Source organism: Pleurodeles waltl, chromosome 5, assembly GCF_031143425.1.
Source record: "Pleurodeles waltl isolate 20211129_DDA chromosome 5, aPleWal1.hap1.20221129, whole genome shotgun sequence".
NCBI lineage: Eukaryota > Metazoa > Chordata > Amphibia > Caudata > Salamandridae > Pleurodeles > Pleurodeles waltl.
The window spans coordinates 1,274,478,697-1,274,767,054 of record NC_090444.1 but is presented as its reverse complement, the minus strand read 5'-3'; positions in this window follow the sequence as shown (position 1 = coordinate 1,274,767,054).

Sequence of the window (288,358 nt, the reverse complement as noted above, 5' to 3'; positions counted from 1 at the left end):
TGCTTTAAACCTAGCACTTTGAACCTAATGAGTTCAACTTAGCACTTTGGACATAGCTCTTTGAACTGTGTGCTTTGAACCAAGCACCTAGAACCTAGACCTTGGACCTTGGAACCTAGAACCTGCTTTGTATTTACAAACAGTCTTACCATGACATGTCCTTACCCTCTTTCCAATGTGTATTATGGCAACCTGAGTCACCTGCAGTTGTAGGATGTGGGCACAGAGTGCCAGCCTGCAGACACAGCTAAATACCCCAAGAAATGACTGACCAGGGATTTTCTAATGAGGTCCTTTTCCAGATTTGTGTGTTGTTCAGGTTGCTCAGGGAAGTATCATCTGCTGTGCAGCCCTCAACATGCCAGTGACTGCTCCTCTGATTACATAGCACCAATATCTGGTGAAGGAAAAAGCACTTTACTTAGTTGGTAATACCAGAATACCTATTTATTTAGATGTACCAAGGTAGTGTGCTGACCAATGTAGAACATCAGCCACCAGACTCCTGCCGAGACTTAAAACAGGCAGAACATAGGGCCTAATTATGGGTTTGGCAGTTTATGAATCACCAAACCTGCGATGGCAGTCGGACCACCATAATCCTGGTGGTCCGACCATCAGATTATGATCCTAGCAGTCGGACTGCTAAGAGACCTCCGCCACCCCTGGGATCAGGGATTTCAAGGAATGGTGGCAGTCAAAGTCGTGGTCAGCTACGGCAGTGCCAAGTTTGTCAATGCTGTGCTGATTACAACTTTGCCTTCCAATAGCCATAAAAGGGTGGATGAAAGGCAGTGCTGGGGGCCACAGGGGGCCCCTGCACTGCCCACAACTATGTCGTGGGCAGTGCAGGGGGACCCCCTGCCAGCACCCTCGGAATGCTATGGCAGACAGTGTGCATTCCGAGGATGCTGTGTGCTATGGCATTAGCCTTGGCTCCCTAAGGGAGTCGAGGCCAATGCCACTACACTGTTTCCACCAGGCTGACCGGTGGAAACGTCATAATACAACGGTTTCTGTTAGTCAGCCCAGTGGAAACATTGCAATATGACGGTGGTGAGGCCAAGCGTCCAACTCGTAATCAGGCCTGTAGTCAGATTACCATGGTCAGAGATCATCTGTTTGAGGATACTCAAACACAATCAAGGGAGAGTGAGAGGTAATGAGCCCTTTGAACACCCTCCCAATGCAATCCAAAATACTCAAAGAATGCAATGGCGTAAGAATTTTTATGCCTATGTTTATTTAATGCTGTATCCAATAGGAATCTAAACAAATTATGAAAAACGTCTCACCACCAAATTGTTGCATACTTCACCATTGGAGTTTTTTCACACCCTAGTAGGACAATACTGGAGGGGTGGGCTCAACTGCTTCCAGGAGCTATTATATATTCATAACTTCTGGACATCTCCCAGAGGTCCAGTTATAGATTAAAATGCACAATTGCAAAATAAGCAGGGGTGCTGAATGCCATGTTATTTATGCAGCTGGTTTTGAAGATGGTAGGGTTTGGCAAGAGATGTGGCATTTGGGATTCCTTTAAGAGATGCCTTTGTGGAGTCTGGAAGGCAATGGAGTAGCGTATTACCACCATCCAGATTCTAGAGCAGGAGTGCTTGAACAGCAGTTCTGAAGTTGCTTTCTGGGAGAAACTGTTTCACTTTTTTCAGAAAAAAGAGTTTGGTACCAACTAATGTACCTTCTCCTAGCCTCAACATGAACATAATTAACTCCCTCAACAAAGGCTCAACTATCCAGCATCAACATCAATTAAAGCAAGCCATGATACCTCTAGAGCAAAAGGCTGGAGAGGAGCCAAAGGTGCAAAATTGGTCAAATGTAAACAGCACTGATAGGTTCTTCAATAATCTTTCTAAGAGAAGATCTCTTGTCTTTCCTTGCACTTATGAGAGCGTGAAGATGGTCCCTTATGAACATAGTGACATTTAGTGAAGAATTTTCTAGAAGAGTTCTGGTTGCTCATTTCAAGACAGTACACCATTGGGTAAATTCAGAAAATGGCAGAATAGCTATTCTTACATTATGAGTCTGCTCATCTCTTTAAGTGACTGCAGTGCACCTCACTACTTCTTTTGAAAGTCCCGCTTTCAGCTCCAGGTTCAGAAGGAAAATCATGTTTAGCATCCGCACAGCGAGCGACAAACCTAAACTTCTCTTGCCCTAGTACTGCAAACTAAAAAACAATAGGAGTTGGAAATTATACAAAACAGAAGAATGGAGTAGTGTAATATCCCCTGTTGATTTGTTTATGGTATATATAAATGTTTCTGCGTAGTATGGAGTTTTCTATATCAGGATTCTCATTTCCCATGGAGAGGTAACTGCTGAGCAGCATCATTGAACACTGCAGAACTCTGACAAAAAACTCAGGACAGCAAAGAGCAAACAGGAGTCTGCCTCTACCAGAGACTGGAAAAAAAGTAAGGACAAAGGCGGTGTCTCCTTCTATTACTTCTGGGAATGAGAGAGTTAAAAGCAGGGATTGGTGGAATGTTTCATTCTGCCCATGGAATTGGCTAAATTTGGTGACTCCACATTACTCTTGTAATGCTGAGTTCTAAGCAGATGTCACCAATCACCGTGTGGTGGAATTTTTTCCCATGAGGCTCCAGAAATGTGAGCTAGCCGGTGAGGTTTTGCTTCTCCTATTGTGATTTTCTAATGGAGGCAGTCAGAGGACTGCTCCTCAACTAGATTTGCTGCAGCTCAAATACATTTTCTACTCAAGTGTCACCAAAATCAACTTGAATGGGCGTGTGCTCTGATGCACTGCATGGTGCTGTTCACATTGGTTTCTGCTAAATCGCTCTGCAAGCAGCATGAAACACATATTTTCCTCCTGTTGGTGGAACTCATTGGAATCTTGCAGAGTTTTTACACAATTCCGCAGAATTTCACAGAGTGAAATGCTGCGTGTTTTGCCCCTCCCATGTTAAAAGTTTGTTTTTAACAATGACTTCTTGGGCCTCTGTGAGGGATGAGATTCCACCACTGTTAGGGGGAGAGCAAAGAAGAAGGTGGAAGTAGTGTTTTACGATGGATATAGACCTTAATTCATCTGCCTCATAGTGTAGACCTATATTAAAGTGTATCCTGTACTTCTGGACCCTGTAAGGTGTGGAGTTTTTTAACATTGTTTGTTTCTTTACAAAAAAAGACATTTTAACCAGTGAAGAAAATATTTTCCCTGAACCCCTTAAAATATTCTTCTGTTTTTTCCCCTTTTCCACCATGAAAACACACGTACCTCTGCAAGAGTACTTCAAAAAGAGTTTCCTGGTTGGCAATTACAGTGCACACATTTGTGATTCTTTACAGTGTCTGACTTTGAGATGTTTGAATGGCTACCGCACCTAGTCCAACATTATTATTTCCCTTTATTATTATTATTATGTATTTGATATACTCTCATGCAAAAGACTACATAAAAAGGCAGACTTTACGTACATATGGATTTATGTGTGGTAAATATGATTCTGTGAATCAGGGTTTCTGCTCAAGAAGTGGAAATCTTTTACTATGTCCACACATGATATTTACAGCTGTAAATCCTTGAAGATGTTGCAATTTGTCTGTATCTTTTTCAATTCATTCTGTAGTCTTTGTGTGGTGTATTACTTACTCCAAGGCTGTCTTTAATTTGTGCACTCCCGAGTAGGTGTGCACATATATTTTTATGAATTAGCATTCTTTTTGAGTAACATCCTCACTTATGGCTGCGTCAAGTGATTTGTATTGCCCTTATTGATTTGCCCCTTTTTGCTCCCATTTTTTGAGCAGTTATCTGAAAAGTTTTTTACCTCAAAGCATTGGAAACTCACACATGTACCTTTATGTAGTAAATGTTGAGGCGTAGTTTTATGGGGCTTATTTTCAAAGTCTTTCAATGCATATCTACATCTTCCTCCTGTCTTTGAAATTACACCTGATTATGCATGATTGATTCTCAAATGTTTTTCTGTGTGTGGTTTTATGAGTAAGACAATCGAAATTTCAGAAACTATGAACTCTGGAAATTCTTGAGTAAGCCATACTCAAGTATCAGGTTAAGACACACCTACTCATAGAAAAAGCCTTGTCAGTCTGGCCCTGTGCATGCTAGGAACACAATTACATGTACAGAGGAGAGGGCACACATGTACTTGCACATTCCATTGAAAAATGATGGCTTAAGAAATATTACTACAGAGCCTAGACATTCATAGTGTAATTATTTTGAAGACAATTGGAGAGTGGCATGCACCGATCAGGACACAGGTGCCAACCCAAATTTTTAATTCTATGGTGGAATGTCCACAATAGCACCAAAATATCAAAACAACCCACAGAAGTGCACATAATGCTAGCAAGCAACATTCATTTAATAATACCCAAGAAACTACCTATTTCAAAATAGCAGCCAGAACACTACTGTAAAAAATAACTCAAACTAAAAGCTGCCTTAGAAACATAAATGAAAAACCTAATAAATTAATCCAATCCAACCAATAACAGTTTCAATTATATATAAAAGGCCTCAAAAACCAGAAAAAATTAAAATCTTTAAAACACTCAATAAAAAATGCATAAAACAAGGAAACTTAATATTAAAAGTAAAAGAAAATACAGAAATAGTTGTTAAAAAGCCCAGCTACTTTTCTTTGTAAAAAGCAAATGCATCCAGCATCAAAAAGTAAAAGTAAAAAAATACCTGAAAAAGAAACCAGACCAAACCCCATCCTATAAAACGTACCTGACATAATTAGTTGCACAAGTAAGGCGTCCTAAAAAATACAGCATTTTGTTTGCTACAAAAATGCCTAGAAAATAATACATATTTAGGCCTTCCACGTGTGCCACAAAAAACTACAGGAAAGCCCTGAAACAAACTGTAACTTAAAAACATGGTAACATATAAATAGTCATCTTATTAAAACTCTACAACCTCACCTCACACGTAATAACTTAAAAAATAAATTTACTGGAGAACAGTATTAAGGAAGCCCTAACAAGCAGAGTCACAAAAAAAGAAAACAGACTACAAAATAAAACAAAAGGTAAAAAAAGGTTGTGGAATAATTAAAACAAAAAGACAATTGGGCCAATTAATAAGTGAAAGGATTGAGTATATTTTGAAAAAAAAAAAAATACAAAATGCTTAAAGATTGCAAATAAATGTAAGTAGTATTTTAAAATATATCTAACATTGGGGTCTCAAGGTGCTGTATGCATACCGCTGAGGAACCCCTCCCAGCTTTTCGCTGTGAGGAACCACTCCTGGGAAAACCCCCAGGGTGAAGCCAAGCATCTAAGCGCTCTTAGGGATATTGTGAAGACTAAGCAAGCTATTGCCCAGAGTTACACCCATTAATTAGATGAGGCACAGAGGCGAGAATGATCAGGTCCAAGGGAATTGGACCCAAGACCTGCTGTGGTAGGAATTGAACCCTGGTCCCAGGCCAGATCTCTGCACCAGGGTCTGCCGCTCTAACCATTGTGCCACACTTCTCCACTGTGCCACATCTCTCCACTCCAGATTTAACAACAGTGGGAAACATGTCAAACGTTTGGGAGAAAGGAGGAGTGTTGGATTTACCATTCTGACTCCAAACTAACCCGATTTGCAGAAAGTGTTGAAAGATGAGAGAGATAGATTTACTATTTCCACTCTAAACAACTACATTGGGGAATGTTTTGGACTTTGAGTGTCATGTTACATTTGCTTATCTCCCTCCAAATGTTCAAACAATGGGAACATTTTGGGCTTTGGAGAGGGAGAAAGAGGTTGGATGTACTATCCCCGATACAAACTTAACCACATTGGGAAAAGTGTTGGTGTTGAAAATGGGTTCTGCCGATGTAGCCCACCAGGATTTTTTGCTTTTGATCACCCAACTTTTGGACCTTTACTTTGTGTTAGTATCACTACCTGAGTTTCACTCAGAGTAATTTCATGTTAATTGGACTGTTCTTATTTAATGCTAGTGTCTGCCTTTTAAAGCAAGGCCACTGCTGCTCAACAAGGATTAGGGTCACTGGGCTGGTTACACATGAACACAGGTGCAAACACGGGTGCATGTGTGTGGCCTACTCATGTGAGATTACCATCATGCACAGTCCGGTATTTGAAAACAGGTAGTGTGGCTCAGAAAGGACACTTCAAAGGTAGATGATGACTAAGGTAGGTCTTATAACATTAATGGGCATTCGTAGATAGGTCGGTAGGGTTTATAGGAAAATCTGTAGTGTTTTCATTCACTGTATTATACATAGAGGTGAAATCTGCCTTAGAGTGCAGTTTTGCTCCACATAGGCCTACATGGTCCTGCAAGGTGTCAAAATGGAGTAAAAAATCCACACCTCATTTGATTTTGCAGGATCCAATAAACCACATATAAATCTTATGGGACATCAATGGTTGATGTATTTCTTTGGCTCAGCTCATAATCAGACTCCACGACTTAGTCAGACTTGCTGGGCCAAGTTAACTACTCTTTTCTCCAGCAGAGGGAACAAAGGACTCCCCACACTAAGGGTGCAATTATCAGTGATTGACTGGGAAGGAAGGCATGGAGGAAATCTGCATCTCATATTTAGCTGTCACACTGCACTTGGACTGGGTCAGGCCAGGCCCACTGAATGGAGCTGAGGCAGAAGGAGACCCCCTCTGACGTTTTGGCGGGAAGAGATCTAGCAGTGTTGACAGCTAGAGTAGAGCTAAGACCCTGAGAGGAGCTCTTGACTGAGAAAACCTGATAGCACCGTATTGGATTGTCCCAGAATGCTGTGCAAGAGGGTTGGGATGGGCTAGAAGGATAAAGTGGCATTCCCGGATTGGCATATAGTACTTTCCACCCCCCACTTATAACCCGTTACACAAAGCAGAGACAGAGAAAAAAAACACTGGACATGTAAGGCGACAACAGGATAATAATGGACAGCTGGAAAGAGAAACCACCTCAGGACTTTGTCTCAATTTGACCCCAGGACTAGATTTGTCTCTCAGGGGTCAGTGGTGTTGCCCCCCTTACGCCACCTAAAGATCAGTTGAGGGAAGATCCGAACTCTACTGCCACCTTAAATGTTTTGCCAAAAAATCTGCCAGGAGGCTCTGAGGCTTCAGAGTGCAACCAGGAGGATGCTTAACTGGCTGGTTGCATGGGGGCTGCACAAAATGCCCTCACCCGTATGAGAGAAGTAGCAGAAGTCACAAGAGGAGAAGCCTAGCTCAGCTTGCTAGTAAGTCCGGCTCCATGCAAAGTGCACTGTGTTAAAGGCCAGGGGGTCTGTTGAAAATGTTCTTGGTTACAGGAGCTCACCATCAGGGGTACAAGGAGCCAAAGATCTTCAAAGTCAGCCCAAAAGAGATATGCACAGTTAAAAAGTTGACCTTTGATCCCTGAAAGGCATGAGAATCGGAGTGTGTGAGGATCAACTGCCAACTTTCTGTATTTCTCCCCTTATCGGCCATGCCCCGGGGGGTTCACAACATTATTTTGTCAACCTATTGCAATGCTTGTGGTCCCCATCCCTAAGTCACTTTTGATCACAGGGACCAAATTTCCCAGGACCTGCCAGAAATAAACACTGTTTTAGATATCTCATCCTTGGGATATTAAAGGAGAGTGAGGTGGTGCCTCTGAACCCACCCCTACCACATGCTGCAATGCCTCTTCCTCCGGTGTCTGAGAATGGATGGATCATGGGGGTGCAGCAAGACCACAACCCTCCCACAAGGACACGGGTGGGAGATTGCACACACCAAATCCTGCACTGACATTGAATCACATCAGCCTGGTGGGGCGCTGGCAGCATGGGCATGGGCTGCCTGCGCTGCTGCAACTCCTCTGGTGGGGCAACACTCTGGAGGGCAGGGGCACCTAGGATCAAAAGCCCATAAATAAAAGAAAATAAAAGCCTACCATTACTTATTCATAGCACTGGGTCCTGTGTCGCACATCATTTCCACCTAGGCTTATTTGGATGTCTTTCTTAATATTATGGTGAACCAAAATGGCCTGGAGCGCTACCACCATTGACTAAATGTGCTGTGGAGGGCTGCAGGAGGTGCACCAGCCCCTCTGGAATGTTAGTTCTAAAACTTGTCCTAAGTTTCCCAGCAAACTATAATGCTTGCCCCTAGAAAAGACTGAGTAGTGATTTAAGCACTCCTGGAGCTGGAGCTAGGTGGCAATGAGTGGCTTGGAGACCTTGAAGGAAGACTTAGGCATCCTTTCTAATTGAATTGAAAATGATTTATTGAAAATGATTTTTGAGGAACACTACAATATTTAAAATAAAAGTAAATGCATTTGAATGTGGTAATTGGATCCATTGCTTTAAATGCTGAACTATGTAATTTCATTATTGAAATAATGTAGCCCATTGACAAAGTCAATAGACCTACCTTACCTATTGATGTGATGACCTCCTGACAAAGCAGTAGGATTGTCTTTTTTTAAATGAGATTCCCTATATTATGAGGCCACATTTAATGTTCGTTCACCTGATAAATATATGTGTAATCTAATGAGTAGTTAAATTATTAGTGTGTGTAATACATGTATGTTTCACTTTTTAAAGGAAAAAGCGCTGACTGCAAAGTAATTTCTGAAGTGTTGTCTTGCATGCCAGTGAATTGGGATTACTAGTTCACACCACTGTCGCGTAGCCTCTCCTTATTCTAATGAGACTATTGGATTTGAGCTGCAGAATCGTCTTCGGTGTGGGAGACTGAGTCTTAACCAACTACAGGTCACACCTGTCACCCCAATCCGGGTTTTGCTCCAGCTAACTAGCAGTGCCTCATCTCTACCCAAGAGCAGGGATGATTGGGCAGCCCAGAGCATGACACAAATAAATACTCAAGAGAATCGTGGTGACTCAGTTCTAATCCGTTTTCTCTCAGTTACATTAGTCTCACATACACAATGACAAACATAGGCAGTATATGTTTCAATAAGGTTTTAATGAAGAGACTGCATCTTAACAAGCAAATGTTCTGCAATAACCAGGATGATACAGCATGACAGAATTAGTATTGTGACAAGGAGAGTGAAGCATAGAAATAACACTACTATGTTGTCACAAGAGTCAACAGACTAATTCCTACCTAGGCTATAATAGAGCACAGCATGTTAAGCTCTAATTCTGCCATTCAGGTTCCCCTGGGAAGACATCATCCCTCATACCTGAGCAAAGGCCTGAAGTCTGCATAAACAGCTGCAGCAAAGCATTCATCAATCAGCATACAGTTGTGGTCCTCTGGCTGGAATCTCCCTCTAACTTGTAAGGGACAGGGAAGTGTTTACATAATAAAACAGCTGATGTTCTGGGAAAATGTTCCTATGTAAGGATGTGTGTTTTTCTATGAATTTCAGAGACAAAACTTTTACCTCACTGCAGCCTTGAAAGAAGCACAGAGTGAGAGAAATAAAACAAGACCACAAAAGTGACTATTGTTAAAATAATAAACAAAGCTTAATTAAATATATCTAGGTTAAAGTGCACAACGGCAGGCCTAGTGTGCTTAAATAACGTGCATGGAGCTATAACTAAAATGACTACACAACACCCTCACCTTGTCGGTTGAAGGTGGTTCAAAGCCTCAATGTGTATAAAAGCTACTAAAACTCAACCTAAGATCTATGTGTAAAAAGTGTCAATAATGACAAGTTTAAAGGACACATGAGCATATATGAAAGGACAATTTAAAATGTTAACATGTGTTGTAAAAAGGAGCAGAATTTCAAGAGTCAGAGTCATTTTGATATTTGTCGATTGATTCCGGGACAATGGATGACAGGAAATCTTCCACTTCAGCAGGTGTTAAAGTTGGAAAAGCATCGTCGAGAAGGACCAAGGAGCAGTCGTGTTCCATAGCCTGAGCCTCAGCCAAGGCAGCAGCGTTCCGTGGTGTGCCCTGTAATGAGTTCAGAGCCAGATCCTCCAGGAAGGGCAACTCGTAAGCAGCTTCCCGTAGCAAACGACTCTCATCGTGCATGTCCGGTAATGAACCCTCAGAGAGAACATCAACAGATCAGCGTCCAATGAAAGCAATCGCTAAGTAGAAAGACAAACTTTCAGTGCATGTTCGAACGAGCACCAGAGGCACTGAAACATGTGCTGCACACAATGCAAAACCGGTCTAAATGACAGGGACCAGTCACACTCCAATTGCTCCAGGAATGTTGCTCCAAAATACTGCATCATGCGTTCACGACACAGCTGCGCTGGTGGGAGCGCTATCATTCCTCCTTGTTGCGGCGGGACAGCCATTGCGCATGAAAAGTAGCAACAGCAAGATGCCAACTATTATAGCCAAAGTTATTGGAAATCCCCCGAAAATGGGGCGTGGTCTGGCCGCGGCTCAAGATGGGCACTTGAAGCAGGAGCTCCACGCGCAGGCGGGTATAAACAGCAGGGGATGGCACCCATGAGAGAGACGGGGGCCATACAACATCATCCGGAATTGTCTGACCCTCCGGACAGCAGAATGATGCAACGGGAGGGCCCTAGGATGGCGAATTCAGCTCAACTGGGAACGAGGCCTAAGGGGAGGAGCACGGCAACATCGTTAACAGCGGACCGCACGCACAGAAGACCTGACATGCCTCAGAGAGCACACGGTCAGTAATTGGGGAGCCGGACACAGGGGAGACATCACACGGAACCAATGCCATGCTCCACCTCCTCCCCCTCCCACTCACCGTACCTGTGTGCATACCTATCCTTCAGGCCTGGAAGGACAGGGTTCGGGAGGGACCTGCCCCATTGACGCTACCCGAGTGAAGCCTGAAGGTGGTTCTTGGCCCCGTTTATCCACCCAGTGGGCCGGAATAGGCCTGGGTGACAGCACATAATTACACCTGCTATCAGGAACCACAGAAGGGGGGATCACCTGCTTGAGTCAGGCCCAGGCACTGTGGCAGAGGCCAACCCCAGCGCAAAGGAGTCCACATAACTAAGTCCCTGGTCTTGCGGTCCCTCATAGGAGCTGCAACCTACCATCAAGGCATAGCTACCGTTGGAGGGGCAGTTGGAACACTGGAGCTCTGGCAAACAGTTAAGAGATGCCCTCAGGAAAATCGCATAAACCTGCCAACAAGTCCACACGACAACTCCTATTCTCTGGAGTGATACAACAGCCCTGCACCATGGCTGAACCAGGAGGTACACCATCACCAGATCACACAACAGTCTCGTCCAACCTGATACAGGGGCCCATTATGGAACAAATCCTGCAGGAAATAATGACAGTGGGTCATAGATTAGAGGGAATGGACGCTAGCATCTCAGCCCTAGCGACTGAGACCAAGACCATATGACAGGACATTGACAAATTCCGATACAGAGTCCAGGGGCTAGAATAGAGAGATGCAACAATGGAGGACCACCTCAATGTGGTTCCAGACTGTGGCCAAGAACTTCTCCACTTACGCAGTAAAGTAATTACCTTAAAGGATCAGAGCCGAAGAAACAACATCCGTTTTTTTGACTTCCCGGAACAACAAGGGGATACAAACATTGCATGGTTCCTTTGCCAAACCCTCCCAGCGATCACAGGTCTCACGTTTGACCCTCCATTGGAGTTCCAAAGAGCACACAGAATGAGCCTAAAGGATCCGAAAGAATTGGCAAGGCCGCACCCCATCATTGCTTGCTTCCTGAGACAGGAACAGGTACACCAGCTCCTCACTGAAGCCCGCACCCATGGACCATACAGTCACGAGGGGTACGAGATATGCATGGCAGCGGACTTCTCTAAAGAAACTAACGATCAACACAAATGTTCCTCTCCTTCCTACCCCAGCTTTGTCAGTTGGACATAAAATACGGCCTCTTTGAACCAGCAAGGGTAAATCCAGAGACTTTTTTGACCCGGATAATCTGCTTCTTTTCCTGGACACGCTCGTGACACAACATATGGACACGGATGTGCCCTCCAGAACAGCATCCCCAAATCCAACCTCCACACCACCTATATCTCACTCGGTACCCCGGGAGACCCACCAACAAGACAAGCTTGCATCTCACCACAGGGGAAGAGATCACAGCAAACTCTCTCGACCTTAGGAGGACGGGGATCAGGCACTACTGACAGTGGCCAACCTCACCCAGCTCCAAGACAGGGACAAAGTCCCGCTCGCCGCTGAAACCCAATCCTCCCCTCGACTGAGGCAGCAGTACTATAAAACTGGCCTCCCAGACCTACACAGCACTCCAAGGAGATCAGGCAATATCCAGGAACAACGCTCCAGTACATGGATAAGTATCATGAAACCTACTATAAGGGCCACAGACCCACTTCCTTAATGTTTTCTATACCCCAAAACTCATGCTCATCACCTCGAACTCACCGCAAAACTTATGACAAACAATGTCCTTCTTACTGCTCGCATACTAAATACTAAAGCCTAACTATGCAGGGGTAGGTCTAAGACCAATAATAACTCCATCGAATAGTTAGACTCTACGACATGTATTCATGCACTGGCCGACATCAGAACATACGCCACTATTACTCACAAGTTATCTGGACACTGCAGGGTCAGAATGAAGGGCGGACACGTCACTCCTAAATAGAGCTACGAGACAGACCCGCCATATAGTGACCTCTATGGGTACTGCTTATGACTTAGAAAACACTTCTACCAAGTTCTATGCCACTAATCCATGTCCCAGGGGATACAATCCGCACCCTACAGAACGTTTGACATCACATACCCCATTCGAGACAATGGTCTTTTGTGAGGTTTAGCCATATCAGATTGACTTCCGGGGATAATTCAATGTGGACATTATGCATGTTAACATCTTCTGTGGCTCTGTTGACCTCTAATGTTTGCTGTTTAAGTGTTTACAGTTCTCTGTATTGTAAGGCAGCTATTATCCTGTGCCTCTTCCTCCCTACTTATTCCTTAGTCCTAACCCCCATTCTCACTCTGATCCTTGTCCTCATCGACGGGCAATACCTGCCCTCCTCCCACTCGCACCTCCTACTCCTTCTGAAACACCAAACTCAGCCAATAAACACTCTTGGGGTGCCCCCCCGCCGGGCAGGAATGGATGGCGGTGCTGATGCCCTCCAAGTTTAGACCTGTGGACTACAGAGCCGAGCCCTAGGGGCCTGACTTCGATTAGTGTCGAACTTCCCATTCCTACTTCCCTCCCGTCTGGTAGCTCCCTCAACCTCGTCCTTCTATACCACTAACTCCACCTCAGGGTGGGCACCCACCCACTTCTTCTGTGCCTCATGGGGACATTCACACCAGTATCTCTCCGACAGTATCCAGTAGGACCCCACCCTCGCACACATTCACCCCCATTGCAAATATCCTCGCTCTTGATCCTTCCCCCACATACATATTGCCTCCTTACATTTGAAAATCATAGCCCTATGCCTTCCCTTTGACTCACGGTCAAAGCCCAGACATCAATGCCCCCTCTATATCGTGCACTGCCCACCCATTCGAAGTTATGACATGGAATGTACATGGGCTCACCCCTATGTGAAGCGAAAAAAGAGTTCTATCTCCAGTTGAAACATGTTAATATGGCACTCCTTCAGGAGATGCCCTTGGATGAACTGGAATCCGAAAAGCTGCAAAATGACTGGGCTGGGAAAGTCATATACAGTAGCTACCTCAACCCCTCTCAGTGGAAGACCGGGATGATCAGAAAATGCAGAGTGGTGCTATTGCTGCAAAAAACACTGCCCATAACTGTAGTCCACGCATTGGCTGACCAGGAGGGACGATACTCCTTTGCAAAACTAAAGATAGGGGACAACTCACTATGCGTGGATACCATCTATGCCCCAACGGGTTTTAAGCATCCATTCTTACTCCACCTCAACCGGCTCCTTGTAGAGATAGGAGCCTCAAGCTATGTCATAGGTGGAGATTGGAACCTAGCTCCTGACGCCATCCTAGACAGGACAGGCCACATAGACACTTGCAACAACTCCGACAGGGCACTATTGAGGGACATCATATCGGACATCAGACTGCTTGACCATTGGAGGCTTACATATCCTACAGACAAGGAATATACTTATCTATCCCTGGTCCATGGTACCCAGTCCCGACTGGACTACTTCCTCACCTCACAATCACTGATAGCCACAGTGGTGGAATCGCGGATCCTTGAGACAGCGCTATCGGATCATGCCCCTGTCATACTGTCACTGACTCTAGGCCTCACATCTCCGGGCCGCAAACCCTGGCGACAAACTACACATCGCTACTGAACACCGCAGGGTAAGGAATAACTCGAATCCCATGTCTCCAAATATACAGTATGCAAGATAACAAAGGCTCCGTTTCCTCCCAGAGAATACTCTGGACAGCGGCGAAGGCTACCATTAGGGGATGCATGATGCAGGACTCAGCTCAGGCTAACAAACTGGCAATGAGCCGACATCGAGAACTCGAGGATAAGATCTCATCTACCACCCGTCTTTGTGCAACTAGTCCCACGACAACCACTCGCCGTAGGCGAGAACAAGCATGCGCATCTCTGAATGAGCTATATACAACAAAAGCAGAATACGCATTGCAATGGCTCAAAACTCGCCATTCTGAACAGGGCAAAAAAGCTTGGTCCCTACTGGCAGCACAGCTCCGACAGCTTGAAGAAGCACAGGCAATACCTACCATGACTTCCTCCAAAGGGGAGATTCTTACAAAACTACAGGAAATAATAAACAAATTTGCTGACTTTTACAAATTACTATACACCCCAGAATCAGTGGCTAGTACCCAACAGTCCTTCCTGGATGAAGCGCAACTACCTATATTGTCGGATGCAGGGCAAGTCCTATTGGAGGGATAGATTACCAAAGACGAGATATGAAAGGCAACGACCAATCTCCCCTACCATAAATCCCTGGGGGAGGATGGATTCCCAGTGGAATTCTACAAATGGGCGGGGGAAGAGGCAACTGATACCCTTCATGGGGGCCTCCAAGAGGCCTGTGAAGCAAGCTCACTAGGACCCCTCTCTAACAGAGCTGTGATAGCGGTAATACCAAAACCGTGGAGAGACCCTCTCCACTGCGGTAGCTATAGACCCTTATCCCTCTTGAATAGTGACGTTAAAATATTAGCCAGTATCCTAGTGACCCTCCTCCGCAAAGTCATACCCTCCCTGATCCATCATACACAAGTGGGGTTCGTCCCGGGACGAACCTCCAGGAATCACCCTAGGAATCTAACCCACGCCTTATGGGAAGCAAGAGGTAGACCAGTGGGAAGCCATAGCCTTATCATTGGATGCAGAAAAAGTGTTTGACAGAATAGAATGGAATTATTTGGTTAATGTCCTGCAGAAATTTGGGTTGGGGGACCAATTTATAGCAATGGTCCGTCTTCTATATGAAAAACCGACGGCGCAAGTAAACTGTGGTGGTTTCCTCTCTGACCCCTTCCCGATACGAAGGGGGATGAGGCAAGGTTGCCCACTCTTGCCATTCCTCTTCCTTTTTGCCTTCGAACCCCTAGCGACTACGCTCCGACAATCATCACTCCTTACGGGGATTCGAGTCCCGGGGGTAGTCAAGAATTTATCTATACGCAGATGATATACTGCTGACATTAACAGACCTGTCCCGATCCCTCCCAGCCTTACTGGAGATTATAGATGGCTTTGCACTCCTCTCTGGCTACAGGGTCAATTGGGACAAAAGTGAGGCACTGCCCCTCTCCATCTTTACTACCAAAGCGGCGGTTCATGGTTTTCCATTTCGATGGACACCTTCGCGCCTGAAATATCTGGGGGCTTTTATAAACAGAGGTCTTGATAGCATGGTAGCGGACAACCTAGACCCACTTCTCACAAGTATGGTATTAGACTTTGCCCAATGGTCACAGCTCCAGCTCACCCTTTGGGTCAGAATGCAAGCCGTGCGAATGGTGACACTCCCACGATTCAGCTATGTCCTGGGCATGCTACCAGTACGAGTGACCTTGCTGACTCTCCGACTGGTGGAAAAGAGATCTGCAGCTTTGTATGGGGTGCCTCCCATCCCCGATTGACCTCCGCTAAACTCATGGCACAACGGACCACTGGAGGCCTAGGACTCCCATCAGTGGAACATTATGCCTTATCCTTACAAATATCCCAATTGGTGTTTCTGCTTCCTGGAATACCAGACCCATCTCAGTAGGTCACGACCAAAAAGTACCTAATGCACCACTCGATAGGCAAGGGGCTCACTTTGCTGTACCAGGACCAACCAACCCAATGTCGATCTTCTAATCCCGGGATCCAGGCAGTGCAGATGGCCTGGAACAGGGTGCACAAGCTTTTGGGGGTACAACACCGCCTGCACCAACAGGCTCCTCTGTTGGGCAATGCCACTCTCCTAATCGGTGGGTTGTCCTTCAGATAGCCACAGTGGGAAGCGGCCGGTATATTAATCCTTGACCAAGTAATAACGGAGAACGGAATTGTGCACTTTGAACACCTCAGAGCGACATACAGCCTACCTCCCCAACAACAATGGCGATACCTACAGCTACAGTGCTGTCTACGCCGCAGCCTCAGAACGTCCCCGTGGCTCCTGGCACCTTGCCCAGTTGTGTTCTACTTTATGACCTAGGGACGATCTAAGGGGATGATGTTGGGTCTCTATGAAGTCCTTACCAACCATGTCTTCTCGAAACCCCTCCTAGTCAATCTACGAACCAAATGGTCCACACGACTAAAGGTAGACATAGAGGTGGAAGGTTGGCCAGACCTACTAGAGACACTAGACAAAGGGGTGCAAGAAGCAAGGCTGAAATTATGTCTATTTCAGACCTTACAAGATTGCCATTGGACACCCGTGAAGTTACACAGGGCGGGACTGCTACCTCACGCGAACTGCTGGAGATGTCCGGATCACTGATGTGACATTGTACACATATTCTGGGACTGCCCCTCTGTTCAGACCCTCTGGGAGGAAGTTGGCAACACACTGAGAAAGACGGTGCCTATCCGAACGCCACTGACACTCCCACTTGCCTTCATTCATGACACAGGAGACACGCCAGAACTGTTACGAGCTTAACGCCGACTCCTACACATGGCTAAAGGTTGTATCCTATGACATTGGAGATCCCCTCCGCCCCTGTCCCCGGAGGGATGGCTGGTAGCAATTATATGTACCGCAGCCCACAAATGAGTCCTGTATGCTCTTCAAGATCAAGTGGCCCTCTTTACCCAGATATGGTCACCTTTTGTTAGAGAGACCCTCTGAATCCAAGAAAGGCCGAATAGATTTCCCTTGCCACCGATCAGCAAGGGGAAAAAAAATACTGACTATTCATATTCAGCTTTACCCCTGACCGCTTTCAATACCCCCTCAATCTCATCATACCTCTTTTTCCATAACCTGCTTGCATGCCTGACTGCATAGAGTGAGTAGCTACTGATTAAGAATCAAAACAGCACCTACTACAAGTCTCCATGTGGAATAGAAACCTTAGTATCCACACCGTCTGCTGTAACACCCTGCTAGCCCTAAGGGGCTTCATCAAGACATACGCACCCTGCAGCTACCCGCAAACCCCAATCCCACCTGAATTGACACGCCCCTAGTAAACTAACTCATTATCCCATTAGCTACCTCCCCCACCCTGGGATCTACCCTGCGACAGAAACTCCCACCGCCCCCTCTTTTATAATCCAACCAGGAGCTGATCTCTCTATGTAAAGGGGGACCTGAGATATGAGTCTCCAGATAAGGACCTGAATAAGGACACACAGCTCCTACAGGCACGGACTCCGTAGTTTTTCCCATACCCTCCTTAGCTATTCTTAAACTTTCCTCCCTTTGACCCCACACATTTCTTCTCTCAAGAACATATGCATTGTAAAGCTGGATTGTTTGTCACTATGGTTTTTACTCCCTTCTGGGGATCATTATGTAACTGTATGGAGAAATAGTATCTCTTCAATAATAACATTTATTTAACAAAAAACAAAAAAATGAAATCCCCCGAAAATACTGGAGAATATTGAGTGGATGGTTGATGGTATTAAACCGAATATGGAGGAGAAGGTGTGAACGAAACCCGAACCAACAGCCTTAAAGAAATTTGCGATTCCAGTAGTACTGATGCATTAAATATTCGCCCCTCGAGTTCACCAAAGTGTCTCTGAAAGTTGGTACTTAAAAGGGACTAACTTGACTTTGTCGATAGATACTAAGGCCCATATTTATACTTTTTGACGCAAAACTGTGCTAACGCAGTTTTGCGTCAAAAAAATTAGCGCCGGCTAACGCCATTCTGAAGCGCCATGCGGGCGCCGTATTTATTGAATGACGTTAGCCGGCGTTAGCCGCCGGCGCCGTCTGGTGTGCGTTAAAAAAAACGTTGTACACCAGGCAGCGCCGGCGTAGGGGAAAATGGAGCTTGGGCGTCAAGAAATGGGGCAAGTCAGGTTGAGGCCATTTTTTTTCACTCCCAACCCCCATAGAAATGACTCCTGTCTTAGCAAAGACAGGAGTCATGCCCCCTTGCCCAATGGCCAAAAACACTTACCTTAACTTACCTTAATGTCCCTGGGATGGGTCCCTCCAGCCTTGGGTGTCCTCCTGGGGTGGGCAAGAGTGACAGGGGGTGTCCCTGGGGGCATGGGAGGGCACCTCTGGGCTCCTTCAGAGCCCACAGGTCCCTTAACGCCTGCCTTTTGCAGGCGCTAAAAAACGGCGCAAAAGCGGCCGTACGTCATTTTTTTTGACCCGCCCACTCCCGGGCGTGAATTTTGCCCGGGAGTATAAATCCGACGCACATGCCTCGAGTCGATTTTTTAGACTTGAACGCCTACCTTGCATCTCATTAACGCAAAGTAGGTGTCCACGCTAAAAAATGACGCAAACTCCATGGACTTTGGCGCTAGACGCGTCTAACGCCAAAGTATAAATATGGAGTTAGTTTTGTGTCGAAATTGCGTCAAAAAAAACGACGCAATTCCGGCGCAAACGGAGTATAAATATGCCCCTAAGCGTTTTTCTTTAGCACCAGCCAACGGTGGTAGAATGACAGTTCTAGTACTGTGTATTCCCAAGACTCGGACCGGTGCACAATAAGAAGGACCAAACTCCTTTTTCACAGCAACCTTTTCACGTACTAGATCCCAAACTTTAGGAATCCAGCCTGTAGGTGTTACAGGTACATCCTTAATTCCTGTGAATGCAGCACTGGCAGAAGCGTTGTCATCACAGAACTGTTGCAATTCCTGTAAGACAGTGACACGTTCATTTATGTCAAAGGATGTTTCTGCCGCCTCCACACCAGGACCATCAAGATCTGGAACATACATTTGAGTTCCGAACAGGCACTCATATGAAGTACGACCTCCCAGGGACCTTCTAGGTAGATTGTTAAGTGCCACACCCATAGAAATCTGGAGTAGGAGTCAACAGCGACTAAAATGTATTTGTATGCACTATCCGGTGTTAGAGGACCACAATGGTGCAAGTACACGCATTGTAATGGTTTGTTTGAAATTAGGAGTGGTGTCTGAGGTGGGCGTTTAGCATTGGAAACCTTAATTTGTTGGCAGATGTCACAACAAAGGACATACTGCTTGGCCTCTTTGTACAGACCTGGTCACCAATAACGTGCTTGTAACAATGATATTGTAGCCGCCACAACAGCATGGGCAGATGCTATCCCCTCATGCGCTGCTTTAATCAACTCAGATCTTAAGTCTCTGTTGGGAATTTCTCGAACCTCTACGCCTGGTATCTTAACCTCAGCATTTAGGCAGCCTCCCATTTGGTAGGAATATTTAGCAGGAAATGCTTTTGGATAGGGTGTACCTTCAGCATTAGCTTTCATGGCAGCCCATATGTCATTGTCCGGTTTCGCACCTAAACAGGTTACTGCAGCAACAGTGGCCATAGCTACTGCTGACTTTGCAGCTTCATCAGCCAGTTTATACCCAGCCACGTGTATTCCAACACGCTGATGTCCAAGTGTATGTACAACATGGACATTTGGTAGCGTTTCCTTCAGATATGCTACTTTCCTCCACAGCATTCTGTGTTTGATGGTGTTGCCTTTAGAATCTCTGAACCCATTCTGGCGCCAGTAATGCAGGTATTCATTAAAGGACTGGACACAGTAGTACGAATCACAAACAATCAGTGTTAACTGTGCAGGATCCGTATGTTCCAGTGCCATCGCCAGAGCCTTTAGCTCTGCAAGTTGTGCTGTGCAATCCCCTAGGGTTTGCGTGAATGTATGCAGGAGACAAAATGTAATATCCTCCAGGTAGCCACTTACAACTGTGCAAGCAGTGGAGTATTGATGCTTTGTGCCAATTGCAGGTTGTTCTGAGCCATCGGTGTACATGACTCTTTGATACTGATCAAAAGGCAGTGTATTTGCAGGAACTGGGTATTCTAGTTCACATTGCAAAAACTCTTGAGTTTGTAATTTTGGGTCAAAAATAAAGCCACATCAGTGGCTGTTAAAGACGTTGACGATTGTATCCAATATGGATGTAATGCTTTAGCATTTGGAATGCTGGCTTTGGTGACAGCCTCAAAGCCCGGAATGGGAGAGATGACAATAATGAGTTTGCCTTGGGCTAGAGGTCTTTCTTTAACCCCTTCTGTGCCAAGGATGTAATGGTTACGTCCTGAGGCACAGTGCTGCTGTGCCCAGGACGTAACCATTACGTCCTGTGCACAGAGCCCAGAGGGAGCGCTAGCGCTCCCTCTATGGGGTTCCCCCCACCCCCCCAAGTCAGGGATGGAAGGGGAAGCCCTTCCCCTCCCACCCCCGACCCCCCCAACCCCCCCTGTGACGTCAGCGCGTGAGCGCGCACTGATTAGTCACAGGGTCTCCCCCATCGAGCTGGAAGCAGAGCTTCCAGCGCGATTGAAAGAGAAATGCTTTTGCATTTCTCTTTCAATCCCATGGGGGAGGCCCGAGAGGCTTCAAAGGGAAGGAAATGTATTTCCTTCCCTTTGAAGTCTCTCACAGGTTTCAAAAGCCGGATTGCTTGCAATCCGGCTTTTGAAACCCCACTCGACACCAGGGATTTTTTTTTTCAATGAAATTGTCAAAAGGGAGCGACCCCTTGGGCAAGGGTCGCTCCCAGGGGGGGCATTTTTTTAGGAAGGCCTTTTCTGCCTCCCCTGGGGGCAGAAACCTCTAGGCACAAGGGACCTTTTTTTGTTTTTTTTTTGTTTTTGTGATGTTTTCTTTTTTTTTAGGTGGGGAGCGATCCCTTAGGCAAGGGTCGCTCCCCTACAGGGCAATATATATTTAGGCCATTTCTGCCCCCCTTGGGGGCAGATTGGCCTATTTTGATGAGGCCAATCTGCCCCCAAGGGGGGCAGAAACCATTAGACACCAGGGAGGTTTTTTTTTGCGCGAATTTCACACAATGGGAGCGACCCCTTGGGCAAGGGTCGCTCCCAGGGGGGGCATTTTTTTGGGAAGGCCTTTTCTGCCCCCCCGGGGGCAGAAACCTCTAGGCACCACGGATCATTTCTTTTTGTTATGTTTTCTTTTTTTTTTATGTGGGGAGCGACCCCTTAGGCAAGGGTCGCTCCCCTAGGGGGCAAATTATATTTAGGCCATTTCTGCCCCCCTTGGGAGCAGATTGGTCTATTTTGATGAGGCCAATCTGCCCACAAGGGGGGCAGAAACCATTAGACACTAGGGAGGTTTTTTTTGCGTGAATTTCACGCAAGGGGAGCGACCACTTAGGCAAGGGTCGCTCCCTCGGGGGAGGGGGGATTATTTTAGGCCATTTCTGCCCCCCTGGGGGGTAGATCAGCCTATTTTGATTCGGCTGATCTGCCCCCAAGGGGGGCAGAAACCACTAGGCACCAGGGATTTTTTTCTTGCCATCAGGCAAGGGTCGCTCCCCTGGGGGGCAAATTGTATTTAGACCATTTCTTGGGGGCAGATTGGTCGATTTTAGGTCAATCTGCCCCAAGGGGGCAGAAACCACTAGGCACCGCGGATTTGTTTTTTGTCGCCAATGTCACGCAGGGGGAGCGACCCCGTAGGCAAGGGTCGCTCCCGAGGGGGGGTGGGGGTTCGGGGGGGCAAATTTATTTTAGGCCATTTCTGCCCCCCCTTGGGGCCGGCTGAGCTAGAGGTCAAACTCCACAGGTAGGCACTTTGCAAAAAACACCTCTGTTTTCTGTGAAAAAATATGTTGTTTCCATGTTGTGTTTTGGGCCATTTCCTTTCGTGGGCGCTAGGCCTACCCACACAAGTGAGCTACCATTTTTATGGAGAGACTTAGGGGAATGCTGGGTGGAAGGAAATTTGTGGCTCCTCTCAGATTCCAGAACTTTCTGTCACCGAAATGAGAGGAAAAAGTGTTTTTTGGCCAAATTTTGATGTTTGCAAAGGATTCTGGGTAACAGAACCTGGTCAGAGCCCCGCAAATCACCCCATCTTGGATTCCCCTAGGTCTCTAGTTTTCAAAAATGTGCTGGTTTTCTAGGTTTCCCCAGGTGCCGGCTGAGCTAGAGGCCAAAATCCACAGGTAGGCACTGTTTTCTATGAAAAAATGTGTTGTGTCCACGTTGTGTTTTGGGCCGTTTCCTGTCGCGGGCGCTAGGCCTACCCACACAAGTGAGGTATCATTTTTATCGGGAGACATGGGGGAACGCTGGGTGGAAGGAAATTTGTGGCTCCTCTCAGATTCCAGAACTTTCTGCCACAGAAATGTGAGGGACATGTGTTTTTTTAGCCAAATTTTGAGGTTTGCAAAGGATTCTGGGTAACAGAACCTGGTCCGAGCCACACAAGACACCCCATCTTGGATTCCCCTAGGTCTCTAGTTTTCAGAAATGCACAGGTTTGGTAGGTTTCCCTAGGTGGAGGCTGAGCTACAGGCCAAAATCTACAGGTAGGCACTTTGCAAAAAACACCTCTGTTTTCCTTAAAAAATTTGGCTGTGTCCACGTTGCGCTTTGGGGCGTTTCCTGTCGCGGGCGCTAGGCCTACCCACACAAGTGAGGTATCATTTTTATCGGGAGACATGGGGGAACGCTGGGTGGAAGGAATTTTGTGGCTTCTCTCAGATTCCAGAACTTTCTGCCACAGAAATGTGAGGGACATGTGTTTTTTTAGCCAAATTTTTAGGTTTGCAAAGGATTCTGGGTAACAGAACCTGGTCCGAGCCACACAAGACACCCCATCTTGGATTCCCCTAGGTCTCTAGTTTTCAGAAATGCACAGGTTTGGTAGGTTTCCCTAGGTGGCGGCTGAGCTACAGGCCAAAATCTACAGGTAGGCACTTTGCAAAAAACACCTCTGTTTTCCTTAAAAAATGTGGCTGTGTCCACATTGCGCTTTGGGGCGTTTCCTGTCGCGGGCGCTAGGCCTACCCACACAAGTGAGGTATCATTTTTATCGGGAGACGTGGGGGAACGCTGGGTGGAAGGAATTTTGTGGCTCCTCTCAGATTCCAGAACTTTCTGCCACAGAAATGTGAGGAAAATGTGTTTTTTTATCCAAATTTTTAGGTTTGCAAAGGATTCTGGGTAACAGAACCTGGTCCGAGCCACACAAGTCACCCCATCTTGGATTCCCCTAGGTCTCTAGTTTTCAGAAATGCACAGGTTTGGTAGGTTTCCCTAGGTGGAGGCTGAGCTACAGGCCAAAATCTACAGGTAGGCACTTTGTAAAAAACACCTCTGTTTTCCTTCAAAAATTTGGCTGTGTCCACGTTGCGCTTTGGGGCGTTTCCTGTCGCGTGCGCTATGCCTACCCACACAAGTGAGGTATCATTTTTATCGGGAGACGTGGGGGAACGCTGGCTGGAAGGAAATTTGTGGCTCCTCTCAGATTCCAGAACTTTCTGCCACAGAAATGTGAGGAACATGTGTTTTTTTAGCCAAATTTTGAGGTTTGCAAAGGATTCTGGGTAACAGAACCTGGTCCGAGCCACACAAGTCACCCCATCTTGGATTCCCCTAGGTCTCTAGTTTTCAGAAATGCACAGGTTTGGTAGGTTTCCCTAGGTGGCGGCTGAGCTACAGGCCAAAATCTACAGGTAGGCACTTTGCAAAAAACACCTCTGTTTTCCTTAAAAAATTTGGCTGTGTCCACGTTGCGCTTTGGGGCGTTTCCTGTCGCGGGCGCTAGGCCTACCCACACAAGTGAGGTATCATTTTTATCGGGAGACGTGGGGGAATGCTGGGTGGAAGGAATTTTGTGGCTCCTCTCAGATTCCAGAACTTTCTGCCACAGAAATGTAGGAACATGTGTTTTTTTAGCCAAATTTTGAGGTTTCCAAACGATTCTGGGTAACAGAACCTGGTCCGAGCCACACAAGTCACCCCATCTTGGATTCCCCTAGGTCTCTAGTTTTCAGAAATGCACAGGTTTGGTAGGTTTCCCTAGGTGGCGGCTGAGCTACAGGCCAAAATCTACAGGTAGGCACTTTGCAAAAAACACCTCTGTTTTCCTTTAAAAATTTGGCTGTGTCCACGTTGCGCTTTGGGGCGTTTCCTGTCGCGTGCGCTAGGCCTACCCACACAAGTGAGGTATCATTTTTATCGGGAGACGTGGGGGAACGCTGGCTGGAAGGAAATTTGTGGCTCCTCTCACATTCCAGAACTTTCTGCCACAGAAATGTGAGGAACATGTGTTTTTTTAGCCAAATTTTGAGGTTTGCAAAGGATTCTGGGTAACAGAACCTGGTCCGAGCCACACAAGACACCCCATCTTGGATTCCCCTAGGTCTCTAGTTTTCAGAAATGCACAGGTTTGGTAGGTTTCCCTAGGTGGCGGCTGAGCTACAGGCCAAAATCTACAGGTAGGCACTTTGCAAAAAACTCCTCTGTTTTCCTTCAAAAATTTGGCTGTGTCCACGTTGCGCTTTGGGGCGTTTCCTGTCGCGGACGCTAGGCCTACCCACACAAGTGAGGTATCATTTTTATCGGGAGACGTGGGGGAACGCTGGCTGGAAGGAAATTTGTGGCTCCTCTCAGATTCCAGAACTTTCTTCCACAGAAATGTGAGGAACATGTGTTTTTTTAGCCAAATTTTGAGGTTTGCAAAGGATTCTGGGTAACAGAACCTGGTCCGAACCACACAAGTCACCCCATCTTGGATTCCCCTAGGTCTCTAGTTTTCAGAAATGCACAGGTTTGGTTGGTTTCCCTAGGTGGCGGCTGAGCTACAGGCCAAAATCTGCAGGTAGGCACTTTGCAAAAAACACCTCTGTTTTCCTTCAAAAATTTGGCTGTGTCCACGTTGCGCTTTGGGGCGTTTCCTGTTGCGGCGCTAGGCCTACCCACACAAGTGAGGTATCATTTTTATCAGGAGACATGGGGGAACGCTGGGTGGAAGGAAATTTGTGGCACCTCTCAGATTCCTGAACTTTCTGCCACAGAAATGTGAGGAACATGTGTTTTTTTAGCCAAATTTTGAGGTTTGCAAAGGATTCTGGGTAACAGAATCTGGTCCGAGCCACACAAGTCACCCCATCTTGGATTCCCCTAGGTCTCTAGTTTTCAGAAATGCACAGGTTTGGTAGGTTTCCCTAGGTGGCGGCTGAGCTACAGGCCAAAATCTACAGGTAGGCACTTTGCAAAAAACACCTCTGTTTTCCTTAAAAAATGTGGCTGTGTCCACGTTGCGCTTTGGGGCGTTTCCTGTAGCGGGCGCTAGGCCTACCCACACAAGTGAGGTATCATTTTTATCGGGAGACGAGGGGGAACGCTTGGTGGAAGGAAATTTGTGGCTCCTCTCAGATTCCAGAACTTTCTGCCACAGAAATGTGAGGAACATGTGTTTTTTTAGCCAAATTTTGAGGTTTGCAAAGGATTCTGGGTAACAGAACCTGGTCCGAGCCACACAAGTCACCCCATCTTGGATTCCCCTAGGTCTCTAGTTTTCAGAAATGCACAGGTTTGGTAGGTTTCCCTAGGTGGCGGCTGAGCTACAGGCCAAAATCTACAGGTAGGCACTTTGCAAAAAACACCTCTGTTTTCCTTAAAAAATTTGGCTGTGTCCACGTTGCGCTTTGGGGCGTTTCCTGTCGCGGGCGCTAGGCCTACCCACACAAGTGAGGTATCATTTTTATCGGGAGACGTGGGGGAACGCTGGCTGGAAGGAAATTTGTGGCTCCTCTCAGATTCCAGAACTTTCTGCCACAGAAATGTGAGGAACATGTGTTTTTTTAGCCAAATTTTGAGGTTTGCAAAGGATTCTGGGTAACAGAACCTGGTCCGAGCCACACAAGTCACCCCATCTTGGATTCCCCTAGGTCTCTAGTTTTCAGAAATGCACAGGTTTGGTAGGTTTCCTTAGGTGGCAGCTGAGCTACAGGCCAAAATCTACAGGTAGGCACTTTGCAAAAAACACCTCTGTTTTCCTTCAAAAATTTGGCTGTGTCCACGTTGCGCTTCGGGGCGTTTCCTGTCGCGGGCGCTGGGCCTACCCACACAAGTGAGGTATCATTTTTATCGGGAGACGTGGGGGAACGCTGGTTGGAAGGAAATTTGTGGCTCCTCTCAGATTCCAGAACTTTCTGCCACAGAAATGTGAGGAACATGTGTTTTTTTAGCCAAATTTTGAGGTTTGCAAAGGATTCTGGGTATCAGAACCTGGTCCGAGCCACACAAGTCACCCCATCTTGGATTCCCCTAGGTCTCTAGTTTTCAGAAATGCACAGGTTTGGTAGGTTTCCCTAGGTGGCGGCTGAGCTACAGGCCAAAATCTACAGGTAGGCACTTCGCAAAAAACACCTCTGTTTTCCTTAAAAAATTTGGCTGTGTCCACGTTGCGCTTTGGGACGTTTCCTTTCGCGTGCGCTAGGCCTACCCACACAAGTGAGGTATCATTTTTATCGGGAGACGTGGGGGAACGCTGGCTGGAAGGAAATTTGTGGCTCCTCTCAGATTCCAGAACTTTCTGCCACAGAAATGTGAGGAACATGTGTTTTTTTAGCCAAATTTTGAGGTTTGCAAAGGATTCTGGGTAACAGAACCTAGTCCGAGCCACACAAGTCACCCCATCTTGGATTCCCCTAGGTCTCTAGTTTTCAGAAATGCACAGGTTTGGTAGGTTTCCCTAGGTGGCGGCTGAGCTACAGGCCAAAATCTACAGGTAGGCACTTTGCAAAAAACACCTCTGTTTTCCTTAAAAAATTTGGCTGTGTCCACGTTGCGCTTTGGGGCGTTTCCTTTCGCGTGCGCTAGGCCTACCCACACAAGTGAGGTATCATTTTTATCGGGAGACGTGGGGGAACGCTGGCTAGAAGGAAATTTGTGGCTCCTCTCAGATTCCAGAACTTTCTGCCACAGAAATGTGAGGAACATGTGTTTTTTTAGCCAAATTTTGAGGTTTGCAAAGGATTCTGGGTAACAGAACCTGGTCCGAGCCACACAAGTCACCCCATCTTGGATTCCCCTAGGTCTCTAGTTTTCAGAAATGCACAGGTTTGGTAGGTTTCCCTAGGTGGCGGCTGAGCTACAGGCCAAAATCTACAGGTAGGCACTTTGCAAAAAACACCTCTGTTTTCCTTAAAAAATTTGGCTGTGTCCACGTTGCGCTTTGGGGCGTTTCCTGTCGCGAACGCTAGGCCTACCCACACAAGTGAGGTATCATTTTTATCGGGAGACGTGGGGGAACGCTGGCTGGAAGGAAATTTGTGGCTCCTCTCAGATTCCAGAACTTTCTGCCACAGAAATGTGAGGAACATGTGTTTTGTTAGCCAAATTTTGAGGTTTGCAAAGGATTCTGGGTATCAGAACCTGGTCCGAGCCACACAAGTCACCCCATCTTGGATTCCCCTAGGTCTCTAGTTTTCAGAAATGCACATGTTTGGTAGGTTTCCCTAGGTGGCGGCTGAGCTACAGGGCAAAATCTACAGGTAGGCACTTTGCAAAAAACACCTCTGTTTTCCTTCAAAAATGTGGCTGTGTCCACATTGCGCTTTGGGGCGTTTCCTGTCGCGGACGCTAGGCCTACCCACACAAGTGAGGTATCATTTTTATCGGGAGACGTGGGGGAACGCTGGCTGGAAGGAAATTTGTGGCTCCTCTCAGATTCCAGAACTTTCTTCCACAGAAATGTGAGGAACATGTGTTTTTTTAGCCAAATTTTGAGGTTTGCAAAGGATTCTGGGTAACAGAACCTGGTCCGAACCACACAAGTCACCCCATCTTGGATTCCCCTAGGTCTCTAGTTTTCAGAAATGCACAGGTTTGGTTGGTTTCCCTAGGTGGCGGCTGAGCTACAGGCCAAAATCTGCAGGTAGTCACTTTGCTAAAGACAGCTCAGTTTTCTGTGATGTGTCCACGCTGTGTTTTGGGGCATATCCTGTCGCGGGCGCTAGGCCTACCCACACAAGTGAGGTATCATTTTTATCGGGAGACTTGGGGGAACATAGAATAGCAAAACAAGTGTTATTGCCCCTTGTCTTTCTCTACATTTTTCCCTTCCAAATTTAAGACAGTGTGTAAAAAAGACGTCTATTTGAGAAATGCCCTGTAATTCACATGCTAGTATGGGCACCCCGGAATTCAGAGATGTGCAAATAACCACTGCTTCTCAACACCTTATCTTGTGCCCATTTTGGAAATACAAAGGTTTTCTTGATAGCTATTTTTTGCTCTTTATATTTCAGCAAATGAATTGCTGTATACCCGGCATAGAATGAAAACCCACTGCAGGGTGTAGGTCATTTATTGGCTCTGGGTACCTAGAGTTCTTGATGAACGAACCTACAAGCCCTATATATCCCCGCAACCAGAAGAGTCCAGCAGAGGTAACAGTATATTGCTTTCGAAAATCTGACATTGCAGGAAAAAGTTACAGAGTAAAATGTAGAGAAAAATTGATGTTTATTTCACCTCAATTTCAATATTTTTCTTTTTCAGTTGTTATTTTCTGTAGGAAACCCTTGTAGGATCTACACAAATTACCCCTTGCTGAATTCATAATTTTGTCTACTTTTCAGAAATGTTGCGGTTTCTGGGATCCAGCATTGGTTTCATGCCCATTTCTGTCACTGACTGGAAGGAGGCTGAAAGCACAAAAAATCGTAAAAATGGGTTATGTCCCAGTAAAATGTCAAAATTGTGTTGAAAAATTGGGTTTTCTGATTCAAGTCTGCCTGTTCCTGAAAGCCGGGAAGCTGGTGATTTTAGCACCGCAAACCCTTTGTTGATGCCCTTTTCAGGGGGAAAACCACAAGCCTTCTTCTGCAGCCCATTTTTCCCATTTGTTTTAAAAAAACGAAATTTTCACTGTTTTTTGGCTAATTTCTTGGCCTCCTTCTGGGGAACCCACAAAGTCTGGGTACCTCTAGAATCCCTACGATGTTGGAAAAAAAGGACGCTAATTTGGCGTGGGTAGCTTATGTGAACAAAAAGTTATGAGGGCCTAAGCGCGAACTGCTCCAAATAGCCAAAAAAAGGCTCGGCACAGGAGGGGGAAAAGGCCTGGCAGCGAATGGGTTAATGACAGCCATCTGTACAGCAGTGAGAATTTTCTCAGTGGGAGCAAAGCGTTGTTCTGCTGCTGAGTACAAATGTAATTTGCATGCTATCAGGACTGTCTCACCCTCTTTAAAGGTTACATAGGTGAAACCAATGGCACCAGCATTTACTCTGATGACTAAATGTGTTTTGTTGTCCCTTGTGTGTAAGTGTTGTGCTGCAAGCATGTCTGTTTGCAAAGCTCTGAGAATGCGTGTGTTCCACAGTCCAAAATTTACTGTCTTAAATGTTGCAGTAATTCATCATCCATGAGATAGATATCATCTACATAGGACAATGCTTCAGGGTGTGTGTCGCGCAATATTGAAGTCACATGAGCCGCGAATAGTCCTGGACTATTCTTGTACCCCTGGGGTAAATGACAGAATTGCTTTTGGGAGCCTAGTGCGCTGAAATTTGTTACGTCTCAACTCTCAGGCGCTATATATTGGCAGAAAAAAACATTGGAGATGTCCAGTGTTGTTTCATATTTTTTGTGCACTATGCTGTTCATGATTGCTGTGCTATGTGAATTTTGTATAGCATATATGCATGTATAACTGTTTAAATGTCTATAGTCTAAGACTATTCTATACGAATGGTCCAGTTTAGTTACTGGGAATAGAGGATTATTCATAGGTGAGACACAGGGTTCAATTACACCCTGGTACTTCAATGGTGTGAGGAATTCCCTCACGGGTGCTTTAGCATCATGTTTATTGGATATTGGGGTTGAGGTTGGGCTGGATTTTTAATCAGAATTACATTGTAGGGGAAATCTTTGTCCCATCCTACATGGTTGCGATATAACGCGGGTGCCTGCGGCAATGCCCAATCAACGGCATAGGATTGTGCGAGCTCTTTGGGAACAAGGGGCGAGAAAGAGGGTTTAATAACATCTTCCCAATATGGGCAGGTACAGACAAATTCAGGAGGCCAATCTTGTTCGGCCAACAAAATATCATCTATGTTTACCACGCGATCCCAAAAGATTGTGTCTATTGTGCGTTCAATGTTTCCTTCTAACTGTAACGTTACTTTGTACACCCTGTCAGGCATGGAGATACGCGTGTCCGCAGTTTCCACTAGTAGGAAGTCATCAGTTGCTTTCACCTCCAGATGCTCTAGAAGATTCTGGCTCACTATTTTGACCTCTGTCGCGCTGTCTAGAAGCGCTAGTGCCCACTCCTTGTTCTTCAAGAGAACTCTCTTCTTGAGTGGCATGTTGAATCGCAACTGCTGCCACCTTTTTCTTTACGAATTGGGGTTTTGTTGAGGAGTTTACTCTTCCTTTTTAACAGGAACCTCTGTTGAACGTTGGAATTCGTGTCTCAGTTTCACATACTCAGTTCTTCGCTCTGACCGCCTACCTCTCTCACTGTGTTTTTCCGATGAGTCCTGAAAGGAACGAGATTGGCGGGTATCAGTATATTGATATCTGTCAGGCGTTTTTATATTATCTCTATTTCTGAGATTACAACTATTCTGTTGGGTCCCCGTGTGTGGAGATTCTCCCCTTTCTTTTTTGGGAGTCTGTTGTTTTTTGTCCCAGCGTTTCTTATAACCCTCAGGAGCTTGCTTGGTAAAATCTTTATTAGATTTACCTTGGAATTGTGTTTTTGTTGGTCTGGCCCCCAGACTATCTCGACCAATGCTAGAGTAGGTCTCCGTGATAATCTTTGGCAGCTCAGGTTCTTGGTCCTGTGGAAGAACGTCCCGAAGCTGCATACGCACTGATAGTGCTGCTGCTTCCCCTTTAAGGTTACTTAACATAATTGAGGATACTGTGGCAAAGTTGCCCATTAATTGCATCCCCAAATCTAGGGCCGGTGCAGTCCTGTATTCATCATGAATTTGTTTCAACACTTTTGTTAAATTGGCAAGTGCCGGTGTCCCGTGTGCGGTAGTATAGAGCGTGGCAAATACCGTGCCACATGTATTACAGTTTTCTATTCTGGGAAACATCCCAAACGGCAAGCACATTGTTAGTATTCTGTGTTTATCCTGAGGTCCCGTATGGGGGAATACTGCTTCCAGCGCATTTATTTTTTGGGCTAACTAAAACTGAATTTCTTCTCGTTTGGCGGGTACTTTACCCATAATCGAATGTACAGTCGCAGGATTAATGCCTGGCATTACTGCATGTGGTTGTGCTGGTGTAGCACGTGCTGGGGTTGTGTTTAACTGTACTAACTGTCTGTATATTGCCGTCAGCTCAGCATAAAAGCAAGGGACTTCTGCTGCTGTTAAATTTGCTGCAGCAGGGTGGGGTGTATCAAGCCAATTATTATGTTTTCTCTCAGTTACATTAGTCTCACATACACAATGACAAGCAGAGGCAGTATATGTTTCAATAAGGTTTTAATGAAGCAACTGCATCTTAGATAACAAAGCATGTACTGCAATAACCAGGATGATACAGCATGACAGAATTAGAATTGTGACAAGGAGAGTGAAGCATGTTGTCACTGGAGTCAACAGACTAATTCCTACCTAGGCTATAATAGAGCACAGCATGTTAAGCTCTAATTCTGCCCTCTTCTGGGAAGACATCATCCTCCATACCTGAGCAAAGGCCTGAAGTCTACATAAGCAGCTGTAGCAAAGCGTTCAGCAATCAGCATGAAGTCATGGTCCTCTGGCCGGAATCTCCCTCTAACTTGTAAGGGACAAGGAAGTGTTTATATAATAAAACAGCTGATGTTGTGGGAAAATGTCCCTATGTAAGGATGTGTGTTTTTCTATGAATACCAGGGACAAAACTTTTACCACTTTCACTGGCAACCTATCCTACTGCAGCCTTGAAAGAAGCACAGATTGAATAAGAATGTCTTGTTTGAGAACGTAGTGCTGGCCTAAGCAAGAACAGCTAGATAGAGAGAACTAAAACAAGACCGCAAAAGTTGTTATTGTTAAAATAATAAACAAAGTTGAATAAAATATATTTAGGTTAAAGTGCACAGCGGCAGGCCTAGTGTGCTAAAATAACGTGCATGGAGCTATAACAAAAATTACTACACAACACCACCTCCTATGAGTAGGTTTTGGACTATTCTGCTTTGCCACCTTGAGAGAGTCAAGTACTACAATGTGGTACTTGTTCCCAGTAAGGAGACAAATAGGGACTTATTACTTGTGAAGGACCTACATCCATCACAACTAATTGCCCAATTACTTATGGTTGGATTTTTGGCAGGTTAGATGTATTATTCCCATTCCAAACTAATCACACTGGAGAATGTTTTGAACTGTGTGGGCTTTATGTATACTATTCTCACTCCAAACGTAACTACATTGTGAAAAGTGTAGGTCTTTTAGGGGCATTGCATTCACTATTCCCACTCCGAACTTAGCAATGTTGCAGAAAGTGTTGAACTTGGAGGATGTTATATTTACTATTCACATTCCTAACTTAACTACACTGGGAAAGTGTTTGAATTTGTTGAGCTTACATTTACTATTTCTACTCCAACATAGTCACATTAAGAAAAATGTTGGACTTGTAGATGAGGTTTATCTCCACTGTTTCCACTCCAAAATTGCTCACATCGAGGAAAAGTGTTGGACTTTGGGCAGGGTAGATTTATTATTACCTCACCAAAATTAGCCACTTTGGGGAAAAAGTCGGACTTTGGCAGAGGTTCAGGGAATTGGGTTTACTTTTCCCACTCCAAACTTAGGGCCTGATTAGATCTTGGCAGATAGAACACTCCTTCAGAAATGTGACAAGTAACCTATTACAAGTGCCATAGGTATATAAGGCACTGGTGATACAACAGACAGTATATCTATCCCATCTGCCAAGATGAAAATCAGACCCATAGTCATATTGAGGAAAGAGTTGGACTTGGATGGATGTATAGATTTCCAATCCCTCTTCAAACTTAGCAACATTGAGGAAAGCGTCAGATTTTGGGGGGCTTAGATTAACTATTCCAATTCCAAATTTAGCCACTCTGGGGAAAGCGCTGGATTTTTGTTAGACTTACTCTTCCTACTCCAAACTTAGACATATTAAGGAAAGCAGTGGTTTTGGGTGGGGGGGGATTTATGGTTCCCATTCCAAACATAGGTAGCCATATTCAGAAAAGCACTGGACTTTGGAGGGGTTTGATTTACTATTCCCTCCCCTAACTTACCAACATTGGGGAAAGTGATATTTTGGGTGTGGGCTAACATTTACTAAGCCCACTCAGAACTTATCCACACTGAAGAAAGTGTTGGACCTTTGGGAAGGGTAGATTTACTATTCCTACTCCAAACCTATGGATGTTGGGGAGCTCATTGGAGTTTACAAGTGTTAGATTTATGGTTACTATTGTAAATGTAACCACACGGGCAAAAGCACTGGACTTTGAGGAGGGTAGATTTAGGATTCCTACTTCAAGCTTATCTACACTAGGGAAAGGGTTTGAGATTCAAGGATGCTAAATTTACTATTCCTTCACAAAACTTTGGCATATGAAATGAAGTTAACAGTACTCATAATTCTGATGGAGTTAGTAAGTGCATTAATGCAGAATGATTGAAAGGGGCAGAGGTTAGTGGTTAGAAATTAGTGGATTTAGATTGTGAATGCGGACGCAAAACAATCACAGTTAACACCAATTTCAAACTGGTGTTAACCCATTTGCAAAGGGACCCCTTCCCCTTTGTAAATGGTAGCAAATGTATTTTTTCAGACGGTCCTAAGGACCACTGCCTGCTCTGAAAAAATAACAAAAAAACTTTGCTCTGAAAAAATAACAAAAAACCTTTTAATTTCTCTTTTTGAAATGCATCCCGTTTTCCTTTAAGATAAACAAGCTGCATTTAAAAAAAAAAAAAACTGCTTTATTTAAAAAGCAGTAATAGACATGGTGGTCTAATGCTCCAGCAACCACCATCCCTTTGAGAGCGGCCATTCCCAATGGGGTGACAAATTGTGACCAACCTCAGAACAGTCTGCTTAACACTACTGTATATTTTGTTTTGCACCTTGCAATTTGCGATTCCCAAAATGATTGCAAATTGCAAGTCGCAAAACAAAAGGTTGTACACCTGACCCTAAGTGAGCAGACTCTTTGCATTGAAACATTCAACACATAAGGGTAGAGTAGAGCAAGTGGTTACAAGGGGTTTGGCAGAGTTTGTGGAGTTTTGCCACTGCACGCCTGTTGAAGTGTGGAGAATGGCAAAAACTCTGCACAGGTGCAGACAACCACGGTTTAGGAACTTGTTGATCAAGGCAATCTTTGGAGGGGCCATTTAGTTCCAATATATGTGCTGCACACGGGTGGGGGTTGGTTTTGTCTGTATTCTTGTCAGAAAGTATCATCAGGGTGGTTGGATTTTGCTACTTCTCTGTGTGCATACACCACAGATCCCCTTGTGCTAAATGTGTTATGCATAACGTACAATGCAGCTTCTCTTCCATGTGTTTTATAGTCAAATGCAGCCACAAGGTCAGTCAGGACAGTGGTATGAAGCACTAAACGTGCACTACAGTACAATGCAATACAGTGCAAAACAATACAATGCAGGGCTCACATTTCTAAAACTAAGTTTTAAAGTAACAATTTCATACAGTGAGGTTGATCAAGCCTCTGACATTTTATGCACTCCTCCAGTGCCAGGCTTAAAGGCGTTTGTTTGAAGCCAGTGATGTGAAAATTCCTGTCCTATTTACTAGGTTGCACATAAGCACCTACTGCTTAAAACAGTTGTAGGGTTTTGCAGGAAACACCCTGCAAGATCTGAGTTTGCATTTATTAACTATTTATGTCTTCATTCATGGCTCTCTTTCTAAATGTTCTGCAGGTCATACACTCAATTTCATGCCATACACATTTGTTCTAATAGCAAGGCTGCCACCTGTTACCTAAAATAATTATCCAGTAGTTTTTGCAGACACCCATTGGCAAGATGTCCTTTAAAGGCTAGGAAAGTGGTTTGGAAGTGCCCCAGGACAGGACTAACTTTGTATTTAGAAACATTTGTAATCCTGTATATGAAGTGATATTTAATGTCTGATCCCTTTTTCCAGACTCTTTATATGGTTTGATGTACGCAGCTTTCTCTGCATATATTCATCTTTTGATTATGGCAACTGCTTCTCATGTCAGCAGGTCAAATATTGTTTTAAACTGTGGGTCTCATCTGGGGCCCAAGCTTGATACACCACTGCTCAGGAATCTGTATGAGGCAACACTCCCAGCCATAATGTATCAGAAAAGCAGTAAGCACATGAAATAAAGGTGCAGTTAATAAAACTGATAGCCCCCAGGAGTACTGCAACACACTGCTCTCTTCAGACTGATGGAGTGAGGCCGCTTGTTTGCATAGTATCCGTGCCTGGGACAATGCTTTCTCTATTAGCTTTCTAGAGCCAATTTTATGGCCTCTTGATATGCATCTGAAGGCCAGAGAGGCCACTACTGCTTAAGGAAATGCTGCTTAGTGTTGCAGACCCATAAATCTATGGGGGTGCCAGGAATGATATGGTTCAGAATGTGAAGTGAGTGCTGGTAGCCCACATTCCGTTTTCGCATGTAATCTTCATCTAATTGTGAAATTTAAGGGTGGGCAGAACTCCACTGAATTTTTTTACGTAACTGTGAAATTCTGCAAAGTAAACCTTTGCGAGTTCTGCCCACCTCTAGTGGTTATGTCTTGCACAAACTTCATGACCATCATTTTCATGGATTTCCTTCACATTTTCCTTACTTCTTTATATTTTTGCTTATGCAGTTTTGTTAATATTAGGACTCTACACATTTTATCCTGTTAACCAGTGGCAACATACTTCTGCTGTTCCTTCCAAACACGGTAAAATTGGTATACACCCAATTGGCACATTCAATTTACTAAGTCCCCATCAAATGTTACTACAAGTACCCAGGGCCTATAAATTAAATTCTACAAGTGGGCTGCAGCACTCATTATGCCACCTACTACATTAGCACTGAAAACAAGACAGACCTGCCTCTGCAGCCTGTAGTACAGATTTACAGTGCCATTTGAGCTGGTGAAATAAACCTTTTGTGAGGAATAAACATTCCTTTTTAAATCTTATTAGTCACCGCTAGGGCAGGCCCTAATGGCTCATAGGGCAGGGTGAGTGGTATTTAAAAAGTAGGACATATGTACTTAATTTGTACATGTCCTAGCAGTGAAAGACTCCCAACGTCATGCTTCACTGTTGCAAGTCTATATCTCCCGCAGCCTAACACTGGATTTTCTTATTAACCAAAAATGATAAAGTCAGTTGGGAGCAGGTAGACAAAACCTTTTTCCACTCATTTGTATTGTAATTTTAAATCCTCTTTATTAGTAAAGATGGATTTTGCATTTCTATCCTGATAATGCCACTTTTAGAATGTTGGTATTTCTGCCTAAACCAAACGTGCCTTTCTGCCAGTGTCCAGTGTCACGTGATAATAGATTTCCTGTGATATGATGTGTATTACTTCCAGGCAGGGGACCAAAGGGTTGTGGGTGTGGGGAAGGGTATTCCTTTCCTGAGCAGGACAGCCTGGGAGTTTTTATTCAGCCCTTCCTGAGCTTCACTTTAAAGGCTGCCCCTTCCCTTTCTGATGTCTGAAGATGACTCCAATGTCACCTGCAAATGCACCCCACACCTGGCTTCCCTTCAGCCTCCCCCCAGACTGCTTGTAGACAAACCCAGAGAAAGGGGAAGAACTGACTAGAACAAGTTAGGGGGAAGCAAAGGCGGTGAACCCTAAACATAGGCTGGCACATGGTATAAAAGTGGCACCCTCGAAAACTCCCATTAGGACACTCCTGGACCTGGGGAGAGTAAGGAGAAGGACTGCCCTGCTGTCAGACCTCAGGAGTGGCTCCAAGAGTCAGTTGGCTAGTTTGAGCTATAGGGAGACAACACACTTAAATTGGCCTTTCCTTCAACTGACCAGCTGCCCAGCATCAACCATACCTGCCTGAACCTTGTTGCTTGCCTCTGCTCGAGTGAGTCCTGACTGGCAAGAGGTGCCCTCCAGGTCCTAGGTCCTTGTCTGTCAGAGTGTATTGCTTCAACCTAAAACCTGAAAGAACTGGCCTCAAGAAGAAAAATCCAGAGGTTCTCGGCTCTTCGCATCATAAAAGAACCATGCCTGGTCTCCTCACAATTGCAAGTGGTCTTCACCAAGTCCAGTGATAGACCTGCATCTGACTAATGATGTGACCTTCTCGGCCTCATACTCCAAACCTCACATGCATGGTGCTCTTCACATAAGCAATGACTGCCCACATTTCCTGCTACCATAAAGTTCCATCTGGTAACCCTTCTCTCCAACAACGATGTCCTCACAGTCCCCAACCAACACAAAGCTCCTATTGAGGCTCCTTGCGTAGAACTGGACTAACCTAGGAGGTAAACTTTCACTAGGATGAGCGTGGTCTCTGCATCTGACCCCCACTCCATCACAGTGAGTCTGAACTTTTGATTTTTACCTGGTCCACCTTGACCAGTTAATTGTGATTTTGCTTGGTACTTCTATCTGCTATTTTTACCTAAAACTTTAAAAACGCATAACTCCATTCTACTTATTGTATTTTTGTTGTTTTGTTGTAGTTTTTCATTAAAATGTGCTCTATTCTTCCTGTGTTGTGTTTTCACTTTATTACTCTTACAGTGCTGCATAAATACTACGGGTGGGTGAAAAATTCCCCTCTGCCTGTGGAGTTCTCAGATTTCTGCTGACTCTGCGTTCCAGTTGGAGTGCTGAGTTCTGGCAAAACTCTGCCAACCTCTGCATGGTGCACTTTTTTCTTGTGTGCAGCGGTCCAACATTAGGTTGGTGAGACCAAACAAGAATTTGCATTCCCTAGTGTGATTTTTAAGCACTAAAAAACCTCCAGGCAAGATTTCTCAATGCAGACGGTCGCGGCAGGTCCTCACCGGTTGCGTTGAGAAAGCTGACACTTGGATAAAAAAAATTACTCAAGCAGCAGAAGGAAGCAGTACCCTCTGGCACACCACTTAGTGCCATTCATGCTGATTTTACAGTGAGGAACAAGCTCCCGGCACTAGAAATCAGTGTGAGCAGCACATTGTGTGCATATTGTGCCCGCTCATGGAACTCTATGAAATCTCACAGAGTTTTTATGTAATTTCATGGAATTCCATTGAATGAAACTGCATGAGTTCTGCCCAGGCCTAATAAATGCTTCACACATTGCCTCTAAGTTAAGTCTGACTGTTTTTTGTCTAAGCTACAAGAGCATTAAGAAAACCTTTATATAGGGACTTTCTTTGGTTCTACCTGACAAGGATTGTGCTTATCATTTGAGTGGGGAACTCACCCCTCTCAATTGATACCCAATTTCCTACATATACCATATCCAAGAGTTTCATGGGTCCAACCCTGAGCTGGGGTTGGCCATTGGGCCTGGTCTTCAGCCAGGCCCCACAACCCAGCCTCAGCAGTCAACCCATGCAGTACACAGCCTGTACCATTCACAATTGGGGTTGGCTGCAGGTTCAGGCCACCTAAACTGCATGTAGTAAACCCTGCTGAGCACTGTCTTCAGCCATGCACGCCAGAGTATCCGATTTCCATCAGTCACATTTGAATTTTCTTCAAGAATGTACTTGGCTGATGACGTTCATGAAATTGCTTTTCCTGCAATTTTGAAAACTGAGGATTTGGACAAAAAAGTGAGTTTGATGCAGCTGAAAGCAAATCTAAATCAAAGGGGCACATTGGGAGATACCTGGCTCCAGTGAAGTCCTGGAGGGCACTAAGACACATGGAAAAGAGTGGTAGATTTGAAAAAGAATAAAACTTACTGCACTTTTACTGAAAGTGGTAATTTTGCTGCTGCTATTTTGCATCAGGAAAAAGACACCACTTTCCTGAAGTTTTTCATGATCATAATTACATTTCCAAAATCACTCAGCATAACATTATCATTGTCAGGGACATTAGGATTATGTGGCAATGGAGGACCAAATTAAGTGGGGATTATTTGCAATACTGCAAGAAAAGCAAATAATGCAGCACATTCACTGACTGTATTAATTTGATAATTTTTTTTATTAATTCAGCAAATTCCGTGGAAAATGAGGTGATAAATGCAGTAAATTCATAACGATCTCTTAAATGTAGCAGCCAAATGACATAAAATACAATTTGCTTGACTATTGTTCATTGTTTTGTCAGAAAACTTTTAATGATCCTATTTTTTTCTAAATCAGTGCCAACTGTTAGGTCCACCTTGAAGAGAGCAGCATAAACACTCCCTCCCTTTCCCAGAAAGACTATGTTCATATGTTCTGTTTTTCTTCATTTTTCACTGCACCATATGTATATATATATATATATATATATATATTACCTACTGGCGGTTGCCAGTAGGCATTTACAGTTAGGACCGTGTTTCCATTATTTGACTTGCCTATAGCTTTGGCACCGTTTGACAAAAAAAGAGCGCTGGTTATTCTTTCGAGCAGGGGCCAAGAAAAAGGGGGCTCAAAAATGTGTGTTTCCCACGTTAATTCCCATAGTAGTTTTCAACATGACCACAGCCCAAACCGCTTGATGGAGTTACACTAAATTTTGCAGAAAGGTAGCTTTTGGTACACAGATTACACTTTCTGTTATTTGGTGTAAATCTGTTCAGAGGTTTAATATCAATTTAAAGAAATCCACATTTGTATATCTAGGGCCACGGATCCTGCTCAATGACTTTGTGAATAACAAGAGATTATGCAGAGATCTGCAGTCCTCTGATTGGCTGCCAACACTTCAATGACGAAGTGTTGGCAGCCATCTTGGGGCTGCAGGCAAGTCCCTAACAAAAGTGGAAAAAAAAGAAAAGGGACCAGGGTAGGAACACCCTGATCCCTTAGCGATGGTGCTAGGGTCCCAAAGGGACCCTGCCAGAGCAAAAAAGCAGTTTAAAAAAAAATTGCCGCAAATTTGCGACAACATTGTAAATTTGTGGCAATATATATATATTTTTTAAAAACAATCATGGTCTCCAGCTCTTGTTTCAATAAAGCCCGTAGGTGGGTTAGGTCCCAGGGGTACATAAAAAATAAAGGAAGGGCGCACAGGAGGGGCGAACAGGGTCTGCTTCTCAACTTTTTTATGGCCTGGGGCCCACCTCCTCCACCGGGGCTTCATTTCAATGGTATGTGGTGGGGATCATGCATTCCCCAGCACCCCAGAGAGTACCACGTCCCTGGGGTATTGTGTGTAAAATGTGCTGGGCCACAGCTCCAGGGACCACCACCTCCCCGGAGCTAATATTTCTGATATGCAGGGGGCCGCACAGCCACCCTCACAGCCCCAGGAACCACCATCTACCGGGGCAAAGTATGTAAAATAAGTAGGGGGTCCTGTGGACCACCATCTCCCTGGGGCTCAGTGGGTGCAAGTTATAGTTACCTTAGGCCATCGAGTTATAGTTCTTTGAAATAACTCTAACTATAATGTAAAAGTTTTCTGGTTTTGAGCGTGTAAACTTAAAACCTAACTATTACATCCCTGTAACAAAATATATTTATCTGTCTATCTATATACCTACCTATCTATCTCTCTCTCTACAGATTGTGCTTTTGTTTTTTTTGTGTAAATCCATTAACTCATTAATGAGAAATAAGGAAAAAACAAATTTGTATATCTCTGTCTATGAATAAGTCACAAATATTTGCAATTGCGTGTACAAATAGAAGCGATGTATCTGACTGACCACAACCTGACTTGAAAGTTGCGGACGCCATTTTATGTTATTGGGGAGGATCCCTGGGGCTGAATTTAGTAATTATAAGTGGTTTAAGGGGTCAGGGTGGAGGTACTCTGACCCTAAGGGTGTGTTATAGGGGTGTTTTAGCGGCAAATTATGGGTTCAAAATTATTTATCTTCACAGTGTGCAATATTCACAAATTCCATGAATATTCAAGGATAATCAAGGATATTCAAGAATATTCGAGGATATTTGAAAATATGCACACAAAAAAATTCACAAACTCATTCATACACTAATTCATTCACTCACACATGCACTCAGAGACTCGTGTGCCCACTCATCCACCCACTCAGACGCACTCATAGATTCACACACCCACTGCCAGACCCACTCAGACACTCACACACCTAAGCAGAGATCCACTGACATAGACAGTCACTGTGGCCAACCCACACTGTGCAAGGCCAAAGGCCATATCTGAGGTTGGGTAGTTATAAGGGTTTGGCTGAGGGGCCTGGACTGAGGCCAGGCCCTGCTGCCAACCCCCACTGCTCACGGCCTTTGACCATGCACGGCGGTGGTTGGATTAATGTATAGTAAATAAAATGACTTTACATTAATAAACCATAGAAATTTGCTGAAAAAAGCAAAGGTTACAGGGAGGTTACAGTTAGGTTCTGAATTTACTTGTACAAAACTATAGAAATTCAGCAAGTATAGTTAGTTATTTCAAGCAACTATAACTCGTGCCCTAAGGTAACTATAACTCACGCCTTAACCATGCACAGCTAATTACTCCACATATTATATCATTGATTAAACCTTCAATGGCATCTTTGATATTATCACTACAACATTTGCAATAAATTAATTGATAAGAAAACTGTGCATGGTAAGGGTGTGAGTTCTAGTTACCTTAGGGCACAAGTTATAGTTACTTGAAATAACTCTAATTATAAGTGCTGAATTTATATGGTTTTGTACCAGTAAACTCAGAACCTAAATATAACCTCCCTGTAATGTTTGTTTTCTTCAGTATAAATTTCCCATTTATATACTCATAACATTGCAATAGCTAATACCTAGAAATTGGTTGATCATATATAGAATGCAGATCATTAAATGCTGATAAATCGGGAGAAGGGCTGCTGCTGTCAGTTAAGTCTTTAAGTAAGGGGGTATATTTCATATGATTATTTGATCTTGTTCTTGTAGACAGTTGAGAATAGGTAGTGGAACAGGTTTAGGGTCCCACCTTTATTAACTTCTTTCATTTTTCCTAGTGTGTCTATCATTCCTCTGGTGTGTGACATGTATTGTATTTGTAGGGCAAACATAGAGGGAAGGAAAATGAAGTGACATGCTACAGGGATGGTTGTGGATGACGGCCATGAGCATTTAAGTCCATTGCATCAGGCAAAGCTCTAGACAGGAACCACACACAGGGTCAAATATTACTGCTGGTCCTGTAAATTATATGTTCAAGTGATGCTAATTTGAGGAGTTTTGTGAACCATTCATTAAGTGTCTGTACCTGTTTGGCAACCATTGTCTGAAGTTCGATTCTTTTTTTGCTGGGGATAGAGAAGTAGCTGTCAACTTTCGCCACAGTGAAGTTTTTTCTAAGTCTGAGGTGTCATGAAGAATACCTAATTTGGCCAATAGATTTGATATGTAGTCATTGGGTTTGGCTAGTCTCAGCCCTATTTCTTCCCAGTATTGAGGGCTGCCGTAGTGCTTGACCAAAGCAAGTGTAATAGGTCACAATTTGGGCTTCTGCATCTCCAATAATAGCTGTTTATTCTCAGTTTTGCAACATATAGTGTGAATGCCATCCTGTTCCAATTATATAGGATCTTAAAGTACGCACATTTCACCAATCTTCTTGTCGAGGGTACAGTATAGTTGCCTATTCTTCCTCTGTGTGATGGCTGTGTGACTGGCAACTGAATTTGCCAATAATGTCTTGTTTCTTCTTCCATGTGTTTAGAAAAAAGATTTGATTTCAGAATACCATAAATATCCAATATCACTCATTTATTTTTGCTCCAATTTGTAGTGTAGGTAGAGTACGGTGGTGTGAGGAACCTGAGTTTGGTCCTAGCTCTAATGGAATGTTCTAGCAGCTGATATCTGAATTAATGTTAGAGTAGCAGTTGAAATTCAGTTTCAGGGGCAGTAAAGGTCTTTAGAGATCCTTCAAAAAATATATACTCTAGAGTGGGACCCTCAAGAGTTCCCAGGCTGCCAATAAGATATCTCATTCTCATACATGAAAGCTGAATTTTTCCAAGGAAATGCCCCAGGATGGATTTATAAAAATATTTTATTTTTGTTTTCTATGGGCTGAACTATGGAAATCTATCATGACTGCTGGGTGGAGTTTCAAATCTTGCAGGAGTTGCTTGTAATAAGGAACAACAAAGCAGGAGAGGAATTTTAATGTGGGTAGAATTAATGGCAGTCCTTCTTGGGAAGGTCTCACATCCATGCATTTCAATTGGGAAAATTAATATGGGAGAAGGTAGAGACCCATGTTTGGTAGATAGAGGCCCCTTGAGTTAGTGATGACAAGAAAGACTTTGATACATTTATCAATAGTTTGTAGCATGATCTGTGGAATAGGTATGGGTACTGGTAAGAGGTCTAGTATGTAATTATATCTCAGTGCTAACATTTGAAAGATTTATATCTATCCCCACAATGATAAGTTTAAATGTGATCAGCTGCCAAAATTGTTAGATGGCTTTGTGATGTTTAGTTGTAGATTGTCAGAGACCATACTCTTTAATCCTCTATTGATGAAGATACCCAGATATTTTAGTTTTGACAACAGCTAAATAAAAACATAACCTTCTATTACTCTATTAGTATCCCTGGATAGTGGGAGTGCTTCACTCCTAACCCAGTTAATCTTATATCCTAAAATGGATGAAAAGGAGTTAAACATTGTTTTCAGATTGGAAATCTGTGGTTTGTGCTCCTGGAGGAAAAATAATATCATCTGTGTAAAAGATGATTTTTGAGGTGACACTTACCATCTCCATCCTTTGGTGGCCTCATACTGTCATCAAGTAGGAATAATAGCCCCCTGTCTTATACCTTTTAGTAGAAGGAAAATATTAGACCTTAATACCTCTGCGGTCTATTTGGGCAGTTGATCAACGTGCAGCTGCTTTATTTTGGTCATAACTTCTGCGTCAATGCCTGCCATTTCCCAGGTTCTGAAAAGGACCCCACATTCAACACAATTGAAGTCTTTCTCTGTGTCTCACAAGATTACCATTGTGACTATGAATTTTCCTTCACCTGCTAGCCAGTGTTGGCAAGTATCATAATTGGTTTCTGAATGGTTGACTTGGTACAGAGACAACTTGAGAGTTTTATGAATAAGGCTTGGGATTATTTTTCTCAAAAAGCTAATTTATTTATTTCTGCATTTATGAGAGTGATGGGCTTGTAACAAGTAAAGACTAAGAGGTTCTTTCCAGGTTTAGGGGTAGGTTTTACTGGAATCTTGATACATTCTCTATAAACCCTGCCAGTGGTTTCTGCTTTTTTAAAGGCTTATTGCATCATTGAGGTAATCCCATTTTTTGTAAATCCTGTAAAATATACCATATAAACTGTCACCTCCTGGTGCTTTCATATATATGACAGATCAGAACTAATTCCTGATAGGTTCCCCCTCTAGTGGAATTCTGCCCGCATCAGATAATGTGGGAAGAGAAATTCTTGATACAAACTCCTTTTCCAATCCATGTGTATAGATATAAATACATTCATGTACATGATGGAAAAGAGGCAGATATCTTAGTGGTTTTGACTGGATGTGAGAAGTGTTTATGGGAATTGTCTGGGATGTCAGGAATGGCAGTTTTCTTATGAATGTGTATTTCACTTTTGACATCCATAGGATATCACTAATTTCTTGTATTCTTTCATTTTCAGAAGCCCTGGTGATGGGCATTTATTACACCATTCTACTGTCTCTTTGAATCACTTTCTATGATATTCTGGATGTCCTTTCTTCTATACCTTGCTATGATTGTGTCTCCCTTTTGTTCCCCTATAGAGGAGGGGTATAAACATGGGATTTAACGTGGAATTCTGCCCGCATCAGATAATGTTGGAAGATACATTTTTGATATAAACTCCTTTTCTGATCCATGTGTATAGATATAAATATATTCATGTACATGATGGAAAAGAGGCAGATATCTTAGTGGTTTTGACTGGATGTGAGATGTGTTTATGGGAATTGTCTGGGATGGCAGAAATGGCAGTTATTTTATTAATGTATATTTCACTTTTGACATCCATAGGATATCACTAATTTCTTGTATTCTTTCATTTTCAGAAGCCCTGGTGATGGGCATTTATTACACCATTCTACTGTCTCTATGAATCAGTTTCTATGATATTCTGGATTTCCTTTCTTCTATACCTTGCTATGATTGTGTCTCCCTTTTGTTCCCCTATAGAGGAGGGGTATAAACATGGGATTTAACGTCTATTCATAGTGTTTGTATGTAGGATACAGAATCCCTTTTCCAGTCATTGTACATATAGCAGTGATTTTTAGAGTGCACTTTTCCATTGGTTGTCTTATCTAGTTATTTATAGCCTCCATTGTTTAGACTGTGGAAAAATATGACCAAATTCCACTCTTAGTCATACCAGTGCAGGATCTGAAGTCCCACCCTGACAAATTGAGCAGTGGCTTATCTTTGTCAGAGCTGCCTTTATGTAAAATAGTAGGCAGTCACAGGACAGGATTCACATGATACAGAAGTATATTATTTGGCCCTAGGATGGGATAGGTGCCATGGATAATGCATGTCATCAAGTTTTTTGTCATATCTTAATTGAACTCGGTCATTGGTATTTACCTAGTATATTTGTCCAAATCTATTGAAAAAAGTATATATTACGAGGATCTTTTCTAAAATGGTTTATTTATTTTAAGAAGGAAAACATGATCTGATCAGTTATCATTGCGATACTGGAAAATGGTAAGCAACAATAACGATAGTATTAGCATGTGATAAATGAGTTAGACAGGAGGGATTGATTGTTTATACATACTTGTTGCTACTATATTGAGTTATGATTGGTCAACAAGATAGTTAAGCTGGGTATTGCATATAATGGTCACAGGTTTGAGAAAAACATTGAGGATCTGTGAGTCCCACAAAATCAACCCTCATTATAATAATACATCAAGCAATATAGGTGGGTAGCTGTTATCTGAAATATTATCTCTGTGTGATTAGTACTGGGGAAGCATATGCTATTCCGAGGCGTATGTCATTATGGTGTATCGTCTTGGTAGGCAGTACAATTCAAAAGTGAAACCAGGAACTAGTAGGGTAGGAGAGTTGAGTTGAAGTGTAGGCTATCTGGTATGTTAGAGTGAATGAGTGTTTATATGTGTTGCGTTGCAAAGGCTTATGTGTTTAATTTCTGTATTTGTCTAAGGAATGTCATACAACACTAGAGATTGGGGTGGCATACTGATTTCGGGCAGTTGAGCAATGTGCCCCTTGGAGGCATGAGAACCATGCCCACCATGTGTGGTGTAATGGTCAGTGGAATGATTTCCATTCAGAAAAAATGACCCTAATTTCATTGGTCAGGAGGAGATCTAGTAGAGCCATATCATTAAGCCTAAGGTAAAAGGCAAACTCTGAGGCCCAGGATCCAAAGTTACAACAGGTGTTGAAATGAGCCTGAATCTTGGTTACAATCCAGCATTTATTGTCTACTCGCAGGTTTAGTTTATGTAATTTGGATGGGGCCCAGTGCAGGAGGTACATTGTAAAGAATTTGGACTGAATAAGAGAGAGAACAATCTTATTGCATAGACAAAGTTTGCCAATCTTCTGCCAGCAATCAACAGTAATGTGGTAAAAAAACCCGTACCTAAATAGTTGGTCCATTTGTAATGTAAAATTGAGTTCTGTAATGGTTGTGGTTCAGATGAGAACTTGTAGATTTTAGAGGCAATGTGTCCAGACTGTTGCCATAGAGCGAGTTCAGTCGTAAGAGTAGGGTGGTTAGAGAGGTTGAGTTTGGAGAGTTTAACTTTAATCTTTAAGAAACTGTAGAAATTTAAGTTGGGTAGGTTGTACTTTTTAGCAAGAGTTGCAAAGGGGAGCGGATCATTGTTGTTTTCGTAAATGTCCATGATTTGTCTGATTCCTTTAGAAGCCCATGAAAGTGCAATGTGTGGAGTAATTTCACCATTAGTTTTGAGGTTGAGCCACAGTGACGCCCATCTGGAGTTTCATATAGAATCCGGCAGACGTTTTTCTATCAGTTTTAGTGCATTCGCAGTATCAGTAAGTATGCAGTGGCAGTGAAGTGGCCTAAATTTCAACATTGTTATGAAGGAGATCGCGCTGAAGGGTAATATATATTAGATTCAATATGTACCCAAGGTGGGGAGTTTGGCATTTCTGGGAATAGCCAGACAGAACCCTGAGTCGCCACCATGAGATGGGCTCATTCTAAGGGACTTATATGAAATCCTCCCTCTTCTATCACTACACAGAAAAGTTGATGTAATTTTAACTATTTCCTGAAAAAGGAGGGGGGAAGTTTCAGGGGTAGCATGGATGACAGAACATTTGCTATTGGTGTGATTATAATTTTGGGGGTTTGAAGTCTACCCCACCACAAGATAGATTAAGTGACCACGCAGTAAGGAGATTTCTGACCTTGGTGATTGTCTGTGATACATTATAGAGTAGTGTATCCGTTAAATTTTTACAGAACCAAGGGCCATATGTTCTAACACTTTTTCCCATAGACACAGAATGGGTAAAAACCTTTGCTACATCTGGCCCCAAATTCCCAGAGATTTAAGTCATTTGGATTGCCACTTCAGTCCAGAGTCACCTAGCTGTGAAGGGAGGCAAAATGGGTTTCAAAGGAATACCTCAGCTTTGTCTTCATTTAAAGTATATCCGGATAGCTCTGAAAACTTTTGAATGATGTTGATAATGCATGGGATAGTGCATGTAATGTCCTCTGAGAAGATAAGAATATCATCCGCCTATGCTGCTCTGTTGTAAACAGACTAGTGCCAACTTGGAGACCTTTTATGCTAGGAGCTGTTTTAAGTAGTTTAAGTAGAGGATCAATGGTAAGTGAAAAGAACAGGGGGGAGAGAGGACCTCCTGGTCTTGTACCTTGGTGTAAATCAAAAACGTGGAGGTGGTGCTGTTAATCCAGATTTTTGCTTTGGGATTCACGTATAGAGCCAACACCATATTAATAAATCAGTCACCAAGTTTATGGGACTCAAGCACAGTGTACAAAAAGGACCAGGAGACTTTATTGAAAGCCTTTTTGGTGTTCAGTGTAATTGCAGCTGTTGGTAGTGAGGAAATGCGGACCTTCTCTACTATATGGCAGAATGTGCGAGTGTTGTCTCTGGCAAGGTGGATCATGTTTGTGAGTTGTGATTCAGATTGGGAATGTATTTTTCTAGTTTGTTGGCTAGAATTTTGGCATGCATTTTAACTTCCATATTTAGAAGAGAGGCGGGGCAAAAGTTCTTTGGTTTTAATGATCTTTACCCTCTTTGAGGATGACCCCAACAGTGGCCTCAGTGGCCGTTTCCCATACCTTACCATGTAGTACTAAATCATCGAGGATATTTTTTAAGGTGTCTGCTGAGCGATGCTGTAAAAGATTTATAAAAAACAATTTCTTCCCAGAGCAAGTAGATTTTAAAACCTTAACAATCTCCTCCATTTCTATTGGTTTGTTCAAGTAAACCCTGTCATCATCAGAAACTGAGGAGATAGGAAGGGAACTGAAGAATTATAGACATTCTTTTTATTGCCTGACTATTGCATGGTGTATAGCTTTCTATAGAATTCTTTGAATACCTCAAGAATGTCTTTGCTTTCAAATGTTTGGGAACCATATCAGTCCCCTAATGTGGGTAATTTGACTATTGAGGTTGTTACATTTAAGAGTAGAGGCAAGCATTTTGCCGGCTCTGTTGTAACGTAGGACTTGCCTGGAGTTTTGGGTATGTATGCCAATGTAGGCCCTTTTGCTAGCTATGGAGTTAAAGGTATATTTTAATTGTTTGATATCATCAAGTAGGGTCTTATCATTAGAGTGCCTAAACACTTCCTCTTTGTTCTTGATTTCAGCACCTAGCAAAAGTACACTCGATTTTGCCATTTTTTGGACATTCATTTGATGATTTGGCCTCTTATTGTGCATTTAAATTGAAACACATCCCACAGAATTACCTGGGATTTAACCGAATTTTCGTTTTCTTTTAAAAAGATTTCAATTTCGTTCTGTAAGTCTGCAATGTCTAGTGCATGTTCTAGAATTTCTGTGTTTAGGTGCCAGGTTTGATTTCCTCATTTGTTGGGAAGCTGAAGTAAGGACACTGAGATTGCAGTGTGATCAGAGGTGAGGGTTGGATAGATTTTAGCACTGAAAGTGGTCTTTAGAAGTGAAGAATATACAAGGAGATTATCAATACGGGAGAAACTAGAGTGTGCTGGAGAGAAAAAAGTAACGTTGCTGCCTTTAAGGATGTGTAATCTTCAAACATTTAGGAGGCAGTGAGATCAGTACAGATTGAGAAGCTGTTTATGGGACTTAGGGATTGTGTATTTGAATGGCAAGCATCGATCTATGATAAGGTCCATTGGGATGTGAAAATCCCCTCCTACAATTCTTTTGGAGTCTTTTGTAACGTCTGCTAATTTTTTATTATTAGTGCACCAGAAATGTGGATTGTCTCCTTTGGGGGGAATACATATTCATGACAAATAGGTCATGTTCTCCATTGTTTAGTCTTGTAAGTAGCCCTCTGCCATTAGTTTTGTGCTCAGATGCAAATACATTTAAACCAGACTTCTTGGAGAGTAGGGTAATAACTCAATTCTTTACCACATGCTTCAGAGCAGGTCACATCTGATACCCGGCCTTTCCTCAATACCAGGGCTTCTTTGAAGCCTAGCCTGGTCTCTTGGAGAAGTACTATGTCACTTACAAGTTCCTTACAATAATTTAGTATTTTGGATCTCTCAATAGGGTGGTTCAGTCCCTTGGTGTTTAAGCAGACAACATTTATGGAGGACACTGGATATTTCGTTGAGTAATAGATGGCACCTGGATGTAGGGGGGTCTGAACAGGCTCTAGGAGTATGTATGCAGCTCAACATGGGAGCAGAAAACCCACTAGGGAAGGTTATTAGGGAAGAGAGAGGATGAGATAACAAACAACTAGAGGGCCCCAATGGGCACCAGAGTAACCCAGAGGCCAGCGGGAAACATCCGGAACAACTAGGTCTAAACCACTACTTGCCTGAACCACTCCTGCTAAACAACTAAAAAGTCTCTACAACTAAGTACTGAACAACTACTGTCTAAACAACAATTGTGCCTGAATAACAATTGCCTGAACAACTAATTTTAAGGTAAGGTTTTCTTTTTGTTTTTTATGGTTTATTAGTTGTTTAGAATATATATTAAAATTTGTTGTTCCGGCAATTGTTATTCAGGCACAATTGTTGTTTAGACAGTAGTTGTTCAGTACTTAGTTGTAGAGACTTTTTAGTTGTTTAGCAGTAGTGGTTTAGGCTATAGTTGTTTAGGACCTAGTTGTTCTGTCACATATTCGTGGAGTGTGGGAGCAGCAGGTGTGTCTGGTGTGAGGAGGGGGAGGGGTCTGCCGGGCAAGGAATCCTGTGAGGAAAGGAAGATGTAAATTTGAGACCAGAGGAGGTGTCATGCTAGGTAATACATGGTATCCAAAATTTAAATATTTCCAACATACAATTGTGTAGAGAAGGAACATATAGGATAATCAATCCGGATCAAACTAAGGCAGTCTGTGTGCTGTTATTTAGACAGCTTAATCATACTATTGTGAATGGAGAGAATACCTAACGTAGACAGTCTGGAACTTAGCAATTTCGTCCGGATGAGAGTAGATTCCATGTTGGATGATGAGTATAAGATACAACATGCAATGATTCCACATGAAGAGGAATCAACAGAATATCAAACTGCATTAATAGAATAAAGCCTAGTGATAGCACCCATATGTAATCATATGGGAGAAGAGTGTAGCAGTCAATAGGAATAGCAGCTTTGTGTACAGCAGAAGACACACCTTTGCATCTGGCATTACTTACCTATGTGTCTGAATTTGGGAGATGTATTCTCTGTTTCACAATGTGAATGCAGATGTGTGCCTCTACCTGAAATATACACTTGTATGTGGGTATTATAGTTTTGCAACTTCTATCAGCAGTCAAATTATATATATATCATTGTTGCTGTGGTACTATTACCTTTTAATGATTGCAAGGAATATCTTATGATAGGGTCATCGGAGTAAGTGTGTTGTCCACCCCAGGTGACAGAGTAATAGTGTCACAACATGTAAGATTGCTGTTGATCTGGATTTTGGGCACTTAATTGGGGGATCAACACAAACCCTGCTAGTCCATGTATAATAGAGAGGGTGCTGGAAAATAGCTACGTGGACAGGGCTATCTTAGTATTGCATATATGAACTACAGAGTGTAGTTAAGTGTTGACAGTAATCATCTCTGAAAGACTAACAAAATCGTATAACAGATGAGCTACAGAAACCTAAATCATGCAAACTAATCAAGAGTATATTTGTGTAAAATAGGAGCTGGGAACTTGAAATAAAGAACAGACAGCAATAATCAGGTCAAATCAGGGCAAAAAAGGATATGTCTGTAGTGTCAGGTTCAGCAGGAGAACCTCTTAGATTAGTGCCAGGATGGGATTCCGAGTCCTTCTGTGACTTTGATATGTTGTCAAGGAAGTCTGAAAGGTCCGCCGGTTCAGTGAAGATTTTGATTTGGCCTTTGAAGGAAATATGAAATTTCGATGAGCCCAAGAAAGAAAATGGAATCTCCATGTCTATGAGTCATTTACATATGTTCAGGAAGCCCTTTCGATGAATAAGTTTCACTAGCCTGTCCCTAAGCAATGGCAATTCTGTGACCTTGCCACTGGATCATCCAGGCCTTCCTCATATGCGCTAAGATTTGCTCCATATGCTGATGGCGTAGAGGTTTGAATATCAAGGGTCTTGGGATTAACATATTTTTGGGTTTAAATGTTGGAACCCTATGGGCTCTTTCAAGCTCAAAGTCTTTCTTGAAGGTGAGCTGAAGTGTTTCAGGGATCCAGGTGGTTAGGAAATCGGTCACAGAGGGGACAAAGTTTTCAGTGCCTTCCGGTAGACCAAAGATGCGAAGGTTGCTCCTTCTGTTGCAGTCCTCCTGATCTGTGAGTTCTCTCTTCAGAGAGGTGATTGAGTGCTGAAGGTTTGTATATGTTTGTATTGGGCATTTGTATAGTCTTCCACTGTACTTATTGATAGGTTTTCAAGGTCTTTGTGGATTGCAGCCACTTCAACCTGAAGCAAGTCTGTGTTTGTTTTGGTGCTCTGGGCTATCTCATGTACAAAGTTGAGTTTAATCAGCATTGTCTTTAAGGCAGAGGAAGATTCAGAGCTGTCTTTCACGGGTGACTCCGGGTTGGGTGGTGAATACTTAGAGCATTTCAAGTTTGCTTTAGTGTCCCTTTCTTACATGTTTCCATTTCCAGTGTCTGAAATATTGTGGCAGGAAAACTCTGGATTCTAGATAGAGGTATGGGATCGCCGATGAGAAGTACCCAATTTGTACGTGAGAAATACTTAGGGGGTCATTCTGACCCTGGCGGCCGGTGACCGCCAGGGTCACCGACCACGGGAGCACCGCCAACAGGCTGGCGGTGCTCCCTCGAGCATTCTGACCGCGGCAGTTCAGCCGCGGTCAGAAACGGAAAGTCGGCGGTCTCCCGCCGACTTTCCGCTGCTCGGGAGAATCCTCCATGGCGGCGGAGCGCGCTCCGCCGCCATGGGGATTCTGACACCCCCTACCGCCATCCTGTTCCTGGCGGGTCTCCCCCCAGGAACAGGATGGCGGTAGGGGGTGCCGCGGGGCCCCTGGGGGCCCCTGCAGTGCCCATGCCAATGGCATGGGCACTGCAGGGGCCCCCGTAAGAGGGCCCCGCAAAGTATTTCAGTGTCTGCAAAGCAGACACTGAAATACGCGACGGGTGCCACTGCACCCGTCGCACCCCTGCAACTCCGCCGGCTCCATTCGGAGCCGGCATCCTCGTTGCAGGGGCATTTCCGCTGGGCCGGCGGGCGCTCTTTACTCATAAGTAATAATGCTCCCTGCAGTTGTGGGAGTCCTGAGCCCTATATATTATGCCACAGCTCATGTATGGTTGTACAGGCGTAGGTATGTAGTCCTTCTCTGGCACTCTGCTTTAATAAAGAGAACTTGTTGCGAACATAGGACCTATGATTTAGTAATCAGCTGTGATGTCTGAAGTTGAGAGCAGGTAAGGGTGGCACTTGTTGAGAAACTGGGTACAGATTATTGCATGGTGATACGGCATGGGGACGGCATCAACCCTCACAGGTTTATTTCTCTATTGAGCCTCAGTAGAGCCTATGGGTTAATGGAATTAGCTGTGCACCAGATATGGAGAACCTGCATGCAGGAAAGTAACTTCTGTGCTCTCTCGGGCAGCAGATACCTTTGGTTAGGAAGCAGTTCTGAAGCTTGGTTTCAATGGGTTCCAGCACTGTCAGACTTCACATCGGGCTAAAGTGTGAAAAGGGAGCGGTAAAGGAGTATGGTGTGAATAGATTAAGTTAGTCACCACTGTTATTACAGCCACATAGAAAGCAAAGCCCTCTTGGAAACTTTTGGGAGATCCTTACGAGTGTGTGCTAATCTCTCAGTTGGTTTTGCAACGATCTGTGGTATGCAAGGTTCTCTATGATGGGGCGATGACTCTGCACCGCCATTTTGTGTCTGTTAATCAGAAATGTCAGGCCAAGAAAACACTGCTTAATAAGGTGTTCAGATACAGTAATCACTTCCTCATGTTACCACTGTATTCTGCCACAACTGTTTGTCTTTTTTAATGTTCCAGCAGGCAGCCCGGGCCGGCAAGCACACCGGGGGTACTGTAGAGCTTAAGGCAGAGCCGTCATCTTGCCACACACCTAGCCACGTCCCCCATATATTAGAAGGTTCTAGTCTCAAATTACCCTTTGCATGTAACCATATTTAGTGAGGAGTCTAGAAACTGATAATAGGAAGTATGGCTTTGTGGTGTTGGACATGTTTATGAAACCAATAATACATTTCAACTCAAATGTATCAATTTTGCCATGGTGCATCTTCTCAGAGAGGTCTGTCCAGGTCTACAGGCTCTTATATTGCAGAGTCTTTTAAAATAAGATAGGTGCATTCCAATTCTTAGAGGAATACGAGGTCAATATGTTACATTTTTGCAAAGATTTGTAAACACAATCCAGATCATTCCTTGTAAGCCCTTAAGCAAGCACAATTATTTATCATCTTATCAGCTTGAGCTGAAGGAAGGGATAAGTAGTGATCATGCAAATCTCACAAACAAAATGTATTGGCCATGTAGCAAATTGTCAGAGACTGCCAGATGTTTTCATTTATTGTTGGGAGTTAGTGTGCCTTTTTACTACAAGTGCACACTCTCACAATAAAACCATACTGTTATTTTTTAGGATTTAAGTCAATTAGTGGGGAATTAATGCAAGATTATAAAGGCATACAACTGCAGCGAATGCAAAACCACAAAACCCCTGCTGTACATAGCAGAGGTCAGTGTGCAGCAGGGTTTGGGAGCCTGCAGAGCTTTGATCCCAGCCCATGGTTGAGAGTCAAGCCCCATTGCCATTCCCAATGTTCATGTCCAAAGGTTGTGTGCAGCTGGGCATTACAGCCAGTGGAGGGTTGGGAGCAGGACATAGTTAAAGGCCAAGACCTGCAGCCAATCGCTATTGTGTGATGGCTATTTGCATTGGGAGGTTGGTCTCCTGCATACAGTAGAGAGGCTGTGTGTAGCCAAAAGCCACGTACAACAGGGGTACCTTAACATGGAAAGTTAGGCTTAGTGAGGGTACCTTTCACAGCAGACAGATTTAGCACAATAACAAAAATTCCAGAATTTCACCGAAAAACCTAGTTAAAGGGAGGTTATGGTTGATCTGTTCATTATTTGTTCAGTTACGCAAAATCCCCTTCAGTGTTTACTCTCATTTTCATCCAGCAACCTTTAAAGGTCTCTGAGTGTCTGCTCAGTGATTGCAAGTTTACGGGTATTTGTTGACAGTTTGCACAAATGACTTTACCAGAACCTAGGGCTGATTAAATTATGACAACAGAACCAATAATATGTTTCTTATTTTGCATCATACCTGGATGAAACAGGATTTGACAAACATTGCCCCAAATCTCTACAGACAGCAGATTTGCTCAGAAAGAAGAGCCTAGTATGATGTTGTGTAGGTTAGGACCTCTATTCCTGGCACGATTAATTCATCTTCCCATCACTCTGATCGATATATTAAGTACCCTTACAGTAGTTGTTAGAAATGGGGTCTTTGGTTGGCAGTCAGGTTACCCACTGTCCAAGCAAGGACCCTCTCTCTAGTCAGGGTAAGTCACACACAGTCCAAATTATCCTGTGCCCATCCTCTGGTAGCTTGGTACTGAGCAGTCAGGCGTAACATAGAGGGCAATGTGTAAAGTATTTGTGCAATAAATCATGCAAGAACACAGTGGAAATGCCAAAAAAAGCCACCACAGAGATTTAGAAAAATATAATATATTTATCTGATTAATTCAAGGTAAAAACAAGCAAGATTGGATAATCCCAAGTTCAAAATATCACTTTTGTTATCAATGAGAATAGTCTTCAGTTCTTAAAAGCAACAATTGTCTCTTGCAAGCACAAAGTACCTGGTTTGTGTCAAAATTACACACTCGGAGACCGCAGAGGAGGAGATGCGTGGAAAATGAAGGGTGTGTGTCAAATTTCTGGGTGCACAAAGACAATGCGTTGATTCATATCCACGTGGCAAGGGCTTTGCGTCGAATTCCGGCATGCAGGCTTGAATACTCTTTGCGATGTGGGTCTTTTGATGCCCAGGGACGATGCAGAGAAATCCTAGGCACGCAGGACGAAATCACAGGGGCTGATGTGTCTAAATTGGTAGGGTCAGAGACCCAGCTTATATACCCAGAAGTGCCTTTGAAGTGGGGAAGACTTTAAAGAGTGGTTTTGAAGTGTGCAAGCTCTCCTTTCAGTACAACCCTGTCTGCCAGGGTCCCAGTAGGGGTTTGGCAGTCCATTGTGTGAGGGCAGGCCACTGTCCTTTGAAATGTAGGTGTCAGGCCCTGGGCTGTCAGGGTGGACCCTGACAGCCCAGCAAGACCCATTCAGTATGCAGATGTGTGCAGGTGTGACTGAGCATTCTGTTTTTGTGGTTGTCTTGATGAAATGCACAAGAGAGCTGTCAACCAGCCCAGCCCAGATGTGGATTGTAAGACAGAGAAATGCTCACTTTCTAAAAGTGGCATTTCTAAAATAGTAATATACAATCCAACCTCACCAGTAAGCAGGATTTTGTATTACCATTCTGGCCATACTATATATGACCTGTCTACCCCTTTCTGATCAGAATCTACCACTCAAACAGTATATGAGGGTAGCCCTAATGTTAGTCTAGGAAAGGAGCAGGCCTCACAGCAGTGGAAAATGAATATAGGAGTTTTCCACTACCATTACATATAAAAACACCCAGGTATAGGTCCTGTCTTTTACCTACACAGCACCCTGCCCTATGGGTTACCTAGGGCCTACCTTAGGGGTGACATATGTAGAAAAAGGGGAGTTTAAGGCTTGGCAAGTCCTTTTAAATGCCAAGTCGAAGTGGCAGTGAAACTGCACGCCCAGGCCTTGCAATGGCAGGCCTGAGACATGGTTAAGGGGCTACATATGTGGGTGGTACAATCAATGCTACAGGCCCGCTAGTAGCATTTAATTTACAGGCCCTGGGCACATGCAGTGCACTTTACTAGGGACTTACAAGTAAATTAAATATGCCAATTGGGGATGAGCCAATGTTACCATGATTTAAGGGGGAGAGCAAATGCACTTTAGCACATGTTAGCAGTGGTAAAGTGTGCACAGTCCTAAAACCAGCAAAAAGAGTGTCAAAAAGTGGAGGGAGACAGGCAAAAAGTTGGGGGTGACCAACCTAAGGCTGTCAGGTCTAACAGTGGTTTATAAATCTACTTGATTTTTTAAGAAATAATGCTATATAAACAGAGAATGTAATGTGAGCATGTTTTTGCTACTATTATGGTTCGGCAGAAATGTAAGAAAGTAAGAGAGAGTACAAAATGAGATAGGTGAGAGATGTTATGCTTTAAATCACTCCAAAACAGTGTATGAAATTTTAATTGCAATGTAATATTATGTAGAAAATTGTAATATAACCTAGACTACAAAGACTATGGCATGCAACACAAGTAGTTCTTTAAAAAAGTAAGTGACTTTGGCCAGGAAATATCAGTAAAAAAAAAATACAATAAAATTGCAGGTGGCTGGATGGTATTGTCATTTATCTTTAAGTGCATTAGGAAATTAATATGCAATGAATTCACGGAGTGAAAATGCAAATAACATGCGCTTGTAAAAGCTTAGAAATGTGAATAGTGATTCCTTATTTTATGTTTTTCTGTTCTTGGTATTCAAGAACACAATAGCATGATCGAATAAAAAGATTCTGAACAGAAATATATTTCCCAGGGGTGAGTTTGCTTAAATTACAGAATGGCCCCACTTTTAATACTTCAAGAACATTACTCCAGTAGGAAATGGTAGTAAATTGATATATTTTATTTATTGTAGAACATTGAATAAGGCTCACCTTTAAGTATGGGCACGTGAGATTTTTAGAAGGATTGAAAATGTTATTTGCAAGAACTTGCTGATTGTTTTGAGTCATTTACCAGATTCGAATTCCGTAGAAAGCGCTGGTGCCACTAGTACTTGATATTGCGAAATTACATGGATCTCAGTGATGCTGATGGTATTTTGCACCAACATTGCATTTGACCTGTGGGCTGACTGGATGTAGCACTATGGGCCTGATTACAACTTTGGAGGAGGTGTTAATCCGTCCCAAATGTGACGGATATACCACCAGCCGTATTACGAGTTCCATAGGATATAATGGACTCGTAATACGGCTGGTGGTATATCCGTCACTTTACCGTCACTTTTGGGATGGATTAACACCTCCTCCAAAGTTGTAATCAGGCCCTATGTTTCTAAAATTATGTGCAGGTGCAAAAATTACTGCAAACGTTCTCCCACACTACATCAATCCTTGTAATCTGGAAATGTTGGCTTTTGCATGGGCGATTATGCGACACAATGTGATGCTAAGCAATGCAAAGCGTTTTAAACAACAGTCGCAATTAACGTAGATTTACTTATATTACTTACATTTCACACAATGCATCAGGGAGAGAGCAAAATAGGCACAAAATATGCTGAGAAATTGTGCTTTTTTCTCTCTCCTTGCACCAAAGCACTTTAAGCAGCTTGAACCAACCTCACATCCTTGCAGGTTTGTGTGTGTGATCTCTAGAATAGGTTTGCACTGGCAGGTTACCGTTTCAGTACAAAATACTTTTCATGGACATACTTTAAAACTTTTCCAAGTTTGTAATTCTGCTCCAAGGTACAGCACACATGTGAAGATTGCAAAGTTTGGAGAAAAGCAAAATGATGTTTCCTCAAGGCCTTGATATAGGGTTTTGCCCCCCCCCCCTCCAAAAATAGTGGTTTGCCTCAAAATTAGTGGTTAGTTGCATGGGAACATACATGTCCTACCTATGGGACCCCATTCACAAAGGTAAATGTACACTTTTGAGTACGTTTCTGATTGTTTCCCATTCACAAAGGTATTTTACAACAGTGGGGTTTTTGCACTCATGGCAGAGACTCTGCAAATAAAAAAATAGGACTTTCCTATCTTTTTATGTGTTGAGTCTCAGCCACGATACTACTCGTAAAATGCCTTTGTGAATAGGGAAAAATCAATAACTTTTCTGAATCGGGCACAAGGGGTGCCTTTGAAAAAAGATTTGTACTGGAAAGCAAACCACTTGCTCAGTTTCCACTGGTTTGTGTCACTTTGGTAACTCAACTCAACACAAAGTGTTAGTCAAAGAATTCTTTCACTGAAAGTTGACACAAACACATCGTTAAATGTAACTGCAACACATAGGGGGTGATTCTAAAGTTCCGCCGGCAGAATACCGCTACGCGGTCAGAATACCGCTACGCGGTCAGAAGACCGCCGCAGTAATTCTGAGTTTCCCGCTGGGCTGGCGGGCGACCGCCAGAAGGCCGCCCGCCAGCCCAGCGGGAAACCCCTTCCCACGAGGATGCCGGCTCCGAACGGAGTGGGAAGGGTGCGACGGGTGCAGTTGCACCCGTCGCGATTTTCAGTGTCTGCTATGCAGACACTGAAAATCTTAGTGGGGCCCTGTTAGGGGGCCCCTGCAGTGCCCATGCCATTCGCATGGGCACTGCAGGGGCCCCACGACACCCGTTACCGCCAGCCAGGATCTGGCGGTCAAAACCGCCAGAACCAGGCTGGCGGTAAGGGGGTCGGAATCCCCATGGCGGCGCTGCCTGCAGCGCCGCCATGGAGGATTCCTCAGGGCAGCGGGAAACCGGCGGGACACCGCCGGTTTTCCGTTTCTGACCGCGGCTGTACCGCCGCGGTCAGAATGCCCTGGGATGCACCGCCAGCCTGTTGGCGGTGCATCCGCGGTCGTTGGCCCTGGCGGTAGTCTACCGCCAGGGTCAGAATGACCCCCATAGTGTGGAATCCTTGATAATCCATGTGTAGTGGGTCTACTTGGAGGTGGAACAGTGCAAACATATTATAAATTGTACCACTGAGACGCCACCTGACTGGAGAGATTTGTACTGGAGGGTGGCGCCTCAAGTACAAAACTCAGACCTGATGCCTCTGTCTCTCCATCGCGCTATGTTGAAATCGTTTTCAGAGTCACCACAATATGGTATTTTTGAGTATGCTTATTTACCGACATCACTGATGCACAACAATTTGTAACAGAGCTACAGCACGTCTTTTTGCTGATTGTTCAGTGTAATGCTGCAGATTGTGCAATTTTTGGTAAACCAAGACCGTAATTTGCGCTAGTTGGAAATTTGCATTGCTATGGATGTTACGTCTTCTGATATCTTTAATAACTTTGTACCAACATATATAATTTATACTACTGATAAAAACTCTTTTAGATTTAAAATTATTGTTTGGCGAACGTTTGTCTACTTTAGACTTTTTATTGTGCTTTTAAATGGGGAAATCTGCCATTAAATGTATCCCTTCCCAGAGAGAACAAGTTAATTGCGTTTTCACTCAGATAGTTTGATAACACCGGTCCCTTGGCTATTTTTTTGATCAAAGAAAGGCATTTGTCTTCATCAGGGGACAAATGGATAAATCACAAAAGACATTAGGCAGTCATCAGGCAAGTCCTCGTGTTCATGACTATTTTTGGGCAAATTCGAATGGTGGTTCTCTTTTATCTCATGCACTATTTCTCTACTTACTTGAAACAATGGTGCATAAAAGCATTCAGTAAATAAAAGTTTATTTTCAGCAAATAAATTGAGTTTAGAACTTTGTATTTTGATTTGAAATGCGGAAAGAATTTTCAAATGTAATTATGTTCTTAGTGAATAAGTTGTATTCACGTCTGCAATGGTAAATACAAAGTTTACAGGGCGACGCGACCATATAAATGGATGTATGTGTGAAACAGTATACAGAGACACGCATCCTCTATCAGTAACGAGAGTGACATGATGCAGAAGGAGACAATTTTCAAAGTGTATCATAATAAATAAAAATAAGGAGTCAAAAAACAATAAGCATTGGCATTGCAAATAGGTCTCGACTTTTGATCCTTGTGCGGAAGATTTATCGAGAGTGGCGCTGCACTGAGTGCAGCGCCACTTTCCCTGCACCCCTTAGCGCCACGCTACCGCCATCATGTGTACACTGTTTTTAAAATATGGCGCACCATGGAGGAGGGTAGGGGGCAACAGCATCATTTTTCATGACGCTATTGATGTACCCAGCAGGTGTAGTAGCACCAAAATATTGGTGCTACTCCTGCAGAGTACATAGGGGCCCATTATAAATAATGGAAGCCCCCTTTTACGCCTGCTCTGAGCAGGTGTTAAAGGTGCCGTACAAAATGAAGCAAGGAAATCTGTTAGATTTCCTTGTGCCATTTTTTTTCCACCCCACTCCCAACGAGGGAACACCCCCTTTGCATACATTATGCCTGGCATAGGCATAATGTAGCTCAAAGGGATACAAAGTGGCGCAATGCATGCTTTGCGCCACTTTGTAAGTATGGCACTAGCATTTTGGCCTCGTTGGGCCACATTAGTGTAAAAAATTGACGCTAATGTGGTTCAAGGTGGTGCTAGGGGCTTATAAATATGCCCCTCTAAGTATTAAGCGATGCAGCACATTATCCTGGCACTGAATCAATCACAACTGTAATGTCTGAGTGCTCGTAGCATCAACTTCCAGGTCACAGAGGAGGTTTTGTAGCCATTCCGATGGCTGAATAGACGCTAGTAGTTAAGGAAGAGCGTGATGGACTCGTAATGTGTTTAATTGTTCAGGATTGGGGGATTGGGGTCGCCACAGCGAACCCATGTGCGCTGCCCATAATTAGGATGAATCAGACCCTTTGCAAACGCTAAAAGCCTTTGGACATTTGGCCCTATATTCCTTGGAGACAGCCCATAGCTAAAAGTTACTAGGAGAAGTGCCAGGAAACACACAGATATTGAGTCTAACAACAATTGACCATGTACAAGATCTCAACAACACGAACAGACCAATATCACATTGCTCTAAGGATAGAGATTAAACTAGTGAGAGAGCACTCTGGCAAGGGTTAAGATTAGGTTACAAACCTTCAGTCCCAAAGAAGCACACTCCACTTCCAGTCAACTCATCACAAGACACGCAAACGCCGAACAGGGACAAGGGAAAGATATACAAGCATTTACAATGCAATGGGTCTCGTGTTTGCTCAAGTTAGAGCTATTAGAGTTGGAAATTCCTAAATGGACTTTTCTTGCCACAGAAACTGAAAATAAAAAGTAATACAGTTGACATATGCAAGCTGATTCAAAGCGCCGTCGTGAGTGCAAAGGAGAGAGACAAAAGGAAAAGGAAGTTTGCTGGCAGTCAAAGTATCTGCAAAATCGCAATTATCCATGTAACAGGGTTGATGGTCAAGGCAGTAACAAAACCGACCTGAGGAGGGACAAACGTTAAGCAGTTACCAACGAAAACAAATGATTTTTTGAAAGGCAAGCCAATGAACGACTGATAGTGATGGGCGGACAGTGGGCGTGGTTAAAAGCCCAGATACATACCAACACGTCGGAAATGCAACACTTGCAGGCTGCTATGCTCAACCTAAAAATGTGGAGGTTGTCATATTTTTTAAAAAAATTACAGGCACATCATGACAAATACCAGAAGACAAAAAGCAAAACAAGCAATGAGAGGCTTGTGACACCTGGCATGGGACTACTTGAGGGGTCTGCAGATGCATGTAGTCTACTGATGCACCCAGAAAATGCATTCTTAATAGACACAAATGTGTACACTGTTGGTTCTCTCGCTCTCAGAGACACATGCGCAAATACACACGTACACACACTTCAAATACACACTCACACTTTACACGTGCACACTTTTTTCCAGAAACCTGCACTTGCTAGCTTCACATCTGGGAATCCACTTTACCTCCAAATATTCATTACCACAAAAGGACGTTGAATACAGTTTTGAAGAACACCGACGGATTGCATTTTGGAATGTGCCTTTGAAGCCGGGGGTGCCTAGTGGAGATCCTGAAGTGAGCCCTGCGTTCAGTGCCAGTCCCTGGAAATGCTATCTCTGCCTATCTGAGGAGCACATTTCCATTATTGACTTTGTAAAGAAACTGAACGCATTGTCAAGACCTATAAAATGTGGATTTGTATTTGTTTTATCGATATTATTCGTACAACGTACAGTATATAACTGAGTTGCTTCTAGGTGCTTTCCAGAATCTCTTTCGTACAACAAAAGGGATAAATCGCTGCGCCTACTGCAAGTTATCTGAAATCCAACGTGCTATAGGAACTTTCAAACAAACACGTTTCCTGTGTGTTTGCTTCAATCATGAACAGCATTCTGCCATACTCGAAACGTGTTCGCTTCATGATACACGTGTACGTGCGTGCAAGCTTTATTTATTCTGTTGTGTGGGGTCGCCACTAACTAGCATTGCTCCAGCAGGTGGAATTGCAGTGGGGCCCACGCATTTCCAGACTCACCTGCACACAAATTACGAAAACGTTTAACTCAGTACCCGGTGGTCAAGGGGATCCATTTCCCCTGCTTGCACTCAGGCCCATGACAATTTTGCTGGGACTTTAGACTTTTTCAGTAAGACCGTCAGAGAACAGAAAGCCCAGCAGCCAATGCACCAGTTCCAACGTTCCGTGTGTGTCCTGCACTTTCAAACCGAGACAAAGCTGTATAACTCCGAGTTCGGTAAACTGAGTACTGTGCATCCAGTTAATAGAAGGACCTAATGATATATTTAGAGAGCACCAAAACAGCGATGAGGCGACACACAGAAACGCCTGAACACACTAATAATGTATATGTTGTCCTTGAAGAGTGCACCAGGTTTTTATAACTGTGAGGCCGTGAGCACCCCTAAATATATGTGCAGTGAAATGTGTGTCCCTGAATGTACGGGTTAGGGGCGCACTGTCTTACTGCACACAGTGCTAAATTTGTGCTTGTTGTTCCGGTACTGAGCTTATTTTTGCGGGCCGGGGCTTATTCTTCTGCCTCACGCATTCGCTGCGAGCTTTTGTAGCAAAAGACACATGAGAAAGACGGAGGAAGAGAAAAGCGAAAAAACGTCACAAAGTTAGAAAGCAGAAAGCTGCGAGAGTGAGCCGGAGTGTCTTTAACTAGATGAAAGAGGCCCGTGATGTCTTCAGGGTTACTCTGTCTCGGTATTCCGTGTTCGCACATTTAATTGCAGCAACCGCGTTTTTCAGAGGAGAGCTTTGAGCACCTGCACCTTTTTGTTTACAAGTTAAGCACTGACTGCACAGTGTGTAAACTAATTATTTCCCTGCAATTATTGCATTTAAGAGCCCAGGCCCAGGGAGATCACAAGTTGCCCTGAATCACATGAGTCCGGTCACTAGGAGAAGCAGGAAATAAAGTTCCCGCCTGCGGAGTAACGGAGCAAAGAAAGAAACACCAAGGCCCTTATTTATACTTTTTTAGCGCAGCGTTTGTGCCATTTTTTTACGCAAAATCGTCGCAAACTAACAATTGTATTTTGTAAGTTTGCGGCGTTTTTGCATCATACAACGATGCAAATGCAGCGCTAAAAAAGTATAAATATGGGCCCAAGTTGCTTGTGCCACCTGGATATAGCTCGCCAGTCCTGATTTTTTGCAACAGTTTGTAACATTCCTCTTAATATCCACCAGCCGTGAGGAGAAAATCGAAACAGCAAGAGCCAGAATGTACCGGAAACCACAGAAAAAACATCAATGTATGCAATAATCTGACGCATTTACGAAGCAAACAACTGATATATATATATTTTTTTGCTGGGGGGGCAGGGGTGCAGTTTGTAGACCCTCCTCAAGTTGTTTCATAGGTTGAGTCCGAGGCATTGGAGGGCGTGATAGGAGACTGTGATAACAACAGCATTATTTTGAGGCAAGCTGTTTGTCTTAGCGCTGGGGGTTAGAGGCTGGGACACCAGGCGCAGGGGGCTTGATATGTCGCAGTCAGGTAAACAAAGGGGGATGCCTGGCACCATTCTCTCTGCTGTGTGCTGCTGAGCAAGACTCCTTGGCGTGGCTTACAAAGACTCCAGCCCTGGAAATAGTGCTTAATTTGCAAATAAAAACGTGCCAGTGCCCAAAGCCCTCCTTTTAAACATGCGGCTGCTGCAATTAAATGTGCGAACACGGAATACTAAGGCAGCGTAATCCTGAAGCCATCTCGGGCCTCTTCAATCCATTTAAAGTCACTCCCTGCCCCTTCAACTCACTCTTGCAGTTTTTACCTTCTTCCATTGTGACGCTTTTTCGTTTGTCTCTTTCTCTGCCTTTTATATATGTCTTTTGCTCGTAGTAAATGCTTGAGGCAGAAAACTAGGTGTCGGACCTCAAAAATAAGTGCCGGTGCTCTGCACCGGTAACAAGAAACACAAATTAAGCACTGCTTGGAAAGCACCACGGATGCAGAGAGGCTGATAATAGTCTTGTGCGAGCTGAGCACACGCTGGGGGGCGAACGGGGAGAGGGCTAGCTCCCTGCTGCCTACAAGAGGAAGGAGTCAAAAAGAAACCAAGGCACTTTCCACACAAGACCTACAAACTGAAGCAATGAAGAAGGCAACCAAAGGATAAGGATGGAGGTGGGGTGGTGCTGGGAGTGAGTTGATCACAAATGAAACAATTTTGCTTTTCAAGTTAGTGGTGTGAGAGGATGTGACGTAATGGCTTGAGCTGCTGTGTTTGGGACTGAGGAACCAGGTTTGCTTCTTTGTGTCGGTTTTCCCGTGCCAACAAAAAAAATGCTGATTGGAATAAATTAAATTAAACTCAGTGAATCAAAACAAAATACCTTACAAATGCGGATTGTACTACATCAATGGTTGAACTTCCTTCAAGTGAACGCCTAGAGGATAAGGTGAAAGTGTGCAATAAACTGCCTGGGACCAAATAAAAGACATAAAGAATGCACTGAACAAACCATAAGTGAACAAAGGAGTAGGGGGACATGTAACAGGGGTGGTAGCAATGAAAGTGAATAGCACACCCAAAGGTGGGACAAATAGCAATTTTTACCAATGAAAAGAAAGGAATTTAGAAAGGCAGACAAAGGAACCAGTGAAAATTGATGGGTGTGATGAAAGCCCTTAGACTCAGCATGTCCCAAAAGAGACAACACATGTGCTGGTTAGTCGAGACCTAAAAACAAATGGCTCACATTCGTCCAGGCACCTGTAATGCTTTTTATAAAGCATAAACAAATCATTACAAGGCTACTGCTGTGCCAGCGTGCACTCCTTTTTATGACATTAGAAAATGGCCACCATGGCCATGAATGTGTGCACATGGTCGGCGAACATTTTGTAATGGTTGTGCATAAAACATGAGAAAATCATTACATGATGGCTGTAGTCTACACACATTCATGCACAGCTTGCCATCTTGAAATGGTTTTAAAGATGACCATGCACTGCTATATTAGTAGCAGACGGCAGACAGATGCTGGAGGTAGCCAGGGTTTAAGAGGTCACAAGGGAATACTAAATAAAGAGAGAAAGTTTGGAAAAGAGGAGCTAGGCAGAGAAAGGAGAGAAAATAGATGATAGCAAATAGTCCTTCATGCACTGCAATGTAAGACACTGGCATTAGTAGTGAACAAAAACAATCCATCCAATCAAACATCAGTGCATCCAAAATTCCAAAGGTTGCAATGACAAATACCGGCCCTATTGATTAAGAGATTACACCAAATGGCCAAGGGTGCAGGTTAAAATGGAGTAAGGTCCCACATGACACCTTCCTTAATTCTCTCTAAGATGTGAGTCACTGATTTTCAACTGTGTTTGAAAGACTCTGGGAACAATGAGATACTTATGGATGCATTTGGAAGAATTTATAAACAAAATAATAACAATATTAGGGCCACCAGCAGTCGTGGCCAATGCAAAGGTGAGAGATGGTTTAATTCTAACTGCTCTAAGGCTCACCATGCTCTGAAAATGGCTTTAAATAAATCCTCCAGAGACAGGACAGAGATAGCAAGTAGACGGAAGGATTATAAGCTTGCTATATTAGCCAGCAAGCGAGAGATCAGGGAGAAAGTTTGGGGGGACCTTGTGAACCCTTTCACCTTAAGTAACAGTGCCATATTTTGAGAAATTATTAATCGCCCCTTTTTCTCTGGTGAAGCAAACAGAGTGGTAGACTGCAAGATCCCTTCAGATGCATGAGTAAATCAGTTTTCAGGGATTTATAGTAAACTAGAGGTGGCTCTGTATACCTAATCTGGGGTTCACCCAGGGAGGATGCTGTTTCTTGTTTTACAGAGGTGAAGGTTGGCACTGCCATTGCAACTATGTTCAAGAACAAGGACCCTTGTCCTGATGGGGTCACTGCTGATTTATTTAACCATGACACCCCGGTTTTGGTAACATTTTTAACACATGCATGTAACACAGGTTGGAGCACACGTCCCCTCACTTCATGGTGATGTTCGGTTATTGTCCCTGTGTTTAAGAAGGGAGACAGGTCGAACCCCAGGTGTTATAGTCCAATTTTTCTAATTGACTTCTCTGTTAAGATCTTGGGCAGGGTGATTTTGGCCAGGCTAGCTAATTGGTTGGAACAAAGAAATGCGATCTCTTGCCTCTAGTCCGGGTTTAGGCAGGGAAAAGGAACACTTGACCAGTGCCTTATCCTGCACTTGATAATTTGAAAATATACAGTGGCTAAAACAGGGCAGATGCACCTAGCCTTTATGGATCTGTCATCGGCCCTTGACCGAGTAAATAGAACCAAATTATGGTTGATGTTAATTGACATAGACTTTGACCGTAGCATTATAGTTTCCTACACAACCTTCATCAGGATTTAGCAGCTGCTGTTAGATTTAATCATGAAGGGTCCCTGACGGTGGCAATAAAAATACAGAAAGGGGTGAGGCAAGGTTGTATTTTGGCCATGCTATTGTTTACTCTGTATATTTACAATCTGAGCCCTTTCTTCTGTATTGCTACTAAAGATCTTCCCCAAGTTGGATTGCTGCTAATTCCACCACTCCTATATGCAGGTGACTTGGTTCTGTTAGCCATAACTGCGGTGGGCCTTCAAAGACTTCTCACTATTTTACGAGTTTATGGCCTCTCTTGATATGGATATAAACTATTCCAAATCGCATACCATGGTTATTGGTCAATCAAATAACCTCAAAAGAGAATTTTCACAGGTAATCAGGCAATGACAAGAGTTACTCCCTTCCCAAACATATGAGTTATTTTTCTTGAGAGAGGATCTTGGACCCCACAAAGAAGGGTTAAGAGAAATTTGTTAGCCAGGTCAGTAGCCTCAGTATTCAACCTTGGGAGTAGATTTGGAACCACACAGACATGGGCGCTGGTAAAAGCTTAACTAGCCAAATGCCTGTCAATTGACAGTGATGAAAGCGATATATGGGGCTATAATAACTGTGGTGAGATACAGAGTGTTGAGAATGACTTTATAAGAAGATTGCTGTCCCTCCCACAGTCAGTTGCTACGTTTTTAGTACATGAAGAATTAGTTCTTGAGTATACTTTAGACAAGTTGGACTTTTCCCGTATAGTTAGAGTACTGAAGTGGAGTTGAACCAGGCCATTTTAAGAGATGGTCTTGCTTTGGATAAAGACCTTACTAATATGTGGTTGCACTATAATAAAGCCTCTGTAACAATTGGGCTGTGCAGCCCTTTCTAGGGCACCTGATCAAGTTAAGAAAAAAAGATGTGCTCTGGATCAAAAAGCAATTTATGACAAGAGCCAAATTGACAGAGAAAAAAGGGAACTTAAGCAATCTACAGTTAGGGCATCCATGCCTTTGAAAACAGATTTAAGTGTGGAGCCCTACCTGTGCATACTGACTTCACCCCATAACTATCTCAATTAATGCATTTTAGATTAAACCTTTCACACTGGCTTTTAGAAGAACCTCAGGGTCATTATAAAGTGGAAAATCAGGGGCCATGTTCCTGTGACAATTTTTTAATCCAAGAAACTACACATTTTATATTTTTCTGTGATTCTTATAGTATTTTGAGACAGCATTACCTTTTACCATTAATCAGTGGCAAAGGATTTTGTCAGGAATAACTTGCCTTGATTTACCCGAAAATATTGCAGCCCCTGTAGCCTGTTTTAATGTGGCCAGCTTTTTGTCGGAAATGCTTAGAATGATGAAAAAATGGCTGTGATGTTGAAGAAGTGGGACAACCCTCTCTTTCAGCCCTTTATAATATTTCAATTCATAATGAGATGTATTTACAGTTAATATCAGTTTTATTTTGAGTACCCTATGCATGTGATGTGCTTTACGGTTTTACTGATTGATAAGAGCAATATTGATGATGATGGCAATGTTGATGCATTAGGGAGTACTTGAGACAGAAATAGAACCTTGTTGCAGTTGTTTTCCAGATGGATTTTGTGACTGATTTTTACTTGTGTCTGATTACCTATATTTGAGTTATCTAATGGTATCCGAACTTATATTAAATTTTAGAATTTGAGCATTTTTGCATATTTGTCTTAAATAAGGTGCTTTAATATCATTGTACATTGGTAAATTGCACTTTCTTTTCCACCTTACGGAAACCAACGCCATTTTTTACAACTTGATGAACATTATTCCTTGTATGCATTTATGGATTTATGATCAAACCAAATAAAGATTATTGACTGAGTGACAGAAGATGGCCACCATCACCCCATCACCACATGCTGGCACATGGCATATGGTCAGCAACCATTTTGTAATGGTTGTTCATAAAACAGGAGAAAATCCTTATATGATGGCTTCAGTCTACACATGTGCGTGCACAGCTTGCCAACTTGAGATGGTTTTTAAAACAATCACATACCGCCATATTAGCAACAGGTGGCAGACAGATGCTGGCGGTAGCCAGGGTTTAAGAGATCACAAGGGAATATTAAATAAAGAGGGATAGTTTAGGAAAGAGGAGGCAGGCAGAGAAAGGAGAGAGAAGAGTGAAGGAGAGAAATAGTCCTTCATGCACTGCAATGTAAGATCCTGGCATTAGTAGTGAAAGGAAACAATCCATCCAATCAAACAACGGGCATCCAAAATGCTCCTTGGGTGGGACATACACTAGAATATAGAGAAAAGATGTATAGTCAGGAGAAGGAAACTCAGAGAAGAAATCCTCCTAGTAACGAGTAAAGGGTAGACAAAAGCACAATTCAATTCTATACTGGACACAATTAGGGCCACATGTAGCAACCAGTTCGCGACTCGCAAACGGCAAAAATCGCCGGAGTTTGCTATGCAGAAATGCATTTTGCGAGTTGGGACGACTCGCAAAATGCATTTCAGAGTCGCAAATAGGAAGGGGTGTTCCCTTCCTATTTGCGACTCGCAGTGGCATGCAATTCCATTTGCGACAGCGTACGCGGTCGCAAATGGAGTCGCAGTTACCATCCACTTGAAGTGGATGGTAACCCACTCGCAAATTGGAAGGGGTCCCCATGGGACCCCTTCCCCTTTGTGAGTGGACCCACCAATATTTTTTCAGATTAGACAGGCTGGCAGCACTAGGGGCCAGATGTAGCAAACAGTTTGCGAGTCGCAAACGGCGAAAATCGCCGTTTGCGAGTCGCAAACGTGTGTTTGCTATGCAGAAATGCATTTTGCGAGTCGGAACCGACTCGCAAAATGCATTTCCGACTCGCAAATAGGAAGGGGTGTTCCCTTCCTATTTGCGAGTCGCAGTGGTATGCAATTCCATTTGCGACCGCGTACGTGGTCGCAAATGGAGTCGCAGTTACCATCCACTTGAATTGGATGGTAACCCACTCGCAAACTGGAAGGGGCCCCCATGGGACCCCTTCCCCTTTGTGAGTGGACCCACCAATATTTTTTCAGATTAGGCAGTGGTCCAAGGGACCACTACCTGCCCTGAAAAAATCCCAAACTAAAGGTTTCGTTTTTTTTTTTTAAGTGCAGCTCATTTTCCTTTAAGGAAAACGGGCTACACTTGAAAAAAAAAACTGCTTTATTTCAAAGCAGTCACGGACATGGAGGTCTGCTGGTCCCAGCAGGCCTCCATACCCGTGAGTGCCCATAGTCGGTATGGGTCCGCAATTTGCGACCCACCTCATTAATATTAATGAGGTGGGTCTTTGCGACCCCATAGCGACTCGCAGACGGTGTCTGAGACAGCGTTCTGCATTGCAAATTGCGAGTTGCAATTTGCGAGTCGCTCGGACTCGCAAATTGCAACTCGCAATTTGCAAAGTTGCTACATCTGGCCCTTAGTCCCTTATCAAACTGTAAGCTGTCTGTAGGAACAATCGAAAAGGGGGAAATTCTGAATGTCATTTTGCATTGAACTTTACATCATTAACCTTGGTTATTTGGTTGAGTTACTACAACCAAAGTTGATAGGGCATAAGAACACGAGCAGGATAAACTAAGACTTGGTGCTTGTTAGACCTGTCAGCTCTTGGCGTGGTTTCTCCTGTCTTTTTTCTTAGTGCTTAAGACCTCCTGTTTCTGCTCCTGTGCTGAATTTTTTTTTGCTGTGTGAGAAAACAGGGCTGATTGCAGAGGCCCCCTAACTTTTTACCCCTATTTTCCACTTTTTGCTGGTGTTTTCCTGACTCTGATGGTGCCCTGGGTACTGCTAACCAGTCCCAGGGCATGTGTTCTGTTTAAAATCAGTATGCAAATTAGGCTAATTGTAATTGGCTAAGTCAACCTACCTATAAGTCCCTAGTATATGGTAGGGCATGTAGGTTTAGGGACCACAGCATAGGTAGTGCACCTATAGGTGCACTGCTGAGGTGCCCAGTGTCATTTGCCTTGCTGGCTGCTTTTAAATTAAAGTTATATGCAAATTCAACTTTGGAATTAAAAGTAGTTTCAAAGTCTTAAACTACCTTATTTTTACATATAAGTTACCCCTAAGGTGTGCCCTATGTGCCCCTAGGGCTGGGTGCCATGTAAATATAGGAAGGGACCGTATAAAAAAAGTTTTATAAGCCCTGGTGAGGTAAAAACAGCCAAATTTGTTTTCCCCTCATTGTAGTGAATGGCCTTCATAGGCCAGAATGGGGAGACTTTTTTAACTTTAAAAGTCCCCTTAAGTGACAGATAAAAAGAGTTTAGCATCAAATTAATTGCTATAGTAAATCCCACAACTTCCAGTTGTGGGATTTAATATAACTTGTGCAGGTAAAGAGTTCTAAACTTTACATGAAAAGTTGCCAATTTCAGCCCTGCATTGTTTTTGCTGCTGTGCTCTGATTGGCCAGCCTCTGGCAGCCTCTGGTGGCCAGGCTGGCTTGATGAGGTGTGAAGTGGCCTGACTTCACACAAAGAGATGTGCCTGTGGGAGGGGATCTCCCCTCAGCAGATGGTGAGGCAGGAAGGGCTGCCAGACTGGTCTTCAAAGGCAGAGAAGGACATTTGGAGCAACCCTGCAACACCCCCACATCCTGCAACCCCAGACAACTAGGTGCCCCCTTGATTAGATTAGGAGAGGGCAGGAGAGGGGTGTGTTTATGATTTTTAGCCACACCAGTGGGTGGGCTGAGCCAGATGTAACCTCCAAACGTCACTTTCAGCCATGATGGATTTTTGAGGAATGTTGCCTCCTGGGATTGATTTTTGCCACACTTCCCAGGAAGTGGTCATCACAGGGGGAAGGACACTGCACCTGATTGGAGAATCATGACCCCCCTCTTTTTTTCACCCAGGAGCAAGGATAAAACTGGCAGACCTGCACCAACACCTCAGTTCCCTACCACATCCCTACCAGGAAGAACTACAGAAGAAGAAGGACTGCCCTGCTGGACCCCTGGCCTGCACCTGGACCCTGCACTCTGAAGGACTGCAACAGCTGCAAACTTGGGCTTCACCACAAGAAGGACTTTGCCTGGCTTCAACTGGTTCAAGGAGGGACTCCCTGTTTGCTACAGGTGAAAAATTGCTAACCAGAGTCCCCTGCACCAATTCCTGAAAAAAACAACCAGCTGACCACTGTCCAGTGGCCAAAAAGGAGTTTGCGCCAGGTGCATTCTGGGAGTTGTAGTCCACACCCCCAAGGATCATCTCAGAGCTTCTGGAACCTTGGGGTGAGCTGTGGACCCCAAAAGAACCTTAAAGGAACATCTGGGAGAAGATCCAGAAGTTTGGAGAACTTTTGGAAAAAAAGCTCTATAGAGGGACCGACCCGCCGCGGCAACTCGAGCCGGCTTGCCTCAATCCCCGCCCCGGCCTGATTTGCAAGTTAGTCCCGGTGGAGAAACTCTCCTAAAAAGAGACTAAGGCTCTCATTACAACCCTGGTGGTCGGTGGTAAAGCGGCGGTAAAACGTCAACAGGCCGGCGGTAAACAAAATGCGATTATGACCGTGGCGGAAACCGCCAACAAAGACAGCCACTTTAACACTCCGACCGCCATGGCGGTACAAACAAACAGCATGGCAGTCACCGCCAACAGACAGGCGGAAGGCAATGTACCGCCCACACTTTTATGACAGGCCAATCCGCCACCTTTTCCGGGGTGGATTCAACGCAAACAAAAACACGGCGGAAACAGGATTTGGAAGGGGAAACACTCACCTCTACGCTTTCCACGAGGAACCAGGATGCCATGGAGCCTGAACTCCAAATACTCCCTACGATTGTCTTCCTGCTCCTCTACCAGTAGCACGAACGACGGCGGCGACGACCACGGTGAGTACTGCACCTACGACACAGGGGAGGGGGGAGGGAAAAGAGAGTGAGACACACACACGCAACACGCAACACGCAACACCCCCACCCCCACCCTCACCCACAACAACACACACACCAATATATGCTGAAACATTACATTTACACCCCCCAACGTCCCCTGGAAGAACGCAATAACAAAAGGAAATGAGTTGAACTATTGTAATCATGTAAAATCCAATAATCAAAAATGTATATACACTATAAACAAATATGTACACCAAGAATTAAAGTCCAGGTACCGCACCAACATAGTCCGTGGACCACTGGGCCCAAAATGCATGGGCGAGGCCCACACAAGATACCCGATCGAAACGGAGAGAACACTGCAGGGGCATCAGATCGAAATAAACACAGGTACCTCAGGGGGAAGGGAAGGGGGGGCACCTCAGCCAGATCAGTGCACAACGCCAGATCCAAGAGGGGGCTCCATGCCCATTGATGTATCCTGGGGAGTGCAAAGCCACAGTCTCTCAAGTATCTCCAGTGGGTGGGTTGCCCACTGCTTTATCCTGGGGAGTGCAAAGCCACAGTCTCTCAAGTCTCTCCAGTGGGTGGGTTGCCCACTGCTTTATCCTGGGGAGTGCAAAGCCACAGTCTCTCAAGTCTGTCCAGTGGGTGGTTTGCCCACTGCTTTATCCTGGGGAAGGCAAAGCCACAGTCTCTCAAGTCTCTCCAGTGGGTGGGTTGCCCACTGCTTTATCCTGGGGAATGCAAAGCCACAGTCTGTCAAGTCTTTCCAGTGGGTGGTTTGCCCACTGCTTTATCCTGGGGAGTTCAACACCACAGTCTCTCAAGTCTCTCCAGTGGGTGGGTTGCCCACTGCTTTATCCTGGGAAGTGCAAAGCCACAGTCTCTCAAGTGGATAACAGTCTCCACTGGTTATGGAGGGGGCTTTGTGCCCAGAGTGCTTCATCCTGCCAAGGACTGAGGTAGTGGATGTGATACTCCACTGGTTCCGGAGGGGGTTTTGTGCCCAGAGTGCTTCATCCTGCCAAGGACAGAGATAGTGGATGCCTTTCTCCACTGGTTCTGGAGGGGGCTTTGTGCCCAGAGTGCTTCATCCTGCCAAGGACAGAGGTAGTGGATACCTTTCTCCACTGGTTCTGAAGGGGGCTTTATGCCCAGAGTGCTTCATCCTGCCAAGAACAGAGGTAGTGGATGCCTTTCTCCACTGGTTCTGGAGGGGGCTTTGTGCCCAGAGTGCTTCATCCTGCCAAGGACAGAGATAGTGGATGCCTTTCTCCTCTGGTTCTGGAGGGGGGTTTGTGCCCAGAGTGCTTCATCCTGCCAAGGACTGAGGTAGTGGATGTGACACTCCATTGACGGTGGTGCAACATGCAAGCTGGCCAGGCCCCTGGAACTGCCTCGTACGAATGACCACTGGGGATGGCAGCCATGTCTGCGGTGGTGCCACTGGCTCAGGATGTGGCGTGGCCGCTGGTGGTGCTGGCGGCGGGCTCAGTAGCGGTGATGCTTGCGGTGCTCATTGGGCTGCTGTGCTGGTGGGGGGCTCGCTGATCGTGGTGCTGGCGACTGTGTCATGAGCGGCGATGCTGGTGTGGGGCTCACTGACCTTGGTGCTGGTCACTGTGTCATGAGCGGCAGTGCTGGTGAGGGGCTCACTGACCTTGATGCTGGCGGTGGTGTCCTGAGCGGCAGTGCTGGTGGGGGGCTTACTGACCTTGGTGCTGGCGGTGGTGTCCTGAGCGGCGGTGCACGTGAAGGGCTCAGTATCTTGGGTGCTGGTGGCGGTGCCCGTGGCGGTAATGCATGTGGCGGTCTTCTGCCGTGCAGGTTGGCGGCAACGTTGACTTGCCTTTCTTTTTCAGGCCCTTCCCCACCTTGGATGGTGGCGCAGCTGTCTTGCTACTCCCAACTGTTGTCCTGGCTGAGCCCTTGGTGGCAGGTGTTTTGGCCTTCTCCCTCCGGGATGTGGGAAACTTCTTCTGTTTTGGAGGTGGGGGAATGTCCTTGGCCTCGCTCCTTGGGACACTGGCAGCCCTGCTGCTTGGTGCACTCCAGAATCCAGTTACTGCTGGCACCACTGTGCCCAGTGATGTGGTGGCTGAGGTGCTAGGTTGGGACCTTGAAAGGCGGGCCCTAGGGGATGGAAGGGGTTGGGAAGGTGAAGGGAAGAGGTCAATGTTTGACAGGAAAGGTTTTTTAGACACACTGGGACAGGTAGATGGAGGGGGTTTGGGAGTGGAGGAAGAGGTAGTGGTTGCAGGAAGTGTTTGTTTGCTGGCTTTGTGTGAAGGTGCATGGGCTGGAGGATGTCGTGAGGTAGATGGCTGTTGGGTGGGTGTGTGACTGCGTTTGTGTACTTTGGGAGGAGGGCTCACAGACACACTGGTAGAGGACACAGGGTATGTGTGAATGGTAGTGGGGGTGGTGATTGCACGTGAGCGGTGTGTGGTGATGGGTGAGCTGGTGATGGAGGTAGTGGCTGAGGATGTAGTGCATGCAGGTGTGAGTGGAGACATGACAGGGAGGGAGGAGGGAGACTTGGAGGAGGGGGACACATTGGAGGCAGTGGATGTTGGTATGTGTGCATGGGTATGATGCTTGTGTGAGTGCCTGTGGGATGTGTGGTGCTTATGTATGCCAGAGCTACCCTTGTGTGTTGAGGTGTGTGCATGCTGGTCTGGTGGTGTGCTTGGGATAGGTTGAGGTACTGGGGACTGGGTCTGGGTGGAGGAAGTTGGAGGGGGGAGGTTGGAAACAGGGCAATGGCTGCCATCAGTGCTGAGGCCAGATTCTGAAATGCTCGCTGTTGGGCTGCCTGGCCAGAGTGAATGCCCTCCAGGTATGCATTTGTCTGTTGCAACTGCCTCTCTACACCCTGGATGACATTCAGAATGGTAGACTGCCCAACAGTGAGGTATCTCAGGAGATCGATGGCCTCCTCACTGAGGGCAGCAGGGCTAACTGGGGCAGGGGCTGAGGTGCCTGGGACGAAGGAGATGCCCACCCTCCTGGGTGAGCGACCACGGGGCACATGCTGAGGGGCTGCTGGGAGGGCGGTGCTGGTAGAGGAGGTGGCGGCTGTACCTGTAGATGCAGGGGGCACAGAGGAGCCCGGCACCGCAAGGGAGCTCCCATCAGAGGAGGAGTCGGTGTCGCTGCTCTCTGCTCCAGTCCCTGCCGTGGAGCTCCCCTCGCCCTCCGTCCCACTGGTGAATTCTGACTCTGTAGTGTGACCCTCCAGGGCCATGTGGGATGCAGCTCCCTCCTGCTCCGGTGGCACAGCTCCTCTGTCTGATGATGCTAATGCACACAAGAACAGGGAGACCACAAAAAGGGGGGGGGGAGAAAGTAGAAAGACATGTTCAGTACATGCAATACCGTTACCGTTGCAGACACTACAGACACAGCAGCCCTCTGCACAACGCCATGCACTTAGAGTTCCCTAATTCCTCACAGGGACATGGGGTACATGGCCTATGCCCGATTGCTGCACATGGAAGTCACAGGAGCCTGACTAGTTGTATATGGCTCTTACTACTGGTGGGGTTGGGGTGCCACTTAGCCTGCCTCACAAAGGTCCTTGCCTACAAGGTTCGCCATAGCCTAGGGGAACCCACAGCCCACCTACCACCTCCAGTGTGCGCAGTCAGATGGATGTGACTGTACTCACCCCCTTGTGGCTGCTGTGATGCCCTCAAGCACCCATCCAACTCCGGATACTCCACCGCCAGGATCCGGAACATCAGGGGGATCATGGTGCGACGGGCACCCCTCCCACTTTGGGAGGCTATCCCCAGCTATCCCCAGCTGGGCCTCCACCGTCTTCTTGCTCCAGCTGTGAATTTCCTCCCATCTATTACGGCAGTGGGTGCTCCATCTCTGGTGGACCCCCAGGGCAAGGACGTCCTTGGCGATGACACGCCAAATATCCTTCTTCTGGTGGGCGCTGACCTAAAGGAATAGTACAGGGGAAAAGGTACAACATTAATCGTCCGGACCGTCACAGTCATTGGCCCATGTTCCCACCCTTGCCCTGACGCACATACACTCACCGTCGGATCATGCACGCCTCACCACCCCCCATCTCCCATCCACACCGCTCCAAACAGGTATTTCCCATACAGCATGCTCACAGTGTACTCACCTGTTTGTCTGGAGGACCGTAGAGTAGCGTGTACTGGGGGAGGACCCTATCCACTAGTTTATCCAACGCCTCCGATGTGAAGGCAGGGGCCCTTTCTCCAGACACATGAGCCATTGTTGCTTCCAGACTGAGGTCACAGCAGCACTTGCAGTGTAGGTCCTCTCCTGTCGAAGATCAGCTATCAAGTGAGTGAACAGAGAGAAAATGGCGGTCACGTCCGCGGTGGTGCATACCGTCACCGCCAGCGTACATCGTCATTGGCTCCTGGGACCCATAGGGTGCAATGTTAACTAATGCAGGATTGCGCCGCGGTCTTTGACCGCCTACTGCAACGGTGTACAACGCCAGCGCAGTTACCTCATATCCCTTTGTCCCACATTACAGGTCAGGCAGACACCATTTCAGGGGACCACATGGCATTATTTTTAAATGCGTCACACATATTCAGGCCTTGCATACATACTAAGACAGGCACATAGCGGATTGACAAATGTGTGCAATAAAGTTGTTGTTTTAGTACCTCAGTGTTGGCTGACCCTCTGCTCGCTGTTCTCATCCATAGAGCACGTCTGCTGGGGCAGGTGGTGAGATGGCCGCATCCCCCCGTGTACAGACCGCTGGTGGACCTGTCGACAATGGAAGAGCGACATGTAATTGTCACCTACAGACTTGATCGTGCCACAATCTTGGAACTGTGTGCCCAGTTGGAGCCAGACCTGATGTCAGCTATCCGCCATCCGACAGGAATCCCCCCTCTAGTGCAGGTCCTGTCAGCACTCCATTTCCTGGCAAGTGGGTCTTTTCAAACCACAGTGCCATAGCATCAGGGATGTCCCAGCCTATGTTCTCAAACGTGTTGTTCAGAGTGTTGTCTGCCCTGCTGAAACACATGCGCAGCTACATCGTTTTCTCTCAGGTGGATGATTTGCCTACAGTAAAAGGTGACTTCTATGCCATGGGACATATCCCAAACATCATAGGTGCCATTGATGGGATACATGTGGCCTTGGTATCCCCCCGCAGGAGTGAACAGGTGTACAGAAACTGGAAGAGCTACCATTCGATGAATGTGCAGATGGTGCGTTTGACCGAGAAGCACATCTCCCATGTGAATGCCAAATTTCCTGGCTCAGTGCATGACGCTTACATTCTGAGGAATAGCAGCATCCCTTATGTGATGTGGCAACTCCAGAGGCACCGTGTGTGGCTATTAGGTGAGGACAAGGACCCTATACAGTGTGAATAGTTGTCTGGGTCTGGGGTTGTCCCTAATGGTTAGTGTGTGTCTAACAGTTGTCCCTCGACATTTGCAGGTGTCTCTGGCTACCCCAACCTGTCATGGCTACTGACCCCAGTGAGGAATCCCAGGAGAAGGGCAGAGGAACGGTACAATAAGGCACATGGGCGAACAAGGAGGGTATAAAGAGGACCTTCACCCTCCTGAAGGCCAGGTTCTGGTGCCTCCATATGACAGGTGGTTCCCTATACTACTCACCAAAGAAGGTGTGCCAGATCATCGTGGCCTTCTGTATGCTGCACAACTTGGCTTTGTGATGACAGGTGCCTTTTCTGCAGGAGGATGGTCCAGAAGGAGGTCTTGTGGCAGCTGTGGAGCCTGTGGACAGTGAAGAAGAGGAGGCAGAAGAAGAGGACATAGACAACAGAAACACCGTGATCCAGCAATACTTCCAGTGAGACACAGATCAGAAGACATCACTGCCTCCTACATCTGATAAAATTGTTCGACCTATCATCTGTCTGTCACATTCACCCAGTGTATGGACCCTAATTTGTCACTTTCCCTTTCGATTTCACAGATGTGGGTCCCACTGTGTGACCTCTGCTATGTTACCTCATGGACTAGAGATGTTCTCATCCATCGAGTACGTCCGCTGGGGCAGGTGATGAGATGACAGCCTCCTCCGGTGTACAGACCGCTGGTGGACCTGCCGACAATGGAAGAGCGACATGTAATTGTCACCTACAGACTTGATCGTGCCACAATCCAGGAACTGTGTGCCCAGTTGGAGCCAGACATAATGTCAGCTATCCGTCATCCGACAGGAATCCCCCTCTAGTGCAGGTCCTGTCAGTACTCCATTTCCTGGCAAATGGGTCTTTTCAAACAACAGTGGCCATAGCATCAGGGATGTCCCAGCCTATGTTCTCAAACGTGTTGTCCATTGTTGTCTGCCCTGCTGAAAATCATGCGCAGCTACATCGTTTTCCCTCAGGTGGATGATTTGCCTACAGTAAAAGGTGACTTCTATGCCCTGGGACATATCCCAAACATCATAGGTGCCATTGATGGGATACATGTGGCCTTGGTATCCCCCACAGGAGTGAACAGGTGTGCAGAAACTGGAAGAGCTACCATTCGATGAATGTGCAGATGGTGTGTTTGGCTGAGCAGTACATCTCCCATGTGAATGACAAATTTCCTGGCTCAGTGCATGACACTTACATTCTGAGGAATAGCAGCATCCCTTATGTGATGGGGCAACTCCAGAGGCACCGTGTGTGGCTATTAGGTGAGGACAAGGACCCTATACAGTGTGAATAGTTGTCTGGGTCTGGGGTTGTCCCTAATGGTTAGTGTGTGTCTAACAGTTGTCCCTCGACATTTGCAGGTGTCTCTGGCTACCCCAACCTGTCATGGCTACTGACCCCAGTGAGGAATCCCAGGAGAAGGGCAGAGGAACGCTACAATAAGGCACATGGGCGAACTAGGAGGGTATAAAGAGGACCTTCACCCTCCTGAAGGCCAGGTTCTGGTGCCTCCATATGACAGGTGGTTCCCTATACTACTCACCAAAGAAGGTGTGCCAGATCATTGTGGCCTGCTGTATGCTGCACAACTTGGCTTTGTGATGACAGGTGCCTTTTCTGCAGGAGGATGGTCCAGAAGGAGGTCTTGTGGCAGCTGTGGAGCCTGTGGACAGTGAAGAAGAGGAGGCAGAAGAAGAGGACATAGACAACAGAAACACCGTGATCCAGCAATACTTCCAGTGAGACACAGATAAGAAGACATCACTGCCTCCTACATCTGATAAAATTGTTCGACCTATCATCTGTCTGTCACATTCACCCAGTGTATGGACCCTAATTTGGCACTTTCCCTTTCGATTTCACAGATGTGGCTCCCACTGTGTGACCTCTGCTATGTTACCTCATGGACTAGAGCTATGTGACATAGGTATGTTGACAATACAATGGATATTGCTCAGTTATTGCAAATACCCATTTGTGAAAGCACAGACTGACTCTAAATTGTTTTGTGATTCAAGGGTGTTTATTTAAGTGCTAAATAGTGGAGGGGTTGTAAAATGGTCAGGGGTGATGTTGGAGGAATGTCCATGGCAGAGTCCAGTTATTTGTCTCACAGGTGCATTGTCCAAAGGGGCATAGGAAGTGGAGCTAGGGCAATGAAAGGATGGACAGGGTGACAAAGTGGGACAGAAGGATTACATTCAGGGTGGTCTCATTTCTTGGCGGGGATCTTGGCATTGTTCTCTGTCTTTGTCCTGGATCTCAGGAACTGCTTGCGGGGTGGTTCTCCATCTGCAGGGGGTGGGGTGCTGGTGTCGTGGTCCTGTGGCGGTGCCTCCTGTCCACTAGCGCCGGCGGAGGTCTCCTGGGAATGATGGTACCCTCTTATGATGTTGGAGAGGGCCTCATGGAGAGTGGGTTCCCTGGGCCTGTCCTCCCCCTGTCGCACAGCAGACCTTCCAGTTCCCCAGTTTTCCTGGGCCTCTGTCCCCTGAACCGTGTGCCCACTGCCACTGCCCCCAGGTCCCTGCTGTTCTGGGGGTGGTGGGTTAGCCTGGGTTCCCTGTAGTGGTGGACACACTGCTGCTTGACGTGTCCAGGGGACAGAGGTATGGGCCCGCTGGGTGGGTGCTGTGCTGGTGTTTCCTGATGGAGGAGGCTCTGTAGTGGCCTGTGCCAGTGTGAGGGGAACCGACTGTCCCGAGGTCCAAGATGGGCCAAGCTGGTCATCTAGATCCAGTTGGACAGAGCTGCTGTCATCACTGTGGGCCTCTTCTGTGGGGGGAGTGGACATGTCTGGAACCTCCTGTATGGTGACATTGGGTAGGGGTCCCTCAGGGGTGTAAAGGCATGATTATTGCATTTGTGTGTGCCATGGTGTGCAATGGGTGGGTGACCATGTACCCCAGTGCTTACATTCTTGTGTAGGACCTTGTGTGATAATTGTTTAGGGGTCTGTGTGGGTATCTGTAGTGGACATGCATTGGTGATGGGTGTCCATGCTTTGTTGCTGCATGCAGGGCTTGGTGTTGGGATGTGTGGTTTGTGATAGTGGGACATATGTGAGGAGTTGGAGTGAAGGGGGTGAGGGCGAGGGTGGGGGTATGTGATAGCATGCAAGTAGGGTGGGGGATGAAGTAGTGAAAGAATTGACTTACCAGGGTCCATTTGTCCAGCTACTCCTGCGAGGCCCTCAGGATGCAGTATAGCCAAGACCTGCTCCTCCCATGTTGTTAGTTGTGGGGGAGGAGTTGGGGGAGGAGGTGGGGGTCCGCCGCCAGTCCTCTGAACCGCAATGTGGTGTCTTGAGACCACAGAACGCACCTTCCCCCGTACGTCGTTCCACCTCTTCCTGATGTCATCCCATGTTCTTGGGTGCTGTCCCACTGCATTGACCCTGTCCACGATTCTGCACCATAGCTCCATCTTCCTAGCTATGGAGGTGTGCTGCACCTTGGATCTGAATAGCTGTGGCTCTACCTGGATGATTTCCTCCACCATGACCCTGAGCTCCGCCTCAGAAAACCTGGGATGTCTTTGCGGTGCCATGGGGTGGTGTGAGTTATGTGTGAGGTGGTGTGTGTTGTGATGTGTGGGGTGATGTTTAGGGGTGTGTGTTGTTTTGTGCTTAGATGTGTATGTGTCATGGTGTTGTGTGCCTCTGTATGCTGGTGTGGTCTTTGCTTTGCTGTCTCTCTGCTTCTTCCAAATTGTTTGTGTAAGGGTTTGTGGGTAATGTTGGTGTGTGTTTTATATTGTATTGGGTGTGTGGGAGTGGTGTGTGTATGTGTATCAAGTGTGTGTATTTCGATTTGTCCAATGTGGTTGTGTTTTGTAAATGTGTGTGTATTTTGAGCGTGGCGGTGTGTACCGCCAATGGAATGCCACAGTTGAAAGACCTCCGCATGGATTCGTGGGTCGTGATAGTGTGGGCGTATTCCTGTTGGCGTGACGGTGGAGGTTTTGTTATCACCAGTTTATCACTGACATTTGGTGTGGCGGTCTTGTGTGGGTGTCTAAATTTTGGCGGATTCTGAGCTGTGGGTCGTAATAGCTGTGGCGGAATTCCGCAGCTGCGGCGGTGTGTTGGCGGTCTTCTGAACGGCGGTAAGCGGGATTTACCGCCAATGTTGTAATGAGGGCCTAAGTCCGAATGTAGAAATTTGACCGGGACCTCCCAGCCAGCGTATCCGAGGAGGGCTCCGAGGACATCGGATCAAGATCCAGGTTTACCCCGGTCAAAGGATTTTCACCTCGAAAAAATGACTAAGTCCGAGGGTAAAAATCTCCACCGAGGGCTCCCGCGATGCGTATCCAGAGAAGAGTTCCAGGAGGTCGGATTGGACTGGCAGGTTCGTCCCGCTGAAGAAAATCTTCAGAAAAACGACTAAGTGCGAAGGTAAAACTTTTGACCGAGGACTCCCGCGGGCTGTAGCTGAGCCGGGCTCCATCGTGGTCGGCCTTAAACTTTGACTTTGCCCCGGTCGAGGTGCGACCAGATGACCAGATTGGCGCTTTTTGTTTCTAGGAGCTAGAAAACAATAATTCTTTAAAAATTCATATCTCCAGTTCCCCTTATCCGATTTTATTCTTTTTGTGTCATTTAAAAGATAAAAATAAATTCTATTTTTATAAATTGGTTTTGGATTTTTAAACTGTTTCCTGTGTTTTATTTAATTACTGTTTTGTGATATTTGAATGCTTTACACTCTGTCTCCTAAGTTAAGCTTTGACGCTCGTTGCCAAGCTATCAAGGGTTGAGCTGGGTTTAATTTACTGAGACCTAACTGGACCTAAGTGGAGGTTAGTGGCCTATTGCTAAGTGTAGGTACTTACCTGCCCTTACCAATACCCCATTTTCCAACATGCTGGCTTTAGGATTCTGGGTACCTGTGCTAAAGTGCAAGTGTTTCCTGTATAAATTGCATTGGTGATTGGTTTATTTCTGATTGGGATATTTTATTTACTAGTAAGTTCCCAGCAAAGTGCACTATGTGTGCCCAGAGGCTGTACCTTAAGTGCTACTAGTGGGCCTGCAGCACTGATTGTGCCACCACATGAGTAGTCCTGTAAACATGACTCAGACCTGCCAGTGCTGTGTCTGTGTGTGCAGTTTTAAACTGCCATTTTGACCTGGCAAGTACACCCACTTGCCAGGCCCAAATCATCCCTTTTAGTACATGTAAGTCACCCCTAAAGTAAGCCCAAGGCAGCCCCACCGGCAGGATGCAATGTATTTAAAAGTTGGGACACATACTGGTGTGTTTTACATGCTCTGATAGTGAAATACTGTTAAATATATTTTCCACTATACTATCTCTCCCATAACATGGGTATTACCTTGAAATATCTTTTAAGTGTAGTTTCCCATTGGGAACAGATAGAGATGTGGAGTTTGGTGTCTCTGAACTCACAATTTAAAACGTCATCTTTTGATGAAGTTGTGTTTTGACTTGCTTAACCATTCTGTGCCTCTGCCTGTCTGCTGAATACACATCTTGGTCAGGATGACAGTTGAACTGTTTGTGTATTTATTCTAGACAGTAACACAAAGGGGGCTTAGTGTAGGAAAGTACCATCTTTCTTGGCATGTTGCCCTCAATTTCTGCCTGTTTGTCAGTGTGTTTTTAATGTCTCACTGGGATTGTGCTAGTCAGGACCCCAGTGCCCATAGTTTGTGGCCTATATTTGTTGTCAGTATGCTTGAATGTGTCACTGGAGTTCTGTCAACCAGAACTTCAGTGCTTATGCTATCTCTGTTTACCAAATTTGTCACTATAGTCTAGTGACTCTATATTCCAATTCAGATTGGCATACTGGAACCCCCTTATACGTCCCTAGTATATGGTACCTAGATACCAAGGGCATTGGGGTTCCAGGAGATCCTCATGGGGTGCAGCATTTCTTCTGCCACCCATAAGGAGCTCATAAAAACACTCCCTCAGGACTGCCACTGCAGCCTGAGTGTAATAGTGCACACACCATGTTACAGCCATTTGCACTGCATCAGGTAACTTATAAGTCACCTATATGTCTAACCTTCAGTTACTGAAGGCTAGGTGCAAAGTTACTGTGTGTGAGGGAACCCTTGCATTAGCAAAGGTACCCCCACATTGTCCAGAACCAATTTCCCAGACTTCCTGGGTGCGGGGACACCATTATGTCAATACATATATGTAGCTTCACAATGGTAACTCCGAATATGGCTATGTGAGGCATCTAAGATTGTGAAATTAAACCCCCCAATCCAAATCTGGTATTGTGGGGCCAAGTCCATGCACCCTGAGTGCTCCACCATAGGTCCCCAGCACTGCCAAACCAGCTCTCTGAGGTCTCCACAGCAGCCCCAGCTACTGCCACCTCACAAACAGGTTTCTGCCCTCCTGAGGATTGAGCAGCTCAATCCCAGGAAGGCAGAACAATGCATTTCCTTTAGGAGAGGGGTGTTACACCCTCTCCCATTGGAAATAGGTTTTACAGGCATGGGAGGGGGATCCTCCCAGAGCCTCTGGAAATGCTTAGAAGGGCACAACCAGTGCCCTACTTGCATAAGCCAGTCTACACTGGTTCATTAACCCCCAGTCCCTGCTTTGGCGTGAAACTGGACAAAGGAAAGGGGAATGACCACTCACCTGTCCATCACCAACCCAGGTGTGGTGCCCAGAGCTCCTCTAGAGTATCCATGGAGTCAGCCATCTTGGATTCCAAGGTGTGGGGACCCTCTGGGAGCATCTGAGTGGCCAGTGCCAGCAGGTGACGTCAAAGACCCCTCCTGATAGGTGCATACCTGAGTAGGTAGCCAATCCCCCATCTCAGGCCTATTTAGGGTCTCTCCTCTGGGTGTTTCCTCGGATTCGGTTTGCAAGACTCGTGCAGAACTCCTCTTCATCTTCTGCTTCAGCTTTTGACTGTCGGATCAACCGCAGACTTCTCCGGGAATCGCTGTAACTGCAACAAAGTATCCAGGAAGGCTACTGTGACCTGCACTTCAGCTCCAGCCAGCAACAATAACAGTTTCCAGGTTGTGCACACTCTGAGGACTGCCTGTCTTCACCCTTCACCAGAAGAACCAAAGGATTCTCCTGTGGAGTGACGGAGTCACTTCCCTGCTTTAGCAGGCACCTCTCTGTAACAATGACTGGTACTCAGGGACTCCTCTCCTGTCGACGAGCATGATCTCTGGAACACAGGCAGTGGACCGAAGTGATCCTAACTATCCAAAGGTCCAGCTGTCCAAATTAGGTGGAGGTAAGGGCTTGCCTTCTCATGCCAGACAATACCGCTGTGCATCGCATCTTCTGCAGCTCCTTAGGCTTCTGTGCACTTTTTTGAAAAGTTCTTTGTGCACAGTGTAGCTCAGGTCCCCAGCACTCTATCCTGCAATGCTCAGCTCCCTGAGTTGTTCCTCAGTGGCGTTGGATCCCTTTGTGTAGTGCTGCAATGACTGCACTTTGCAACTCCTTTGTCCCCATGTCCTGGGTCTCCTGTGGGTGCTGGCTGGTCTTCTGAGGGCTCTCTAAAGTACTGAGAGCCCCCTCTGTCTCCTCAGTCCGAGTCGAGACCCCCAGGTCCCTCCTGGGCCTGGGCAGTACCTCTTTGACCCAAAACACATTATTGTGTGAACCAAGGCTTGTTGGCGGAATCCAGTGATGCAAACAGCCTACTTTCAACAACTAAATTTGGGACATCTCTTGCACCAAGCAGGAACCTGCAGCTATTGTTTTTGGTGTATTTCTGTATTTTTGTTCCAACCAGATAATCCACTTTTGCACCTTCATCTAGGTTGGCAGGGGCTCCTGTTCTTCCTGGACTCTTCAATGACTTCTGGACTTGGTCTCCTCTCTCCACTGGTCTTCAGGTCCAGGAATCCATTGTTGGTTTCTTGCAATCTTGCTTGGTTCTTGCATAACCCTTTACGACTTCTAGTGTGTTCTGAGGAAACTTGCTGAACTTTACTCCTGTTTTCCTCTGGGGTGGGGTACTTTACTTACTTACCTTTGGTGTTTTCCTACACTCCCAGCGCCCCTCTACACACTACACTTGCCTAGGGGAGAATCCGACTTTCGCATTCCACTATTTTAGTATATGGTTTGTGGTGCCCCTAGGCCCATTGCACTGTGTTTTTCACTATTTGAACTATTTTATGACTGTTTACTTACCTGATTTTGGTTACTAGTGTATATATTGTGTATAATACTTACCTCCAGAAGGAGTATTGACTCTAAGACATTTTTTTTCCTTGTGTCACTAAAATAAAGTACCTTTATTTTGGTAACACTGAGGCCCTCATTATGACATTGGTGGTAAATCCCACTTACCGCTATGCCGACTGCCGCCAACATACCGACTCCGCAGCAGATATCTGCCAACCATATTATGACACACACATACCAATCCACCACTATACAGCCACACACACAAGTCCGCCAGCCCAAAGGTCAGTGATAAAGTGGCAGTATCAAAACCCACACCAACAGAACACCACCCACAACACTATGACCCACAAATCTCCACTGCGGATATTCAATGGCGGTAAACCATTGGCGGTACATACCGCTGCGCTCAAAATACACACAACCTAACAAAACAACACTACATTGATCAATTCAAACTACACACATCTGACACACATACACACAGCACACAACCACACCACTATAAAACACGCACCCACAGTACCCACAACCCTTTATAAATACAAACAATTACCAACAGAGAGAGACAGCAAGACCACTCACACAACCAGAGCCACATACCACCATCACCAATATACCACCCACGCACCTCACAACACACACCCCAACACATCACCCTACATACCCTCACCCACACAACTACCACCACACTCATGGCACCACGAAGACACCCCAGGTTATCTGAGGAGGAGCTAATGGTCATGGTGGAGGAAATCATCCGGGTAGAGCCACAGCTATTCGGATCACAGGTGCAGCAGATACCCATTGCAAGGAAGATGGAGCTATGACGGAGAATCATGGACAGGGTCAACACCATGGGACAGCACCCCAGAACAAGGGATGAAATCAGGAAGAGGTGAAAAGACCTACAGGGGGACGTGCATTCCATTGCAGCAAGACATCGACTCGCTGTACAGAGGACTGGCGGTGGACCCCCACCTTCTCCCCACAACTAACAACATGGGAGGAGCAAGTCTTGGCAAAACTGCATACTGACGGCCTCGCAGGAGTAGCAGGAGGACTGGTAAGTCAATTCCCTATTACTATCACAGCCCTACCTGCATGTCATCACATACCCTCACTCCCATCACTCTACCACTTCCCACTCATCCCAATGCCAAGCCCTGCATGCAACACCAAGGCATGGACACCCCTCACAGACCTGCATGGACATCCATCACCACAGCATGCACACTAGAGAGAATCACCTAGCCACCAAATAACAACTCACACAAGGCAAAGCTGCCAGGGCAATAACAACCATAGAGGGCAACACACCCATGCACAATATGTCACATGCAGAAACAATAACACTGCATTTACATCCTTACAGGTAACCCAACCAATGTCACCGGTGAAGAGGTGCCAGCAACAACCAGTCCCCCCCCCCAGAAGAGGCCCACACTGATGACAGCAGCTCTGGTTGCCTGGATCTGGATGACCATCCTGGCCCATCAGGGACCTTCGGACAGTCCGTTACCCAGGCACACTCATACCACCACAGTGCCTCCTCCTCAGGAAACACCACCAAAGCAGCCACCCAGTGGGCCCATACCTCTGTCCCAAGGACACATCAATCAGCAGTGTGTCCACCACTACAGGGACCCCAGGCCCAGGGAACCGTCCCTCCAGGAGGCACTCACCACGATCCTGGGAGCATACCAACATTCCCAGGATACACTGGGCCAGATCCTGGACAAGTTGCAGGAGAACATGCGGCTGCAGGAGAGACAGTACCTGGGGATCAGGGAGGACTTGAAGCCCATCAACACCCCCATGGTCTCCATTGCAGGGGTGCTGGCAGACATGGCAAACAATAAGAAGGAGGCAGTGGCACACCACCGGGCCCCTAACACTAGTCAAACCACTGAAAAGCCCTCCACCTCCGCTGCCGTTAGTGGACAGGAGGCCCTGCCACAGGACCAACAGACCACCAGCACCCCTCCCCCTTCAGAAGAAGAACCACCCTGCAAACGTTCCCTGCGGTGCAGACAGAAGCCAGAGACCATTGCCAAGACCCCTGCCAGGAAATAAGACTCTCCTGATTGTCATTCTTGTGTCCCACTCTGTCACCCTGTCCACCTTGAACTGCCATTGCTCCCCTTCCCTGGACAATGCACCTGGGATACAAATAGGCTGGACTCTAACCTGGACTTTCCTCCATCATCACCCCAGCCCATTGCACTACCCCTCCTCTTCAGAGCACTGCAACAAACACACATTCATAAAATGCAATTATGGTGTATGTCAAATGTTTTCAAAATGAATTTGTTTAACCAGGTTCAAACTTTGCAATTCAACTACAGTAATGTTTACATAGGAAAGACCTGTAGTTGGCTGCACTGAACACACCAGGAGCAATAGTGGGGCACCAACATCTGCAAAAAGAGATGCCAAAGGGTACAGTGAGTGGGCATAAAAGTAGGAATACACAGTCTGTCAGTGACAATTTCACACATCAAACTATCAATTATATGTGTACTAACACTTTCTTACCTGTGTCTCATTGGAAGTATTGACGAATAGTTGCACTTCTGTTACCCTCATCCTCTGCCTCCTCATCTTCACTGTCCACAGAATCCACTGCTGCCACACGGCCATCTCCAGCCTCCTCCTCCTGCAGAAAAGGCACATGGCATCGCAAGGCAAGGTTGTGCAACATACAGCATGCCACAATGATCTGGCAGACCTTCTTAGGTGAGTAGCACAGGGATCCACCTGTTAAATGGAGACAACAAAACCTGGCCTTCAGGAGGGCGAAGGTCCTTTGTATAATCCTTCTTATTCACCCATGTGCCTCATTGTAATGTTCCTCTGCCCTTGTCCTGGCATTCCTCACACGGGTCAGTAGCCATGAGAGGTTAGGGTAACCAGAGTCACCTGCAAAAATCGAGGGACAACTGTTATCCACACACTCACCCTTAGGGCCCACACCATGCCCATATATCAACATCCACTGGGTGGGATCCAGGACTCACCTATTAGCCACACCCTGTGCCTCTGGATTTGGGCCATCACATTTGGGATGCTGCTATTCCTCAGGATAAAGGCATCACGCACAGACACAGGATACTTTTGCATTGACGTGGGAGATATACTGGTCCACCAGGCACACCATCTGGACATTCGTGGAGTGAAAACTCTTTCGATTTCTGAACACCTGTTAATTTCTCTGGGGGGGACGAATGCAATATGTGTTCCATCAATAGCCCCAATAATGATGGGGGGGTGTCCCATTGCATAGAAGTCAGCTTTCACTGTGGCCAAATCCTTCACCTGGGGGAAAACGATGTAGCTGCACATGTGTTTAATCAGGGCAGACAACACTCTGGTCAGCACCTTTGAGAACATTGGCTGTGACATTCCTGCTGCCAAGCCCACTGTCACTTGGCAGGAGCCAGTTGCCAAGAAATGTAGCACAGATAGGACTTGCACAAGTGGGGGGATCCCAGTGGGGTGAAAGATAGATGAGATCAGGTCTGGCTCCAATTGGGCACATAGCTCTCACCCTATCAAGTCGGTAGGTAAGGGTAATAGGCCTGTCCTCCTTTATTGCCAAGTCCACCAGGGGTATGTACACAGGGGGATGTCTCCATCTCCTATTCAGGCGCAGCAGTTGCAATCTAGGGGGCAAAACGATGAGCATTTGGTCAGTATTCCACATTTCCAAACTGTACACTGCATTGCATGTTGTGACTGAAACAGTATGTTGTTGGATAGGCCCAAATGGTGCCTATGTGTACTGTGCCATAGCCTTGCCCCCCCCCGAAATGGCATCCACCTGATATGTTACACTTGTTTTTTGATGGTTAGGTTGTGCAATTGAATATTGCAACAAAAATCAAAAAAGGAGTAAATCTGGACAGCTAAAAACATGTATTGTGGATTGATATTATTAATTATTTCATGGGACTTTTGTCCCTTACCCTATTTACGGTAGAAGAATCCTCAAAACGATCCTGAGATTGTGATTGCAGCATCCTGTGCGGGTGCCACGTTGGATTGGGAAGAAATGCCAACATCGGTTCTGTGGCTATTTATATTGTAGGACCAGAGGTTCTGGTGGTCCTACTTTTATTCACATGCTGTTTTGGGAAAGATGGCGGCGTCCCGATTCCCTCAACTATTTTTGCAATAAAGCTATTCTGAAAGGAGTCCTACTTTTATCTCGGTCAAACTATCCTAAACGAGAACTCAGTAGTGGGGTCGGCCATATTGGATAGCTCTTAATACAAATGGTCAAATGCTGATTCTGGCTACTTAGAAGGGAATAGACAATGTTAACCCCTTCGCTGCCAGGCCTTTTCCCCCTCCTGTGCCAGGCCTTTTTTTGCCTATTTGGGGCAGTTCGCGCTTAGGCCCTCATAACTTTTTGTCCACATAAGCTAACCAAGCCAAATTTGCGTCCTTTTTTTCCAACATCCTAGGGATTCTAAAGGTACCCAGACTTTGTGGGTTCCCCTGAAGGAGGCCAAGAAATTGGCCAAAATACAGTGAAAATTTCGTTTTTTTCAAAAAAATTGGAAAAAGGGGCTGCAGAAGAAGGCTTGTGGTTTTTCCCATGAAAATGGCATCAACAAAGGGTCTGCGGTGCTAAACTCAGCAGCTTCCCAGCTTTCAGGAACAGGCAGACTTGAATCCGAAAACCCAATTTTTCAACACAATTTTGGCATTTTACTGGGGCATACCCCATTTGTGCAATTTTTTGTGCTTTCAGCCTCCTTCCAGTCAGTGACAGGAATGGTCATGAAACCAATGCTGGATCCCAGAAACCTAAACATTTCTGAAAAGTAGACAAAATTCTGAATTCAGCAAGGGGTCATTTGTGTAGATCCTACAAGGGTTTCCTACAGAAAATAACAGCTGAAAAAGAAAAATATTGAAATTGAGGTGAAAAAAACATAAATTTTTCTCTACTTTTTACTCTGTAACTTTTCCCTGCAATGTCAGATTATCGAAAGCAATATACCGTTACGTCTGCTGGACTCCTCTGGTTGCGGGGATATATAGGGTTTGTAGGTTCATCAAGAACCCGAGGAACCCAGAGCCAATAAATGAGCTGCACCCTGCAGTGCGTTTTCATTCTATACCTGGTATACAGTAATTCATTTGCTGAAATATAAGGAGTAAAAAATAGCTATCAAGAAAACCTTTGCATTTCCAAAAAGGGCACAAGATAAGGTGTTGAGGAGCAGTGGTTATTTGCACATCTCTGAATTCCGGGGTGACGATAGTAGCACGTGAATTACATGGAATTTCTCAAATAGATGTCTTTTTTACACACACCCCTATATTTGGAAGGAATAAATGTAGAGAAAGACAAGGGGCAATAACACTTGTTTTGCTATTCTATGTTCCCCCAAGTCTCCCGATAAAAATGATACCTCACTTGTGTGGCTAGGCCTAGCGCCCGCGACAGGATATGCCCCAAAACACAACATGGACACATCACAGAAAACAGAGCTGTTTTTAGCAAAGTGACTACCTGTAGATTTTGGCCTCTAGCTCAGCCGCCACCTAGGGAAACCTACCAAACCTGTGCATTTCTGAAAACTAGAGACCTAGGGGAAACCAAGGAGGGGTGACTTGTGTGGCTCGGACCAGGTTCTGTTACCCAGAATCCTTTGCAAACCTCAAAATTTGGCTAAAAAAACACATGTTCCTCACATTTCTGTGGCAGAAAGTTCTGGAATCTGAGAGGAGCGACAAATTTCCTTCCACCCAGCATTCCCCCACGTCTCCCGATAAAAATGATACCTCACTTGTGTGGGTAGGCCTAGCGCCCGCGACAGGATATGCCCCAAAACACAACCTGGACACATCACAGAAAACAGAGCTGTTTTTAGCAAAGTGACTACCTGTAGATTTTGGCCTGTAGCTCAGCCGCCACCTAGGGAAACCTACCAAACCTGTGCATTTCTGAAAACTAGAGACCTAGGGGAATCCAAGGAGGGGTAACTTGTGTGGCTCGGACCAGGTTCGGTTACCCAGAATCCTTTGCAAACCTCAAAATTTGGCTAAAAAAACACATGTTCCTCACATTTCTGTGGCAGAAAGTTCTGGAATCTGAGAGGAGCCACAAATTTCCTTCCACCTAGCGTTCCCCCACGTCTCCCGATAAAAATGATACCTCACTTGTGTGGGTAGGCCTAGCGCCCGCGACAGGATATGCCCCAAAACACAACGTGGACATATCACAGAAAACAGAGCTGTTTTTAGCAAAGTGACTACCTGTAGATTTTGGCCTCTAGCTCAGCCGCCACCTAGGGAAACCTACCAAACCTGTGCATTTCTGAAAACTAGAGACCTAGGGGGATCCAAGGAGGGGTGACTTGCGGGGCTCGGACCAGGTTCTGTTACCCAGAATCCTTTGCAAACCTCAAAATTTGGCTAAAAAAACACATGTTCCTCTCATTTCTGTGGCAGAAAGTTCTGGAATCTGAGAGGAGCCACAAATTTCCTTCCACCCAGCGTTCCCCCACGTCTCCCGATAAAAATGATACCTCACTTGTGTGGGTAGGCCTAGCGCCCGCGACAGGATATGCCCCAAAACACAACGTGGACATATCACAGAAAACAGAGCTGTTTTTAGCAAAGTGACTACCTGTAGATTTTGGCCTCTAGCTCAGCCGCCACCTAGGGAAACCTACCAAACCTATGCATTTCTGAAAACTAGAGACCTAGGGGAATCCAAGGAGGGGTGCCTTTTGTGGCTCGGACCAGGTTCTGTTACCCAGAATCCTTTGCAAACCTCAAAATTTGGCTAAAAAAACACATGTTCGTCACATTTCTGTGGCAGAAAGTTCTGGAATCTGAGAGGAGCCACAAATTTCCTTCCACCCAGCGTTCCCCCATGTCTCCCGATAAAAATGATACCTCACTTGTGTGGGTAGGCCTAGCGCCCGCGACAGGATATGCCCCAAAACACAACGTGGACATATCACAGAAAACAGAGCTGTTTTTAGCAAAGTGACTACCTGTAGATTTTGGCCTCTAGCTCAGCCGCCACCTAGGGAAACCTACCAAACCTATGCATTTCTGAAAACTAGAGACCTAGGGGAATCCAAGGAGGGGTGACTTGTGTGGCTCGGACCAGGGTCTGTTACCCAGAATCTTTTGCAAACCTCAAAATTTGGCTAAAAAAACACATGTTCCTCACATTTCTGTGGCAGAAAGTTCTGGAATCTGAGAGGAGCCACAAATTTCCTTCCACCCAGCGTTCCCCCACGTCTCCCGATAAAAATGATACCTCACTTGTGTGGGTAGGCCTAGCGCCCGCGACAGGATATGCCCCAAAACACAACGTGGACATATCACAGAAAACAGAGCTGTTTTTAGCAAAGTGACTACCTGTAGATTTTGGTCTCTAGCTCAGCCGACACCTAGGGAAACCTACCAAACCTGTGCATTTCTGAAAACTAGAGACCTAGGGGAATCCAAGGAGGGGTGACTTGTGTGGCTCGGACCAGGTTCTGTTACCCAGAATCCTTTGCAAACCTCAAAATTTGGATTAAAAAACACATGTTCCTCACATTTCTGTGGCAGAAAGTTCTGGAATCTGAGAGGAGACACAAATTTCCTTCCACCCAGCGTTCCCCCACGTCTCCCGATAAAAATGATACCTCACTTGTGTGGGTAGGCCTAGCGCCCGCGACAGGATATGCCCCAAAACACAACGTGGACACATCACAGAAAACAGAGCTGTTTTTAGCAAAGTGACTACCTGTAGATTTTGGCCTCTAGCTCAGCCGCCACCTAGGGAAACCTACCAAACCTGTGCATTTCTGAAAACTAGAGACCTAGGGGAATCCAAGGAGGGGTGACTTGTGTGGCTCGGACCAGGTTCTGTTACCCAGAATCCTTTGCAAACCTCAAAATGTGGCTAAAAAAACACATGTTCCTCACATTTCTGTGGCAGAAAGTTCTGGAATCTGAGAGGAGCCACAAATTTCCTTCCACCCAGCGTTCCCCCATGTCTCCCGATAAAAATGATACCTCACTTGTGTGGGTAGGCCTAGCGCCCGCGACAGGATATGCCCCAAAACACAACGTGGACATATCACAGAAAACAGAGCTGTTTTTAGCAAAGTGACTACCTGTAGATTTTGGCCTCTAGCTCAGCCGCCACCTAGGGAAACCTACCAAACCTGTGCATTTCTGAAAACTAGAGACCTAGGGGAATCTAAGGAGGGGTGACTTGTGTGGCTCGGACCAGGTTCTGTTACCCAGAATCCTTTGCAAACCTCAAAATTTGGCTAAAAAAACACATGTTCCTCACATTTCTGTGGCAGAAAGTTCTGGAATCTGAGAGGAGCCACAAATTTCCTTCCACCCAGCGTTCCCACACGTCTCCCGATAAAAATGATACCTCACTTGTGTGGGTAGGCCTAGCGCCCGCGACAGGATATGCCCCAAAACACAACGTGGACATATCACAGAAAACAGAGCTGTTTTTAGCAAAGTGACTACCTGTAGATTTTGGCCTCTAGCTCAGCCGCCACCTAGGGAAACCTACCAAACCTGTGCATTTCTGAAAACTAGAGACCTAGGGGAATCCAAGGAGGGGTGACTTGCGGGGCTCGGACCAGGTTCTGTTACCCAGAATCCTTTGCAAACCTCAAAATTTGGCTAAAAAACACATGTTCCTCACATTTCTGTGGCAGAAAGTTCTGGAATCTGAGAGGAGCCACAAATTTCCTTCCACCCAGCGTTCCCCCACGTCTCCCGATAAAAATGATACCTCACTTGTGTGGGTAGGCCTAGCGCCCGCGACAGGATATGCCCCAAAACACAACGTGGACATATCACAGAAAACAGAGCTGTTTTTAGCAAAGTGACTACCTGTAGATTTTGGCCTCTAGCTCAGCCGCCACCTAGGGAAACCTACCAAACCTGTGCATTTCTGAAAACTAGAGACCTAGGGGAATCCAAGGAGGGGTGACTTGTGTGGCTCGGACCAGGTTCTGTTACCCAGAATCCTTTGCAAACCTCAAAATTTGGCTAAAAAAACACATGTTCCTCATATTTCTGTGGCAGAAAGTTCTGGAATCTGAGAGGAGCCACAAATTTCCTTCCACCCAGCGTTGCCCTACGTCTCCCGATAAAAATGATACCTCACTTGCGTGGGTAGGCCTAGCGGCCGCGACAGGAAACACCCCAAAGCGCAACGTGGACACAACCAAAATTTTGGAAGAAAACAGTGCCTACCTGTGGATTTTGGCCTGTAGCTCAGCGGGCACCTAGGGAAACCTACCAAACCTGTGCATTTCTGAAAACTAGAGACCTAGGGGAACCCAAGGAGGGGTGACTTGCGGGGCTCGGACCAGGTTCTGTTACCCAGAATCCTTTGCAAACCTCAAAATTTGGCCAAAAAAACCCTTTTTCCTCTCATTTCTGTGGCAGAAAGTTCTGGAATCTGAGAGGAGCCACAAATTTCCTTCCACCCAGCATTCCCCCAATTCTCCCGATAAAAATGATACCTCACTTGTGTGGGTGGGCCAGGTGCCTGCAACAGAATAAGGCCCAAAACCTGAAGAGATAGAAGGGATAGGTATTTTTGCAATATATCATTTTGATGTGTGCACATACGTCCGTGATGTGCCAAACACTAAAATAGTGAAAAGAAACACTTAGGTTATGTGAAGAAGACCCCTCACCCACCAACCAAGTTGGTGGCATGCTTCATCATCGGGGTCCCACCCGAGGCACCTAGCGTGTCACAGGTGTGCTGCGACGCCTGATTACAGCGGAGCAGGTTTTGTCATTTTTTACAACACATACTGGTTGGATTTGGCACGAGGGTGAGTGATGGTTCAGTGGATCAAATTTTATTAACAAGAGATTTCACAAAAATGAAATGCACTGCTAATAACTGAAAGGCAAAAAAGTGAACCAATGACTCACAGCTCGTGAGCTGTAAAGCAGCGACAAGGCACCAACCGCTTTACAGTCCATTCACACACCTTTCATACATGACACGCACAAGACTATTCACACCGCCAGCCAAGGGCCCAGCACATTACAACACTCACATCGACAGACCGCGCCACTCAAGGGCCCATCACTTACATACGCCACATGCCTGATACAAGAATCACACCAGCTGATGGGAGTGTGGACTGCCGTTTGGCTGGCACCGCCAGCCAAGCGCCACCCCACGCACACCGCCAGCCAAGCGTCACCCTACGCACACCGCCAGCCAAGCGCCACCCCACGCACACCGCAATCACTTTTTTTTATTTATAAACAACAAATAAACTACTAATTATAAAATAGGCACAAAACTACAAACACAAAACCTCAAACTAAATACACGACAGATGCCAACCGTGAAACATATGAAAATATAAAACAGACAGCTTACGCTCACGGTATTTCCCAAAAGTTTTTCCTTGTGTGGTAACTTCTAAAACAGCTGGGCACACACAGCCCAGGCTTTGAAGGCCATTCGGGGCAGTACATCCGGCTCTCCCTCCGGATTGATCTCCGGGCACATACTCTACATTTCTTTGTGGGCATGTCTTTTTTGGGAGTGGGAGGAATGTGATCTGGAAAGTGCCGATCTTTCAATCTAGCCACATCCTCCACCACTTCTACTCTAGGAACTCTTGCCGGTTCCACCACAATAAGGCTTTCTATCACCGACTCCTGAAATTTAACAAAAGTCATCCTTGACTCAGGTGAACAATCCTTGTATACAATAAAGGCATTAAAAGTTGCCAAATGAAATAAATGTAGGGCCAACTTTTTATACCACACATACGACTTACGAAGAGTAGTGTAAGGTTCCAACCTCTGATCTACTCTATCAACACCACCCATGTGCCTATTGTAGTCCAAAATGCACGCAGGTTTGCGCACTTCCGCAACCTGACCCCAAACAGCCACAGGGGAAGTACTCTCATCATGGATGGTCGATAGCATGTACACATCCCTCCTGTCTGAAAATTTCATAGCTAACAGCTCATTATTCCGCAAGGCACTGCACTGTCCCCTCTCAAGTTTTTTACAGACAAGCTCCCTTGGATAGCCTTTGCGGTTAGAACGGATTGTGCCACAAGCAACAGTGTCCACCCTAAACAACTCCTTGAACAACTGCACTCCAGTGTAGAAATTATCTACGTACAAATGGTGACCTTTGTTAAACAGCCGTCTAGCAAGTTCCCACACAATTTTTTCGCTAACTCCAAAAGTGGCCGGACAACCAGGAGGGTCAATACTGGAATCCCTACCAGTGTAGACCCGGAAATTATAAACATATCCTGTACTGCTTTCTGACAGCAGATACAATTTAATCCCATACCGTGCCCTCTTACTAGGGATGTACTGCTTAAAAACTAAACGCCCCTTGAAAAGGACCAAAGACTCGTCCACACTTATCTCTTTGCCTGGAACATAGACCTCTGAAAACCGATCCTCAAAATGATCAAGGACAGGCCTAATCTTAAAAAGGCGGTCACAATCAGGGTGATCTCGTGGCAAGGCTAAAGCATTGTCTACAAAATGCAGCATACGAAGAAGAAGCAAATACCGATTACGTGTCATAGTTGCAGGAAATATAGCAGTTGCCATCAAGGGACTAGTAGACCAATAAGAAGCCAGTGACGGCTTCCTGATCAACCCCATCAAAAAAGACAAACCTAAAAACCTTTTCATCTCTTCCAGATATGTGGGAACCCAATGAGTAGCTCTAGACTGAGGCTTAAGTCTGGCAGCGTTGTCCCGCAAATATTGCTCTGCATACACATTTGTCTGCTCCACAATCTCTTCCAAAAATACATCGTCCATAAACAAGTGAAAGAAATGGACAGGCAGAAAGTTTTCCGTATTAACTCTACACCCTGGGAGACTAGTAAATGCAGGTAACTGTGGCTGCTCCATGTTTGGGGCAATCCAGGTGTCAGGTCTTCTAATGGGAAACCCTTCAGCCCCAGGCTGCTGCACTCTTGGCACATCAATGTCCTCCTGTAACTCAGGCCCTTCATCTGCACTGAGAGTAGCTTCCTCATCAGAAGAATACTCTTGGACAGAAAACTCACTTCCAGAATCTCCTGCTTCCTCCTCTGCCTCAGATGCAGAGTCAGTGTCGTAATCATGGTCTGAAGACGACTCAAAGAGCATGCGAACAACCTGCTGAGCGGTCACTTTGCGGCTAGCCATGATCCTAACAACAAATGGATTGCCAACAACAACTAGCACTAAAATAAGTAATAAACAAAGTGTAGCTTTATCACAAAGAGTTATGTACTACAAAAAACTATACCACTCAGTTGCCTGAAATAGCTACTCACCAAGCAACTACTCTGCACAGACACAGCAATCACCAATGATATCCCACTAAAAAGAAAAAAGAAAAAAGCAAATTAGACATATGACAACACAAACATCACTGTGCTCAAATCTAAGGACAATGTCAAACACACAATACTGCATTTAGTACACCACCTACAAACATGTCATTCATGCATGTCAACAATACTCCTTTGGAGTAAATTGCTTTCACTTACCTAAAACATGCAGCTATGCAAACCACTGGACAACTACTGCCAAAACCGCTAAGATCCACAGCAAAGGAAGCAAAAGCGTTGAACTAGAAGAAAAAGAAGAAATAAATTGTTATAATCACAAATACAAATACTTTGCCTGTTGACAAACACCCCACCACCAAGAACTTAGAAGTTGTCCCTGGTACCTAAGTGGATCCTGCCCCCCCTCGGGGGTAGATGGGCGTAAAAAAATTAGCCGAAATGGGCAACACCTCTGTGCCCCCTTTTAGGGGGCAACCCTTCCCAAAGGGGGCACCCCCAGCACAAAACAAAAAAATCCCTGCCGTATTGGTGGTTTCTGCCCTCCTTGGGGGCAGATGGGCCTAAAAAATTACACACACACCACACAATCCCTGGCGCCTAGTGTGCTTCCACCCCCCGGGGCCAGATCGTCCAAAAAATGACTGGTCTGCCATCGGGGGGCCGAAACAGAAAAAAAAAACTCCCCAGGGGAGAGACCCTTGCCCAAGGGGTTGCCCTCAAAATAAACAACAAAAACAAAATCCCTGGTGTCTAGTGGATTTTGCCCCCCCGCCCCCCCCCCCTGGCGGCAGATCAGCCCAAAAATTGGCAATCTGCCCCCGGGGGGGAGCGGGGGGGCAAATACTAAAAAATGTGTCCCCCAGTGGGACGCCCCTTGCCCAAAGGGTCGCCCCCCAAAAAAAACTTTACAATAAAAATAAATCCCTGGTGTCTAGTGGTTTTCAACCCCCCTCGGGGGCAGATCTGCCAAAAAATCAGCGGATCTGCCCCCCGGGGGGGGGGGGGCTAAATACAAATAAAAATTCACCGGGGGGGCCAACCTGGCCCAAGGGGTCGCCCCCAAAATATACACAAAATATAAAATCCCTGGTGTCTAGTGGTTTTCGCCCCCCCCCCCGGGGGCAGATCCGCCGAAAATTCGGCAGATCTGCCCCAGGGGGGGCGAAATACAAAAAAAAATTGCCCCCGGGGTGGGGCGACCCTTGCCCAAGGGGGTCGTCCCCAAAATAAACATAAAATACTACATCCCTGGTGTCTAGTGGTTTTCGCCCCCCCCCTGGGGGCAGATCCGCCGAAAAATCGGCAGATCTGCCCCCAGGGGGGGGCGAAATACAATAAAAAAATGCCCCCGGGGGAGGGCGACCCTTGCCCAAGGGGTCGCCCCCAAAATAATAAATATAATACATTTTCCCTGGTGTCTAGTGGTTTTCGCCCCCCCCGGGGGCAGATCCGCCGAAAAATCGGCAGATCTGCCCCCAGGGGGGGGCGAAATACAAAAAAAAATTGCCCCCGGGGGGGGCGACCCTTGCCCAAGGGGTCGCCCCCAAAATTTTGCCAAAATAACAGTATCCCTGGTGTCTAGTGGTTTTCGCCCCCCCCTGGGGGCAGATCCGCCGAAAAAACGGCGGATCTGCCCCCAGGGGGGGTGAAATACTAAAAATAATTGCCCCCGGGGGGGGGCGACCCTTGCCCAAGGGGTCGCCCCCAAAATATTGACAAAAATAAATCCCTGGTGGCTAGTGGAGATTCCTGCTCCACGATCGCGGGCTCTGCCCGCGATCGTGGAGCAGGAATCTAATGAAAACAGGCACCGGGGGAAAGGAAAAACCCTTTCCTTTCCCCCCGTGTCTGTTTCCACCACCCCCGACCCCCAAAAACGAAGAGGACTCACCTTTTGTGTCCTCCTCGGTAGACGCGCTGGAAGCAAATGGCTTCCAGCGCGCCCGGCAACACTAGATGACGTCAGCGCGCTGTGCGCGCGCTGACGTCATCGGATTGCCGTGGGGGGGGGCGGGGGTGGAAGGGGAAGGTCTTCCCCTTCCATCCCCGCCTGGGGGGGGAGGGGGGGTGCACGGGGGGCGCGCTAGCGCGCCCCCAAGTTCCCCTGTGCCTAGGACGAGATGATCTCGTCCAAGGCACAGGGGAACTGTAGCCTTGGACGAGATCATCTCGTCCAAGGCACAGAAGAGGTTAATTATCATATTGATAATGGAAAGTAAACCAAAATAAAACCTTATTTAGGATATCTAAACCCTAGTTTGGGGAACAGCAGGGAAATTAGCAAGAACCTGTCTTTGTCCATTATTTCACATCAGACATATAAGTCTACGGATGATTATGAATATGGGAACCAAAGAAAGTGAAGATTAATCCGGAGACAAAAGGTATCTAAATGAAGAGATTATATGATATAATCTCAGACCAAATGGCATGAATTAAAAACCATTGTAATGTAAGTCTGGGAAAAGAAGCAAAGTTTGGTAAACAAAGGCCCGTATTTAGACTTTTTTTAGCGCCGCATTGGCGCCGCTTTTTGACGCAAAACGGCGCAAACCTACAAAATACAATGGTATTTTGCAAGTTTGCGCCGTTTTTGCATCAAAAAACGACGCAAATGCGGCACAAAAAAAGTATAAATACGGGCCAAAGTATCATAGCAGTTATGAGTTTATATAGATAGTCAAAGGTATTTGACCGTGGTATTTACATTTTGGACCTTAAAGAATCACAATCCAAAGTACTAGAAAGCTGATATTTTTTTCAAACTGTATCAGGCCACATCGAAGCAGATATTGTCGCCACTTAGTATTGTAGAGGTGATACATTAGTGAAGCCAATAATGCCATTCCAGGTCCTTATTGAGGCCTTGTTGTACAGTGTCTAAGCAAATAATGAGTTTGCTTTGATTCTGTCGCAGTTGGAGTTCAAGGTTACCTCCCTGAGGGTGTTGTTTAAGTAACATTAAACCACAAAATTTGAAGGAATGAGTATGTGGGTGACAATTGATAAGTGTTCAACTATTGGATATTTTGTGTCATCCTTCTGAATGTTGTGAAAGTGTTCCTGTATGCGGATTTTCAATTGTCTAGTAGTACTACCTATATTGGCCTTATTACATGGACAGGTGATAAGATATATTAAGTTAGTACTTTTGCAACTGATGAAGTCACATATTGCAAATGGTTGATCATTGATGAGGATTCTTTTGGATTTGGTCAAACCAAGTTTACAAATGGAGCACTTAGTTCAAATATAGATTACAGATGGAGATTGCAAAAATGATTGAGTGGGTGTTTTGTCTTGATAGAAGGAGGAGCATAGTTTGTCTCGGAAATTAGGAGCTCTTTTGAAACCCATCTGTGGAAAAGGAGAGATATGTTGAGTAATGGAAGGATTTTTGTAAAGTAGGTACCAGTGTTTGTGAAGGAGTTTGCTAATTTATTGTTGGCCATTGTGAAATTGTGTGATGAAACAGATGGGAGTCTTCTGGGTCATTGGTTTAGTCTTGTTAAGAATTGTGTTCCGGTCTGTTTTGGAAAAGTGTCGCTTGGTGTTGTTTACGCTGGAAGTATTGTAGCCTCTAGTGGAGAGACCTTCAGCAATTTCCCTGGATGTTATCTCGTAGTCAACTTCATTATTGCAATTAAGTCTGGCCCGTCTAAATTCGCCTGCTGGTACATTGCGAATTGTGCTATGTGGATGACAGCTTGATGCGTGTAAAATAGAGTTGGCTGCTGTACTTTTTCTATGGAGTCTGGTGTATAATCTGTTGTTGTCAATGTATAGTGTAAGATCCAAATATTCAAGTGTGGTTTTGGAAATCTGATCTGTAATTTCAATTTTCCATCTGTTCGGAGTGAGAGAATTGAGAAAGAGTTGGAGGAGTGACTCTTGGCCCTGCCAGATAAGAATAATGTTGTCAATATAGCGGCCCCAGAAGATGATGTGTTTGTGAGAGATATTCTAGATCGTCATTCCAAAGCCAATAACATTCAACTGCGCCCATGAAGATACATGCATATGGCGGCGGCCAAATTTTGCTCCCATCGCTGTACCTTGTAGTTGGAGAAAGTATTATCCTTTAAAAAGGAAGAAGTTGTTGGTAAGGCAAAAAGATAGCATTTCAATAATCATTTTATTTCTTTCTTTCTGTACAGCTTCAATTCCATCATGATGTTTAATGGAAGTGTACAGCCTGACTACATCAATGGTTGCTAGTATGTAGTCTGGTTGCCAATCTATATTTTGCAATTTCTGCAGGATGTCTTTAGTGTCTTAGCTAAACGAAGGACGATTTTTCATGAAGGGTTGCAATTCAGAGTCAATGAGAATATGCCCATATTGGAGCAGATGGAATTGATGCCAGAGATGATGGGTCGCCCTTTGGGAGGCTGACTACCCTTATTTATTTTGGGTAGAAGATATAGAGTGGGGGTAGTCGGGTGCAGAATGAAAAGAAAGTTTTGCTCTTCTGGGGTAAGGATTTGCCTTGAACACCAGCGATCTAAAAGATCCTTCAGTTTTACTTGAATCTCTTCTAGGGTTTGATGAGAGTTTTTTGTAACAGGTGGTATCATTAATGTGTCTGTAATCTTCTTGCAGGTAGTCCCTTTTGTTAAAAAAACAAGTGTAACATATCTATTGGACATAATGTTTTTCTCATCACTACAATATTTGTCAATACTGATCAGGGAATGACTACTTAGATTCTATGCTAAACATTATTTGACTGTCTTCAAATATTATGTGAATATGGGACACTTAATACTCTACGAAACAGCTATAACCTGTTACACAATATCAAACATCCTTCAGCTCTTCCTCTGGGGAACTGATATACTTGTTACTCACCAACTGTATGTTTCTATAGGGCTACTTAGACCTAATACTAGCATAATGACATAGAACATGTCCAGGACAAGTATCTGCAACCCATTTACTATTAGGTTCTGTCTAATCCTCATGTGCATCTCATTATTGATTGACTAAATGTATGCAAGTGTTTTCATCTCACACCTTGTTTCCACCTAGATCATCTGCATTAAGCAATGAATTTAACTTGATGTACAACGATAATGGTATGATGCCCTTTAACTATAACCGTTGACTTATATATTTGATCACTAATGATTACTATATATAAAACTTATGTGTCAGTTATCCTAAGTTTCACGGTGCCAGCACTACTTTTATTCTGAATTTTGAATTTTAAACACTGACTATTCCCACTCTACTTCTACTCATATTTTTTTAATTGTTTATCTTTGCCACAAGTCTATGAGCATGCTTGTTGACACCACCAGTTATCAATCTTCCATCTATCTCTTCATCCATTTTATCTATGCTACAAAAGTCTTGGGCTTGACTTCAGGGCTTAAACTTGGTTATGATCACCACTCAATATTCCCTTTTCCCTCTTTAGGCACATCTATTATTTCTTGCACCAAGGAATGGTATCTTCATTGGGCTTCTATTAACATTTTAACCTATCAGTCCTGATAGTAATACTACTCTGGCCTGATTACTCTTTCATTATTTGCAGCCTTGAAAAAGCCCCAGGTGAACACACCACAAGTGGGCGAAGCACGTGTAGTATGTTGGGCAATGTCAGTGCGTAAGGGGATGTGAGGGATATGGTGGGCCATGAGTGTAAGAGGCCGGACGGTATGGCTGATACCTTTTTCTATGTTTATTTTTCTGCAGGTCAGCGCCCATCAGAAAAAGGGTATATGGTGTGCCATCGCCAAGGACATGCAGTCCCTGGGGGTCTACGGCAGACGGAGCACCGACCATCAGAAACAGTGGGAGGATCTGAGATGCTGGGCATGGAAGACGGTGAAGGCCCTGCTGGGGATGGCCTCCCAAAGAGGAAGGGGTGCTCGTTGAACCCTGATCCCCCTGATGTTCCACATTCTGGTGGTGGCCTATCCAGAGCTGGATGGGCACTTGAGGCCATCACAGCAGCCACAAGGAGGTGAGTACAGTTTCCAAATCTGCAAATTGATCTTGGTGGGGTGGTCTCAGGTGGGGGATATGGGCCTGTGGGTGCCCCTAGGCCAGGCAAGACATTGCATGGTAGGTCCCATGTTGGGCAGGGTTCTGATGTGAAAGTCCTCCAACCAAGCTAGTAGGCCTCCACTACTGGGTGGGGGTCTGTGGATCTCAGGTATGCTGCTATTGGCCTTAGGTATGCCTGTCCTAGGGCTGGTGACTAGCATTGTGACTTGTAGTGCATTGCATAGTGCGTAGGCCTGTTCCCTGTGTGAGTGTGCTGTGTACGCCAACGGTGGTGTTGGGGCAGTCATTGACCAAGTGTATTCTTTGTCCCCCCCCTTTTTGTTTTGTCACCCTGTCCTTGTGTGCATTGGCATCATCTGGCTGAGGAGCAGAGACACCGGCAACAGAGGGAGCTGCATCCCACATGGCCCAGGAGGCCGAATCCACCAATGGTGAGGGCAAAAGTGGGACGGAGGGCAAGGGGAGCACCACGGCAGAGACAGGAGGGGACAGTTCTGACAGTGATACCTCCTCTGATGGAAACTTCCTGATGGTGGCGGAGACCTCTGTGCCCAACCCAACTACAGGCACAGTCGCCACTACCGTACCAGCACAGCCCTCCCAGCAGCCCCTCAGAAAGTTTCCCATGCCCGCTCACCCAGGAGGGTGGGCATCTCCTTTGCCCAAGGCACCTCAGGCCCGGCCCCAGTTAGCCCTGCTGCCCTGAGTGAGGAGGCTATTGACCTCCTGCGATCCATCTCAGTTGGGCAGTCAACCATAGTGAATGCCATCCAGGGGCTGGCAGGCCATTTGCAACAAACAAATGCATTCCTGGAGGGCATTCACTCTGGCATGGTGGCACGACAGAGATCAATCCAGGCTCTGGCCTCCTCCCTGATGGCAGCCATTGTCCCTGTCTCTCACCTCCCCGTCCAACTTCCTCTACCCAGTCCCATTCCCCTGAACACCAACCTATCCCACACACATATTCAGACCAGCATGAACCCAAGACAACACACAGGAGTGGTTCAGGCAAACACAAGCACCACACATCATCCCACAGGCACTCACACAAACACCATCCAGAATCAGACACACCAACATCCACTGCCTCTACTGTGACCCCCTCCTCCTCCTCATCCACCACCCTCTCAGTAGCGTCTCCACTCACACCTGCATGCACTACATCCTCATCCAAACCTCCATCACCATCATGCCTATCACTACACACCCCTCACTGGCAGTCACCACCCCCACATCCATACACACGCCCCCTATGTCCTCTCCCACTGTGTCTGTGCCCCCTCCACCCAAAGTACACAAACGCAAACACTCAGACACCCAACAGCCATCTACCACATAATAGCATCCAGCCCATGCACCTGCACCGAAACACAGCAGAATGACACTTCCTAAAACCACTCCCTCTTCCTCCACTCCCAGACATTCACCCTGTTCCCACCCCAGTGTCCCTAAGAAGCTTTTCCTCTCCGCTGTTGATCTCTTCCCCGTCCTTCACATCGGGCCAGGGTGGTCAGAACCCAGGCTAGAACCTCAGCCACCCAGTCCACGGCCACAGTAGTGTCTGCAGCTACTGCAGGAGGAAAAGGCTCCAGGGAACCAGCCATAACCACTGGCAGTGTGCTTGCACCAGCTGCCAAAGGGAAGGACAAGGAGGCACCATCAGTTGTGAAGGGCAAGGAGGCCACACAAGCTGGAGAGGGCAAGGGGCCTGCCCCTGCAGGCAGGAAGGTCAGGAGGCCCGGTGCAGGGACTGAATCAGAGCCCCCACCACCAACCATGGTGGTTCAGCCTTTCGAGGCTGAAGGGGATGGGCTGGAGCCTCCCCCCAACACGGGCATTCTCAACACCAGCACCGCCACAAGCATCACTGCCTGCAGCCATGCCAGCAGCCGTGCTAGCAACAGCCCCAGTGGGCAGCCGTCTGAGGCTGCAGAGGAAGGGCTGGAGCCTCCCCCCGCCACGGGCATTCCCGACACCAGCACTGCCACCACCATCACTGCCTGCAGCAGCAGCCCCAGTGGGCAGCCGTCCGAGGCTGCAGGGGATGGGCTGGAGCCTCCCCCCACCATGGGCATTCCCGACACCGCCACCAGCATCACTGCCTGCAGCAGTGCCATCAGCAGCTCCCCTGAAGGGCAGCAGTCAAAGGCTGCAGGGGAAGGGCTGGAGCCTCCCCCCACCACGGGCATTCCCGACACCAGCCCCGACACCAGCCCCGACACTAGCAACGCCACCAGCATCACTGTCTGCAGCAGTGCCAGCAGCAGCAGCCACAGTGGGCAGCCGTCCGAGGCTGCAGGGGATGGGCTGGAGACTCCCCCCACCACTGGCATCCCCGACACCAGCCCCTCTACTGCCACCACTGAGCAGCCGTCACCGCCGACGGGCAGTGTGTAGTCCTGCCTCCATGGACTGTAGTGCGTCCTGGCCCATGAAAATCCTGTGGGTGTGACACCCAGGTGAGAGACTGTGACCTTGCACCCCCCATGTGCTGCATCACAGGGCACAAAGCCCCCTCCAGAACCACTGGAAGAAGGCATCTACTCACCCCCTCCTTGCAAGGATGAAGCACACAGGGCACAAACCCCCTCCAGAAGCAGTGGAAGAAGCCATCCTCTCACCCCATCCTTGCCAGGAGGAAGCACACTGGGCACAAAGCCCCCTCCAGAATCAGTGGAAGAAGGCATCCACTCACCCCCTCCTTGCCAGGATGAAGCACACTGAGCACAAAACCCCCTCCAGAACCAGTGGAGGAAGCCATCCACTCACCCCATCCTTGCCAGGATGAAGCACACTGGGTACAAAGCCCCCTCCAGAGCCAGTGGAAGAAGGCATCCGCTCAACCCCTTCTTGCCAGGATGAAGCACACTGGGCACAAATCCCCCTCCAGAACCAGTGGAAGAAGGCATACACTCACCCCCTCCGTGTCAGGATGAAGCACATTGGGCACAAACCCCCTCCAGAACCAGTGGAGAAGCCATCCACTTGAGAGACTGTGGCCTTGCACTCCCCAGGACCAAGCAGTGGGCAGACCACCCACTTGAGAGACTGTGGATTTGCACTCCCCAGGACATCGCACAGGGCATGTTGCCCCCTCCAGGACAAGTGGTGTTGTTCCATCTTCTGGCTGAAGTGCCCCCCCCATTCCCTGTCACACTGAGGGCCTGTGTATTTTCAACCTGATGCCCCTGCAGTGTTCTGTCGGTGTTGTGGCAGGAGTCAAGTGGGGCCTTGGCGTATGTGATGTGGCCCTGTGGCCCACGGACATTGTGGACTGGGCAGTGTCCCTCCATTTGTATATCTGTATATACTATTTTGATTTTGACGAATGTATTTCTAGTATTTTATCTTATTACACTCACTTTAATCAATTCCTTTTGTCCTTGAATTATTCCTGAGGGGTACGGGGTGGATATGTAATGTTACTGCATCTGTTTGTGTGTATGGTGTTGGGGTGTTGCATGTTGCCTGAGAGTGTCTCTCTATTTTTCCTACCCCCTCCCCTGTGTGCTAGGCAGCAGTACTCACCATGGTCGTCTTCGCCGGCGTTGGTATTCAAGGTGAAAAAGGAGATAGATGAGCATGGGGAACACCTACAACTCCGGCTCCATGCGGCGTGAGTCTTCCTTAGGTCTCCAGGGGTGAGTTGTTTCCCTTCTGTGCACTGTTTCCGCCATGCTTTTGATGTTGTTGGTACCACACCGGAAAAGGTGGCGGATAGGCCTGTTGTAATAGTGTGGGCGGTACATTGTCTTCCGCCTGGCTGTTGGCGGTTACCACCATGGTGCTTGTTGCTACCGCCATGGCGGTCGGTGTGTTAAAGTGGCTGTCTATGTGAGCGGTTTCCGCAGTGATCATAATTCCATTTTGTTTACCGCCGGCCTGTTGGCGGTATTACCGCCCCTTTATCACCGACCGCCATGTTTGTAATGAGGGCCTCTGTCTTCTACTCGGGTAGCTCAAAAGGTGCTTGAAGAAAAAGAACCTTTCCAGAGATGGGGTATTAAGTTATCGTCCTACAATGAAAATTGGCACTTGGCTCCTTAAGCAAGCTCTTCAGAGGTAGTACACACAGAGAAAACATCACAACGACCCATCATAGCCATACAAAATCCAACTCAGGAAACAACAATCTATGATCCATGGAATAGCAAGAAGCAGCCCCCGTTTTCAATAATAAAAAATACAATTAGCACTTCAAGATCAAGCCTGCAGTTTCCAGAGGTGCCCCAGCAAGCTAGCACACTAGCAAAACCTGACTGGTCTTAGCTTCCCCTGGCCTTGTCAGTCAGGTGGGAAACATGAACTGGGAAAGCAACTCAGTATGATACCAATAAGCAGGCCATTAAGTTCACCGGACAGCTGGTACCCCCACTCATAATATGCTCATGGAACATGTCTGGAATCAAGACCAAGGTCACAAACCCTGCAGAGGTTGATTATCTAAGGTGGTTTCAAGTGATTTTGCTGCAAGGGACATGGGATGAACACTTGGGGGCATATTTATACTCCGTTTGCGCCGAATTTGCGTCATTTTTTTCGACGCAAATTCGACGCAAAACTAACTCCATATTTATACTTTGGCGTTAGACGCGTCTAGCGCCAAAGTTCATGGAGTTAGCGTCATTTTTTTCCGTGAACACCTTCCTTGCATTAATGATATGCAAGGTAGGCGTTCCCGTCTTAAAAAATGACTCCGATGCTATTGCGTCGGATTTATACTCCCGGGCAAAAATGACGTCCGGGAGTGGGCAGGACTAAAAAACCCGCATTTGTGCCGGATTTTAGCGCCTGGGTCAGGGCAGGCGTTAAGGGACCTGTGGGCTCAGAATGAGCCCAGAGGTGCCCTCCAAAGCCCCCAGGGACACCCCCTGCCACCCTTGCCCACCCCAGGAGGACACCCAAGGCTGGAGGGACCCATCCCAGGGAAGAAAAGGTAAGTTGTGGTAAGTTTAAAAAAAAAAAAAAATTGTGGCATAGGGGGGCCTGATTTGTGCCCCCCTACATGCCACTATGCCCAATGACCATGCCCAGGGGACAGAAGTCCCCTGGGCATGGCCATTGGGCAAGGGGGCATGACTCCTGTCTTTGCTAAGACAGGAGTCATGTTAATGGCGTCTGGGCGCCAAAAAAAAATGGCGCAAATCGGGTTAAGACGATTTTTTTGCCTCAGCCTGACTTGCCCCATTTTGGGACGCCCAAACGCCATATTTCCCTACGCCGGCGCTGCCTGGTGTACGTGTTTTGTTTTCACGCACACCAGGCAGCGCCGGTCGACTAACGCCGGCTAACGTCATTCAATAAATACGGCGCCCGCATGGCGCTTCAGAATGGCGCTAGCCGGCGCTAATTTTTTTGGCGCAAAACTGCGTTAGCCCAGTTTTGCATCAAAAAGTATAAATATGGCCCTTGGTGCCTCTGGAGGGCTGCATGGAGATTTCAAGGTTTGCCACATGAAAGAACAATAAGGGTTACGGGGGGAGCAATATCCATCTCGCTGCAACTGAATATCCAATTTAATCTAACCCCTGCAGAGAGAACTGGCTCCAGGTAGCAAAAGTAGAGGACGGGGCTTACAAGGAGAAACATCCTTTAATATTCCTGAATGTTTATATCAACTCAGAGCGGAGGTCAAGGCCAGCCACTCTTCTGACACTGGGCTCAATAATACTAAACCTGAAATCAGTTCAGGATGCATAGTTCAGAGTAATGGCTGGGGATTTCAATGCCAATCTTTTCACCACCCTTGCAAATGACAAAAATCTCCTGACACAAGGCGACATATGGAACATCTCATTAAAAGTAGTGCCACTACTTAGATGTAGTGACCAGTGGGGCTGATGGGTTTCTACAACCCTAAGAGCTTCAGGGATATGGATCCTTAATGGGAGATGTCCAGGGGATTCACCCTAAACCTGGACCCATTCCTCTAAAAGGTAATTTACTGTGATAGAATGCACAGCAGATTCATTACCCCCTTTCCAATCTATCGCAGTTTTTAAAATCGAAGAACATGAGGAATGAGACCGTAACCCACAGATAACTGCAGTTAACTCCCCACCCACTGTCCACGTTTCAGCCAACACCTTTATTACTGACCGTACATTGGAAAATCGGAAGCGGCTGCGTTGGCAAGCACAAAAGCAGGATGGAATCCTATTTGACCACACAAATCTATTAGGAGAATCCTCTTTTTCAATAACAAGTGCTATTAGGGACTGGAAGCAGTGCTGAAGGATTCTGATAAGAAGGCTTGGCAAAAAGAAAACCTCCTTCCTACCAATAATTACCATCCAGAAAAACCCAGCATGGATGACAAAAACCATCATGTTAGCAAAATAGGCTCTAGACCGGGAATACTAACTGCTGTAACCCCTTAATGAAGGAAGAAGAAGTCAAAGTTAAAGAACTGAGCAAAGAGTGCAAGAGAGCAACAAGGTTGGCCAAGAAATAGCACTCAGATGTGTTCTGGGCAAAGATGCTTCATACCTGTAATTCGAGAGACTCTAGGACCTTTTGGAACATAATTCGCGAGTTAAACAATGGCAACACTGCACTATCTGAAACAAATAAAAATGACGAGGGATAGACCCAACATTTGCGAAACTTTTATTGAACGAGGTAAGGAGAGCCCCGGCATTCGATGGGATGCAACAAAGCTGCAGCATTCCTTTAACTCCGAATCAACAAGGCTGCAGCAGCTCTTAAACTAATATTCACGAGGCCCATACAGCAAGGCAAAAAGAGCCCTAAGCAAATACAAAAGAATGGATACAACAATGCTGCAGCGGCCCTTCGAGGCAAACCAATCAAGTAGGGCTGGTCCTAGAAGGAGACAGGTCTCCAGAAAAAGGGCTGGTAAGGTAAGCTGAAGACAAAGCAGGTAAGCAGGGAGCAAGCTGAAATAAACTCAAAACAATTAGAATCAATTACATGAAGGAGCCTTCTGATAGTGCTGCAGGTCTGTATGGCCCCCTGCCTGCCTTGTACAAATCCAGTCCACATGTATGGGCCAAAAAAACTTTGCTTACTTTTCCGCGCTGTAAACCTACATTGAGCAGTTCTGGACTCCTGGCATGAATCAATAACCCACTCAATTTGTAAAGGGGTGATAGAGGAGACCCTGCAAATTACCACCTCATATCCCTTCTTGATATTGATGCCAAGCACTATGCAACTTTGGTGCTGCAAGACCTGCAAGAATGGGTGTATAATTTGACAGTCATTCCACGTAATCAAGCAGGATTTCACTCTCTACAGGGAAACCTGTCAAACCTTGCTGCCCTTACCCTCTGTACTGAGAAATCCTTTGTCTCAAAATCGACTTTATATGCCTATTTTATCGACTTTAATGCAGCATTTGAAAGGGTCTCACGAAACTTACTCTGGGAAAGACGTATCTCCCTTGGGATACCTCTGAAAATCTTGAGAGCTATCCACGTCCTGTACACTGAAATCTGGTTACATGTTAAATTGGGCGACAGCTCTAAACTCTCCCAGAAATTCTATACAACCACTGAAATATAACAATGTTGTGTGCTTACCCTCTTACTTTTTAACCTCTGTCAAGTGTATCCTCAGAACCGGATTGCGTAAATGGCCATAAATCTAACCTCAGTGGCCGTGCCACCTCACATATACCATAGGCAGATGACTTACTCTCGAGGAGCGTGATCCCGTAGGTCTCCAACTGCTTTTAGGTGCACTCTCAAGTTTTATCAAGGGACACAAACTATGAATTAATTAGAAAAAAAACTAAAGTGGTCAAATTGAGCAAGAAATGAAAACAACCAGAGCATTGCTGATATAAGATGTTAAACTGTCAGTTGAAACAAAATATAAGTACCTTGGAATGATTTTCGATGCAAGAGGCACCTTTACTGCACCGATGGATTTAATGCCATCTAAAGCTGCCTCCCTAACATTCAGTTTTAACACCCTGTCGAAATCTTTACAAGGTCCTATTTCAGGTCCCCTACAAGGGATATGGGGACAAAATTATTTCCAGCATTCGCATACGGGTGCAAAATAATTGTAGGTATAAAGGTGGCAAGACTGCTGGACCTGCTAATTGCCAAATCCAATCGGTCAGTACATTGGCTCTCTAGCCATTAATCTCAGGCCCACCTATGCTTAGAGCTTGGCCTGATAAAACAATTGTTTGCCACGAAATGTTCCTTTCTAAAAATGTGGCACAGATTTAAGTAAATAAACTTCATTGGTCGATTAATTCAAAATCATTAGAACATAAGTCACATGTCATAAATTCAAATAATTCAAATCGTTATAAGACCTGCAAAGTAAATAAATACAGCAGAAGCCAAGTCCCATGAGGGTCTTTTTTGATTGAAGAAGACGCCATCGACTTTTGGCTAAAATTGTGCAACTTCCAAGCGAACTATCATTCCTGTCTTGCAGCCCTGGTTTTGTGCTGAAAGACCTACAACATGAATGAATACAATAAGAATAGAGTTCCATAGGACTTTGTAAAGAAAACATAATCGTGTTTTGGCTAGAATACTGGCGATCCCACTTGTGCAGTTTCCAAGCGGTTTGTAGTTCCTATCTCTCAGCCATGATTTTGTGCAGGGAGGAAGCCAGTGCAAAGAAGTATCTAGGGGCAGATTTATACTTTTTGGTGCAAAACTGATGTAACGCAGTTTTGCACCAAGAAGTTTAGCACCGACTGCGGCACGGCCAAGATGGCGACCGATGCAGACACTAGTTGAATAGCTCTGCTCCCGGCCCTTAAGTAATCCTGTTGGAACACCCCACATGGACCCCCCAGACACCGGAACTGCGGTTCCAACAGCCCTGGGTGTGTGGAACAGAGACCGTTTCACCGTTTCACCGTTTCACCCACTGGTGATAGCCCATGCACCTAAGGGCTGTGTGGCCTGTGCGGCCTGTGCGGCCTGCGCAGCCTATTGGAAAAAAAAGGCGGGACCCTGATGCGGCCTGTTCTGCTGCTAGGCAGACTGAGGAGGCGTGACACGCCTCGGTCCTGCATACCGGAGTGAGTCTGTCAATCGAGGGAAGACGTGACTGCTGAGGCCGGCGGCACGAGATGCAGTGGTGAACAGGATGTGCGGTGGGTTGGAGGAGCTGTGCCGCCCGGGAAGCCCGAGAGACAGGAGAAACGCTGAGACCTGGACAGGAGGCGAGCGTGCAATCACAGTTAAGGGCCTCCCCAAGTGACTGGGGAGGAGGCCCTCCCTTCAACATTTTGGAAAACCCCTGGCAAGGTCCTGAAGGGCCTATACTCAACCAGTGCAGCCCTAATGAAGGGGGAACCGTGCATTGACTGGCTATAGCAAACATTGCAATAGCGTGCTCAAAGTACCAGTGGGAGGCTCCTGGCCCCTTTAGCCAGGCTGGATGTTAAGGTCCGGTGGTAGCAGGGTCGGTAATCAAGAACTACCCATTTGCAAGACTGGTTCAAAGGGCCTGATAGTAAACTGTGACAACCCAATACAACCAATACGCTATTGAGGGTTTGGTAATTGAGGCCTGCTCTGGGCTATTCAGGAAGGCTACTCCTCAACAAACTAATTGAACATTGACAAGTGGAGAGTGACAAGTCACGGTGAGGGAGGGGTAATGGCCCCCTTGCTATATGCATGTGATTGGTCCTTGTTTGTATGCATCTCTTCCGTTTAGAGCATACAAAGGGGGAATTGTGCACTTGCGGGTACACCCTTTTCAGTGGCAGCACTCATGGTCAAACCAAAGGCTGCGAGGTTGCTACCACTTCCTGAGGGAACAATGCCTCTTCTGTCTGCCACTGCTAAGCATAACACAGTGACCCTCCAACAGATGAATGAGACTTTAAAGGTGCATTATGCACAATTTGATATGCTTCTTCAGGCAGTGCCGGACACCAAAACAACTCTAGAAGTAAAAATAGACTCAGTAGCACAGGAGGTCAATCTGCTTCGAGTAGAGCATCGTAAACTAGCCAAAAGGGAGTCTGAAAATGAGGCCTCATTATCTGTGGTAAACCAGGGGTTAAAGACATTCAGAACCAAATGACGCAGCTGAAGGTGGAGGTCTCTCTCCTGCAACGAAGAGCAGAAGACGCACAGGGACGTTCACGGAGAAATAACATTTGTTTCCTAGGATTTCCGGATCAGACGGAGACACCTTATGCTGTATTATTCATGGAACAATGGTTGAAGAGCATGGTGTTAGGAAACAATGTACCGCCTTTCTTCTCTATAGAACGAGCAAACCGGATTCCAGGAAGGCCGCTGAGCTTCGGAGCCCCACCTAGGCCGTTAATAGCTCTTCTCCTCAACTTCTGAGACCGTGGCTCGATACTTCAAAGCTTTCGCACACAGGGCCCCTGGAAGTTCAAAAATACAACCATCATGGCCTACCCCGACTACACAATGGAGGTGCAACGCAAACTTACTTCGTACATAAAGGGTAAAAAGCTACTACGTGAATGTAAAATTGCCTACTCCCTGCTTTTTCCGGCACGCTTGCGAGTGGTGGATGATGGGAGGACTCATATTTTCCCATCACCTGAGGATGCATAGAGGTGGGTACATGCCCAGGGCTTGGTTGAACCGCATCGTGAGGACCCTTCAGAGGGAACCTGGCTGACACCCCAACCCCGGTGCAAAAAGAGAACCAAGAGCAAGATGCTTCCCTCCATGGCACAGGCAGCTGTGGGTGAAGCGTAGGCACTACTTGAAGTGACCCTACTTACATCCAACCCATAGGCTGCTCTCCACGATGATAAAGTATCAGATTTTCATTCATTAACGGGTCGTGGCAGTGGCTCCATGTTTCCCTCGCCGTTATGCCCGGTGGTAACTCCATGGACAGCTGACAACCTTTAGCTGCATGCATAAGCTTCGGAAACTGCCACTTGGTTACCACACTGTGAATAATGACAAACACACCTTCAGAAACCTGGCTGTGGGGGCTTAGGTCTTACGTTCGATAAGTCGCTATAAATGGCTCTGCTCCTCAGCCAGCTACCACACTTGCTCACCTATGTGCTGTCTCTATGAGGAAAATGGCGACCTGGGGGTACACGTCATCAGCCACTGAAAGTGGGGGTCGAGACAGGTGTGGACATTGCTGTCATTGATGGGGGCTGACAGGGACAGGATGCCGATTCTCACACCACCTACCCCTTCCCAGAGTGGACCTCCAAATGGACACTCTTCAAAGTATTGTTCTTAACTGCACCTGTTGTGCTCACATGTTAATGGGTGGTTCTGTTGGCCATAGCCCTGACGGGTTACACACTGTTTGTTGTTTTTCCGATATAGCAAACGTTTCAACACTGATGATGAGTGGCGGCGAGGGAGGGGCATTGAGGATGGGGGAACGAGGATTCACTGGCCCCATTGTTACTAGTGGGGCTGTGGCAAGAGATCACGAAATGACAGCCCACATGTCGCACAACATATTCACGTACACATGCAGACACACAGCTATAGTACAGTAACGTGGAATGTCAGAGGTATAGCCAACCCTAGCAAGCGCAATAGGGTACATGCGTACTTAAAGCCTCACAAGACCCACATAGCAATCCTACAAGAAACGCATCATAACATTCGAACTAAATGGAAGAGTATGGTGCATGGTACAGCCATATTGGCATTTGCCAAAGGGGTATTGATATGAGTAGCTCCAGAGGTTCCCTGTGTAGTTAAATGCTCAACGGTGGATAGGGAGGGCAGATATGTGCTGCTGGAGGGCTCCCTAGATGGCAATTCCCTATCCATGGCTGGAATATATGCCCCCCAATTCAAAACAGGGTGATTTCCTGAAACAGGGGGATTTCCTGAAGTCAATTACACCTACACTTTTCCAGGACCCAACGGCTGATTGCATATGGGGGGGGGGGGGCGATTTTAACTGCATACCAAATGTGGATATAGACAGATCTCACCTACTGTTGGTGGGCGCTTCCAGACACACAATGGCACGTGAATTGCGTCAGTGGATGTTGGAGAAGGAGCACCATTACATAAGGTGCCTTTTACATTCCAAGGACCGAGAGTATTCTTTCTACTCCCCAGTCCATGTGTTACATACTTATATAGATTTGATGTTAAGTCCTACTGGTTTGACCCATAATGCTTTGAGGGTGGATTACTTGGCTAAGATGTTGTCAGACCACTGCCCATTGAGGGTCAGCATGCACTGGGGAAGGCCACGCCCCTCTGTGCCTACTTGGCAACTACAGCCCAACATGTTGGCGGATCCTCCCTCTCGCAAGGAAGTGCTTGATTGCATCTCCAATTACTTTGCCCTAAATGGAGGGACAGCCACGACATGTGCTGTGGAGTGGGACACCCATAAGGTGGTGGTGCGTGGACATTGCCTTGTGGCCATAGGAGGAGTACGGCACGTGCTGATGCGAGACCTAGCCACAGTGGAAACAGACTTGCGTAAGGTGGAATGTGCAGTAGCAGGGGGCTCTTCTGATCCTGATGCTCTCCGCGAACAACATGCACGGCATAATGAGATAGACAAGCGCCTGCACATCTATGATTATCGACATTACCTCGCTAGGGCACATGAAGAGGGGGATCGCTCTGGTAGACTGCTGGCGTGGTTGACACGGAGCGAGCAACACCGCGCACCCATTGGGGCAATAAAGTTTGACTCAGGAATTGTGCTCTATACCCAAATGGCCATAACTGATGCCTTTAGAAATTATTATAGTACGCTCTACGATTGGATCCCCCAGCTACACAATTAGCAGATTATTTTGACTCACACACCCTTGCTCAGCTTACTCCATTGCAGCACGTGGAACTGGATCCACCTGTAGTGACTGACGAGATCCAAACAGCATTATATCAACTGGCCCGCAACAAGACTCAACATGGATGGGCTACCGGTGGAATATTATGCAATGTTTGCTACGTAATTAGCTAAACCATTCCTGGAAGTGCTACAAGAAGCACAAATGTGAGGGCAACTCACAGACTCACAACGGGAAGCACTGATTGTGGTTTTACCCCAACCAGGCCGAGACCCCCCTAGATGTAAGATCTTATAGGCCTCTATCACTGCTTAATTTGGATTGCAAGTTATTAGGCAAGGTCCACCAACTCGCTGTACTGAGGACTCACGGTGGACCCCCACCTCCTCCCCAACAACTAACAGCATGGGAGGAGCAAGTCTTGGTAATACTGCATCCTGTGGGCCTGGCCAGAGTAGGAGGAGGACTGGACTCTGATAAGTCAACTCTCTACTACTATTACCCCCTACCTGCATGCCATTCCATACCCCCACCCTCACTCCCATCACTCCACCACTTCCCACACACCCCACCATCACATCTCATCCATCCCAATGCCGAGCCCTGCATGCTCTACCAATGCATTGTCACCCCTCACAGCCCTGAATGAACACTCATCACTAAAGCATGCACACATAGAGAACTAACAACCCCACCATACACCAACCATACACAAGTGAAAGCTGCCAGGGCAAATACAACCTAAGAGGCCAAGCCACGGATGCACAATATGTCAGACCCAGAAACCATAACACATCATTTACATCCCCACAGGTACCCCAGCCAATGTCAGCGAAGAAGAGGTGCCAGCAATACCCAGTCCCCCAACTGAAGAGGCCCACAGTTATGACAGCAACTCTGGTCTTCAGGATCTGGATGACCAACCTGGCCCATCAGGGACCTCTGGACAGCCAGTTACCCAGGCCCAGTCACACATCACCACAGATGCACTCCCATCAGGAAACACCACCGTAGCACCTACTCAGCGTACCCTACCTCTGTCCCCAGGACACGACAATCAGCAGTATGTCCACCTCTACAGGGTCCCCAGGGCACATCTCGCCCCCAAGACAATCAGGGACCTGGGGTCAGTGGCAGTGGGCACACAGTTTAGGAGACAGAGCCACAGCCCAACAGGGACACTGGGAAGACTGCTGTGTGCCAGGGGGAGGACAGGCCCAGGGAATCGACTCTACAAGACGCACTTACAGAGATCCTGAGTTCTTATCAACATTCCCAGGACAGGATGGGCCAGATCCTGGACAATGTGCAGGAGAACAGGTGGCTGTAGGATGGACAGTACCAGGGGATCAGGGAGGACTTGCAGGCCATCAACAACACCCAGATCCCCATAGCAGGGGTGCTGGCAGACATGGCCAATGTAATGAGGGTGGCAGTTACACAGCGGGCCCCTGCCACTAGCCAGACACCTGAACAGCCTACCACCTCCGCTGCCACTAGTGGCCAGGAGGCTCCGCCATAGGACTCACAGGCCACCAGCACCCCTCCCCCTGCAGAAGGAGAACCACCACACAAACGTTCCCTGCAATCCAGATAGAAGCCAGAGCCACTTGCCAAGATCCCGCCAGAAAATTAGACTCTCCTGATTGCCCCTGTTGTGTCCCACTCAGTCACCCTGTCCACCTTGAACTCCGTTGCTCCCCTTCCTATGACCCCTTGGACAATGCACCTGTGCTACAAATAGTCTGGAACAATACCCTGGACTTTCCTCCATCATCACCCCAGCCCATTGCGCTTGCCCCTCTATATTTTAGCACTTCAATAAACACCCTTGGAAAAAAAAAGAAGTCAGGAGTATGTCATATTTTCAATTATGTATTCATTGAAACAAGTACAAACATTGCAATTCAACTGTACAGAAAGTGAGCACAGATTAATCACCTGTATCTGGGCGCAGTGATCACACCAGGAGTTTATGTCAAGTCACCAACATCTGCAAAATGAATTGCCAGAGGGTACAGTAAGTGGGCATAGAAGTGGGAAATAACAGCATGCCAGTGCCACAGAAATTCAAACAAATGTAAATGAAATGTTACGTAACACTGTCTTACCTGTGTGTCATTGGAAGTATTGTCTGATCACTGATGTTCTGTTGTCCTCATCCTCTGCCTCCTCATCCTCACTGTCCACAGGGTCCACTGCTGACACACGGGCATCTCCAGCCTCCTCCTCCTGCAGAAAAGGCACATGGTGTCTCAGGGCAGGGTTGTGCAACTTAAAGCAAGCCACTACTGTCCGGCAGACCTCCTTGAGAGAGTAGCACAGGGATCCACTTGTTAGATGGAGGCACCGGAACCTAGCCTTCAGGAGGCCAAAGGTCCTTTTTATTATCCTTCTGGTTTGCACATGTGCCTCATTATAACTTTCTTCTGCCCTTGTCCTGGCATTCCTCACAGCGATCAGCAGCCAAGATACGTTGGGGTAACCAGAGTCACCTGCAAATTTTGAGGTACAACATTTAGCCACTCACTATCCCATATGGCCTACACCATACCCATACACCAACATATACTGGGTGGGAACCAGGGCTCACCTGTTAGCCACACCCCATGCCTCTGTAGTTGGCCCATCACATTTGGGATGCTGCTATTCCTCAGGACAGAGGCATCATGCACCGACCCAGGATACTTAGCATTGACGTGGGTGATGTACTGGTCGGGCAAGCACACCATCTGTACATTCATAGAGTGGAAGCTCTTACGATTTCTGAACACCCGCTCATTTTGAATTGGGGGGGCAAATGCAATATGTGTGCCATCAATCGCCCCAATTATGTTGGGGATATGTCCCATTGCATAGAAGTCAGCCTTCACTGTGGCCAAATCTTCAACCTGGGGAAATACAATGTAGCTGCACGTGTTTAATCAGGTCAGACAACACTCTTGTTAGCACTATAGAGAACATTGACTGTGACCAGTCACCAGGAAATGGAGCACTGATGGAACTTGCTCAAGAGGGGGTATCCCAGTGGGGTGACGGATAGCAGATATCAGGTCAGGCTCCAATTGGGCACACAGCTTTGTGATTGTGGCCCTGTCAAATCTATATGTGAGGATAATGTGCCTGTCGTCCATTGTTGCCAAGTCCACCAGGGGTCTGTACACGGGTATATGTCTCCTTCTCCAATTCATCAGCAGTGGTAGCAATCAATGGGGCAAGAGAGTGAGGAGCCGGTCACAAACTGAACAGTGGAGATACAACAGAACTTCGCATGCTGTTAACTTGTAATGGGTAAGTGTGGTTTATCCAGTATGTCCTAATTTCACCAGTGACACAGCAAGTTTCTATGGCCTGCCCCCCCCCTCAAATGGCGTCCACCTGTCCTGTTTGGAGGGACAGGTGGAAGTGAGGTAATTCTGCTGATGTTCTGCGCCGTTGCTGGGTCGGCCAGGAACCGCTGTGCAACTGCTCATTGGTTAACATTGGGCCCTATGGGTTACAGTGGCCAATGGTGATCTACGCCGGCGGTGACAATATGCATCTACATGGATGTGACTGCCATTTTCTATCTCATCCCTCACTTGCTACCTTATCTTCAACAGGAGAGGACCTACAATGCATGTGCTGCTGTAACCTGTGTCTGGAACCTACCATGGACCGCGTGACTGGGGAAAGGTCCCCAGCCTTCACTTTGGCAGAGTTGGAGAGACTGGTGCAGAGGGTCCTACACCAATACGGCTGCTGTATGGGCCTCCAGACCAACAGGTGAGTACACTGTGGGCATGATGCATGTGGAATGAATGCATGGAGTGGTGTGTGTGAAGGCCTTGTGTGAGAGGGGGTGTGGATGTCCTCTAGGCGGCGTATTGGTTGTGTGCAGGGTCATGTGTGTGTGAATTGTGATGTGAAGGGGTATGGTGGGCCATACGTGTAACTTGCAGGACTGTTTGACTAATTCCATTTTCCTGTGTGTATTGCCTCTATAAGTCAGCGCCCATCAAAAAAAGGTCTACGGCAGTCAGAGCACCCACTTTCGGAAACGGTGGGAGGACCTGAGACGCTGGGCACAGAAGATGGCAGAGGCCCAGCTGGGGATGGCCTCCCAACGAGGAATGGGTGCCCTTCGAACACTGACCCACTAGATGGCCCGCATATTGGTGGTGACCTATCCTGACCTGGATGGGCACTTGAGGGCATCACAGCAGCACACTTCATCACACAGGCACTTATACAAAAACCATTCAGATGCAGACACACCAACTTCCACTATTTCCACTGTCTCCCCTCTTCCTTCTCCTACACCTCCCTCATAGTTCTGTCTACACTCACACCTGCATGCACTTATTCATCATCCAATACCAGTATCATCACCACACCAGCAGAACACACACCTCACCGGCAGACACCTCTACAACAGCCATGCACACATTCCCTGTGTCCTCTCCCACTGTGCCGGCCCCCCCTCCTAAGGTATACAAAAGCAAGCACTCAGACACCCAACAGGCATCCACCTCACAACAGCATCCAGCACATGCACCTGCACCCAAAAGCAGCAGACAGACACCTCCAACAACCACTCCCTCTTCCTTCACTCCCAGGCCTTCTCCCTCTTCCCGCCCCAGTGTCCCTAAAAAAACTGTTCCTATCCACCATTGACCTCTTCCCTACCCCTCCCCCACGTCCTGCACGTATGGGCAGGGTAGGACAAAACCAGCCAAGCACCTCAGCCACCCAGTCCACTGGCCCAGTCGTAACCACACCCACTTGTCGTGGAAAAGGATCCAGGCCACATGTCTTGAAGGTGAAGGAGCCTGCACTAGGCAGCCTCAAGGTAAAGGAGTCTGCCCCCAGCAAGCAAGAAGGGAAAGGAGCCTACACCAGCTGCCAGGAAGACAAAAGGCTGCAGTAGCTGCTAAAAAGGGAAAGGAGCCTGCCCCAGCTCCCAGGAAGAGCATTCAGCCTGCACCAGCAGGCAGGAAGACCAAGGGGCCTGGGGCAGGAATTGTGATGGAGCCTCCATCACCAACCATGGTGATGCAGCCATCCGAGGTTGCAGGGGATGGGCAGGGACCTCACCCCCCAACAGCACCACCACCTCCAGTGAGCAGCCGTCCGAGGTTGCAGGGGATAGACTGGAGCCTCCCATGCCAGAAGAACTACCACCTCCAGTGAGCAGCCATCCGAGGCTACAGGGGATGGGCAGGAGCCTACCCCCACCAGCAGCACCACCACCTCCAGTGAGCAGCCATCTGAGGTTGCAGGGGATGGGCAGGAACCTCCCACCACCAGCAGCACGACCACCTCCACTGAGCAGCCGTCACCGCTGGTGGATGGTATGTAATCCTGCCTCCATGGACTGCTGTGCGGCCTGCCCCCGGCAAATCCAGTGGGTATGACACCCACCTGAGAGACTGTGACCTTGCATTCCCCAGGATCAAGAGCACAGGGCACAAGGCCCCCTCAAGAACCAGTGGGTAAGACACCCACATACTCAAGACTCCTCAGGATCAAGAGCACAGGGCTTGTTGCCCCCTCCAGAACCAGTAGGGTATTCACCTACTCAAGAGACTGTGGCCTTGCACTCCCCAGGACCGAGCACAGGGCATGTTGCCCCCTCCAGAGCAAGTGGGCAAGTCACCCACTGAAGAGACTGTGGCCTTGCACTCCCCAGGACCAAGCACAGGGCATGTTGCCCCCTCCTGTGCAAGTGGGCAAGTCACCCACTTGAGAGACTGTGGCCTTGCACTCTCCAGAACCAAGCACAGGGCATGTTGCCCCTCCAGAACCAGTGGTCTTGTTTCATCTCCCGGCTGAGGGGCCCCCCGTCCACAGTCCCCTGAGGGGCCTGCCTATTTACCAACTGATGCCCTTGCAGTGTTCTCTCAGTGTTGATGCAGGTGACATGTGTGGCATAGGGCTTTGGCCGGTGACCATGTGGCCCATGAACATTGTGGTCCCTTTTTCCGTACATAAGTATATATCTATTATGTTGCCTAACTTATTTTTCTTGATGTGTTCTCATTACATTCACTTTTTCGCAATTGTTTTGTACTTGCACTATTCATCTGAGTTACGGGGTAAAAATGTTTTAGTAATACAGCTGCTTGTGTGTATGGTGTTGGGGGTGTGTGTGTGGTACGTGTGTGTGTCATTCTCTTTTTTCTCCCTCCCTCTTTTGTGTGCTAGGTGTTTGTACTCACCATCATTGTCTTCTCCTGCATTGGTGTTCGTGGTGGAGCAGAACATAGAAGATCATGGGGAAGACATGCAGTTCGGGCTCCATGGAGGCATGGTTTTCCCTGTGTCTCCAATGGTGAGTCCTTTACCTTCTGAGCTCAGTTTCCACCAGTTGTTGGTACAGCCCCAGAATAGGGGCGGATTACAGTGTCTTAATATGGTGGGCAGAACATTGACTTCCACCTGGCTGTAGGCGGCTACCACCGTGGTGGCTGTTGTTTCCACCCTGGTGGTCGGTGTGGTACATTGGCTGTCTATCGGAGATCTTTCAGCCATGGTCATAATTTGGCAATAGTTACTGCCAGCCTGTTGGTGGTATTACCGCCACTTTAACCCCAACCGCCAGGGTTGTAATGAGGGCCATATTCTCTCTGCTGATGATGCGTTAATATATTTACGTAAATGTACATCATCCCTTCCGGAGCTATTAAACTTACTAGATCACTTTGGGGATGTCTCCGGATTGCATGTAAATTGGTCAAAATCCTGTCTGTTCCCCTTAACCCTGGTTTCGGAATATGTATGGCCTGCCCTCTTGCTCTATAGGCTTCTATGGTGCCACTCCACTTTTAAGTATCTTGGCATCCAACTCTACCATACTAAAGAAGATCTATTGGAGGGTAATCTGAGACGCGCGATGCATGCGATTAAGGGATCCTTACCGTTTTGGGGGGTCACTGCCCTTAGGACAGCGGCTATCGCGAAGATGATAATACTCCCAAGACTGCTCTGCCATTGGTAATACCTCACTCTTTCTTCCGAACCTTGAATGGCTTGATGCTAAGTTTCATATGGGAAACTGTCGTCGGCGAGTCGCACTCACTGTAACACACCAGCCGCTAACGAGGAGAGGCTTAGGCATGCCTAATTATGAATTATACTATGCAGCAGTACAGCTACAATGGCCACTTCAGTGGTTAAAGGAGTCCCCAAATGCAGAGACATTAGCAGTACAGGACAGTCTGGGCAGGATCAGCACACTTGATTGGTTACTAGATTCTACGATTCCTCCCTTACATGGAAATAATCTGATGGAAGTGGCTCGCACATGTTGGAATGGTTATGTACGTAGGAAGGATTTAATTCCACCTTATTCACCCAAGATTCCACTGCCAGATGTCCCAGGTGCGAGGAAACTACAAGCACAACAAACTTTAGAACCATGGTTAGACCTGGGAATCCACACTATAGGTGACCTATTCAAGGAAGGTTACATTATGACGTACACGGAAATAGATGAAACCTTTGGTATAGGTCCAGGGTGATTTCTAACCTTCAGCACGCTGAAACAGCTAATACATAACGTTTGGTAAAGCAGAGACGCATAACCCCCATCCTTACTCATACTACATACCATATTGTCCGTCAAAGGACCCAAGCACATTGTATCCCAGCTGTATTGCTGTCTACTGGGGAGACTCGATTCGGAGCAGGCGGTGGCTTGGGTACAATGGGATAGGGTCCTCCATGAACCACAAACTCAACCTGCATGGTCCACAGCTATTCAAATGACGAGGATGGTGCTCCGGAACTCCAGATTTTGTTTCACTCAATTTAATTACCTGCACCAAACTTACCTTTCCCCTTACCACCTTCATCGCATGTTCCCCCACTCTAATTATGTCTGTCCTTGTTGCGAGGAAATTGATGCCACTTTCTACCACATGGTATGGACTTGCCCACCTATACAGAGGACCTGGCATGATATCACCTCCTTGACAGGGGAATTTTTCGGTCGCACATTACATACCCCGTCGGAATCCTGCCTGCTGTGAATACTTCCCAGATCGAAAAAAGACAGGCAAGTACATAGGTGTGTGGATCTAGCATTTGTATTATTCAAACGCCTCACAGCAATGCAATGGAAAGCACCTGGGGCACATACACTTCACTGTCTCAATGACAGGGGCATAGTGATTAAAGGGCTGGGCCTTTGGGATAATTTTATAACCCAACTCGAAGCCAAAGATGACATTCGTCCTCCTTGATTTAGTTAAGGTAACACTGCAAATATTAGGCAACACAACCATATATCATTAGCTGAAATCGTAAATAGTAGGCGGGTACGAGGGGCCATGGTTATGAGTAGGAACACCAAGCGTAATGGGCCCCTGGGGAGTCATGAGGTCATCTACCCAAGGGTGACTTATCACCAACCGTACATACATGCAGTAACTAATGCAATACATGCAACAATATCCTTGAAGCACAAGAAGCTGATAAAGTGCTGTTTAAAACACATACTATTGATGAAAAAGCCATGGTCCATGGGAAGTTGGTATCTTCCGTTATTATATTAAACGAAGGCTGAGAAGATGGGGTTTTGAATTTTATCTCTGCACATGGATGTCACGCACTGCATTGTTAAATGAGACTGAGTGATCGGACCTCTATTGCTGGTGGCCCTCCACCCCCATGTTGTATTTTATTACATGTCAGATGATATGTATACAGTGGCTCATGTCAAATGTCGATGTTAAGTGTTGCGTATGGAAAATGAATACAGGGATTTTTAAAAAGGTTTTGCACTGGATTGCACTATTTTTGTGCACCAGCTGGGCACCATATTTATGGAGCAAGCCGGTGCAAAGGGTAGGGTAGCATAAAAAAAATTACGTTAGTAGGGTGGGGCTGGCAGTATGGAAGAAGGGGATTTTGCACCACAAATGACATTAGGCAGGTTAGAGTAAACAAAATTGACTCTAACCTGCCTAGAGTCATTTTCTGACGCAAAACCATCCATACCACATGACTCTTTTCTTAGAAAAGACAGGAGTCATGCCTACCACCCCAATGGCCAGCACAGGGGACCAGGGTCCCCTGGGCATGGCCATTGTACACAGTGCCATGCAGGGGGGGCAATTTCAGGCCGTCAATGGCAATTACAAAAAAACCAAAATTCTTACCTGTACTTACCTGGGATGGGTCCCCCATCCTCCGCTGTCCCTCTGGTGTTGGTGGATGTGTCCCTGGGGCCTGGGCAGGGCACATGTGGGCTTATTCCATGGTGTTCCAACATGGAAATAGGCCCACGGGTCCCCTAATGCCTGCCTTGACGCAGGTGTTAAAAAATGGTGCAAAGTAAACTTTGCACCATTTTTTGACACCTCCTCCCCCCGTTCGTGATTTTCGCATGGGAGGATAAATAAGGAGCTAGGGCCTTAGAGTCATTTTTTGCCCGGGAACGCCTACTTGATGCAAGGTAGTTTTCTGCAGGCAAAAAATTACTTTAACTCAAATATTTTGGTACTAAACATGTCTAGCACCAAAATATAAATATGGAGTTAAGTTTGCGGTGGATTTGCGTAAAACAAAAACAATGCAAATCTGGCGCAAACAAAGTATAAATATGCCCCCCTATGGTGCTTATGCGAGGAGGAGCGTGAGTTTGTGCTTGGAGAGAGCCAGTGCAAAGTAGTATTGAGGTGCTTATGCAAAGAGGAGCTGTGATTCTGTGCTGGGAGGGAGCATGTGCAAAGCTAGTGCAAGAGTAAAGTGCTTATACAAAAGTAGAGAGATTTATACAGATTACTGTTTTGACATGGCTGTTGATGATTGTTACCTTGCTGCATGCTACGTTGGTGATTCCCTTGATGCCAAGCTGGTGGCTTCAGATGTCGGGACTGGATTGTTGAAATGAAGTCTCCGACATCTTAGAAGTGGCAGGTGTTTGGGAATGGTGATTTTATGCTGATAGATGGGATGCCTTCTTTAAACTCCTGCCCACTCACTGGAGATACTTTACTGTTTGAGAGATTGCTCGATGGTCTCCATAGTTTAGGCAGGCTTGCATGGGTTGTGGGCAGGAACGCCTGGTTCCAAAAAGGTGGTGAGGGCTTAATGTAGATCTACAGAGACAGATTATGAAGATTGCATCCTTCTTTGGATGACCACACAGCCTACAGGCAGCCTCTCCTGCCCTTAACCATGGAGCCACATGTAAGTTTGAAGGAGAGATGATGAGGTAGTGACTCAGAAAATTGCCTTACATCCTTCAGCTAAATGCCTCACCCAGAGTTTGCAGCAGCTTCAGCAAGATATAGCTGTTTAGCAACTTCCAAGCACGAGCAAGCTTTTCAAGTGATGCCCTGTCTTCTAAGGAGGATGTTAGTTTTGATGTTTTGTGCCACTGGCTTGAAATTAATCAGCCATAATCAAACTCAGGCCATATTTATACTTTTTTAGCGCTGCATTTCCATCATTTTTTGACACAAAAGCGGCGCAAACTTACAAAATTCAATTGCATTTTGTACGTCTGTGCCGTTTTTGCATAAAAAAGCGGCGCAAATGCGGCTCTAAAAATTGATACATTTGGGCCTCAGCTTTTAGTAGCAGCCTCAGCGATGCCGTGCAATTGCTGCAGGACTCTGTATTGTAGAGTGCAAGGCCATCACCTGCCACATTTTAGAGGATTCTTAATAGACCTGCCAGACCTCTCGCCATGCAAGAAGACAAAGAGAAGCTGGGCATTCCTGTCTATGCCTGGCAAATCATTAACTCCTATGTTTTTTTAAAGCCACAAACATACTTCAGTTTCAGTCTTATCTGAAGCATAAATTAATACTCCTTTACTTCGATATCCAGCCAACACTGGACCAACTTCCCCCTGGCTAAAACTGGCAAAGATAAATTGCAGACTTTGTGGTTTTCGCAAAGAAACATTAATACACATCCTTTGCCTCTGCCCATCAATGCTACCAGAGCACAGAAGGATTTTGCGGGGCGCCTTCATTTAGGTGGCTGTCCAAACATGCAGGCAAGCTGTTTTTGCTACACTCAACCAAGTAACACACATCTCAACATCAGGGTGGTAAAATTCCTGGAAACTTTTGAAACTAGAATAAAAAAGCCCACATGGATGAAGCTGAGGCCGCATACAGTACTGTCAAGGAGTATAGATCTATTTCCACTCATTAATAACTTTTACGAATAGAGGTAAACATGAAGTCTGATAGTTCTCAGCTAGTGGTTGTAAAATAAAAACAGTGACCAACCACGTCGTAGATTAGCCCAGCAAGTACCAACAATATGACCCGTAAAGAAATATCCTCTAAAATATGCTTTCACACTTCCAATTTCTCTGGATAACTATGGTTATGGTTGATACATGTTTTTGAACATACAGACAGGCACAGTCAGTTTGAATTATTTATACGCTGTTGGCTTTGTAGGGGTATAAGGTGGGATGTTATTTAAATTAGAGATATTGGCCCTCTTTACAACCCTGGTGGTAATTGCCGCTTACCACCGTGCAGAAGACTGCCAATATACTGCTGCGGCAGCGGAATTCCGCTACAGGTATTACGACACCCACACAAGTCCGCCGCACCAAAGGTCAGTGATAAACTGGTGATAACAAAAACCACACCATCATGCCAACAAGAATTCACCCACACTATCATGACCCACAAATCAAAGAGGCGGACTTTCAACTGCGGTAATCCATTGGCGGTACACATCGCCACGCTTAAAATGCACACACATATACAAAACACAACCACATTGGACAATTTGAAATACACACATGGGATACACATACACACACCACACCCACACACCCAAACCAATATAAAACACATACCCATATCACCCACCAACCCTTATTACCAGAAATTTGAAAGCAGGACAGAGAGAGACACTACCTAAAACAACACCAGCATCCACAGACACACAACACCATCACTTACACAACATCCACGCACCTCAAACAAAACACACCAACACACCCCCTCACACATCACAACAGACACCACCTCACACATCACCCACACCACATCATGGCACCCCAACGACACCCCAGGTTTTCTGAGGAGGAGCTCAGGGTCAAGGTGGAGGAAATCGTCCAGGTAGAGCCACAGCTATTCGGATCCCAGGTGCAGCAGACCTCCATTGCAAGGAAGATGGAGCTATGGTGCAGAATTGTCGACAGGGTCAACGCAGTGGGACAGCATCCAAGAACTAGGGATGACATCAGAAAGAGGTGGAATGACCTGCGGGGGAAGGTGTGTTCCGTGGTCTCCAGACACCAGATTGCTGTACAGAGGACTGGCGGTGGACCCCCACGTCCTCTCACACAACTAACAACATGGGAGGAGCAAGTCTTGGCAATACTGCATCCTGAGGGCATCGCAGGAGTAGCAGGAGGACTGGACTCTGGTAAGGCAAATCTTTACTACCTTAGCGCCCTCACCCCACCTGCATGCCATCACATACTCCCACCCTTACCCTTACCCTCACACCCATCACCCCAACAACCCACAGATACCCCACCAACATAACCCACACATCCTAAAACCAAGCCCTGCATGTAACACCAACGCATGGACACCCATAACCCAAGAATGTCCAGTACAGAAACTCACTCATGCCCCAAAATCACCAATCACACAAGGACCAAGCCAATAATGCAAGCACTGGAGTAGAGGGTCAACCACCCATTGCACACGATGGCACACACAGATACAATAATTATGCATTTACACACCAACAGGACCTCTACCCAACGTCACCAGACAGGAGGTGCCAGACATATCCAGTAACCCCACAGAAGAGGCCCACAGTGATGACAGCAGCTCTGCACGCCTGGATCAAGATGACCAGCCCGGCCCATCTGGACCCTCCGGACAGTCGGTTCCCCTGACACTGTCACAAGCCACCACAGAGCCTCCCCCCTCAGGAAACAAAAGCACAGCACCCACCCAGCGGGCCCATCCCTCTGTCCCCAGGACACGTCAATCAGTTGTGTGTCCACCACTACAGGGAACCCAGGCAAACCAACCAACCCAAGAAAATCAGGGACCTGGGGGAAGTGGCAGTGGGCACATGGTTCAGGGAACAGAGGCACAGGATAACAGGGAAACTGTGAGGACTGCTGTGTGACAGGGGGAGGACAGGCCCAGGGAACCCACTCTCCACAAGGCACTCTCCAACATCATGGGAGCTTACCATCATTCCCAGGAGACAATGGCAATGGTACTGGCCAAGTTTCAGGAGACCCAGCGGCTGCAGGTGGAACACTACTTTGGAATCAGGGAGCACTTGAAGTCCATTAACACCACCCTGGTCACCATTGCAGGGGTGCTGGTAGACCTTCTCAACACCAGGAGGGACACAGTGGCACTGCAAGGGGCCCCTGCCACTACCTTGGACGATGAACAGCCCTCCACCTCCACTGGCGCTAGTGGACAGGAGGCACTGCCACAGGAACAACAGGACACCAGCACCCCACCCCCTGCAGATGGAGAACCACCCTGCACACGGTCCCTGAGATCCAGGAACAAGACAGAGAACATTGCCAAGACCCCACCAGGAAATGAGACCACCCTGAATGGCACCCTTCTGTCCCACTATGTCACCCTGTCCATCCTTAAACTGCAATTGCTCCACTTTCCATACCCCTTTGGACAATGCACCTGTGAAACAAATAGACTGGACTCTGCCATGGACATTCCTCCACCATCACCCCAGCCCATTTTACAACCCCCTCCATGTATTAGCACAGGAATGAACACACTTCAATCACAAAACAATCTGGAGTCACTCTGTGCTTTCACTAATATGTAATTGCAAAAACTTTGGAATATAGCAATGTCAATGTACTTGTTCACATACCAATGTAACGCAGTTGTAGGCCAGCAGTAAGCATAGCAGAGGGCACAAAGTTGGACCCAGATCTGTGAAATGGAAAGTCAAAGTGACAAGTCAGGGTCCATACACTAAATGAAAATGACAGACTTATGCTACTTCCAACAATAGAATGAGATGTGGGAAGCAGTGACATCTTCTTACCTGTGTCTCACTGGAAGTATTGCATGATGATGTTGTTTCGGTTGTCGATATTGTCTTCTGCCTCCTCTTCTTCACTGTCCACAGGTTCCACAGCTGCCACAAGACCACCATCTGGGCCATCCTCCTGCAGAAAAGGCACCTGGCGTCGCAAAGCCAGGTTGTGCAGCATACAGCAGGCCACAATTATCTGGCACACCTTCTTCCATGAGTAGTATAGGGAGCTACCTGTCAGATGGAGGCACCGGAATCTTGCCTTTAGGAGGCCTAAGGTGCATTCGATCACCCTCCTAGTCTGCCCATGTGCCTCATTGTAGCGTTCCTCTTCCCTTGTCCTGGAATTCCTCACTGGGCTCAGTAGCCATGACAGGTTGGGGTAACCAGAGTCACCTGCAAATGTCGAGGGACAACTGTTAGACACACACTAACCTTTAGGGACAGCCCCATACCCAGACAGGAAATGAAACTGTGTGGGGACTTTAGGCTCACCTATTAGCCACATACAGTGCCTCTGGAGTTGCACCATCACATAAGGGATGCTGCTATTCCTCAAAATGTAAGCATCATGGACTGAGCCAAGATACTTGGCATTCACATGGGAGATGTACTGGCCTGCCAAACACACCATCTGCACATTCATAGAATGGTAGCTCTTCCGGTTTCTGTACACCGGTTCATTTCTGCAAGGGGGTACAAATGCCACATGTGTACCATCAATGGCACCAATGATTTTGGGGATATGTCCCAGGGCATAAAAGTCACCTTTCACTGTAGGCAAATCCTCCACCTGAGGGAACACGATATAGCTGCACATGTGTTTCAGCAGGGCAGACAACACTCTGGACAACACGTTAGAGAACATAGGCTGGGACATCCCTGATGCCATGGCCACTGTTGTTTGAGAAGACCCACTGGCCAGCAAATGAAGTACAGACAGGACCTGCACTAGAGGGGGGATTCCTGTGGGATGGCAGGTAGCTGACATCAGGTCCGGCTCCAACTGGGCACACAGTTCCTGGATAGTTGCAGGATCAAGTCTGTATGTGATTAGGATGTGTCTCTCTTCCATTGTTGACAGGTCCACCAGGGGTCTGTCCACTGGAGGATGCCGCCATCTCATCACCTGCCCCAGCGGATGTGCCATATGGGGGAGAACAGCAAGCAGAGAGTTATCCAACACTGAGGTATCACAATGTGTTATTTTCAGAAACGTTATTAATCCGCAATGTGCCGGTATCTGTCTATATTCCCAGCCTAGATAGATGTGACGCAGTTAACATCCATCCCATGTGGCCTCCTGAAATGGCGGCTGCCTGACCTGTAAGGTGGGACAAGGGGATATGAGGTAACTGCGCTGGCGTTGTACACTGTCGCAGTGGGCGGTTGAAGACGCGGCTCAATTCTGCATTGGTTAACATTGGGCCCTATGGGTCCCAGGAGCCAATGACCATGCACGGCGGTGGTGACGGTACGCACCGCCGGAGACATGACCGACATTTTCTGTCTGTTCCCTCACTTGATACCTGACCTTCAACAGGAGAGGACCTACACTGCAAGTGCTGCTGTGACCTCAGTCTGGAAGCGACAATGGCTCATTTGTCTGGGGAAAGGGCCCCTGCCTTCACTTCGGAGTAGTTGGAGAAACTAGTGGATGGGGTTGTCCTCCAGACAAACAGGTGAGTACACTGTGAGCACGCTGCATGGGCAATGCCTGTTTTGAGTGGTGTGGATGGAAGATACATGGGGGGGGGCTGAGACCTGTATGCGCGGATGGGGAGTGTATATGCGTCAGGGCAAGGGTGGGAACTGGGGGGCAATGAGTATGATGGTCCGGACGGGTAAGTAATTTCCTTTCCCCTGTACCATTCCTCTAGGTCAGCGCCCACCAGAAAAAGGGTATTTGGCATGCCATCGCCAAGGATGTCCGGACCCTGGGGGTCTACCACAGATGGAGCACCCACTGCCGTAAAAGATGGGAGGACCTGCGCCACTGGAGCAAGAAGACGGCGGAGGCCCAGATGGGGATGGCCTCCCAAATGTGGGAGGGGTGCCTGTCGCACCATGACCCCCCTGATGTTCCGGATCCTGGCAGTGGCCTATCTGGAGTTGGATGGGCGCTTGAGGGCATCACAGCAGCCACAAGGGGGTGAGTACACTCTCATTCAGCTGACTCTGCGTGCATTACGAGGTGTCTGGGTGGGGCAGGTGGGCAGTGGGTTCCCGTAGGCCAGGGAGAACTTGGTAGGCAAGGTCCCTTGTGAGGCAGGCTATGTGGCACCCCAACCCCAGCAGTGGTAAGAGCCATCCACACCTAGTTAGGCTCCTGTGACTTTCAGGTGTGCAGCAATTGGTCTTAGGCCTCGTACCCCATGGTCAGCTGAAATTTCTAGGAACTGTTAGTGCATGGTGTAGTGCAGAGGGCTGCTCCATGTGTGTTGTGTCCGCCAATGGTAGTGGTGTTGCATGCACTGAACATATCTTTCTTCTGTCTTCCACCCCTTATTGTGGTCTCCCTGTTCTTGTGAGCAATAGCATCATCAGGCGGTGGAGTAATGGCACTGCAGCAGGAGGGAGCTGCCACCCACTTGGCCCTGGAGGGCGAAACAATGGAGTCTGAAGCTAACAGGTGGACAGAGGCCGAGGGGAGCTGCACGGCGGGGACAGGAGCAGACAGCAGTGACAGCGACTCCTCCTCTGATGGGAGCTCCCTTGCGGGGTGGGCACGTCTGTGCCCACCGCATCAACAGGTACAGCCGCCACCCCCCCCTACCAGCACCACCCTCCCAGCAGCCCCTCAGCATGTGTCCTGTGCCCGCCACCCAAGAGGGTGGGCATCTCCTTTGCCCCAGGCACCTCAGGCCCTGCCCCAGTCAGCCCTGCTGCCCTCAGTGAGGAGGCTATTGACCTCCTGAGATCCCTCACTGTTGGGCAATCTACCATTGTGAATGCCATCCAGGGTGTAGAGAGGCATTTGCAACAAACACATGCATACCTGGAGGGCATTCATTCTGGGCAGGCAACCCAACAGAGAACATTTCAGGCTCTGGGCTCAGCACTGATAGCAGCCATTGTCCCTGTGTCCAGCCTCCCCCCTCCAACTTCCTCCACCCAGACCCATTCCCCGATACCTCAGCCTATCCCAAGCACACTATCAGACCAGCATGCACACTCATCAACACACAAGAGTGGGCATGGCAAATATAAGCACCACAAATCCCACAGGCTCTCAGACAAGCACCATCCCCATGCAGACACAGCAACATCCACTGCCTCTACTGTGTCCCCCTCCTCCACGTCCTCTTCCTCCCTCCCTGTCTCGTCTCCACTCACACCTGCATGCACTACATCCTTAGACACTGCCTCCATCACCATCACCACCATCACCACACACCGCTCATGTGCACTCACCACTCCACTACCATTCACACATCCCCAGTGTCCTCTCCCAGTGTGTCAGTGAGCCCACAAACGCAGGCACACACCCACCCAACAGCCATCCACCTCACAACAGCCACAAAATTCATCAGACGTACACCTCCTACATCCACTACCTCTTCCTCCACTCCCAATCCTCCTCCATCTTCCTGTCCCAGTGTGTCTAAAAAGCTTTTCCTGGCAAACTTTGACCTCTTCCCTTCACCCCCACCATCCTTCCCCTAGGGCAATGCTTTCCAGGTCCCAGCCCAGCACCTCAGCCACCAAATCCCCAGGCACAGTGGTGCCAGCAACTGCGGGGTCATCGAGTGCGCTACACATCAGGGCTGCCAGTGTACCACGTAGCAAGGGCAAGGAAATTCCACCACCTGCCAAGGTGAGAAAGGTGCCCACATCCTGGAGGGAGAAGCCGAAAGTACCAGCCACCAAGGGCTCAGCAAAAAACAAAGGGGATAATGGCAAGACAACAGCGGCACCATCAAAGCTGGGGAAGGGCCAAAATCTGAAGAGAAGGTCAGGAGAGGGCATGGTGGCACCGACTGAGGGACACTTTCTGTCCACGACCATGCCAACCTGTACAGCGGTGAACACCGCTAGCTGCCCCGCCACCACAACCGCAACCTGCACCGCCACCTGCACAGCCCCCGGCACGTCTACAGCCTCAATGACAGTCCCCAGCCTCTTCTCCAGTGGACAGCCATTCGAGGCTGCAGGAGATGTCCTGCTGTGTCCCTCAGCAGATGCTGACCCATGCACCGCTGCCAGCACCGCCACAACAGAAACTGCCGGAAGCATTGCCACCGGCCCCGCGGCATCCTCAGACACAGGCACCAAAGCTGACATGGCTACCGTCCCCAGTGGTCAGTCGTCTGAGGTTGGAGGAGAGTTCCTGGACCCTGGGCAGTTTCCATGAGGCATTTCTTCCATCACTGTTTGCACCTGCAGATGGAAGGCGCAGCCGCAGCAGTGTGGGGTATGTCGCTGCCTCCATTGCATATCATGCTATATGAACCTCGCAAATCTAGTGGCACGCACACCCAGGTGAGGAAATTGTACCGGCCACACTGCACGTGGAGCACTCTGAGCACCAGGCCCCCTCAGAACCAGTGGAGAAAGGCATCCACTACCTCAGTCCTTGGCAGGATGAAGCACTCTGGGCACAAAGCCCCCTCCAGAACCAGTGGAGAGATATATCTACTACCTCAGTCCTTGGCAGGATGAAGCACTCTGGTCACAAAGCCCCCTCCAGAACCAGTGGAGTATCACATCCACTACCTCAGTCCATGGCAGGATGAAGCACTCTGGGAACAAAGCACCCTCCAGAACCAGTGGAGTATCACATCCACTACCTCAGTTCTTGGCAGGATGAAGCACTCTGGGCACCAGGACCCCTCCAGAACCAGTGGAGAAAGGCATCCACTACCTCAGTCCTGGGCAGGATGAAGCACTCAGGGCACCAAGCCCCCTCCAAAACCGGTGGAAACTGTTATCCACTTGAGAGACTGTGGCTTTGCACTCCCCAGGATAAAGCAGTGGGCAAACCACCTACTGGAGAGACTTGAGAGACTGTGGCTTTGCACTACCCAGGATAAAGCAGTGGGCAAACCACCCACTGGAGAGACTTGAGAGACTGTGGCTTTGCACTCCCCAGGATAAAGCAGTGGGCACACCACCCACTGGATAGACTTGTGAGACTGTGGCTTTGCACTCCCCAGGATAAAGCAGTGGGCAAACCACCCACTGGAGAGACTTGAGAGACTGTGGCTTTGCACTCCCCAGGATACATCAATGGGCATGGAGCCCCCTCGTGCAGCAGTGGCGTTGTGTGTTCATCAGGCTGAGGTCCCCCCTCCCCTCTCCCTGAGGTGCCTGTATATTTTCAAACTGATGCCCTAGCAGTGTTTTCTCCGTTTCCAGTCAGGTATCATGTGTGGGCCTCACCGATGCATTTTGGGCCCAGTGGTCCACGGACAATGATTAGTACACTATCCGGACTTGTGTAGTTGGTGTACATATTTGTATATACTGAATTTTGACTTTTGACTAATGGATTTTTAATGATTACAATCGTTACAATCATTTCCTTTTGTCCTTGCGTACTTCCAGGGGGTGGGGCGGCGTATATGTGATGTTGCTGCATGTATTTGTGTGTATGTTGTTGTCTGTGAGGGTGAGGGTGGGGTTGTTGAGTGTTGCATGTGTGTCACTCTCTTTCCTGCCCCCCTCCCCTGTGTTGTAGGTGCAGTACTCACTGTGGTCGCTGCCGTTCGTACTCCTGGTAGAAGAGGAGGTAAACCAACATGGGCAGTACGTGTAGTTCAGGCTCCATGGCATCCTGGTTCCTAGTTGGGTGTCGAGAGGTGAGTGTTTTTCCCTTCTGTGTACTGTTTCCGCTGTGCTTTTGTTAGCGTTGGTTCCACCCTGAAAAAGGTGGTGGATAGGCCTCTTGTGATACAGTGGGTGGTACTTTGTCTCCTGTCTGTCTGTTGGCGGTGTCCGCCCGCTGTTTGTTTCTACCGCCGTGGCGGTCGGAGTGTTAAAGTGGCTGTCTATATCAGCGGTTTCCGCCATGGTCATAATCCCATTTTTGTTTCCACCGGCCTGTTGCCAGTATTACCACCGCTTTAACACCAACCACCAGGGTTGTAATGAGGTCCATTATTTTTTAATTGATTATTATTATGTACTTTTAAGTAATATATTTGATTTGAAAATAAAACGGTGGGGGTGAAGGGAAGAGGTCAAGGTTTGCCAGGAAAAGTGTAATTTTATTTTTATTATTAGTAATAGTCTTAGTAGCAGGTTGAATGGTTTGTATGGCTATTGAGGAGGTAGTTTATTTGGTAATACATACCTAAAATGATTGTTATTTAGTTTTTAATGGGTAATTATTGAATTGATTGTAAATTATGTAAATAGTTTAATACCAATTTATTTAAGATATATCTTAGTTTCAGATTGCTATGCTTGGCTAGGTAATAGGAGAGGAAGATAAATCCATTCACATGTAATTTAATATAATGCTATTGTTTTAAGGTATTTTATGATTATAATTTATTGATGACTGTGTACAGTTTTTATGTAATTACATATGTATTTTAATTTTTATGTATGTATTACACATAGTTTTCAGTGCTGTGTATTTTCTTAGGTGAACTGGTTAAGAAGAAAGTAAATTTATAATATGTTTATAATAATTGATATTTACATGTAATTTATGATTTGGTAAATAATTATGTATATGTTTTTTTTATTTATCTTGTTAAAAAAGTATTTATTTAATGGAATGTGCCTGCAAAAGTGTGGTTATTAAGTTCAGTCCTTTCTTTTTTAATTTATATTTCACACTGGTTTTAATTGTTTTGAAACTATATATATATATATATATATATATATATATATGTACAGACACACAACACTACCTACTGGCGGTCACTAGTAGGTAGTTATAGTTAGGACCATTTTTCCATAGACAGAGCAAATGTTTGTTTCCTAATAACTTTTGCACCGTTTGACAAAACTTCATATTTTCAAAACTTTTACTTTGGTTGGTTCTGCTGCTGTGTAGAAGGTGTTGATGTGGCCCATCAAGCGGGGACTGAGAAAAAGGGGGAGTCACAAAACACTTTTCCCCCAGTTTGCATCAATGGGATTTTTTTTTTAACACAATTACTGCCCGAACATATGAACAGAATTACACCAAATTCAGCCAATAGCTAGCTCTTGGTCCACAAATTGTGCTTTTTGTAATTTGGTGTAAATCCCTTCAGTAGTTTTGGAGCAATTAGAGTTTAAACAATATAGATATATAGGGAACATATTCTTCACGGATCCAGCTGTCCCTGTGCTTATATCAGATTGGCTTCCAACACTTCAAGCAGGAAGTGTTGACAGCCAACTTGGGACTTGGCTTCAGAAAAAATCCAAAAGAAAAGGGGCCAGGGTAGGGACCCTCTGGTCCCTTAGCTCTGGAGCTGGAGTCCCAAAGGGACCCCGCCAGGGCTAATAAGCATTTATTTCAAAACATTGGAAAAATACATGGGTCAAGGTCCATGGATTTTTCTGTCATTTAAAAAATAAAACTGTGGTTTCCTGCTTTTTTTTTTTTTTTTACTGAAGGGTGGCTCAGGTCCCAGGGGCATGCCAAAAATAAGAAGGGGGTGCACAGGGTCCCCCTCCTTGGCTAGCTGAAGCCCCAGGGCAAAGATTTAGGCCCTCATCACAACCCTGGCGATCAGTGATTAAGCGTCGGTAATACCGCCAACAGGCTGGCGGTAAAATAACAATAGAATTATGACCACGGCGGAAACTGCCATCACATACAGCCATTTTAACACACCGACCGCCACGGCAGTAGCAACAAGCACTACAGCGGTAACCGCCAACAGCCAGGCGGAACACAATGTACCACCCACAATATTACAACTGTCCTATCCGCTACCTTTTCCGGGGTGGTACCAATGCCATCAAAAGCACAGTGAAAACAGTAGACAGAAGGCAAAAGAGTCACTTCTGGGGACTCTAGGAAGAGCCACAATGCCATGGAGCCTGAACTGGAGGTGTTCCCGCTGTTGGTCTACCTCCTCCTACACCAGAAATACCAATGCTGGCGAATATGACCATGGTGAGTACTGCCACCTTGCACACAGGGGAAGGGGGAGGAAAAAGAGAGTGACACACACACGCAACACCCCCACCTCCACCCCCACCTCAAACACATACACACAAATAGTTGCAATAACATTACATATTCACCCCCGACCCCTCAGGAATAATGCAAAGACAAAATGATTTGAAGAAAGTGAGTGTAATAAGATAAAATACTAGAAATACGTCCTAAAAAATCAAAACAGTATTTACATATATACAAATGAAGGGACACTGCCCAGTCCATAATGTCGGTGGGCCACAGGGCCGTATCACATAGGCCAAGTCCCCACTTGACTCCTGCCTCAATACAGAGAAAACACTGCTGGGGCATCAGGTCAAAAATACACAGGCACCTCAGGGGGAAGCAGAAGGGGGGGGGGCACCCTGGCCAGAAGATGGTACAATGCCACTGCTCCTGGAGGGGGATACATGCCCTCTGTGATGTCCTGGGGAGTGCAAGGCCACAGTCTCTCAAGTAGGTGGTTTGCCCACTGCTTGGTTCTGGGGAGTACAAGGCCACAGTCTCTCAAGTGGGTGGTTTGCCCACTGCTTGGTACTGGGGAGTGTAAAGCCACAGTCTCTCAAGTTGGTGGTTTGCCCACTGCTTGATCCTTGGGAGTGCAAGGCCACAGTCTCTCAAGTGGGTGGTTTGCCCACTGCTTGGTCGTGGGGAGTGCAAAGCCACAGTCTCTCTAGTGGATGGCTTCTCCACTGGTTCTGGAGGGGGCCTTGTGCCCATTGTCCTTCATCCTGTCAAGGATGCTGTGAGTGGATGGCTTCTTCCATTGGTTCTGGATGGGGCCTTGTGCCCAGTGTGCTTCATCCTGGCAGGGAGGGGGTTAGTGGATGGCTTCTTCCACTGGTTCTGGTGGGGGCCTTGTGCCCAGTATGCTTCATCCTGGCAAGGATACGGTGAGTGGATGCCTTCTTCCACTGGTTCTGGAGGGGGCTTTGTGCCCTGTGATGCAGCACATGGGCAGTGCAAGGTCACAGTCTCTCACCTGGGTGTCACATCCATGAGATTTGCTGTTGGCAGGATGCATTACACTCCATGGAGGCAGGACTACAGTCCATCCGCCGGCGGCGATGGCTGCACAGTGGTGGCAGTGTTGGGACTGGTGTCAGTGCTGCCAGTGGTGGGGAGAGGCTCCAGCCCTTCTCCTGCAGCCTTGGACGGCTATCCACTGAAACTGCTGCTGCTAGTAGTGGTGCTGGTTGCGGTGCTGGTGGCTGTGCTGGTGGCAGTGCTGCCAGTGGTGGGGGGAGGCTCCAGACCTTCCCCTGCAACCTCGGACGGCTGCCCACTGGGGCTGCTGCTGCTGGCAGTGGTGCTGGTGGCGGTGCTGGTGGCGGTGCTAGTTGCTGTGCTGGTGGCAGTGCTGCCAGTGGTGGGGGATGCTCCAGCCCTTCCCCTGCAGCCTCGGACGGCTGCCCACTTGGGCTGCTGCTGCTGGCAGTGGTGCTGGTGGCGGTGGCTGTCCTGGTGGCAGTGCTGCCAGTGGTTAGGGGATGCTTCAGCCCTTCCCCTGCAGCCTTGGACGGCTGCCCACTGGGGCTGCTACCAGTGGTGCTGGTGGCGGTGCTGCCAGTGGTGGGGTGAGGCTCCAGCCCTTTCCCTGCAGCCTTAGATGGCTGAAGTGCCATGGTTGGTGGTGGGGGCTCAGATCTTGTCACAGCACCAGGCCTCCTGTCCCTCCTGCCTACAGGAGCAGGCCCTTTGCCCTTGCCCTTGGCAGCTGGTGGTGCCTCCTGGCCCTTGGCAGCTGGTGGTGCCTTCTTGCCCTTGGCACCTGGTGGTGCATCCTTGCCCTAGGCAGCTGGTGGTGCCTCATTGCCCTTGGCAGCTGGTGGTGTCTCCTTGCCCTTGGCAGCTGGTGATGCCTTCTTGCCCTTGGCAGCTGGTGGTCCCTTCTTGCCCTTGCTATCTGGTGCAGACACACTGCCAGTGCTGCTGGGTGTCTCCTTGGAGCCTCTCACACCTGCAGTAGCTGCCGAAACTACAGTGGCTGTGGACTGGGTGGCTGAGGTGCTGGCCTGGGCTCTGCCCACCCTGGCCTGAAGTGAGGGACCGGGGGGAGGGGTAGGGAAGAGATCAAGGGTAGAGAGCAAAAGGTTTTAGGGACACTGGGGCGGGAAGAGGGTGAAGGTTTGGGAGTGGAGGAAGAGGGAGTGGTTATAGGAGATGTCTGTTTGCTGTGTTTGGGTGCAGGTGCATGGGCTGGATGCTGTTGTGAGGTGGATGGCTGTTGGGTGTCTGAGTGCTTGCGTTTGGGTACTTTGGGAGGATGGGGTAATAGACACAGTGGGAGAGGACACAGGGGATGTGTGCATGGATGTGGGGACGGTGACTGCCACTGAAGGGCATGTAGTGATAGGTGTGATGGTGATGGAGGTAGTGGATGAGGATGTAGTGCATGCTGGTGTGAGTGGATATGCTACTGGGAGGGAGGTGGACGAGGAGGAGGAGGGGGACACAGTGGAGGCAGTGGATGTTGGTGTGTCTGCTTCTGGATGGTGTTGGTGTGAGTTCCTGTGGGATGATGTGTGCTGCTTGTTTTTGCCTGAGCCACTCCTGTGTGTTGTCTTGGGTGCATGCTGGTCTAATTGTGTGCTTGGGATAGGTTGGGGTTCAGGGGAATGAGACTGGGTAGAGGAAGTTGGAGGGGGGAGGCTAGACACAGGGACAATGGCTGCCATCAGGGAGGAGGCCAGAGCCTGGAATGATCTATGTTGAGCTGCCACGCCAGAGTGCATGCCCTCCAGGAATGCATTTGTATGTTTCAAATGCCCTGCCAGCCCCTGGATGACATTCACTATGGTTGACTGCCCAACAGAGATGGATTGCAGGAGGTCAATAGCCTACTAACTCAGGGCAGCAGGGCTAACTGAGGCAGGGCCTAAGGTGCCTGGGATAAAGGAGATACCTACCCTCCTGGGTGAGCGGGCACGAGAAACTCACTGAAGGGCTGCTGGGAGGGCAGTGCTGGTACAGAGGTGGTGGCTGTACATGTAGTTGGGGTGGCCACAGAGTTGGCCGCCACCAGCAGGGAGCTTCCATCAGAGGAGGTATTACTGTCAGAACTGTCCCCTCCTGTCTCCGCTGTGGTGCTCCCCTCGCCCTTCATCCCACTCGTACCCTCACGGTCAGTAGATTTGGCCTCCAGTGCAATGTAGGATTTTTTTGCAGCTCCCTCCGTCGCGGGTGCCTCTGCTCCTTCACCCTATGATGCTTATGCACATAAGGACAGAACAAAAGGGGGTGAAGAGACAGAGGATACACTTGGTCAATGCCAGCAAAAACACCACAGTTGGCATACACAACACACAGGGGACAGCCCTACGCACTAGGCGATGCACTACCACTCACAATGCTAGTCACCAGGTCATGGACAGTAATACCTAACGCACATAGCAGCATACCTGAGACCCACAGATCCCTGCTCAGTAGTAGATGCCCACTAGCATGTTTGGGGGTGGAGTGCATCAGCCCCTGCCCAACATGAAACCTACCCTGCAATGTCCGGCCTGGCCTAGGTACACCCACAGGCCCACATCCCCCACCCAGAGACCATTCCACCAGGCGCAATTTGCTGATTTTTAAACTGTACTCACCCCCTTGTGCCTGCTGTGATGCCCTCATGCCCAGCTCCAGATAGGCCAGCACCAGTATACGGAACACCAGGGTTCGACAGGCAGCCATTCCTCATTGGGAAGCCATCCCCAGCTGGGCCTCCGCCGTCTTCCTTGCCCAGCATCTCAGGTCCTCCCACCGTTTGCAACAGTGGGTGCTCCGCCTGCCGTAGACCCCAGGGTCCGCACATCCTTAGTAATGGCACGCCATATACCCTTTTTCTGATGGGTGATAACCTGCAGAAAAATTTAAATGGAAAAAGGGATCAGTCATACCATCCGGCCTGTTACACCCATGGCCCACCATATCCCTCCCATCCCCTTACGCACATACATTGGCCACCATACATGCTGCATGCTGGCCAGGACCCCTCCACCACCACCCCTTACACGAGGCCTTCACCCACATCACACCATGCATTCATGCCCCATGCATCGTGCCTACAGTGTACTCACCTGTTGGTCTGGAGGCCCATATAGCAATCGGTACTGGGGTAGGACCCCATCCACCAGTTTCTCCAACTGCACAGGGGCAATTTCCCCAATGACTCGAGACATGGTCGCTTCCAGATTCAGGTCACAGCAGCACATGCAGTGTAGGTCCTCTCCAGCTGAAGGTCAGTTAGCAAGTGAGTTAACAGATAGAAAATGGCAGTCACGTCCGTGGCGGTGCGTACCATGACTGCCAGCGTACATCAGGCTACTGTAACCCATAAGGCCCAATGATAACCAATGAGGAGTTGCACGGCGGTGCTCGACCGCCTCCCGCAATGGCACACAACGTCAGCGGCATTACCTCAGTTCCACCTGTCCCTCCACACAGGACAGGCATTCGCCATTTCAGGGGGGAAGGCCATGGCACCTAACTGTGTCACAGCCGACATAAGCACATTTTGGGAATAAACATAAACATACTGTTTCTGTAACAACATGCAATGCATTGTACATTGAGGAAATGTTGAAAACTGACCAGATGCTCATTGTTTTGCCCCCAAAAGTACAACTGCTGAGTATGAGTAGGAGATGGAGACATCCCCCCGTGTACAGGCCCCTGGTGGACTTGGCAACAATGGAGGACAGGCACATTATCCTCACCTAGAGACTTGATAGGGCCACAATCAAAGAGCTGTGTGCCCAATTGGAGCCAGACCTGATCTCAGCTATCCGTCAGCCCACTGGGATTCCCCCTCTTGTACAAGTCCTATCAAGCTCCATTTCTTGGCAAGTGGCTCCTTCCGAGAGACAGTGGCCACGGTGGAAGGAATGTCCCAGCCAATGTTCTCAAACGTGCTGACCAGAGTGTTGCCTGCCCTGATGAAACACATGCACAGCTACATTGTTTTCCCCCAGGTGGAGGATTTGACCACAGTGAAAGCTGACTTCTATCCAATGGGACATATCCCCAACATAGTTGGGGCAATTGATGGTACATATATTGCCTTTGTCCCCCACCCCCAGAGAAATGAACAGGTGCTCAGAAATCGAAACAGCTTTCACTCCATGAATGCGCAGATGGTGTGCCTGGCGGACCAGTACATCTCCCATGTGAATGCAAAGTATCCTGGGTCTGTGCATGATGCCTATATCCTGAGGAATAGCAGCATCCCAGAGGTGATGGTTCAACTCCAGAAGCACAGGGTGTGGCTAATAGGTGAGCCCATGGTCCCCACCCAGTGTATGTTGGTATATGAGTGTGGGGTTGGCCCTAAGGGTCAGTGTCTGGCTAACAGGTATCCCTCGATATTTACAGGTGACTCTGGTTACCCCAACCTCTCATGGCTACTGACCCCAGTAGGGAATCCCAGGACAAGGGTAGAGGAACGTTACAATGAGGCACATGGCCGAATAAGACAAATTATAGAGCGAACCTTTGGCCTTCTGAAGGCCAGGTTTTGCCTCCATCTAACAGGTGGATCCCTGTGCTACTCACCCAAGAAGGTGTGTCAGATCATCGTGGCATGTTGCACAACCTTGCCTTGAGATGCCAGGTGCCTTTTCTGCAGGAGGATGAGGCTGGAGATGGGCGTGTGGCAGCGGTGGAGCCTGTGGACAGTGATGAAGAGGAGGCAGAGGAAGAGAATGTGGACAACAGAACATCTATCATTCAACAGTACTTCCAGTGACACACAGGTAGGACACTGTAACTTCACCTTCCATTGCAGTTTTGTGTTGTACATTTTCACTGGCAGGCTGCTGTTCCCACTACTATGGACACTTACTATACCTTTTGACATGTCTAGTCACAGATATTTGTGCCCTACTCTGGCTCCTAGTGTATTGACTGCAGCAAAATAGAGGTCATACCTATGTATACATTACTGTAAAGTCTACTTGCAGTGTCTACAGAGTGTTAAAGGAATACATACTTGAATCATTTGACATACTACACACTTGTATTTTTGAAAAGGGTGTTCATTTAATTGCTGAAAAGTTTATGGGGATGTGCAATAGGCTTGGGTGATGGTGGAAGAGAGTCCAGGATAGAGTCCAGTCTCTTTGTATCACAGGTTCATTTGCCAAGGTGGCATAGGAAGTGGAGCAATGGCAGTTCAAGGTGGACAGGGTGACAGAGTGGGACACAAGGGTGACAATCACGAGAGTCTTATTTCCTGGCGGGGGTCTTGCAATGTTCTCTGGCTTCTGCCTGGATTACAGGGACTGTGTAGGGTGGTTCTCCTTCTGCAGGGGGAGGGGTGCTAGTGGCCTGTTGTTCCAGTGGCAGGGCCTCCTGCCCACTAGTGTCAGCAGAGGTGGAGGGCTGTTCATCAGTGTGGCTAGTGTCAGGGGCCCGTTGGTGTGCCACTGCCTCCCTCATGGTGTTGACCATCTCTGCCAGCACCCCTGCAATGGTGACCAGGGTGGTGTGGATGTCCCTCACATCCTCCCTGATCCCCAGGTACTGTCCCTCTTGCCGCCGCTTTGTCTCCTGCAACTTGGCCAATATCTGGTCCATCGTCTCCTGGGAATGGTGGTATGCTCCCAGGATTTTGGTGAATGTCTTGTGGAGAGTCGGTTCCCTGGGCCTGTCCTCTCCCTGTCGGACAGCAGTCCTCCCAGCTTCACTGTTGTCCTGTGCCTCTGTCCCCTGAAACGTGTGCCCACTGACCCCAGGTCCCTGATTGTCCTGTGTTTGTGGGGTTGCCTGGGTTCCCTATAGTGGTGGACACACTGCTGATTGACATGTCCTGGGGACAGAGGGATGGGCCATCTGGGTGGGTGCTGTGTTGGTGTTTCCTGAGGGGGGAGGCTCTGTGGTGGAATGGGACTGTGGCTGGGTCACCGACTGTCAGGAGGTCCCTGATCGGCAAGGTTGGTCATCCTGATCCAGGCGAGCAGAGCTGCTGTCATCACTGTGGGCCTCTTCTGGAGGGGGATTGGATATTGTTGGCACCTCCCTTCTTGTGAGGTTGGGAATGCAGTGTTATTGTTTCTGAGTGTGACATCTTGTCCATGGGTGTGTTGGCCTCTATGGTTGTGAGTGCCGTGTTAGCTTTGCCTTGTGTGAGTAGTTATTTTGTGGGCTAGGTTATTCTCTCTAGTGTGCATGCTGTGGTGATGGATGTCTATGTAGGGCTGTGAGTGGTGTCCATGCATTGGTGGTGAATGCAGTGCTGGGTGCTGGGTTGGGTGGGTTGTGATGGTGGGGTGTGTGGGAGATGGTGGAGTGATAGAGTGAGGGTTAGGGTGGGGGTATGTGATCGCATGCAGGTAGGGGGGTGAAAGTAGTAAAGATTTGACTTACCAGAGTCCAGTCCTCCTGCTACTCCTGCCAGGCCCTCAGGATGCAGTATTGCCAAGACTTGCTTCTCCCATGTTCTCAGTCGTGGGAGAGGAGGTGGGGGTCCACCACCAGTCCTCTGAACAGCCATCTGTTGTTTGCAATCACAGAGCGCACCTTCCCCCGTGGGTCGTTCCACCTCTTCCTGATGTCATCCCTTGTTCTGGGGTGCTGTCCCACGGCATTGACCCTGTCCACGATTGTCCGCCATAGCTCCATCTTCCTTGCAATGGATGTCTGCTGCACCTGTGATCCGAATAGCTGTGGCTCTACCTGGATGATTTCCTCCACCATGACCCTTAGCTCCTCCTCTGAGAACCTGGGATGTCTTTGTGGTGCATGGGTGTAGAGTGTGTGGTGTGTGAGAGTGTGTGGGGTGATGTGTTAGGGTGTGTGTTGTGAGATGCATGGATGGTGTATGGGTGATGGTGTTCTGTGGCTCTGGTTATGTGGGTGCTCTTGGTGTGTCTCTCTCTCAGTTGTCAATTTCTTTGAGTCGTAAAGGGATATAGGTAGTGTGGGTGTGTGTTTTATAGTGATGTGGGTATGTGGGTGTGGTGTGTGTATGAGTGTCAGGTGTGTGTATTTTTAATTGTCCAACGTGGTGTTGCTTTGTATGTGTATGTGTATTTTGAGAGTGGTGCTATGGTTTACCATTGTTGAATGTCCTCCACGCGATTTGTGGGTCATAATGCTGTGGGTGTAGCTCTGTTGGCGTAATGGTGTGGGTTTTGCTACTGCCATTTTATCACTGCCCTTTGGCCCTTTGGGCTGGCGGACTTGTGTTTGTGTTTGTGTCTGTATAGTGACGGATTGCTATGTGGTATGTTGGCAGCAGTCAGCATGGCGGTAAGCGGGATTTACCGCCAATGTCATAATGAGGGCCTTAGTTGTATATGGGGGGCTGTGTGGCCCACCTCAGCCCGAGGAACCACCACCTCCCTGAGGCTAAAATAATACAATGGGGGGTCCGTTTAGGATCCCCAGTCCCACGGACCACCACCTCCCCAATGTAATACATGTTGGAGCGGGCCATGCTGCCCCTATCAAGGAGCAAATGATGCGCCTGGGGACCATCACCCCAGGGCCAGCTCCTGCTATGTCCCGGGGGTGCCCTTCCTGGAACATGGCTGCTTGCTTTTGCTTGATGGGAGCTGATAGGTTCTACTAAGCAAAAGCAAACAAAGGGGGTCATTACAACATTGGCGGTATAAGGCGCTTACCGCCGTGCAGAAGACCGCCAATACACCGCTGCGGCGACGGTAGACCGCCACAGCTATTATGACACACATCACGGAATCCGCCGAAATTCAGACACCCACACAATACCGCCACACCAAAGGTCAGCGATAAACATGTGGAAACAATTTCTCCACCTCCTCGCCAACAGAAACACGCCCATGCCATTACGACCCACGAATCCACGTGGCGGTCTTACAACCGCGGTATTCCATTGGCGATACACACCGCTGCGCTCAAAATACACACACATCTACAAAACACCGCCACATTGGACAATTACAAATACACACACCTGATACACATACACACACCCCTCCCACACACCCTATACAATATAAAACACACACCCACATGACCCACAAACCCCTACAACCAAAAATTCAGAGAGAAGGCGAGAGAGAGAGCACAGAATCGAGAACCCCATCACACAGAGGCACACAACACCATCACCCACACAACATCCACACACAAAACACCACATACCACTACACTCACCACACTCATCAACACATACACCACCCCACACATCACACACACCACCCCATGTCACGCCAAAGACACCCCCGCTTCTCCGAGGAGGAGCTCAGGGTCATGGTGGAGGAAATCCTACGGGTAGAGCCACAGCTATTTGGTCACAGGTACAGCACACATCCATAGCCAGGAAGATGGAGCTATGGCAAAGAATAGTGGACAGGGTCAACGCAGTGGGACAGCACCCAAGAAATAGGGAGGACATCAGGAAGAGGTGGAACGACCTACAGGGGAAGGTGCGTTCCACGGTATCCAGGCGCCACATCGCGGTGCCACGGACTGGCGGCGGACCCCCATCTCCTCCCCCTCAACTAACAACATGGGAGGAGCAAGTCTTGTCCATCTTGCATCCTGAGGGCCTCAGAGGAGTCATTGGAGGAACGGACACTGGTAAGTCAAATCTTCACTATCATATCCCCCACCCTACCTGCATGCTATCACAGACCCCCACCCTCACACCCTCCCCTATCACCCAAACTCCTCACTAATCTACCCATAACACCAACTACACATCCCAACCCCAAGACCTGCATGACACAACTAAGCATGGACACCCATCACTAAAGCATGCCCACTGCACATACCCAGAACACCCCCCAACCATCAGCACACAAGCCCCCAAACAGGAATGCCTGAACTGGGGTTCACGCACACCCACCCATTGCACACCATGAAACACACACATGCAATAATCATGTACTTATACCCCCGCAGGAACCCGAAGGAACGTCACCACACCAGAGGGTCCAGACAACACCACTCCACCCCCAGAAGAGGCCCACAGTGACGAGAGCAGCTCTGCCCTACTGGATCTTGATGACCAGCCCGGACCATCGTGGGACTCAGGACAGTCGGTTCCCCTTGCCCAGCCACAGCCCAACACCGAACTTCCACCCTCTGGTAACACCAGCACAGCACCCACCCAGCGGGCCCAAACCTCCCTACCCAGGACAGGTCAATCAGCGGTGTGTCCACCACTACAGGGCACCCAGGCTAACCCAACACCCCAACAACAACAGGGACCTGGTGGCAGTTGTAGTGGGCACACGGTCCAGGGGACGGAGGCACAGGAACACAGGGGAACTGGGAGGGCTGCTGTGCAACAGAGGGAGGACAGGCCATGGGAACCAACTCTCCACGAGGCCCTCTCCTCCATCATGGGAGCATACCACCACTCCCAGGAGACGATGGCGGCGGTCCTGGACAAGTTGCAGGAGACCCAGTATTTGGGGTTCAGGGAGGAACTCAGGACCATCGGCTCCGCCCTGGGCACCATCGTAGGGGTGCTGACGGACATTCAAAAGACCTTGAGGGACACCGTGGCACTCCAAGGGGCCCCTGACACTAGGCAGGATGACGAACTGCCCACCACCTCCGCCGGCGCTAGTGGACAGGACGCCCCGCCACAGGACCACCACAGCAGCACCCCATCCTCTGCAGACGGACAACCACCACGAAAGCGGGCCCTGAGATCCAGGAACAGGACAGAGCAAGATGGTAAGACCCCCGCCAGTAAATAAGACCACCCTGATTCTCCCCCCACTGTCCCACTTTGTTACCCTGTCCAAATCGGAACTACCCCAGCTCCACTTCCAATGCCCAGATGGGCAGTGCTCCTGTGAGACTAATAGACTGGACTCTGCCATGGACATTCCTCCACCATCACCCATCCCCATTTTACAAGCCCCTTTATTTTTTTGCACTTAAATAAACACCCTTGAAACACTAAATAAAATGGAGTCAGTCTATGTTTGTAATTTTGTATTATCAATTACAGTGTCATAATGGGTTACCCATTGGAAGGCAAACATACCAATGTCACACATCACAAGCCCTTCAAGGATGCAAGCAGTTGACACGTAGGTTACCACATTTGTGAAACTGAAATGGAAGGGGACAACTCAGTTAACAAATAGTGAGTGAAATTTCGGTACAGGATAGAGTTAGACGTGTGAAAGTGAATATAATGTTAAACCTGAAAATGTACTCACCTGTGTTCCACTGGAAATATTGCTGTATGACTGACTCCCTGTTGTCGTTTTCTTCTTCCTCAGCTTCATCCTCATCACTGTCCACAGGCTCCACAGCTGCTACAACACCGTCATCTGGATCATCCTCCTGTAGAATAGGCACCTGGCGTCGCAATGACAAATTATGGAGCATGGAGCAGGCGATGATGATGTCGCACACCTTCTTCGGTGAGTAGAATAGGGACCCACCTGTCATATGTAGGCACCTGAACCTGGCCTTCAGGAGGCCGAAGGTGCGTTCGATAACCCTCCTAGTCCGCCCATGGGCCTCATTGTAGCGTTCCTCTGCCCTGGTCCTGGGATTCCTCACTGGGGTCAATAGCCAGGAAAGGTTGGGATAACCAGAGTCCCCCAGTAGCCATACACGGTGCCTCTGGAGTTCACCCATCATATCAGGGATGCTGCTATTGCGCAGGATGTAGGCGTCATGCACTGAGCCAGGGAACATTGCATTTACCTGCGAGATGTACTGCTCTGCCAAACATTCATCGAATGATAACTCTTCCTGTTCCTGTACACCTGTTCACTCCTGCGGGGGGGACCAGAGCTACATGGGTCCCATCAATGGCACCTATGACATTGGGGATATGTCCAAGGGCATAGAAGTCACCTTTCACTGTAGGCAAATCCTCCACCTCAGGGAAAATGATGTATCTCCTTACGTGTTTCAGCAGGGCAGACAACACTCTGGACAAGACGTTGGAAAACATAGGCTTGGACATCCCTGATGCCATGGCCACTGTTGTCTGAAAAGACCCACTTGCAAGGAAATGGAGCACTGACAGCACCTGCACGTCAGTGGGGATTCCAGTCGGATGGCGGATTGGTGACATCAGGTCTGGCTCCAACTGGGTACATAGTTTCTGGATTGTGGCACGGTCAAACCGGTAGGTGATGATTAAATGTCTTTCTTCCATTGTCAACAGGTCCACCAGCGGTCGGTACACCGGAGGATTCCGCCATCTTCTCATCTGTCCCAGCTGACGGTGCCTAAGAAGGACAACAGCGAAGAAACAGTCACTATTCCTCCAGGTATGTACCCACAGTTACACACAAGACTACACCAGACAATAAACCCTTCCTGTATGTGTGTTGAGTATAGGCCTCGGGATGTGTGACGCAGTTGAAAATGAATCCATGTGGGCCCCTGAAATGGCGGCTGCCTGACCTCTAAACTGGGACAATGGGATTGTGGGGTAACAGCGCTGGTGTTGCACACCGTCGCGGTAGGCGGTCGTAGACCGCGGCGCAATGCTGCATTGGTTAACAGTGGACCCTATGGGTCCCAGGAGCCAATGAACAGGTGCGCCGGCGGTGATGATGCCCACCGCCGCGGACGTCACCGCCGAGGACGTCACCGCCATTTTCTATCTGTTCACTCACTAGATACCTGACCTTCGACAGGAGAGGACCTACACTGCTAGTGCTGCTGTGACCTCGGTCTGGAAGCGACGATGGCTGCTGCGTCTGGGGAAAGGGCCCCTGCCTTCACTGCACAGGAGTTGGAGAAACATGTGGATGGGGTCCTCCCCCAGTGCACGCTACTCTACGGTCCTCCAGACCAACAGGTTAGTACACAAGGAGCACGTTGTATGGGCTAAGCCTGGGTGGAGAGGGCTGGGTGGAAGAGGGAAGGGGCCAGAGTACATTGAACAGTATTGCATGGGAATGAATGGGCCACATGGCCAGAGTAGGGAGGGGGCCACTCACATTGACGGTGCAGTTGGTAATGACTGTTCCTCTTCCCTTGTGCATGTCATGTAGGTCAGCGCCCACCAGAAGAGGGACATTTGGCGTGCCATCGCCAAGGAGGTCCGGACCCTGGGGGCCCACCAGAGACGGGGTACCCACTGCTGGAAGAGATTGGAGGACATTCGCCGCTGCAGCAAGAAGACGGCGGAGGCTCAGCTGGGGATGGCCTCCCAACGTGGGAGGGGTGCCCGTCGCACCATGACCCCCCTGATGTTCCGGATCCTGGCGGTGGCCTACCCGGAGTTGGATGGGCGCTTAAGGACATCACAGCAGACACAAGGGGGTGAGTACAACCTCATTCTGCTGACTTTGCGTGCAGTGGAGCGGTCTGGGTGGGGGAGGTGGGCTGTGGGTGTCCCTCGGCCAGGGCGAGTTAGGTAGGCAAGGCCCCTCCGTAATGTAGGCCATGTGGCACTCTACCCCACCTCAAAAGGGTGGCAAGTTGAGGTATAGTTACCCCTGTGGCATCCATGCGCGCAGATTTCCACCATTGCCATGTAGGCCATATACCAGAAATTGCATGTGCAGAGGCCAGGAGCACGGCGTTATGAATGGGGCTGCTGCGTCTGTCTTGTCCGCCAACGGTAGCGGTATGCCATGCACTAAAACTCTCTTTCTTCTGTCTCCCCCGCTTTTCCTGCTCTCCCTGTCCTTTTGTATATCAGCATCATCAGGCGGAGGTACAGTGGCACCGGAGCACGAGGGAGCTGCATCCCACATGGCCATGGAGGGCCACATCACAGACTCTGAATGCACCAGTGGGACGGAGGGCGAGGGGAGCTTCACGTCTCCCCTGTGGTGGCGGCACCATCTGTGCGCGCCACTACTACAGGTACAGCCGCCACCTCCCCAACCAGCACTGCCCTCCCAGCAGCCCCTCAGCATTCGCCCCGTGCCCGCTCACCCAGGACGGTGGGCATCATCTTCGCCCTATGCACCTCAGGCCCTGTCCCTGTCACCCCTGCTGCCCTCAGTGAGGAGGCCATTGACCTCCTCAGGTCACTCACTGTTGGGCAGTCTACCATTGTGAATGCCATTCAGGGTGTAGAACGAGAGTTGCAACACGGTAATGCATTCCTGGAGGGCATTCATTCTGGTCAGGCTGCCCTTCAGCGAACCCTGCAATCTCTGGCCTCAGCACTGATGGCAGCCATTGTCCCTGTGTCCAGCCTCCCCCCTCCAACTTCCTCCACCCAGACCCAATCACCTGTACCCCAGCCCAACCCAAGCACACCTACAGACCAGCATGCACACAAGTCAACACACACAAGTAGCTCAAGCAAACATAGGCACCACACACACCACAGGCACTCACGCAAGCCTCACCCACATACAGACACAGCAACATTGTGTCCACTGTATCCCCCGCCTCCTCTTCTCCCTTCTCCCTCCCAGTTTCATCTACACACACACCTGCATGCACCACATCTACAGGCACTAGGACTCGCACCAGGACACCCAGCACAACAAGCCGCTCACCTGCACTCACCACCTCCACTGCCATTTACACGTCCCCTGTGTCCTCTCCCAGTGTGTCTGTGACGCCCCCTCCCAAAGTACACAAACACCGGCAATCACTCACCCAACATCCATCCACCTCACGACAGCCTCCAGTACCTGTACCTGCACCCAAAACAGCTAAAATGACACCTCCTACAACCACCTCCTCTTCCTCCACTCTCAGACCCCCTCCAGCTACCCATCCCAGTGTCCGTCAGAAACTGTCCCTATGTCAAATTGACCTTTTTGCACCCCCCCCCCTCCAATTCATCAGTCCCGTCGTAGCGCCTCAGCCAAAAAGCCTCCAGTACCAATGGTGCGTGTTCCAGGTTTTTGGAGTGCACCGTCCACCAGGGCAGGCAGTAGGACCCGGAGCCAAGGCACTGGCAGCCCACCCCCTGTAAAGGCTCTGAAATTGGGGAGTGGACGACGGGACCGTGTCAAGACTCCTGGTGGGACAACAAGTGAAATGGGATCCAAGGCGATTGGTGAGTCAGCTGTAACTCCAAAGAAGGTGGGGAAGGTCCAGAGGAAGTCTCCCCAGCCTGTTGTGAGTGTCACGGCGGAGAAGTGCGCCATCATTTCCGGCGGTCCAGACACAACCGCCAGCACCGTCGTCACTGGTCCAGAGACCATCGCCAGAGTCACAGCCCAGGAGGGCACAAGTATCGTCACTGGTCAGGAGACCACCGCCGGAGTCACAGCCCAGGAGGGCCCTATTATCGTTACTGGTCAGGAGACCATCGCCAGAGTCACAGCCCAGGAGGGCCCAGGTATTGTTACTGGTCAGGAGACCACCGCAGGAGTCACAGCCCAGGAGGGCCCAAGTATCGTTACCACCGCCGGAGTCACAGCCCAGGAGGGCCCAAGTATCGTTACTGGTCAGGAGACCACCCCCAGAGTCACAGCCCAGGAGGGCACAAGTATCGTCACTGGTCAGGAGACCACCGCCGGAGTCACAGCCCAGGAGGGGACAGGATGCCACAGCCCCGCTGGCCAATGATGTAACGTCATGCCACACACCAAAGTCCAGTGTGGAGATCGTCATGCCACACACCAATGTCAGTATCAGAACCGCCATGTCAAAGCACCGCTGAACAGGGCAGAGACCGCCATGACAAAACACCGCTGAACAGGGCAAAGACCGCCATGCCAAAGCACCGCTGAACAGGGCAAAGACCGCCATGGCAAAGCACCGCTGAACAGGGGAAAGACCGCCATGGCAAAGCACCGCTGAACAGGGCAAAGACCGCCATGGCAAAGCACCGCTGAACAGGGCAAAGACCGCCATGGCAAAGCACCGCTGAACAGTCCAGAACCGCCATGGCAAAGCACAGCTGAACAGGGCAAAGACCGCCAAGGCAAAGCACCGCTGAACAGGGCAAAGACCGCCATGGCAAAGCACCGCTGAACAGTCCAGAACCGCCACGGCAAAGCACCGCTGAACAGGGCAAAGACCGGCATGGCAAAGCACCGCTGAACAGGGCAGAGACCGGCATGGCAAAGCACCGCTGAACAGTCCTGAACCGCCATGGCAAAGCACCGCTGAACAGGGCAAAGACCGGCATGACAAAGCACCGCTGAACAGGGCAAAGGCCGCCAAGGCAAAGCACCGATGAACAGGGCATGCACCGTGTAGGAATGAATGTAGCGCCTCATCAGGCATCCTTATCCCATGTGCAGCTGGGACAGTGACAGGACAGGAACTTTCACGGGGAGACTCATCCAGTCTGGGCACCAGTCCCCCTCCAGAACCAGTGGAGACCTGCATCTACTTGAGAGACTGTGGCTTTAAACTCCCCAGGATGGCACAGTGGGCAAGCCATCCACTGTAGAGACTTGAGAGACTGTGGCTTTGCATTCCCCCGGATGGCACAGTGGGCAAGCCACCCACTGTAGAGACTTGAGAGACTGTGGCTTTGCACTCCCCCGGATGGCACAGTGGGCAAGCCACCCACTGCATCTACTTGAGAGACTGTGGCTTTAAACTCCCCAGGATGGCACAGTGGGCAAGCCATCCACTGTAGAGACTTGAGAGACTGCGGCTTTGCACTCCCCAGGATGGCACAGTGGGCAACCCACCCACTGTAGAGACTTGAGAGACTGTGGCTTTGCACTCCCCAGGATACATCAATGAGCATGGAGCCCCGTTGTGGATCTGGCTTTGCAGTCATCTGGCTGAGGTGCCCCACCTTCCCTTCCCCCTGAGGTGCCTGTAGTGTTTCTATCTGATGCCCCGGCAGTGTTCTCTCCGATTTTGGCCAGGTATCTATTGTGGGCCTCGCCCATGCATTTTTGGACTGTTGGTGCACAGACATTGTTGTGTACATATCTGCACTACTTCTTGTAATGTATATATAATTATGAGTGATTTAGAGATATATATCTGTATATTTTTGTATGACATGTATATTGGCACATTACAATGTTTGACCAAAATTTGCTTTGTCTTTGCATTCTTCCGGGGGGATTGTGGGTTGTTAATGTGATATTTTTGACTGCATTGGTGTGTATGTTGTAATATGCGAGGGTGGGGGTGTTTGGTGGGTGTCCCCCTGACTTTTTCCTCCCCCCTCCCCCGTGTCGTAGATGCAGTACTCACCGGTATCTTCTGCGCCTACGTCGCTGTTGGTCGTAAACGAGCAGAAAGACAAGGGCAGGTAGTATTTGGAGTTCCGGGTCCATGGAGTCCTCGTTCCTCGTGGGATGTGTTCAAGTGAGTGTTTTCCCATAGCAAAAGCTGTTTCTGCCGTGTTTTTATCCACGGTGAATCCGCCCCGGAAAAGGTGGCGGATTGGCGGCTCATAATGGTGTGGGCGGTACATTGTCTTCCGCCTGTCTGTTGGCGGTGACCGCTGCGCTGCTTGTCTGTACCGCCGTGGCGGACGGTGTGTTAAAGTGGCTGTCTTTGTTGGCGGTTTCCGCCAGGGTCATGATTCCCTTTTTTTGTCCACCGACCTGTTTGCGGTATTACCGCACCTTTTCCACCGTCCGCCAGGGTTGTAATGACCACCAAAGTCTGTTGTCAAACAACTCCCGCTGGCAAAAAGCTGAATTTTCATCTGTTTCCCCAAAAATATTGGTCCCGTAAGCAGTGAGCTTCTATTTAAGCAGCTCTCTACTTGTGGGAGCAATGCTGGTTCCTGTAGTATGTGGGGAGATACCTAGGACCACCAGGACATTGAGGCTGCCTCCTGCAGTCCTGTCACTCTTTCTCTCTTCCATCCCATGATGGGATAGAAAAGAGGGAGAGAGATTGTTATTGCAATGGTCTCGCCATACAATGACTTCAGAGAGACAGATAGCAAGATATTTGGTAAGAATGTTGAAGTTACATTTTGATGTACAGCAGAACATGGTCACTTCTGGTATAACGGTAAAGCTCTTGGACTGTCACTCAGTAGGCTGAACGTTCAAGTCATTGCATCTCAATGAAGTGTATTTGTTTATTTTCCAGTGTTTTGACTGTTAAACATTCCTAGTGATGTAACATTGAATGCTTTTCCCACTCACAATCTTTGGGTTTAATGTCATATCTAAGTCTGGACACTACATGCTAAGGAGTTACTTTTGCCTAGTGGATAGGGTCACAGATACATACACTGAAGGTTGAGGGTTCTAGGCTAGGTGTGACTATGGTCATTTCCATATTACATTTTGTTTTACTTAAAATATTTAAGGTACATACGGAAAGGTGATCTCACTCTTTGACAGATGTTTTTTTTTTCAATTTGTCAGGCCATGCACTGTGTGCGGTTGCCTGATGAAAGGAGATGGCCACAGGGTATGGCTACTGGCTAGGCCCTGCAGCCAACCCCTGCTATGCATGGTGGAAGGCTGTGCACTGCATGGGTTTGGGTGGTTGTAGGGGTTGGCTACAGACCCTCCAGCCATTCCTCGCTGTGCACGACCTAAGGCCATGTGCGGGGATGGGTGGTTATAGGGGTTGGATGTATGGCCTGGCTGCAGAAGGTAGTTGGATTAACGAATAGTAATAAAAATTACTTTACATTAAAAAAGAACATGGAAATTCAGTGAAAAAAACAAAGGTTACAGGGCCTTATAGTTAGGCTCACATTTTAGACGTACCAAACCATAGAAATTCACCTATTAAAGTTAGAATTATCTCAAGTAACTATAACTTGTGCCATAAGGTAACTATTACTCGCACCTTCACCAATTATTAAATGGCTTCTCCTGACGCGTTTCGGCCTGCCGCCTTTTCCTATGGTTTACAGGAGTCCATCCTCACCACAGTGAAATAAAATGCAAATGACATAGTGAAAGGACTAACAAAGCATGGCTCCATCTCCCACAGTAGTTTGAGTGCCATATTGTCTTGTCACCATGGCAATGTACCTTCATACTAATCTACTTCATATAACACAAATATGGTCATTAAACCATAAAAATAATAATAATCATTAAAATATCCATCCAAATTAGCCAGCTACATGTGCTTTTCTGGCTGAAATGGATGACTGGCAATTGCAACCTAAAAGCATTGTTTAAAACAGATTGCATAAACATATGCAAAGAGTGTAAACAAAATACAGTGCACAATCATTTGGTTCAAAATGAATCCATACTATACTATGCCCCTGTGGCCTGTCCCATGAACTAACTATGAATGGACATGAATTAACAGTTCGTAACTGACGCAATACAGCTTTTTTACAACATTAGAGCAACCACAATAATCATCATGACAATGCAGCCCAAGTGGACAAAATAGCAAACTTGTTTAAGAACCATTCATCCAATCCCCCAGGTGACAACACTCATCCAGAACACCATGTTCTGACCTGAGGGGAAAGCAGAAATAATGGAGTTTAAAACCAGTACATACTGAACAATCTGAAGAAGGGAAAAACAGCAATGTTAGGTGTCATTAATACAAATGAACTGACATCTCTCCTCATCAAAATTCAAACCTTGAGTTTGTCAAAATTCATAATGTACCTGGACTCCAATTTGCACAATTCCTTTTCTCTATCTCCTCTCCTACAAATGGGTAGTACACTGTCAATTACTATAAGCTGCAATAGATTGGAATTGCCACAGTGAGTTGAAGCAAAGTTTCTGGCTTCAGGGCACTATGTGTCAGGCCCTTTATTGCTCTTGTATGTTCCAGCACCCACTTGTTGGCTTTACTGATAGTACTTCCAACATAAAATTGATAGTATGTACATATCATACAGTAAATACAATACTTGGTGAAATAAGAAGAATGTTTTCTAATCTCAAACTCTCTGATCATGTTAGGCACTGTGAATTTCAATGTATCATGACTGTTGCTGCATGCTTTGCACTTCTTGCAAATTAATATAAATTAACTAACATCTCCTCATCAAAATCCAAACCTTGAGGTGTGAGGTTGTCAAAATCCATACTGTACCTGGACTCCAATATGCCTGATCCATTTCCTATAACTGTTTCCCTACAATTGGGCAGAACACTGTCAATTACAACAAACAACAGTAGATTGGAATAGCTACAGCGAGTTGTAGCAAAGTGTCTGGGTACAGGATTCAGTGTGTCATGACATTTTATCGCTCTCATATGTTCCAGCACTCACTAGCATTATGGCTAGTACTTCCAACATAAAAGTGATAGCATGGACATATCAAACAGTAAATACAATACTGGTGTTACAAGAAGTATGTTTTCTACTCACAAACTCTATGATATGATAGGCACTGTGAATTTCAAAGTATCATGACTGTTGCTGCATGCTTTGCAGTTCTTGCAACAAACAAAAGCCTCTCTTTGTTGTTTGGGTGGCATAGTCTGAATAATCAAATTTTTATCTTTCAATGAGTGACACCTTTGAATGTAATCTGGGGTGTGTTGCCAAATATATTTACTCAAAGTTGCATCCATGCCTAGCATGTGCCAGTATTTAGTAAGAATTTACCTCACCATGTGGGCTTGATTAGAAAATGTAGTAATGAACAATACTACCTCATGTTCATCCTTGATCTGTTTGTGCATTGGATACAATAAACTTAGGGCCTCATTAAGAGTATGGTGGTCCCAAGACTGCTGTTCCCATGGTGGCAGTCTGACTGCTGCAATCTTGGCAGTCTGACTCCCAGATTACGATATGGCAGTCAGACCACCAGAAGACCACAACCACTACCTGGATCATGGCCCCTGACAGGTTGGCGGTGGTGTAAGTTGTGGTAAAGCATGGTGGTGCTGATGTCACCACCTCTGTGCTGATTACCACTTACCTTTCTGCCAGCCATGAAAAGGCTGTTGGAAAGGCAGAGATGGGTACACAGGGGGCACTTATATTGCCTATGCCAATGTTGTGGGCACGGTCCCTCCTGTCAGCACACTCGGAATGCGCACTGTCTGCAATTTCAACAGTGTGCATTTTGACTGGGCTGGCTGCGCAGACAGTGTGGTGGCATTGGCCTCGTCTCCCCCTGAGAGCCAAAGCCAATGGCGTTGCACTGCCTGCAGCATCCTGCACTGTGGGAACATCTTAATACAGTGGTCAAGAGGCTGCCGACTTGGTGGCCCCCTCTCGACCGTTGTGGTGGCATCCAACGTTTGGACTACCACCGTCATAATCAGGCCCTTAGTCTGGTGACTTGCTCAACCTTCTTTGCATCTTGATTGATTACATTTTTAGGGTACCCAGTTTCCCTAAATCTACACTCCTTCTTCTCATTTTCAAAGGCTGTTACTCAGCTGCAATTTCTCTTAGCCCTTATGAGCTCCCTATAAGGAATGCTAAAAACTAGATTTCTAAGGTGAGCACTTGTGTCAAAAAGGGGACTATTACCAGAGGTAGGTTTACTCTAGTTTTCAATTTGTCCTCTAGTACTTTCACTTCCACATTTATGAATTCTACCATCTGCCTACTTGTGTTACCTGTGAAGTGTAGATTACAGCAATTGTTATTGAGAGTCTCAATAAATCTCATGACTGATTCTTCGTCACCTAGCCAGAAGACATTATCAATAAATCTCAACCACAGTACAACGTGTTCAGTGAATTCTCGTAAACCAGTCAGCACCTGGTCCTTCCACCAGCCCAAGCCCATGCACAAGTTTGTATAGCTGGGGGCAAAGCAAGTGCCCATAGCCTTATCATCAAACATAAAAAAGTTGTTAGAGAGACAGATTTGGATCATCTCTAATAACATCTCTGAATATAGTAAGAAAGAGAGAGAGCTTGCTCTCAAGATATGTCTGCATGCGTTCAGACCAGATTTGTGCTGTATACTGGTGTAAAGGATAGTGATATCAACGATTAGCAGAGTAAAATCTTTCTCCCAATGAATGTCCTCTGTAATGGTCACAAAAGTGTTGTGTCTTTTAGAAAGGCAGGTAATGATGAGTCAAATGGCCTGAGGGAATGATCTGCATACCTAGATGTGTTCTCCAAAGGAGAACCGAAGGAAAATACAATAGGCCATCCGGGAGGGTTCTCTGAATGTTTGTGTAGTTTGTTAAGTAGATAAAGAAATGGAAACTTAGATTTGTCACATGCTAGAAAAAGGTACTCTTCCCACTCCAAAAGGCCTCTGTCTCACCAATCTGTAAGAGTGTTCTAACTTCCTGAATTCCACCATGTTGGACACAAGTACATGTTGTATCTGCCAATTGTCTTCTATCTTCCTTCAAGTACATTTATTTCGATAACACTATACTACCCTCTTTATCAGATTGGCATATCACTAAATCAAGACATGATCTGAGATTCTCAATTGCTTTGAACTGATTGGGGGTGAGGTTATTCCTGTTATAGACGTGTTCGTATCTAATATTTCTAAAATCTTTGATGACACCTTTTTTTAAAACATTGATTCTTTTGCATGAAATCATAGGTAAAAAGACTGAACATGGTCTAAAATTACTGGCAACTCATGCCCACCTCAATCTAATGCAATACTGCCAGAAACTTCACTCTCAGAAGTAACCTGATAACATATTGCTGGATTTACAGAACCTTCCAATTTATCCTCATGATGCAACTGAACATATATATTTTTATGAAAAGTTAAGATACATCCTGTTTGATAATATTTTTCATCCCTGATGAATTTGTATTGTTTCCTATCAGTTATCTTTATTCCCAATTTATTCATTTTGACCAATAAACTTGTCATGAATTCATAAAAGCGATCTTTAGACACCATACTCATCAGTTCTTGCTTGAGTTTGTTGATTTCCACTGATATATTGGCTCTGTCTTTTATTGCATATTTCACCCAAATGTGCATCAATATGAACCGAACATTTTTTGGAATTATCAGTGTATTCGATAAGAATTTCTGGGTCCCGATTGTCATATGTAGGTATGGTGAAAATTCTCAGACCCCTTGGCACATGCTTCACCTCTATGTACTTCTGAAGGAATTCCACCTCCCACCATTTAGTCATCTCAGTTTTGCTTAATTTCTCTGTGCTATCAAACTTCATTTGTATACCACCTCCATCATTACCCTTTGCTGTAGTGTTCAAGGTCAGAGTGGTAAAAAATAATTGATTAGATGTTTCTTTCTTTTTTACTTCCACATTAGAAGCCATATTACATTAGCAAAGACATATTACTTATGACACTCCAAATGATATCAGTAATGGTGCCTGCACCCTCCAGGTGTTGTTGTCTCTGTGCTGTATATACAGCACAATATAGCAGCTCCACTGCGGCAAATCAGTCAGACTATATCACTGCCAATCACCCAATATACAGTGTCCCCTAATGGGGACTTACTGTTTACTCTGTTTGGTAACTGCATGGGCCCTCTGACTTGGGGTCAGCCTCCGTTTCTTTGTAATCACACCTGTCAGGCTCTGTCTGGGTTGCCAGCACTTAGAGAATGGCAAGCCCATTGCAGAATCAATATGCTGGGGATGCCATGCTGGTAATGCTCCACTTGATCTGAATACTGCAGAAGAGGTCACACATTACGCTTCACTCTGAAATGTTCATACCTTGGAGACGTTCAGGGGTAGACGTAAGAGTTCCCTGCTGCTGTATACAATGATAACTGGAGTCCAGGAGATCAGGAGTGTCTGAGTGATTCCTTGCACGGAGGCGTATTTGTGGGTGTATGTGTGTTTGTGTGTGTATATATATATATATATATATATATATATAGAGAGAGAGAGAGAGAGAGAGAGCGAGAGAGAGAGAGATCTGAAAAGGGGTTAAAGTAATGTTATAGTTCAGTGAATATGTCAGTGACAACATTAAATTAATATTTTGAAATAAAAAAACACAGAAATACGTTCACCAACTATAGTTAGCAGAGCTAACTGTATCTTGGTCCCCACCATCCACTGCCTATGACCTCACCTATTACATTACTCATGACATATTCTATGACATCATTTATGACATCACTGATGACATCTCAAATGACATATCTGATTACATCAGTGATGACATCATCCAAGCTTTGTTTTTGCACATATTACTCTATAAATTAGTATAGCATTAGAGACCTGAAAGCAAGTATAAAATGCCTCAGAAGGATATGTTTCATTATCAATGCCATCACAGATTCAACTTCTTTAGGTGTAAAGAGTATGGGTTACGTGCAACATTGACCCTATAGCATTCACTTCATTGGTAGCATAGTTCACATTAACAATCAACCACAGATATATGAGATACCCTCATTGTGTTCTGTGTTTAATCTGTATTAACTGTGCAGAGTAAGCCAAGCTCCTAAAATACTGAATGTCTGTTTCAAAATGAATGTCTTCTTACAGACAGCATTTATCTGTATCAAACCCAAAACAGTCACCAAATCTACATGGAGAAATGAAGTTGTTATGAGTAGAGAAGTGGGTACTGTAAACAGTATCAATTCCATAGAACTCTTTACCACACTGTTTGAAGACAATTAAACTTTCATAATAAATACAGTACAGGGTATTAAAGAGTATTTTCTAAGAACAGTGCACACTCAATGCAACACTTGGCAAAACCAATATTCACTTAAAATAAGCAATGTCTGAAGGTGCTATAGGTTAATCTACCTTGTAGCCTGCATACTGTGGTGAAAACTTTACAGATAGCCCGTCTTCTGAAGCAAAACAATCATCTGGACACAGCTTAATACTTGGTGCAGATAGTCTTCTACGCTACATAGAAATTGTCATGCTGAGATGATCCTGTCTAATATCTCAAGACTGCTTACAATACCTAGTATGTTGTACGTAGATTCTTTGCCCTGTTGCAGATGTTTTCTACAGAGCCTAAAATCTTATGTGGAACATGCCAAACACAAGTTGTCAACTGTTACCTGCACACAGTGTTACTCTTCAACGCAAATATTTATAATGTATTCAATACCCATACACACCTAAGATGTATTAGAAGCATGGGCATTTTGTAAAGACTTACACCATTAGCTTGTCACAGGATTACAAAATTAGATAAAGTCGTACCATGTAGTTATGCACCACTCTGTCAACTATTATCAACATTGGATAATGTCATCAGTGATGTCATAAATGCTGTTATAGAACGTCATGAGTGGTGTAATATGTCAGGAGATAAGCAGTGCACTGCGGAGGCGCAAGTTATAGTTACCACTGCTAACTATGGTGAAGTTCTGTGGCTTTTTGAGTTCAAAACATTGATGTTGTCACTGACATATTCACCTAACCGTAACATTACTTTAACGTTAGATTTTTTTGGTGAATTTCTAAGTTTTTTAAAAGTAAATGAATGTTTCTTTTTCTATGTATATTTGGAAGGATGATTAAAAAATGAGTCTTTTCTGCACACATCTTTTCGAAAGGAAATGACTTTGTATACTAACATAAAGGAAGAGTGTGTACTGTTTGGTGAAATCTATGTAAATAATGATGTCTGAATGTAATAGGGTACGATGAGACAGTATTTCAGGTGAGGTTGGTCCTTATCAGTACTACATTAGGATATCTGCTCCTCAAGTTCAATAAATAATTTAATAAAAGATTGCTCAAGGGCTGTGTAGGTGTTGTTACATCAAAGAGGTGATTGTAAATCAGAAAAAGAGGGTGATCACTTTCAATAATGTATATCATTAGTATTAACGATTTAAATCTATTTTTATGGGTGTGTCATTGCTCTCACAAGAGTCTTGCCGAGCACCTCTCAGGATGATCGTGATGTTGTAGAGTCATACATTGTGTTTTATAGTGTTGTATAAAGCTGTCATCATTGTGCTGACTTAGGGGCATATATACAAGGAATTGGTAAAGGGCAGCATTGCAAGTCTGTGCTGCCCTATGCCAATTTGAATGGCCAGGAATGCACGGTATTTGCAAGACGAAGTGCATTCATGTCCTTTCAGCTAGCATCGGTGCACAAATTTCTGCCTAGTTCCAACGCAGGCTCCCTTGCACCATGGTGCAAGGGTTTCTGCTTTGTTGGCAGGATTGTTTTGTCAAGGAAGAGACACCTTCCTTCACAAAATCAGTACCTGGAGGCTCTTTGATGTGGCCCACATAGAAAGAGGAAAAACTAAGGAGAAATAAAAATAGTTCTCCTCATTACGCCTCCCTAGAGGAGGTCTACAGTTTTGATGCATTCCCAGGTTGACAGATTCTTTTAAATATGGGAATGCATCAATTCCATGGGTGTTGTTTGGGAAAACCCACTGCAACACCCATGGATTGTTCCCCTGATGCGTTCTAAGGCAACACAGCAACTTGCGCTGAATTGCCTTACACCATATCTACGAGGCCATGAAAAGCCACGCATGGTGGTTTTGCGTGGCCTTGTAGCTATTGGTCTGCACTCTTGTAAATAAGTCTCTTAGTGTTTAATACTAAGATATAATAAATGTGTCATTTAAACATGTGTATTATAATTATTTATTTTTCAATTAAAGAGTAACTACTGCGTGCATCTCTTGAGAGACAAGCACACAATCCCCTGTGTGGAGTCTGAAGGGTCTGTACTTCCTCTTTGGTTCACAAGACTGTATTTTTGAAATTTTGTTTTTAATGTTTTATTGTAATTATGAAGAAAATATGTCACCAGAGATTTTGGTAAACTAATACAATTTGATTATGTATTCCACCATTTAACACATGCAATAATATTGTTTTATGATCCTGTGAGAAACATGCAAGCTCCTCATGAGAGGTCTTAAGACCAAAGAGACACCCTTGGGAACACATTATGAGTGTGTCATATAAATGCCATTATATGCAAAAGGGATAATCCATTCTTTGTGCTTCACTCATGTTTTGGATTTTGGTGTGGGTACACCATGCTAAGTTCTTGTGTTTACTTGTAGGAAAATGATTTTTTCAGACCATACCGTGTCGTCCTCTGACTAAGATGAGCAGACAGGAGAAGTTCCACCACCTCAGTCTGCTGAACCTTCCAAATAAACTCTCCTTTGGCAATTCTTGAAATGGGAACATAAGGGAAGAAAGTGTCTGCTAGGTTTGTAATCTACAATCTTTGTAATAAGGAGTTTATCAGGAGGACTAAGCAACAGTACAGCATGTGACAGAAATGGATAGGTCCTCTAGAGCTTCAACATCTTTTCAGCCGGGGGACACTGTAACTGCTCAGGTTCTTTCAGGTCAAGTGGGTAATAATCCTGCATACTTAAATAAACCTCTTTTTTGTTGCTTGTGTAAGTAGATTATTTTTCATCTGTAACCAGTAGAGCTCTGCAGGATAGGTTTGCATTATAGCATTAATGCCATCTCAGGGAATCGTTTTTTTTGGAGAAATTATTTTATTCCAAGTATTTGCTCCTGTTTTAATTTCAAAGAAAATATTGTTTTCTTTTTTACATTTTTTTACCCGAATTTTGTTTTAGTTCTACCCAGTTTTGTTTCACTATAAAAAAGATAAAGAAAATAAAAAAAGTTTAAGAATGCAAAACAAGTTTAAAATGTTCCAAAAAACGGAAAGACGTTCTTTTCAGAGCTACACTATAATGTCATTAGCTACTGTTTTTCTATTGTAAGTTCTCCTTTTTTATATAACAAAGCTCACACAAGAGTCTTGTGAGAGCTAGAGGGCCCAATGAAGCTGAAATAAATCAAATGTTTTAATTAATTGTAGTTATTTTTACTACAGTAGGTGGCTCTCAAATAAGCCTTTTTTGTTTTTAAAACAGTGCTTTTTGTAGCTTTCTTTTTAATTATGGGAAACAGAAGTAAGGACACTTCAGAAAAATAAGGGTTGGGGTATAGAGACAAGCTGGCTGCTGTGTGAGCAGCTGTAAATGACCCCTCGCTTTCCCAGCTTACCTACTGGATGATTAGAGGGGTGCTTTGCTCTCTGTGGAATGAGGGATTTTGCCAGCACCAGTGGGGTTTTTGCCCTTGCAGTTTGCCACAGCCAGGTACACGCCAGCTATCATGGACCTCAATCCTGTGGAGGAACCCTGGCCCTCCGGCTCGCAGAAAGCATCTGCGGAGACTGGGGGCAGCTGTGCGGTGATTGGTCCAACGGTGGGGTCAGGTCAGAGAGCAAACTAGGCAAGCTCAGAATGGCTCCAAAGGCTTCACACAGCTCTCAGGGGAGACTTGGTGCTGCTGCTGGTGCTGGGAATGTTGTTAGCACCACATCAAAGTTGGCAGCCAAATCTAGGGAACTTCGCATAGATGATGGGGTGTTTTGGGCCAGGGGCACTTGTTTGGAGGCTGGAGATAAGGATATTATGCAGCACGGAGGAGGTTCATTAATAGCTGATATTTTCAAAGAACTACGGCAGGCAAAATGCTCAGGGGTATTATCAGGGAAGAGGACACCTAAATTGACTATATCTTCATTGAAAGACCAAACGATGAACGACGGCAATTTAAATCTCACAACTGGATCCATTGTGGCACATGCAGTTGTGGACTCAAGTGTGCAGGCGGAAAGGGGAACTAGCTCCTCTCAGGTCAGGGCTAATGCTATGACAGTAAATCTGTAGCTTTAGAAGGGTCTTTTTCTATGGGGGAACATGATGCAAATCAAAATAAACATTTTGTAGAGACTAAAGAAGTAATGGTTAAGCAAGGAGGAAGTCAAGTGACCCCTGACTCAGACAAGAATGCACTTGCACACCAGAGTGCAGAGTCTGTGACGCTGGGTGATACATGTATTTCATCTCTTGCCAGGAGCAAGGTGGTGAAACACTCAACATATCTGGGACTGTCATTTGGGAAGTCACCGGAACGAGAGTGACTAAAGGAGGAGCGTTTGGGCAGGCTGAGATATTAGAAAACTTCTTTTCACTATCAGATCAGTCCAAGGACACAGATTCCTCTAGCTCAGTGCAAGAAGAAGATTCCAACAGGAGTTATACCTCTTCTATGGCATCCCTCAGTGAGACTGCCTGTGAAAAGATAATGAAGAGCGCTGGCTCTGAGAAAACAGGCAAGGGGAAGTTGGAGAGGGAGGGGGCAGAAAGACCACAAGAGGAATGAGAGGGATGTTATGGGATTATACATCGACACAGCAAATTTTTGCAAACTCTGATGGAACCTTTCCAAGCACTGCTGTGTGCCCAGTGCCCTTCGGGTCACCTACCCTTGATCTAATATTTCGGACAATGATGCAACAAGATGAGACGACCCAGGGCGACAGTAGACAAGCTAGGATTGCTAACAAGCAGCTACATGCTTCAGTGAGAAGGATTGCCGAGGCTTATTTCAGAGATTGGAGAGCATATAAACGTGATTGAGTCCCGCACCAATGCATCAGAATCTGATGTTAGTGCTGTTTTGAAACAATCTGCCATGCATGACTCACATATTTCAGTCATTCAGTTGAAGATGGAGGATTTTGAAAACTGGCAGCACCGCAATAATCTGCAGATTTTAGGGATCAAAGAAGGGGTGGAAGACCAAAATACGCTGGCTTATGTACTCATATTATTCAGTAGCGCCTTTCCAGATCTCAAAAACTGGAATTGGGAGCTCAAAATACACAGAGCCAATCGGTTCCCGCTTTTCTTGAAAAAGCAGAGAGATGTATCCACTGACAGTCAGATCCAACCCAGGACCATCATTGTATGTTTCGGCAACCGTTTGAGAAGACTCGCCCTGATTCAAAGAGAAATTTTGAGGTGATTTTGGTCTTCTCTCTGCCTGATTATTGTCCCGCTGCTGTGTAGAGACGGCAACTGAGGCAAATGATTAACCCCTTTAAAGAGAGAGGAGTGGAAGCATATTTGATGAACCCTGCCAGCTGAAAGATTGTGTACAAAGGCTCTGCACGGATGTTTACATCAGAGATCAAAGCTAAAGAGTACATGGAGAAGCTGACTTGAGTTAGGGAGAATGGATAAATATTATTGTGCATCGGTACACATTTATTGGGAAATGAGACATGATAGGAGGACAGGGCCTATCCTTCGGTGACAGTATAGGGTTCGGGGACATTAGTGCGGGAGATGGGAGTGCTGGGAGAGGGGTGGGGCAACTATCCATCTTTCAGACCTAACAGTATGGTTGTCTCATTTGGCTGGATTTGGGGGTGGGTTAGGGTGGGAGAGGTATGTCAGGGATTTAGGGTAGGGAAGTGGATTGGGAGGGGCTTGGTGGCTAGTTAGTGGTGGGTGGGAGTGTGTGTAGGGAGCAAAAAAGGGCTTGAATTTGGTGAATTTACATTGGTGGCAGTTGTGGAACAGATGCTTAAATGGTTTTTTGTTTGGATGACACTATATACACTAATAAGATGCGTGGAAGTAGCTTGTGTATCACCTCATTAAACATATGTGGTTTTAATGATGGTAAAAAAGGCGTTTTGTGGCTGAATGGATGAAATCACTTAGAGCAGAGATGATTTGCATACAGAAGACACATATCATAGGCTACAAGAAATATCTGGTGGAATTTATCAGCTATCAATTATTGGCCCACACTATGCAAGGGAAAACAACTAAAGATGTAGCGGTAGTCGCACACAATGGATTAGTAGAATTAATAAAAAAATCTACTGAAAAATTAGGCCACTGGGTGATTCTAGAATGCCTAGTCAACAGTATTTTGTTTACACCATGCACAGTTTACGGATCTAACCTGGATGATCAGGATATAATTGATTTTATCAATATTGAATTAGCGGCCTGGCCAATGCCTATTATTGTATGTGGGGATTTGAACATTCATATTAGCGGCAATCTGCCATTTCCGATTTATGGGCAGTATGAGGGGAGGAAACCCAGAGTATTTCAGGCTGTGCAGACCCAGAGTATTTCAGGCTGTCCATACCGTTTGCAGTCACTGTCTGGTAGATGTTTGGCAGCATTGTAAAGCTTCCGACACAGGATTTTCTTTTTTTTCTTTCCCCTAGAAGAAACATGTCAGGCTAGACTATATTTTAGTATCAATTTCACTGTGGGATGGGTTAACAATTGAAAAACATCCAAGAATTATGTCTTATCATAACCCCTTGGTAATAGAAATATGGGCAGTGTGCAAAGAACAATATCCTAAGACATGGTCATTTGACAAGGGCCTGCTGTTGGATCAGGAATATATACAATACATGAAGAAATGGATACCAAATTTCTTGAAAATTTATCTGGGGACTGCCCCCAGCAACATGGTGAGGGATGCCCTTAATGCAGGAATAAGAGGCAAGACTCTTAGCTTTTGTTTAAGGAAGAAGGAGCTGCGATCCCAACAACTGATTGTAGCAATGGTGGAGTTGGTAAGACTGGAGTCCCAGATAGTGTAGGTAGGAAGAACTTACTTTCCTGTGAATGATATTTTGAAGAAAATATCAGTGGTGAAGGCTAAAATTGCCCAATCTTATTTACAGGGGGTCACAGGCAAGTTTGAGGCACGTCAACAGGAATGTTATGAGTTCAGTGAAAGTGTTGGTAAATATTAGCCTTCAGAGCGCTGCAAAAGATGACGCATGGCTCCATTAGCGAAGTCAAGGACATAGACGGACACATAGGGGGTCATTCTGACCTTGGCGGTCCATGACCGCCATGGCGGAGTGCGGCGGAAGCACCGTTGGTAGCCTGTTGGCGGTGCTTCCTGGGCGATTCTGACCGCGGCGGTAAAGCCGCGGTCGGAAAAGGGGAGCCGGCGGTTTCCCGCCGGTTTCCCGCTGGCCCAGGGAATCCGCCATGGCTGCGCTGCTTGCAGCACCGCCATGGGGATTCCGACCCCCTTACCGCCAGCCTGTTTCTGGCGGTGTCCACCACCGGAACCAGGATGGCGGGAATGGGTGCCGTGGGGCCCCTGGGGGCCCCTGCACTGCCCATGCCACTGGCATGGGCAGCGCAGGGGCCCCCTAACAGCACCCGTCGCACCCCTTCAACTCCGCTGGCTCCATTCTGAGCCGGCTTCATTGTTGAAGAGGCTGTCCCGCTGGGCCGGCCGGCGGTCTTCTGGCGGTCGCCCGCCGGCCCAGCGGGAAAGCCGGAATGACCGCGGTGCGGTCTTTCGGCGGGAACCGCTTGGCGGGCGGCGACCGCCGACCGCCGCGGTCAGAATGACCACCATAGTGAGAGCTAATTCAGTAGTTCTCAAAGTGTTTAGAGAATTGTACTAGAACTTATATTTGCAGGATGCTGATATAGCAGAATATGAGACAGATCAATATCTGGGCAAAATCCCTTTTGGGCAGCTGCACGAAGAAGAAAGGCACCAGGTGGTGGCACCGGTGACCACTGATGAGATTGAAGTAGCCCTGAACTCACGCGCTAGTGTTAAGGCCCCAAGACTGGACAAGATTCCCTTAGAATATATATATATTTTTTTGGGGGGAACTGAGAGACGATCTGTTTGCACTTTTCAAGGATGTCCAAGGTGGCTCTCTATGGCCAGCTTCATGGCTTACAAATATCATTGTCTTTTTGAAAAAAGAAAAGGATCCTCTTTTGCCCAGCTCCTATCGCCCTATCTCTTTAATTAATGGAGACGCTAAACTTTATGCAAAGGTTCTTGCCACTAGATTTAGTAAGGTGGTAAGTAAATTGGTCTCTCCTTAATAGCATGGCTTTATCCCTGGGAGGGGGATTATTGATCATGTTAGGCAGGTTACAGCTTTATTGGATGCAACGCAGGTCGCTAGGGCTCCTATGTCATTTATTTTACTGGATGCTGAGAAAGCTTTTGACCGGGTAAACTGGGCTTATTTATGGGCGGTGCTTCGCAGGAACAATATAGGCCCCGCATTTATCAGAGCAGTTCAGGGCTTATTTAAGGATCCCACTGAAAGATTATATATAGCAGGGTCAGAATCTGACACCACCTCAATCTCATAGGGTACAAGACAGGGTTTTCCTTGCTCACCTCTGCTTTGCGCACTATATATTGATCTATTTATAAGAAAGCTGTTAAGCAACAAGACAGTTACCCCAATTGAAATGCGCAGGCGGAATGCTAAAACAGTGGCATACGCAGATGACATTGCGGTAGTAACACCAGACCCAAAGACAACAATAGCTGAGATTGAGAAAGAAATGGCAAGGTTTGGTAAAGTGTTGGGATATCTGTTAAATAAGGCCAGGTGCCGGATAATGATCAATGAGTGGACTAATTTGGAGGATGAATGGAAGACTAAGCAAGTTTATGTACTTGGGGGTCACGTTTACAGCTAGGTTGAACACTATAGTGGATAATAACCTTGTTCCTGTTTTAGCTAAGACCAAGGGAGAATTACACTGTATGAATAACGAGCATCTTTCAATAGTAGGGCACTGTAATGTAATTAAAATGCTCTTTCTTCCTAAGGTTCTGTATTTCTTCAGGACTATTCCACTGGAATTTGGGCAAAACCTGTTTAAATGAATGGAAGAATAAGCTAGTTGTTTCATATGGTCTTTTTATAAAGCTCATTGAGCTTTAAAGTATTTAGGCCCATATTTATACTTTTTTAGCGCCGCATTTGCGCCGCTTTTTGACGCAAAAACGGCGCAAACTTACAAAATACAATTGTATTTTGAATGTCTCCGCCACTTTTGCTTAAGAAAATGACGGAAATGCGGCGCTAAAAAAAGTATAAATATGGGCCTTAGTGCTTCCAATGGCGAGGGGAGAATGGGCTTTTCCTAATTTCATATTTAATTACTGTACGCCATTATGGAAAACCCCAGTTTTGCTCGAGATGTTTTGTGATGAATACTGTAAAAAATGGGCACAAGGAGGTGCTAAAAAATTAGGTGATTTTTTTTCAGGTAATCAAATGAAATCCTTCATGGAATTGAAAGAGAAACTCTCTCTCAATAGTAAAGATTTTTTAAATTTTTTTGCAGATTAGAAATTTCTTGGTAACTGCTTCCAGGGAGAGTTTTTGCGGAGAGAAGGTCGAACTGATGGAGCTTCTTGAGAGCTCAACGAAGTGTAATGGACTCCATGCAAGGTCATCTGGGGAAGCAAGCAGAGAAATAGAGATGTCGCATTGGTCCCTCTGAAACCAGGTTTTTAGACTCCTTGGAAATGGCTCAGCGTGTATTACTCGCTGCTGCCACAAGAACAGCATTATAGGACACTATTTAATTTATATTATGCCCCCACTAAAATAACTAAATGGGATAGGATAGCTGGGGTCACTTGTCCATGGTTTAAAAGTATAAAAGCAGATTTATGCCATATGTTTTTAAGTTGTGACAGGCTTGCAGCCTTTGTAACTGATATGAGCAAGTTTTTGAAAGCTGTACTACATCAGTAAGAATGTTTAACACCTCAACTTGAATCATTCGGGATTGACGAAGAGGTATGCACAGGTCAATCTCAATGCTTTGTGTTCTTAGCCATGGCCGCAATGCGGAGCTATATCACATCAGCTTGGTTAAAGTTTGATCCTCTAACTTATTATCAGTGGCTGGCCCGAATGCTTTCAATGTATCATCTGAAGAGTAGCCTTTACGTGACTAAGGATCAAGCTGGTAGAAAGAGGGGAATTAAAATAGGGGTTCCATTGTCACAATGGCTATCAGAATAGCAGTCTGTAGTTTAAGGTAATGAATTTAAAACATGTGTTTATGTAATGATTGCTTTTAATGGATCAAAATTGTGAACTTTTTTGGTTTCAAGGATGATGGCAGTTTTTTTCATTTGTATCTTATTGTGCGCTATTTAAAATAAAAAATATTCTTTTTTAAAAAGAAAGAAAAATAAGGGTTTGTAAAGTGGGAAAAAACTATGAGTAAAAAAAAAACTCTAATTCCAAGGAGGGCACTTGTGCTTTACTGCCAGGTTGTCACAAGCTGCTTAATTCTCCTCCAAAAAGAAAATGTCTTGCAAAGTCAACAGAAAAGTGCCAAGTAGACCGGGCTGTTTGTAGGCTGATTTGCACAACCTGAGATGCTGCTTATTGGCCTGGTTGGACAGATGAGACAAATAGATCTGCACTCCTGTGCATCTCAGTATGAGCTGGGCTCTGGGGATGGATTGCTCTTAGATGGTGCAACATTCCTGTTGTCCCCACATTACACCTTTTTTGTGTGCCCCTACTGAGCACTCCATATGGCACAGTTTGCATTTAACATACTTGGTAGAAACCTTTTTCCCTTCAGCTGCCATTTTGAAGCACTACCATGTAATGAGTTCCTGGGGTAGTTTTGCTGGCTTAGATAGTCCAGCCTCTCTTTGATCACCAGTGCCAGATGATGACATGAAACAAGCTACAAAAGCCTCATCCAGGACTGTGACATGTAAATTGGAATTTTCTTATGGCACACCTAAACAATATTCTTTTGGCACCACTGGGATGTGGTGCCATATGCGTTCAATGCATCTCAGTAAGTTTGCCAGAATAGAGTTGTAGAAAAGTGTTGAGTCATCATCGGTGTTACAGCAACTGCACAACCTAGAGATGCAAGGGCATATTTATACTCCGTCTTTGCCGAATTTGTGTCAAAGATTTTGACGCACATTTGGCGCAAACCGTGCACCATATTTAAACTTTGATGCCTGACCGCGACGACATCAACATCCCGCCGTGTGCGTCATTTTCTGGATGCGGGAAACCACCTTGCGTTAATGACATGCAAGGTAGGCGTTCCCATCCAAAAAATGACACAAACACCCGTGCGCCTTATTTATGCTACCACGCAAAAATCCTGCACGGCCAAGAGGCGGAGTTGGAAAATGATGCACAGCCCGATTTGCGTAAAAAATTAATGCCTGGGTCAGGGCAGGCGTTAAAATGGGGCAAACACACCTGTATTTAATGAAAACACACAGAAGCAACAGCAGAGCTCCAAAAGGAAGATATGGAGGTGCTTCTCATCCAGCGTCCACACAGACGCAGAGCACAGGACCAGCAACAGAATCTTCCACAACACCAGCAGGGACCCCAAACGCAACGCAGAAGGCAGGAGAGGATATTCTGCACCAGGACAACCCTTCATGGCCTCAAGGAACATGACATCATCCAGAGGTACAGGTTGAACTGGCAGGCCATTCAGCAACATAGAGCCACAGTTGGCACCCAGCTTGCAGACACCCCACACCATCCCACCAGAAACCAAGATGCTAGCTGTAGTACACATGTTGGAAAGTGGCTCCTTTCAAACCACTGGCGCCTTGGTTGCTGGGATCTCACAGCTATCATTCTCCGCCTTCTTGCCCAAGGTACTGGATGCCATCATCACAATCACACCCCGCCACATCTGCTTCCCCAACACACAGCAGAAGCAGCAGGAGACAAAACATGGGTTTTACCTCATTAATGGATTCCCACACGTCCTTGGTGCCATTGAGTGCACACATGTACAACTTGTGCCACCAGCTGCAACTGAACATCTATACCGCAACAGGAAGCACACACACTCCATCAATGTGCAGGCCATTGTGGATCACCAGGGATTGATCACCAACATCGTGGCAAAGTATCCTGGGAGTGTACATGATTCATTCATCTTCCATAACTACACCATCAATCAACACTTCCAGGATGGACGATATGGAAATGGACTACTTGTTGGTAAGTACAGAAACCTACTTATATAGACACTGCACAGCAACCCTCTAGGACAAACAACACATACACCACGACATCGACATATGGACAGGAACACACTGAGGTTGTAACACCGCTAGGCATGTTTGATATCCTCACTCATTTGGATACACACCTATGGACAAATGACAGATCCAAATAAGAACAGATGCCACTCCACAGACACAAGGGAACAATTTAAAACAACACAAAGACAATGACATGGCCTCAACTGGCAGTACAACTTGGAAGATTAATCTTTCAATATCACATCAAGAACACTCAATCAAACACCCTTCCAACCAATGCGTACTGTGTAAGGGGTGTGGAATGTAATTTGCTGCAGGTGAACACCGTGACTCACATAGCATTATGATGACTACAATAAAGGTCACATGCAATCATTGAGGCCGTTCCAGTATCTCACATCACTCCTGCTCTCACATTGCCCACTACCAAGAGGCAAGTGGACTGTGCGAAGAACACATCTTGATGGGACAATATGGAAGGTGCACATTCCTACTCATACGCATTGTGACAAATTAACACACACACAACAGATGTACTGCCATACGGACCTTCTGAAACTCAAAATGACAACCTCACAACCAAGTTAGCCAGCTGAACTAGAACATGTGCAGTAGTCTAGGTAGATGTTACAACCTGAGTCAACTTGCCAAGGGCAGAGCAATAGGTCTGCAGTGAACTTGTCACACATGTGAAATTAGTGTACAGTCAAATGTTAAGACGTCAATGATCACAACGTACGGAGAAGTTTGGCTAATTGTCACCTTGCAAAATGTAAGCGTCTCACTGATGGTTAAATTAATCTATTGCATATGTCAAAATGTATGGGATGTCCAGGGTACATAGATGCAAATGTGTTACCACCACTGTCGAATTGATTCTGAGTACGGACCTATCATCTCAGCCCCAGTGAAGACACAGGGACACCTGTATCACAAGTCACAATGCAAGGGAGTACACACTGTACTGTAACTCTCAAAATATACTGCTGACAACCGGTCAGCAGCCAAACACTTGTTTAGCCAAGGAAACAACCCAATGCTGATGGTACATCCTAGAAGCCTAGGAATTGACACAATAACACAAACACAAATGAGTCACAGAAAACACAAGATAACTACTGCCATGCAAGGTGATATTAATGGGGAAAGCTACATCAACATGATCTCAATCATTTTCTCTTTTAGCTGATCAGGGGTATGGGATCCAGCCATGGATTATGACCGCATTGGCCAACCCAAGCACTGCAGCAGAGCGTGCCTACAATGAGGCACATAGGAGAACACGCACCATAGTCGAGAGGACCTTTGGCATCCAGAAGTCAAGATTCAGGTGTCTCAACATCACTGGAGGCAGCCTCCTATACTCACCAGAAATGGTCTGCAAGATCATTTTAACCTGTGCCATCCTGCACAACATTTGTGTATGAAGGAACATTCCTCTATTAGAACCAGAGCTACAAATGCCTGAAGAGGAGGAAGAGGAGGATGCTCAACATCAACATGAGGGGGACCAACCAAACACAGCAGCAGGATTGCGTAGGCGCCAACATATTGTCACCAATTTCTTTTGACTCAACTCACCATCACAACTGTATTAACATGTGTAAATAAACACCTATAATAATCACTATTTCATGGTCTGGGTAATCATTTTTGCTCACCTTTATCTCTAACTATCAGAATAAGAGTGTAGCCGAATGGAGCATTGCTAATATACCGATCAGGACACGGAAATTTCCAAAGAAATTGTGATGCGTATGAATCAACAGTCACATTCACAAACACTGTAAATGACATATATCCTGTACATTTCACCTTTGAAGGGTAATAGCAGAGGACCACACCTATTTCACACATACATGTTGGCAACATGGTTCATTGCAGCATATGGCACACAACTAAGACACCATCAGTCAATAATGGAACAAAAAGCATCATACATGAGGCAGTGGATGTGCAATTCCAATAGTAACATTAATGTATGGCCAGCCCTTTGACAGCAGTAACTGTTACATCACCTATCTTTGCAAGGACTATGTGTGACTAGAATTCCATATAAGCAGAACATAGATAGCACAAGTGCCACACCTATGACAAGCATTGCACACATGACATTCCATGTACATGTCAGCCCATGTCCTAAGTCCTGACACACCCATGTTCCCGGTCTCACCCCACCCATCTTAAGAGGTCCCTGGAATGGTAATATGTGTACCCAGATAATCCCTCCTCTACACACACACAGACTCACAATGTTAATCCAGTGTCCTTCACCCTTTAGTATGGTATGCCATAGTCATTGTATTTCTGTCTGCATAGATGTCAGGTTAAATAATGCACTGTCTTGTAGTCTCTAAGCCCTGTTATGAACTGTAGATTGCTTCCCATGTGAAAGGTACTGTTGGCCATTTGAACTTGAATCTCACCTACAGGACTTGTGAGAGACTGATGCAGCACACACCTGTGAGCACCTCCATGCAGACCAGCCATTTTAACATGCACTGCCCTTGCAGATGGTTGGAATAGCATAGAAGCTGCCATTTTATCGATTACACTGTTATGCATTGCCATAAAAATCAGCTGTGTAATACAGCCCTTGGGTTAATGTGTCACCTTCCAAAACACAGGACAAACACAGTTTTCCATGTCAACTGTCTTGTTCCTCCTCCGACCAGTCTCAGTCAGATCACTGAGTATGTACCTTGTGAAATTGCTGGATCCTGATTGACCCTGCATCCTGTTAGTCTGACTGGCTCCTGTCTTTGTGTTACCCTAAAGGTTCCTTGTGGCTACATATGTATCATAGTTGCTTTCCCAACCCTCACATTCCTCCTGGGGTATTTTATCAGGTGGGTCTACAATGCATACTCAAATACATTGTATAGCATAATCTGTTTAATTATCGTACCATTGTTGGGAACTTGTCTCCAAATACCTAAATCATGGCCTTTCCCTTGTCTGAGTCTCATGTATGCATGAGTGACATACTGTGACAGTGTACCATGGCCGTATGCAGGGATTGGGTATGGTGCCTCCAGCCGAACCAGCAACGTCAGATAATGTGCATGAAAAGTCCACACATGTTAGGACCTTGACAGTCCACACGCTGATTCACATTGCTCACAACATATTGATGGGCCATGCGTGGTGAATAACTGTGAGAATAATCAGCACAGAGGCTATGATGTTCCCAGATGCAGTGGGAATTTTAGAGGCCAACCTGTGTACAAATGTTTTGATGACACCTGCCAGTACAAGAATCCTGAGATATTATCTTACTCAGCACACCAAGGTTGCCCTGTTGACAGTCTCATAACACATCTGCAGTGACAGGGTAGGACCATCCCCATGTGAATTCTCAAATCCTCATTGGCTTTACTTCCATTGATCTCTGAAGGATACTCAGTAGATACAGGAATAGCTGCCACAGACTCATGACTAGACCTGGACGTAACTGTGACAACATAGACCCCTAAAAATATACAGGCTAAACATTGGCCCACACACATAAACCAGACACCTCTGTGCAATTGATCACTGGAAATATGTGGCCACGTGCTGCTTGGTCTGCTGGTCCTCCACTGCCGCAGGAGAGTTGTGGCTCAGTTATATGACCTCAACTGTGGTGTAACATTACAAATCTTTGGCTCTCTTAGTATGTACATGTGCCTGACTCATGGTGGGTTCAACACAAGTGCCTAGAAGCAGTATCCAAAATTCCAGGACATGTGATGGCCAGGTTTTGGACCATTGACATGAACAACTGTCTGTTATCTATCCGATGCATGCTTTGTCATTTTTGGTGTTTATGTTACCCAAAAACTAGAAAGTGCACACAGCAGTTGTTGCTACATGTATGACTAACACATGTCCTCTCTCATTTCCACACTGACTTGCATCTGAGGGTTGGAAACATTGACTCCACATGCACACAAGCATATTTGCAATAATGCATCTTGTGATGGTCACACAGTGGGTCAACAACAATATTAGCAGCCAAAGCACACACATTGAGCCATAGGTACTGAGGTATTGCACTTATGTGTGTCACCTTGCTATCCTCTCCTGACGCCAAACATGCCCAATTTGTGTAATACATATATGTAGGCCACACGTTTGCCCATCTATTGCATCAGTCAATAGTGTAACTCCTGTACATGAAGTACGGATCATGGTCCGCAGTAGTCTGATGTGTCACATGTGCCCATACGCCGTCATGCCGAAAGTGGGTGCAATCAACCTATCTCAGTATTGTCACAACTGTAATGTAAAATTAAAATGGTAAAATGAGCCAAACCCAGTTAATTCCTGAAATTTTGCTGCATACGCATAAAAAAATGATGCACATGCGTCTAAAAATGATGCTTCTGCCCGAAAAACGACACATAATGCCCTGAAAGAACCATTGGCCCTGAGCGGTATCTTCCACACTGTACCTCTGAAAATTGGTTACGTTTGAAACAATTTTGAACTATATGGATGCATGCTTAAATCTACTCCTGTGCGTCAATAAAAAATGACGCGCAGACTGTATGCGTGAAAATATTTTGACGCATGACAATAAAAACGCACCACATTTTAGGCAGGAAGTGATGTAATAGGATATCCTGTTTACAGAATAGGTACAGTGGGTGTACTTTCACTTGCACTTTGCAGTCTGTGATATTTCCTGACTGTGTGGCTGTGTCTCGATTTACCTCTGTGCATTTAGTGAATTTGTCTCCTGTGTGGTCTTTTTGTCTTTTTGTGATTAAAAACTTGTTGTGGTATCCTGTCTGAGTGTTTTTTGTGGTCATTTGTGTTGTAAACTATTGTTTTTGTTTTGTTGGGAGTCTGTTGTGGGTAGTGTTAGTTTGGGTATAGTTGGGCTGTGTTAGTAGTTTATTTGAATTTTTCGTGTCCTACTTTCCCCCATTCTCCTTTGTTCCACTTTATCCCCTATTTCTCTTTTTGTACCATTATGTTGGGTAGGCCTTGTCTTGGCAGGATGGGAGAGGAGGAGCTGGGTGGGTTCATTTGGCTGGTGTGCCATTTCCTACCCCTGATGATTGAGGCAGGTGGGCATGTGATACAGGGGTATCACACTGAGGCACGGAGGCTCCAGTGGGCAAAGGTGTTGCATCATCTGTAAAGGATTTACAACACACCCAGAAACGACCACCAGCTGAAGCACCGCTGGGCTGACCTTGTCTCCAGGGAGAAAGATCTGCTGGACCACCTGGGGATTGTGATTGGTGGCCCTGTTGGTGAGTACAAATCATGTTAATGTGCACGTTTAAATGCTCTGTAGTGACATTAGCTGATTTTTACAATATCTGTTGGCAATGTTGTTGAGTGTGTGGAATGCTACTGAAACATACAGGGTCATATTTCTACTTTGTGAAGGACCACAATTGCGAGCTGTTTGGAAGCAGGAGCTCCGCAAACTTACTGAATACATTTGTATTATGTAAGTTAGTGCCGCCTTTGTGTCAAACAGCAACACAAATCAGGTGGCAATTATGTATAGATATAGGCCACAGTTGCCTGTGAGGTATTTTCCGACACGTTACCATCATTTGTTGATGCAACAGCTAGACTAACTTTCTAAACACAACAGGAGCCTGAAAATTAGTGCAGGCTTCACCTCAATTGATGATAGCAATGTGGCGCAAACATATGTCTCATGTGTGTTTGGTGAGTGTGTAAGGAAACCGATCATGGAAATCCTGAAAATCTTAGGAATTATTGTGCCCCTCCTTCATTTTGGATACATGTCTTATCTGGATTTGGACACATAGGTAACAAGTTCTAGCTGCGCTCAGCTAACATCTTAGACTGGTATTTGGAGTTTGTAGTGCCACATTTAAATTAGGGATGGCTAGCAAAAGGTATGCACATGGGTTCATATCTCTATGGTTGGTGCAACTCATCATAGCTGTGCCACATCAAATGAAGAAACTGTAACAAATTGAGGGCTAACAACTGTCCCTAGCCCTCTGTACATTGTACCTGTGTGTCATAAAATGGTCATAGTCACAATGGCTGGTTGACTGGTAATGCAGTCCTCACGGAAAGTGGCTTTGGGTGTCTCTCATGGATGCACATGATGAGACGAATACATTCCATGATTTTGTCTGCTCACTAATGAAGGAGCATGTTTGCCACCACATGATAGTTAGGGCCACTGCATGTGTGCAGATATGTGTGAATCACTCACTGGAGTCCCTGGGTCTGTACATGTTTGCGGTGGTATATAGGATGCAGTAACATCATGTCTGAGAGGCTTTACTTTCTGATGTAATCTTACACATAGTATTTGTCTTTGGAACTGTTGTACAGTGCACAGACATTGAGCACATTTCTCCCTTCCATGCCTTACAGGTGGACCGGCACCCTACACTGTTGGCGAGGTGGCTCGATTTGAGGACCCAGACATCTCTAGCAACTGTTGATATGTCTGTTATGTGTTGTGTTTGCTGGTGATGTGTGATGGACTCCTGTGCGTTGGACACATAGCAAGGTGTGATGCGCTGGCCAATCATTTGTTTTGTTCCATGAGTGGAATATCATTTTATCACCATCTTTGAGTTGGCCAGTCCTTATCGTATTGTCATATTTTGGTATTCTAGGTCAGTCCTGTAGGCACGGCAATGTGAATAGGGATGAGTCATGTGGATAAAACTTGATTCAGAAAAAGTCGCACTAGACCATATTAGTGAATTAGTCAGCCATTCAGACCCGAATTCTCCCAGAATAGGGATGCCAAAGTCATACCCACAGACTTCTGCTTCCCTATTCACTAATGAGCATGTTGAACTATATGTTAAACTTACTAGCAGCATGTAGCTCCACATGTAGTGCTACGAGTATGTGGCACTTGAGCATAATGGCAGAGATGTGCATGCGACTCAAGGCCAGAGGTGTTCTTGCATCTCTCTGTTTCTTGTAAGTCATGGCTTACTGGTAGTACATGATGTGGACAAAGGTCTGCATTTCCAAACATGAGTGTTGATGTGATTGGTCAAGGGTTAGCTGTCTCCTATTTGGAGATCCTCCTTACCTGTGGTGTGTGTGCTGGGCCAAACCCATGTCCAGCTTTCCTAAGCTTCCTGGGTGTCCTTGTTGTTAGAAATTATTAGTTGATAGCAAACCCCCCCCCCCCCAGACACAGGCATTGGGTTGTGAATAGTGTACCTAGGACTGATGATACAAGTTTGGTACACAGACATGTAAATCAGTGAATCACTTGTCTGAACCTAGTATACCCACTCATGATTAGCACATGCTTTCTATACTGGCAAGTCCATTTACAACTCGCAGATCATGTGTCCCTAGATTGCCATCCCGTACAATGACATTTGTAGCCCTGGCAGTGGTGGAGGATGTGCAGCATGATTTCTAGCTGACAACTGGCAGAACTATGATGCCAAAATCATGCCAGTTGTTACCCATCTTGTCGGGTTTGGATGTGCTATGTATGATAGGACCTTTGTAGGCTGGCTTGCCATGTACTTCCTCAAGGACAATCAATGATCTGTATGATGATATGGGCTGTTACAAGTACATTAAATGTATTGTCTGATTTACTTACTGTGCCATTTCACATCATTGCAGTACGTAATGTTTGATTTTCTATTTGTCTTAACAGCTGCAAATATGACTCCCATCCAGGTCAGGGAGTTTCAATGGCAGGCAATGAGATACTGCCACATACTTGATGTTGAGTCTGGGTACCGCAACATGGCCTGAAGATATCGCCATGAACGAGCCTCCGGAGCCTGGAGGGCATTTGCACAAGGCGGCCCTTCTTTGTCTACCACAGCCACCACCAGCACCACCACCACTACCACCCAGGTGGCACCAACAGCAGCTGGGACCTTTGCAGGACCATCAATGGCAACTGCTCCTGGACCAAGCACAGCACCTCCTGCAGGGCAGCCTACAGCCATTGCCACAACACGTGCCCATACTTCCTCGGCTGGCACCCAGACCACCCCTGCTGCAGCCATTGACCATGCTGCTTTTTCACACATACAAAGGAAATTGGACCGTGTCCTTAGAAAGATGATCAGACTGCAGCAGGAGGTGCGACAGGTCATCCGGCGGGTACGTTCCATCAATAAGACCCTCCGGAGGGCCAACCTATAGACATGTAGATGGACATGATTCCCTCCCCTCTCTCCTCTTTCCTGGTTCTTCTACTTTGTGGGTTTAGGGGGCTTAGTGTTAGGTTAGTATAGGCTGTTAGTTTAGTTAGTGTTAGTGGGTGGGGGCTCCTGAATATTTCTACTGTTTGTATGTGTGTTTGGGCAATGTTGGGGTTCTTGTGTTTAAAAAAAAAATATATACATATGTATATATATTTTTTTTTAGTATAGGATAGTATGTGTTTAGGTTAGTATTTGTTGCCCTCCATGTGTCTGTCTCATAAGGGGGGTGGGTGGTTGATGTTTAGATCATTTCATTAAATGTGATAAGTAAGTTTAGCTTAGGTTAGTTATGGACAGTTGTGGGTAATAAGTAGTTAGAGTAGATTAGGTTAGGTAAGGTCTTTCCCTGAGTTTTCACTTCTGTTTTACTGTTTAATAAATATCTAGGTAACCCTTTACATTATGTGTCAAATTCTTGTAGATCAGGGCTTGGCATGAGTGAACAGTGTCTCTCTTGTATTAGATTTTGTGTCCTAAGCTGCAAACAAATCCCAGCTGAGCTGTAACATTGGCAGCTACCCTAAAGCTACTTAGCTAAGATTCAGCCATTTATTGCAACCACCAATCACGGTTACTATGGATCCCAAAGTGTTTTTTTTTCATGATGTATGTTTTCAATGCCACATACTGCGCTTCCAGATTTAGTATTGGGGACACTATGTTAAGTCTGACTGCAGTCTCATGTCCAAGGAAATCCTTATAATTTGAGTGGTAGTAAGCTCTCTTGTAGTATAGAGTACATAACTCACATAGATCATTTGTTACACTGTTCAGCATGATCACTTATTTGGATGCAAACTCATACACCTCCATTCATGCAGTTTGGTGTGTGTTAGGTTAACTTTGTGGGAAATGTCACATACATTAATTTTGAATTGAAGCAACAATTTGAAGGCACTATTTTCTGGATTTGACGTCCCTTGAGGAAGTGTTATTCTGTCAAACACAGCATTATGGTGTATAGTTTCTCTTTCCCTCAGAAATAACCCTCAGGAAGGGCAGAGTATGGTAGAATTCAGGCCACTGTGCATAGTTATCAGCCCACATTATTTCAGGACAGTTGTATTGACAATCTATGATAATTGACAGGAGGCAAAATTCACTGATCTACTGCACAGTTGATGTGTCACATTACACAGAGACAAAATGGTTGTGTAAGTGCTATTTATTGAAAAGTGCTGTAGTGCTATATGTACATTGTCCATGATTGTGAGTTCATTATAGTGACATCTTCCATTGTGATCCTACACAAGTGCAAAACGACGTGTCATTGGACATGCTGGGGTGAAGTGTCAGACAGTGCAGAGGGACAGGACTTGCCAATGAGTTAGTGAGAGACAATCACAGGGCAGACTGACAAGATAAACAGTGGTTTGCAGAACAGTGCTTGAGTACAGTTGTTGCAAGACTGGCATGTTACAAAGCGCAGGACCTTGGTAATAGGTGGCCATGTGGCAGGGACTAGTGCTACTGGGTACTCTTACGTGTGAAGGTGATCTGTTCCTGGTCTTCATCTCTGATGTGTGTGTTGCCTCCTCTGCCCTTGGTGGTGGTGGTTGTGAAGGGGCAACACACATCTCAGTATGTGTGTAGACATGGAGTCAGACATCCCTGTAGCTGCTACCTGTGGGGGTCTTAAGGGCAGTACTGCTGCAGTGAGGATCTGTTGGTTCTTAAGAATAGCAGCCACATCACATGGTAGGCAGCCAGGTCGGCCCTGAGGGGTTCAATGTTGCATTCATACACCTGTTGACAGGATTGCTGTTGTAGGTGTTGGGTCAACTGTATTACAGCTGTGCTGATTTCCTTCAGCCTTTTTTCTACTTCCTGCAAGATAGTTGTTCGCCCTAGCATAGCTGCTGCCTGTTCTTCAGCTGACATCATGCACGAACGCACCCCCTCTAGTCTGGCTGCCATACTTTGCATCTCCACCTGCACCTCCTTGGCCAGCTCTCGCTGTACTCCAACTACAGTTCTCTCAAAGCTGGTGCCAGTGTCATCAGAGTCCTCAGCTGTATTGGAGCTGGCAGGTCATACAATTGGGGTGGTGGGTGGATCCTCTGTGATGTCTGCTGTATATGTGCTCCTCCTTGTGACTGAAGGTGGGGTCTGGAGGGTTCCAAGGACCTCTTGGAGGGTCTGCTGGCTGATGTTTGTCAGCTCGTCATCCATGTCATCAGGGTAGTCCTGTACAGGCATATCCGCAGGAGATCCATCATCCTCTGCAATGAAATACAGTACAATTAGTGTGTCAGTGTTGTGGGCTTTGTAATGTGACATGCCTGCCCTGTGATTATTTTCACATTGTGATCTTGGTTCCTGTTCTTTGCTCCTGTCTTTCAGATGGGCATTCTCCCAGGCCTATGCCCCACCTGCATGTCACATGTATTGTGGTCAGTTTGTGGACTTGTCAGCATCATCTCCTCTAGGTGTTTGTTCTGGCCAAATAGTGATTTGCCACCTTCTTGTCCTACTCAACCCTCCATCTACTTCCATTCTCATGGTTGAGCCATTTCACTGGCTGTGGGTGCTCTGATGGCACTAGCACCACACTTCACAATCTGGACCTGCCCCAGTCTCTGATCTTTCACATCCACCTATATGTAGTTGAAATGTAGCGTATACTATGTATAGCATTGTTATGGCACAATATGGATGTCAGCATTGGTAATGTGTACTGCTGATGTTGGGGAATGTGTGGTACATTGGATTGCCCTGATAGTCGTAGCAGTGTCCTATTTCATCATCTGACTGTGCAGGTGTATTTCTGTGACCAGTTGCTTGTGTCCTCCCCCTCAATGCTGTTGTCTGAGCAGTATGACATTTGGGATGTTGCATTGTGACCCACGCACAGGATGGACCCTGACATATGCAGCATGGGTATGACATTAGTGCTGTGTACCCCCTAATGTGCATAACATTGACTGATGTTTGCAGCAACTATGGACATTCACATTTGACAGGTCTGGAACATTTGTCTTGTTTCAGGGGATTGTTAACGTTGTTATCCTAAACCCTCTAATTTGGGTGTGTTTGATCCATGGGGACGTTACTGCCATTAGCTACTTGACCTGCACACACAGCGGATGTGGTAGTGGCAACTGTTGTCAATGTTACATTCCACTTGTCTGTATGGCTAGAGGTTGTTAATTGGGCCCTAGTTAATGTAGGGAGTATAGTGGCTGACGTGTGATGGGATGCCAGTTTGACATTGTGCCCTTCCCTCCGGGCCTAGCTTTACCTTTGCAACATCGTTGGTATGGCAGCATACACCCATGGAAAGGTTGTTGGTGTTATGTAGTGGTATGCCACAGGTTTCCTCTGAACAGGCCATGGCCCGGTGCCGTGCCCCTTTACCCATGCCACTCCTTGAATATCATGACTTACATGCATTGTGTAGTAGGTATTTTCCCCCCCGCTGGCGGTTAACATTTGTGCATTTTAATTCCCCATGTGACTTACCCTGCATGTGCATTGTCTCCTGGTAGTCTGCGCTGTCCTGTCCTTGAATCCCTGTGACGATCTCTTCAGGGATGACGGCTGCGACCATCTCCTCCATGTGGTCCACGGCCTCCTGTGGTGCTGGACTCCCACCTTCAGTCTGCAGTGCTGCCTTCCTGTTTCTGGCCATCTTTTCCTTGGTCCTGCACTTGCAGTCATGCCAGTGTTTCTTGCACTCTATGACTGCTCTGCGTACTTCTGCCACACTGTTAATCTTGACAACAATTTGCTGCCATATTGCCTCTCTCCTACTGATTGGCAGCTTTGAGGTGACGAACAGTTGGTGCTGGTGTTCCGTCACCTCTTTAACCAGAATTTCCTGCTCCTCTGCACTGAAGCGACACTTTCTTGTCTTCTTCTCCCTGTCCAGGGTCTTGTTTGGGTCCTCCTGGCTGGTTCCTGGTCTGTTCTCATCTTCCTGGGGTCTGTGCAAGCATCTGGGATCCGTTTTGGCTCTCCTCTGCACAAATTGCTGTGTTTGCGGCGACATATCCGGTTTGTGGTGTCGTAAATCGTCTCACAGTAATTTCCGCCGCGTTAATGTCCTTTTCCTTTACGACATGAAGCTGCGGTGTGCGTCAAAGAAAATGACTCACACCTGTGGTATGCGCCGCTGTGCGTCAAAGTATAAATTTGCACAGAAATGGCGTTAGCGTAGTTTTGCATCAAAAAGTATAAATATGGGCCGCAGATGTTCAGGTTACAAAGGTAGACTACACACCTGCCTATCTGAATAAGGTTCTCTATTGTCAACTTAGTGGGAGAATTATTTTTGGCTCTTAAATAACTAGAAATATTTGAAACAACCTTGTTCAGGCACACATATGTCCTCCAGAATAGTAGAATATTTTTAATAATTTCTGTTTTAATTGCAAGTTTATATTTCTTGCTTTCCTTCTCAACTGCTGGATGCAGATATTTGGTTTTGTTTTTCCCAAAGATATCAGAAAACAAAAAAAAACAAAAAAATGGTAGAAAGATCACAAACAAAATCGAAATTTCAAAACAGAAAAAAATAAAAATTTTCTCAGATACACTATATCATCACTGTTATTTCCCAAAAATGTTTTACAACTTTGTTATGAGGAGTGCAACTTCAGTTGGACTCTTGAGGAAGTAGCAGTATAACAACAGCACTATTCCCTAGTAGGCAGTGAGGATGAACTTGTGAGACTACCCTCTGAGATGTTGGATGAGTGTAATAGAGTATGGGGATGGACTGACCTCTCTGTTGAAACCTCTCTTAAGGGTTACAGGTGTATGTAGTAAAGTTTGTTAGACATCATCCTCTCTCTCGCCTGAAAAGTCTATTTTGTATAATGGATATACAGAGAAGATTGCTTTTAGGGTCTGGGATCTCTGCTAAGAACTCTCCTTTGTATGATGGCTATAACTAGACAGATCTCATCTTCAGATGTTCTTTAAAGGTGACATTAGTGGTAGTAATGTGTGCAGAGGGAGAGCATTTTTCATTGACACGTACTCAGGGTAATGACTATGGTTAGTAGATGTTGGAAAATGGCCTTTCTGAAGGGTCACCCCAAACATTCTGCCTTTCTCCTCTTCTTTTTCTGGATTAATTTTTCTGCTGGCTTTAGGAGTCTGGACACTTTACCATTGTTAACCAGTGCTAAAGTGCATATGCTTTCTCCCTTAAACATGGTAACATTGGTTCACTCCCAATTGGCATATTTAATTTACTTGTACATCCCTAGTAAAGTGTGCTAAAAGTGCCCAGGGCCTGTAAATTGAATAGTACTAGTGGGCCTGCAGCACTAATTGTGTCACCCAAATAAGTAGCTCCTTAACCATGTCTCAGGCCTGCTATAGCAAGGCCTGTGTGTGCAGTTACACTGTCACTTCGACCTGCCATTTAAAAGTACTTGCCATGCCTTAAACTCTCCTTTTTCTACATGTACCTTACCCCTACGATAGGCCCTAAGTAACCCATAGGACAGGGTGCTATGTAGGTAAAAGGCAGGACATGTACCTATGTGTTTTATATGTCCTGGTGGTGGAAAACTCCTAAATGAATTTTCCACTAATGTGAGGCCTTCTCCTTTCATAGGATAGCATTAGGGCTACATTCATCTACTGCTTGAGTGGTATATTCTGATGGTAAAGGTGTAACCAGGTCATATTTAGTATGGCCGGAATGGTAACAGAAAATCCTGCTTATTGGTGAGGTTGGATTTTGTATTCATATTTTAGAAATGTCACTTTTAGAAAGTGAGCATTTCTCTGCACTTAAAATCCTTCTGTGCCTTACAGCCTGTCTCCAATCAACATCTGGACTGGGCTGGTTGACAGCTTGCTTGTGCATTTTACCCATATAACCACAAACACAGGATACTCAGTCACGTCTGCACTCATCTGCATACTGAATGGGTCTTCTTGGTCTGGAAGGGTGGAGGGCTGGACACTTACATTTCAAAGCCTAGTGGCCTGCCCTCACACAATGGACCGTCAAACCCCCAACTGGGACCCTGGCAAGCAGACCTGTACTGAAAGGGGAACCTTGTGCACTTCAAAACCACTCTTTGAATTCTCTCCACTTCAAAGGCATTTTTGGGTATATAAACTGGGTCTCTGACCCCACCAACCCTGAACCTGCAAGCACTCATGAGGAACCACCTGGCTGTCCAAATGACTCACCTGGACTGTTTTGCTGAGAAGGATATCTGCCCTGCTGTTGCCATGCTACCCTGCTGACATCTGACTTTGCTTAGAAGTGCTCTCCAAGGGCTTGGATTGAGCTAGCCTCTTGTTTTCTAAAGTCTGAGGGCCAAAATGACTTAGGCCCTCATTACAAACCTGGCGGTCGGTGTTAAAGCAGCATTAATACTGCCAACAGGCCGGCGGTAAAAAAATGGGATTTCGTCCCTGACGGTAACCGCATTCAAAGACTGCAACTGTAACACACCAACCACCAGGGTGGTAATGGCCGCTGGGCTGGAGATTTCAGTCTCCAGCCCGGCTGTAGTCACAATCCCACCACTGCCATGGTTTTTGTGCCAAACTTACTGCCACGAAAACCATGGCAGTAGGCACTAACAGTGCCAGGGAATAACTTCCCTGGCACTGATAAAGGTCTCCCTGCCCCCTTCCCACCACAAAGTTCTCCCCCACCCTCCTCCTCCCTCTCCTCCCCCAGACATATGCACACCCACACGCACACCCATTTGCACACATGCACACATACCCACCACCACCCATGCATGCACACATACATACCAACACACTGCAATACACACCAAAATACCTTGTCACACACATGCATTCACAACACACAACACTCACAATCACCCATTCACGCATGTATTCAACGCGACTCCACCCTCATGCACACATTCCAAAACATACACCCCCCCCACATACACACAACACCCCCCTCTCCTGTTGGAGAACCTGACTTACCTGCTTGCAGGGGGTGCTGCAGGGGGTCCTCCGGCTGGAGACGGTCCACGGCGCTGCTGTCAGCAGCAGCGTCCACCAGCAAAACACCGTCAGGCCGTATCATTGGTCATGATACGGTCAGCGGTGGTTTGCTGGCACCTTGCCGCCTTCCGCCGCCATGACCATCGGTGGTGTTCCGGCAGCATTCTTGCGGTATACCGTCGGCGGTCATGATACACGTAGACAGCTGGTAGCCACAGCGGCGGTATGTTGCCGCCCGTCGCCGTGGCAGTAGGCAGTAGATACCGCCAATGTTGTAATGAAGGCCTTAATCTCTTCAGGAAACTCCTTGTGCACCAAAAAGCAATGCACAGCCAGCCGGAAACGATGGACAGCCTGCCTTGCAACCCAGAAATCACCTCACAGCTGAACCAGAATGACGCAGCCTGACTTCCTGAGTAGGAATTCGATGCAGCGCCTGCCTTGCAACTGAAAATTTGAGACAACGCCATACCTCATTGACGCACAGCCGAGCCGGAATGACACAGCAGACTCCCTGAGTGGGAAATCGATGCAGCGCCTGCCGTACAAAAGAAAATTTGACGCATCATTCTACCAGATCAACACAATGCCTGTGACTTCTCCCAGCAAGCCCAGGATTTCCCTGCATTGTCCCTGGGCATCAAAAAGATCCCTACATCGCAATGAGGAACCAAGACTGAGCACTGAAAAATGACACAAGCCCCTTGCAGCTTGGAAAGAAACAACATCTTATGTGCGGCATCAGAAAATCCAACGCACACCATATTTTTCCACAAATCTCCTCCTCTGCAGTCTATGTGCGTGTTATTTTTTACGCAAACCAGGTACTTTGTGTAATCAAGAGACAACTGTTGATTTCTAAGATATAAGACTCTTTTTAAACTTGAAAAAGTGATATTTCAACTTGTGCTTATTGGCTCTTGATCATTTTGACATTATTTTATTCAAATAAATCTTATCTATTTGTCTAAACCTGTGTGGTGTATTTTTGTGATGTTTTCAGTCTGTTACTGTATGATTTATTGCACAAATACTTTATACATTGCCTTCTAAGTTAAGCCTGACTGCTCAGTGCCAAACTACCAGAGGGTGGGCACAGAATTATATGGATTGTGTGTGACTTACCCTGACTAGTATTGTGGTCCTTACAGGACAAGGGTGTATACCTCTGCCAACTAGAGACCCCATTTCTAACAGTGGAGTATCAGTAGACACTGGCCTCTCTGCTAACATCTCTGCCCATGCTGACCTTAGGTTGTTTAAGTGAATTACTAGGGTTTTCTAAACATACATTAATATTTTATTTCCAAGGCGAACATACTAGGAAGGGTAATGGAGGAATCTTATCTACATACATGTCTTCCATAGAGAATGCCTTTGCATGTTAGTGTATGGAAAAAGACTGCACTGCCCGTTGAAATCTCTCCAGTCAGAGATATGCAAGCATAATAGGGTGTGATGAAAGTTTAGGGGGTCATTCCGACCCTGGCGGTCCATGACCGCCAGGGCCGGGGACCACGGAAGCACCGCCAACAGGCTGGCGGTGCTTCCAGGGCCATTCTGACTGCGGCGGTAAAGCCGCGGTCAGAAAAGGGGAACCGGCGGTTTCCCGCCGGTTTTCCCTGGCCCAGGGAATCCTCCATGGCGGCGCTGCATGCAGCGCCGCCATGGGGATTCCGACCCCCTTCTCGCCAGCCTGTTTCTGGCGGTTTTCACCGCCAGAAACAGGATGGCGGGAACGGGTGTCGTGGGGCCCCTGGGGGCCCCTGCACTGCCCATGCCACTGGCATGGGCAGTGCAGGGGCCCCCTAACAGGGCCCCATAAAGATTTTCACTGTCTGCTTTGCACCGTCGCACCCCTGCAACTCCGCCGGCTCCATTCGGAGCCGGCTTCCTTGTTGCAGGGTCTTTCCCACTGGGCCGGCGGGCGCTCTTTTGGCGGTCGCCCGCCAGCCCAGCGGGAAAGCCAGAATGGCATCCACGGTCTTCTGACCGCGGAGCAGCCATCTGGCGGTTCCCGTTGGGCTGGCGGCGCCCACCGCCAGCCAAACTTAGAATGAGGCCCTTAGTTTCTAAGCTTATACACCTTCCCTGAATGATAGGTGTATATAGTTCAATATCAACAAGTTGTGCTTGTGGTACAATCTGAGCCCAATGAAATGACTGTACATATGAGGGTGTGAGAAAGAACTCTCCACAGACTGGTTGCTCTTAGAAAAACCTGCGCATTTTAGAATGTACCATCTAATATAAATGTGAGCTAATTATTTTCTTCAATGTGGGGAGAGACTGCCCTCTGCAACCAAATCTTTTTTTGGGATGATGGCTGTATGTGGTGGCTCTTACGGGCAGGATGGGAGTGAAGGGGAGGGAAGAGATCAAGTTGGTCAAGGAAAAGCTTCTAAGGGACGGTGGGATGGGAAGAGGGAGGAAGGATGGGAGTGGAGGTTGAGGGAGTGGTTGTTGGAGGTGTATGTCTGCTTGACTTGGGTGTAGGTGCATGGGCAGTGTGCATGTGTGCGATGGATGGCTGTTGGGTGTCTGAGTGCTTGCGTTTGTGTCCTTTAGGAGGAGGAGACAGAGAGGGTGGGTTGAGGACACAGGGGTCCTCCATCCTGCGCTGTCCCTCTGGTGTGGGTGGGGGTGTCCTTGGGGCCTGGGGAGGGCACCTGTGGACTTATTCCATGGTGTTCCACCTCAGAAATAGTCCCACAGGTCCCCTAGCGCCTGCCCTGATCCAGGCATTAAATAATGGTGCTAAGCAAGCTTTGCGCTGTTATTTAGGCCCGCCTCCCTCCCTTGCACCATTTTTGCACAGGAAGATAAATAAGTCGCATGGACCTTTGACTCATTTTTTGCTTGGGAATGCCTACCTTGCACCTCATTGACTTAAGGTCGCAGGCAAAAAATGACTTTAACTCCAATATTTTGATTAAGTTTGTGCTGAAATAGCATTAAAAAAATGATGCTACTTCAGCGCAAACAGAGTATAAATATGCCCCTAAGTGTGTCTTCTACAGAAGACACACATCAGCCCCAGATCACTCTAACTATGATACTAAGGCTTGTCTCTTAACTAGGTAATTCAATCCCTTTGCATTTAGGGAAAGAATATGCAACTTGTCTGAAGATGTGCCTCAACCTGAAAGTGTGAAACTCTATGTCTCATGGAGCCCAGTTGTTGCTACCAAGATACCCTGCTATACTGTGAAGTGTGCAAGATGAAATATCCCCAAAAGATAGTAGCTTTCCGGTATGTGAGTACCCCCGTGTACCTACCCAACTTAATGACAACAAACTTAGGGGCGTATTTACAAACACCACCTTGCGCCAACCTAGCGTAATTTTTTTATAGTAAGGCGGCGTTAGGGAGGCCTTTCTCCCATGCTGTATTTACAAAGTGGAGCAATGCTTGTATTGAGACACTTTGTAAACCCTTGTGCCACATTATGCCTGCACCAGGCATACTATATGCAAGGGGGACGTTCCAACACAGGGAGCCCCAAAAGAATGGTGCAGTGAAATTTACAACAGTTCACTGCAACATTTTTTCTCTAATTTTTAACGCCTGCTCAGAGCAGGATTTAAAATGATTCACCCATTTTAATCAATGAGCCACTCTATACTTTGCTGCACTAGCATCAACATTTTTAAAGCTAGTGCAGCAAGTGCCACAATATTGTAAAAAATGTTGACGCTGTTGTCCTAATGACCACCATGGTGTGCCGTATTGTATTTACAGTGCAACCATGGTGCTGTTAAGTAGTGCAGGGGTGACGCAAGAAAAGTGGTGCATTGGGACTGAAGCACCACTTTCTCGTAAATGTACCCCTTAATATCCTTGGTAGGTCTTGAGTTCCTGGCAGAGCTACTGGCATTCCAATGGTGTCTAGAGGATCGAGGTCCTCAGTCAAAATTGTTCAGTGAACCATGACTACCTCTGATCCGGTCCCCCACCCTCAGATGGTATTACAAGTCTGTCTATAACTTAAGTAGAGGCCGGCTGCAGTTCAGCTGCTGGGGTCCCCAGATAATATCTCCATGACTGCTTGTCTTTCTTGTGCTCTAGAAGTGTTGGGACTGTTCCAACACCTGGATCTTTTTGTAAGTCTTTGAGACCTGGGGCTGGACGGAGCTGTCCCATTTGAGTCTTTCTCAATCCCCAGGAGCTCACAGGGAGCGGTGAGAGAGTGAAGCTGGTGAAGAGCCACCCCATCAGAAAAGGAGGCAAAACGGGTGTCCCTATGAGTAGGAGACGCCTTGCTCCTGAAGAAAGGAGGTCACAGGACGGCAATCTCTTTGCTTCTGCAGGGTCAATGCAGAAAGATCCTGGTAAAGCATCAAAGTATGACCTCTAAACTTTAGGGAATGCTTTACTGTTGCTTTCTGTATGAGTTGCTCCTTTAGGGGGAACTTATGCACACATGCAAAAATGTCTTCTGGGCAGTCATTCTCAGATCTTGGGAGGGAGGCCCACTCTGTGTGCATAGTTCAGCTGTAGTTTTGAGCCAACAGTCAAGTCTATGATCTGGGCAAAGAGGGCCTGTACATAGGCCTCCACATCCCCTTCTTCAGCTGCAGTTGGGCCCCTCTGATACAGATGATCTCCTGCTAGTGCCTGCAAGTCAATTTGTTGCTCTTTGAGGCAGATTACTTCTTGTAGGAGTTGTATGAGTTCCTCCCCTCAGGATGGCTCTTGGTCCTCCAGTGCAGAGACCCTGTCTCCTTGTTCTGCCATGCTCCTACATATAACTTTCAAGTTCTGGGAGAGGTCTTTCTTGATGGTTTGGAGGTCATCTTTGAGGGACACAAATAATGCTTCTAGGAAGGAGCGAGTCTTTGCCTTCGGAGGTCTTGGCTGGTGAGTGGAGGAGCCCCTGAGGACTTCGACAACATGTCTCTGAGGGTGCAATCCTTTTTGTTCTGTGGAGCTGACATCGTGGGATCAGCCAGGGAGACCCTAGTGCATCCAAAAGAGTCAGCAGTGCAGTGGGATAGCTCTGCAGTGTCCTCTTACCCTGGGTGCGATGGGTGCACGAGCAGTGTGCACCCCTGTGGTGGTGCTATTACACTAGTTTGATGCACCAGTTTGCTCTGCTCCACATGCCCGCAGCTCAGCTCCAGACCACATGTCAAGTGTGGCCACCCTGAGGCCCCCTCCCTCCTTCTGTGACTCCCTAATTGTCCTAGTCCCTCCGGTTGCCTGTGGAGGCTGATGTTCACCTTCAGGTGGGTGCTTTAGGTTAGGTCCCTCCTCATGCATCACTAAACAGGTTAACTATGATGATTTCTAACTTGGGAGGGCCCCCTCAACCGTGCCAGTCTTATCACCAATAGGGAAGTTCTAGCCCCCGGGGCTACCATAGGTCGTTGCGATGGGGGGGTGCTCTCATTGTCCAGCCAGGGACTACCTCAAGGATAATAGCTGCTTGCTGCTGCAACAGGGCTGCCCCTCGTTTGCATGGGGCCCTGGTTATCAAAAGTCCCTGCCCCTGTCGCTATCTGGAAGGCAGCATGATCAGGCCAGTCACGCACTTCCCAAGGGGCAACTCCTTATGCCCACCTTTTCATTGTCAGATTGTCCAGGCTGTTGGTCCCAGCCTTGTCGGCTCAGTTCCACATTTGTGGGCATGAGCACTGCCACCCATACCGTGGTCTGCCCTCTTCTCTGTCACTGATCATTGCATTCCACTTGAGCTGCCACCCTTTAACTCCTGTTGTGGGCTCATCAGCCTTTCCAAACACTGGTCAGTGCTGTGCAGGGCCCACAGTATGTTGGACCCCCGTCGTACATTGAAATATGTCCCTCACTCCTAAGTTAGTGTCCAAGGTCCCCCGGCCTGCATGATGGATGTGAGTGCGGATGTGGGGAGAGTTGTATCCTTTGCACGCGGGTCAGGGTCTTCTCCCTTGAGGCCCGCCTCTATCATCAAGCCCAGCGCAGTGCATGCAAGGTGGTGCCTGTCTCAACGTAACATGCCTGGGACATCTAGGCCCCACTGCTGTGTTGGTGGTGCGGTGCAACCTGGGGTGAGCGAGGATGAGAGAGAGCCACTCTAATTTACCATTGTGCGATCGAGGTATGGTGGCTGCTTAGCTTGATCTTCTGTACTCTCCCTGACCCCAGAGTGTCCTGATCTATCGTACAAAGGCTTGGGGGGGCACTGCTTCACTCCCACCTGATGCGTGCCACTTTGTAATCTTGGCCTGCTTGCCATTCGAACTACATTTGTTCAGTGGCAATAAGGCCTCCCTGGGCTGCAGGCGTCACTGAGCGATGCTCGATTTTTATGAGCCTCTGTAGGCCCCGTGGCTGTACCTCTCTCATGTCTGTTAGGGTGGAGGCTCACTGGAGAAAACCATTGGGCCTTGCTACAGGCACACAGCACCCGCCATCTTTTTTCTCTGCATGCCCACTTTGTGGCCCTCCTCCAAGACTCAAATCATCCTCCCCTGGGCTCCAGACTCAACCGTCGGCTCCGCTATGTGGGCAGGGGGTGTTTGGTGTCAGTCCCAAATTGGGGGGGTTCTTCTTACACCAGGCAGCGGCGGGGAAGAGGACTGAAAATCCATCTCTCGGTCTTGCCATCTTCCAATTTTATCTTTTAAACCTTTTAGTAATTCAGAAAGAGGTAGTTCAGGGGTGGGACCTTTGCTATGGCAGAGGAGCTTTCCCTCCCCTGCAGTAGCAGGACCTGCAAAACATTTACGAGACAACAATAATCAACTGTTTTATTATTGTTTTCTTGTAAAAGTGGTGGGACACAGGCTGTGACGAGCACAGAGGGGAGTTCACAGCATTCCCCCTCAGTCCGCATGTATATTTGGCTGGCTGTCTGGGGCGGGCCAGACACACATGCCCCCTGGGTTCTCTCCAACCCAGCAACACAGGCACTGCGTTGCTGAGTTGGAGACAGCAAGCAGAGACTTTTACTCGGAGCAATCCTATCCATCCCATCCAATCCTAACGCTGCTTTCATGCTGCCAACAGCAAGAAAGCAGCTTTACAATTGGAAGCAGAGCCGGCTGGGAGTCTGTGCCTTCGCTGTAATCGAGGACCGAGGATCAGCGCAGTGTGGCTAGAAAGGTAAGTTTAAAAAAAAATATTATACTTTGTTTTTTGTCTGTCACCACCACACGCCTGCCACCCAACCCCTTTTCCCTCCGGCTAGGTAGTTTCTGTTTCCATTCTAACAATTGCTTGTGCTGATGTGCCGCTGAGGTAGTTTTTGTTTCCATTCTAACAATTGCTTGTGCTGATGTGCTGCCTGGGGTCCCAGAAAGGGATTTTCTTTTCTCCGGTTCAGGGTTCAACAAACAGCAGCACACAGGTGAGGCACCATCACTATTCCCACCTATGGAGGTCGACTGAATCTTTGGACTTGGTGAAGAGTGTAGTAGTCAGAATCATTCAATCACAAACCAATAACATTGTACCATAAACAATATTAGACACCATGAAACATTCAACACTAAATCAAACTCCAAACTGATTAAAGTTTCAAAACTTTATTACAGTCCCTAAATCAATGTCACATAAATGGTGCACAAGACTAAATTATAAACATACATGAAAACCATAGGCTGACCGAAACATCTGAAAAGATTTTGCGTGCTAAACAGCAACACTGTTAGACACTCCAAAAGAAACAATGTAAATTAACAACAACAGATTAAGATGACAGTAAATCATCAAAATACAATTTATCATTCAATTTCAGATTTCAGGTTTCCGAGCTGGGCCATTCCTAAGGCTAACTCGAATTTGGACTTGCATGTGTGAGAGCAGGCTAAAACATGCAGGCAAAAGCAAAAACAAAAGATAGAAAAAAATAATTTGAAAAAACATCTAACTAGAATAACTCACTACAAAAATATGCTGATGTAAGTAACTAACTGAAAAGAAGACATGAAACTACATTTAGTTATACCTCTCCTCATGGGACAGCAGACAGTAGTAGTTTGTCAGGCAGGACAGTCACCTTCCTCCAGTGTCAGGTGAGAGCAGCATCAGGACAGTGCAGAACACCGGCTGCACATAGGACAGATCAGCAGTTTAGAATTAGTTGGTTTTATTAGTACTGAACCACATACCAGAATAGGAGAATTAAGACAATAATGAGGAAATTCATCAGGGGATAGAATGGGACAGCAAATTTAGCAGACTTCGACAGAGTTCTGAACAGCATTGAAGTTGGGTACAAGATGGACTGAGGAAAATTAACTTTACAAGACCTAGCAAGAACTGAGAACTATTTTAAGGGTCTTCACTAATTAACAGTAGGTACCCATTAATTTGTCCCTCAGGTGGGCACACTCCAGATGCCAGTTTCATCATCCAATCACTGCAGATGGCATCATCGAATTCTGTTACTTTTCTGAATCTTCTCAGCAAAAATGCATTGTCGTCGATTAATTTCACACATTGCCAACAAAATATTACATTTTCCAGTTATTTGTTACTTGAGATCCTTTCTCACAGAACACAATAAACAAAATTAATACTTTTCACGTTAGAACTACAAATTTCCTGTCCTGTTCGACAGCTAGAACAAACAGGGTTACCTTGCTGCATCTAAAACATGTCTCTTCCCTACAATACAATAGGACATTCAAAATTCATGTTAACAGCCTAGGAAAATAATTCAGGTCAGAGGGAACTGAATAAACAAGTGATTTTCCATGACTGCAACAAAATGAATCTTTCCGGGCTAATCAAGCTAAGAAGCATTAATACACATTAACACATTTAATACACCTATTGTGCACCATACAATTCATAAATGCAAAGCAAATTATTTAATTGCAAACATCATTTGTAACATGTTAGAACCAATTTTAAAGTGCATTTATTTTTCTGCACACATGTAACTCATAAAAATACAATTCATTTAGTTCAATATAAATGCAATTAGTTCATATTCATTTAATACACTTCACTAAAACTCTTGCTATTCATTCACATTAGTACTTTATTTAATACAAATGCAAAACTCTCATGTTAAAACATAAGGGCAGATTGAAGAAAACTGGTGCTGCATCTAATACAGCGCCACATTTCTTGTACCCCTTATCGCCCCCCCCTAATGCCACCATGTGTGCACCATATTTAAGTTACTGCACACCATAAAGGTAGTTAGGGAACTAGCTTCAAAATTGTTTATGCTAGTTTGGCGCTTAGCAGGATTAGCATTGAAAACGTGGATGCTAAAACTGAAAAGCACATTGTGGCCCATTACAAATCATGGTGTGTCTCCTTTTAACACCTGCTGTGTGCTGGCGTTAAAGATGCCGCAAAAAATGGCGCAAAGAAATCTCTTAGATTTCTTTGCACCATTTTTTGGTCCACCCTAACGGGGGAATGCCCCTCTTGCATACATTATGGGCCTGATTACAACTTTGGAGGAGGGTGTTAATCCGTCCCAAATGAGACGGATATCCTGCCCACCGTATTACGAGTTCCATAGGATATAATGGACTCGTAATATGGCGGGTGGTATATCCGTCACATTTGGGACGGATTAACACCCTCCTCCAAGTTGTAATCAGGCCCTCTGTCTGCCACACGCATAATGTGGCGCAAGGGGTTATAAAGAGGCTCAATGCATGCATTACGCCACTTTGTAAATCTGGTGCTGCGATTTTTTAAGCCGAGCGCACATTAGCAAAAAGAAATGGCACTAATGTGATGCTAAAGCTTTTTTAATCTGGGCCATAGTGTTTAATACGAATGAGGGCCACATGGTTCACCATAATTCAAACGTGTGCATGCTACAACTCATGTTATTTTCTCTGTTAGGCCTTTAAATGTAGGTGAATTAATCATCATATGCTAACTTCTATACCACTAATTTATTAATAATATTTGATCTCTCTCAGTCCCTCTTCTGAAGGCAATTTATGCCGTCACAAAAGAACAATTCTCCTTTACAAAGAGGCAAAATCAAAACCTTGTAGTTTACATAGATCTAGGTTTGAATTTCCTTATCTCCTTGCTTTAATTTGTTATGTAAGTGTAGCAATACTGTGATTTCAAAACTTGGCAGACTCTGTCATCTTTTGCTAAAAGGATGTCTAACGCAAGGCGATTCTGAAGAATCATTGACCTTGCTGCATCCATTTCTGTGGCCATTAGGAGCATTGCACCTGAAAAACCAGTTGACATCTTCTTACAATTGTTGATAACTTCCTTATCTTTCTGTCATTCGAGATCACACCCACCGATGGAATAAAAGCTCCAAATATATCTCCTGTTATTTCTGAACTACTTGTTCCTCTTTTAAATCTCATTTTAGGTCTCTCTGCAGGATTTTTAATATTTTCCACTTGGTACATTTTCAGGACAACCACTCCCAAATAGCATGTACCATATCAGCCTTTTAGCAGTTTTTAATAGGCATTCTTATCACAGATGTAATAGACACCAGGGTCAGTGGGGTATTGTTCATTTAGCATGAAATCCCATATATTCTTGAACAGGAACACAAGTCTGCATTCATTTGTTCTGACAAACTTATTGTCAGCCTTTGATTGTGGCCTATATAGATAAACTTTCCTACATGTTGCCAATCTAAAGCTAAGCGTCCTTGTGTGTCAGGTGTGTTGAGAACTGTTTTCTTCTTGTAACTATTCCCTTATCTATCCTTTCTTTCATTGCTTTTCTTCTATCATCTACTTGATTAATGAACTCCTTTTCTACCTGTGTAAGAATATATTTCAGGTTATTCCGGTGTGCATATGCTATGCCAAACATCAGTGTAGGCTTAAAGAACCCTCCTACTATGTCTGTATTCCTAGCCTTTGCAATGCTGCTCAAACTCTGATTAATGGGAACAAAACAGAAAACTACAATATAGTTATAATAGAAATGTTAAATGTGTCAGAGTCACCAGATCCTCGTGGTTTGTGCACGTTCCCAACACGTCCACCACTGAACAGCTCCAATACTCTGATAGATAAATCACAGAGACTGAGAATGTTCAAGAGGGGATTAGGAAGGGAACAGCTGGGAAGGAGACCTGTAGTAAAAAAAAGGTTAGAACACACAATATGAAAATTATATCTCCTGAAATCAATACTAGATTATGATTCTAAGCCTAGTCACTCTGAAAACATGAACAATCTAAGAGTTAAGTTTAAAATGACTAAGTTTCAAGATGGCCGGATACCTGTAAGGGAATCAAGATTAATTAAATGAAAACTGTCTTATTCAAGTACTTTCCTTTACATGAGAATCAGAAAAACGTTCTGACTAAATTTTAAACCAGTCATATAAATCCTGTTTTGAGAATGTATACTAGGACCATACAATATTGCATCTAGAAACTCTGGCCTTCTGTGTACTCTTAAAATGTTTCAACACAAATTGCGCATATTGCAGATATATATATATATGGTAAACACCATAAAAGGATTGTGCACCATGAATAACACAATATGGATTCAGGAAACAAATCACATAACTTGTCAACTCGAATATTACATAATAAATATCTTAGAATAGTGGCATACAATAAACAACATGAAATAAACTCGAGGAGAGAATCGTGCTTCTTGCCGATTCGAGTGTCACCACATAAAATAGCAAGAAATGGTAGCACGTAATGAATATCAAAGTCAAATCATCATTAATCGAATCGCGCGTCTTGCCGATTCGTAAAACACGATGTAAATGTCAAGAAATAACAGCTCAAAATAAATAAAAAGATCAAAGTACAATGAAACGAATCACGCTTCTTTTGCCGATTCTTAAGCCACCATGTAAATGTCAAGAAATGGTAGCGCGCAATGAACAACAAAGTTAAATCCTCATGAAACGAGTTGCGCGTCTTGCCAATTCGTAAAACATCATGTGAATGTCAAGAAATAGTAGCGCGCAATGGACAACAATGTTTAAACACCATAAAACGAATCGCGCGTCTTGACGATTCTTAAGCCACCATACCAATGTCAAGAAATGGTAGCACGCAAGTAATCTGTTACTCATTTAAGAATTAAACCAAGAATATGAAAATTCTCAATAACGGTGTTGGGACAGTCCAACCACCGTCTTACTGCCTGGAACAATGATCACCAATAAAGGATGAAGGGCAGAAGACTGGAAGATCCAAATAGGCTGCCAAGACACGAGCTCAGAAAGAAGCTGTTGCTCTGCACCGGGACCTCTGAAGAGTAAGCACTGGGAGTTGGGCTGGCTCTCTTTTATAGAGTCTTGGCCCAGCCCCAGAACCACGCCCAGGCATGTTGCAGGGAAAGTCTCTGGAAGGCCCTGGAAAGGGGCCACACCCTAACACACTCTGAAAACCTGCAGCAATGCATTGCAAAGGAACAGTCTTTGTGAGCATATTAAAAATAAGTTTTCAGGATTGAACTCTGCAATGCAAAAGGTTAAAACACAAAATATCAGCACAATGCATAAATTACGTTGTTTTGAGAGTGCTGGGTTTTTGCATTTTTGTCACCAATAGAGCGCGTACTGCTCTGCTGTTGACAAAATGTACTCTTGATTGTACAAAGGTGTTAATAATAGACTGAAACTAATTCCATATGTTAGTGGTAAAGCTGTGATAAGTGATTCCCTCTTGTACTGATGAACACATAACAAACTCGCACATTCATTGTGCCCACATACTCATACAGCAAACTATATTATACACTGGAAGATAAGTCTCTCTTTGTGTCATCTAAATGAAGCATTCCCTCATCTTTATAGACCTTATCCTGCTTGGATGTTGTCATTCTCGAAACTGGCTAGCTGCCTAAAATCATGGACTACACTCAATCTGTATTGACCATCTGTGAATATTGTCACTTTGAGCTGCTCTGATATGCGGCATGCTATTGTAAGTGCAATCAATTTGGCTACTTGGGAAAAATAACTCCTTGAAGTCTTGAGGCTTTGACCTCTCCTGAGAGGGTGCAGACTTATTAACCTGCCCTCAGAGTACCTCCACTGTCAGACATTAAAAAAACAACCTGGTCTTTCTCCTCTAGAGGAGTATCCTGAATATCAGGTCTGGGTTTGATGCATGGTTCAGCCATATTGAGACAGTCATGTTCTATTTCACTAACATCATTTGAATCATCAGCATTTACAGGCATTAATGTGGTGGGATCTAAAACCGCACACCTCTTGACTGTTACCTTTGCAGATCTGAGGATTAATAACTCATAACAGGTAAGACGGGCATTGCTTAAATACTGGGTTTTTGACCGGGTTAGGAGTACCTCAACTAAGTGCATGACATAAACACTTAAAGGGTGTCCCATCACAATGCCTTTCCATTGACTAATACTCACACCAGCAGAAACCACGGTTTTCAAACAGCTGGGCAAAGTAGCAGCAACAGGATCCACTGTGGAAGAATAATATGCCACTGTTCTGTTTATTCCTCCGTTTGGCTGCATCAAAACAGAAAGAGTACAACCATCATGTTCATGACAAAACAATGCAAAACCTTTTGTGTAATCAGGCATTTCCAAAGCTGGAGCTCTGCACAAACTCTCCTTCAAGTTAGTGCAATCTTTCATGCATACTTCATTAAAGGGGACTGCATCTGTGACTTCCCTGTATGTCAACATCTGCAACGGTTTGGAAATTACTGAACAATTCAGAATTCAATGGTGACAATGGCTCAGCATTCCCAGACAAATTCTGACATCTCTCTGTGTAACTGGAGGATTCATTTGTATATTTACTTCAACTCTTTCTCCGTACACTTTACTTGCACCTTATCAATTTGGTGACCTAAATACCTCACTTCTTTCTGAGAAGACTTTAACTTAGCAGGGGAACCCTTATGTCCATTTTCACCCAAATGATTCAATAATGCTATGGTATCTTGTTTGCAAGCTTCTCATGGTTTGGATGCAACATCAGGTCATCAACGTACTGCACAAAAGCAGACTGAAATGGCATGTTCAAAGACTCTAAATTCTTCTTCAGGATCTAATTAAAAATGGACAGTGATTCTGAAAAATACTGTAGAGAATGACACGATGAATACACATGGTTGCCAAATCAGAATGGAAATAAGAACTGATTAGCCTCGTGCAATGGCACTGAGAAAAACACCTGTGACAAATCAATAACTGTAAACCATTCAGCTTCACATGGAATATGAATTAAAATCACTGCTGGATTTGGCACTACGGACACCAGGATACTACAATTTAATTCACCTTTTTCAAATCCTGAACTGTGTGATATTTCTCACTTGGGTTCCACAATCCCATAACTGGTGAATTACATGGGCTGCCTATCACTTCTTTTAACACTCCCTGCTCAACAAAATCTGCAATTACTAGGGTAATACCTTCAATCACTTCTGGGGTCATGTGATACTGTGGTGTTTTGGGTAAACTGCATTTGACTTAACAGTCACTTTGGCTGGATCAATACCTTGAATAAGTCCAATATCTTTTCAAGAAAGATCTCAGGCTCTCAGCGTTACTGTCTCTTGTAATTCATCAGGCAAGTCTTTAACTGTTATGGCAGGACACAATGCAATTAAAGGATACAACTCATCAATTTTACTGGAAGTTTCATCATTGCTATTGGTTTAGATTGCTATCCCTTTGTGTATACAAGTGATAGACTATTTCAATTTACAGAGCAAGTCTCTTCCTAACAGACTCACAAGAATTTAATCTCAAACTACAAATCGGTGCAGACCTTCAAAGGTTCCTATTTCATCTGGAAAAGGCTCTGTAATGGGGTTTACAAAATGCTGGTTTGTTATTCCTACAACCTGAGCTGTCCTTCCTGAAAGAGATACATTAGGGACTTCTACAAATCTGACAGTGGAACGAGTTGCTCCAGTGTCAACCAGGAATGAAACATCGTGACCCATAACACTAACATTCACATAAGGACCATGCTGATCTACCTCCAATGAGGCAGCCAACACACATTCTTACTCTTCTAAACTCTCACTCATGCATTCTTCACTCATTTCACCATCACCAAAATCAATCAATGGGTATTGTGTGATTAACTGATTTACATTTGCATTTGTTCTTTGGTTCACGTTCTACTGAGGAACCATCAGCTGTTGCTGTGCCATCAGAGCTTGTGGTATCTGCATTTGCTGTCGGACATAAATTTGCTGTTGGGGAAATTGCACTTGCTGCTGGGGAACCTGCATTTGGACTGCTCCACTAGGAACATTCATGGTTTGATTTTGGGATCGTTGAACTCTCTGATTTAGAAATTGACTGTCGTCAACCATCTGTGCAACACCACCACCTTGCACCAAATTATTTACATTATCAAATGGACACTCCTGTTTCCAATGTCCGACATTGTTGCACACATGACAGGAACACATTTTCTTCATGTTCTGAACATCAGCCAGATTTGCATTCAGATCTACTGATATTCCACAACCTCTTCTTTTATACTTAGGTGCCATGTTGCCTTGCTGTTGTGTTCCCTACATTCTTCCGACGTTCACCATTCCCTGAGGGCTTTGCATACCTGCTGCTTGGGCAGACTTGATTTGCATCACCATTGCCTTTTCCTTCAACCTTTTCTGCTTCAATCAATCTCATCACTAAAGTATTTTGCATACTGCAACACTTCCTCGGTCGGCTTTCCTTGCCAAAAAAACAAATTATTCTTAATCATATTACTAACTTCAGGCTTCAATCCTTAAAAGAATCTAAACACAAAATGAATCATATCTCTCGGCTCAATAAAATCTGTGCCACTGTATTGTCTGAATGCTTTCAGCAGTCTGTCATGATAAACATGAACAGACTCCTTTGCTTCCTGAAATGTCCTGTCAATCGATTGGCCAATCAATATCTTTAGGGGAAACTCCTCTTACCTTGTAATAGTTTTTCATCACCTCAGCAGATGGCACACCTGTTACTGCATCTCTTGATGGCTCACTTGTTGACCAATCATTGTTCTGCTTACACTTATCCCACAAATCTGCTGGAACCACAATCTCAAACAAAGTGTTCAGATCTTCCCATAAACACATTGCAAGCTTGACAAACCTCTCTGTTTGCTGATACAGTTCCACTGGTTTGTCCCTCAACTTTGGGTAATCATTTGTAAATGACAGTATGTCACTTCTGCTTCAAGGAACATTAACAAAATTCCCTCCTGGAATCTCTCTCATTGGCATAATTTGTACAGCTCCCTAAGCCTGCTGTACATCATTTGAAGATGGAATCAGCTTCTTCTTTTGATCTCTTTTCTTTGCCCATCTGCTCTTCCTATTTATCTAATGCTCCCCAGGTTTGAATGTTCTGAATCAACTCCCTAATGTGAATTTTCATTCCAGATGATCTCATGTTTGCAATGTCTCTTGCATTGAATTCTAATCTATAGCTCTTCTTCAACTGCTTGAATTTATTCATCTTGACTTCATATTTCTCAGCCAAATTAGTTAATTTTTCATAAACATGTCCTGCTCGAAGGGTAACATCCTTGCACATGAAGCACAATTCATTTTCATAAGAAGTGTTCCTTCAATCATCTCATTTAATTCCAATTTTAATCTAGCCATGCTCAACGTCTTTTCTTCCTCAGGTGTGTTTCTTGGAACTGATGCTCCACTCAAATTCAGTTAAATGCTGGGCTGATAAACCTTGCAAACTAATGTTATTTCCTCTATCCCGGGGCATAAATTATAGTACATTGCATGGGGATCCCATTACCTGCTCTTGAGCCATCACTGAACCGAAATAATTCAAAGGGGTCATGGCTGGCACAGTAGTGCTCAGTCTCTCCATTTCTGCATTAGAACCAAAAGGTGAATTCATTGCTGATACCAGATATGGAATCTGGGGACAACTCTCAATATTGCCCAGGTTATACAACTGGACTGCTGGACATGTGGTTAAGGGAACTGTTAATGCTTCTGGTCCTCTCAAATTCATCTGGTTTTGTGGGAACATTAATCTTTTACTCTGGTCAGTTAATACTGTACCAAAAGTCTGATTTGACTTATTTGGGGCAATATTCTTTGGTCTCATTACTGGGGAATACTCTGGCATTGTCTGCCTCTGGTTCAAAAATTGCGTAGGTGTCAGTACATTAGGTGTGGACTCAAATCGAGTAATTCCTGCATTCTGAATTGGCTGTGACATAACTGGAACTGGGACATTCTGAGATGTATTAACATTTGAAATTATCGGGTAAACTGCTGGTACCTGTGCAACATTACCAGTAGGTACTTTTTCAATTATCTGAACCTGGCTTTGTTCAACTGGAGCTGTGGCAACACTCGGGGCTACATTCTGGTTTACTGATTCAACTGCATTTTATTGTAAGGGACGATTCTGCATCAACTATGTTATAAATTCATCATATGAATCACTCTTGGCATCAGCTACTGTTTTAGTTTTTCCCAATTTCTGTTCTGCATCTTCCTCAGATTTCTTTTTGGCTTTAGTTTAACACTTCCATCATTTTTCTTGCTTGAAACAACTTCATTTCATGTACGTTATCTGCTCTTCACATCCTCTGCTTCCCATCTAGCTTCTGCTAACATCTTTTCTGCTTCCCTCATTCTCCTTTCAAATTTCTGAGCCTCATTTTGTCTCACAACTAATTCCCAAAAAGCAAGTGCTTCAAATTGTGCAGGTCTAGGAAAAGGCTTTGATTCATACATCACCCACCTCAGATTCTCCACAATTCTCAAATTAAATCATTCATAACAGTGAAAAGCAAAGTTGCCCTCCTTCTCGGTTATTTTGCACCATTGATTTACCAAAAGACATGCTGAAACCATTACTTTGAATGCTGGTGTAACTTCAGGTGGAGTACGCTCACCCTCCCTAACTGGATTAAAAACATCTCCTTTCAACATACTACTTAAAGCTTAATTTTTACACAAATCTAATTTAAAAACACAAAATCTATGAAGCCAGGAAATAATTTTCAATCCCACAATCCTTTTAATGAGTCGTTCTCAACCTATAGCAGTGCACTCTTGTCAACCAACCAGTGTGCAGCTTTTCTCACCAACCAACCTATCCCAGCCCGGACCTAAATTACATCACACCCTCTTCATTCAGCAGCTGCGACTCCCTTCAGAGCCGTCTTCTACACCTCTCATGCAGAACCTAAAGGCAAATATTGCGAGCACAAAAACCAAAACCTGCCTGTTCAGTAAGGGTAGGACTCAAACACTTTGAAAGCTGTATGGAAATTTCGACTATGGCCTTTCACACAAAAAGCTACTCTTCCGGCTGTGGCTTCCTCACAAACGCAAGTAAGATTTGACCCACAATCCTCACTCCGATTGGTACTGATCCTCCATGTGCACTCAGGATTCACCTAAAACCAACCAACAACCGACACTCTCAAAGAATATACTATTGGCATTGACGACATCACTCAATCGACCAACACCTTACTCACAGACAATAAATTAACCAAATGTCTCCATACACTTGTACAATACTCCAGGCCTTGCAGGAGCCAATAACAACAACAACCATGTGGGCAAGTTTTGAGCACAAAGTGCAACATTCACTTGCAGTACACCAACTCCCCACTATCTGACCTGGAGTATGCAAAGTCCATATTCAATTACCTTGGAGTATGCAAACTACCTACTTCACTTTATACATCACACTTCACTGCAATGTAGCCAAAGCACTGCAAGCTCAAACCCTACAGAAAACATATACCGTACACTTGTAACAACGCTGGAATTTCATCAACCCTTACACTACATGAAAACTAACTCACAACGTGGGCAAACTCTTACTCTCCTCCTCACAAGACATAACCGTAACTCTGCTACCAAAATTGCTGGCATGACCCCTAGGGCACCATGAAGTAATTTTTTTCTCCCCGGTTCTGGGTTAAACAACCACCAGCGTGCAGGTGAGACACCATCACTATTCTCACCTACGGAGGTCGACTGAATCTCTGGACTTGGGGAAGAATGTAGTGGTCAGAATCATTCAATCACAAATCAATGGCATTAGACCATGAACAATATTAGACACCATGAACCATTTAATACTAAATCAAACTCCAAACCGAATAAAGTTGCAAAGCTTTATTACAATCCCAAAATCAATGTCACATATATTGGGCACAAGACTAAATTATAAACATATATGAATATCATAGGCTGACCAAAACATCTGAAATGATCTGGGAGCATATTTATAAGCCCCCCAGCGCCACCTTGCACCACATTAGCATCACTTTTTTATGCTAATGTGGCCCAACGAGGCCAAAATCCTTGCGTCATCTTTACACAAAGGCACAGTGCATACATTGTGCCACTTTGTGCTACATTATGCCTGCACAAGGCATAATGTGTGCAAAGGGTGCATTCCCCAGTTAGGGGGGCTGAAAAAATGGTGGCAGGAAATCTGACAGACTTCCTGGCATCATTTTTTATGGTAATTTTAATGCCTGCTCAGAGCAGGCGTTAAAAGGGGGTTTCCATTATTTATAATGTGCCCCTATGTACTCTGCAGGACTAGCACCAGTATTTGCAGAGTACATCAATAGAGTCAATAAAAATGATGCTATTGCCCCCTACCCTGTGCCATGGTGTGGCGTATCTTAGATACAATGCACACATGGTGGTGGAAGAGGGGTGCTAAGGGGCGGAAGGAAAGTGGTGCTGCACTAGGTGCAGCGCCACTTTCCTTTAATATGCTTCTTAGTCTACTGAACATCAACACTGTTACACACTCCAAAAGAGTAATGTAAATTAACAACAATACAATATGAACATTATTATTAGAATTCCAATCACTTGATGGTGACATCAGTGAGTCATCAAAATACAATTTAACATTCAATTTCAGATTTCAGGTTTCAGAGCTGGAACATTTCTAAAGCTAACACGAATTTGGACTTGCATGTGTGGGAATGGGCTAACACATGCAGGCAAAAAACAAAATATTGAAAAAAATAATATGTAAAAACATCTAACTAGAATAACTCACTACAAAAATTTGCTGGTGTAAGTAACTAACTGAAAAGAAGACATGAAACCACATTTAGGTATACCTCTCATTATGTGACAGCAGACACTGGTAGTTCATCAGGCAGGACAGTCACCTTGCTCCGGCATGAGTTGACAGCATCATCAGGACAGTGCACACGGGCTGCACATGGGACACATCAGCAGTTCAGAATTAGTTGGGCTTATGATTACTGAACCACATAACAGTATAGGACAATTAAGACTATGATGAGGAAACTCATCAGGTCATTTAGAGAATAGAATGTGACAGCAGATTTAGCAGACTCCGATAGAGTTCTGACCAGCACCGAAGTTGGGGACAAGACGGGCTGAAGAAAACTAACTTTGACAAGACCTAACAAGAACGGAGAACATTTCCAAAGGTCTTCACTAATTCAAAGTAGGTACAATCCATTCATTAGTCTTTCAGGTGGGCACACTTCGGAGTCAGTTTCAGCATCCAATCACTGCAGATGGCACCATCGAATTCTGTTACGTTTATGAATCTTCTCAGCTAAAATTAATTGTCATCAATTAATTTCACACATTACTAACAAAATGTTGCATTCTCCAGTTATTTGTTACTTGAAATCCTTTCTCCTGGCACACAATAAACTAAACTGATACTTTTCACATTAGAACTACAGATGTCCTGCCCTGTTTGACATCTAGAACAAATAGAATTACATTGTTGCATCTAAAACATGTCTCTTGCCTACAATACAATGGGACATTCAACATTCACATTAACAGCCTAGGAAAAGAATCCAGGTCAGAGGGGACAGAATAAACAAGTGATTTTCCATTACTGCGGCAAAATTAATCTTTTCAGGGCTTGTCCTGCTAAGAAAACTTAATACACATGAATACATTTAATACACCTATTGGGCACCTTACAATTCATATATGCAAAGCAAATTATTTAATTGCAAACGTTATTTGTAACATGTTAGAACTAATTTTAAATGTGCATTTATTTTTCTGCACACATGTAACTCATAATAATAACATTCAATATAAATGCAATTAATTCATATTCATTGAATAAACTTCAATAACACTCTTAATATTAATTCAAATTAGTAATTAATATGAATGCAAAACCCTCATGTTAAAACATAGGCCCTCATTACGACCCTGGCGGTCGGTGATAAAGTGCCGGTAACACCGCCAAAAGGCTGGTGGTAACTACCACCAAATTATGACCATGGCGGTGATATCTCTGAAAGTGTACCACACTGACCGCCAAGGTGGAAACAACAGTCACCACGGCGGTAGCCACCTACAGCCAGGCGTAAGACAATGTTCCGCCCACCAGTTAATGACATGGCAATCCGCCACCTTTTCCGAGGCAGTACCAAGGCCATCAAAAGCCTGGCAGAAACAGAGCTCAGAAGTGAAAGGTCTCACCATTGGAGACATAGGGAAGAGCCACGCCGCCATGGAACCAGAACTGCAAGTCTTTCCAATGATCTTCTATGTTATGCTCCACCATGAACACCAACACCGGCGAAGACGACGACGGTGAGTACAGCCGCCTAGCACACAAGGGAGGGTGGGAGGTAAACTAGAGTGACACACAGACGCACAACACACACCCCACACAACCCCACACACACACACACCATACACACAGCCAGCTGCACAAGAAAACAATTTGTCCCTGAAAATTGACTGAATAATGCAAGGACAACAGGAATTGACTAAAGTGATGGTAATAACATCAACATCAATAATTATAAGTTGATGTGGCAATGCAACAGATATGTACAAATGTACAAAAAAGGGACACTGCCCAGTCCACAGTTTACATGGACCACATGGCCACAGGGCAAAGTCCAAGTCCCCACTCGATCCCTCCACCAATATGGAGAGAACACTGCAGGGGCATCAGTTGGCAAATAGACACGCACCTCAGGGGAGGAGGGGGCACCTCAGCCGGATGCAGAATCCAGGCCACTGGTTCTTGAGGGGGCAACATGCCCTGTGCTTGGTCCTGGGGAGTGCAAGGCCACAGTCTCTCGAGTGGGTGCTCTGCCCTCTGGTTCTGGAGGGGGCACCATGCCCTGTGCTTGGTCCTGGGGAGTGCAAGGCCCCAGTCTCTGGAGTGGGTGACTTGCCCACTGGTTCTGGAGGGGGCAAAATGCCTTGTGCTTGGTCCTGGGAAGTACAAGGCCACAGTCTCTCGAGTGGGTTCTCTGCACACTGGTTCTGGAGGGTGCAACATGCCCTGTGCTTTTTCCTGGGGAGTGATGGGCCACTGTTTCTGGAGTGGGTGACTTGCCCACTGGTTCTGGAGGGGGCAACATGCCCTGTGCTTGGTCCTGGGGAATGCAAGGCCACAGTCTCTGGAGTGGGAGACTTGCCCTGGTTCTAGTGGTGGCAGACTGCACAACAGCCCAGGGAGGCTCAATCATATAGCGTCCACCGGCAGTAATGGCTGTACTGTGGTGGTGGTTGTGGGAGGCTCCTGCTCAGCCCCTGCACCCTCCGATGGCTGCACTGTGGTGGTGGTGGTTGTGGGAGGTTCCTGCTCAGCCCCTGCACCCTCCGATGGCTGCACTGTGGTGGTGGTTGTGGGAGGCTCCTGCACAGCCCCTGCACCCTCGGATGGCTGCACTGTAGTGGTGGTTATGGGAGGCTCCTGCTCAGCCCCTGCACCCTCCAATGGCTACACTGTGGTGGTGGCCGGTGGAGGCTCATGCTCAGCCCCTGCACCCTCTGATGGCTGCACTCTGGTGGCGGTTGTGGGAGGCTCATGCTCAGCCCCTGCACACACTGATGGCTGCACAACCACGGCTGGCAGTGGGGCTCTGTGACAGCTGCTGGTGCAGGCTCCTTCCCTTTCTTTTGGCTGGTGCAGGCTCCTTCCCTTTCTTGCTGGCTGGTGCAGGTTCCTTCCCCTTCAGTATTTGTGGCCTGGAATCCTTTCCATCATTAGAAGGTGCTGATGAAACTGGGCCCGTGGACAGTTTGGCGGGGGTGCTTGGCTGGGTCCTTGATACCCTGACCATACTTCGAGGACTGGGAGTAGAGAAGAGGTATATCTGGGAAATTAAACACTTTTTAGGGACATTGGGGTGGGAAGAGGGAGACGTAATGGGAGTGGAGGATGAGGGAGTGGTTGTTGGAGGTGTTTGTCTGTTGGATTTGGGTGCAGGTGCATGGGTCGTATGCAGTTGTGAGGTGAATGGCTGTTGGGTGTCTGAGTGCTTGCGTTTGTGTACTTTAGTAGGGGGGGACAGACACAGTGGGAGATGACACAGGGGACGCGTGCATGGATATTGTTGCGTTGTCTGCCAGTGTGGTGTGTGTTCTGCTTGGTGTGGTGATGATGCAAGTAGTGGATGGTGATGTAGTGCAGGCAGGTGTGAGTGTGCATGTAACTGGGTGGGAGGTGGAAGAGGAGGAGGAGGGGGAGACAGTGGAAATAGTGGATGTTGTAGTGTCTTCAACTGAATGGTGTTTGTGTGAGTGCCACATATTGCATTTGTCCCCCTGCCAAAATGAACAGGTGTTCATGAATCATAAGAGTTTCCACTCTATTAATGTGCAGATGGTGCGCTTAGTGGACTAGTATATCTCCCACATCATTGCTGAGTACCCTGGTTCCGTGCATGATGCCTGTGTCCTAAGGAATAGCAGCATCCCAAATGTGATGGTCCAACTACAGAGGCACAGGGTGTGGCTATTAGGTGAGCCCTGGTTCCCACCCAGTATATGTTGGTGTATGTCTATGGTGTTGGCCATATGGGATAGTGTGTGGCTAAATGTTGCCCCCTCAATATCTGCAGGTGACTCTGTTTACCCAAACATATCATGGCTGCTGACCCCTGTGAGAAAGGCCAGGACAAGGGCAGAAGAGTGTTATAATGAGGCGCATGGGTGAATCAGAAGGGTCACTCAAAGGATCTTTGGCCTCCTGAAGGTAATTCAAGGTGGACAGGGTGAGTGAGTGGGACACAAGGGCCGGTGGCCTGTGAGACCTGTGGCGGGGCCTCTTCGCCACTAGCTGCAGCGGAAGTGGAAGGCTGTTGGCATGCAGGTAGGGGGTGATAATGGTAGAGAGTTGACTTACCTGAGTCCAGTCTTCCTCCAACTCCAGCCAGGCCCTCAGGATGCAGTATTGCCAGGACTTGCTCCTCCCATGCTGTGAGCTGTGGGGGAGGAGGCGGGGGTCCACCGCCAGTCCTCTGTATTGCGAGCTGGTACCTTGCTGCTATGGAACACACCTTTCCCCGTAGGTCGTTCCACCTATTCCTGATGTCAACCCTCTGTTCTGGGGTGCTGTCCCACGGCGTTGACCCTGTCCACGATTCTCCACCATAGCTCCATCTTCCTGGCTATTGATATCTGCTGCACCTGTGCTCCAAATAGCTGTGGCTCTACCCTGACAATTTCCTCCACCATGACCCTTAACTCTTCCTCAGTGAAACAGGGGTGCCTTTGTGGTGCCATGGGTTATGTGATGTGTGTTGGTGAGGATGTGTTTGGTAATGTGTTGGGGTATGTGAAGTGGGGTGCATGAGGGATATATGGGTGTATGTGGTGTGTGCATGTAGTTGTGGCAGTGGTCTTGGTGTCAGTCTGGTGGCTATGATTTATACTTGTAAAGGGTTGTGGGTAATGTGGGTTTGTATTTTATAGTGGTGTGGGTGTGTGGATGTGGTGCGTGTATGGGTGTCAGGTGTGTGTTTTGTCTGTGGGTGTCCATTGTGAGCGCGGCGGTATGTACCACCAATGGTGTACCGCCCTTGAATATCCGCTGTGGTGATTCGTGGGTCATGATGTGGTGGGCATTGTTCTGTTGGTGTAACGGTGTGAGTTTTGACACCACCACTTCATCACTGAGCTTTGGTCTGGCTGATTTGTGTCTGTGGCTGAATTCTATCAGATTGGTGTGTGTGTGTGTCAAAATATGGGGAACGGATATCTGCCGGCGCTATCGTAAGTTGGCGGCTGTTAGCATGGTGTTAAGCGGGATTTACCACTGGGGTCATAATGAGGGCGATAGTGTTTAATACGTACAGTGGCCACATGGTTCACCAGAATTCAAACATGCACATTTTACAGCTCATGTTATTTTCTCTGTTAGGCCTTTAAATGTAGGTGAAAGTAATTTCCATGCACTTACTTCTATGCCACTAATTTAGTAATACAATTTAATGTCTCTCACTTAGAAGTGATGCACTGTTTGTATGAGAGTACTCTTATACACATTGAGGTGTTGCACCTCCGGAGGAATTGGAGAAATTCCCAATTTATTATGAACACCTCTAGCAGGAAATGTTATTATCATCCAGTTCATGAATATCATTTTTACAGACAATCTTCCTCTTACACAAGTAAAACTCATATTCAGCTATCAGGTAAAGATCCAGTTTAAACTACTGTACTGTATCCTCTTTTCTGTTTCTTCAAACATCAATTTTTTGGTTTGTGATCTATAGTGAGTTCACATGCAAACGACAGACTTTGCAGGAACTTCTGCAGCTGCTATTAAAAAAAAACAATTGTCTTTTTAAAATTTTCAAAAAATTCTGCTTGTATTAGAAATCTCAGGGTTGGTCTCGCCTATCATTTCATTCTCTTCAGTTAACATTTCAGGTCAAAGGTGTGTCATCTTTAACATAACTGACTTCAGGATTACTACCTTTTAATTAAATATCATTTAGTTTCTGAAGCTAGAAAGCTGGACTTTTCACATAATACAATCTTCTTGCTAGATCACCTTTTTTGTGTGGTGCACAGAAAGCATCTGTATGTGTTAGAAAGCACTATCACAAATCTGTTGTTTTAAGCAAACCAATGTATGTACATGAAGGTTTTTCAATTTCTTAACTCATCAAGGATCAAGTCATTGCAGTAGTTTCAATTTTTGTCTCACACTTCCTCTGCTGTATTTATTTAAGAACGCTCTAAGTTTGTCAATAGGCTGTTGTCTTATATTGCATACTTTTTTGCACTTCCCCCAAAAACTGGCTGTCAAGAGAGTTGACCTAATACTTAATTGTCAGTCAGTCAAAACATATGTTTCTTTAGACCATGGTCTTTAGAACAATTTCTAACAGAGGCACAGGCCAAATTGTGCACAACTCCAGTATATATAATTAAAATGAACATGGATTTAAAACACTTAAATCTGGTACATACAAATATAAAATCTATATATTCTAAAACATCTCTGCTCCTTAAAAAGGGGGCTCCACCCTAATTGGTTAGCTTATTTCCATTTTACTGTAGATGGTTATCAACAGACATTAAAAATCGCCCCAAAGCATGTCACATCAAAATATCTCATTTCAGCCAATAGCTTGTCCCCTATCCCTAATACCATATTTAAAAAAGATAGGCTTTAAAAAGGTCTTCCATTGGGCTAAAAGTCACTGTCAATCCACAAGGACATGCGTTCAATTCCCTTTTATGTTGAGGCCACCTTAATAAATGTTCCCTTCGCTTCGGAGGATACAGTGATTCCCTGATATTAAAACTTGATTTAATCAACATCAAAATCTAAACAGGCTGCAGCACATCTTAATATTCTGCAGTCTCTTTAAACAGGGAAAGGTCTCACCATTCGTCCATGAACTTAATAAGTGAGAGACTGATTGTTTTTTCTCTAAATAAGTGAGATCCACATCCCTTGAAACCTGTTGTATGATTTTTTTTCAGCTCTGTCTTGCTCACCCCTAACTGTTCACTGCCCTATACAAAATGTATTTATAGTTCTCTAGCACGTTTAATTTCTAGCTCTAACTCCACAGGCCCAATGCACTACGCAAAGCAATATCTCTTTTTTGTATAATGGAGATTTCAGGGGATTCCGCACTGTTTATTACGGCCCAAAATGTTATTACCTCTGCCTGTGCTAGAGTTGTCCACCCTGGTAAGCCTGTTTCCACTCTAACTGCCTGCAACATACAGGAAGAGGGAGGGAGAGTAAACTTTTTAGGCACCTTCCTTCCTCAAGGTTCCAACTCTTTTTACCCCCAATAACAACCACCTCGGCACCATACTGAAACTGAGGCCTTACCATAACTTGGAAGGCCTTCAACACTGGGTGGCACAAAGGACCCCAGAGCAATTGTCATTTTTTTTAAATCCCTCTACCGACAAGAGTGCTTCAACTTGTGTCGCAGCCAGATGATCCTGCCACCCTAAATTATTGGACAACCATACACCTACATATTTATATTTATTGACTCTCTCTATCTTAACCTTGTTGATTACCTAACTCATGCTTCCCCTTTGCATCCCTGTCTGGAGTACTTTAGTTTTTCCTTATTTTTTATTTTTTTCCCCTTGCAGTAATCACCCCAAAATTCTGGCCCTCATTATGACATTGACGTCATGCTGACTGCGCCAACATACCGCGGCGATATACCGCTACGAGTATTATGAAACACACATCGAAATCTTCCACTATACAGACACACACAGAAATCTGCCAGATCAAAGGTCATGGCGGTAGCAAAACCCACACCGTTACTCCAACAGAAATACGCCCACAACATCATGACCCACGAATCACTGCAGCGGACATTCAACTGAGGTAAACCATTGGCAGTACAGACCGCTGTGCTCAAAATACACACACACTAACAAAACACCACCACATTGGACAATCAAAACTACACACACCTGACATACATATACACACCACACCCACACCAATATAAAACACACACCCACACTACCCACAACCCTTTACGACCCAAAGAATTTGACAACTGAGAGAGAGACAAGCCAGGAGCACCCACTGAATCAGAGCCACAAAACACCATCACCCACACACCATCCAGGCACCTCACAGCACACACCCCAACATATCACCACACATACCCTCACACACACCACTCACACTACACCCATGACACCACAAAGACACTCCAGGTTCTCAGAGGAGGAGCTAATGGTCATGGTGGAGAAAATCATCTGGGTAGAGCAACAGCTATTTAGATCACAGGTACAGCAGACGTCCATTGCTAGGAAGATGGAGCAATGGCGGAGAGTCGTGGACAGGGTCAGCGCCGTGGGACAGCACCCCAGACCAAGGGATGACATCAGGAAGAGGTGGAATAACCTACAGGGGAAGGTGCGTTCCGTGGTTGCAAGACACCAGATAGCTATACAGAGGACTAGCGGTGGACCCCCACCTCCTACCTCACAACTAACAACATGGGAGGAGCAAGTCTTGGCGATCATGCATCCTGAGGGCCTGGCAGTAGTAGCAGGAGGACTGGACTCTGGTAAGTCAAATCTTACCTACTTTATCCCTCCTACCTGCATGCCATCACAAACTCCTACCCTCACCCCCATCACTCCACCAACTCACATATACCCCACCATCACAAGCCACTTATCCCAATACCAAGCCCTGCATGCTACACCAATGCATGGACCCCCATCACAGACCTGCATGGACACCCATCACCACTGCATGCACACTAGTGACAATCACTAAGCCAACCAAATCACAACTCACACAAGCCAAAGCTGCCTTGGTAATAACAACCATAGAGGGGAACATACACATACACAAGATGTCACACAGAGAAACAATAACACTGCATGTACATCCCCACAGGACCCCCACACAATGTCACCGGAGAGGAGGTTCCAACCACACCCAGTCCCCCCAGAAGAGGCCCACAGTGATGACAGCAGCTCTGCATGCCTGGATCAGGATGACCAACCTAGCCCATCAGGGACCTCTGGACAGTCGGTGACCCAGGCACATTCTAAACCACCACAGAGCCTCCCCCTCGAGAAACACCACCACAGCACCCACCCAGCAGGCCCATACCTCTGTCCCAAGGACACGTCAATCAGCAGTGTGTCCACCGCTACAGGGACCCCAGGCAACCCCACAAACACAGGATGATCCGGGACCTGGGGTCAGTGGCAGTGGGTGCATGGTTCAGGGGACAGAGGCACAGGACAACAGGGAATCTGGGAGGACTGCTGTGCAATGGGGAGGACAGGCCCAGGGAACCGAATCTCCATGAGGCACTCACCAACATCCTGGGAGCATACCACTATTCCCAGGAGACGATGGGCCAGATACTGGCCAAGCTGCAGGAGACCCAGCGGCTGCAGGAGGGACAGTACCTGGGGATCAGGGAGTACCTGAGAGACATCCACACCACCCTGGTCACCATTCCAGGGGTGCTGGCAGACATAGCCAACAGCATGAGGGAGGCAGTGGCACACCAACGGGCCCCTGACACTAGCCACATCGATGAACATCCCTTCACCTCCGCTGACGCTAGTGGACAGGAGGCCCCGCCACTAAAACAACAGCCCACCAGCACCCCACCCCCTGCAGAAGGAGAACCACCACACAAAAGGTCCCTGTGATCCAGGCAGGAGCCAGAGAACATTGCCAAGACCCCAACCAGAAAATAAGACTCCCCTGAATGTCACCCTTGTGTCCCATTCTGTCACCCTGTCCACCTTGAACTGCCATTGCTCCACTTCCTAAGCCCCCTTGGACAATGCACCTGTGATACAAATAGACTGGACTCTGCCCTGGACATTCCACCACCATCAACCCAGTCCTTTGCAATACCCCCTACACCTATTATCATAGAAATAAACACCTTTGGAACTTATACAAGTATGGAATCTGTCAACTGATTGAAATATGTATTAGTTTAACAATCTGTAAACATTGCAATTCAAATGTACAGTTACATATACATAGGTATGACCTGTAGTGGGCAGCAGTAAACACACCAGGAGCCAGGGTGGGGCACAGATATCTGAAAATCGAGATGGCAAAGGGTACAGTGAGTGGCCATAGAATTCGGAAATTCAGTCTGCCATGCACAATTTCCAACACAAAACTGCAATGGAAGGTGAAGTTACAGTGTCTTACCTGTGTGTCACTGGAAGTACTGTTGAATTATAGTAGTTCTGTTGTCCACATCCTCTTCCTCTGCCTCCTCTTCATCACTGTCCACAAGCTCCATCGCTGCCACATGCCCATCTCCAGCCTCATCCTCCTGCAGAAAAGGCACCTGGTGTCTCAAGTCCACGTTGTGCAACATGCAACGATGATCTGGCACACCTTCTTGGGTGAGTAGTACAGGGATCCACTTGTCAGATGGAGGCACCAGAATCTGGCCTTCAGGAGGCCAAAGGTGCACTCAGTGATCCTCCTTGTTCGCCTATGTGCCTCATTGTAACATTCCTCTGCACCTGTCCTGGCATTCCTCACTAGGGTCAGTAGCCATGAAAGGTTGGGGTAACCAGAGTCACCTGCAAATATTGAGGGATACCTGTTAGCCAGAAACTCACTCTTAGGACCAACCCCACACCCATATACCTACATCAACTGAGTGGGGACTATGGGTTCACCTATTAGCCACAACCCGTGCCTCTGAAGTTGAGACATCACATATGGGATGCTGCTATTCCTCAGGATAAAGGCATCATGTACAGAGCCAGGATACTCTGCATTGACATGGGAGATGTACTGGTCTGCCAAACACACCATCTGCACATTCAGAGAGTGAAAGCTTTTTTGATTTCTGAACACCTGTTCATTTCCCCAGGGGGTGGCGAACAAAGGCAATATGTATACCATCAATAGCACCAATGATGTTGGGGATATGTCCCATTGCACAGAAGTCAGCCTTCACTGTGGCCAAATCATCCACCTGGGGGACTACAAGGTAGCTGCGCACATGTTTCATCAGGGCTGCCAATACTCTGGTTTGCACGGTTGAGAACATAGGCTGTGACATCCCTGATGCCATGGCCACTGTCGCTTGGAAGGCACGACTTGCCAAGGAATGGAGCACTGACAGGACCTGCACTAGAGGGGGGATACCTGTGGGGTGGCGGATAGCTGAAATCTGGTCTGGCTCCAATTGGGCACACAGCTTTTGGATTGTGGCCCTATCAAGTCTGTAGGTAAGGATAATGTGCCTGTCCTCCATTGTTGTCAGGTCGACCAAGGGTTTGTACACAGGGGTATGTCTCCATCTCCTATTCGTCCGCAGCGGTTGAACTCTAGGGTCAAAAAAGATGAGCAGATGGTCATATTCAAACATACTCAGATTAATATACTTTTTTTTCTTTTACAGAAACAGTGTGTGAACGTGTAGGTCCGTTGATGTGCCTATGTCTGCTGTGACGCAGTTAGGTGCCATTGCCTGTGCCCCCCTGAAATGGTGGCCGCCTGCCCTGTGAGGAGGGACAAGAGGAAATGAGGTAATTCCGCTGGCGTTGTGTGTCTGACCTTCAACAGCAGAGGACTTACATTGCAAGTGCTGCTGTGACCTGTGTCTGGAAGCGACCATGGCTTGAGTGTCCGGGGAAAGGGCCCCTGCCTTCACTTCGGAGGACTTGGAGAGACTGGTGGATGGGGTCCTACCCCAGTACCGTTTACCTTATGGTCCTCCAGACCAACAGGTGAGTACACTGTGAGCACGATGCATGGGGCATGAATGTATGGAGTGCTGTGTGTGTAAACCTTGTGAAGGGGAGGCAGAGGGGTCCTGGGTAGAGTGCTGCATGTATGGTGGTCAATGTATGTGTGTAAGGGGATGGGAGTGATATGTTGGGCCATGAGTATAACAGTCAAGACGGTATGAATAATACCTTTTCAGCTGTTCTTTTTCTGCAGGTCAATGCCCATCAGAAAAAGGGTATTTGGTGTGCCATCGCCAAGGAGGTATGGACCCTCGGGGTCTTTAACAGGCGGAGCACCCACTGCCACAAAGGGTGGGAGGTCCTGCACTGCTGGGCAAGGAAGATGGCAGAGGCCAAGCTGGGGCTGGCCTCCCAACGAGGAAGGGGTGCCAATCGTACCCTGACCCCCCTGATGTTCCGCATCCTGGCGGTGACCTATCCGGAGTTGGATGATTGCTTGAAGGCATCACAGAAGCACAAGGGGGTGAGTACAGATTCAGAATCATGACTTTGCGCACATTAAGGTGTTACCTGGGTGGGGAATGTGGGCTATGGGTGCCCCTAGGCTAGGGCGAACATGGCAGGGTAGGTTCCATGATGGGCAAGCTCAGATGCACTTCAACCCCAATTATGTTAGTGGCCATCTACTACTGGGCAGGGTACTGTGGGTTTCAGGTGTGCAGCTAATGGCGTTAGGCATTGTACCCCATGGCCTGGTGACTAGCATGGTAACTGGTAGTGCATGGCCTAGTGCAGAGGGCTGTTCCCTGTGAGTTGTGTACTCCAACGGTAGTGTTGTTGGTGGCATTGACCAAGTGTATCCTCTGTCTCTTCCCCCCCTTTTTGCTTTGTCACCCTGTCCTTGTGTGCATCAGCATCATCTGGCGGAGGAGCAGAGGCACCGGCGATGGTTGGAGCTGCATCCCACATGGACCTGGACGCCGCATCCACCGACGGTGAGGGCACCAGTGGAATGGAGGGTGAGGGGAGCACCACGAGAGAGACAGGAGGGGACTGTACCGACAGCGACTCCTCCTCTGATGGAAGATCCCTGGCAGTGGAGGACACCTCTGTGCCCACCCCAACTACAGGTACAGCCGCCACCCCGTACCAGCACTGCCCTCCCAGCAGCCCCTCAGCGTGTTTTCCATGCCCGCTCACCCAGGAGGGTGGGCATCTCCTTCGCCCCTGGCACCTCCGGACCTGCACCAGACAGCCTTGCTGCCCTCAGTGAGGAGTCTATTGACCTCCTGAGATCCCTCTCTGTTGGGAGGTCAACCATACTGAATGCCATCCAGGGTCAAGCAGGGCATTTGCAACAAACAAATGCATACCTGGAGGGCATTCACTCCGGCGTGGCGGACCAACTAGAGCATTCCAGGCTCTGGCTAACTCACTGATGGCAGCCATTGTCCCTGTCTCCAGACTCCCCCCTCCAACTTCCTCTACCCAGTCCCAATCCCCTCAACCCCAGCCTATCCCAAGCACACCTTCAGACCTGAATGCACCCAAATCAACACACAAGTGTCTCAGGCAAACACAAGCACCACACTTCATCCCACAGGCATTCATACAAGCACCATCCAGTGCCCCCTCCTCCTCATCTTCCACATTCCTCCCAGTAGCATCTCTACTCACAACTGCATGCACTACATCCTCATCCACTACCTGCATCACCAGCACACCTATCACAACACGCCCCTCACTGGCAGTCACCATCCCCACATCCATGCACACGTCCCCTGAGTCCTCTGCCACTGTGTCTGTGCCCCCTCCTCCCAAAGTACACAAATGCAAGCATTCAGACACCCAACAGCCGTCCACCTCACAACAGCATCCAGCCCATGCACCTGCACCCAAACACAGCAGACAGACACCTCCTACAATCACTCCCTCTTCCTCCACTCCCAAACCTTCACCACCTTCCCACCCCAGTGTCCCTAAGAAGCTTTTCCTCACCACCATTGACCTATTTCCTACCCCTCCCCCATCCTTCACTTCGGGCCAGGGTGCCCAGAACCCAGCCCAGCACCTCAGCCACCCAGTCCACGGCCACTGTGGTTTCTCCAGCTACTGCAGGTGTGAGAGGCTCCAAGGAGGCACCCGTCAGCAAAGCCAGTGTGCCTGCACCACCTGCCAAGAGCAAGAAGGGGCTGCCACCTAGCAAGGGCAGGAAGGGGACACCATCCAGCAAGGGGAAGGAGGCACCACCAGCCAGCAAGGGGAAGGAGGAACCACCAGCCAGCAAGGGGAAGGAGGCACCACCAGCCAGCAATGGCAGGAAAGGAACACCAGCTGGCAGAAGCAAGGAGGCACCACCATCTGCCATGGGCAGGAAGGGGCACACAACACCAGCCATGGCACTTCAGCCATATGAGGGCTGGAGCCTCCCCCACCACTGACAGCACTGCCACCTGCACCGCGGCCAGCACCGCCACCTGCACCGCTGCCAGCACAGCTGCCAGCAGCGCCACCTGCACCGCCACCAGCACCACTTTCAGCAGCAGCAGCCCCAGTGGGCAGACATCTGAGGCTGCAGGGGAAGGGCTGGAGCCTCCCCCACCACTGACAGCACTGCCACCTGCACCGCCGCCTGCCCCGCCACCTGCACTGCCACCAGCACCACTGCCAGCAGCAGCAGCCCCAGTGGGCAGCTGTCCGAGGCTGCAGGGGAAGGGCTGGAACCTCCCCCCACCATTGACAGGACCGCCACCTCCACCGTGGCCAGCACCGCCACCTGCACCGCTGCCCGCACCACCACCTGCACAGCCACCAGCACCACTTCTAGCAGCAGCAGCCCCAGTGGGCAGCCGTCCGAGGCTGCAGGGAAAGGGCTGGAGCCCCCCCCCCACTGACAGCACCTGCACCGCACTGCCATCCACTGAGCAGCCGTTACCGCCGGCGAGCAGTGTGTAGTTGTGACTACATGGGCTGCAGTGTGTCCTGGCCCCTGCACCACCTCTAGGTGTGACACCCAGGTGAGAGACTGTGACCTTGCACCATCCAGGATGAAACACACTGGCACAAAGCCCCCACCAGAACCAGTGGAAGAAGGCATCCACTCACCCCCTCCTAGGCAGGATGAAGCACACTGGGCACAAAGTCCCCTCTAGAACCAGTGGAAGAAGGCATCCACTCAGCCCCTCCTTGGCAGGATGTAGCACAATCGGCACAATGCCCCCTCCAGAACCAGTGGAGAAGCCATCCACTAGAGATACTGTGGCTTTGCACTCCCCAGGACCAAGCAGTGGGCAACCCACCCACTAGAGAGACGGTGGCTTTGCACTCCCCAGGACATCACAGAGGGCATATAGCCCCCTCCGGGGCAGTGGCATTCTACCATCTTTCAGCTGAGGTGCCCCCCATTCCTCGTCCCCCTGAGGTGCCTGTGTGTTTTCGACCTGATGCCCCTGCAGTGTTCTCTCCGTATTGGGGCAGGAATCAAGTGTGGCCTTGGGCTATGTGTTATGGCTCCGTGGGCCACGGACATTTTGGAGTGGGCATTGTCCCTCCGTTTGTACATATTGTAAATGCTGTTTATTGTTTTAAGGATGTATGTTTCTAAAACTGACTATTACACTCATTTAATCCATTCCTTTTGTCCTTGTGTTATTCCTGAGGGTTACGGGGTGTATATGTAAAATTGTTGCATCTGTTTGTGTGTATGGTGTTGGGGGTGAGCGTGGGGGTGGGGGTGTTGCATGTTGCGTGTGCGTGTCACTCTCTTTTTCCTCCCACCCTCCCTTATGTGATAGGTGCAGTACTCACTGTGGTCGTCTTCGCCGCCGTTCATGTTCCTGGTGTAGGAAGAGGTAGACCAGCATTGGAAAAATGTGCAGCTCGGGCTACATGGTGTCGTGGGTCTACCATGAGTGTCGAGAGGTGAGTCGTTTCTCTTCTGTTTACTGTTTCCACCATGCTTTGATCGCATTGGTACCACCCCGGAAAAGGTAGCGGATTGGCCTCTTATAATACAGTGGCCGGTATATTGTCTTCCGCCTGTCTGTTGGCGGTTACCACCACGGTGCTTGTTGCTACCGCCGTGGCGGTTGGACGGTGTTAAAGTGTCTGTCTGTGTTGGTGGTTTCCGCCATGGTCATAATTCCATTTTTTTTGCCGCCTGCCTGTTGGCGGTATTACCGCCGCTTTATCACCAACCACCAGGGTTGTAATGAGGGCCTTAATTTCTTTTGAAGTCTAATTTCTGTCAAATCACAAATTCATCTGCATACAAGAGACAACTAGTGTGTTTACCATTCATTATAGGACTGAGCGCATTTGGCAGGCTTAAAACCTTAGGGAGATGTGCTAGAAACAAGTCAAACAGTGTTGGCACCAACATGCTCCCTTGCATTAGGCCATTTCTTATTTTTAATCACTTTAAGAGGGATCCTTCACTGTCCAATTCAACTCGGGCCCAATTATCCCTATGGAGTTCCTGCAAAATTTAAAACAAATCTTTGGAGATCCGACATTCCTTTAACACATCCCACAGCAATACTCAATCAACGGAGTTAAAGGCAGAGCTAAAATCAACAAAACAATAAAACACTCTGCCCAGCTCTATGTCTTTCTTTGCAATAGCCCACAGGCTAAAGCTCTGGTCAATCATCAAGTGGTTCTCATTAAACCACCCTGTTCCTGAGGTGTGATAGCATTTACTTCAGCCTACTCTTTTAACATTCCCTACAAGATGTTTGAGAAGACTTTACTACTTACATCCAGCAGGCTAATTTTCTGGTAGTTATCAGATAGAGTATACTTCCCTTTTTTGGAAATAGGTTCAATCTCTACTCCCTTCCAACTATATGGGAATCTTCCCATCTAAAGTATTCCCTGAAAGAAGCCAAAAAACAGACTGGACCACCATGCAGTATCAGTTTTTTTAATTATTACTACCAGTACATTATCAGGGCCAGCAGACCTTGCAAGCTTTAACATTTCAATTGTTTTATTAATTGTTAACTCAGACAACATGTCCATCATTTAGCTTTTAACAAGGAATCTAGTTGGATGCTGAGTGAAAGTGGCATTACTGCTATAGAGCTCCTGTAAATATTTACCCCACGCATCTTTGCCCGCATGGCCTGATAACTGTCCCTGGATTTCCCTGTCCCACTCTGCACCAATGTTCAAAATGTCTTTAAATTATTTGTCTCAATGGCTTCCATCAAGGCTTCCGAACACTTTGTTCCAATTTCTTCTCTGCCACCAAATTCTTAATTTCTTTCTTTTAGTTAAGAAGGCGCAACCCCACAGTTTTATTTCTTGAGCGCCTTAGGTGTCTTTCAAGTTTCTGGATATTTAGTTTCAATATTCTACATTCTTTATTGTACAATTTATTTATTTTTATTTTGAGTGGAGTTAAAAAACGTGACTTCTATTTTGAGACACACAGTATTTCTTCATACCATACTAAGGGATCTACGGCTGCCTTCTTAGACTTCATTCCTCCAATATTAAATTGTAAATCCTTCAGTAAGTCTAGGAGTTTCTCTGAGAGCCTCGTTCTCAGATGTTTAGATCAACCAATCTTCAGAGGTAAGTCCTTCATCTGCCTAGGTGCCATAATCTTTTTAAGGTTTGTACATTGAGGATAATGATCACTCCCCTCCAACTGAAGGACCTCAAATGTCTCAATTAGGGCATAAACACATAGCAAAACAAGAATATAATCAATTGCATAATTCTGATTACCATACAGAAACGTTTTCGTAGCAGGGGTATTTTCAGGCACTCACCCATTTAGACTCTCAAGCCATTTAATAACAGGAAATCCAACAATGGAACATCTCTTCCCAATGCCGCACTTGATGGTGTACAAACATGTTGTATATTAAAGGCGATTAAGCAGTCCTCATATTTCCTATCCACTGACTCAGAAAGCAATTTATGATTGAAATTTCCCATCAGGATCATCAGCTTATCGGTATACAGGGAAACTATACTGTATTAAGCACAGCTTCATTAAACATTCAATCTTTCCCTTGAAGTCAGAGGTACATCCTGCATGCATATATATATTTAGAACCATAATACATTGCTCAACCTATCTCCATTCACCAATTGTACATCACAGGCCAAAATCCATTTGCAATGTGTTTTAACCTGCCAGACACTATTGGCGAATTTGGAGGCTACCAATGTAAACATCCCCCAGAGGGCCATCCCGAAACATTTTCTACTTCCTTCAAATAAACTCCCAAAAAGCTGACTATTTGCCAGGGCTCTCTACACAGCCATATCTCCTGGAAACATAGAATAGAATACTGCTTTATGAATTCTTTAAACCCCTGCAACCTCATTACATTCTTTAATCCATGAGTATTCCAGGAGAACAATTTAATGCCGTGCAGAGAAACCAGGCCCTAATACACATTACTTAGATTTCCCCATTCACCCTCTGACTCTTCCCAATACAGGCAGTCATACCTGTTCTGGGAGGCGAGATTGTCCCCATACCTATATGCTTCCTCTTGGAACAAAGTGACTTGAATTCTACCTTCACTACAATTCAAGGCAGTATTTTCTCATTTTCAATTGGAACACCTTCATTCAGTTCATATGCATGAGCATTTCTATCAATTGAAAATACTAAGGGCCTCATTACATGTTTAGCAGTCCGTGCACCGCCATGGTGGCTGTGGAGCTCTGACCACCATCAGCTTGGCAGTCAGACCACTGTCTTGAGAGTCAGGTGGGCCTATGGATCAAAGACTTCACCGTCCCGCCGGCATGACCAGGAAGCACAGACTGCCACAGATAGGCCTGAGGAGCCTTTGTTACAAATGTGACTGTCGCGGTCCAACCACCACGTCTCGGCAGGCGGAAAAGGAGAGTATAAAGGGAGCAACTCACCTACTTGTGTTGTGAAGCTCAACAACAGATCGTCGTGCCATCATCCACATGATATGGGGGTCCTTAATGTATCTCAAGGACAAGCAGTACTGTAGCCAAGTGGCATGCCTATCTCCACAATGTGGAACTGCAAGTCAAGAAATCACATACACCAGCAACTACATGGGTCAGATATCTAGATGAAGTAATTATAAGATACACACAGCAAAACGGACATATGACATTCAAATACTAAGGAAGCTAGCACAAATGAACATGCTCCATGACTACACAAAGAAAACTCGAGCTCCCACACATGAGACGAATGTACAATGCATATAAGGAGGACAAGTCTAACACCATACATGCTGACTTTGGACAACACAAGATGAAATACTTACCAAACATGATACAATGCAATGACACCACAGTTGCATTAACACCAACATATCCATACAGTCAACATGTACCTTTGTCTTGGGTGACACTATAAATTCCCACAATGTCAGATATGCAAACAACAGCAAATGGATCAGCGATCAGGGTGAAACAACTGTAGGCATACAACCCAAATTAATCAGGAACAACATAAAGTTAAAAAAGGCATTGCAGGACAAATGGGTACCCCAAAACAACAACTGTTCTGGTTTATTCATAACCAAATGTACATTGTCCAAGGCCATTGGCCAGTCCATTTTATAGTCTTTCATAGCACAGCACAGTGTCAACACTTGACCCCTATTACTGCCAGGGAACCACGTGGGCAGGCAGGCACCTCAGGGATCATCCTTTAGTGAGGGGGGGTTGGGTCGGATTTGGGATGGCTGGGTTTGGGAGGTGTGGACTATTTCTTAGGAGGGGAGGGCTTCTTCTTGGGGGGAGGAGGAGGGGTGCTTCCAGGGGGGCAGGTGTGTTGTGGAAGGACATGGAGGTAGGATGGGTGGGTTTGGATGTAGGTCGGGCCCCTTGGGTTTGGGACAGGGTATAGGGAACAGAGGAAAGGGCAAGGTCAAACAAAAAACTTTCCTTAGGAACATGGAGACAGTCATCAGAAGGGGGTGGGGATTTGGAGGTAGAGGGAGTGGTTGTCTGGTATGTCTATGTAGATGTCTTGGGTGTGCGCATCTGTGAGGTATGCTTATGTTTAACTGCTGTCTGTTTCATGTGTGAGTGTGATCATTTGCGTTTCTTGCAGGCTGGGAGGTGAAGGTGCTTGGGGATGTGGGAGTGATGGATGTGTGTGTGTGTCCACTGGGGTGGTGCCTGCAGGTATGCTTGATGTGATGGATGTCTGTGTGTCTGTTGGAATGGTGTCTGCGGGTATGGTGGGTGTGGTGGATGTGTCACTGTTCGTTGCTGGGGTGTCTGTTGGTATACTTGATGTGATGTATGGGCCGGTGGGGGTGTCTGGGGAAGTGGTGGCCGATGTATGTGTGGGTGTCTGTTGAGTACTTGCAGTCCGGTGTGTTTTGTGATGTTTGTGTTTATATGTGCTGCTTTTGTGTGTTGAGGTGGGTGCATGCAGATCTGTCTGTGTGCTTGGGATAGGATGGGGGATTTTGAGGTGGAGGGGGGTGACTGGCTGCTGTCTGTAAAAAAGAACCTGAAAAGATCTCTGTGGGCCAGACATGGCACTATGAATGCCTTGCAGGAAAGCATTGGTCTGCTGAAGGTGGCAGGCTAATCCCTGGATGGCATTCACAATGGCAGTCTGACCCACAGAGATGCACTTCAGGAAGTCAATAGCCTCCTCACTCAGGGTAGCATGAGTAACAGGGGCTGGGTCATTGATGCCTGTGGCAAAGGAGACACCCACCCTCTTGGGTGAACCTGCACAGCCAACTGGGTGGGGAGCTACAGGTAGGGTGGCATCTGGGGGTGAGAGACAATGGTGATACTGGAGTATGTCCCAATGGGTCCACCACCACTAGGGAATGACCACAGGAGGAAGAATCCAATGATGAGGATGAAGATCCCATCCCCTTCAAGGCACTCCCCTTACCCTTCGGGCCACTGGGTCCCTCTGTGATTGTGGTGTCTTGACCCGAGGTCCCATGACCAGATGCTTCCCACTCGGCTGTACCCTCTCTCCTTCACTTCCCTGGGCTGATGCTGCAAATACAAAGAGAAAGAGGGTCATCACATGTCCATGATCACACTTGAAAAACAGCTGTGATTAGCAAACATTACCATGATGTCAAGTAGGCCCCAGAAACAAACTACACCTAGGTGGCCTCTGCATGTATCATACCATATGGATGCATGCAATCTGAACTGTCAACAGTTGCCCAAAGGAAAATCAGGATCTCAGACAGTTACAGTGGCATGGCTGAAGTTGTGCATTCACAGTAACATTTGAACAAGTAGGAGATCACATCACCTTCAATGCTTTGCCTCATGGAACATATCTCAGTTACATGTTGCCACACATTAGTAGGCCAGTGCCAACTGCATCCTGTCAGATCAACAAGGTTGTGCAGGCATTTATTTGTCACATACACAATAACACAGCAATACAAAATTATGCTCCCAGAACATGCAATGTTGCTGACAACAGTACAGTAGCCTGGAGAAAGTGACATGGAAATCCTCATGTCACACTGAAAACTTATCAACAATGCCCCAGTAGAGTAAGGGGGTAGTACTAATGTTGCTCAGATATGCTACATATTTGGCATGGAAATATACACTGTAGACATCATGTGCAAAATGTCAGGGAGATATGTCCCTAAAATTCACAACACAATGAATCAGCATGTCCCAGGGAAAACACCACTAATGTCTGGCACCGCTTTCAATGACATACCCTGATTGCAATAGTAGACAGCATTAGTCCATTGGGTGTGGGATGCTGCATGCACTTGCAGAAGGCCCTCAACATGTTGCCCAGTGGGATGTCTCCATTTCGGTCATGCAAACCCAGATGTCTGGAGCATAATGGTTGCACCCAAACATGAGATTGTAAAGTAATTGCAAGTCACAGAATCAGCTAATAGAATATATGTTTGTAACGGGGAGTGAGGGCATTTTCTAGAATTGTATAATGGACATGTACATGGACAAGTTGTTGACCGCTGTTTTGGAATTGTATATCCTTTCATTTTTTTAATTTCTTTAAAAAATGAAGAGTTTAGATCAATGTCATGATCATATATATTCCTTTGGTACAGATTATGCATTTTGTCTGCCTCAGATATTCTTTTGGAATTTCTCAACAAATGGAATACATCCCTGTGATATTCATTAGGTAAGATAGGATTCCATCTTTAGCTAACCTACCTGTTTGAAAACATAACAGTTGCATGAGGTATTGGCTAAAGGACATGAGGTGTTTTCTGGTCTTTTGAGGCATGACATATTTTCTTTCACGTATACACCTAGGGTTCTTTTTGCCTGCAGTGATTTTCTAATAAATAATCTTTATAAATGGGCCAAAATCTATTAGCACCAGGTATGTGAACTATCTATGCATCTAATATTGAATAATCAATTAATATTCCATGAGTAACACATGGATATAATGAATCTTCTTTATACCTTTTCACACGTTGTGGTTTACCTTTTTTATTTTCTATCCTTCATTACCAATTACTCTCTACTGTTTACATTACATCTTATAGGATTATAGTGAGATCACACAATCATTTCCCTCTATTTTGTGCACATTATCAAGGGTGAGTAAGATGGGGTAGCTCCCTCATTTCTTCTTTCTTCTTTAATTGAATTACTTTATAGCTTTACAGACTTGAGAAAGCCCTAGGTAAATATACCCTAGGCGGTGAAACACATGTCGGCTGGTCTTCTTCAAGTATGTGTCAATAAATTACCTTTGGATTCACCTTTTGAAAACAGTGTATTTTTCTACAAACAAATCTGGTGGTGGAAGTTCTAGACATAAATATTAAGATTGATGGTGGGCCTATCAATCTTTTTTATGCATTGTAACTATGTACAATGCACTATGTGACCAAGCTACTGACTCACATATCATGGCCTCCCAGGAATCAACACACTGTCTGCACTTAGCCAGTACAGGACAAATATGCCCTGTGTGAAGGTGACAACACAGCTGTGGGAGTTAGGGATCGGTCATGAGTCAAAGACACACATTGAAAATGATGCATAATGCACATATGGACTATTTTATTGATTAACTTCAGTACCCATTCCTAATCTAGTCAATGGACTAAGGCATTCTGGCCACGGTTTCCCACTAGAATGTCATATTTTCTACATGCCAGTGTTTGCTGGTGTACAGAGAGTGGGCACAGTGCCACAGTTGGGTAGCCACAGTGACTCTCCCACAGCCAAGACTCGTTCCCATACTGGGAGATACATTTGACAGGCCCTGGTTTCTGTAGGCTGAGCATACAGAACCTACATGAAACTCAATTTCCATCACTTCCATGCATGACAATACATCTTGTGGCCATCAGAAATTTGGTATGTGATGTGTGTGGAAACCTGAAGGGCAGAGTGAGTCAGGATATGCCTTCCAGGATACAGTTTGGCAAGGCCAGATGTGGCTTGAAAGAACTGTGGTACTATACACATTGTTTACAAGATAATCAAATGACTCAGACAAGATGCATACACAGCTCATGCTGTCATGCACATACATACATGTTGTCCAACATTCACAACAGTCATGTAGAAAGAAATGTCAGCGGGTGGCAGTAAAGTCTCCTCACCTAGTTATGTGCATCCAACACAATGTGACTAAACTTAACATATAATACAGGAAACCAATTCCTGCACCTTATACATCCCATTGATGCTACACAGACTGCAACAACAGGCACACAAGAAGTCTAACTGGCACACATATGGGCACACTGTAGCCTGTGAGGAGGGAAATGATGTACAGAGAAAAATTGTGCACATGAGATTCTTGCCTGCTCCTCTGGTGAGCTATAGAGCTGTCCATACCGGGGTAGGACATCATTTACAAGCATCTCTCCAATTCCTCTGGAGAGAAGGAAGGGGCGCTATCACCTGCTGGCATGATTGCTCCCAGACGCAGCATACAGCAGATCAGGTCATGGAGGTGTTGCTGGCAGCAGTGTCAAGAGTCAAGTGACTGAATCTGCACAACATGGCGGTCACGTCCACCAGGTACGCTGTCGTCACCACCGGCAGACACAGTCATTGTGCTGTGGCCACCACTGGCAACAACGTTAGCCTAAGGCTATGTCCGCTGCAGTTACAACCACCTACCGCCATGACCACTTCCGCCAGCGGTCGTGGGCGGTTCCTAATGTTCAGTCGAGTAGGTCAAGCATTCGCCATTTTGGCAGCCTGAAATTCTGTATTGGGCTTCCTAAACTGTGTCACACTTACAATAAATGTTGTGTTGCATCACAAACATCCATTTCATGCTGTGTCATGTACACCCTTCTCTTCAACCACCATCGTAATATGTTTCAGGGCACAGATGGCATTTTCCACCGATGCACGGTCCACCACAGCCGATGGTCATTTTGGCAGTCGGAATATGCAGTCACATTTCGAGTGGCAATTGTGTTGGACATATATGAATTTTGTCCAAATCCATGTTCTAGACAGGTGTTGAAATCCATGGACATCACATGTGGCTCTTGTGTAGTTGGCAGCTGTGTCATGTCTATTTAGTCAGAAATGCTTGTCACATGATATCATTGACATGCATCATGTATGTTACTGGGGACACACTGACTAATGTCACAACTCCTGTCTTGTCACACATAGGTACCCTGGGAGAGGGAGGATGCGACAACCACCTGTCTATTGTCCACTGCCAGATGTTCTGACCATGGAAGAACGCCATATCATCATATACTACCATCTGAATAGGCAAACAATAGTGGACTTATGTCGTTGGTTGGAGCCAGATCTGATGCCAGATATCAGTTTTCTAACTAGCATACCACCCATTGTATGAGTCATGTCAGTACTGCACTACCTAGATACAGGGTCATTCCAACATACAGCAGCCCTGTCTGCTGGTATGTCCCAACCTATGTTCAGTCTGGTGTTGAAGGACTTTCTCTCAGCAATGTTGAAACACTTTGACAGCAATATCTGGTTCCCCTAACGTGAGGATTTGGCCAATGTGAAGGCTGACTTCTACTGTTTTGGCTTCCTCTCACATATGATGGGGGCCTTTAATGGCATACATATTGGGTTGGTGCCACTGCAGGCCACTAAACAAGTCTATCATAACCGAAAGAACTTCCATTCCATCAATGTGCAAGTTGTCTGTTTGGTGGATCTCTACATATCACCTGTGTTTGGCCATTTTCTGGGTTCAGCCCATGATTCCTTCATAATGCAGAACTGCACTATTTTCCAGCTGATGTCACAACTGCAGCCAAAGAGGACCTGGCTGGTTGGTAAGTCATGTCTGTCCTGATTGTGTGTGAGCAATGTCAGGTGCTACAATCATGAAGTGAGTGACTCATCGTTGCACTTTTGTCCCATTCCTTGATAGGAGACATAGCATATCCAATCTGTCCTTGCTTGTTGACGCCACTGATGAATCTAAATACACCAAAGGAAGTACCCTTCAATTAGGCCCATGGAAGAAAACAACAGCCAGTGGAGCAGGCTTTTGGGTTACTGAAGGCAAGACTTATGTGTCTTGGCCCTCCTCTACTCACCTGGGAAAGTGTGTCAGATCACGGTGGCATTTTACATGCTCCAAAAGACCGTCCTGTAGAGGAATATCCCGTACATTCCAAAGAAAGGGGAGCTGCAGTGCCACTAGGTGAGAATCCTAAAATGCCATATGCGAATTACATTAGTGAAGAGGAAGGAGCTGACTTGCAAGAAGATCTCATCAACAGCTACTTTTTATGAGTATATGTCATGTGAGGTTCTGACTGTGACTGTACAATGAACTGCAGTTGTGAGAGTGTGTAGATCTGAGTGTTTTAGAAACAGCTAAGGAGCTGATACTCTGCAATGTTTGGTCAAAGACTGCTTGATAAGATAGTTTTTGACACCCCCCCACCTTGATGATGTTGCTGTGTTTGTGTCAGTTTCTTTGCAATGTACTTTGTTTTTAATTTGCTTGCCATGTGACTTATGCCATAGGTATGGTTTCAAGCCTATACTCCTTGTTTTGTTCTTTGTAGAGGTACTTTAACCATGTCATCTTCATTCGGGCATTTCAGAGTTGTGACATTGGCAGGTATCTGATGCTATTCTAACATACGAAGTGGGCATGGATTTTTCCAGGTAATGTAGGTTGCAAAGTCTGGATGTATGATACCTGTACCAAGAGAGTTTGCACAGTGTTTGGGTGGAGGTACAGAAGTGCATATTGGATGGGTTTTGTGTGATGTAGTGGGCCTGATGCATCCTTTCTGTCATCATGTGGTCATACGATTTGTAGTCCATTTTACCTTCACATTGGCTTAACACTCTTTTTTTCTCTGACCTGTAAATAGCTGTAGATTTGTTTCATCATTGCAGGCCACAGTGCTTGTGACACTTTACTGACATATGTTTGGGACATACCACAAGATGCATGGTAACTAGATTATGATGGGCCTGTTATCAGGAACTGTTGCATTGCCATCTGTCTTTATCTTGGATTATGTGATGTTGGATTACTTTGGTGTGGTATGCGATAAGGCTCAAGAGGGTGACATCAATCACTTTAATGTTTGCCTATTCAACAGAACAATGTCTGATAAGTCCCTTCCTACCGTGGTCTGGGGGTCGATACCTTGAAATATGTACTTTGACTCAGTATGAGTCACACATTCTTGTTGCTAAAAGTCCCGACATATTGACAGCCTATGTGCTGTACACTAGAATTACATTTTTGGTTTGACCAGACACCTGTACTGATATGTTGTTGTGTGATGGTTGTAATCCTGAGCTGGACACTGTGTACCGGTAACGTATCCATTTTTACCCAAGTAGCTTGTGTCTTCCTCATATGGTTCACATGGTCTCACATCTCAACAAAGGAAAAAGTGGTAAATTAAGCAAACAAACAAGGCTTTTGTGATGGGTGAATTTCTTACAATGCTAATGCAGAATTAAACCTGGAACATGAAGAAACAAAAAAGTAAAGGGAAGGGGTCAGTCATGATGAATGAAATCATTGGAGTAGATGCCACACCATTGGGATTCCTAAATCCAGAGAAATCCTCCCATTGGCAATGGAAGGTGGTTTAGGATCAGTCCACAGAGCAAATGTATGGCACACAAATGAGGTCCTTTAAGAAGAGGTCAGTTGCTGGCAGTGGTGGGTATCTTGCCATCCACATCTCCTAGATTCTTTGCTGGATGCCCTGCTTGTGTGGTGGGGGGAGGATCAGCTGCTACAGAGGCAGGGGATCTGGGTCTGGTTCTTCATCTGGCAGGGCCTCTCTTCTAGTGGCTGGCACAGATGTAGATGTGCCTGGTGTTGATGAGCCAAAGGAAGGGATAGATAGGCATTGGAAAGTCCTGCTCATGGTGGTGTGAATGTCCCTCAGCACCCCTGATAGGAAGGCCATGTTGGTATTGTGGTCCTCCATCTGGTCTTGCATGTCTCTGTGCATGATCTTCTATAGATGACTGATTTCCCAGAGTTCGGTCAAGACCGGACCCATCATGCCTTGGGACTCCTGATAGATCCACAAGATGTGACTGATGGTGTCCTGGCCAGGAGCAGCCCCAATGGCCTCACCGCGCAGGCCCACAGCATCCCTCCCACACACCATTCCCCCACGAGCCTGTGCCCCTGCCCCAGGGTGTCCTCTCCAACTTGTTCCAGGATACTCATTGTTGGAAGTGTTGCACTACAGTTCAGGATCCAGGACTGGGGGCAAGTGATGGTATACACTGTGCTAGGTACACAGGTTGAGGGGGTGGGGGCGAATGGTTGCCTGTGATGGTGAGGCAACAGGACTGGGAGTGGTAGATGTGGCCACAGTGAGACTCACTGTTGGTGTCTGAGCAGCGTGCCCAGATGGGCCAGAACCATCCTGCACATCCTGATTTCCAGGAGTGTGTTCTTCACTGACTGAATCATCTGGGGGTAGTAGCAGTCTGTTCTGGTGCCTCTGTGTGCCTAGTGGCAGCTTGACATGGTGATGTGAAAAGTTCAATGTCACTGGTTGTATTGTGACATCTACCTCCAACAGTTTAGTGTTACAGTAAGCAGAGACCTTGTACAAAGTTAATTTTTAGTTAATCCTTTTGTGGCAAGTACCTTTGGTATTGGTTGTATTAACATGACATTTGTGAGTCATGTTAATTGCATTTAAGTCAAGCAGCTTCTGAAATGTGCAGATCACTAGCACTTGGGAGGATGGCCTGAGAATGCCATCTTGCCCCCAGTGCAGACAAAACAGTGACTAGGCAAGATATTGCATTGGTAATTTTGAAGCTTAATTGATTGTGACGCAGGCAGAACCAGGAGTTTGTTGTATATGTGACTGGAGTCATAATGTGGTCAGTGCAGTGTGAATGTGTCTGCTGCCAATACCATTCTGGTTATGCATCTTGAGGCCTTAGGGATAATTGTTCTGCACACTGGGTAAGATGTCATTCCTGTCCTCCAATATTTCATCTGGGTTAGCAAGTCAAGCTGGATCTATATTGATAGATATGTATGTGATTTGGACATGATCTGTGTTTGATCACTCCAAAGTGAGTATACTTCATTTGAGAGTTGACAAACAGATGTATTGTAGCATTTGACCTCTGTGCCGGTGGTTGGGTTGGAGAAACAGTGCCTCCTAGTAGTTGCAGTCATGTCACTCGCTATACTACACACACTTGAAAAATGTTATCCTCCCAAGTGAGTAAACTTAATTTGAGAGTTAACAAACAGGTGTATTTAGGCAAGTGACCACTGTGCTGGTGGTTGGATTTAGAGAAACAGGGCCTACTGGGAGTTAGAGTCATGTGGCTCTCTGTACTACACACACTATACAAATGCTGGGTATTGCATATCTGTAAGTAGGCTGCATTTAGGTTTGGCATACATTTATCTGTTGAGACAAACCATGAGCCCTGGGATGTTGAAAGACGTACAGGCTCCTTTTGGACATATGGTATGTGATGGGTCTTAGTAGTTGTGCTGTTGGGTCAAACAATACAGATTTACAGTGTTTACGCTCTTATACTCTGGGTATTGAGTGATGGTGGGGTACATGAATAAGACAGTGGGAAAAGCTGAGCTGTGAGCATGCATAACATGGCATTTTTGTGACATTTTCTGTGTTGTGACTTACCAGACTCAAATCCCCCAGGTATTCCTGTTAAGCCTATGCAACAAATTTAGGGTACACTGTTCCAACAAGGAAAGAGAAAACACAGGGAAACACTTCTGTTAGAAGCAATAGCCCAATAGGATGTCATGCTTCATCATTGGGCATGCTCCTCGTCAGACCGGCGCTGCAATGTCTGACGGGCCCCCTAAAGTGGGGGTTCTTAACCGGAGATCTTTTTCCCAATGTATTTGTGCCACAGACAGTCACAACAAACAGGCACAGGTAGGATAGGAGAGCAAAAAAAGGGGTGTAAAATTTGCTCTAAACCTAGTAAGTCAACATCAATTTTATTCAATCAGAAGAGGGTTCAGGCCTAGATAAAAAAATAGTAAAGAGAGTGCAGGAAGAGGTATTGCTCATATGCGCTCTCAAGTCAAGCAAAACAAGGGGAACAGGACACTATCCTACCTCCTCTAATACTGGGTCGACATGTTTTGCGTCTCAAGGATCACCAAGGATCCATTGACGCTTCATCAGGACTAAAACAATACCTAAACTTCTCCTTAGAACAATACATAGACCTCAATATGTCTCAAATTAATCAGTATGCTAGGCTCTGGTCACTTACTTCAACCAACTGCGCATCTGGCTAGTCTAGTCAAAAGGTCGCCCTGTGAAAAAAGGATAAAAACAGTGACAAACATCCAGAATCCTGTCATGAAATACCATTCACACTCAACAGCTTGGTGGCACTCAGTGAAACAAAAGTGATAATGTGCTCAAAGGTAGCGTGGAAAAACATAATGTGGAAAAAAATATATAATCAGGCTCACCGTCCCAAATTATGAAGACAGCTCCCTAGGAATACATGCCCCCAAGGACAGGTGCACATCACTAAAAGGAATATTGAACATTAGAAAAATATGAAAGTATTGTCAGTAAGGTATTTTGTGCCAGATGTAGGTACAACAAAATTAGCGACTCGCAATTTGCGAGTATGTGCGACTCGCAAATTGTGTGTCGCTACTAGGAATGCAGGTACAATGTCCGTGTACATTTTGCGACTCGCACCCGGAGTCGCAACGCAGATAGCAAGTCCGCTGTCTGCGAGGTCGCTGTGTGCGACCGCGCAAAAATCGAACACGCAATTTGCGAGTGGGTGTCGCAAATTGCGAGTACCATGTAAATTGATTGCAGGTGCTGCAGAACACTCCAGAAACCACTCCAGAACACTCTGGAAACACTTCCTGGCACATGATGATGACATCACAGCCAGGAAGTTTACTAATACACCTGGGAGGAGGGAGGACCACACCCATTTTAAACTGCTTCACAGCCAACAGGAGGAACAGCAGCTACAATGGCTGAAACACCAAGAAAAAGAAAACTCAAATTTTCTGAGAAGGAGCTAGAGGTGCTGACAGAAGAATGCTGTCAGCACTATGATGATCTCTTTGGAAAGGCAGCCCTCAATGTGCCAGAAGCAACCAAAAAACAACTCTGGCTGGAGATCCAAGAAAAAGTTAACTCCCTGGGGGTGAGCCACAGGAGTGTGGAAGAGATCAAAAAACGGTGGTATGACCTCCGCTCCCGGACCAAGGAGAGGGTGGCAGAAAGGCTCCGGGAGATGAGAGGCACAGGAGGGGGACCATCATCCGTACCACCACCCACACCCCTGGAAGAAAGGGTGGAGGAGACCCTGGAGCAGGAGGCAGTGACAGGAATAGGAGATCTGGACACCGCTGAGCCCACTACATCAACCGGAGAGTACCATGTGATATGCCTGTACCCCCATCAATGCCATACCCCCACCCACCATGTACACAGGGGCATGCACAACCAAGATAGCTCCATTACAGGGTAGCAAACACCAGAATGATGCATTATGGGAAATGTAGTCAAGTAGGCAGTTCATAGGCAAATGTTTATTAGGAAGTGTGCAACAGATAGTAGACACTGACAGTCTGTTCCCCATGTCCCACAGGTCTCCCACAAGACACCACCACAAACCACAGCAGACAGCCCCATGAGGACAGCACAGGAGCTGCCACCACTCCCACCTGCACGACCAACACCATCCCTGTGATGTCAACACCTGCTGCAACAGTGGTTCAGGAGGCTGCGCCAGCAACAGGCAGGAGTGCCACAGTAGAGCACACAGGGCATCCACCGTTGCGCAGGTGACGCAGGTTCAGGAGAGCAGGGCTGCAGGCTGAGTCCGGCCGTCCATCTACCACCAACACCGAGGCACAGCTGCTCCGTGGTCAGCGCCTGCAGAACAATATGTTAGGGCATATTAGTGGGGTGCTGCACCGCTTTGTGAGGAGCAACGAGGCCAGCATGCAGCAGCTCCATTCCCAATTGGACGTGATTGACACAAACACTGGGGACCTAGCCCTGTCCATGAGGGAACTGGTGGCGGGACTACTGTCACAGGGCGAGGGTGGGCGGTGCAGGGACCGTCAGCTGCTACAGAGGCTTGACAGGATGGCCACATCAATTGGCAGACTGGCAGTTAACACCACTGGCCTGTCGAGAAGGACAGTTGGCCTCCAAGTAGAAATGGGCCACTTTGCAGGGGATGTGGCTAGAGGCCTGGGCCGGATCACACATGTGATCGATTTAATGGAGGCACGGCATCTGTCCAGGGGCACAGGGGACACACCCCAGGACAGCAAAGAGGGCTCTACAGTGAGCAGTGTCTCTGCCACTGACACTAGGGTGCTCCGGAGTGGGAGTACCAGGCAGAGCACTGCAGAACAACCTGGGACCAGCCAGGCTGGCAGAGGCCGCCGTAGGACATAGACTGGACCCTGTCCCTGATGTAGGGGCACATGACACAAATGTGCCCCATGCATGGTTTGCTTTTTGATGTTCATGAACAGTTAGTAATTGTAAATAGTTGAATTTCTGCACATATTAAATAGTTTTGTTTGTTCCACTTAACAAATGGAGTGTTTGGTCAATAGGTGAGTATGGTTGAAGTTGACACGTACCTTCCAAAGTATTGGGTTGCGATGTGTTCCCGTCTCAGTCTGCCTTGATTTGCTATACTCCGATCCCCATGATGGCGATGTGGTTGCTCCTGCTCATCATCCTCTGAACCAGGGTCCGCAGGGGTGAGAGGTAGCCCACGTCGGGTGGCAATATTGTGCAGGATGGCGCATGCGACAACAATTTTGAATGCTGTAATGGGGGTATACTGGAGGGCACCTCCACTACGGTGGAGGCATCTGAACCTTGCTTTCAGCAATCCGAAGGTGAGTTCTATTATGTTCCTGGTCCTCTAATGTGCACTGTTGTATCGCATCTCGGAATCATTGCTGGGTGTTAAGTACGGAGTCATAATCCATGCCCGTAGAGCATATGCACTGTCACCTGTTGGGCACAAACATTACACTGTTAGAAAGTCCTGGTTGGTGTGCACAGTGACCTGTGTGTATGTCTACGAGGTGTATGCAGCTCTACCTAGGAGGTATCCGTCTCCAAACTCCCCACGTTCCAGGCATTGGTGTATCCCACTGTGCCTAAAAATGTAGGAGTCATGGGTACTGCCTGGAAATTTCGCTACAATGTTGGTGATGACATAGTGGGCGTCACAAACAACCTGAATATTGAGTGAGTGTGTACACTTTCTGTTGCGGAACAGATGTTCCAGGTTTGCAGGGGGGCATATTTGAATATGTGTCCCATCTACACACCCTATGACATGGGGAAAGTTGGCAATCCGGTAAAATTGCAGCTTGGTGCTGTTAATTTCTGCCTCATTCCTGGGTAGGTATATGAAGTGAGACATGTGTGAGTATGGCATCTAGGAATGCCCTGAGGAACCTTGACAGTGCACTTTGAGATACCCCACCTGCCACAGCAATGACCCCCTGATAGCTCCCTGAGGCCAAGAGGTGCAGTGAGCATAGCACTTGCACATGCGTAGGGATGGCGCAGCCGCGCAGCGTCTGGCGTTCTAGCTGTGGTTTTAGTAATTCAATTAATTCTAGTATGGCTGCGCTGCTAAGGCGGTATTTGTCGTATGTCTCTTCCTCAGTTTGATGGAAGAGTGTCTGCCTTGTTCTGTAAATCTTCTCCTGTCTCTGGCTCCTCCTCCTCCTCTGCTGGGCTGCGTGGACTCTCCTCCTCACTGCTATCAGGTATATCTCCGCCATCTTGAGTAACCCAGATGCCTTCTGGGTCTCCTTTTATACTTTGGTAATGGTTACCACCTGCTCTGAGTTGGTGGTAAATGGGACATGCAAACTGGGCTTTTTGCGACTAGTCGCAATTTGCGAGTTGCAATTGCATATGGTTTGCGACTCGCAAATTGCGACTTCCTATTTGCGGGTCTCAAAATGGGGTTGCAATCTTTGCGAGTCGTTCGCTTTTTGCGAGTCGGAAATGGGATTTTTGCATCCCATTTCCGATTTTGCACAGTCGCAAATAGCGATTCGGGCCATTTGCGACTCGCAAAACTTTGCTACATCTGGCCCTTTGTTCTACAAAAAGCACTCACTCATATTCCATCCTTCAGGGGAAAAATTAAATGGGGTAAATGAAAAAGGATACATGTATCTTAGTAACTTAGGAAAGGTCAACAGTCTACCAACTGTACCATCTCTCGTCAAAACTAAAGAGGCCTGAAGAGGATCAATGCAGCCGTGTAGGGAAGACCAAACTACAGTGTGATAAAAATCTAATGTGTTCATCGTCGAGCAATTAGGGGCGGCAAGTGCCGATCTTATATACAACAAGAAGCGTCACGTGAAACCACTTAACTAAAGCGATCAGGGAATTAGAAAGAAAACACAAGAAAAGTCATGGCTCACTAGCGTGAGGAAGTACTTACTCATGTGTAGCCTGTCAACTGCCAGGGACCCACCCCGGGGCAGCGTTTTTTGCAAGTGGATTCAGAACGCACTCAATGTCAAGGCCTCAGGATGCAGGATGGCCAAGAACTTCTACTCCCATGAAAAGAGATATAATGGGGCACTGGGAGGGCCACCACCAGTCTTCTTAGCCTGCAGCAAGTGCCTGGAGACCAGGGAATGGACCTTAGCCCATGAGGTTGCTTCACCTCTTCCTGATGTCCTCCTTTGTGCACAAGGTGGTGCCTACAGCATAGCCTCTGTCGACTATCCTGTCCAACATTTCCATTTTCCTTCTGAGAAGAGTGTGCTGGACTTGTGCTCCAAACAATTGTGGCTCTATTCTTATGACTTCATCCGCCATGACTCTTAACTCATCTTCTGAAAAACGAGGATCTTTTAAACGTGACGTGTGGAAACAAAATTACTGGTGACAGGTTCACACTAAACGGGAAGTGTAAAAGGTTGTGAATGGACAAAAGTGCATGCAGAGTGTTCTAGGGGATTGTGAAAAAAGGGGTGTCTAATCTATGGAGAGTTTGTGAAAAAAGTCACTCTGGTTTCTGTGTTTTGTGTTGAGAATGCAAAGGATTGTGGTGTATGAAGTGGTGTGTTTTATAGTGCCTTTTGCAGGTGGGTCCACTGTGGCAATGTGTGTCAGCTATGTTTTTTTCAAATTCATCCAATGTGCAGTTTCTTATTCTTTTGCTGACCATGAACCACCGTGGTTTGGACCGCCATTGGCTGATGCCCATGGGGGACTGCCATGGTTTCTGTGTTCTTGTAATATGTTTGGCCAGGGTGCTATTGGTGCTGGAGGTCGGATCGCTCATTTCCAGGCTGCCATTCCAATGGCAGTCTGCCCTTTTTGCTTGGCGGTCGGCGATCCTGTCTGTATAGCTTGTAATATGGTGGTCTGAAAGTCTGCCAACATGGCGGTCTTTACGGGACCGCCAACATGGTCTGGCGGTCCGACCAACAAACCCACAATAAGGCCCTAAATTAGTTTCTTGAAAATAGCATTCCTTATTAAAAATGCCTACCTACTAGAGGTGTGTTCCCACTCTCCCTGGAAAATAGTGCAGGTGTTTGTTTTTACAAACTCGAACATCTTGATAACATTTTTCAAAAGTGAATTAACCAGTTTATCTAAACATCCCATTCTTTTCAAAGTGAAGCTAAATAGCATTTTCTTCCGTACTGCTTTTCACTGCCTTCATGCTCCTCATGATTTTAGGCACTACTCTTCTATGGAAGAACTTCTGACAAAGTTCTTTGAATCTCTTCTTCTTAAATATGTCTGGTTGCCCCTTTCCTTTTCTGGCATTATGATTTCTTTTTTTTAAAGAGTGGGATTTTTTCCACACATTTGATAGATCTTCATTACTAATTATACCTGCAGAAAAAACTTTACATAATGTTATTTTTTATGTAAAATACTGAGTTCTGTTACTGGATTACAATATTTTTTTACAATTTTTTCTTTCCTGTGTATGTGTTCCATGTTCGGGATTTCTTTGTAGGAGCTTTGTTTTTTTCTGCTTCTTTCTCTGCTCTTTTGTTGGCATTTTTAATGGACTGGAAGCCCTATAGAGAAAATAAAAGACATTTCAAATTTGTTTTGGCTTCTCAAAGTAATGCTATAAAATCAGATTAATGCAATGTTCACTTTCTCAAGAATACCATTGCCATTTTTAAACAAAGTCTAAAGTTTCTGCAGAATAAGTTAGATAAACACCGCACTTGCATTGTCACATTTTGAGAGAGTACATATTCTGTAGGCTAAAGTTTGAGGAGCTTCTTTCCATAAAAGGATATACAGGGCAAAGAGAGACGTGTGTTCGAGGTGAAGGCTTGGTGTTAAAGACTTTTCTAGAAAGTCATCCCTCTCCAAAGACGTTTTCTCTGAGTGAATGGGATGTTGGTTCATTACAGTAAGACCACTCTCTTTAATGATTCTGCTACACACAACAGACAATCTGTGTAGAAGGATTAAGATAAAAGCTGTGCCTTGTGCTAGTACATTCAACATGCTATACATTCTGAATGCTAGAGTTCTGTAAGACAGTGATGCTGTCTCATATCACTCTATAACAGCAGCCCCCCAGTAACACCTCAACAGAGAGATAATGCTCTGTATAGAAGAACTTAGAGAACTAGTACCTTCTAAGTCATACCCCTTTAAAAACAGCAGGTTCTCTACTGATACTTCTGAACAGAGTAAAGGGTTGTGAAGGTCTCTGAGAAATTCTAGGCCCTATACCATTGTATTTTAACAAATTGAAGATTGAGCATGTTAAACCTTGATATAAAACTAAACCTTTCTAATATAATTCTATACACAGTGAATGGCTCACTTTCATGACAACACTGCCTATCTATTAATAATACCAGTGTACAGATTAAAGACTGGGGGATTATTTTTTGGGAATTGGCATAGGTCAGCACCTCAAGTTCTGTTGCTGTGCCTCCCTAAGCTAATGTGAATGGGCAGGAATGAACTGTATTTATGCTATATGGTGCATTCCTGTTCTTTCCCCCTGCACCATGGTACAATGGTGTCTGCGTTGAATGCAGGATGTTTTTTGTGTAGGGAGGGGCACTTTCCTGAACAAAAACACTTTTGAGAGGTGTTTTCCTTTTTTCATGTGATCTGCAGAAGGCAGTACACATGGAAAGAGGAAAAAAGAGGAGAAATACAAATATTTCTCCTTGCTACACCTCACCTGGGGAGATGTAAGGTTTTGGCTCTTCCGCAGGTTTACATGATTAAGGGAATCTAGAGCAGCATCAAAATCCATGGGTGTTGTGTGGTAAAACCCACCACAATGTCCATGGAACACCTCCCTGGTGTAGAGTAAGGCAGCACAGCAATGTGTGCTGCTTTGTCTTACTCCATATCCATGAGACCATTCAAAGCCATGCAAAGCAGCTTTGCGTGGCCTCATAGATATGGTTGAGAGGTTGGCGCCACTGAAGCATCAGACAAAGTTATGCTCCAGTGGAGCAAGTCTCCCATAAAAATGCCCCTGGGTGTAAAAGGCTTTTAGTGATTAATACACCCTCTATAAAGATTTTTCCTCTGAGACAACATACTGTATGAATGGTTCAGTTTTCTAATAACACACAACCTTTAGTGACTGCACTCTACAGGTTAAAAAGTGTTTCTGAAGGGCTTTACTAATAAACCCATCTCTCGCTACATATTTTTTCTCACACTGAATAGGGTGTCATACTTAGTTTACAAACAGCAATCTGTCTACAGACACCATTGGAAAGGGCAAAGCACCTGTGTACAATGGTCCATGGAATCACTAGGCCTTGTATTATCATATTTGAAGAGGGTGCAGCTTCTGTATGTTACAATTTGATGAAAGAGTGGCTCATTTTGGTAATTACAGGCTAGATACTTCTTGTTTATGACAACAGTTGACATCTCTCTTCAAGATAAAGTCTGGGCGTGAAAGACTTTGCTGAAAAACCCATCCATCTTTAAAGATGTTTCCCTAAGTGAACAGGGTGTTTGATTCCTAAGAGCACTCTCTTTAGTGTTTCCTCTGACCAGACAGTCTGTGTAGAAAGACTAAGGAAAAACTAGGCCTTGCGCTAGTAAATTTCAATATGCTATACATTCTGCATTGTGTAGTTTCATAAAACAGTGATCCTATCTCATATTACCCTATAGCAGCAGCCCCTCCAGTGAGACCTCAGCAGAAAGCTAATGTTATGTGTAGGAGAACTTGAGTGAACTAGTACCTGCTGTGATATATGGCTTTACAAACAGCAAGTTCTATACTGATACATTTGAACAGAGTAAAGGGTTGTGTAGAAGGTCTTAGAGAAACTCTAGGCCCTGTGGTAATACATTTTAGGTAAGTGCCGATAGAGCATGGTAAACCGTGATGCAAAACTAAACCTTTTTGATACAATTTTGTATAGAGTAAATGGTTCACTTCTATGACTTCATTCTCTCTCTGTTAATAGCTGTATGCAGATTAAAGGGTCTGTGTAAAAGGCTTTTGTGAGTAATTCAACCTCTATAAAAATCTTTTCTCTGAGACAACATACTGTATGAATGGTTCAGTTTTCTAACAACACACCATCTTTTGTGACTCCTCTCAGCAGGTTAAGCAGTGCATGTGAAGGGTTTTACTAATTAACCCCCTATCTCTACATATCTTTTTTGAGACTGAAAAGGTTGTTAGACTCGGTTTACAAACAGAAATCTGACTACTGACACCTTTGAAAAGGAACTTAAATCTGTGTGCAAGGTTCAATGGAAACATTAGGCCTTATATTAGAATATCTGAAGAGGCTCCAAGTTCCATGTTACAGTTTGATGAAAGAGTATAACTGCATACAGGATAAATATTTCTTTTTTGTGATAAGATGGCCTCTCAGGTGACATATCTCTTCAAGATGAAGGCTGCCTATAAAAGGCCTTACTGAGAAAGTCATACTTCTACAAAGATGCTTTCTCTGAGTGAATGTTGTGTTTGGTCACTACAGTAAGACCACCCTCTGTGTATATGGATAAAGAGGAAAATATAGACCTTGTGATAGTACATTTCAACATGCTATACATTCTGCATGGTACAGTTTCATCAAACAGTGATCCTATCTCATAAGACTCTAAAACTGCAGCCCCTTTAGTGACACCTCATCATAGAGCTAATGCTCTGTGTAGAAGACCTTAGGGAACTAGTATCTGCTGTATTTTGTGGCTTTACAAACAGTGAACTCTCTATTGATACTTCTGAATAGAGCAAATAGTTGTCTAGCACAGTGGTTTCCAACCTGTGGTCTCCTCAGGGGTCCGCGACTGCTTAGACAATTCACTTACATTAACAGATTAATAAAGTGTATATACAAAAAGTGGGTAAATGTAGAGCTGAAAATTCAAAACGTACTGTCACTATCAAGGAATTTGAACTTGGAGGCTACACATTAAATTAGTATCCTCATATAGATCCATGGGAGCAGTGCAGGAGCATCAAACAGAATATAGTGTGGACGATGTATGGCTTCAAATAAATTTAGAAAAGCTCGAACCTTCCTATTTAAATTTACATTTGTATTTTCTTATTTATATTTGTTTGTAAATTATCATTTGTGTATGTGTTTGATGAATGATTGTTTCTGCATTTGCTTGGGTAATGTTTTGTAATTGAAATCATTGACAATTTTTCGGCCAGGGTCCCCAGTTTCCAGTAAAGATTCCCAAGGAGGAGTCCTCAGACTCAAATAACTATTCAGTGGGGGTCCCCGGGTTCCAGTAATGAAAAAGGTGGGGTCCACAGAAGTCAAAAGGTTGGGAACCACTGGTCTAGATGGTCTCAGAAATGCTCTAGACTATGGGGGTCATTCCAACCCTGGCGGTCGGTGATAAAGCTGCGGCCAACCCGCCAACAGGCAGGCGGTCAAAAAAATGGAATTCTGACCCTGGCGGGAACCGCCAACACAGGCCTCCACTTTAACACTCCGACCGCCACGGCGGGACAGACAAACAGCGCGGCGGTCACCGCCAACAGGCAGGCGGCCGACAATGTACCGCCCACAGTATCACAACTCACCAATCCGCCACCTTTTCCGGGGCGGGAGCCCCGCTGATAAAAACACGGCGGAAACAGACTACGAACGGGAAAACGCTCACCTCTATACACTCCACGAGGACGGAGGACAGCAGGGAACCCGAATTAAACATCCTACCAGCTCTTGTCTACCTGCTCATCTACCACGAGTACGAACTCCGGCGCAGAAGACAACGGTGAGTACTGCACCTACGACACAGGGGAGGGGGGAGGACGAAAGGTTACGGGCACACACATATGCCCCCCCCCAACTATCAACATACCAATGCAGAGCAACAACTGAGTGACACCCCCCAAACCCCCCTGAAAAATGCAAAGACACAATAAAATTTAAAATTAAATTTATGTATAAATTGGGTTCATTGAAGTCATGGAAAATTATCGTCATGAAATATCAAAGCAAAAATCATGAACAGTGCGAAAGCTATGTACATAGTCAATAAGTCCTGCTCAGTGTGTCAAATATCCACAGTCCGTGGGCCAATGTCTACCAAACACATGGGCAAAGCCCACACAGGAGACCTGAGTCTGTTGGAGAGAACACTGCTGGGGCATCAGATGACAAAACTACAGGCACCTCAGGGGGAAGGAAAGGGGGGGCACCTCAGCCACAGGAGTCCACAACGCCAGAACCATGAAGGGGCCACCATGCCCACTGTCCCATCCTGGGGAGTGCAAAGCCACAGTCCATCAGGTGGATGACAGACTCCACTGGTCATGGAGGAGGCAGGGTGCCCAGAGTGCAGCGTGAACACTAGTTCGACACAGAACCAGCACTGTCAATGGGCCAGCGGAGCGGTGCTTGAGACGGCGGGGCCCAGCGGAGCGGTACTTGACAGGAAGGGCCCAGCGGAGTGGTGCTTGACAGGAAGGGGCCAGCGGAGCAGTGCTTGAGACGGCGGGGCCCAGCGGAGCTGTGCTTGACAGGAAGGGCCCAGCGGAGCGGTGCTTGACAGGAATGGCCCAGCGGAGCAGTGCTTGAGACAGCGGGGCCCAGCGGAGCTGTGCTTGACAGGAAGGGCCCAGCGGAGCGGTGCTTGACAGGAAGGGCCCAGCGGAGCGGTGCTTGAGACGGCGGGGCCCAGCGGAGCTGTGCTTGACAGGAAGGGCCCAGAGGAGCGGTGCTTGACAGGAAGGGCCCAGCGGAGCGGTGCTTGAGACGGCGGGGCCCAGCGGAGCGGTACTTGACAGGAAGGGCCCAGCGGAGCGGTGCTTGACAGGAAGGGCTCAGCGGAGCGGTGCTTGAGACGGCGGGCCCAGAGGAGCGGTGCTTCACAGGAAGGGCCCAGCGGTGCTTGAGACGGCGGGGCCCAGCGGAGCGGTGCTTGACAGGAAGGGCCCAGCGGAGCGGTGCTTGAGACGGCGGGGCCCAGCGGAGCGGTGCTTGACAGGAAGGGCCCAGCGGAGCGGTGCTTGAGACGGCGGGGCCCAGCGGAGCTGTGCTTGACAGGAAGGGCCCAGCGGAGCGGTGCTTGAGACGGCGGGGCCCAGCAGAGCTGTGCTTGACAGGAAGGGCCCAGCGGAGCGGTGCTTGACAGGAAGGGCCCAGCGGAGCAGTGCTTGAGACGGCGGGGCCCAGCAGAGCGGTGCTTGACAGGAAGGGCCCAGCGGAGCGGTGCTTGAGACGGCGGGGCCCAGCAGAGCTGTGCTTGACAGGAAGGGCCCAGCGGAGCGGTGCTTGAGACGGCGGGGCCCAGCGGAACGGTGCTTGACAGGAAGGGCCCAGCCGAGCGGTGCTTGAGACGGCGGGGCCCAGCGGAGCTGTGCTTGACAGGAAGGGCCCAGCGGAGCGGTGCTTGAGACGGCGGGGCCCAGCGGAACGGTGCTTGACAGGAAGGGCCCAGCGGAGCGGTGCTTGAGACGGCGGGGCCCTGTTCAGCGGCGCCTGTCTTCACGGCGGAGCCCTGTTCAGCGATGCCTTTCTTCTCGGCGGGGCCCTGTTCAGCGGTGCCTGTCTTCACAGCGGGGCCCTGTTCAGCGGTGCCTTTCTTCTCGGCGGGGCCCTGTTCACCGGTGCCTGTCTTCACGGCGGGGCCCTGTTCAGCGGTGCCTGTCTTCACGGCGGGGCCCTGTTCAGCGGTGCCTTTCTTCTCGGCGGGGCCCTGTTCAGCGGTGTCTGTCTTCACGGCGGGGCCCTGTTCAGCGGTGCCTTTCTTCTCGGCGGGCCCTGTTCAGCGGTGCCTGTCTTCACGGCGGGCCCTGTTCAGCGGTGCCTTTCTTCTCGGCGGGGCCCTGTTCAGCGGTGCCTGTCTTCACGGCGGGGCCCTGTTCAGCGGTGCCTTTCTTCACGGCGGGGCCCTGTTCAGCGGTGCCTGTCTTCACGGCGGGGCCCTGTTCAGCGGTGCCTTTCTTCACGGCGGGGCCCTGTTCAGCGGTGCCTGTCTTCACGGCGGGGCCCTGTTCAGCGGTGCCTGTCTTCACGGCGGGGCCCTGTTCAGCGGTGCCTTTCTTCTCGGCGGGGCCCTGTTCAGCGGTGCCTGTCTTCACGGCGGGGCCCTGTTCAGCGGTGCCTGTCTTCACGGCGGGCCCTGTTCAGCGGTGCCTTTCTTCTCGGCGGGGCCCTGTTCAGCGGTGCCTTTCTTGTCTATCAAGGGAGCCAGACCTGGCCAGGACTCCCTGCTTAGTCGCCCTCCGACCGTGCAGTTGCTGGACCCTCCTGTGACGGAGTCCTGGGCCCGTGGGTGTCGTCCGTCACACCCGGGATGGGGCTTGTGGGGCCCTCCTGGTCCGCGCCCCTGCTGGCTGACTTCTCCGCCCTGCTGCCCTTGCCCTCCTTCGATGAGGCTCTCTGGCCCTTGCCTGCCCTTGATGTTGTGGCAGGTGACGGGCCACGACTTTGCTCCTTGGGGGCAGCCGTGTCAGCCTTCTCACGGCGGGCCTTGGTTTTACGGGTTCTCTTTCCAGGGGGGGGGGCTGGCTGTTCCCTTGCTGCTGGCCGATGTATCTGTGCTGGGAAAGGGTGGACTCCAAAACCCGTGCACAATGGTCAGACTTGATGCAGAGCTGGTGGTGGCTGAGGTGCTCTTCGGACTCTTACCAGATGGAGGGGGTGGGTCAGGTGGTGCAAAGAGGTCAATTTTGGAGAGGAAAAGTTTTTTAGGAGCAATGGGAAGGGTAGGTGCAGTGGGTATGGGAGTGGAGGGAGAGGATGTGGTTGTAGGAGAGTCAGGTGTGCTGTCTATGGGTGCAGGTGCTTGTGATGTAGGCTGTCGTGTGGTGGTTGGCTGTTGTGTGGGTGGCTGCCTGCGTTTGTGTGTTTTGGAAGAGGGGGTGACAGACACAGTGGGAGAGGACACAGGGGACGTGTAAATGGCAGTGGGGGTGGTGACTGCACGTGTGCGGACTGTACTGGAGGGTGTGGTGGTGATGGAAGTACTGGCTGATGGTGGTGTGCATGCAGGTGTGAGTGGAGACGTCACAGGGAGGGGGGAGGGAGACGAGGAGGAGGGGGACACAGAGGTGGTAGTGACTGTTGGTATGGCTGCATCTGGATGTTGCTTGGGTGAATGCTTGTGTGATCTGTGGTGCTTATGTCTGGATGAGCTGCCCTTGGGTGTTGAGGTGTGTGCAGGCTGGTCTGATGGTGTGGATGGGATAGGCTGAGGAACAGGAGACTGGGAGACGGTGGAGGCAGTTAGAAGAGGGAGGCTGAAAACAGGGACAATGGCTGCAGTCAGTGCTGAGGCCAGAGCATTGAACGATCGTTGATGGGCAGCCTGACCCGAATGAATGCCCTCCAGGTATGCATTGCTCTGATGCTCCTCCCTCTCTACCCCCTGGATGGCATTCAAAAGGGTAGACTGCCCAATAATGATGGTCTGTAGGAGGTCAATGACCTCCTCACTGAGGGCAGCAGGGGTAACTGGGGCAGGGCCTGAGGTGCCTGGGGCGAAGGAGATGCCCGCCTTCTTGGGCGAGCGGGCACAGAGCGAAGGCTGAGGGGCTGCTGGGAGGGCGGAGCTGGTGCGCTGGGTGGCGGCTGTACCTGGTGAGGCGGGGGGCACGGATGTTGCCGCCACTGCTAGGGAGCTCCCTTCCGAGGACGTGTCAGTGTCGCTGGTGTCACCACGGGTCCCCGTTGTGGAGCTCCCCTCGCCCTCCGTATCACTGGTGACCTCGGTGTCTGTAGCATGGCCCACCGGGGCCTTGTGAGTTGCAGCTCCCTCGTGCTCCGATGCCAATTCTCCTCCGCCTGATGATGCTAATGCACACATGCACAAGAAGATAAAGAAAAAGGGTGGGGGGAGAAATAAAGACAGGTTGAGTGCATGCATTGTCAACACCGTTGTCGGAGAGGACAGACACAGAAGCCTCCAGCACTACGCCGCGCTATCGGGGTAGACTACTCAGTACTTGTGACTAGGCCTACAGGTCTATGGACAACAAATGCACACATGGGTGATGCTGGACCATGGATTGCTGTACTTGGCACCCTACAGAGGTGGGGGGCGGGGGCACAGGGCCATGCCTAAAGGAGGGGACTACACTACAGAAAGCGCCCTGGCCTAATGTCACCCACAGCCCTCCTCCCCCACCCAGGCACCTCCACTGCGCGTAAAGATAGCAGAATGTGCTGGTACTCACCCCCTTGTGTCTGCTGTGATGATCTCACGCGCCCATCCAAATCGGGGTAGGCCACCGCCAGGATCCGGGACATCAGGGGGGTCAAGGTACGACTGGCACCCCTCCTACGTTGGGAGGCCATCCCCAGCAGTGACTCGGCGGTCTTCCTGGTCCCGCGGCAGATGTCCTCCCACCTCTTTCAGCAGTGGGTGCCCCGTCTGTTGTGGACCCCCAGGTTCCGGACTTCCTTGGCGATGGCACGCCAAATGTCGACTTTCTGATGGGCGCTGACCTATTTGACATGTACAGGGTGGGAAAGGAAATTTCAACATTTTTCTGCATGTTAGATGTGATTGCCCCCCCCTCCCCAACCCTGCCATGTGGCACATGCTCTCATCTGTCGTGCCTAGCACTCCTCATTCGCTCCCCACCCCACCATCTTACATCCACCATTCACAACCCAGGCATAGCCCATTCCACGTGCACCCAGTGTACTTACCTGTTGGTCTGGAGGACCGTAAAGTAGCGCATACTGGGGCAGGACCCCATCCACAAGTTTCTCTAACTCTTCTGAAGTGAATGCAGGGGCCCTTTCCCCAGTCGCAGCAGCCATTGTCTCTTCCAGACCGAGGTCACAGCAGCACTTGCAGTATAGGTCCTCTCCTGTGGATGATCAGGTCTTGAGTGATTAAGCAGACAGAAAATGGCGGTCACGCCCGCAGCGGTGCGTACCGCGGCGGTGCGTACCGCGACCGCCGGCGCACATCGTCATTGTCTCCTGAGACCCATAGGGTGCAATGTTAACCAATGCGCCTTCGCACTGCGGTCTTCGACCGCCTACCGCCACGGTGTGCCACGCCAGCGCGTTGACCTCACATCCCACTGTCACACTTCTCAGGTCAGGCAGCCGCCATTACAAGGGCCCACATGGCTTAATTGCTACTGTGTCACACAGGCCTAGGCCTTGCATTGCCACTCATACAAGCCTTTCAATGCATAGCGATTCGTGTACTGTGCAAGCTGGGTGAACGTACCTGTGGGTTGCTTGACTCTGTGCTCCATGTTGTCCTTACTAGGCACCGTCCGCTGGGACTTGCGAGGAGAAGGATGAATCCTCCCGTGTACCGACCGCTGGTGGACCTGTCGACAATGGAAGAACGACATATTATACTTCGATACCGACTTGACCGAGCCACTATACATGAACTGTGTGCCCAGCTGGAGCCAGACCTGATGTCCCCCATCCGCCAACCCACAGGGATTCCACCTCTGGTGCAGGTTCTGTCAGTACTCCATTTTTTGGCAAGTGGGTCTTTTCAGACAACAGTGGCCATGTCATCAGGGATGTCTCAGCCTATGTTTTCTAAGGTTTTGTCCAGAGTGTTGTCTGCCCTGATGAAATACATGCGGAGATACATTGTTTTCCCTGAGGAGGGTGATTTGGCCACTGTGAAGGGTGATTTCTATGCCCTTGGACATATCCCCAACATCATTGATGCCATTGATGGGACCCATGTGGCTTTAGTACCCCCAAAAGACAATGAGTAGGTGTACAGAAATAGAAAAAATTACCATTCGATGAATGTCCAGGTGGTGTGTTTGGCTGACCAGTACATCTCCCATGTAAATGCAAAGTTCCCTGGGTCAGTGCATGACGCGTATGTCATGCGAAATAGCAGCATCCCTTATGTGATGGAACAGCTACAGAGACACCGTGTGTGGCTAATAGGTGACTCTGGTTACCCCAACCTGCCTTGGCTATTGACCTCAGTGTGGAATCCCCGGACCAGGGCAGAGGAACGGTACAATGAGGCACATGGGCGAACTAGGAGGATTATAGAACGGACCTTCGGGGTCCTGAAGGCCAGGTTTAGGTGCCTGCATATGACAGGTGGATCCCTAATGTACTCACCAAAGAAGGTGTGTCATATCATCGTGGCCTGCTGTATGCTTCACAATCTTGCATTGCGACGCCAGGTGCCTTTCCTGCAGGAGGATGGTCCAGATGGTGGTGTTGTAGCAGCTGTGGAGCCTGTGGAGAGTGAAGAGGAGGAAGACGATGGGGACGACACGGACAACAGGGACACAGTTATACAACAGTATTTTCAGTAGCACACAGGTAAGAATCACCCACGCCATTTTACAATTACTTCTGGCCTCCTGCATCTCTACTTTCTGTCTTTCCCCCCAGTTTCTTTTAACTGATTTTTGACTTTCCCTTCCCTTTTCAGAGCTGTATGACCCACAGCGTGACTTCTGCTTTGTTTGCCCATGGACTAATGCTTATTGACATTGGTATGTTGTCATCACAATGTAACTGAACATTATTGCACCATTATGTGTAATACATTTGTAAAGAATACAAGCAGACTCCTGAAATTTGAAGTGCAATTGGTGATTTATTTTAAGTGCTGCATATAGGTCCATGATAGTAAAACGGTGATGGGTGGGGGTGGAGTAATGTCCATGGCAGAGTCCAGTTCTCAGTAGCACAGGTGCATTGTCCATATGCCTGTGGAAGGATGGAGCAGGGGCAGTTCAAGTTTGGACAGGGTGACAATGTGGGACAGTGGGATGACATCAGGGGGTATTTTATGCTGGCGGGGGTCTAGGCATCCTACTCTGTCTTCTTGTGTGATCTCAGGTTCCGCTTGCGGGGTGGTTGATCTTCAGCAGGAGGTGGGGTTCTGGTGGCCTGTCGTTGTGTGGGGGCCTCCTGTCCACTAGCGCCGGCGGAGGTGGTAGGCTGTTCGTCGTCCGAGCTAGTGACAGGGGCCCTTTGGGGTGCCACAGGGTCCCGCAATGTGGTGACTATCTGGTTGAGGGCCAGGACGATGGTCCCCATTGCGGTACCGATGTTCCTGAGTTCGTCTCTGAACCCCATGTACCGTTCCTCCTGCTGTGCCTGGATCTCCTGGAACCTGGCCAGTACTGTCGCCATCGTCTCCTGGGAGTGGTGGTATGCTCCCATGATGGTGGTGAGGGCCTCTTGGAGAGTGGGTTCCCTGGGCCGGTCAACCCCCTCTCGCACAGCAGCCCTCCCAGTTCCCCTGTTTCCCCGGGCCTCTGTCCCCTGGACGGTGTGCCCACTACCACTGCCCCCAGGTCCCTGTTGTTGTTGGGGTGGTGGGTCAGCCTGGGTGCCCTGTAGTGGCGGACACACCGCTGATTGACGCGTCCTGGAGACAGAGGCATGGGCCCGCTGGGTGGGAGCTGTGCTGGTATTCCCAGAGGGGGTTGGGTCTGCTGTGGCCTGTGTCTGTGTGTGGGGAACCGACTGTCCAGAGGTCCCCGATGGTCCGGGTTGGTCATCAGGTTCTAGGTCGACAGAGCTGCTGTCATCACTGGGGGCCTGTTCTGGAGGCGGGATGGACAAATCTGGACCCTCCTGGCTGGTGTGTTGGCGTTCGGGCCCTGCAGGGGTAAAAGAGTATGGTTATTGCTTCTGTGTGTGCCATGGCGTGCGATTTGTGGGTGCCCTTGTCCCCCAGTGCTGGCATTCCCTTGTGGGAGGAGTTGTGAGGGTGGTTTGTGGGGGGGGATGGGTATGTGCAGTGGTCATGCTTGGGTGATGGGTGTCCATGGTTTGTGTTGGCATTCAGGGATTGGTGTTGTGTTGGGTGGGTTGTGCTGGTGAGACATTGGCAGGGAGGATGTGTGCTGAGGGGTTTGGGGTGAGGGTGGGGGTGTGGGTTGGCATGCTGGTGGTTGGGGGGGGTTAAGTAGTTGGGATTAGACTTACCAGAGTCCATTCCTCCGCCTACTCCAGCGAGGCCCTCAGGATGAAGGATGTTCAAGACCTCTTGCTCCCATGCTGTGAATTCGGGTGGAGTGGGTGGGGGTCCGCCGCCAGTCTTCTGCACAGCGATGTTGTGTCTTGACACCATCGACCGCACCTTCCCCCGTAGGCCACTCCAGCGCTTTCGGATGTCTTCCCGGTTTCTGGGATGCTGTCCCACAGCGTTGACCCTGTCGACGATCCTTTGCCATAGCTCCGCCTTCCTGGCTATTGTGGTGTGCTGCACCTGTGTGGCGAATAGCTGGGGCTCTACCTTAATTATTTCCTCCACCATGACCCTGAGTTCTTGGTCCGAGAACCTGGGGTGTCTTTGGGGTGCCATGGGGTGGTGTGGGTGGTGTTTGTGGTGATGAGTGTGGTGTGTGGTGGTGTGTGGTGTTTTGTGCGTGGATGTAGTGTGGGTGATGATGTTGTGTTCCTCTATGTGTTGGGGTTTTCGATAGCTGTGCTCTCTCTCTCTCTCGCCTTCTCTCCGAATTTCTAGTAGTGGGGGTTTGTGGGTGATGTGGGTGTGTGTTTTATAGTTGATTGGATGTGTGGGAGTGGTGTTTGTATGTGTATCAGGTGTGTGTTTTTCAAATTGTCCAATGTGGATGTGTTTTGGAGCTGGGTGTGTATTTTGACCGCGCGGTGTGTACCGCCAATGGAATACCGCGGTTAAATGACCGCCCCGTGGATTCGTGGGTCGTAATGGCATGGGCGTGTTTGTGTTGGCGTGACGGTGGAGGTTTGGTCATCTCCAGTTTATCGCTGACCGCTGATGAGGCGGCCTTCCGTGGATGTCGGGTTTTTGGCGGTTTGGCAGTTGTGGGTCAGAATGACCGTGGCGGTTTACCGCGGCCGCGGCGGTAGAATGGCGGTCTTCTGACCGGCGGTAAGAGCCTTTTACCGCCGAGGTCAGAATGACCCCCTATATGCCATCACATTTTAAGAAAGTGCAGGTTGAGCATGTTAAACCTTAATGCAAAACTAAACATTTCTAATACAATTCTATACAGAGTGAATGGCTCACTTCTAGGACAACATTCCCTCTCTATTAATAGCTGTGTGCAGCTTGTGTGCAGAATATAGGCTGGGAGTTAAAGGTTTCAGTGAGTACTTCACTCTCCATAAAGACGATTTCTCAGAGGAAACATGCTGCGTGAATGGGTCAGCTTTCTAACAATACGGTGTTTACTGACACCTCTATACAGGTTAAATGGTGGATGTGAATGTCTTTATTAATGAACCAATGTCTCTCTACAGTTCTTTTCTCGGAGTGAAGAAGCGGTTAAACTCAGTTTTCAACTAGCACTCTGTCCACAGACACCTCTGAAAATGACAAAGGATCTATATAGAAGGGTTCGTGAAATACTAGGCCTTGTATTATCACATTGAAGAGCTTGCAGATTTTGTATATTACACAAAGCGTGGCTTCTTTTGTTATAACTACATACAGGGTAAATGCTTCTTTTTTATTCTAACACGATCTTTCATCCAGATGAAGGCTGCCTGTGAAAGGCTTTACTGAGAAACACATCCCTCTGCAAATATGTATTCTCTGAGTGAATAATGTTTTTGGCTCACTACACATAGATTATCATCTCTAATGATTCTCTGAACAGAATAGACAGTCTGTGTAGAAGGAAAACGAGGCATTGTACTACTACATTTCAACATGCTATGGATTCTGTATGGCAGAGTTTTATGAAACAACCCCTCTCTACTAATTGATCTGTGGCAACTAAAGAATAGGTGTAAAAACCTTTATTGAGGAACTAATCTCGCTATAGACACTTTTCTTTCAGTAAATAGTGTTAATAATAAGGTTTGGTAAAAAAAAGAGCCCATACAGTAATACATGACTACAAAGTACAGACTCTATGCAGTGGGTATAACAGAAGCACTATACCTTGTTTTTCATATTGTAACAGAGTACACAATCTCTCCAGTACATTTTCCTACATCAGCTCATTATCTCGGTACTCAAGACAGGCTCAATATTTCGTTATTATGACAACCTATGCTCTTAGCGAACACTTGTATACTGAATGATACCTAAGTTCCATAAGCTCTATTGAGAAAGTCGTTCCCTCTTCAAACAACTTTTCGATTAGTCAACATACTTTATCACTGAGTTTAGGGCACCCACTGTCCAAAATTATAAATACTAAGGGGCATATTTATACTCTGTTTGCGGCGGAATTGCGTCGTTTTTTTTGACGCAATTCCGACGCAAAACTAACTCCATATTTATACTTTACTGCATAAAAACAACCATGTCAGGCTTTGTCTTCTTCCTATGTGTGCTGCAGAATGCAGTACATATAAAAAGAGGAAAAACTAAGGAGCAAAAATCATATCGCTCCCGTGGGAAGGTGTAAGAATTTGGCACATTCCCTGGTTCACAGATCCTTGTAAACCAGGAAATGCAACAGAACCTATGGGTTTCGCATTTGAAAACCCACCACAACGCCCATGGAATGCCCCCCTGACACAGATTAAGACAACCGAGCAACGTGTGTTGCCTAGCCTCAATCCGTATCTATAAGACTAGTAAAAACCATGCTCTCTGGCTTGGTGTGGCCTTGTAAATATGGGCCTTCAGCCTGCTCTGCTGGTGTGTCACAAAAAGTGATGCACCAGTGGTACTGGAGCAACACATCACGCATGGACCCCTGAACCCTATACAACCTGATGGTAACAATGCAGGCCACCTTGCACCATGTGGCTCTGTGTCTTACATGGGCCCATAAACATAAATATGCACTGTAAAGGAAACTAAGGGCTTGTCAGAGGAGAAAAATCTCACCTGAGAGGGGGAGTCAGGTGTGGGGTATGTGAAGTATCAAGACATTGAAACATGCCAAGGGCCATGTGTATATTAACTGGCATGACAATGCACAGCATACAGCTGTCCTGATGTGAGTGGTGAGACCACGCAGGTGTCAGTTGCCATGGTAGGGATCACCATAACACATGCTACGTACTAAATCTAACTGGGTCAGGGTTAATGCAAGTGAGGCACACCAGATGACCATGTCTGTTCAAATCAAAGCTGATGTGCAGTCCTGGTGGGTCCCTGGATGTGCAGTGCATTGTAGTGCTGGCTGAGTGGGTTGAACTCCCACTGTGTCTGAATGGGGCGACATTTCATAGCAAGGAGGTTAGAATGGATATGTGTACTACAAGGTAGCCAGACCAATACACATGCACTGCTGTGGCTGACATGTTTACACTTGTATTGCAGCTGGGACGGGATGACAGAGAAGAGCCCATTGGGGTACAACATCCTACATGTGATGTTGTTCTGGGTGAAGATGTAGCATGTGGCAGAAGGGATTCTGAAGGGAAATTGTCTCACCAAGCTACATATGTCTCAGTAGGAGGATGTGAAATTAGGATCTGTCAAGGTACAGGAAGAACGAGTGTGCCACAACAAAAGGCAGGGGTCAGATATGTTTGGAGACTGAGGTGGATGTGCCCAGTCATGATTCACACCTGGGTAGATACGTGTCACCAACTCCAGCACTACTACCATGTGGGGTACATCTTGACCCATAGCCCTCAATAACAGCCAAAAATGTCAGTACATTGGATATGGTCACACACATTGTTGGTGTTGTGGGCACATGAGAGTCAATGTATGATCTGGGTTACATGACTGTGTGGCAGTAAATTGAGTCACTGGCATAACATGAGGAGTGACAGGGAAGGCATGTATATGTACAAGTAAGGGGGCCTGAGTCAAAGTATGTGTCATACTATCCAGATACCCAACTCTGGCAATTATCAACTGTGGTGAGTGTCAGTGATAGCAACCTACCTAGTCTGACAGGGCCCATACCCTCAGATTTGGTACATAGTGCCCACTGTCCACAATGGTTGAGGTAAAAGTGTATCCAACTAAATCAAATGAGGAGACAGCAATAGATAATACATGATAAGTCCATGCCTTCACACATTCCTGGAGTATAGCAAGGTTGTTTGGTGTGTAGGTTTGTGCAGGATAAGTGTTACAAAATCAACACTTGCCAACATGAATGCATAATGTGCATGCAAGAAAGCACAACAAGGCAGAGTGCCATAATGTACAGTGTGAAGCCCAGATGGAAGGATCAGTGCAAATATATGCCCAAACCCACATCACAGGCACAGAAACAGTGAGCTGAATGCCAGCCACAGGGAATGCAGGCACCCTGGCAATTAGGTGCAATCTAAACAGTAGGTCTCTCAATATGTCAAAATACAATCACTACAAACATCATGACTAACAATGCAAATCACCTTGACAGATATAGACCTGATCTCCTCTCGTACGTCCAGAAATGGTAGGCCAATGACCTGTGTAACTGTGTTGCAATATGTGCCATGAGTCCAAAAAGTCTGCCTTATTACACAGTGGTTGTATTAAGATTGCAGAAAAACTGCCACATGAAAGGCAACTACAGTGCATGTCCAGACCTCCAGGTAACGGACATCCTATGCATCAATGATGTATTGAAAGTCAAATATTAGCAAGTCAGACAGTCAATCTGATTACTCATGTCAACATGTAACATAGGGCACCATTAATATTTCTGTCTCTCATTGACCTACACCTCCTGAGCAGCTGCCTCTGCATGATGATGATCTGGCTGAGAATGACAGCCTGCTAATCCCTGACAATGACACCATCTGGCAAATCCTGGCCTCCTTTGACACACCATCTCCAGTTGTGGGAAGGGCCAATAGCGTTCCAGGATTGCCAGAGGATCCACCCAACAGTCACCACCTGCCTGCCCACCCCCAGCCCTGGACTTCAAGGACTCCCAAGCAGAATTTCAACATTCTATGGGAGGAATCCAGCAGGAGATGCTAGATGTGGTGGGGTGAAGACCATGGCAGGCACCATTGAGGAAGTCTGTAGGTGCCTCAGTCCCAATAAGGATAGCTCAGTGGCTAAAGAAGGTACCTACCCTCCTCTCTGTGGACTCTGACAGTCCTTGGCTGGCATCACTGGTGTCATGAGGGAGAGGCATGAACAACTGCCCTGTCAAAGGTTCCCCAGTGAGGTTTCCAAACAGCAGGGGGCAATCCACAGCATCCTGGAGTCTATGGAGTGGAAGCAGGACACATACATTGCCACATAGGGTGCCCACTGCTGTGACCTTGGGGATGTGCTGGAAAACCAGCGGGAACTTCTCAGTGTATTGCTGCCTCACCTGTGGGCACAGAGAAATGCTGCAGCGGCCTGGGGATTCACATCTGAAGACCCTGATGTGTGTGTGAGGCTCTGTCCCCTCCAGCACCTATGATACCCCACTCACAGGAAGCACCACACATATCAGAGGAGGAGGAAGTGAAAATCATGTCTTTCCAACATTAAACTACCCCGTAGCATTTCCCTGTGCCAAATTGCAAGTTTCTCATTTCCTCAGTGCTGATGACCATGGCAGTGTACTTCTCAAGTGGTATTGTCCTCAATTTGCTGTCCCACCTGTTGATCTCAGAATTTTGTGGATTGTCAATGTGGTCTATCTTCACTACTGGCAATTTGTTAATTCTCTTCCTCACTGAACCACGCCTCTCTACCACATATCACATGCAGTGGATCCCCCATGAACTCTGTCTGGACATTCAGTGGCTCAAACAAACGTTTGGAGTTCTAATGCTAATAACTGTGCCTGTGATCCTACAAAGTTGTGCACTGAGTTCACCCTGTGTGTTATATGTCTGTTGGAATCTAGACTAAGTAGAACATGGTAGATTGTTTGAGCCAAACACACCAACTACTCCACAAAGGGCCATGTGTGAAATGGAGCCATGGACAAAGCTACACAGGCTGAAGAAAATATATTTGGTGAACCCTATCTGGAAGTAGACTAGCAAGGAGTTACACAAGGTTACAAGCATGAAGTGCAACAAGTTGCATGCAATCACTGTTAATGATGAATGGAGTCACAGCAATGGTAGGGAGCACATCCATTTATACTAGCCAGCAAACAATGCTGAGACAAGCAAAAGATGCAAAGGTGATGTGCAAGGGGCTGACACCAGTGTGTGACCCTGAATCTCCTTGATTTGTGACAACGGTTTAACATCACCATCCCTCCAATGCATGTTGCATGACTTACACACACAGAACAACATAATGTGAATACCTGTTTTTGCCTGCCAATCCATGTACATCAAGAGTGCCACTTACAGTGCACAACTATGTTTGTAGATACCTTCTGTGATACCAAACCTAACTTGACAGATTCCTCTCCATAGGTCTTTCACCTAGTCACACATGTCTACAAACACTGCCAGCAAAGCCAACTGCATGTACTTAGCATAATAACCTAAGCAAGTATAATAACTTCTGCACAGTAAATCATGAAGTAGACTTGTATGTAGACAAGATTGATACTTAATGTAATAATAAAACGTATTCTACCTAAAACTACCTAAACTACATTAACTTATTTATGTAGCCTAAATTACACCTAAACTAAACTGTGGTACCTAAACTACTCTATCTTATCCTGAACAATATGTAAAACTACCTTATGCTATCTTACTCAACACACAAATAAAGATATGTTTTTTTTTTTCCGTTTTTTTTAAAATTAAAACATATATCTTAAACATCAACTCCCAACCCACTATATAATCTACACACCCCTAAACCCAAATAATTAACCTAGCTCACCTAAAATATTAAAACTGCTATACTTAACCTATGCCTACACTAGCTATGCTATAAAATCAGTAGAATAATACCAAAACTTAAAACATGGGAAAGGGCAATGGCCTACAATTGCTCCCCGATTCTCTCCACAGTCTGCTGCAGAGTTTACAATAAATTTTCTGGGGCCACCACCCAGAGTTTCAGGTCTGAAATTTCCTACATCATAAGGTGCTCGAATATTGAACAATGTCCAGTGGGTTGGAACTGGGGCACTGCTGGCCCTGTGGACTGACTGGTGGATATGCGCAGGATGGAGGCTGGGGCACCTCCCTGGTCTGCTGCAACATTCTGACATGGGCCTGGCTGGGAATGTGTGACTGGGCCCAGGGATGTTACGTGCCAGGGTCTGGCTGCCCTCTCCTCCACAAATTGTTTGGCCATCTGCAATATGCCGTAGCCCAGAGGGAGATGTACCTGTAACATTCTGCACGGATAAGGGTTTTTTTCTGCTCCACCATCATGTTGTCTGTTGGAGAAGAATGAAAATCTATCAGACAAAGCATAACTAGGAACTGTGCCAATCATCATAATGCTTCATTAAGTATCAAACATCACAAGTGGCGTTGCTAAATCCCCAAAATCATCTGGAGGGATAAAGTGACCATCCATCTACAAATACATTTTCTTCTCCAAATTTAACAAGGCCAGAAGTACACAGGTGTTGCAAATTTTAACTACTGCAATTGTTTTGTCCCACCAAAGCTAGGCATAACCATGTCTATACAGAGTATGCTTAGGAACAATGCTGCTGTGTACACATTGTATGGTACACATGTCCCTATTAATTGATCATTTGTGTCCCTTCTGTAGCCTGCAATGGGATTGATTACAAGGCCACTAATCAAGGTAAGATGAGTATTGTCTGGCAAGTCCATGTATTGTGTCTAAACATTGTGTAACTGACATGGCAAAGACACAACTCTGGACACATTGAAACATAGATTTACTATGTCTCTGGTTTTGGAAATATGAATGGCGGTTGGCTAGCCAACTCACATCAAAAAGAGATGTTCTATATTGACTAATGTAAATACCTGGCGGACCATGCCATGGCTCATCGATTGCAGGCAAAGTAATAGCATGTGTCCCTCTACATAGCCTAGTGTCTGTCCCTACATGTCAGCTATTAATGTCACTGTGCTGCACATCACTCAGCAAATCCATGTGATGGATGTGTGCATGGATGCTGTACATCTCTTATGCACAGTTATCTTGTGATATAACTAACAAATGTTAGCCAAAGTGTAAGCTTGGCTTACAAATTATTGGCAAGTAGCTATGGGTAACACCAACAGAAGGTGAATTGTGTAAAGGACTGTCTGATGACAATGCTCTACAGAAATGCCTCTGGTCAAACACATCTTGGCATTTATGGTACGAAGACAGTGCAAAGGTATGACTGTATCAAATATTGAAAATGGTGCATCAGAAGGCATGAGTGAGGCCTTCAACTGTATTGCCGTGTGTGGCATGCTGACATCTGGGCCTGTCTTTACTGAGGTAAATCCTCACATCCAGTATGGACTAGCCATACAAAATGGACATAGAATGCAATGTGGATGACTACAGTAGCAACGCACATCTGATATGCATTGTGAAGGTTCTCCATCCCAAGCCATGTTGACCTGTAATCCAGCTCCCATATATTTTAAGAGATTATGGCATTATGATCATGGCTCCTCTATCATGTGGGCCTGTATAGATTGGGAATACATCCACCTTGACATTAGTCAGAAGCTAATGCACATGCAACTTTGACATATTGTATTTATGATGTGCCATGCCTGGAACACATTATTCCACTGGAATAGAGATGCCCATTGAACATGTCATTGCAAGCATTATCCAATATCACACATAATCCTTGCACAACACAATAACCATTCAGGTGACACTCACTGGTAGCATCCGGCTGCTTGAAGCTGTCCACATCAGCTGTCTTATGAGGTTCAGGTCCATCTACAAGACAAAGCATGTTACATTACACTGTGAATGTAGAACACATATACTGTGGACATATGAACAGTACATTGAAGTAGCAGTTGTCCATTGCTGACAGTTATCCCCAAGGCGTCGAGTGTATTTAGTAGGGTGTGGCTCAGACCTCTTCCCAAGGTGATATCTGTAAATACTGAGCTCTGATGAACAACTACCATCTCCAGTCAGACTTCTTTCTACAGTGGCAAGTCTGAATACCAGAGTGTATTCAGAAATCACCTACTCCTTTCTACATTTCACGATTCTACAAGAGTCATGCAAGATTGCATAATTTTTTTTCAATAATTAACATTTTATTCATCACAGTACTTATGCCTTACATACCTCCTTTCGAACACTAGAGTAATAATATGCATTTCTCTTAGGAGAGTGTATTGAGAACTCATCTGTTCCTTTTTACTTTTCACAGTCCTGGGAGAGTCAAGTGAGTTCGCAAAATTTTGTTAAACCAATGTACATTCACTTTCATCAAAGTAGTTAAGGCTTAGAGACCACCTCTCCAAATCTAGAGGGCCATGATGCCTTCCTTCTGCCACCTTACACACCTGTCTTACTTCATTTTCACTACACCAGCAATCTTTACCAATAAACGGAAATTGTGGTGCCAATCAGAGTGCTCGCTCCCGCGGAACTCACAAGAGTCTCTCACTCCCAAAAGAGCAACATGGCTGACAGAAAAATCAGGCCTCTCAACCAATCACAGGGACCCATTTTTGAATTTCTGCTCTTGCGGACCTCCATCAAAACTTTCACGCACCCAACTGCCCAGATATACAATTAATTTTGAACATTAATTTCTCAAAAACGTACACCAAAATACAAATAAGCACAATCTACAGACCATGTGTTGATTACGTTTAGCAGTTTTTGCTGTAATCCTGCCTAAAAGAGTCTATGGCAAAATCATGGGTATTTTGCAATTTGAGATCCTTTTTTTTCTCGGTTCCCCCTTGACAGATCACCGTGAAACCTTCCATGCACAAACAAGCAAAAAGTATAAAAGTTTTGGAAACTTTCATGGAGATTCTTCAAACACAGCCAAAGTTATTAGCAAAAAAAAAAAACAATTCCTATGGAACAGCTAACCTAACTATAACTACCCAGTGGTGACCAACACTGGGTGTATACGTATATATGTAGGTGGCCGTACGTGGCTTGATAAATCTTGTTTAAGTTTTCTGTTTCTTTGTGTCCCCTTGAGTGGTGCAAGGGCGATGCAAAACCTTGATAAATGTGGGCCCCAATTTTTATTTGGACTATGTTCATTGCTGGGATTGAACTGTTATGGCTTGGTCAATGTCTTTAATATTCTATGTTTTTACCTTTTTGCTCCCAATGTTGCACTTTGTTGGTGTCACTAAATGGCCTTCCAGGGAGAGAAACCTGTTCAAGGGAGTAGGAGGTTGGCTGTCCCATCTACTAGTGGTGAACGTTTTAGATGTGTTTAGGAGGGGATAAAAGGACACACTGTGTAGACTCTCCAGCTTAAGTGGATGTATTGAGTTGAAATAGCTGAATGCGCATATAAAATTGCTTTAAAATTATGCATTGAATTATTAATTGCACTACGTTCATTGCGGGGACAGAATTCTTTTATGATTTGGTCAATGCGTTTAATTTGACTGTGTTGTTACCTTTTTGCTCATGCTATTAACCTTTGTTGGCGTCACTGAATGGCTTACCATGGAGAGAAACCTGTGAAAGGGAGTAGGAATGGCTGTTGCATCTTGCAGCGGTTAGCACTCTAGATGTGTTTGATGAATAATTGAAGACCAATAGCTTTACCTTTTTGCTCACACTGTTGAACTTTGTTGATGTCACTGAGTGGCCTTCCAGGGAGGGAAACCTGTTCAAGGGAGCAGGAGGTAGGCAATCCCATCTAGCAATTGTTAGCCCTCTAGATGTGTTTGATAAATCATCTAAGACCAATCTGAGCTTTAAATTATCCTTGATTGGTCTTTTTGCTTTTTCCAAAGTTACCCTAACTCAGTGATACTCAAAGTACGGCCTGGGGGCTGCATGCGGCCCTCCTGACATTTACATGCGGCCCCCAGGTCATCAGCAGCACTGTGATGCTGTTTGTTCGACTTCGCACCAGCACTAAAAATGGTTAAATAAACGTATTTAATTGGAGGCTATTTCAAAATTGAGTAACTAGGATGTCCTGGAACTCAACTTTAGAAACACCTTCATCATTAAAGACATCATGCAGCAAAAATATAAAAGTATGATCTGTTTGAAATTTAAAAAGTGCATTTCATTAACCTGCAGAACCGTTTCACCTTTGTACACACAATTATATCACTGTATTGAGAAGTATTTTTAGAGTGACAGTTTTGAAACATAAATTCAGAAACTGTCATCCCCCTCCCCCTCCCACACCTTGACAACAATGTGAACTGTGAACTAAGAGGCAAGCCAGTTGTTATGTGAACTCTTTGGGAGGGCTGGGTTTCTATTATACATGAACAACATATTTTATTAAATCAGACACAGAAGGTATTATGCATCATACATCCTGAAGATGTATTTCAAGGTTCTTATATGTGATGATGAAGAAAAAGGAAAAAGGGAGGTAAAGTGAAGTCAAACATTTGCCTAGGATCACACAATTTGGTTAAGTGGAAAAGCCAGGATTTATTCCCAAGTTTCTGGTTTCACATTGCTCAATACAGACACTAGATGTATATGCTTCACTTACCCTACAACCACTTAAACACTACCCCTCCCCACCCCCAGCCCTCCGACTGTGGCCTTCGGTTACATCACAGGCCAAACAGTGCGGCCCCTGGGAAAATGTTTGTGAATACCCATGCCCTAACCCTACCTGACTGTTTGTGACTGCAAGAATAGAATTTGAGATCCTCAACTTGGTGAGCTACACTGTAGCTGAGCACAAGGAATTTTGGAAGGAGAGGGGGCTGCCCGTCAAAAGGAGTATCAGGAAGGCAGAGTTCCAAAAGGCTCTGAGGGCATGGGCAGAGACCCGCATGTTACACGTCACAACAGATGACCATGATGGAACTGATGATGTGGAAAGGCAGGGACAGGGCTTTGATACTGGTCCTGAGATGCAGCATTTAGCTGGGGGGGATGACCTATCTCCTGATAAGCAGAGATCAGTGTGTATTCTCAATGCCTGACCCAGGAGAATCTGGCAGACAGAAAGCCTGAAAGGGAGTTCAGACTGCAGATGGCCCAGTTAAGAAAGGAATAAAATAAACTGTCTATGGAGGAAAAGAAGAATGAGGCTGAATATGCCTTAACAAATGAGAAGGCTGAGAGATCCTTGGAGGAGAAGAGCTGAGGCATGAAGGAGAGTAGAATGGCCAGTGAGCTATGTCTCAGAACTGGACATCAGAGCTAAGCAGGTGGAGTCAAAACAATTATGATGGCAATGATCAAACAGTGGCCTCTGGAGACAAGAGTGCCCACCTTCCTAAAGATCTGGTGCCTGAGTTTGCTGTTGGGGATGACACTGACAAGTTGCTTGAAGCTTATAATATAGCTTCACAGATCAATAGCATCCCTCAGGAAGATTGGGGGCTAGCCTCTGGAAGCATATCCCTATTCAGTTGAGAGACACCCTACTGGCCCCAGAGAAAAGGGACAGGATGAGGTATCCCCGTGAAAGAAACACTTGTCATGAAATATGACCTTACCACTGAAAAGCACAGACAGAGGCTTAGGGGCCACCAGAAGGTGGCCCATCAGTCCTGTGTGGATTGTATGGATTTCTATTGCAAGGTACTGGATGACTGGGTGAAGGGCAGTGATGCAAAGGATTAAAAATGGCTGTATAACCTGATTGCAAGAGGTAACATGTTCAGGTTTTGCTTCACAGATCTATGCCAACCTGATTGATAAGCCCACTGACTCTAGGGAGCATGCTAAGGAGGTGAACCGCTGGCTCACCACCAGGGTCCACAAGAAGGTATCTGGGGGGATCACCATAAGAGTGGGCAGGGTCCCCACCAGTCGAAGAAAGAGAGAGACAAACATAAAAATGAGGAGTTCTCTAAAGTTCCCCAAACTAGTTCTAAGGGTACGGACTGCCAATGCCCACCTGACAAAGAAATAAGTGGTTCGCTGATAATAGATCCTCAGGGAAATGAAATGCTATGAGTGCCAACAGGATGGGCACTACAAGGTAGATGCCAAGTTTCCCAAGAGGGTAAAGCCCCTCACTGGTGGGCAGACACAGGGGCTGGCTAACATGGAATTTAGGGAGAAGATTGTCCCAAATAGATTTGGGGTACTGTAGAGGTTGCCCTAGAGTCCCTTGGTGATGGAGAAATGATGCCAAGGGCTCACATGCCTAGTAACACAAGGAAAACAGGCAGTGGGTCACCATCAATGGGTAGAGGATGGAGGCTCTGAAAGACACTGGAGCCAGAATGCCAATTGTCAAATATCATCTAGGGAGCTGGTAGTCCCTAATGCATTCCACCAGGATAGGATATTACAGGCAACAACCATGAGAGCCACAGTCCATTGGTTCTGGTTCCCTTTTACTGTGAGGCGATCTTAGGTTCCTTCAGAGTAGTCCATTCATGGCTATGGATTGTCTGCATGGTAATGACCTAGAACACTCCATTTGGGAGAAGGTGGGGCACAGTTCATACCTAAAAAGGTTAGGGTTGCCTTAGTGGATGTGCCTGAACACACAATCCATGGCAACCCGAGAAGTTAGTCAGGAGGACCTGGAACCTGGAATGATATCCCAGATGCCTGCCAAAAAAAAGAAGGGAAAGGGCCACAGGAAACCCACTCCTGAAACATCTATGGTCTGGGAGGCGGCTGAGCCTGACAACAACACCCTGACCTACAGGGGAGGGCGTTGCAGCCCTGGGGAGCCTACCTGAGCTGACCAACTGGCAAAAGGCCTAGGGTCCCACATGAGAAAAAATCTGCAAGGGGCAGATGCAGTGTCCTACTCTGGAAGGTCTATGTTAACAGACCAAGGTCTAAGCAGCTGGTAATCAACGGATCAATTGGGAGAATGGTCTCTTGTATAGCGAGCCTAAAGTTTCTGAGCCTGACGCAACCTATGTGTTGGTGGTCTTCCAGTGTTACTAGACTTTCCTAATGGAGCTGGCTCATGATCTTTCCCTGGCTGGTCCTCTAGGGCAGGAGAAGACCTTTGAATGGCTTGCCACCAACTTTTATTGTCCTCAGATTAGGGTGGCCTCAAATGCATATTGCAGGAGATAGCCCACCTGCTAGGGCAGTGGCAAATCAGGAGGAAAGCACAAAGCTGCACTGCAACCCTTGCATGTATTTGGCACTCCCTTTGAATGGGTGGACTTTGACATTGTTGGGCCATTGCCCCCAAGACAGCCCTGGTTATCAGGCACCTCTTGGTCTTGGTGGACCATGCCACCTGGTACCTGGAGACTATACCTCTGAGAACAGCGACTGCACCCGTTGTGGCCCAGGCACTGTCGGAAATATTTACCTGTATGGGGTTCCCCAAGGAGATGGTATCTCATCATGGTATCAAATTCATGTCTGCATATCAGAAGTCCATGTGGAAGGAGTGTCAGGTAACCTATAAGTACTCCACACCCCATCATCGTCAAACTAATGAACTTGTTGAAAGGCTCAACAAAACCCTGAGAGGTGGAAGTGGGACATCCTCTTTCAATGCCTTTTTTAGTACAGGAAGGACCCAGAGAAGGTGGTTGAATTTGGCCCCCTCTGAGCTTCCGTGCAGGCACCTTTTGCGAGGGCCTCCCAGTCTGGTAAAGGACCGTTGGGAGCGAGCTCCCAAGAAAGCCACACAGGATGTGGTCAACTACATGCTGGAACTCCACACCCAGATGAAGCTCTTCTGGAAGAAGGCTAAAAAGAATCTAAAAGCCAGCCAAGAGATCATTAAATGGTGACCAAAGGCCACTCTGGTTGAGTTTCAGCCTGGCCAAAAACTGTGGATGATAGAGTTGGTGGAGCCCACGGCCCTACATGACCGCTGGGCCTTATGAGGAGAAAGGGTGCAATAGTGAGATCACCTATCTAGAGTACCTCAAGACTCCCAGGAACCCTTTAAGTGTTTTGCATGTCAATCACCGTAGTCTCCAATTTGAGAGGTCTGACATAACCATGCTTTTAGTCATGGATGATGGAATGAAGGAGGAGACAGACCCTCTCCTTGAGCTCCATTGTTCCAAGGACCAGGATGGGTCCGTGAAGGGTGTCAGCCTCTCCCTTACCCTGTCCCTAGAGGAAGAGAGGGAGTGAACCAAGTTGCTGGGAAAGTTTCCCTCACTTTTTTCCCTTACCTCAGGACTCACTAGATGATGCACCTGTGATATTGTCACTGAGGAACCATTGTTGGCTCAATGCCATCACCAAGACTGATGCTTTGGGTTAAAGAACTCCCCTGCCACCTTCCAGAGGTTGGCCAACCATGTCCTGGCTGGGTTGGAGAACTTTAGTTCTGCATACCTAAATGTCATTGTGGCCTTCAGCTCCAGCTGGGAGGACCATTTGTACCATGTTAGGGAAGTGCTTCAGGCTGTCACGCAACACTGGTTCCATTCCTACCAGTTAGGATTCCGGCTCAGGCAGACAATCAATTTGGTCTCATGACATGCTTGCTGTCACATGTTACAGGCCTGTCTAATCTGGTTAGACTAGGGAGAGAAGTGGACACAGGCTCTTGTCATTTCATGTGCTTGGAAACAACATGTACTTGATGGAGGCTCTCACCGCACCCGTTTGATTTTTTGCATGCTCTTTCTACAGTACGGTGAATGATACTCCTTTCTTCCACTGTCTTGAGTAGGCCCACACTTTATAGGGGGCGAAACGTGTCAACATCTTCTTTGGAGGAGTTGCTCGAAACTATTATGATATTTAAATGAGACTGGGAAACACATTCCTTAAAATAAAGTGGGCAGTCGTACCCTACTGATGTACTCTCCATTTCAACTACCTCCTAGGTGGACTGTTACATAGAACAAGGATTATAGCCACACTAAGCCGAATTATAAGCAAGATTGGAGTTCGACCAGAGCGAACAGAACTTTGTGTTAGTATTTTTTTGTCTTTGTGGATTGTGGTAATTTATGTTGTATGTCTTTTTTATATTTTAGATGCTAAGTGTATTAAGCATAAGTCTACTGTGTGATTTTGACAAATCATAATAAATATGTGTGTAGGAATGATTTTCTCGATTACCAGTGAATAATTAATATGCTCACTGATGTTACCATGACAGTATTATTATTCCCTACTATAGAACCTTTTCTGTGTATATTGTTGGGCTCTGGAGATAACAGGCCTGACTGTCTAAGTAGTGTTCCATGGTCTACTTGCAACACCTAGTGGGAGGAGACAAAGTGCAGCCTATCCAGGGCAGGAGCTAAACCATTCTTGCTTGGCAATCCCCAGAACCAGATGGAGGCAAGAGCTTTCCTAACCCTCACTGGATATGACAGGAGATTCATTAAGGGGTATGGCACTATTGTAGCTCTCTTGATAGGGCTGACATTTAAGAAGGAGCCCAGACAGGTGATCTGAACAGAGGCATGTCAGAACACTTTTGACACACTGAAGAAGGCCATGTGCACAGCACCCCTGGTCAAGGCCCCTGACTTCTCTAGAGAAATAATTGTGCAGACAGACAGCACAGAGCATAGCATAGGTGCCATTCTCTCACAGCTGACCAAAGAGGGCCAGGATCAATCTGTAGCATTCATCAGTTGGAGGTAACTTCCCAGGGAACAGAGTTGGAGTGCATTAGGAAGTGAATCCTTTGCAGTGCTCTGGCTACTGAAGAAGGTGACTCCGTATCTGTTTGGTGCTCATTTCTGGGCTCAGATAGACCACAGACAACCAAGAAAGCCAATGCAGCTGAGGAGTGAGAATCCCACACTCTTAAGGTGGTCCATCTCAGTACATGGATTGTCCTTTATGGTTGAATACCACACTGGAGCGGACCACAGCAATGCTGATGGTCTCTCCAGGTTTTTCCATCTCTGTGATAAGAACTCCCAAGAGATTGGGTGGTTCTCCCACCTTTTAGATGGGGAGGGGTTACGTATTAGACCTGGCATCCTCAGTGTGATTTCCCCCTAATGTTTTGCCTGCAACCGTCCTGTTTTGCTGCCTCTGCACATTTTACGACTACCAACCAGGTGTGCAGTGCTTGTGCTCTCTCCTTAAAAAATGGAAACATTGATTTATACCCAATTGGTATATTTAATTTACTTGTAAGACCCTAGCAAAGTGGTGCTACCTGTGTCCAGGGTCTGTACACTGCAGCCTGTATGTACAGTTTAAACAGCCATTTCGGCCTGGCAAAAGAAACATTTTGCCAGGCCCAAACCTACCTTTTCAATATATAGAAATCACTCCTAGAGTAGGCCCTGGACAGTCCAGAGGGCAGGGTACAGTATATTTAAAAAGGTGAATATGCACTTTTAAAATTTACATGTCCTATTAGTGAACATTTTTAATTTATTTTTCACTACTGCAAGGCATATATCTCCTGTAGGATAACATTGGAGTAACTTTATTTCAGTTAATAAGCTGTAACTATCTAATTGGAACATGTAACTAGTTCATATGTGGGTTCTTCGGAATTGTAAGTCTTCCCTCATGGTAAAGTTGGATTGTAAATCACAATTTAGAAAATTCCATGTTTAGAAAATTGCAGTTTTCATGCCTTAGTGATTTAGGGCCAGATGTAGGAAACTAGCAAATTGCGACTTGCAATTTGCGAGTCCGTGCGACTTGCAAATTGCAAGTCGCAATTTGCTATGCAGAAAGGTGTCTCAGACACCTTCTGCGAGTCGCTATGGGGTCGCAAAGACCCACCTCAATAATATTAATGAGGTGGGTCGCAATTTGCGACTCTGGGCACTCACGGAGATGGAGGCCTGCTGGGAACAGCAGACCTCCATGTTCGTGACTGCTTTTAAATAAAGCAGTTTTTTTTTCAAGTGTAGCCCGTTTTCCTTAAAGGAAAACGAGCTGCACTTAGAAAAAAAAAACGAAACCTTTAGTTTCAGATTTTTTCAGGGCAGGTAGTGGTCCCTTGGACCACTGCCTACTCTGAAAAAATATTTGTGGGTCCACTCACAAAGGGGAAGGGGTCCCATGGGGGCCCCTTCCAGTTTGCGAGTGGGTTACCATCCAATTCAAGTGGATGGTAACTGCGACTCCATTTGTGACCACGTACGCGGTCGCAAATGGAATTGCATACCACTGCGACTCGCAAATAGGAAGGGAACACCCCTTCCTATTTGCGAGTCGGAGATGCATTTTGCGAGTCGGTTCCGACTCGCAAAATGCATTTCTGCATAGCAAACACACGTTTGCGACTCGCAAACGGCGATTTTCGCCGTTTGCGACTCGCAAACTGTTTGCTACATCTGGCCCCTAGTGCTGCCAGCCTGTCTGTGGATCACATGACTGGGTGTAGTTGTCAGTTCACTTGGTGTATTCTCACTAGACAACCACATAAAATAGAGGACTCAGTTGTGCATAGATGGACCATCACTGACAGGATGGAAGGATAAAGCTGGACACAGCCCTACTTACACTTGAATAGGCTGTGGTCTGCCTCTACACAAAGCACTGGATACCTCCTGCAGTTAGTCTGGAGCAAGGGCAGGATAGGCAGGAAACCAGTGCACTTCAAAGGGAAACTTCTAGAAGCTTCTCCCAAATCAAAGGAGTACCTCATATAAATATTGGACCTCAGACACTAACTCTTCAGTATACTTCTGAAGCTGTGGAAACACTGCCAGGAAGAAGGACTGCTCTGCTGCCTTGCTGGAGTACTGCCCTGCTGGATTGCTGCCCTGCTTCCCTCATGCCTGAGTGAGAGGGGTTGGACCTGCTTGTGAACCCAAGACTCGCAGAGTGACTCAAAGGGCTAGTCTGCTGGCCTCCTGTTCAGACCCACAGGACATAACAAGAACCTAACCACCTGAACTAGCACCTAGGTATAGCTGGAGCCAGCCCCTGACCCCAAGTGTTGCCCCTCAGGTCCTGGACATTTGGTGTAGCCTCAGGGGACCTGAATTGATGTTTTTGGGCTCTGCACATTCGCAAACAGACCAGTTGGTGACAAACAACTTTCGTTTGCATGGTCCACCATCACAAAGTTCCATCAAACCGACTCTTCACCCTCTATAGCAGGGAAAGCTACCACAAAGTTCTAGCCTTACGGTTTGCAACAACAATAGGATCTTCACACTATGGCAATGACCGTTACTGATTCCTAACCTACTCTTCATGCTACAATATGAACCATTCACAATGCTTCCCAGCTCCTCGCAGCCCCCCTCCACCACAAATAGGACTCTGCACTGGACCAAGAAGGTAACTTTTCAACTGGACTGACCTGGTCCCTGTATCTAACCCGTGCCCCATATTGGTTGGTGTGAACTTGTGACTTTCTCTCTGACTTGCATGATCAGATTGCCCCAAGTGGTCCTTTGGGCTTTTCAGAGCTATTTACACCTAAATCATTAAAATTGCATATCTTCAGTTCTACTGATTCGATTTCTGTCATTATAGTCTCAATTTATCAAATTTTGCTCTATTTTTCGAAACTGGTGTGGGATTTTTCTTGTACGTTGTTTCCACTTTATTACTGTTTGAAGTGCTGTATAAATACTTTACACTTTGCCTCTAAGTTAAGCCTGACTGTTCTGTGACAAGCTACCAGGGGGGTGAGCACTGGTTAATTTGGAGTTTACTTGTGCCTTACCCTGACAAGGATTGTGGTTGCTGCATTAGTAGGGGTTCTCCCCCTTCAACCACTATCCCACTATCTCACATATGATGAAAAGTGTAGAGAAAAGTGAGTGCTATAGAGAGGGTAAATCGAAATAAAGGAGGAACACAGAGAAATTGAAGTGAAGGAAAAGACATGGCAGAGGGTTATAATGGAGAAAAAGAGATAACGTCAAAGAGAAAGAGTTAGACAAAGAAGTTTCTAGGAAGGTAGTAAGAGAGGTGAGAGGAGTGAACAGAGGTAAAAAGAGACAGAGAGGGTGTAGAGGGTGTCAACGTGTGAGGTAGCAAACAACTAAAGAGTTAACCTCAGAGTTTAGTTAGTAAGATGGGGTAGAGGGAGCTGAGGCATTGAGAGATGTATTAGAGACAAATGAGGAAGAGAGTGATGAGGTAGTGTGAGGTATGAAGAAGAGGTAGAGGGCAATGAGGTATAGAGGGAACTGCAGATGTATGTGGTAGAGCAGATGTCTCCAGCCAGTGGATTGCAAGCTACAAGCAGCTCCCAGACACCTTAACAAAGTAGCTCACAGTTAATTTTTTTTAAAAGCACAATGTCATATTTTCCTTTTTTAAAGTTAAGGGAAGGCTGTAGTTTCTAGTCACAAATGAGGCTGATGACATTACAAAGTATTCTGTGCCCTTGCTCTTTGCTGAGGACAATATTCACAAACCTTTACTTCTGATGGTGCACATGCTTTTATGGTGACCATTGCAATCATCAAGTGAGTGACTTCATGTAAGCTGACTATTTGGTGTTGTTTCTGCTTTATTGATTGATGTGTTATTCTCTTTAATTAGTAAACAAAAGGGGTTAAAGGCATTTCAAACATATGTGCACACTACAAATTGTATGCTTCACAAAAGCAAAACGTCTTGGCATATCAGGCATATTAAAAGAATGTGACTGCTATCCAGTTGGCATTTTTCACTCAGATTATGTGTGAAATCCTCCTGTATTCAGTTTTGTCCTGGCCTGATGTTGTACCCTTATGATTTATCAGCTCCAACCGGATGATATCAAAAGATGCAATCTTTAAATAGAAACAATCATGAGCATCACCACTTTTTAGTTTTATTTTTCTGATTCTTGGAGTTAACCAAACAGAATAAGATAATTCTGTAATATTTACTGAACTACACGTATAACTGCTTTAAAGGAGACCATTTGAAACCGGGTCATTTTTACAACACATTCCTACTTTTGAACTCTTGTCACATTAATCAAATTGTGCCATATATTGGAAACCCTTGACATATTTGAGTCAATTACTTTGGAACTACCAACTTTAAGAGAAGCATCTTCTAACTTTAAAGTTACACATTTAAATAATGTCATAATGTCATAATGTATGGAAAATTGCCTGTATTAGATGATCTTTTGTAGATATTCGCTCTTATCTTCAAGTAGAATTTGGCAAAATTTAAATTACCCCACAAAATTCACGAAATCCTTGATATTTGTGTCACTGTATCACTGGAAACCTCATAGCACCATTGATTAAATAATTTTTCGCTTTGAATCCCATTTGGTTAAAAAATATATAAATGTTAGTGAGCTCAAAATGTTGTGTGGGGAGGCTAGGAAAATGTATTCAGTCTACAGAAAAGAGAAATGTGTAAAACAAATAAAGCAGTTCTGAGAAGTTAAGAATATCGGTTGATGTTGATGTTGTGGTTAAGATCAGATGTACAGAGATTCCTATGAGGAAACCGCAAATTGCATCAAATAATGATCAAATTAGGAATCCACTTATATGGACTTGGTGGAAGGGTCTTTAGTTTTCACACCGACTTCTCCCGAGTGCATTGGTATTTTGTGAGCAAACCTAAGTATTAATAGATTGAGTCACAAAATACCCATTCATAGTGGGTCATAATTTAACTAATTAATATGCATTAGCTGGGTCACAAATTGAGACTATGATTGGTTAGAATCACAAGCTTGGTGGCCTTTTGGTGTCAGCAGACAGTCATGTCTGTGATTGCTTTTAAAGCACGCAATCTTTTTTTAAATGCAGCCCATTTTCCTAAAAGGAAAGCAAGCTGCGTTTCAAAAAGAAAATGAATAATTATATGAACATTTTTAGGAGCAACAATTGATCTGTTAAACTGCTACCTCCTACTAAAAATGGATTTGATGACATTCACAAAATGAAAGGGGTCCCTTTGTAAATATTTCCTGTTTGTGAATAGTTACCACCAACTTGTTTAGCACCTGGATTTCGGTTGCAAAACATTAATATATACTTTAAGGAATCAGTATTTGGTAGAGATGATCTATACACACCCCTTCCATATATAATTCAGTATTTAGGCCCTCTTTATGACATTGGCGGTAAATGTTGCTTACCGCCCCAGTGATGACCGCCAACATACCACTGCGGTGGCGAATAACTGTTTGTCATATTATGACATACACACACCAATCCGACAGAATATTGCAACATACACAAATCCGCTAGCCCAAAGGTCACTGCTAAAGTGGCAGTCCCAACACCCATACCGTTACGCCAACAAAACAATGCCCACCACATTATGACCCACGAATCACCACGGCAGACATTCAATGGCAGTAAACCATTGGCGGTACACAATGCCAAGCTCAGAATGGACACCCACATACAAAACAACACTACATTGGCCAATACTAAAAACACACACCCACAGTACCCACAACCCTTTACAAACAACAATTACTGCCAGGAGATTGACACAAATAGCACACAGACAACTAGACACACACCACATACATCCATACATCCCTCACGCACCCCACATCACACACACCACCACATTACTCAACACACTCTCACCAACACACACCACACAACACCAATGGCCCCACAAAGGCACCCCGTTTCACTGATGGTTGGAGGAACTTGTCAGGGTAGAGCCACAGCTGTTTGGAGCTCAGGTACAGCAGATATCCATTGCAAGGAAGATGGCGCTACGGTGGAGAATCGTGGACAGGGTGAATGCCATGGGACCTCACCCAAGAACAAGGGACAACATCAGGAAGAGCTGGAACGACCTACGGGGGAAGATACCAATGCATGGACACCCCTCCCAGCCCTTAATGGACACCCATCACCAAAGCATGCACATCATAGGGAAACTTGCAACACCAACGATAGAGGGGAAGCCAGGGATCTACAATATGTCACAGACATGAAGCATAATACATCACTTACACCCTCACAGGCGTACCAGCCAATTTCAGCGGTGACGAGGTGCCATGACAAACCAGTCCCCCAATAGAAGATGCCCCCATTGATGACAGTAACTATGGACTTCAGGATCTGGACCAACAACTTGGCCCATCAGGGACCACTCGACAGTCAGTCACCCAAGCCCACTCACAGTCCACCACAGAGCCTCCCCCATCAGTATCCAACACCACAGCACCCACCCAGCGTACCCACACCTCTGTCCCCAGGACACGTCAATCAGCAGTGTGCCCACTTGTACAGGGACCCCAGGCCACACCTCATACTCAGGACAATCAGGGATCTGGGGTCAGTGACAGTGGGCACACCATTCAGGGGGCAGAGGCACAGGCCAACAGGGACACTCGGAGGACCACTACACGCCAGGGGGAGGACAGGCCCAGGGAACCGACTCTGTAGGAGGCACGCTCCGAGATCTTGGGAGCCCAGGACACGATGTGCCAGATCCTTGACAACGTGCAGGAGAACAGGCGGCTACAGGAGGAACAATATCAGGGGATCAGGGAGGACTTGCAGGCAATTAACACCACCTTGTTCTACATAGCAGGGGTGCTGGCAGACATGGCCAACATCATGAGGGAGGCAACAGCACAGTGGGGGCCACTCCCACTAGCCATTTCATTGACCTGCCCTCCACCTCTGTTGCAGCTGGTGGCCGGGAGGGCCCGCCACAGGACCCACAGGCCACCAGCACCCCTCTCCTGAAGAAGGTGAACCACCCTGCAAATGTTCCCTGAAAGCCAGACAGAAGCCAGAGACACTTGCCAAGAACTATGCCAGGAAATGAGACTCTCCTTTGTTCCACCCTGTCACCTTGTCCACTTTGAACTGCCTTTGCTCCCCTTCCTATGGCCCCTTGGACACTGGACCTGTGCTACAAACAGACTGGAACAATACCCTGGACCTTCCTACATCATCACTACATTCCATTGCACTTTTCCCTCAATTTCATAGCACTACAATGAACACCCTTGAACACAACTTGACTACTAGTATTTTATGTTTTGAAAATGTGCATTAATGGAAACATTCACATCTGGTGCAAATGATATAAACACTGTGGGAGTATGGAAATAAGGAGCTTTAGCTGTAATCAGCACATCAGTACACAGTTGTTATATAACCTTAATCTGTAAAATGGCAAGTCATAAGTGACAGTAAGTTGAGATGCAAAGGAAGTTAATGCCATCATGCTGCAGCCACACAGAATTCATCAATAGTCAGAGGAATGGTCAGTTGCACTGTCTCACCTGTGAGTCATTGGAAGTATTGACAGATAACTGATGTTCTGTTATCCTCTTCCTCATCCTCAGCCTCTTCATCTGCACTGTCCTGAGGGCCTACTGCTGCCACAGGGGCATCTCCAGTCTCTTCCTCCTGCGGAAAGGGTACATGCCTTTGGGGACCAGGTTGTGCAACATACTGTCATAACCACACAAACTTGCCAAGTCAAATCAAAGAAGTGCATGAGAAAAGCAAAGAGATATCCTCAGTGGAGACAGCAAAGCCCAAACTGGAAGAAGGTTTGCAGAGTAATCTTGCGCTTATTTCAAAGGAAGAATCAAGAAGAGAAGATCCAAGATGGCCGCTGTGAGTCCTGAAGGTTAGTTACAGTTCTAGTCTTGCAATGGGTTGGTTGCTAGGTTACGAGATCTCCAGCTGGAAGCCTTGCACTTCAACTGAGGTCTGATAGGAATCAGCTGTGTGGAGAGAGAGAGCGCTTCAGAACAGAAACTCCTGTGAGGTAAAATTACATTTGAAGATTATATTACAGAAAACGGATAAATATTGTCAAGGTTTATTCAAAGAGTTTGATAGTAGACCGTTCCTGTGGAAGTCGGCAAGGCTACAGAGTTAATGTTTGAATTAATCTTATGTTTACAAGGTTCTTGTTTAAGATATTAAAGTCAAAGAAAAAACGAACTTTAAAAGAGCAAGTATCTACAAATGTCAAGGTTATAAACGAAGGCCAAGTTGAAAGGAGAAACGAACTGTTAACAAATAACCATTTACAAATTCAATGGTAATAAACCAAAATAGAGTTAAATAGAGAAACAAACTTAAATAAACAAGCATTTACAACTACAAGTTATCGACAGATGTCGAAGTAAGGAAGGAGAAACTAACTGTAATAAACAAGCATTTACAAATACAAGTTATCAACAAATGTCGAAGTAAGAAAGGAGAAACGAACTTTAATAAATAAGCATTTACAAATACAAGTATTGACAGAAGTCACAAGAAGACAGGAGAAATGAAATAACATCAGCTGATTTGAAGAACGCATTATCACCAACTGTATATATATATATAGCAACATAAAACCAATCTCTAACAAAGGTTGAGAAGTTCTTCCAGAATCAGTAATAAGCATTTTTTTAAGAAGAGCTATCATTTATAGAGAGAAGCAAGGCTACAGAGAACTCAGGGTGAGTAAAGAAATAATAGAATTAAAGAGAATTAAGGGGGTCATTCTGACCTCGGCGGTAAAAGGCCCTTACCGCCGGTCAGAAGTCCGCCATTCTACCGCCGCGGCCGCGGTAAACCGCCACGGTCATTCTGACCACCAACTGTGAAACCGCCAACAATCCGACATCCAAGGAAGGCCGCCTCATCAGCGGGCCGCGGAAAACTGGAGATGACCAAACCTCCACCGTCACGCCAACACAAACACGCCCATGCCATTCTGACCCACGAATCCACGCGGCGGTCTTTCAACCGCGGTATTCCATTGGCGGTACACACCGCCGCGCTCAAAATACACACACAGCTCCAAAACACAGCCACATTGGACAATTTGAAATACACACACCTGAGACACATACAAACAACACTCCCACACATCCAATCAACTATAAAACAAACACCACATCACCCACAAACCCCCACTAGTTGGAAATCGGAGAGAAGGCGATAGAGATAGAGATAGAGATAGAGAGAGCGAGCACAGCAATAGAAAACCCCAACACACACAGGAACCCAACTTCATCACCCACACCACATCTACGCACACATCACCACATATCACCACGCACATCACCACAAACACCACCCCACACCTCATCCACACCACCCCATGGCACCCCAAAGACACCCCAGGTTCTCGGACCAAGAACTCAGGGTCATGGTGGAGGAAATTATAAGGGTTGAGCCCCAGCTCTTCGGCACACAGGTGCAGCACACCACTATAGCAAGGAAGGCTGAGCTATGGCAAAGGATCATAGACAGGGTCAACGGACAGCATCCCAGAAATCGGGAAGATATCAGAAAGCGATGGAACGACCTACGGGGGAAGGTGCGCTCGATGATCTCAAGGCACAACATCGCTGTGCAGAAGACTGGCGGCGGACCCCCACCCACTCCACCCCAATTCACAGCATGGGAGCAGGAGGTGGTAAACATCCTGCATCCTGATGGCCTCGCTGGAGTAAACGGAGGAATGGACTCTGGTAAGTCGAATCTCAACTACTTCACCCCCCCCAACCACCAGCATGCCAACCCCCCCCCCTTACCCCCAATCTCAACCCCCCAGCACACAACCTCCCTGCCAATGTCTCACCAGCACAACCCACCCTAAACAACACCAACCCGTGAATGCCAACACAAACCATAGACAGCCACCACCAAAGCATGACCATTGCACATACCTATACACCCCCCCCCACCACCCTCACAACACCTCCAACAAGGGAATGCCAGCACTGGGGGACAAGGGCACTCAAAATGCACGCCATGGCACACACAGAAACAATAACCATACTCCTTTACCCCTGCAGGGCCCGAACGCCAACACACCGCCACGGAGGGTCCAGATTTGTCCATCCCACCCCCAGAACAGGCCCCCAGCGAGGACAGCAGCTCTGTCGACCTAGAACCTGATGACCAGCCCGGACCATCGGGGACCTCTGGACAGTCGGTTCCCCACACACAGACACAGGCCACAGCAGACCCAACCCCCTCTGGGAACACCAGCACAGCTCCCACCAGCGGGCCCATGCCTCTGTCTCGCGGACGCGTCAATCAGCGGTGTGTCCGCCACTACAGGGCACCCAGGCTGACCCAACACCCCAACAACAACAGGGACCTGGGGGCAGTGGTAGTGGGCACACCGTCCAGGGGACAGAGGCCCGGGGAAACAGGGCAACTGGGAGGGCTGCTGTGCGAGAGGGGGGGGAGGACAGGCCCAGGGAACCGACTCTCCAAGAGGCCCTCACCACCATCATGGGAGCATACCATCACTCCCAGGAGACGATGACGACGGTACTGGCCAGGTTCACCGAGATCCAGGCACAGCAGGAGGAACGGTACATGGGGTTCAGCAATGAACTCAGGAACATCACTACCGCTATGGGGACCATAGTCCAGGCCCTCAACCGGATAGAAACCACATTGCGGGACCATGTGGCACCACAAAGGGCCCCTGTCACTAGCCAGGAACAGCCTACCACCTCCGCCGGCGCTAGTGGTCAGGAGGCCCCCACAGAACGACGGCCCACCAGAACCCCACCTCCTGCTGAAGAACAACCACCCAGCAAGAGGAACCTGAGATCTCAAAGGAAGACAGAGTAGGATGCCAAGACCCCCGCCAGCCTAATATCTCCCCGGATGTCATTCCACTGTCCCACAGTGTCACCCTGTCCAACCTTGAACTGCCCCTGCTCCATCCTTCCACAGGCATATGGACAATGCACCTGTGCGACCGAGAACTGGACTCTGTCATGGACATAACTCCACCCTCACCCATCACCGTTTTAATATCATGTACCAATATCTAGCACTACAAATAAATCACTCATTGCACTGAAATCATTCAGGAGTCAGCCTGTATTATTTACAAATGTATAACACATTACTGATCAATAATGTTCTGTTATTTTTGTGATGACAACATACCGATGTCAATAAGCATTAGTCCATGGGCTAACCAAGCAGAAGTCACGCAGTGGGTCATACAGCACTGAAAAGGGAAGGGAAAATCAAACATCAGTTTAAAAGAACTGGGGGGAAATACACAAAGTAAAGATACAGGGGGCTTTCAGTAAATGTTAAATGGCGTGGGTGATTCTTACCTGTGTGCTACTGAAAATACTGTTGGATAACTCTGTCCCTGTTGTCTGGGTCGTCCTCTTCGTCTTCCTCCTCTTCACTCTCCGCAGGCTCCACAGCTGCTTCAACAACACCATCTGGACCATCCTCCTGCAGGAAAGGCACCTGACGTCGCAATGCCAGATTGTGAAGCATACAGCAGGCCACGATGATCTGGCACACCTTCTTTGGTGAGTGCATCAGGCATCCCCCTGTCATATGCAGGCACCTAAACCTGGCCTTCAGGAGGCCAAAGGTTCTTTCGGTGATCCTCCTAGTTCGCCCATGGGCCTCATTGTACCGTTCCTCTGCCCTGGTCTGGGGATTCCTCACTGGGGTCAATAGCCAAGGCAGGTTGGGGTAACCAGAGTCACCAATTAGCCACACACGGTGTCTCTGTAGCTGTTCCATCACATAAGGGATGCTGCTATTTCGCATCACATACACGTCATGCACTGACCCAGGGAACTTGGCATTCACATGGGAGATGTACTGGTCAGCCAAACAGACCACCTGGACGTTCATAGAATGGTAACTTTTCCTGTTTCTGTACACCTGCTCATCGTCTTTTGGGGGTACTAAAGCCACATGGGTCCCATCAATGGCACCAATTATGTTGGGGATATGTCCAAGGGCATAAAAATTACCCTTCACAGTGGCCAAATCAACCTCCTCAGGGAATACAATGTAGCTCCGCATGTGTTTCGTCAGGGCAGACAACACTCTAGACAAGATTTTTGAAAACATAGGCTGAGACATTCCAGATGACATGGCCACTGTTGTCTGGAATGAGCCACTTGCCAAAAAATGGAGGACTGACAGAACCTGCACTAGAGGGGGAATTCCTGTGGGTTGGCGGATGGGGGACATCAGGTCTGGCTCCAGCTGGGCACACAGTTCATGTATAGTGGCTCGGTCAAGTCGGTATCGTAGTATGATATGGCGTTCTTCCATTGTCGACAGGTCCACCAGCGGTCGGTACACGCAAGGATTCATCCTTTTCCTCGCAAGTCCCAGCGGACGGTGCCTAGGAAGGACAACATGGAGCACAGAGTCAAGCAAATCACAGGTACGTTCACCACAGCATGCATAGCACACGATTATCTATGTATTGAAAGGCGTGCATGTGTGCAATGCAAGGCCTAGGCCTGTGTGACGCAGTACAAATTATGCCATGTGGGCCCTTGAAATGGCAGCTGCCTGACCTGTGAAGTGGGACAATGGGATGTGAGGTCAATGCGCTTGCGTGGCACACCGTGGCGGTAGGCGGTCGAAGAACGCTATACGAATCCGCATTGGCTAACATTGAAGCCTATGGGTTTCAGGAGCCAATGA